This window comes from Neopelma chrysocephalum, unplaced genomic scaffold (assembly GCF_003984885.1).
Source record: "Neopelma chrysocephalum unplaced genomic scaffold, ASM398488v2 Primary Assembly neopelma1_149, whole genome shotgun sequence".
Classification (NCBI taxonomy): Eukaryota; Metazoa; Chordata; class Aves; order Passeriformes; family Pipridae; genus Neopelma; species Neopelma chrysocephalum.
The window spans coordinates 1,018,675-1,307,032 of record NW_020897811.1 but is presented as its reverse complement, the minus strand read 5'-3'; the positions used below and the strand labels follow the sequence as shown (position 1 = coordinate 1,307,032).

Here is a 288,358-nt window from a genome sequence, read left to right as displayed (position 1 = left end):
GAGTTTGGGCAGTGTCAGAAGGTACAACTGAGAGCTTGCCTGTGAGGCTGAGCTGGAGGAACTCCGCTGCATCTCGTTGACCTTGGGAGACATGGGATGTTTATGTGTTTATTTATGCCCCGCTGATCAAAGCATGTTGCAGGTAATGGGGAAAAAGAATGAGCCGAGTCTTGGGTTTCATTTACCTGGTGCCTGTAGCTTCCCAGGGGAAGTCTCTCATGGATGCTAAGGTATGCAGCAGTCCAATTAGAATATAGGATGCACGCTTGCGTGGGCTGCTGGACGCGAGGGCACCGAGGACTTTGCATTCCTCAGCTGGAGCTGTTTGTGACCGTGCCATAAAAGAGGTAAAGGAAATTGTATCGGGTCGGTTTTCCTCTTATTAGTCATAGTGACTGTTAGGAGTTAAGTTGCCTCATGTTCTAATTTCTCACTGAAGTCATGAGGTGAATTTGAAGCCCAGAAACCTTATTTTACTCCTCTGCATCGCCATCTGATAGGGTTGGACCTGGGAGGGGAAAGAGAGAGATGGTTTTACATGCCACAGGGTTGAGGAAAAGGAAGCCGTAGGCCAGTCAAGGAGAGTCAGAGTCGATGTCTTCAAAGACTCCCAAAGGGCAATCTCAGGATTGTAATTGCTCACCTAGTATCTGAAGAGCCATGGAGCCATCAAGGAGTACTATTTTAGGAAATCTTGAAGGGTGGTGGTGGGAAGCAGACTTTGCCCACTGATTCATATGCAGAAAAATGAAAATGGAGGGAGGAAGGAATAAAATATCTGTAATTGTTCCTTGTGCGTTGAAACTCGTTTAATTATTAGAATGGGAAAAATTTTGTAATTAGTGCATCATAGAAATGCTAGTGATGTTTCTAAGCTGGTATAAAATCAATGCTTTAAATTAATCCAGACTTGGAGATGTACTGCACGTGAAAGTATGAGGGCAAAATTTTTGCCCATTGACAAATAAGGGGAAATATTGCTGAAATAGAGAATATCAGTATTGTTGATCTGTGTGTGCAATTTCTAAATTCTTTTTAAGATTGTACCTGTAGGGCTCTACTTTTTTTTTTTTTTAAATTTATAATATGTTCTGTTAATTACAGTATTAGAAACTAAAGCTAAATCTTAACTACAACATCTGTGAGTTGTAATTACTTCTATAAACTTTGAAATAAGGTAGTGGTAATTGGTGAAGCTAGTTATAAAAAGCATTTCATAAGATTGATGCATATCAGTTACACCATTTAAACCCCTGATTTATACATCTTTTCACAGCTCATTCTGAAAGACAAGGTCACAAGAATGTCTTCCCCTCCCCTTCCATTTGGAGTGTTTCCATGTTAGACTTTGCAGAGGGTTTCAGGAGGTTTCCAGGGCTTTCCCTAGGATCTCCTTCATGTTGCTACTTGTTTTCAGAGTTGTTCACAGGGGCTGTCTCCTAATTCATCTGTCTGCCATGGAACATCCTCTGAGACCCAGTCCTTTGCTGAAGAGAGAAGGCTGTCTTTGGGTTCATGGGAAGGGTAGAGTCAGTGGCAATAACGAGACAAGGAAACGTTAAACCATAAAAATAATGGCTTTGGAAATGTTTGTAAATCCGATTTGAATATTCTGCTTCCCCTAGTGCCCTCTCCTCAGCTTGGAAGGGGAGCAGACCTGTTTCCAGCAGAGGGACAGGAGTGTAGAATTTCCCTGCTGTGCCGCTCCTGTTCTGTGTGGGCTGCTGAGGGAGCATCTGCTCCTGTGATTGAGGTGCTTGGCAGTCACATGTGGAGAGGCACCCACGCTGGAGTGTCAGGGACTTACTTGCAGATCCTGGGTGTGGTTTCACCATAACTTAGGTCCAAGTCCAGGTTTCTGCTTCCCTGCTCGCCAGCCCGTCGCCCAGCCCCCAGTTCTTGTCCACTCCTTGCAGTTGTTGCCACAGGTTGTACGTCTGCTCCGAGGTCCCCAGCACAGGAAGGACATGGAGCTGTTGGAACAAGTCCAGAGGAGGCACCAAGATGATCAGAGGGATGGAGCAGCTCTGCTGTGAGGAAAGGCTGGGAGAGTTGGGATTGTTCAGCCAGAAAACAAAAGGCTTCAGGGTGACCTAATTGTGCCCTTCCAGTACCTGAAGGGGCTACAAGAAAGATGGAAAGAGACTATTTCCAAGGGCCTGGAGTGACAGGACAAGAGGCAATGGCTTCAAAGTGACAGAGAGTAGGTTTAGATTGGATATTGGGAAGAAATTCTTCCCTGTGAGGGTGGGGAGGCCCTGGCACAGGTTGCCCAGAGAAGCTGTTGATGTCCCATCCCTGGAAGTGTTTAGGCCAGGTTGGATGGGGCTCTGAGCAACCTGGGCTAGTGGAAGGTGTCCCATGGCAGGGGGGTTGGAACGAGGTGATCTTTAAGGTCCCTTCCAGTCCAGGCTGTTCTATGATTCTATATGCAGCTACTGCAGGGAGCTGTCATATTTACCTTTATTTATTTATTTTTTTTCTCCTGTGTCACACCTTTATGGCTGCTCACGTCACTCTGCTCCTGGGTTGGTTGTTTTTTTGCCTAGACAACTCCCTGGGATGGCTCACATGTGCACTGGCAGGAGGGAGATGATGGCAGCAACCTGGATGCATAGTAAGTTAGTCTGTTCTGGATTTCAGGGTGCCACATCAAGATTTAATCAAAATTTATTAAGACCTGATTCCAGGTGGTGTTGGATAATTTCTACAGTCAGCAGCAGAAGGAGGTGAAGGAGCTCTATTTTTTTTTTTTTTTTTTTTTTACAGAGTGGGGCATAAACAAATGAACTTTGCAGAATATCTGCAAATACCTAAGTTGGGCCTGCCAAATTCATATATTCATCTTTGTTAACCCAGTTACATCACAGTATATTTTGCTGCTAGTTTTTTAGTTTCTGGTAGCTCATGCAGCTCACTGCATCAAGCCTAAATACTCTGCACTGTCATCAGTTCAAACTGCTGAGAACCAGGGATGAGGCAGAGAGGGAAGGGGGGAGTTGCCCTTCCTCTCCTTAATCACAAATTCAGGCTTAACATTAAAAAATTAAGATAAACCTAGACAGCGAGGTCTATTTTTTGAATCATATTGTTTTTCAAGCCTGTTTCTCACCCCTTAAAGGCCATACATCCATTTTTCTGAATTGTAAGCCAAAATTCTCACATAACCACATGATTCCAGGGAGAGGGACTATATGAAAAACGGAAAATATTGGGATGTGCACAATAAATCTATGCCAGTTGGCCATGCAAGTGTTGGACCGTGAGTAACAACAAGTTTTCCGTGTGTTTGCATTAGTACCTTCCTATTCAGCACCCACACAATTCCTGTGGCTTTGGGTGTGTGAAGCTATTTTTCCACGGGGGAGAGGGAAGGGGTCCCCTCTGGTGCTTTCCCACATTTACATTGCTTAAAACATTTTATTTATATCTAATACTTTTCGCTTCCAATAGCAAATTTGTCCCATTGTGCTTGTAGCTTCTTCGATCTGAGGGCACCAATTACATTTCCAAGAAAGAATGGTTTGTTCCCTGAAAAGCTGGGTTAGGGGAGGGTTGCACCAAAATCTGTTTTCCCCACACTCATCCCTGCATCCTTTTTGAATGGATTTCTTTTTCTCTACTTTAGCTGCAGTTTTCAGTACAAAGCTCCATCACTGTTACAGTATTGCCAAGTATTTTTGATTATGATACAAATAGCATAACTTTTTAAAAATCTCGTTACTGGAGCCATAATTAAAAACACTATGGGGTGTTCAGCTAAGGCTGAAAACATGCATTCTGAAGGCAGATACGAGGACAAACGTGTGTGTGATTTTGTTGTTGTTGTTGCTATCTCTTGGTATGCTGACATCATTCTTTTTTTTACTGTTCTCTCCAATTGATAGTACAATATTGAAGCCATGGCACAGGTTCTGCTGTTGTTATGGCTGATGACAGTGTGCTGTCACCAGCATGCTATGATATACCAGTGCAGTTTTGTGGGTATTTTAGGAATTTTTTTGGTTGCATCACCTGCAGCTTTATCATCTGTCCTGTGGGGCTCTGACAGCTGCCAGAAATCTTACCGTTTCCAAGGTTGGCTGTGAAAGAGGTTATATTACGTGTTTGCCAAGAAAATCAGGTGGGTAACTTCAGAGGCCCTCTGTGCAGGGGAGGACAGTTTGTCCCAGTTCAGTTTGCTGAATATTGTCCCTCGTTATCTGTAGGTTCACTGTGCTTGCGATGGGTACAGGTAACGTGACAACAGCTGTGCTCAGCAATGGTTCCACTGTGCAGTCTGGGCAAGGCCAGGCTTTCAAGTGCGTTTCCAAGTCCTTTGATGTTTTAATGGCATTTGCATCTGTCAAAATGGTTTGGTGCAAACATTAGCATTCTTTAATCTGAGACTCAAAAAACAGTAGCGTGGGATTCTGGCTCCCGCTTCTGTAGCGTAGTGAGAGACTGTGAAATTTCTGCTCCTGACTGGAGAGTCTCTCCCATGCAGGTCCTGAATCATTCTGCTCAGAGAGGAACTGGGAACTCCTCGACTTCGTAGCAAACATGCCACCTAGGAATGTGTACAGCGTGTTGCCGGCACCCACAACTGCATAAAAAAGTAGGAAAGTTATTTGGGAAGTCCTTTTGTGCCCCAGATGTTTCTGTCGGTTGTCTCTCCATCCCCAGGGTTTGTAGGGAGGCCTGCATGGAGCAACTTGCAGTGACTCAGTACACTGCTTTCCCTGTGGGAATTGTGCTGTCCACCTGGTGGTGTCAATAGTCTTTCTACCAAGCTCAAGCAGTGAGAACCATAAACTGTTCTTGTTTACTCTCATACTAGAAAGTATGCAGAATATCTAGAAGACTACTGCAGAATATCAAGACTTACCTCTTACTTCTATGAATATAAACTTGAGCTCTGCTTAGAGTGAACTGGGTTTTTTGCTATACAGGTCACCCCATTTTATCTTAAGAATGAGTCACTTTTATTGCATCTCTGGGAAGTGCAATGTGCAATCCAAGCCACGCTCTTCACTCGCTGTTTGCCAAATGTTCAGTAGCAATTTCCAAGGTGAAATTTTGTTCTACCCAAAATGAGTTTCTTTGACTTTTTTTTTGTTGGCATTAAATATTATAATTTATTTAAATGTAGAAAAGTTATCCTTAATTTTTTTCCCCCAATTAGTGAGTCATTAGATAATTAATAGGCTCAGTGTATCTTGAGTGAAAGCTGGTGAGATGCTACTGGGTGTGTTAAAACTCGGGCAAACTGCACTGATGTGACCGGGAGGTCTCATTTGCTTTCCTCAAGCTTCAGTAGCAGCTCAGATGCATTTTCCAGGAGACTGGGTGCTATTGGCAGGTTTGTTTTGTTCTTCCCTGCCTAAGACACTGGTTCCCTGGTTCTACAGTAGTAGACTCTACATGATTTGGGCACACACCTTTTAGATTGCCTTTCTTACTCTATACATCCTTTCCTTTAGCAAGCTCCTTCTGCTCTCCAGAGTCCTTCTGCAGTCCAAAGTTGACTCCATGTAACATTATTTCCCTCCTTCATTCTTATCTCCAGTGCCCCGTGTAATCTCTTCCTGAGCTCAAGAGTTTTGACCCCACTCCTTCACCTCCCTCGATGGGTTGTACAGTGATAGAGCAGCCCAGGGTGGTGCGTGAAGACTGGGGACTGTTTCTTTGCCGAGGGCATCTCTCACATGGAGGAAACATCCAGCTGAGAAACCTGGCCTAAACATGGCCAGAGTAGCTGTATCAAAATAAAAATTCAGGCTTGTGGCAAGTCTTCTCTCAGTGCAGTTGCACCGACCCCTTTTCTGGGTTTCTCACCAAACTGAAATAATGCATGGCCTCCTGGGAAAGAGGGTGCTCTCCTGCACACTGAGCTCTGGATTTTGTAGGAGACAGGCTGGCTCTGAGCTGCTCCCCAGTGATCCAACTCATAGAATCATAGAATGTTAAGTGGTTGGAAGGGACCTTAAAGTATCACCTAGTTCCAATCCCCCTGCCATGGGCAGGGACACCTCCCACTAGACCAGGTTGCTCAGAGCCTCATTCAACCTGGCCTTGAGCACTTGCAGGAATGGGTCATCCACAGCCTCCCTAGGCAGCCTGTTCTGATGTCTCACCATCCTCACAGTAAAAAATTTGTTCCTCGTATCAAATCCAAATCTCCCCTCTTTCAACTCCTTTTAAAGTGTACATGAACTGTGTGAAGGAGATGGTTAAGCTAAGCTGAAACAGCAGGAAGAGGCTCAGGGCGGCCTTTTTGCGCTTTGGGTGGGTGTCAGAGCCAACATGGAGCTCTTTCCCACCTCAGCTGCAGCACTTAAAGCTGGCACTGGCATTTCCACACCAAGCCGTGGCTGTGCCAGCAAGGATATGCCCAAACGATGGACTACTTGGGAAAGCCTTTGTTTTAATATCAGTGTCCTTGCCCACACCGCCCAAAGGTTGTTGTGAATGGCCTTCTCCTGGACAGAAGCAGCTCACTGCTGCCTTGAGGCAATAAAGGACACCCATGGAGAAGAGCTCGGGATGCACCGAGCAGCTGCCCAGCAGATGCGGAGCGTCCCTGGCTGCCGGAGCAGTTTCACCCCGGCGTCACAGGGCAGGATTTTCTGTGCTGGGACTGTGTTTGCAGCAGCCTGGGCGTGTGGGCTGCCCTGGTGCCTGCGGCAGGGGAGCAGGATGGGGATGGGGATGAGGAGTGGGGGCTGAGGGCGGCCGGGCGGCTCCCGGCACCACGCGGGGAGGCCGAGGGTGGCAGAGGGAAAGCTACGGCTCTCCCCGGTTTTGGAGGAGGAGGAGGATCTCAGGGCTCCACTTGTGTGTAGCCTTGTTTCCTGGCTGGTTGCAGGGCTTGTCTGTGCATGATAGCACTTGTTATTGCTCCTTTCTTGTTTGTTGGAGAAGGGGGGAGGGAAGGTGAGGTACTTTCTATTTAAAACCAGAAGTGTTTGTCATCTCCGTCCAGGTGAATTAACCCACACTGGAAGGAAGTACAACATTCATGGTGCCTTTTGTAATCTGGGAAAGCTGTGGATTGATGTGTGCATCATCGCAGGAATTGCTTTGTGCACTCCTGCTTTCACTCCTGTTCTGCTTACCTGGCCACTCTCTGCATCCTTCCCCTCTCAAATTTTGTGCTTCTGACTGCAGTAGGGCCAAGCGTTGCCCCTTTGTTTTCATGCTGGGATGTGGCCAGCTGCTCCCTCCCATCATTCCAGCTTGCAGTGGGTTTGTGCACCCAGAGTTACAGGCTAGGTGCCTGTGAGCTGAAGTCTGGGGTTTCCAGGCCATCTTGGGTGGCTTTATCTCAACGGGGCACATCAGATCGCCTCACTTCACAAACAGAGCACATGAGGGAATGATGGCAAGCTCAACATCTCATCCAGAGGGAGATGTGAAAGATCAGAAAGCCCCAGAAGTGGAAACAGTGAAGTATCTGTGAGAGCTCGTGTAGCCTGGTAGAAGCTGGCAGTTGCTAGATAGGTCCATGTATGCTTGTCTGTCATGTTATTGGCCCTACTGAAAATGCTGATTGAAGGTTTACTGTGGCTCGCTGAGCTCCCTGGGGTCTCCTGGGCCCTCCTCTGATGGAGCTGACTGCAGTAGGAGCATAACATGGCAGAGCTCCATAGGCATTCTCTTCTGGTAATTACTGGGCTCTTGTATATAGACTGCAGGTGCTGTCAGTCTTGTTTTATTATTTCCTCTTCCATCTCCATGAAATCCTTACTCCAGACATCTGCGTCTTTCGCTACGGTGCACCCAGCCTTCAAGCAGGAGCTTAACTGTTTCCCTGACTAGATGCTTAATTCCTCCCCCACTGTCTCTGCAGAAGGTTTGCCTGCTCCTTCTCTTGCTTTGCTTCCCAAAGCTTCTCTCTTGCTCTCCCTGAGGTGTGCAAAACACCTGGCAGTAATATGATGAGACAAATCTCACTTGGCAGCTTCCAGTGTTGATGTGCTGTGCACCTCCCTCTACCCTGTCTCCCAGTATTACCATGGAACTGCTCCAAATGCAGCTTTAAACTTGTCCTTTCACCTGTCCAGATCCCTTGCAACAGAGCCATGGAAGTGGAAACTGGGCTTATAAGCTTAATAAGAGGATATTCAGTGCTGTGCACATCAGCAGAGTGAGCAAGACTTCTTCTGCCCCTCACAGAGTGTGGGCTTGAGTTTGAGGGTCTTAACTATTCAGGCCTTTATGAGCCATCCTGTCTTTAGTAGTAGTAGACCTTCCTTAGCCATCAGCTTGTGTCCAAGACTACCTGAACCCCTAAACAGTCTCCCTGCTCCTGGGGAGCCCGTTTTTGGAAACTGTCTCTGTTAGGTGTGACAAGTAGTACTTTTCCGGTTGTGTAGCAGGGGAGACTCAGGTGAGGCAGCCAGGAATGCTGAGAGCATTGGAGCACAAGAGTGATCTGATGCCACCATGAAACCTTTGTTAAAGGAGGGGGTACATTTAGATGTACCTGTTGGGGATGTTAAAGTTGACCCTGCCTTGGACAAGGTGGTGGTTCACAAGTTTATGACCCTGCTCCTGTCTGTGCTCTGCCAAACCCTCTTGTGTCCATGCTGGAGATTCTTCCTAACTACCCTACAGCTTCCCACAGTTTGAAAAGACTGTTTAGCAGCACCCAAGTAGTTCAGTACCAGCTGACAGCTGTAAGATGTGGTGGAAGCCCTGTGGGAACTTCCTGAATGGACATATGTCTTTGAAATATACTGTTTGTTGAAATTATAACTATTTACAACTACTTACCACTTGGAAGGGGAAAATCCAAATTGCGGAAACATCCCAGTTTTGGCCTGGTTTTGCAAGAAAGACTGCATTTTCAATATAAACAAAAATTAAAGATTACATGAGAAAAAACACACAGGAACAAAGTTAACTGATGAGTTAACTCAATTTTTTCCTAATTTTTTTTTTTTTTAAAGAGTTGGGGTTGTTCAGTCTGGAGAAGAGAAGGCTCTGGGTGAGACCTTAGAGGGGCCTTGCAAAAACGAAGGAGAGTGACTTTTTACAGGGTTGGTTGTGATAGGACAAGGGGGAATGGTTTTAAATCAAAAGGGGAGAGATTTAGATTAGATATTATGAAGAAATTCTTCCCTGGGAGGGTGGGGAGGCCCTGGCACAGGTTGCCCAGAGAAGCTGTGGCTGCCCCATCCATGGAAGTGTCCAAGGCCAGGTTGGATGGGGCTCTAAACAACCTGGGATAGTGGAAGGTGTCCCTGCCCACGGCAGGGGGGTTGGAAAGTGTTTGTCCTTAAGGTCCCTTCCAATCCAAGCCATTCTATGATTCTGTGATGACAGTCCCTGTGATTAAGGTGTATCTAATGCTTCAGTTCTGTCTCCAGAGCACGTGCTCATTGCTTTCAGAGCAGATGTTTTGTTTCACTTGACGTAAGGGAAAATAGAAGCTAAACCAGCTTTCAGGCCAGGCGTGCCCTGGCCATGGAGCTAACTGGGACAATTGGTTCAGATGTAATTATGCCCTTACTGCTTTTACTTTCTGTGTGGGATCAGAGGTTGTTACTTGTGACTTTAGAGCCACTCTAGCACAAGGAAATCACCGTTGATCTCAAAGATTTCTCTTTCAATGCAGAGAATTTCCTTTATGTCTGAGTCTCCCAAGTTAAAATTGTTACACATTCCCCCTCCCTCCACAAAAGCAGGTGAAACTCTGGACAAAAATGTTAGTCTTAAAACTTATGGAAATTAGGAATGCCAGAGAGTGAGAAAGTGTATAGATTTGGTTGTCTGTTTTGAGGAAGAATGAGAACCTCTTTTTTGCCTGAGCTTTGTGAATGGTTCAGAGCAAGACGTTGGGGCTTTTTTTTGGTCACTAAACAGCTGTCAGGCTTTTACCTGAAGAAATGTGGAATGGTTTCTCTGACCAGAAGATGCAGAACTATGGATTTGTGTCTGGAAACTTCAACACCTCTAAGACAGGGTGAAGGAGGAGAACACTGAAGCTTTATTCAGGGGGAAGTCTGGCTGTGGCTGCACATTGCAGCAGATCCTTCAGGGCTAAATTGCAAGCTCTGGTACGTGTGCAAGGGGACCCCGTGTATGGGAGGCAGCCCAAAGCAGCACTCCTTAGGCCATTTCTGATAAGCAGGGGATAGGGAATAGAGAAGACAGGCTGGAACACTAGAGAATATGTCCCAAAGGTAGAAGAAAAGGGAAACCCCCATGAGGGTTTGTCTCTTTCTCATGTTTTTTCAGGTAGGGATTGTGGGTCATGGCATAGGTGGAAGGCAGAAAGATAAAAGTGGTGAATCAGATTCTTCCGTTCTTTTCACAGACATATCCCAAATGTACATTCCCTAGTGCTTTGTCATGTCTGAACTTCAAATGCAATACTGGATGGGAAATTCCACTGTATCCTTTGGGAAACTGTCCAGCAGTCCTGAGATGGCATTTTTCCCCAGCTCCATAAATGATGATGTAGTTTCTCTTTGTGGTCTGCAGATATGTCCACACATACCAGAGCTACTCCTCTCAAACCATGTGGTTTACAGCCTTCAAATATCTTGTGTCATGTCCTAGTTATTTGTTAATCAAATTGTTACATTCCCACGTCTCGTTAATCAATTTCTGTGATGATTTGCAATAAGGTCCTGTGTTGCACAGACATACACAGAGATCTGTAAAGAGGCATCAGCTCCAAAGAACAGGCCTTTCCCTGTTGAAATCAGAGAGATTTTTAAGGCTCAACTAGAAGAGGCCCCACAAAACTTAGTGGAGATTTTTGATAATTTTCTTGTTCTCTGAATGCCTTCTGCTATCCCCTTTTGGGTCTGAGATAACTTTCATACGTTGCACTGCAGCCATGGCAGAGATCAGCATCTCTCCTCTCTGACCAAAGTCACTTCCTGGAGTTGCATGTAAAACTAAAAAGACACCAGAGGTATTTTTATGGTTTTATAACCAAAATATGGTTTTATTTTGGTGTTACTCATACTGCAAGCTTACATCAGGTGCTTGCCTACTCTCAGTCTTCTTATTTGTTTCCCAACTCTTATCACCCACTAGGTATGCGGGTTGGGTTTGGTTTTTTCCTCAGCTGCACTAGAAACAGTGAATTATATTGATTGTATCATTCTGTTGTAGTAACAGAAAAATGCATTTCTGTTTAACAGGATGTATCACTGATGGAGTTTAAAGAAAGCAGCGAGGGAGGCACCACTCCCCCAGGAGCCAGCAGCACCCCTGGGGAAGCTTGGGATTCTGCAGCAGTTGGAGGAGAGCACCATGCCACTCACGCACCAGCCGAAATGAGCACCAGCCCGTCGAGCTCTGCACAGGGAGCAGAGCTCAGCACTCCTGAGGACTGCCTTTCTGCTCCAGGGAAAGCAGCAGAGATGCTGGGCAGACCCTCTAACCCTATGCAAAAAGTGCCAGCAGGACTGGAGCAAGAGCAGGGGGATGCAGAGCCTGAAAAGGGACTCTCAGAATGGGAAGGAGAAATGCCTTTAGAGGAGGGTGGACTAGATTATTCTCTGAAACATAAGCAATTAGAGGTAGCTGACCTGGAAAGCATCCAGGACTTCTCCTCTCACAGCACGGTTCAGGATGAGCTGGCCCCTGGCAGCCCCATCCTGCAGGCTGTGAACCTCAGCACTGAGTTTTCTCAATGCCAGGCAGAACTGGCTTTTCCTGGCTCAGACCCTCAGGCCCAGCAACCAAAATCTTCTTTGGCTGATGCCATTTCCTCTCAGAGAGAGACACCTAAGTGCTTTTTGGTGTGTAAAACTGTTTCAGAGGGACATTATAAGGCCAAACCGTTTCTGGATAACATCTCCAAGGATTCTCTGCAGGAGGTTGATGGTGCTGCAGAGCAGAAGCAAAGCAGCAAAAAGGTGGCACCAGCACCTGACAAACAGCCTACATCAGAGGAAGCAGTAGGAGACACAGCTAAACCTTACACTTCTGAAGATGTTAAGGAAAGCCTAAGAGCACCCCAGGGTTTGGAAGAGAATACAGAGTCTTTCTCTTCCCATCAGTTGTCTTCCACCTTAACGTGTGACAGCCAAGTAAGTTCACTACAAGCAGAAGGAAACATAGCTCGTGAAACAAGGAATACCAGCGTGGTCAAAGACCAGGGAACAGTAATGGTTCCTAAAGAAAACTCACCTACTTCCAAATGCCTTCATCTGGAAGATGATCATGGAAAAACAGAGGGGAGACCTGCCCCTTCAGCAGAGAGAGCCTTCCAAGTAAAGAGTACTGCTAAAAGGAGTGAGGAAGTGAGTGCTTCACAGCATAAGGAGCCAGCAGAGGAGGAGGCAGCGACTGAACTTCAGCAGGAAGAGGAGAAGAAAGAGTGCAAAGAGCAGAATCTGCCAGAAGAAGGAAAATCTTTGGAGCCCAAAGATCAGAAAAACAAGCAACAAAATGGGCAGGAACAACTGCAGAGGGAAGAGCTCAGACTGGAGGAAGAGCTCAAACCAGAGGCTCTGTCATCAGCTTTTGGGTCAGAGATATCTTCTGTTCCCAGGTATAAGGTGGATATGTGTGGTTTGGAGAATGTTTCCTTGGCTGAGCAAAGGGGATCAGCATTTCCTCCTGGGGAACTTGTCTCTGTGGATCCTGGTGAGGATGTGCTGCTGAAAGCTCGTGTCACAGAAGCAGGTTCTGGATGTCAGGCGTCTGCTGTCAGCTCTCTGTCTTCAAATAACCTGAACCCAGGGGGTGAAGCTTCACACACATGCCCTGTCTCTGACCAGTCAGAGGACCTAGAAGACTCTGGCCGCTTTTCCATCGGTGGTCAGGATCTTGGAGAAGCTCAGTGGGATGACAAGACAAGACTGGGCAGGGAGAACGAGCACAGTGATGGGCATGGAAAAGCTGTTCAGAGGTTTGACAAAAGAGAGGCACCACTCCATGGAGGAGTGGCAGCACCTTCTGGTGCAGAGAAATCAGAGGCTTCTGTTCCAGCACACCCTTCCTCTGGTACTAATAACTTGGAGCCACCTGATCCCAGAGATTCTCATCCCACTACAGGAAAAGCTGAGCTTCCGGACTTCATTCCAGCTTTGCCCTCAGAGCTCACCTCAGTGGCTTCAGCGTCTGGCCCACAGGAGGAGGGTGCCAGAGCAGCCTCTGTGACCCCCCAGGACTGTCCTGTCACCAGCCTCAACAAGCTGCCAGACTCTGCAGGGAAGCCACCCAACCAAGCTGCTCCCACTCAAGTGGGGGACCCAACACCAGGGCAAACTGCTGTTCTAAGTACAGATCCAGGGGAGGCCAAGGCTTTCCATGAAATCCTTACTTCCAAGGAAGGCTTTCATGAAGACCTTAGTGGCCCACCTTCTTTCTCTGCAATATACAGGAGCTCTCTTCCTTTGGAAGGGAGCCTTCCTGGGGATAGGAGGTCTGTGGTTAGCATTGCAGGGCCTCTGGAACCATCCCAAACACCAGGAAGGACTTCCACTCCCCTGAACCACCCAGAGACAATTCAGCAGAACTCCCCTGAAAAAAGTGCCATTGTGCAGGGAAAAGAAACAGGAGCAAATGTGGATCATAAAGCACAACAAATGCCTTTGTTTGATCAGCCTGACTGCAGTTTAGACCAAAAAGAGATTGGATCCAGGATTTCCAGTGTCCTGAGCACCCTAACTTGGCCCTCTGAAGAAGATACAGTCCTTGCTGTGAACCAGGAAGAACAACCTCTGTCCCCTGTGTCCCACTCAAGCCTACCTCTGGTATCTGAGCCTGATGCCAAACAGCTTCCTCAGCCTCCTTCCCATGTCCAAAGGCCCACTCAAGCTCAGGCCCCTGCACTTAATGCAAATCACCTTGTCCCACCTTCAGCCCCCGAACATTCCCAGCCACTGGCTCCTGGACCATATTCCAGGCCACACCTCAACTGTGCTATGTACCATAACAGGTTAGGAGCCAATCACCCTGCCATAAGCCATCCTCTCCAGACTGCTGCCTCTGGGTCCCATTCCAACTCTGTGGCCTCTGCTTCTGATGGAGAAAGTCTAGCAGAGAAGGATGGCCTTGTTCCAGTAGCTGGGGAGTGGGATCTCGGTGACTCAGGTACCCACGATACAGAGACTTCCGATGACTCAGGGGTCAGTTTGTTGGCCAAAAGCTTTTCTGCTGCTGGAAGTGAAATGCTGGTTGGCTGCTCTGACAGCAGCCCTGAAACAGCAGACCAGCACGTGGATATAGAAAGTGGAAAATCCTCACCTGACCACCCTAACTGGCCCTCGTTGGAAGGCTTGTTAGCATCCACAGACTCCAAGAGCAGAGACTCTGCACAGCTCCTTCCAATGCTTGCATTCACCAACCCAATCCACTTCCTCCAGCTTAGCCCTCCATCACCACCAACCACCAGAACGACCTGCCAGGAGGAGGAGCTGCCATGGGAGCAACCCTCAGGCGTCTTCAGTGTGGACACAAAGCACGTCCGGGCTCCGCTGGCAGTCACAGAGAAAACAGAACGTGAGAGGAGGGTCAAGCAAAGGCTGGAAGGAGGGGAACATCAGCCAAAGGAAGAAGTGGCCAAACATGCACCCTTGGAAAAATCATCAAGTTGGCCAGACAAGAAGAAGACGGGGGTGGTTGCCCAGGAGCCAGCAGCCAACCAAGAGAACCCGATTAGACGCCGAGTGAAAAGCAAGGACTGGCACCGCCAGGGCCTGAAGAGGATGTCAGTACCACCAGACATCCTGCAGGGTGAGTCCTCTCTTCCCTTTCCCTTCCCTGCCACTGCCCCAACTCATTGCAGTTCCCAAAAACATAGGATTAAATTAAAAAGGCAGTCTGACAGAGGGGGACGAGCACTGAGAGCTTAGTGATGCTCTTGTGCCTTTCTGGTCATATTCCTCATTCCATGCAGCCTGTTCTGTCCTGCCCCGAGCTCCCCCTTCCCAGCTCTCCCCTCCCTGTAGCAGCCCCTTTCCACTCAGTAGGGAAGAGTCATGCACACACCCTCAGTAGCCCATATCTGTTATCACTTGTTTATTTGCTGCCTCCCTTTATTTTGCAACTGACACTTTTAGGTTCCAATCTGACCTTCTAAAAAACATGATTTTACTGTGAACGCAGGATTTGAGGTTACAGATAAGAAAGCAAATTTGTCAAACCCAAGGTCCCAGCTTGCATAGAATTCAATCACTGATGTCACAAGTGGAAAATATGCATCTTCTGTTGTGCAGCTCATTTAAACAGTACCTTCTATCAGGATGCATGTCTGTTCTTTATTATTATATCTGACGTGAGCTTTAAACATAGTTGCTTCTTTTCAACTCTTGCTTAGTTTATTTTTCAAGCTCCTTAACATGCTGGATTTTTGGCACAGAGGAAAAGGAGGGGAGTGTGGAGGGGTATAAAAGGTTTGGCAGAACTTGAATCAAACTTGTTCATGTGTTTGACTTGTAAATTCTTGGTTCTGAATTTTAAAACATTCAAGGCAACAGTACTATCTTTCCTTCAGCCCATACCTGCAGCCCAGTCTTTGGGCTTTCTTCCCCCTTCTGCTTCCAACGAATTTATATTTAGAATTTCTCCACACCTTATTTGATTAAATCCCTCACAAACCAAAAGAAAAAGCCATACTTTCTGCATTTGACATAAACAGATGACTCAAGCAGCAGTTTGTGAATGCCCACATATAAATGTGAGAGCTGGATTACAAAATTCGTTGTCAGGCCATATCCCTTTTAAGACTCTTCACAGGAGTGACTTTGTTAGACATTCAGCATTTCTGCCCCAGAGTCACTGAGAGTTTTTGGGGCTCAACATCTACAAAAGAAAGTCTTGAGACCTTCAGACCTGCTTAGTGACTTTGGGTCCATTGATCTCCTGCAAGCAGCTGAAAAGGTAAAGACTGCACCAGATAGGGCCTACAGGGAGTGTCTTTGCTCAGACAACTGGAGACAGAAGCTCTCAGAGTTACTGTCACAGCCTAAAGTGTCAGCCTTCGACTTTGTATGAAAAATAGATGTGGCTCACAGATGTAAAGTGTAAGCAGTGGCAAGGATTATTAAAACTAGAATGCTTCTGACCCAGAAATAAATGTCACGAGGGCACCTGTACTCCAGGTCCAGACTGACACTTAGGTGGGGGACAGGTAAGTGGTGTCTGTGTATCATTTGGATTGCAGCTTCACTCTAAAAATGGACTTATGTGTTTACTTTCTAATTGTCTTATATACAGAAGTTTCTTCTGTTCCTTCAGAGGAAGAAGCTCACAAGGCACACAGGGAGCCACCAGTCAGCTCAGAAACAGTTATATTGCGGTAAGTCTCTCAAAGGCCCCTTAGAATTTACCCCCATCTCTGTGCAGCACAGGCACCTGACACACTCCATTGTTTCTGAGTTACCAAAGCTGATGATAAGGAGAAGAAAACCATAATTAAATGCCTTAGGCCTGTGCTTCAGTCTCCCCTCTTGAAGAGGACCCCACTGCAGCAGAAGTATTTCTGTGCCTTTAGGCCAGTGGTTCCATCAAGCCAAACTTTGCCCTTTGTTAAGTAAAGCATGTGGAACTTGAGCTTGTTGGAAAGAGAGAGGTCCTTGTTGTGACAGACCAGTTTCTAAGGTTTGGATAAGCCATCTCTGGTACTGTGCTCTTCATTCACTCTTTGTTTTGAAATCCTTATTCCCTAACAGAGAGAAGAAACCTGCAGACACAACGGAGAACTTCAAACGCCGGCACTCCAAGCTCATCAACTCCTGTAAGTACCTTCTGCCACCCCTCTCCTCCATCATCTCTCACCCTTGCAGTGAGCACAAAGGAGAGGGACTCCTGCCATATTCCATATGGATGGAATATTAGAGAGCAGGGAAAACTGCTGGAGTCAGTGAACACAGAGTCCTGCAGTACACTGGGGCAGCTGGTGAGCTTTGCTTACAGCAAAATGTGTTCCCTTGAATTTGGCTGCCCCAATCTGAGACAGAACAGAGTTTCCTCCAGGTTGAAGCAGAGGGCGAGTAGCTGCCACAGAAAGCATAAATGTATGTGTCTGTCTTCACAGCAAGATTGCTGTATCAGGAGTACAGTGATGTGGTTCTGAACAAGGCCATTCAAAGCCAGAAGAGAGCGGATTTTCCAGAGGATATAGAGTCGAGTTACCCAAGCTCCCCGAGGCTACGGAGGAAAGTGCTGTCTCCCCCGGACTCGTACTTGCAACGTCTGTCAGTCTCATCCAATGCATCCCTCTGGCAGGACATCCCCATGATCCGGGGCAGCAGAATACTGCTCAATATGTCCCGTGAGGAGCAGAGGCTGCAAGAGGTAAGGGACAGATGTGACAAGATAAACGGATGGTCTGTAGTCCAGAAAGAGTCTCCTGAAGGGGGGATAAAGCAGAGAGCAAAAACCGTGATGTGGGAATGCAGGTGGTTGAATGCAGAGGTCACCTCTACAAGCACTGTGGGGCTGTGCTACCAGTATGTGTGCTGAAGTGCCAAATTGTAGAGAAAGCAGCACTGAAGGACAGGCTCTGGACCATATCAGTAACTTCAGGGAAACAGACATGGGGAAATGGGAACAAGATTAAGAGTTTTGAGCATGTTCAATGCAAAAGAGCATATAAAAGTAGACTTGCAGCATTCTCCCACACATAAACTCTTGAGAGATGTTAATAAACCTACAGTAAATTGTATTTGGTAGAGTGTGAGCTTACAAAATTGACCTGTGTGAGCTGCAGGGCTGAGAGGGAATAGGAAGATGTGTGGGTTCAGCAAAATGGTGTAGAGAAACTGGGTAAGGAAAATGAGAGGAACTGAGCAGTGGATGGGAGGACACAGAGAAAGAGGTGAAAACAACAGTATGGCAGATATGATGGAGAAAAACATGGATGGTACAGATGCTGGACTTCATGGGAGCATGTAAAATAGGGAACCTTGTGGAAGTGGTGTTAAGGGGGGATAAAATGAGAGCAAGTTTTTTTTTAAGTCATGCCACAAGTCTGTTTTGTAAAGAAGGACTATATGTAATGGCACACTTGCCTTTGATTTCTAAAGCCTCTCTTCTGTAATCACATGCTGGGAGGTTTTCTTGCTTTTCCCCAGTCTCCTCCCCGTAAGATTCCTCACAGACTTGTGCAGTCTACTGATGCTTTGCTCCCTTATTTTATCTCCCAAGGCCAAGTTTGAGTTGATAATATCTGAGGCTTCCTACCTGCGCAGTTTGAATGTGGCAGTGGATCACTTCCAGCGATCAGCAGAGCTCCAGGCCATGCTCACCAACCAGGAGCGCCAGTGGCTTTTCTCCCGCCTCTCCGACGTGCGCGATGTCAGCGCCAGGTGAGATGTGGCCCTTTGCTTCCAGGACCAGTAGGCACGGGATGCTTCCCAGCATTTCCATCAGTAACATTTCTCACTCCTCCCCTGTGTGTTCACTGACCTTCAGGGCAGATACACACACAGCACTTTGTGATGACATAACAGCACTGCCTTGAAAGGAACATTTGCCTTTTCTGGTGATGTAAATCCTGGTGTTGAGTCCCAGATATTGTGGCTCAGCGGTGCACAGAGATCAAAATGTTCAAAATGGTACCCACGTGCCATTGGCTTCAGCTGTAATTAAACTTGACTAAGCAGACCCTGACAAATACAAGACAAAAGAGGCAGCTGCATGAGCCCTGACCAAAAAAAAAATAAAGGGGGGGGGAAACCTAAGTTACAGCCATCACTTGACAGAAACTAATGTGAATCAATTGAGCATAAGTCATGAAAATGTGGACATGACCCCACATGCAAGGAATCCTGTATGTTGTAGGATTCTGTTCTGCTTTTCCTCCTGCAAGGCTCAGCTTGGCATATCACTAAGCTAGTAAGGGTTGCTGCTACCTTTTTCCATTCTACCAGTGGGATTATTCTGGTGAGGTCTTAATTTTCAGTTGGTTGCTGGCCATGTGTTAGAAGAATGAGCTCTCAAGAATAGAGGGCTTTGGCCTCTGCTTTTTCCTTGCTGACTCCAAGCCCTAAATAGTCATTGTCTACAGACATTGTGCTCTCCAGAAGTACAAAGCTATCTCGTTCTTACATATGGGCTGCCAGGGTTTTGGAGGCCATTCCTGCTTTACTTCAGTGACACTGATATTTCCCTCTCCTTTCATGCCACCACATCCATGTGCTGCAGTTTCCTCTTTGACTTGGAGGAGAAGTTTGAGGAGGACATGTTTACCTTCCACGTGTGCGACGTGGCCCTGAAACATGCCCCGGACTTCCGCAGGGTGTATCTTCCATATGTAACAAACCAGACATACCAGGAGCAAACCTTCCAGCGGTTACTGTAAGTTTTCTCTTTTGTTGCACCCTTCTCCCCTCTCACTTCCTTAAATATTCACTCTTTCCAAAGATGGGGAACACTGCAGGTACTGGCTATTGACTACAGGCTGCTCTCACCACACCCCCAGAAGGACAGGGAGGGACCTTCTTCCCTTCAGTGGCATTTGGGATAGCAGGACAGAGCTGCTGCAGGCTCTTCTCTTGTAGCATTGGAGAGGAAAAGAATAATATGTGATCCAGCTGCAGGCTGTTCTCTGTCTGCCCTCTGCTGAAGAGAGCAAAAATGACTGTTCTGGATAATGGTTTTCAGTCTGTGGTTTCCAGACTATTAAGAACCAGAAAGTGATAATTTTATGTGAAACTTCCAACCTCAACCACTCTGTGATTCTTTAACAGAAAGACTATGGTTGCTGTCAGTAAGTTTAAGCCAGCTATCCAGGGGTCTTTAAAATGGATTGAAAATCCTGGGGCCAGAGAACACCATCAGGCTCTCTTGCTTTGGGTGATGGAGTGGAACATCTCCCACCCTCCTCTTGTGTACCCAGTGAGTGGCACAGCCAGTCATTAATCAAGCATGGGCCTGGTCCTGGGTAAGGTTTCCTTGCCACTTCTGCACTGCTTCCCTTCATAACCACCCAATTCCACTGAAGCTACAGTGATTCCAGGAGAAGGCAGTGTTCCCAACAGCCTCTTCAGGCATGGTCTCTGGGTGCTGCTGCCTGGGAGAGATCCAGTCTCACAACTGATTCCCTTCAGGGAAGGCTCAGTTCCACACATAAAGGACCTCCAAGATATTGTCCAGGACAATGACTACTGGACCTACAACCTTTTTCCCCAGCTCTTCAAGGATATGGGCTTGGCTGTTCAGGAGGCTGGTACCACTCTAATACCTTTAGTGATTTAACTGCTGTTGCCCAACATGGACAACTGGAAGGCAGTGGCTGTGTCTAGGAATGTAAGAGAGATGTTAAGGGAGGAAGGCAGCTCCCCTCAAGAGTAGCAAGGAATGGGAAGCAGCTGTTTCCAGACCCTGAACACAGCCCCTGAAGCTGAATCACTCAGTGTAAGGAAAGAATACAAACCACCACTGTCTCCATGAAAGGTGTAGTACTGATAGAAGGAATTGAAATGTAGATGTCACTCCTGCCTTTTATTCCAGAGGGCTGTGACAGAAAGAGGAAAGATATAGTAACAGCTGTACTGCCATCCTGTAGCTTTTACAAACCCACACTTGCTCTTCATCAGAGTGGTGCAGTCTCTTGACATCTCTTGCCCCAGGAACAAACCCTGACTGTTGGGAGCTCTCCAACATTCACTGAAATCTGATACTAAGGAGGTTATTTATTTACTCTGATGCCTGGATGTCTTTTTTCTTTACCACTCCCACAGAAATGGAAATGCAGGGTTCCAGCAAGTCCTGGAGAGACTGGAAAGTGATCCAGTATGCCAGCGCCTCTCACTTAAATCCTTCCTTATCCTCCCTTTCCAGCGCATCACTCGACTCAAGCTCCTCCTACAGGTAACTGTGGGCATTCTCTGCTTTCCCTCAGGTTTTCCTCGGGTTTCCACCAAGTTTCCCTCAAGCTATGTCTAGGAGCAGCTGAGGGAGCTGGGGAGGCTCAAGTCTGGAGAAAAGGAGGCTCGGGGGGACCTTCTCACTCTCTACAACTATCTGGAAGGAGGTTGTAGCCAGCTGGGGGTCAGGCTCTGCTCCCGGGTAACAAGTGACAGGATGAAACAGCCTCAAGCTGTGCCAGGGGAGGTTCAGGTTGGACATCAAGAGGAATTTCATCATGGAAAGAGTGATCAAGCATTGGAATGGGCTGCCCAGGGAGGTGGTGGAGTCCCCGTCCCTGGAGGTGTTCAAGAAACGACTCAGTGCTCTGGTCTAGTTGAGAAGGTCTAAGGTTGGACTCAATCCTGGAGGTCTTTTCCACCCTTGATGATTCTGTGCTTCTAAGCTGATCCTTTGTCAAGTCTGAAAGTCACATAAACACGAGGTGGCTCCAAGCACCGGGTGGAAACACTGCACACTGCCCTTCATGTTGCATCTGTGCCAAGTTTGGCAAGAGGCTCTAAAGCCACTCTGTTGTGTGCTTTGTGAATATGCCTTTGCAAAAGCAAACCCATGTGTCATGGTACAAGTGCCTGCTGTGCACTAGGCCAGCACCACGAGCTGGATATGTGCACATATTGGATATGCCTGCACGAAGCAGTGCAGTTTGTATATTGTTTAGGACTGGGTTGCAGCACTACTTAATTTGTACTCCAATAAATAATGTATGGAGTCTTCTCAGGACATGTTGATTTACATCTTATTGAGCTTTTTTGGCTTTCTGCTAAAAAAACAAAGAGAGGGCTCCTTGGCTGCCCTCTGGAAGGCAGCCTGTCTCTCCTCTTTGCCTGCCATGCTGACTAATAGGAGCCTTCCAGACAGGGAACCAGCAAGTCCCTAATCAATTAATTTTGAGCTCTTTCTATGAAATTCTTTTTTTCTATTTGAGCCTCTTTTTAACAAGAGAAAAGGACAATTCTGTATTAACAGGAGAAAAGGACAATTCTGTGCATAAAAACCATTTGTGCTCGAGTTGGTGGTTGCTTCCTATGCCATGTAACTTCTATGTGATAGTTAATACAGTTTAGTTTTTCAGGAATATCCTGTTAAATGTGACTTACCAGTGACATTCTGCATCTCGAATTTTTGGCCTTGTTACCTCCACATGTCATAACCTACTTCTGCTTTAGTTTCCCTTGAGGCTGCTATCTTGGTGTTCCCTTATTTCTCCTACACTTCACTGATACTTAGGTCCAGCTTTCCCTGTGTGAATTATGAAAAGCATCTTTTCTCACACAGAATATCCTGAAAAGAACTCGGCCTGGGTCTGAGGAGGAAGTGCAAGCAACACAGGCCTACGATGCACTTGAAAAGGTAAGGCTGCCAACCCTTCCTGCAGCCCTGCAGAAAGGGCTCTGGTGGCTTTGGTTGATGGTACCAATAATACAAGTCAAAAATTTTGGGCTCAGCAGTAAAAATGTTAGAATTTGTCCAAGGGAGGGCGGCAAAGGTGGTGAAAGAACTAAGAGGGCAAGACTTAGGAGGAGCGACAGGACACTAGGCTTGTTCAGCTCAGAGGAGGCTGAGGGTGACCTCAATGCTGTCTACAACCTCCTCACGACAGGGAGAGGAGAGGGATGTGCTGGTCTCTTCTCTCTGGATGCAAGGGAACGGCTTAACGCTGTGTCACGGGAAATTCAGATTGGATATTTAGATAAAGTTCTTTACAGAGAGGGTGGTAAGCACTGGAACAAGCTCACCAGGTCATGGTCCCAAGCCTGATTGTGTGCAAAAGGTGTTTGGGCAACATTCTTAGATACATGGTTTAACTTGCAGTTTGCCTTGTGTAGAGTCAGGAATCGGACTCGATGATCCTCACGGGTTCCTTGAGGATATTCTGTGACTCTTTGCAGCATCACACAGATATGGCCCAGTCCTTTTAATTAATCCTCCCCCTTGCTGAGGGCCCGTGTCATTGATCCTCACACATAACAAATTAGTGTGTTCATGTGCAGTGGTAGCTGTGAGCAGAAAACACTGAAGCAGGAGTCAGCTGGGATGCAGCTGGACTGGCGCCAGCGATACCAAACTACTTTTTTCAGGACTCACTTTTTCCAGTCTCCTAACCAGCCCTTTGTGTTCCTTACCTTTGTCTCTAATTAATGATCAACTCCCATCCTAGCCCTTGCAAGAAAATCCTTCTTTAAATAAAAACAGGGCATTGCTCTGTCACGTCCCTTCTTCCGTCCTGTTTATTACAGAGGCAAGATTTAAAGTCTTCTGGGACAACTTGTTAGCTAAAATTTGTACAGCATCATGCAATGCATGCCTCTAGTGTTCCCCCCCCAGTATCCCAAAGTTAAAGCAAAGCTTGCCACAGAGATTTCATCTAAAGAATATCTTCCTTAAGAAAGAAGGGTGATCACTGTAGGTATAGAGAGGCTTAGAATGCTCACCTGGAAAAATACTCACTCTGCTCTGCACTGCTGCAGCCTCACCTCGAGTCCTGTGGGCAGTTTAAGGTGACACAGTACAAGAAGAATCTAAAGCTATCAGAGTGTCCAAAGAAGGGCCACGAAGATGGTGAAGGGCCTGGAGGGGAAGCCATCTGAGGAGTGGCTGAGGTCACTTGGCTTGTTCAGCTGGAGAAGAGGAGGCTGAGGGGAGACCTCACAGCATCTGCAGCTTCCTCACGAGGGGCAGTGAAGGGGCAGGCACTGATCTCTGCTCTGTGAGGATGCGAGGGAACGGCTGGAGCTGTGTCAGGGGAGGGTTAGGTTGGATATTGGGAAGAGTTTCTTCACCCAGAGGATGGTTGGGTACTGGAACCCAGAGCAGTGGTCATGGCCCCAAGCCTGCCAGAGTTCAGGAAGTGTTTGGACAACGCTGTCAGACACATGATGGGATTCTTGGGGTGCTGTGTGCAGGGCCAGGAGTTGGAGTCCATCCTTGTGGGTCCCTTCAAACTCAGCATATTCTGTGATTCTATTCTATACTTCTTTTGCAGGAGGATGCCTAAGGGATTGTCATTTATGCTGACTCCTGAGGGCTGGGAGTAGTACTGATCCCACCAGGCAATTCTGCTCCCACCTCACTGATGGTCTCTTTTCCTCTGCAGCTCATCAAGGACTGCAATGAAAATGTCCAGCGCATGAAGAGCACTGAAGAGCTGATCTACCTCAGCCAGAAGATTGAATTTGAGTGCAAGGTGAGCTCATACATTCCTTGGGCCTTGCTGCAGCCTAATGTATTTTCTGCCTTTCCTCACAAAGCCACTTGCACTTTCTCTTTGTTCTCCTCTCCGATATACACAGAACTGTTGAACCAGCTCTTCATCAGTGCTTCCCTGATCCAATCACTCATGCCAACCTTCAAATAAAGGTGCCTACCATGACTTGCACCTCTCCAGCTGGCGTGTTGAAACATTTCCTCGAGAGAAAGGCAAAAATGGAAATCCAAAGCTCACGGACACTCATTTGCTTGTACGTGTTTGATGTAAACGTTCATTTCTGTCCTGCAGATATTCCCACTCATCTCACAGTCGAGGAGACTTGTGAAGTGTGGTGAGTTGACAGCACTGGACTTCAACAACCTAAGTACAAAATGGAAAGTCACCACCCGGCCCATCTACCTACACCTTTTCAATGACTGCCTGCTCCTGTCTCGGCCGAAGGAGTGAGTGCTTCAACACAATTCTTGCTGCCCCTTCTCATACCTGTCTCTTTTGGGGTCTGTGCTTTGGTGACAGAGTCCTTTCCCTCTGCCTGCCAGCAAGTGGCAGCCTTTGTCAAGTCACTCTCCTATCCCAACCTGATGTGAGTATCATGCAAGTATGTGGAAATTGATAGTCCCAACTCTTAATGACAACATATGATAATATAAAAAGATAGCTTGTGGTCCCTAGTGCAACACTTCTATTCTGCCTTTCCATCTCTGTAATGTGAAACACTTTAATAATAACCATTTATTCTAGTTTTACTTGGTAAATGATTTCTTCCTACAGGACAGTATGAAGACTAGTGAATGTGCAAATCACTGGTTTGTCATGAGAGTTGTTTCACTCTGCTGGGGGTTTAGGGGTGGTGGTTTTGCTTCTAAGCTGTAAGATACCAAATTAAATTCGGACAGGACAGAGCTTATTATTTTTATCCTTTTCATTAAATCCCCTCTTCTCTGGCCTTCTGAGACTTACAGCAAGAATAACACTTGACGTGTCTGAGGCAAATGAAGACTCGTTAAAAGCTTTTTACTCTCCCGACCTCACAAAATAACATGGACTCGCTTTGTAACCCTCATCACCTTAAAACTCACAGCTTGTTCTGCTCCTCCTCTTTCCCTGCAGGGGTGGACGTTTCGTCGTGTTCGACCACGCCGCTTTCTCAGATGTGCGTGGGGAGAAGTGTGAGATGAAACTCCACGGAGCAAACAAAAACGTTTTCCGTCTCTTCCTGCTTCAGAATTACCAGGGAAAGAGAGTGGAGTTTTTGTTTCGGACAGAGACACAGTAAGAGCTCAAGGTTACCCTCAGTATATCCCGTTACCAGACACCTCCTAGGAGCCTGATGATTGTCCCTCAGCTACACAAATGCTGACATACCAAATGCAGCTGCTGAGCAGAGGTCTTGAAAAACATCCTCTTGCTATAACTATTTCCTTATGAAGCACCTTCCTTCTCTCTCATCACAACTGCTCATGCAATACTTCCACATTATGCCATACCAAAAATGGGAATTTTTGCCTTTTCCCACCCCCTTTCTCCACTTCCCCAGGGCACCCCCTGAAGCCCCTCCTGTAAGCAAACACCCCCTCCCATGTCAGTCACCAGACTGCTGTCCCTCACATTGAATCCTGTGATGTTTTCCAGCAGTGAGAAGCTGAGGTGGATCTCTGCTTTGGCTCCTCCGCGGGGAGAACCGGACCTCCTGGAATGCCCTGGTGAGTCTGCTCTGCTGCTCCAGCAATGGGGATGGGCTGGCTCAGAGGAGTCACAGCCACGGTGAGGTGGAACATCCCAGAATGATTCCAAGGCACAATACTTGAGGTTTTTTTGTAAATAAAGAAGATACTCGTGGGTTTTCCCTCAGTGCCAGGTTGTGCCAGTTATTTTACCTATTTTGACTCCTCATATTACGTGAAGGCCTGTATTGTCCCTTCCAGTTCTCTGCCCTTCAGTGTTTGGGCAGTATCCTGTTCCCCACCTCCTCTGTATCTGATGCACACAGGTTTATTGTTGCTTTCTCCTACACCAGTATGATCTTTCCTCCCCTTTAGATGCACCACAGGTTCAATGCATAAAGACTTACAAGGCTCGGGAAAATGATGAGCTGGCTTTGGAGAAGGCAGATATCATCATGGTCATGCAGTACAGCAACGATGGTGAGCAGAATGAGCAATGGCTGTCTTAAAGTGTTGGATTGAGAGGACAAGGAGACTCGTCATTAGGATGCTTTGTTTGGAAGCTGAAAGGGGATCTCCTCTTTTGCTCTTAGGGCCTTGTCAGAGGGGGCTTTTGGGGAAGAATGGAAATAAAATTGTGATTCTTTCGCCTCATGTTCTGTTTCTCCCCACACCACAGGATGGATGGAAGGGGTAAAACTTTCAGACCGGGAGAGAGGCTGGTTCCCCACAGAACACGTGGAGAACATCTCCAGCAAACATGTGCGGCAGAAGAACCTGAAGGAGGAGCAACGTGTGAAGAATGCCAAGCAGCAGGTCTTCTGCAAGAAATAAAGACTCTGTTTGGACCTGTACAGTCTCCCTGCCATGGGGAAGCCATGTTTTTTCTATTGTGCCTCAGAAGAAATGCCTCTGCAAAGAGCATAATACAGCACTTTGACAGAACCAGGTGCTTTTTGCCAAAGAAAGCGGGAACTCAATCAGGAAAAATCACTCACTTCCTCTGTGTCAGCAGGACTATGGCAGCAGGAAGAGGAGTAAAGGTTGCATGTATTGCTTGCTTTGTGGTAGTAGGGAGGGACTTAAATCGGACAGAGGTCCGGGATCTGGACTTCTGAAAATATATTCCTGTTTTTGCCACTGACAAGTTGTGGGACCTTATGCAAGTCACTTCAGAGTTCTGCCTCAGTTTTCCCATCTGCGAAATGGGGGGAAGCTCACCTACCTCACTGCATGGTGTGAGGCTAAATTCACTAGTATTAGCAGACTAAGAGCTTTGAGCTCCTGAGAAGGAAGGTGCTAAGTGCGAAGCACAAGAGTTCAGAAGAGTTTTCTATTTGAATAGCCTCTTGATATTCTTCATGGTGTTGATCTCCATAGTGTAATTTCCACTTAGAACAATTTATGTGTTTGATCATGCAGGTCTACTGGGGTTTAGATAGGCAAATATTTCATGGCACCCAAATTTAACTTGGTCTCAGAGTGCTGTTAAGAGCCCTTGACAGCATGAGAAAATCCACTGGAGTGGAGCAAAGTTTTCAGAAACCATTGTGATGATTTCCCTCACCTTAAGAGGTATCATGCTGAAGAATCTGCTTCACAAAGGTCACCTCTCTTACAAACAAGTGTCCCACTAAGCTGTCTGAAACGACCTTTTTTTTTTTCACTCCGCCTCCCACTCAAAGTAGATCAGTGACTTTTGAGAAAGATTTTTGTTATGTGTTGGTACACGCCCTGTACAGAATTACCATGACTAAGGCACATGCAATGAAGTGGCACTTTCCTGCTGCTCTTACTCTGATCGCTCATGTGGTATTGCATGCACCATTTTGCACACTTAGGGAGAACACTGAGATATTTAGCCACTGTAGATAAAGTCAAAATATGCACCAGGGTCTCTGTTCTTTTTTAGAACTCTCTGGTTTTAAGTCCAGTTTACATGCATTTGTGCAGAACCTGTCTATTTGAGGATATGCCTTCAAGTGTAAAATACTGTTTCTGTGTTAAAAGTGTTTGCGTTCAGCTCAGTCAATGCAAGATCAAGTATAAGAATCAATACAACCAAGGAAAGCAACGTGTAGCCTTCTTGCATTTAATATATTTGAAGAATTAGTTATCTTCATATTTCCAGCTTTCTGTCTCTGTAACATTCTGCCATTTACATTGTATCTAGTATAGCTTATTACAGCCTATTTATATCAATAATTTTAGCTGGATTAAAAAAAAAAAAGAGTTGCTTTTAGTCTTAATAAACTCATGCACTTCTCCAGTTAAAATAAAAAAATCTTTCTGCTTTCCTCATTACTTAGGTTTTCCTCTCAAATGTAAGTAATTCCATATTTACTGAATATACATTCAGTATTTTCATTATTTTTTCCCTTTAGCTGTCCTTTCTAAGTCAGTATGAAGTACAAGCAGCTCTCCTTAGCTGAGGCAGTGAGGAAAACTTGCTTTATTAGCACACCCTACGGTTCTTTGGTGTTATCCCCAGCCCTGAAGCTGCTGCAAGTTCCACAGTGGTGCTGGTCATCCATCTCTCAAGGTAAACTGAAGGGATGAACTACAGAAACTGGGAGTCCAGCCCATGATAGCAGTAACCCAGGAATTATTCAACTGTCTTTTAATCTGTGATCCAGACAACAATCTACCTGCACACTTTCTTTCTCCTAGAAGAACTGAAGCTGGTCCTGAGCTAAGAAACAAAGGAAGCCCTACTTCAAACTAAGTGACACAAGGAGGGTTATCATCCTCAACAAGATCCATGAATGTTCTGATATCCAGAATGCCTGCTTGTCCCAGGCTGGCATTCAGGATCATCAGTGTCTCCACTGGGATACAAAAAACACTGGGTTGGGATCAGTTCAGCACATGTCTGCGTAAGGTTATCCCGTGCAGTCTGAGGTATCCTCATCAGCTTCATCTTGGCTGCCTGTACCAAGGAGAAGGCAGCCACAGATACATCAGAAGTCATCTTGTTAAACATTTCAAAAGTCAAGAATTCTTTTCTCTTTCAACTTTTGCTCTCAAAAAACAAGCAGGCAGATTGCACATTAGAACCTCCCAAGGTGGTATCTATGTTAAATTCTCTATGTTCCTGTTAAAATTTGTGTTGAGATAGGAAACCTGAAGGCTGCTGTTGTGATTGACAGCACTTCTATGCTGTTTAACTAGTTGAATCAAAGGTTAACTTCTTCATGTCACAGGTACAGCCTTCATTTCCTGATGTCAGGCCTTTGTACATTTAGGAACATTGAAAGGTCAGCTTATGCTTCTAATTGCTCATGCCCTGGTTTACTTTGATTTCTTGCATTTCAGATAGGCCTCAACTTCTCACTATTTATTTCAATTTTTAACTCCAGCACCATCCTGCCACCAAAATCCATGTCTGCACTGAAATACTTTTTGAAACTGATTAACATCTCTTTGATTTGTACAAAATCCAACTAGTACAATACCCCTTCCAACTGCGCATTCAGGATCCTGGAATCGAGTTAACAGAGTATCTGCTGTGTCCTATCACAGTCTTCTTTATGAGTCAGGATTTCTCCCTACATTATCTAATGAGGATAACCTGATTTCCCAGAAAATTAGTGTAAAACAGAAGCATAGGGTTTGTCAGACAAGTCCCAATACTTTTCTAGGAAGATCCACAAAGAAGGCAGGGCATAGGAACACTGTGTGAGAGGTGCCAGTGTATCTTCCCCAGGAACCTCTGGAGACTGATACATAGTGTATCCGGACAAAAGAAATTCAGTATTTTTATACTGAAAAAAAAAACCTCAGAGGGCAGTTACACTAATTTATTTTTATGACAAGAACAGCAATGAAGTACAAGTATAAACTACATCTAAACAGTTTTGTTGACAGTCTGAGAAACTCATTGTTTACATCTGAAAATTAAATGTTTTGACTCCTGTCATTTTTCGTATAAAGAAGTATAAAATATATATACATATATATATATATGTGGCTATAAAGAAAAAAAAAGCTCACAGCCCTGGGAATCTGTGTTGGTTCCTCCTCAAGGAAAATAAAAGAAAGCATTCTCCACAGTTCTTACTCCCTTCACAAGTAAAAGCTGACATTAGGACTGGAGTTCAGTAAATAAACACAACCTTGCTTAGAAACAGGAACCTCTAAAGCAGTTAGTAATTTTTATAATTTGCACTTTTATCTAATATTGGAGAGGTCCCGTCCCTTCTGAGTTGTGTTTTGTCAGCTGAATGCTGTTAGCAAACTAATTGCCATTTTAGCCACAATGACATTGCAGCTGGGGGCTGAACCAGGTGCACAGTTAGACTGATGACACTGTCTGCAAAACGCTGGCACATGTTTCAGCTTACACTCCTTTAACGTGGTGAAACTGCTCTCAGGTGAAAGCATCTATAGAAGCAGGACCTTCCAAGCTCTACTGAACCTTGGAACAAAGACAGAAAGTATTAGGGAAACACACAGTAGGAGAATGGTGCCGTGAGAGCAACAAGGTGGTAAGCCAGTAACCATGAGGAGGATGAAGGATGTTCTGTTTTGGTGCATCAGAATGCAGTTAAGCAAAGCTCATTCTTCATGCCAGCACTGTCTTTGCAGACAGTGCCACCCCCATTGATGGAGAACCAGAAGCACTGCTAAATAACTACAGCCAGAGCACATTAAAAAAGGAATATTTCCTGCCAGCCTACTGGAAAAGATTACAGAATCACAGAGTCATTAGGGTTGGAAGGGACCTCTGGAGAGCATCCAGTCCAACCCCCTGCCAATGGAGGGTCACCTGGAACAGGTGACACGGTAGCATGTCAGGGGGGTTTGGAATGTCTCCAGAGAGGGAGATCCATGACCTCCCTGGGCAGCCTGTTCCAGTTCTTCACGCTGAGGTGGAGCTTTCTGTGCTTTAGTTTATGGCCATTGCTGCCCATCCTGTTGCTGGGCACAACTGAAAGGAATCTGGCACCATCCTCTTGGAGATATTTATATGCATTAAGGAGATCCTGTCTCAGCATTCTCTTCTCCAGACTAAACAGGCCGAGCTCTCGCAGTCTCTCCTCAGAGAGATGCTCCACATCCCTCATCACCTTTGTGGCCTCTGCTGGACCCTCTCCAGCAGCTCCTTGTCTTTCTTGCACTGAGGAGCCCAGTACTGGACACACCACTCCAGATAACGAGGTTCACCTCGTTCACACGAGTTTTGCAACATCTGGGCTTCCGCGGCGTGCTGTTGGAGGTATCTCCACCAGCTCTTCGCGAGAATCAGCCTCCCAGGTATCCTCAGCCGAGCTGGAAGCATTCCCGTACCCTCCGTGGGGGAACAGCATCCCCGCCGAGGCCCAGCGGGGATGCGGGGATACGGTGACGCTGCCCCGTTCCCTGCGGGTGCGGGGGTCGGGCAGCCTCTCCCGCTGTCCCAGGTGTCCTTGATGAGCCGGCGGGGCCGGGGCAGGACTGACCCCGGGCGGGGCATTAACCGGACCGGGCTGGGCGAGCCCGGGAGCGCCGCCGAGCCGGGATGGACGGGGCGGGCGCGGAGGGAGAGGACAAGGAGCAGGCGGCCGGAGGGCTGGGTAAGGGTGATGGTAAGGGTTATGATGAGGGTTAATTTAAGGGTCATTATAAGGGTTCTTATAAGGCTATGGGGAAGGGTAGTGCCGGCTCGCCTTAATGACCCGGCGATGAGCCTAATGAGCGGCGCCAGGGGAAGGGTAATGGCTCCTCCGGGATGTCATCTGGGCGCTCCGGCCAACATTCCCCCCGCCTCCCTCATCCCCGCGGTGTCCTGACCCCGCACAGACACATCCCGGTGTCTGGGGCTCCGTGGCGGAGTTTGGGGACGAAGGGCTGCAGGGCCCTCGTGTGCCTTGGCTTGAAAAGCACCTGGGCGAGGGTTGGGGGCAGGTGCCTTTCCCCTCCTGTCGCGCTGAGGGGCTCCCGCTGCCTCCGGGTTTCTCTGTTGTACCTCCCCCCCCGCTGTCCGGTTTTCCTCCTCCTTGTGTGGATGGACCTCTGGCATCTCTCCGTGTGTGTGTGTGCGTTCAGGTGGCTTTGTAACAAACGCCCCAAAAAACCCTCAGAAGTCTTGCTGTCACAGTGGAAGTGGTTGGCTTGCTCCGAGAAATGCCTGAGGAGGTGGTTGTGGGAAGGAAAACAGGGCTCGGCTTACTGCTCGTGTGCCTTCAGCACACCAGGTGTTCCAGACTGAACACATCTGATGTTCCCAGTTAGTTAAAATCTCTTCTGCTTAAGGTTATGTTTATCTAAAAGTGGGACAAAGTGATGTTCAGACTGGTCTCTTGACATATGGGAGAAAGGAGTGGTTTGATAAGTCCCTCTTTGTTACCATGAAGGCCTATCTTTCTCTCCAAACTATTTTTATTGCAGCTCTTCCTTGTCAATCCCAAGTTGTCGCAAGGCCTTTGCTATTTATTTTAGAAATAAGAGCAATTTGCTTTCTCTTGAAAGAGTATTTCTGTAGGTAATATAAAACAGGTAGAAGGTACCTGCACAAGACTTGGAAATTTATTTTGTGGTGTAAACACATACTGGTGTTTGCACAGAAACAAATAAAACCCCTGCTCAAATCAAAGCACTAAGCTGAAAATGCCATTGCTGATTTGAGGTGTTGGGTGAGTGACAGAATGGATGACACATGAAAATACTGTTTTTTTCATATGATGAGTGAGATGAGCTAAGAGGCAACAAGGAGGGTGGTGGAAAAAGGAATTATACAGAACAGAGCCAGACTGTGCCTCACTGTTTCTTGACCCTCCCCATCAGAATATTTCATGTCAATAGCAGTGGAAATTGTTGTTGCTTAACAAGATCAAATTATTATAGTTGCATAGCTTCCTGCTTCTGTTTCTTTCCCCTGCAGCTAATTTGGTTCTCTTAATCCTGTAAAAAGCAAATTAGAAGGTCTTGGAACAGCCTGTCATCCACTCATACTTCCATGAAGATTCTCCCATCTGACTGATGTTGTGGGGCTCCTTCTTGACTAACAGTTGTTTCAGAAAGAAACATTGAGGCAGAAAGCAAATCCCTTATTTTGGCATTGCACTAATATGTATCAAAAGTAAACCAGAGTGAAATGTTAGAAAGAGAATTATTCTAGATCCTTTTCCTCCCCCAAATTAAACTACCAAGTTCCTCTGCAAGCACATACAACTGAAATGCTTCCAACAGTCTGCTCAAACTTTCCCCTCTCCAGACAGAGGCAGATACACGGGTTTGGGTTTGTTATTCTACTTTCTATTCTTAAGCACTTATTTATTTATTTATTTATTTATAGTTAGCAGGAATCACACAGACTCAGACATTCTAAGACAACCAGCACGTTTTTGGAACATTGTTTTTTGGAAAAGTATATGCCAACTGGGAAAGTGTAATGCTTCTTTATTATTATGTTGCCCCTTTTAGTTATTTCTCTTGCTGTGTTCTCTCTGACCTGTCTTCTACTATTTAGTCTTCCTTACTGTGATGCAGTTTGTGCTTTTTGTTAGACTTGGTCACACTTCTGCACCTGTTTTTGTCCTCATCCAGCTATTTAATTTGCTGTCTTGTAAGTCTGTTATTCATAAGTGTGGCTGAAGCTGCAGAAAAATAATTCAAGGCACTTATCAGAAGCTTTTACAATTAATGGTTTTTGCTTGGTCAGCTTTGGTATGACAGAAATACATAAAAAATTATCTGACGTTTGTCAGATAATCCCTGTTGACACAATAGACCAGAATTTCGCTTGTGTCTTTCTTTTGCTCGTAAATCATTAATTTTTGTTCTGTCCATTATTCCATAGACCTTTGCTATCTCCAGTGCTGTTTTCCCCCTACTGTATTTGTAATATGCAACCTTCCCTTTATTCTCTGTGCCTGGAATTACCTCTCCCTGTAGTTTACAGCTGGTGATGTTTTTGCAGACATGTTCACTCTCAATATGAGCCTTTTCCCATCCCAGAGCTTTGACTATCTCCCTCTTGACCATATCAGTTTCTTTGCTCCTGCTTCCCTGGCAGGCTCTGTCCTGGTGACAGTTTTTATTTTGAACTCTCCGATTCTTGTCACTTTTGGGTTTCCTTGTGTGGTGTTTTCCTTCTTCCATAACTGAAACTCCTGAACCAGGCGTACCTTTTCCTTGTGCTGTCCAGGCACGGTGCATGTGGGGTGGGGTATGGATTGGTTTTTGGGTGATTTTTTTTTCCCATTTTTTCCTTACAGAGTGCCAGGATGAGGAAGAGGACCCGTTGCAGTGTAAGGAGCACTTTGTGGTGGATGCTGATGCTGTCGGTGGCCACGGCACAGGGAGCAGTGTGTTCTCTGCATTCCAAAGCACAGCTACACAAGAAGAACCTGAGGATACCTCGAGAACAGAAGATAGGATTAGCCCTGTAAAGAAAGTGGAAGAAGATGGAAGAGACAGCACCCTGCAGGCAGCTGGGTCAGCTTCCCAAGACTCCGTGGTCCTTGACAGCCAGCTGGATTCTGCCTTGGTGTGTGGGCAGCCTTCCAATTCCAGCAGTGACATGAAGGCTGTGTCCCTGCTTGCTGTGGTTGGATTGAAACAGGAGCCCACAGGTCAGTCAGGGTCCCCTGAACACTGTGAGAGTCATCACCTTGATGGGACTGAAAAGGAGGCCAAGAAGAAAAAAAGTACCAACAGAAGCGGAATGTGCGCTGAGAAAGCGCCGAGTGGGATCCCTGGAGCTCCCTGCAGGCAGGATGAGGGTGGCCCAGCTACTTGCCGGTCATCCAGATGTGCTGCAGCCCAGCAATCCTACAAGGTGTCTTCAGTCTTGGAATCCAGAAGTAGCCACGATGCAACCAAGGAGGAGAAAAAAGGGGAAAAGGGGAAAAAAGCCTTACTTGAGAATCCATACATCCTACCGCCGGTCAAGAAGAAGTCCCGCACCTTCTATAATGCAGGTAGACACTGGGGCACCCGCTGGGAGACGGGGCACTTGTGGTGCCAGTGACACTGCTGTTCCTTTCCCCATGCTGAAGGCCCGTGGAGGTGCTGAGCTGCCCTAACTGGTGCTGCACTCACTGTATTCCACACCATCAGATGTGTGAGGATCTTCAAATAGAGAAGATCTCCAAATAAAGTGTCTTACGTTTGAAGCATCGCTAGCAACACTCTTTGTTTTTACTGCAAAAGAAGAGTTTTGTTTATTTTTGTGGTTTACTTAAAAAAAAATCCTTTATGTTTTTCATGTGTTTCTAAATATAGTAAAAATGTTCTGTTTTTTTTTTGCTTCCCTCTTCTGTTTTTTGTTTTTCTTGTTTGTCACATACTCCCCATCTCTCTCTCTTTTTGAACAATGCACGGTTTCTAGAGCAGCTAGAAGAGCTGGAGAAGGTGTTCCATGAAGACCACTATCCCGACAACGAGAAGAGGAGGGAGATTGCAGCTGTGATTGGTGTGACGCCACAGCGAATCCTGGTAATGCCTGCTTGGGGACAGTGGGTTCTGTGCAGAAAAGGGATGGACAGGGACTGGGGCAGGGAGGAGGTGATGTCTACACCTGCCACTGGTGACAAGGAAGAGAGCTCACAGGGGTGGACACTGCTCAACCCCACCCAAAATGGCCATGGAGTCAGGGGTTGCATATCTTCCCATTTCCTAAGATGAATCATATAATGGGTAGATAAACGAGGCTAAGGAGATCAGAGTTAATCTCTTTTGTCTTGAAAATTGTGGGCAACAAAGGAAATTGGTGTTTGGGGGTGTCTTTCTGCTGTTATTTTTCTGTTTGCAATGAATTGTGCAGGTTCTTCGGAAGAAAGGTTTCTTGAGGTTCCTTTTTGTCGAAGAAAGGTTTTTGGGCTCACCTGGTGATGTGTGGAAGCACTCACTGCTGATTCGTTGCCAGTGTCCCCATGTGTAGATGTTTTCCTTCCTGAATGCATCCTTTCTTTCCATTCATCAGGTCTGGTTTCAGAATCGCAGGGCAAAGTGGCGGAAAGCGGAGAAGCTGAATGCGAAGGGCAACAGAAAACATCCAACATCGTCACCTCTGTCAGATGATTATGGGTGGGGGACCTACTCTGTTTTCTCATCTTTCCACAACAGAATTAAATGAACTAAAAGAATTAAATGTTTTCCTTTGCCATTGCCCCTTTACATTTAAACTATGGAGAGCTGAGAGTTGAGATGGACCTTGGTAGCTTGTCAGATTTCTTGTAGTGGACCCTCTTAAAAGAGGGTTTGAAATAAATCTGCTGAGATTGCTGGGGCTGAAGTCATGTGGAGAACAAGGGATGAGACAGAAAGGTCTATGGATCACCCCTTCATTTTATGTTTTTGTGAATGGTCAGGAGCCCATTGCATTTCCCACCGTCGCTTTCCATTTCCATGGATTTTCACTTGGTGATGGAAGTGCTGCTTGCTTGGATCAGTCTTACAAAGTCATGGGCTTCTTTGAATAAATAGAAGATAGCACCTTCCATAGGTGAGCAGGGGACATTTACTGGGGGGGGAAAGAGTATGTGAGAGGATAGATGGCCTTTCAAGGGGTGGTGAGTGAATGTGTGAGGGAAGAAATTAGTTTCCACAGGGATTTGTGGCAATCTGGAGTGAGAAAACAGAATGCAAAGAGGAAAAATTAAGTTAAAGATTGGAGACCACCTGACTTATTTGGTTGCACTGTCCCTGCTGCCTGTCCTACACTGGTGACTTGGGGCTGCTTCCCCAAATACTGTCAAGACAGCATTCCCTGCACACCTAAATCAGCCACTGCTTTCTTTTTCCACCTGATAGTGATGTAAGATCTGCCCACTGTAGGGTAGAAGAGTGTGTATTTGGTCATAATGCCCTGCCTTGTGTACTGGTTCATCCTCACACCCTTTTTGCTGCCTCCAGGGCACCTCCTCTGCCTGTGCCTCCGTTGCCTGACGTTGCTCGTGACCAATCTGCCGCGCTGGGAGGAAATGCTGCAGCTGGGAACTGCTCCAGCCTGCTCCGAGCACAGCCTGCACCACTCTCCTCTGCCTCAGGTGAGACCCCGACCAGCACGAGTGTTTTCCATAACTCCACCATAATGGCTGGTGGAGCTGGGATGTTCCCAAACACTTTAGGGAAGGTCACGTGAGTGCCCCACGCCATCAGTGCAAAATGTGACACCAGGTCACTGAACAGGCTGAGAAAGTTGGGATTGATCAGCCTGGAGAAGAGAACGTTGTGTGGAGACCTGACAGCACCTTCCAGTATCTGAAGGGGCTACAGGGAAGCTGGAGAGGGACTTTTCATCAGCGACAGGACAAGGGAGAATGGCTTCAAACTGAAAGAGGGAAAATTTAGGTTAGATATACAGAAGAAATTCTTCCCTGTGAGGGTGGGGAGGCCCTGGCACAGGTTGCCCAGAGAAACTGTGGCTGCCTCATCCCTGGAAGTGTTTAAGGACAGGCTGGATGGGGGTTGGAGTAACCTGGGCTAGTGGAAGGTGTCCCTCTCCATGGCAGGGGGTTGGAACTGGATGGTCTTTAAGGTCCTTTCCAACCCAACCTTTTCTATGATTGTAGGTATAGCAGCTCTCTGCTAATTGAGTCTGTACCAGCACAGTGGTGCTTCTGTGCTGATGCTGGAGCCAAATTTGCAGTCCTTGTTCATGTCCTAGCCCAAGCCAGCAAGGAATTCTGAATATGACTTCATAAGGATAAGTGATAGGGGCATTCTTCCATAACAGCTGTTTGACACTGGTCCTGCCGCTCTAAATGATGATGAAAGTATTACTCTGGTTATGATGTTCTTCGTGGCAGATACACACATCCCATACTCTGGTTTAGATGGAAACATGCTGGCTACAACCCGAGTCAAGTGAGCTGTGTGAGGAGGGTGCACTGTACAAACTGTTGGTGTTGTAGAGGCTCCCTCAGGTACTCCATACCTTTACATGTCCAAGAGGGTTCCTTGGCTTCCCCAGGCAGTGCAATTTTCCAGTTTGTGCAAGACCTCGACGGAGGGAGACTCAGAGTTCCAGAGCTGACGCTGAATTTCCTCTCAGCTGCAGTGGAGCTGGAGGTCAGTGGGGTGTGCTGTTCGACCAGGGTTCTACCTGAGCTGTGCTTAAAGGTTGATGGCAAGGAAAGACAGTTTGTTCAATGGTTTATTCGTGTGTGGAGTACCAGAGCATTCCCTGGAGTCAGGAGTGCTCCCTAAAGCATTTCCTATGTATGTTTACATTTCCAGGTTGGCACAATTTGAAAAGATTTCCAAAGTGATGAGGACTTCATCACTTCCTTGGGAAGGGATATCCCAAGGAATATATGTGCTGACATATGGTACTACTGTGTACATTTTCCTGCTTCTCACTAATTCATTCATTGGAATTTCTGCTCCCTCATTTTATTCTAAATGTACCAGTATTTAGTTATCAGTATTAAGGCCAGTTCTTGCAACTCATTTTCTAATAATTATTCAATATTTTTAATAGTGCTGATACCTTAAAAGTAGTTTGGCACTATAGAAAGCACCTGTAAGATTGTATCAGTAAGCTTAGAATGCTAATAAATACTTATGTGTGCTAAAAGTACGTAATTGAGATGCTTTCTTGATAACCTAATTTAGTATTTCTGTCATTTAAATTTGCCTGTCGTCCTCTCAAGGCAAGGGTTACTTTAGTCAATCCTATGACCTGTTTAAACAATAGGACTGTAATTCAGTTAGTTCTGGTTTTTCCACTCCTTACAGCAGGGTAAATATGGTCAAAGTGTTTAAATAATTCACTGCTTCCCAGAGTGCTGAAACAGTGTCGTCTCTTGAGCCCTATATTTAATTAGATAAAGACTAAGGTTTTGCAAAATAATTCATTTAAAGGAAATTCCTCAAATTTCTATGCTGTAGGAACCTCTGCTGGTTCCTAAAATACATCTTCAGATGTGCTATTTAGTCAAGAGAGAATATAATAGAATCATAGAATGGTTTGGGTTGGAAGGGACCTTAAGGATCATCCAGTTCCAACCCCCTGCCATGGGCAGGGACACCTTCCACTATCCCACGTTGCTCAGAGCCCCATCCAACCTGGCCTTGGACACTTCCAGGGATGGGGCAGCCACAGTTTCTCTGGGCAACCTGTGCCAGGGTCTCCCCACCCTCACAGGGAAGAATTTCTGCTCTAAACTTTTAGTTTGAATCCATTTCCTCTGTTAGAGAAATAGAAGTTTCATTCAGGGATGTGATCTTGTCCTCTGTTTTCAATGAGCCATTTCCTTCTGGGGAATCTGCATGCTGGGATCCAATTCTCCATGTGGAAAAGCCAAGCAATCCTTCTGGTAGGAGAGAAGGATCCCATCTGAATTCTTGGTGCAGTGTGTAAGGAAGAAAAAGGACAAGTGAATGTCCCTGAGGGTGAAATGGGTATGTGGAAAATGAGTGATAAAGAGAGCTGGGTTTTTACTGCTGGAATCCTTTCAGCTTGCTGCTGACTGCCTCCTACTGCATTTGCTGTGTGTGCATCCAGCTTTTAGGAAACACAAGTTTCCTCTGCTTGTCTGAAACTCCTGTCTCTTCAGTGATAGGGATGTGTAAAAATGAGAGTTTACTTTGTTCCACTAAATCTGTGTGAGGGAACAAGCTTCCCCTTGTTCTCTTTAAATCAGGCTGGGCAAGAACTAATGAAATCTATTTGTGTCAGCTGAGGCTGGTAAATACTTTCCAGATACATATCTGTTTGAGGGGATTAAAAAAAGTACCTTTTCTAAGTCACTGTTCGGAAAAGGGGCTTGCTTTGCTGGTACACAGGAACTGTGAGGTTTGGTGAGTGGTTTTGGACCTGATTGCCTGAGGGAAGGGAGGGATAAGGTCTGTGTAATGAGCCACATGCTGCTCTCTTTATTTATGAAACCCACCCTGCCCTCCAAATTTGTTCAACTCCAATCAGATGGAAGGTAGAAGTCCTAAAAACTACATTCCTACAAGTCATGGGAGAACTGGTGCCTGGGCAGAGTAGAGACCTAAGTTGGTGCACTCTTTGAGGGAGAAGACTGATATTTGGTGTAGAGAGTCCTCATAGAAGAGAGATCTGCAGGGCACAGTGGCATGGAAAGCTGCAGTTGCAGTTTTGCCTTAACTAGATGCAGGGTAACACAGCTACGGGGAATAAAACAATAAAATTTGCTTTTTGTTTGTTTGCTTGTTACCTAGCATTGCATAGGCAGACTTTTCTCTTTGAGAAAGCAAAAACTGAAACAGGGAAAACGAAAGACAATGTGACCTGAATTCATTCATAAAAAAAAACTTTCCAAGAAATAGAGCCATCCAGGGGTCCACCTGTTAGCTTTATTAGAGTATCTCAGAACATGAAGGAGGCAAAACTTGAATAGGATAAAATCCAAACTAGCTGAAGCAAAATAAAAGAGGAAACAAATTAGAAAAAAAAAAGTTATCAGTTTACAAGGCAAAACCAATTGCTTAGTAATGTTAGATTTCAGCAAAATGATTGTGGTGCAGTTGTGCCCATAGATTGTGGCCTGCTGGAGTGGCTGTTCAGGTGCTTTCCTTGGTACCAATGTATTTAACCACTTTCAGCAGGACAAGAAAATGACTTTTCTGCATGTGGACAGTACAGTCTGTTACCCAAGACCTTTGGAGAGTGTTCAGTGCTGCCTTTTCCACTCCTTTTCCTTGCTTTGGCCAGTACTTCTGACTGTTGGTTTGTGGATTCTTTTTTTTTTTTAATGTCCCACTGTTTTTTCTAGTTTGCCAAAAAGCTGATTAAAAATGTCAGCAAGTTGTATTTGAGATGTATCTTACCTTGATGGCAGTTATGGCTTCTGATTTGGGTATTGGGCACACTGCTTGCTATGAGAGCCTTTTGTGCCTCAAAACTTCCATTTTGAGCTTGCTTTGGCCTTAGAATCATTTTTTACTACCTTTGCTGGACAGCATGCTTGAGATTAATAGATTTTTTTGACACTGGCAGTTCTTCAAAGTTTTTCTTGTTTTCCTGAGATTCCTTGCTGATATAAATATATCTGTGATTCATTGACTTAGAGCATTGGCTTATGATTTTTTTTGAGTTAACCCTTTAGAAAGAAAAGTTCCTCTGGTTTGTGGGAGGAGATTTTTCCGCCCCGCTGGTGATTTTGCAGGAAGTCCTTTGTTTCCTGTGGCTGTATTGTGAGGACACCTGTCAGGAGCCCAGTCTGTGCAGATAACTCTCAGAGGTGGAATGGTTGTGGAAGTCTTGAGAGCAATTGGATGAAGCTGGATATGATCTGTCAGAGAAGAGTAAATGAATGACAAGCTCTAATGATTTCACTCACAGGATTCTGGCTTTTGAACAAATTACTTTAAAGCTGATGATGTGTAGCTGACATGGCAAGCAGGAATCATATCTTTTGATGGGTTCTGGCCTACTGAAAATCCAGAAGAGGATCAGACTGACAGGCTTCTCAAAGCAATGCAGTTAGAAACTGAATTGGTTCATTGACCATCACTCCAATTAAATGAAGAGGCCATTGCTCCTAAGTTTAATTAATATTTTTTTTTCTACTTTCAAGATGTCATTTGCATGACAAATGTGTTTTCTCCTAATTTCAAGAACAGGAGGCATCTGTGAAAAGCTTTGTGATGGCCCTTAACGTCCCAGTAAAGGCTGTAATTACTCAGCATTAAAAGAAACTGTTTGTGACATCAGTGTGTGACACAGGCTTGTGAAACCAGGCCCTGCTGTAAGTTCATGGATACATCTCTGGGACAGGCCTCAGTCTCCTTCAGGACTCGTGAAAGACAAACATCCCAGTCATCCTGACAGAAAAACACACATCCATTTCTGTTATTTTAAGACTCTGTCCCACTCATTGGAAGCTGTTTGCACTAAAGAATGGATCTCTGAACTCTGCCAGGATGTTGAGGAGGCAGCTATAGTAGGGGTAAGGCAGCTGTGTATCTGGAGACTTAGAACAGACATTCTTGAGTTAAGGCACGTGTCTTAACCAGGGCTGGTTCAGAGATCCGAAGCTGCAAATTATTAAATTGCTCTCCAAAAATTCCCAAGGTTGTCTCATGGACTGAAAATCCAGAAATAATGGAAGTGATAAACAAAAATCCTGCTGTTACATTCCCATGTTCATTGGAAAGCTTTCTGAGGTTATTTATCTCTATATCAGTGTCAGGAAAAGCAACAGAATAGTAAAATGTAGGTATTATCTCAAGCCAGTAATCAGAATTCTCCATCAAACAATGCTGGAATCTTCTGTAAATATGTCAGATTTAGCAGATATCGCTTCTCTGGGAATTGTTTATTCCCACTGCATTTGTGACTTTATTCAGAAGGCACAATTTCAGCATCAGTCTTTGAAAGGACTGAGAAGCAGAAGAGTCTTGAGAAAAGGCTAAACCAGCTCTTTGGAGGCCACAGGTGTCCCTTCACAATCTCTTTGCCTGGGGGTCCTATTGCCATGACCCACAAAGATTATCTACACTAAGTGTTGCAAATATTTCAAAAAACGATTTTTAGTAGGTGTGAAAGTGGGATTAGAAGTGACTTCCTGGGCTGCTTGTATTCATCCTGAGGAAGACTAGTGCCATCTGCAGAACAGCTCACCCTAATGCCATTGTTGAACTGAAGCTTTACCTGGATGTAGACTGGTTTTCAGGTAGGTATGTTTCATAATGTTTGTGTGAACGTTCTGGGACACGATGGTTAGGAGAACCTGTGCAAATGAAGGTTTAAAAAAAAAAAAATCAGGAGAGATCTTCAGTTTCATTTCTGGCTAAGCCATTTTGATTTTGAGGATGCTAAATACTGGCTTCCTTGTGCTTTGTTGTGTGGGAGTAGATCTGTGCTGTGTCAAACACCGGGAGTGGGACAGGGATATCATGGATGCTGCCTGACATGGATAAACAGTATATTCAAACAGAAAAAACAAACCACTGAGAATTGCATGGGCATGTGAATGCTTGAGAGATGCCATCCTAGCTCTTGCTCTGGTTTTCTAAATGGGCCCAAAATCGAGGTTATTGAAACTCTAAAAGTTTTCATTGAAACATCATGATTCCCTCTCTCCATGGTTGCAGAGAGTTGGAAAAAACTGCATGTGGGAGGATTCAATAAGAGAGACAGAAATGCACAGCGTGATGGGGAATCTGAGAGACAGTGCTATGAGGTGTTGAAGTGGAATCTCATCATCAGCTCTCTGGGCTTGCATTCCAAAATTCTCCTAAGGTTGCTAATGCTTGCTGTGGCATCTTTATGTTTAGGTTTTATGCTTGAGGCCTTTGATTCGTACCTGGTGGAGTGCATTTGATGTTACCCTGTGTGCCTGCAAGGGTGAAGTACGACTGTAAACTCTCCCTAAAGCTTTCCTGTGAGTAGGAGTAGACCAGCTTTACCTGAACAGTCGGCTGGTTCAGCCCAGCTAGACTCGAAAAATCATTTAAACTTGTCCTGCACACTTGATGGTTACACTTGTGAAGAGAGAATTCATTTGCTAATTGCCATAATGAAAGAAAATCTTGTTCTCTTGCCCCATGTGCAAGCTCCTTGAACTTCTGTGTATAGTTGCTACTCTGGATCACCAGCATATGTGACTCTGACCTTTAATGTCCTCTATTGTCCTATTTCCACAGAGGCTCTTCTGTAAGAAACTCTTCCTCTCTCATTTTCCAAAGGAACCAAAAGGTGTTGGTTTCTTTTTCTGTGTCCCAGCTTCTTTTTCCAAAAGATCTTCAGCTGACGTCTCTGCTCTTTTAATTTTTGTTTCTGGCATGACTCATCTGAGTGAAAATATGGTCAAAACAATGACTGTGGATGTGGATGTGCACGTTTTTGTTTCTTTCAAACCACAGTTAAATTTTTCAAAAGGGTAATCTTTTGAATTGAGTGCAGCACACTCCTCCCAGAGGACAGTAGTGATGGAAGATGACTGGGGGATAATTCCTGGCTTTTTTCCAGGAAGTACTTTGCTTCACTTGGCTGCCTTCTTGAGAGCTGAATAAATATAATATGCAGAGGCTGAAATCATGAAGGTAATTTTATTTGGCCAATAAACACCATCCTGTGCTCCAGAGAGCTTGCTGGTACTTCCTTGTGCTTCTCTACAGCAATGCCGGTACTTGCTCACTTTTATTCCCACCAGTTAGTGTCTGGCATCCTGCATTTCTGTTCTGCTCCTCCTTCCCTCTGCTTGCTCCTGTTCATTCCTGGTGTGACAGTCTCTCTTTTCATTCACAGCCTCCTCGGTGGCAGGAATGGTGGCATCTTGTGAAGCAGTTCAGGCGAAGGTGTCGCTACAGCTCAGCCTCAACTCCAGCAGCGTGGAGTCCTTCCCGAGCCTTCCCAGCCCTCCTCCCATCCGCAGGGCCACCAACCTGGCCTTCAGCCCCCACAGCCCTGTTGTTTCCGTGGGGCTGGACACTCCCAGCAGTGAATGCTGCTTGTCCAGTCAGGAAAATGGCTCCAGGGAGGCCTTTGCTTACAGCATCCAGAATCAAGGGTAGGAACAGATGAGAAGGGAAATGAAAAAAGCAAAGCCTGGGAGAAGCCTTGCGAGGGTGAATGTGGGACATGGGACAAGGAATTAGGTGGGAGCATAAGTGAGAAGTGAGGTGCAGGAGTGAGAGTATCTTTTAAATGGAGCATGAAAAGCTGCATGATGTCCATAGTGGGACAGGTGATACCTCTGGTGAGAATGCTTCCAGAATTGCATACCTGCCAAGTGAAAGAGAGGATGTTTCAAACTTTGGGGTGTGTTTTGGAGAGTGGGAAGATAATCCCCACTAATGCCCATTGGTCAAGAATCCTGCTGTGAAACCACCTGGCTCAAGTGGTTTCTGTTGCCCTTGTCCTGGCATCTGGGAGGAGGGCTTGGAGTCAGATCAGGGTTGGCAATAACACAGTTGTTTACTGTATGGGTTGCTGTAGCTGTTGACCCTACTTTAATCTCTGGATTGCCTCTCCTTGCTCTCTGCAGCTTGAGTCCACCACCCTCCTGCCATTACCCTGAGCAGCTGGAGACTGCAGGGAACCTGGAGACCATGTACTGCCAGTACAGCAGCCAGGGGGGAGTTTACCAGCTGTCCCAATATTCCCAGCAGCACCAGCTCTCCCAGTTCTGCCAGCTGCCAGATCACCTGGCCACCAATTTGCTCTCCAGTGACCACCTACCTCCTCCAACACCCCCTGAGGCCCATCCAGCTTTCCTGGCCTTACCTGGTAACACTGGAGCAGTAACCTATGGAGCCACACAAGGCTATGGACAAAACCACATGGGGGGACAGCTCGTGCCACAGCAGTCAAGTGGAAACTCAGGTACATTTCTGAAATATTTTGTCATCCTGCACCTCTGGAGTAACTAAGCCATACCCTGAAACACTCAGGATGATCAGTGGTTTTACTGGTGGCTGTGACAGAAAGTAGAAACATGCACATGCATGCACAAATATATATATATATATATTATATATATATATATATGGGCCCATCTTTTTTTCTAATTTCCTTGTATGCTTGTTTTTTTTTTTTAAAGTGCTGAATGACCCATTCATTTGAATCAAAAGTTACTACACAGGTTGCACATGTCAGAAAGAGCATTAAATGTGAACGTGTCAGGTAGTGCAGTGGTTTTTCTCTGGGCTGGAGAACTAACTTTTGCAGGAGTGTGCTGTTGTGCAAGTTAACGTGCCATTGGTATATGTGGGTGGGAATCAAGGGTGCAACATGGAAAAAGTGCCACAGCAAGTGGAATAGTTGGAGGTAGAAAGAAAAACAGGCTTCTCACTCTGTTGGGCTTCTGCAGAAACCAGTTTGAAGTTTCATATCTTGGGGTAGTGCAAAAGAAGAGAGAGACAGAAGCCAGCAGAGTATGCATATAGAGTCTTTCTTTTTCTTCCTCTGGTTTGAATTTGCAACAGATTAAGGCACTTCTGCATAATTTTCTAAAAAGTAACTAGGTTAAACTGGCACTGTTGGTCTCCTTGTTTTGTGTCCAGGCTTTGTATTTTGAAGTTATTCAAGCCCAAGTGTAATCAAATGATAAACCATTGTTAGTTTATTTGGACTGTCAGGTTTCTTGAATTAAGCTCATAGTCCAAAAACTACATGTTTTGTCTTATCACATAAGAGAATAGTTTCAGACCACAGATGCTGCTGCTGTTTTTGTACCAGTCTTGTGGACCTTGTCAGGGAGGGAAGTCTGACTCACAGTCTGACTCACAGCAGGCTGCAAGCTGGCTCTTGTTCCCATTATTTGTGCTGACACTGTCCAGGCCAGGTTGGCAGCACCTGTGCTATCTACCACACTTGGCCTGTCTCCCCTCTCTGGTTTCAAGGCATAATTATTCTTTTCAGTGGTTTTTCAGTCTGAAGTGCCAGAAGTAATGAGAGGGCTGTGCCCCAGTGCACCAAATTAACATTTTTACAGCGTGATGCCAAAGTGTGTGTTGCATTCTTTGGGGCACACTGTGTGAGCATAAGGGGTGTGTAAAGGTGCAGGCTGATAAAGTTGAAAGATTGTTGAAGGAACAGAGGCAGAGTTGATATTCTTTTACTCTGTCCAGAGCACAGTCAGCAGTGCATGGCTGTTCTGTTCAAGGAAGGGATCCTACAACTGTTATGACCAAGTTCACAGAATCATGGAATGGTTTGGGTGGGAAGGGACCTTAAGGGTCATCCAGTTCCAACCCCCTGCCATGGGCAGGGACACCTTCCACTATCCCAGATTGCTCAGAGCCCCATCCAACCTGGCCTTGGACACTTCCAGGGATGGGGCAGCCACAGCTTCTCTGGGCAACCTGCCTCACTACCCTCACAGGGGAGAATTTCTTCCTAAAAAGGTTCCAGGTTCCCAAGGTGCAGTGGGCAGGGAACCAGTCTGTCAGTGCAGACACACCTGTGAGTCTTACTTCAGCAAGTAAGCAAGTGAACAGCTTAGTTGGATTATAGATATTACTTAACAATACATTCCTGCTTCCAGCTTCCATAAATGAAAGTGAAGATTAAACATTCAGGTTATGCTTGACAGAGTTGGAACTTCTTGGAAAATAGGAGTGGAGAAAAAAATTGGGGAGTGGGTGTCTCTAATATCATTACATACTCTCAGGATCAGTGCTAAGTGACATCGTGATTTCTTTTTACATTATAACAATGCTAGGAACTTCCAAGATTTTTCCTCCTAAGAACTGCCTTTTGGATAAAAACACTGCAGTGTAAACAGCAAAGTGATCCTTTATCTGTATGTGGTGTCTGCTCTACTGCAGTGACCACCAGAGCATGGCTGCAATGCTGTTTGCACTGAGCACAGACATGCTGCTGTTATTTTCATTATTCTGTCTTTCCTTTGTTGCTTTTCCCTCAGCAGACATCACTGCCTATCAGGCTGTCCCCTGGAGTGATTTCTACATGCAGGGAGCTCAATTCTCAAATCAGCTGCACTCCCAAATGCCCTTTTTTAGCACGGCAGAAGGACAGAACTTCACAGAGCCATATCTTCTTCAAGTGCCCAATGGAGCAGCACTGGGATCCACGTCAGAGGCTGGAAAGCAAAAGGGAGCGACACCAGACCAGAGTTCAAACCAGAGCCACCAAACAGAGCCAGAGTTGGCATCGCTCACTGAAAGAGAGAGGATGTAGAGTGTTGGAGCAAGAAAGGAGACACCACTGTTGGTAACTGAAAGGCCAGCTGATTATTTTTTGGGGGGGGGGAAGGAAAGCATTCCAAGACAGCAGTAGCTCCTGTGAATGGAGGATCAAAACTGGGGCATGAATGGGAATGGAACGTCCTTTTTTCTGGTCTGCCATCCGAGGCTGGTCCCGTTATCCTCTACCTGGTTCTTAGATTCATCTGTTCATAGAAACGGGGACTTAGTAAAATAGATGCCAAAGTTCTGTCCTCTCTCAGGCGACATCTCTTGTGAGCTGAATGGCTGCACAGGACTGACAATTTCTAAGATTTCCAGAGGTATAAACACCTCTCTTCAAGGCAGAACTTCTTCAGCACGAGAGGGGAAAAGGGAAGAGAAGAGAGAGTTTTCTGTCTTGATTTCCATTTCTAGGGTTTGTTGTTTTTTTTTTTGGAAAGCAGATTACCCTACTTTCGAATGGTTGAAAGGTGTCATATGCCTTAAATATTCTTTGGATGTGTATGGGGGTATATGTGTGTCTAATTTTGAAATATGAGACATTTGAAAAATCCAAAGTATTTTGTGTCATGTGAAATCGCATTTCTTATGAATCTGTTTGGGATTTTTTCAGAAATCAAAGAAGAAACTAATGACTGATGCTGGTCTCTAAGGGGAAAAAAAAAACAAAGGAAAAGGAAACATTGCCATTTTAAACTCTGAAAAATAAGAAGAGTCAAAAAGAGAGTCAAGAATAATAATATTTGCAACAGAAGCACTTTTTTATTTCTTTTTTTTTTTTGGTTGTGTTTTTTTTTCCTTGTAGCCATAATTATTTTCCTGCTGAGGAAAGAAGTGGGGAAATTTCAGTCAATAAAAGCTTCTGGTCTGTGGTGGGTTTTTTTGTTTGTTTTTTTTTTTGTAAGTCTCCTGCTTTTTATCCTGAATTCTAATCTTGAGGAGCCCACAGACAGGAAAGAGCTGATACAGGCACCAGAGTCCCGTGGGTGGAAATTCCAGATCATGCAAGAGTCAGAAGGTGTGGCTGCTGTCCTGGAATACATGGGAAGAGAGCACAGGAAGATGTATGCAAAACAGGGGGAGGAACTCCACCAACTACCTCATTTTAGGGAATCCAGACAGAGAAATGTCTTTGGAAGTCCACTAACGCAGCCTGGCTGGGGACAGGGGGAAGTTCACTCAGGGTCCAACACAGCTTGTAGGGTGGAAAGGAGTGAACCACTTTATTAAAATGGCTCCCCCTTTTATAGGGGAGCTGGGAGAACTTTCCGGAGTATGGTGAATAAGGGGAGGAGTTTTGGGAAGGGGGAACAACGATTGGGTACAGAGTAAAAAGGGGAGGGATGACAATAGAATATGCATGAGAAGGGAGTGGAACTCTTGTGGGAACGAACCATTACAACATAGGGATAGGGGCAAACCATTATTAAAAAATATTGAAACAGCCATAAACTTGTAATTTCTCTCCATTCAACAATCTCAGTTAAACAAGTCTATTATTTCAAATCCATTCCTCTTCTTCTGTGCCTTCTTTCAATGCTGCAGACCAGCGCTGGTGGGCTTTTCTCTCTGGTTCTTCGGAGTCCTCATCCACAGTTCACCATTAGTTTGGTGTTTTCTAGCCTTGAATTACTTTAAAAAAGTATTTCCACTGTAAAACTAACAATAAACAACTGCAGAACTGTGATTGTAAATGCTGGCAGTGTGAGCAGATCCCTCTCAGTTATTAATTGGTTTTTAGCATCCCATTTGAATTGATCCATTTGATCTTGGCTTGATTGTCTCGGCTCCTGGTTTACCTGGGACTGTCAGCCTGGGAATCAAAATATGTCTCTGAAATCAGCTGTCAGGGGCAAGAGCAGAGGACTCCAGTGGTTGGTGAGATTGTTTACTCTGGTACATAAACAGAGCTGCAATCCCAGGGAACCATGGTTCCCAAAGGAGCTGTAACTGCCTGGATCTGTGGGATGTATGAGTGGCTAAAACGTGGCTCTCCTCATGTCCTTGTATGAGAAATAAAAATACAGTTTTTATATAAATAGGCGTGTTGTGAAGTTGTAAGATATCCAAGTTCCAAGACCTGAACTTGGGCATCAGGGTCTCTTTGGGCGGGATAAAGGAAATGAGAAAATTCTTAAAAATTAAATCTTTTAGGGCCATTTTGTACACGAGGTTCCTTTTCTCTTTGGGCTAAGAACAAAGGAAGATCCATCACCTTTGACAGGAGATGGCTTGCAGCCAATTGGGAAAAAGGGAAAGCCCCTTTTCAGAGAAAAGAAACCTTTCTGGGTAAAGATGAATACATTAAAACTTTGTGTTTAAGCTTTTGGGTAAAATGCAGGCTTCTCTGGGAATGGCTTGAGTGGAATGGTCTGATTCATTTCCACGCAACCTTAAATTTGTCAGGTTCAACTGGGCTTGAAGTTTTGAACTGAGCTTGCTTTCTTACCACAAGGAGGAGGAAAGGGTGGGTACCTGAGAGTACTGCAACTTACTGGTGGTGGATTTAGTGTTGCACAGGTGGGTTCAGGCCCCTGTGTTGTTTTATTATTCCCTTTTCATGTTAAGTCTCAAGAAGGCTCACTTTGTTAGGGTGGGCACAATCAAAACTCCAAATGCTGTGGCTTCCTGACTGTGGCACCCCCTCTTTGGAAGGAGACAATTGTTTTGCCTCTGTATCATTTGGTGATGGAAGTGCCAAGCCAACAATGCAGAAATCTGAAGCAAGGCTTGGTGTAAATAGATAAAGTTGTGTGTGTTATCAAGTGTTACTGGGGTTTTTTCGAGTTGTTTTTCGAGGTGAAAAGCCAAATTGTGGAGGTATTTGTATTGGACTTGTGCAGTGCTGTGGCTGTAAGACTGGAAATGGGAGTGAGGTTATTGTCACAAACTTGTTTCCGCAGAAGGAACGTGACTGTAAGGTTTTGTCCAGTTCCCTAAAGTGTGGGTGTTCAGCTGAAAAGTGCACACATCTGCTTGTCTATCCTCTATACTGCATATTTTAGTATAATTAAATTTTGAACGTACACACATCTGCGTGTCTGTCCTCTATATTGCATATTTTAGCATAATTAAATTTTTAACTTTGCTACTTCTAAACAGGTAAATCTGGTACACTGACCATTTCCTATGTGCCTTGGCCAGCAAGCAGACATTATTTTCTACAAGCAAGTCCCTTTTATGTGGTGAGAGCACATAAACTCTCATCAACTGACTTTTTTATTTTAGTCAATGAGACAAATCTTCTCTTACAGGTGTTTTAGTTTCTGTAAAGTGGGATACATTAGGAAGTATCAATGTTAATTCAGTTTAACAGCAGGAATTCCCAAGGTATTTTTTGCATCTATTATAAAGGTTGCTGCAAATCATATGAGACAATAATCTATTGTTGAATGGTAAGTGTTGATTTTTCTTCACGTAGCCGTGCTAAGCACAGTACATTAAAAAAATACACAAACCAAACCAAAACCAAATCAGTCACCTGACAGTGCCATCCACCCTCATAGATAAATGCTGATGAGCATGAAAACACCTGTGAGTCCTCATTTAGCTTAATGATAATTGTATTTAGCATAATGGTAATAATACCTCTACCTGGTGAGCCTGCACAGTGTCAGTCATCAAAACCAACACAGAGGGACTCCAGGACAACATTCCTGAGTCTTCTTTTGTGTCCCACGTGCCCACGTCTGCCTGATCCATCAGATACATTTTGAACATTAAGCCAACAGCTTCACAGAGACCAGTGCTGTGGTAGCAGTCCCCTAAGGGTTGTAGCTGGAGGAATGAACTGCTGAAAAGTATTTGATTTTACAGCAGGGCAGCTGTAAGTAGCCAGGAGCTTAAAGGTTCCAGTTATATACAGGATATAAGCCATCCTCTTTGGGATACTTCTTGTGCCCTCTGTGCTCACTGTGTGTTTTTACAGCACTTAAGACAAGGGGGAGAAGTTCCTCCCTTGATTTCTTTTCAGGAATTTTGAGTAAAGTACCTCGTGAGTCCACCTCACCTTCTGGTCCTGGGGCAGAGAGGGATCCCAGCTGGGCCAGCACTCCCTGATGTGATGGAGGGGCTGAGGCACTGTGGCAGGAGAGTCCACCCTGAACAGACCTAAAATGCAATAATGCATACCATGCAAGCTGTCATGCAAGTTCAGCTGCTGGTGCCAGGTTGCTGTCTTGGTGTTAAATTACGCTGAGACCATCCTGGTTCACCAGACTTTGAATATATATCCTTTTTTTTGAAACCAGATGTGACAGATAAGTGAGTCTGTGAGCTTGTAAATCTGTGACTATAACATAGTCACTTCATAACTATAAAAGCCCAGTCCAAGCTTTCATATGGCAGATTCTTCCATGTATTTCCTTGAAGTGTGGAGCTTCTCCCATGAAGCAGGGATGCCTCTCCATGGTTACTGCCCAGAGGTTGAGAGATCTGCCCTCCATCTCCTATAGTGAGTTATATCAATCTCTACTTAATGATTGTTTCTTTTGCTAGCTTTGATACAATTGCCTTAATATAATTTTGTTGTTACACTGCATTGTATTACTTTGTTATATAATACTCTACTAGTAGATTTTTTAGCTTTTACACAGTGTAGTAAGTAATTCTGATTAGAATCTTTCGTCTGTTCACCTGTTTGTTAATTTGCCATAATAAATAATTCATTTATATAAATGTATCTGTTTTGCCATCATTAAAACCTGCGGGACAAAGTGGTTTTATCACACCTCTGTAATTCCTTTAAATTTAAACCGCTAACACAGTCCGAGGCTAAGATGGGATTCAGCTGCACCTAAACCCTTCCCTGAGGAGGAGTTTTGGAAGCAGGGGAGTCCTTTCTGCACCTCGAGACTCACCAGCAAGGCTTTGCTTTTTAAAACTTTGTCTAAGCCTTCCACTCTCCCATGACAAGCACAAGGCTGTCCGTAGTTTTTGGGGAGGGGAACAGGTCTGACACCCCGTGTTTGTGCCAAGCCTCTTCTTTGCATCACACAGGGCTCCAGAAGGTGCTGTAAAATCCAAACATCTTGATTGGAGGTGAGCAGAGCCTGTTGTTTTGAGCTCCTGTAATCCCTGAGGAGCAAAGAAGCGTCGGTGAGAGAAGGTCAGAGAAAATAAGAGAGCAGAAAAGGGAGAGAATAATAATAATAGGAGGAGGAGAAACAAAGGGGAAAAGGCACCTTGTGTGACTGTGTCTAGGTGATGATGGGAACCCAGGCCCCTAAATAACTCTGGTTTGTTGTAAATGTGTTTGTGCAACATCCCTTCTGTCTGTGCTGCTGCTGCCTGGCAGCTCCTCCAGCCGTGCCCCTGCAGCTTTCATTCCCTGAGTGACTTGTGGGCTTCAGGGTACTTGGTGGTCCTGTGCTTCTAGAAGGGCAAATGGGGGCCAGAAAGTGGTCAGCCACCTTTTTTAGTGTCTCCTTTGGATTTTCACACTGGGATCAGAATGCTGAGCTATCACACCCCACCCCCTCGAGGTCATCTTTGCATGTTGCTTGAGGAGCACTTCGGTCTGCCTGAAACCTTGCTTATGTCTCAGGAGCCCTTAGAATCATGGAAGGGTTTGTGCTGGAAGGTACCCTAAAGATCATCTCATTCCAAACACCCTGCCATGGGCAGGGACACCTTCCACTAGACCAGGTTGCTCAGAGCCCCATCCAACCTGGCCTTGGACACTCCCAGGGATGGGGCAGCCACAGCTTCTCTGGGCAACCTGTGCCAGGGCCTCCCCACCCTCCCAGGGAAGAATTTCTTCCTAATATCCAATCTAAACCTCCTCTCTGTCAGTTTGAAGCCATTGCCCCTTGTCCTGTCACTACAGTTCCTGATGACAAGTCCCTCTCCACCTTCTCTGTAGGCCCTTTCAGATACTGGAAGGTGCTGTGAGGTCTCCACACAACCTTCTCTTCTCCAGGCTGATCAATCCCAACTGTCTCAGCCTGTCTCCATAGGGGAGGTGCTCCAGCAGCTTCTGGACATCTGCTTCATCTGAGCCTCTGTTGGGGATGAAGGAACAGACATAAAGGTTACTCAGAGACCCTCACTGAGAGGGGTCCCCACCCCGAGTCCGGGTGCTGTTCTCCAGTGTGGGAGCCGTGGGCTGGAGCACATCCCTGGGGAGCACAGGAGGCTGTCAGGAGGAGCTGCCAGGGCTGATGCCCTCTCCTCACCACAGCCCAGGTGCTGGGAATGCTGTGGCAGCTCTGGGGCTGCACGGCTGAGAGCCATCCCACACACAGCATCAGCCTGCTCTGCCAGCTGGGCTGTTTACACTCCCTCCGTTTGCAACAACAAAGGCTGAAATTATTTCCCATAATTTCTGTTTGCTGTTCTCAGCAGAAGAGTCATGATTTATTTTTACAGCAAACCTCCCGTTCTGAAGAAGCATCTTCCTGTTTGTGTCGTGTCCTTGCAGTGGCAGAGGGATATGTGCCAGTCCAGCCCGGGGAGAACAGGGAGACGGGACTCCGGAGAAACACTCCACTGGAAATCTCTGGTGATTCATTTAGCTAATGGCTCAGGAAGAAAAGCCCTTTGTGTACTGATGACTGAGTAGCAGCCAATGTATCATAATGCAAAAGTCATCGCCTTTTTTTTTTTTTCCAAATTAGGCTCCCAGCTCTGCCAGAGCTGCTTTACTGAGTCATTCCACTGATTCTAAACACTGTTTTAAACTCTGCCTGCACAAAAGGAGGAAATGGAAAGGGAATTCCTATCTCACTGCCTCCCTATAGGCGAGGCTTGCCCCGTGGTGCTGGGCTGCTCCCACGGGAGAGCCTCTGCATAGGGGAGAAGTGAGTAAAACTTGCAGGAATACGCATCTCTCTCTCTATCCTGGCTAAGAAGCAGCTGAATAAAGGTGGAAGAGTAAGCCTGAGGTGTGAAGAGACATGGAGGAACAGGGCAGCAGGAGGGGAGCCAGCGCTGCCTGGTCCAACACAAACCAGGATGCAGTGTGGGCAGGGGGCTAACCTGCAGCTCAGCTGTGCTAGGACAGCCCAGCTGCATCCCTGGCTGCTCACAGTGGGTACCAATTAGGAGTGCAGTGAGAAATGGGCTTAATTCCTCTCTGACTTAATTCCTTGTGAAATGAAACAGTTTCTGCCCCAAGGCTGAGCTACTCTGAGCCACCCTGGGTGGGTGGACAGGGCATGTGCAGCCTGGGGTGCATTGGGAAGAGCATTGCCAGCAGGTCAAGGGAGGTGATCCTGCTCCTCTGCTCAGCCCTGGAGTTCTGTGTCCAGTCTGGGCTCCTCAGGACAGGAGGGACATGGAGCTCCTGGAGTGGGTCCAGTGGAGGCTGCAGAGATGATTCAGGGCCTGGAGCATCTCCCTGAGGAGGAAAGGCTGAGGGAGCTGGGGCTGTTCAGCCTCCAGAGGAGACACTGAGAGGGGACCTCATCCATGTGTGTCAGTGTGTGCAGGGAGGGGGCAGAGGATGGACCAGGCTCTGCTTGGGGGTGCCCAGCAATGGCACAAGAGGCCACGGGCAGGAACTGATGCCCAGGAAGTTCCACCTGGACATGAGGAAGAACTTCTTTGCTGTGCAGTGACCGAGCACTGAACAGATTGCCCAGAGAGGGCGTGGAGTCTCCCTCACTGGGGATATTCCAGAGCTGTCTGGACACAATCCTGTGCCATGTGCTCTGGGATGACCCTGCTGGAGCAGGGAGGTGGGACCGGATGACCCACTGTGGTCCCTTCCAACTTGACCCGAGCTGTGACTGTGGAGGTGTGGGTGTATCTCCAGGGGAGACACAGCAACATCATTCCTCTGCTGGAGGCTGCTTGGCTGTTTTGAAGCCGAGGGTCTCCAGCAGCACCACTGGCTTGTCGAGAAGGTAATTGCATCTGTGAGAACCCAGAGGAGAGAGGTGCTACCCTCCGGCCCAGAGGAAGGTCACCAAGTCCTACAGGGATTTAAAGAATCCTTCTGCTGATTTAGGCAATGGTGTCTCCAGCAGGCTGAGCTTTAGTGAAAGCTGTTTTTAGGAAAGTTTGCTCTGGAGCCTGAGCAGGTTCCAGTCTGGTGGGCAGGACTCCTCCCACGGGCAAAGCTCTTGGTGACTAATATGCTGGGCACCCAACAACCTCCCTTCATCCTGCCCTGGCTCAGGTCCTGGAAACACAGCAAAAAAAAATTAAAAGGAGGAGGAGAGGGAATTCCCTGTTGTGCTCTGAAAAGTGACTGTATAAATGTGGTGCTGCTGAATAAAATACTAGAATAAGAATTGTTTCTGTTTAACTTATTGAATCAGCAAAACCCAACCTAGACAGGGGAAAATGGGTGAGGAACCCTAAGCCCACACAACATCAACTAAATCAAGCTCCTGGTCCAGGAACACCTTTTGCCCTCAAAGGTATTTGCACAAAATTAGCTACAACATAGTTTCACTAACATAAAAAGGAGCTGTTATCTGGAGAGATGCGGAGGCATGCGTGGAATTCTCTAGGACTTTTTTTACTGGCAACTGCGTGCAAAATGGAAAATATCCTGCTTGGAACAGAGCTGGCAGGCAGCAAACAAAGCCCAACTGAGAGACTTTCCACAGAGCATAGCTGATGTGCAAGCAGTGACAGTCACTTTTTAGAGGGTAAAACAGCACTTTAAAGACTGTAAATGTTTCACTTCAAAAAGTGCAGAAAATTATTTCAGCTAATAATTCAAAAATTAGGAAGTGCTGCTATGAAGGTACAACTTTAATTCAGCTCTTTTGTGCCTATGCATATGTGAAGTGGTATGTAAAGACTGTTTTTAGCTCAGAACCTCTGTCTCACACAGTGAGTAGGTAGCAGTTGGGAGCTTTTTAGTCTTTTCAGCCAGTGTGTGGCTGAGACCGTATTTACTTCATATAATCTTAATTCCTTACTGAGTAGTTAATAATTTCCACGTGGCATTTTGATGATGCTCAACAGTATTGTTTGTCAGTGCCCCACAAACATGAAAATATTCACATGGCACTCTGCAGGAGTAGGAGGCAGCATCACAATTGCCTTCTACATCCTCACTTTACAGCTTGGGAGCTCAGGCACACAAATGTGTAAGTTCAGAAACAGGTACTGGCAATGGGCTGAGGTAACAGCAGCATCTTTCTTCAGGAGGTGAAGGCTTTTGTAGTGCAAGGCTCTTACACACTTCAGCTGTTGCTGTGTGTGCCCAGTACTTTGCCAAGTAAACTCAGAAAATGAGGAATATGGAAAGACCCTCACTGCGTGACTTGCCTCACATCACTTTGGGCCTGAAGCAGGACAAAATCAATGTATCTTCATCACAAGACTGTTCTGTCTTTTTCTTGAGCTCCTAGGTTTGTTCAGTAGAGCCTCCAAGTTCCTGTCAAAAGGGAAGCACAAATCTTGGAGATTTATGTCATAAGGCACGTGCTCATTCCTCTCCATACTGGTGTCACCTGAGATTGCAGTCCTAATTTTATTTATGCTCTGCTTCTGGTTGGGGTTTTTTGGTGGTGTTTTTTTTGGTGTTTTTGGTTGGTTGGTTTTTGGTTTGGTTTCTTTTTTTTTTTTTAAAATAAATGGAAAAAGCTACAGTTCATGCTGTGGGGTCATATTGCCACATATTGACCATGAGAAGGCTGGAGGCTCTGATTTCATCATCTAAACTAAAGAGACAGCTGCTAGACCCTATTGTAGTGCCAGCATTTCAAGCTGGAGAAGCCCTTTATTTATTTTATATCTTGTCTGACCTCCTGTATGCCCAGACCATTAAATTTTCTCCCAGATATTACCTGTTCCTGTCATTCCCCATTCTTGCTCACCTTTATCCTTATGCTCTGCCTTTGCCTTCCCTGCTCTATTTCTAGCACTGACCCTTTTCTCCATCCCTCATTTTTCTCCCTTCCTTTACTTTCTCAGCCCCTCTCTTCAGCTTCATTTCCCCTGATGCAAGTCTCACCTTGTTCCCAGCACTGCTGCCATCCTGCTTCCCAGGGGAAGCTTTCCATGCTGCTCCTGGCAAACACAGGGAATGATGTACTGCTTTATTTTAAACTGATGCCAGAGACGGAAGCAAGGGTGGAAGGGGAATGTGGTGCCCTCAGCCCCTGCCCATCCCCTTCAGGTTACAGGGGTTGGGATCTCCCCCAGGATTTTCAGGAAGTGCCTCCAGCTCTGTTGCTGCCTGGTAGCTCTGAGGACTGGCACAAAGAAAGAGGTCACTGGTTACTGTGGGATTTTGCATTTTTCTCTTGAAAAACAACAAGGAAAATCAAAAGGTCCCAAAGGGAGGAGCATAACCCTCTCAGTGCCATCCTGGGGTACGCAGAGGCCTGGATGTGCTAAGGATTTCCTTATAAAAGAGGTCATTGTGTAAAATACACGAGCGCTCTTGGAACTGCTCCCTTCTCCCAGCTCCAAGAAGTACCACAACCACCCAGCTGCAAAGTTAAGTGTCTCACCAGGCACCAGGATGTCCTGGAGGTTGCAACACCAGGGCAGCAGCGAAGGTGTGGGGGTGGGAAAACTTTCTCTCCTGGCCGTGGCACAGGAGGTGGTTCTGCAGCATCCGGCACCTTTCGCTGTCGTGTCCCACGCAGCTCCTGCAGCAGCTTGGAAACACAGCCAGGACTGAGTTTTACCACACGGCCCTGTGAAGCTGCCACGGAGTATTGGGTGTCAGGCTGAGAGAACTGACATGAACCTGTTAACCAGGAGGGATGACTAGAGAGAAAACTTCAAGGCTGCCTTACCAGGGCACCCCAAACGAGATCAGTGAGCTTGGTGCAGCAGATACACCTCCTGAGAGAGCAGCTGGGCACTTGGGATACCAATAAGGATCCAAAAAGCCTGTCTCCCTTGATGGCCTTAACTCCAGAAGACCTCAGAATGAGGCACCCCGGGATGGGACAATGCCTGGGCACTGGGTGACTCCCAGCCAGGAGGAAGTTCCTCCCTGCCATTCCCTGGGCAGAGAAGGGGTTCCTGGTGGAATCTGCTGTATAAAAAGGCCCTCCCTCCTGCCTTGACCTTGAGAAAATTTGCCTCTGGAGTATTTACACCACATCCCATCCTTCAGGCACATCCCTAGATGTCCATAAGCATCTGGGAAAGAGCTTCCCACACAGGGAGACCTTCCCAGGGAGTCAGGTGAGGTCACCTCCTCCTAGGGGCAAGCCAAAGGCAAGAGCCACCCTACTCAGCTCTGGCCAGGCTGGGAAAATTTGCTTTGCATTGCGTGGCACAGCTCTTGTTCCCGGGCAAAGCCTGATGAGTATCTGCAGATTTCAGGTGCATGTGGGGCTGAGTGTAGGCGAAGCTCTTGAGCTTTGCCTTGTTAGTCCCAGGGACATGCTTGAATGCCCAAGTATTTTGGTGACTTCCCCACCTGGTCTATCAGAACTGTACAGATCCAGGTGTCTCCCAGAATCTCTCACTTCTGTGGCTTTTCCTTTCTAAAAAGCTATGGGTACCTTGCTAATAAAAGACAGAAACCATCCACAACTGTCAGGCATTGCCTCCAAAACAGAGGTTGTGCTTCAATTAAATGGCTGATTTTTTTTTTTAAACCCAGGCAAACCAACATTTTTTCCACTAGAATCATTGTTGGCAATAACCAAAGATACTTCAGTAAGTACAGAAAAACCCATTCAACTTGAGGTAGAAAGTTTGAGCCCAGACACTTTAACTCTGGCAACGATGAGGTGCTGATAACAGAAATCACAAAAAGCACGGAGGAACTGCTGGGACCAGCTGCAGGGCTAATTTTACAGATAAATGTGACATATATTGCAAAACAAAATGCTTATAGATGGAAAGCCTAAGCTTTTTAATAGAAATCTCCCCCAGCAGTGAGATGGGAGCTTTGCCAGCCTGAGGGAGGAGGGGTCCTCTCATGGTGTGACAAGATGCCATCACAGTAAGCAAGAGGCTCCCATTCCGGGAAGGGATGTGGTCACTCGTGTCCCCACTGCTGGGAAAAATAGAGGAGGCAGCTCATGAGACACACTGACAGGCTCAGGAAGGGGAACTGATGGCAGCAAAAATCAGCTTTTCCTAATTGCAGTGCCAAGGCAAGGGTGGAGTCAAGCTGGCACTCACACAGAGGAGAAACTTACCCTGACTGCTGGACCTTGGCACGTGGGATTAGCAATCCTTGACAGGAACGACCTGCCAAGTGGTGTTTGCTGGTAGCTCATCTTTCTGCCCCATTTCTACCTTCACTTTTGTTTCTTTTTCCACTATGAAGTCCTTGAGCATGGGCATACTAACCTTCACCAACCCACAAAGTTCCAAAGGAACTGTGTATTGTTTTTCACCGGCACAGTTGTTCTGACCTTGGCCAGTAATAGCCCACCGTGCAGTTAGGAAGGCCAAAAGCATCCTGAGCTGCATCAGCAGGAGCAGAATCAGAGGACTGAGGGAAGTTATTACCTCCAGCTTCTCAGCAGTCATTAAACTGCATCCAAAACATTGTGTCCCCAAAACATTTTGTGCTCCCCAGTAATCAGCAAAGCACTGGCAAACTGTCGGTGGGAGACAGCCAGGATGGAGCATCAGTACTGGGGCTACAGGGCTTCTCCAACCTGGAGAAGATTTTGCTGGGAGGGGGCTAATGGCAACCTTCCAGTGTCTGTGAGGAGATGACCAAAAAGGCAGAGCCAGGCTCCTCGCCGTGTGAGAAAACAGGCACAGGTTGAAACAAGAGAAGTTCAAACTCATAAGGAAAAACTTTCTCATCAGGACACCAGCCCAGCAGGGGATCAGGAGATTGTGAAATTTCCATCCTTGGAGGTTTTCAGGATCGGATTAGGTGAAGCCCTGAGTAACTCTGTCTGACCTCATGGCTGACCCTGCTTTGAACAGGAGTTTGGACCTCCTGAGGTCCCTCCAAAATTGAACTATTCTGTGATCCTATGATTCTAATTATCCTCAAACTTTACTGTCCACAGACCCTGGGGATTTTTACAGCCTCTGATGTAAAAATTAATGGATGCAGTGTGATATTCTTTCTGCCTCTACAGAGAAAGGCCTCACTCGTTCACCTCACACACTTGCCATTAAAACATGATTTGCATGGTCAGGAGAGGGCGACTTGACTCAGTCTTCCCTCTTCCACCTCTTTACACCATATTTGTCATCCTGGTTTCTTTTCAAGAGCACTTTTGATGTGCACACCATACACAAACTTTCAGCTTGGCACAGAGGACAAAGGCTGCAGCCACGGGCTGTGCATGAGTGGAAAAAGTCCCTTTCTGTGCCACACTTAGCAGCTGTATGCTTATAAGTCTTCCAGGAAAATTTTAAATAGAAGGAAAATAGAAGTAAAACCAGAGTGCAAATCATTTTCTGTACTCGGTGGTCTGGTGATATTAATGGTTGAGGGTCTACAAATCACAGTGTTCCCATACTACAAAGCAGCCACCCTGTGAGGGCAGAGGTTCCTGGGGGACAGTCTCTTGATACTAAAAATCAGGATAAGCAGCTGCCCCTAGAATTCACACTGTGAATAAAGCCATTTCTCACCTGTGGAGCAGCCAACCTGCCCCATGGCGCAGCACAGCTGGGTGGCTTCTATCTGAAAACAAGGACAGACCACACTGGCACCCCCTGAACAATACAGATTTTTCTGTTTTCACACCCATAAAGTCACAGGGAGCTGCGAAGGAGTGGCTGGTCCCACACAGGGAGAGGCAAAACAGTAACTTCATTGAACACCCACTGCCACTCTTCACGTTTATTTGCATCTACACTGTTTGAATCCTGCAAATGGATTCAAGCCATGAATCATGAGCTTGCTGAACACTGGCCCCACCTCTCCTCTGCCTCTGTTGTGCTGCTGATGGTGGGACATCACCTGAGCTCTGGAGATGTCCAACTCCCTCCTGCTGGGAACTCACTCTGTGCTGCCAGGATAACCAGGCGCTGGGGTATGGCGGGGAAACCCCAGCAGCAGAGCAGCCTCAAGGATGTTTAAAGCTATTTCTTTTAATTACAAACCTCCAGCTGAGGCGAGACTGTGGGTCTGGAAAGGGCTGTTCAGGACTCCCCCACCCTTCCAGGAGCAGGGGCGATGCTGGAGGCACAGCCAGAGCGAAGCCGAAAAACCTGTCCTGCGGTGCAGCTCCCCCAGCTCTCCTCCACCCTGCTCCTTCCTCACACACAGCCAAGGAGCAACAGCTGGAGATGGCAGCTCCTTTCATCCAGCAGGACCTGCCCTGTTCATGCTGCAAAGGGAGCAGGGGTGCTGGTGGGACAGAGCAGAAGCGGAGCAGTCCAATTGCGTGGCCAGTCGAGGACTAAAGGCCAGCGTTAGAACAAGGCATAAAAGGTCAGTTCTCAGCCACAGCCTGAATATCTATTGATCCTGAAATCAGCAGGGAGAGAAGAGAAGCATTCAACATGCCATGAATGGCTGCCTTGTGGATTCATTTTGTGGGAGCCACGCATGTGGAAGCCTGTGTCCAGCAGTGGAAAAATCTCACTAACCTATTTTTATCGCTGCCAGCAGAGTCTGGCAAATGTCTACATGTTCTAGGTTCATTTAGAAGTGACTTTTGATAGGGTTCAAGGTCCTCACTGCTGGTAGTTCAAATTAGGTCGTCTCCTGAGAGCTGCCAAGAGACAGAAACTGAAGGGGTGGCTATTTTATAATCATAATTATACAGTAGCCATAGGCATAAACCACCCCCTAAATTTAGAAACCCAACAAACCCCAGCTTGGGCTCTGTAGTTGGAGCAGCAACTCTTACCCAGGGACACCAGTCCCTGGTCCCCCCTGGGAAGTCCCTCATGGGTGGCAGCTGCAGACAGACCCTCACCTGCCCCCACCTTATCGGCCTGCTGCCAGCAGTGAAAAACAAAGAAAATAGGATGAAAAAAAGATGCTGGAGTAGTTGGAGGCAGCCTTGGCACTGTTTGTATCATCGCCTGCAGCTGGAGGCTGGCTGGGCAGCTCTGCCCAGGCTTGTAAACGCCTGCAAGGAAACAGGGCAGGGCTGAGCCTGAACTTCTCAGCACATCCCCCGTGGAAACAGCATCTGACTCACATTTATCGCTGGGATTTTAGGCCCCACCACCTTTTATCCCCTCCCCTCCTCCTTCAGGAAAATTGCTCTGAGCCCATCTTCTGCAAGGCTTGCTTGGACTTGGAGATTCATCCAAAGAGCAAAAATAGTGGAGATGTACAGGCAGTTCCTAAAAAACTGTCTGCAGAGACTTCATATTCTTTTCTCCTGATGGGTGGAGAGCAAGAAGTATAGTCCCGACTGGGAGAGCCTGTCAAAATAAATCCAGGCTTTTCTGTCTACTGGAGCAATTCCTTTGGGAGCTCTTTTGGAAGTCACCCTGCAGGTAACGACATCGACATCCTCCCCTTCTGCAAACACATCTTCTCTACACCCTCTGTGAGTAATGCTGAAACATAGGGTGGATTTAAGTTTCTGAAGTGTGTGAGAGGATAGGATTTACTCCAACCCTCCCAATGTGTGGGGCTCACCCCTTTCTTTCCACTGTAACCAGTTTCTTCCCACACCCTTTTCCCATTTCATGAACCCACTGTGATTTTTTTCCCTGGACTCGATGGTGGTGCTCATGTCCTAGGACTGCTAAAAATGGCAACATGTCCTACCACAGACAACTTTCCCAGCTCCACTATAAAGAATGAAGCTATTTTCCAGCAATAAACCCCATCCCCCTGGAAAACCAGGCTCTCCCTGCCTTGGTGCACCTTCTTCCAACAGAGCTGACCATGCAGTTGGCTCTCTATTCCCGAGGCAGGCTAGTTCCAATTTTACAAAGTAAGTCTAGAAATCTTTCTCCTGGCACAATTACTTTGCAGATCACCAAATCCAGCTTTCCTTAGGACTTCACTGCTAAATCCTTCCCCCTTAGTCAAACATTTTTTTTCCCCTCAATCTTGCAATAGGCTGTTTCCTGCTGCAAATTCCCATACTCTCCGTGTGCTCCGCTGCAGCACATAAATAGCCACATCTTTCAGCAGTTTGGCTTTATCTGCCCTTGTTTTCCTCACAGCAGCAAAGGGACACAGCTGAGAACAGCCTCAGAGCACTTCCCATCCCTGGAAGTGTCCAAGGCCAGGTTGGATGGGGGCTCTGAGCAACCTGGTCTAGTGGAAGGTGTCCCTGCCCTTGGCAGGGGGTTGGAATGAGATGACCTTTAAGGTCCCTCCCCTGTGACTCCATGATTTAACATCAAACACTGCTGCTAACACTGTTTGGTGCTTAAAGGGGCTTACATTACCAGCTGTCTTTTCTGTTATCCAAACCCAAGAAAGTACTTACATCCCACAACTCTTTGCTATCCACAAACAATTCCCATAGATATACAGAATGCACATTGTCGCATTTGGCCATAAAACATAGCTATTTTAAGCAAATTTACAACAACAAGTTAGCAGCACCTGTGTTTAAAGAAGAAATTTGCTTGTGTTTAGAAATAGAGCTGCTTAAGCCCTTTTCCTTTCTGGAGTGATTTCTTACATTCCAGGGAGGCTTTAACATAGCTGCACCTTTTGTTCACTGATGGAGAACTAGGATGGCATAGAAGAGACAAAGATGTATTTTGGTTTTGTATATTTTCCTTCATCCTATCTCTTCTTCCCAATAGACATCACATCCAAGCTCTAGGATAATGTTTTCCTGCTCCTGACTTTTTCCCAGCACCAGTACATGCTTCTCTGCTATCCCAAAAAACCTGGGCAGATGCCTTCTTAAGAGGGATCCCTCACTCTCTCTCCCTCCACAAGCATTTCTCCCATTCCTGCTTTCCAGAAAAAAAAAATCTATTACTGCTTTTGCACACCTGAGCCTCCCTCCATTACCTCACAAGTCACATTCTGTTCCTGCCCTACCTTGATGATGGGAACTTGCTCCCTGCTCAGACAGTCAGTGCTACAGACTTTTAGGGTTTAGAACCCAATTCTTCAGGAAATTTGATCACAATTGCTACCTGTAAAGTGAAACTTAACATATAACTCAATAATATTCATTGCTGAAGCACTTATTCCAGGCTAGTTTGCTCATCTTAGGATGAGGGCAACAAGGTTTTTCATCTGTAGCCCATATTTTTGCTAAAAGGAAAGTAATACTCCAGTAATAAAGATCAGCTCTGTCTTCTCTGGTAAAACAAGACTTGCCCTTCTGCTGATTCCTCAGAAAACACCAACTTACATTCACAGGATGTTCAAAAAGAAGGGCATAAGATGGGCTACAGGGCTTAATAAAATACAGGGGGGTGGGGGCAGGCATCAGAGCAGAGAGCATTGCATGAACGCTGAGCTTAAGGCAGCAGCTTTGCAAGCTAAAGATTAACTCCCAGGGAAACTCCCTCCAGCTTTTGTGGAACGCAGGAACAGTGGCAGTTTATTCACTTAAGTCTTCTGGATCTTCAGCTGAGCTGGGTGTCAGTTTGAGAGTTTCCTCTGCAGCCCCTGCCCAAAGCCACGTCCCGCTCTGAGGTGCTGAGCCTACAGCTCCATTCTCCTCTCCCAGCTTACAACCCACTGCCTTTCCTTGGACTCTGCCAGTGGAACAGGGCAGCCCAGGGAGGGGGTGGAGTCACCATCCCTGGAGGTGTTCAAGAAATTACTGGATGTGGCACTCAGTGCTCGGGTCCAGTTGACAAGGTGGCGATTGGTCAGTGGAAGGGTTTGATAATCCTAAGGGTCTTTTCCAACCTAAATGATTCTGGGAAGAGGGAACAAAAAAAACCCCAAGGGCAGCTGAAGTCAGCAGTGAATTTCATGATGGCTGACAGATTGACTGCAGCTCTTTCAGGTGCCACATTCAGTCTTCACACACAGAATTACACAGCTGACAAAAACACCACTTCAGTTCTGCAAGAGCTCAGGGACAGGGTGGGTCTCAAATTCCCGTGGGACATTTTTTTCCCCCTCCAGGTTCTCACATAGACCCACAGAAGAAAATTAGATCAGCTCCTTTCAGGAGTCATTACACTCTCTGCAAGACACACAGAAGCATGATTACCATTTGAATTTTTTTAAATTCTTTTTTCAGAAAGCCCACGAACACAGAACAGTGCAACATATTACAGAGGAGAGCTGCATGGTTGCCTTAGACAATTGACAGTGGGTAACACAACGGTGGCAATACATTCATGCATCGTTCAGAGCTTCAAAAAGAGCCCAACCCTCACAAAATCCAGTATTTCTCATAGTAAATACCAACCTCCTTGCAAGAGAAAAGTGGGAACAAGCAAAGAATACCAAGAGATATTTTTGGCACCCAGAGGACAAAGACCAGAAGCTTCTGAGAACACAGATGAGATACTACAGCGAGGGAACACGAGGTATAGCACATCAACTTGCTGGTGAGGACCCCATGGGCAGCCCCCACCAGAAGGTATTTGAGACAAAACCCACTTAAAAAGCCATTTAAAGTATGGGACAAATCGGTAATTCTTCAAGCTAAGGGTTCCACACTGATGTCTCCACTCTCTCCCACATCCATTTTTTAACTGAAACAGGATAAGCCACAACTCTGCAACTGCAGAGCTGGACAGTAACTTCTCATGCAACTTGTGTTTATTCCACTTGGAAACCTGAGATTTGGCACACGTGTTGTAAGCCCTTGAGATTGTACCCCTGTGGCTTTGGAGGAACAAAGCACAAAGCCAGCCAGTGCAAAAATCCTGAGCAAACACTAGGGAATCTGCCTTGCCCAGGGACCTAGGCCATGCTAGGTGCCAGGGGACAGTTCTGCCAGCAGACAGGCTGATGTAAGGAGGCCCAGCTGGCTCCAGAGCAGAGCCCAGCCTGGCTGCATCAAGGCACCAGTGCCTGCACATCACCCTGGTGACACTCAGCCTTTGCCACCCTCCAGGAAGGCGACAGTAAAGTGTTACTGCAGTGACATTTTAGGAATGTTGTTAAGACCTGCTTTTGTTCACACACGCCAAGGAAAGGAGGAATGGCCATGCCTTCCCTAACATGCTCTGACAGCATCTCCCACTCCTTGGAATTCCCTTCAAACATGGCATTGACATAGGAGTTATTTCCTGCTTTGTACTAAAGCCCTAGTGATTTAACACTTATCACGTTATGCAAGTTCCACTCCATGCTATGCATCAAACAGTAGGATTAATCAATACAGCAACATCTCTCCTCCCCCACAAACAATACAATACATCTTACTCTTTATTAAGTATCAAATTGTCTCCAACATAAATTATATCCAAATTATGTAAGTTTCAAGAAAGTCAGACATTTTATGTACAATATTTGTGTTGAGTCAGATAAACCTTTATCATTTTAACCTATAACATAAAAAGCAAAACCTACATCAGTACCAAATAAAGCATTAAAAAGGTAACAAATATATAACTTTTTAGAAATGCTCTCAGAACACTAAAGTTAATGACAAAGATTTTATAGTGCAGGAGTCTTGGGTTTGTAGCTCTTAGACCATCTCTCTTTCCCTGCGGATGGCACAGCAGAGAATCATACTGAATATCATGCCAATAACCTGTAAAGAAAGCAAACAGACTGGAAATCAGGAAACCAAAGCATGTTCTTTTATCAGCATGAGGACAAGCACAGCTGCTCTTCCCAGCCCAGAGGGCAAATTCATTCTGTATTTATATACTCTATTCTGCAGTACCTGCCCCTCCACCCCCAAAGTTCATTCTGTTCTCATGAATCCCCTTCACCTCAATATCTGAAAATAGATCAGCTGTAAACCACTGCCATATCTCCTAAGAAATCTTTGACCATCCCAGCATATTTGCATCCATCTTCTCCAGAGAAGTCAAACACAAAAGCGCCTTAGTGCTTTTAGTGGCACTGTTTTCTTAGTGGCACTGTTATTTCAGTTCTCTAACAGAGCCTTTAGCTGTTATAAAGGGCAGAAAAGCAAGAATCCCCAAGAGATATGCAGATAAAGAACCCAAGAGATACTGAGATGAAGAAGTGGGCCAGCAACATGACCAACACATCTTCACTCTATACATACACCCCCCTCCCCTCCGATATGATTTCACCACTGCTAAAGGTACAAGGAGACAGATCCCAATCCAAAATAGAAGCAGGGATCTCTGAGACATCCCAGCCTCTGCACTGCCTCAGGGCCCTGCAGCACACCCCCTGATCCTGCTGGGGCTTGTCCTTAGTGGAACAGCCGTGTGGGCTGCTATGCCAGGCACTGTTCTACAGACTCCTGCTCTAAGTATCCTCTGAGCACACAGTATCCCTCTAAATAATCTGGGAACTCACCATCATCACAGCAATGCAAAGGCCAACTGCTCCAATGACATTGAATTTTGATTTGAAGACGTCATCGATGGCAGCAGGGCAGGACTGGAAAGCACAGACAGTTCATTAGTGTTTCACACACACAACAGGTTTGTTTCTGCTTGTTTGAGCTCAAGTCTGCTTGCACTAGAGAAAGCTTTCTTTGGAAAGCTGCTTTCATCTGGCCTTACTTTCACATCCTTAAACAAAGCCAGGGATGTTCCAACACAAGAGCTGGTGCAGAAGTTTAAATCTACTCTTCAAGTCTCTAAATCTCTTAACAGCACCTTGGCTACAGCAGGATTCCCTTCTCAACACCTGCAGTTTATCAGGTAGATCAGGACCAACAGCAGTTGTACTTGTTACTAATGGCTGTCAACACTTAAGCTGCTGCTGCACTGCTCATCCCTTCTCAAAATAGATTTGAAGCCACTCTTGATATTTCCAGTTGTTACTGGAATTTTGCAGACACCTTATGGCCCCACACTGCATGGGAATGGCACGATATCCTGGGCTGCATGCATCCCTGGAATGGGCAGACTCCCAGAGGGGCCAGTTTGATGATGCCAGGACAATGAATTACCATTGCAACTGAAAAAAATAAAAGTGTAAGTACAGTCCCTTCCCCAGAAAAGGCACGTGGCAGCCAAGAAAAAGGTGGCATTTTTACAGAGGTATAAATCTTTAAAAGCCTGGTAGCTGGTCAAAGTCTCATCCCAGCTCCTCTCCTACTTGTTCCAGCAGCAAACTACAGTGAGCTGCTGAAAGCTACTTTTTTTCCGTTGTTGTTCCGTATCCAGTCCAAAAAAAAAAGACTGAATCAAGGATTAAAGGGATATACTGGCAAGGATGAATCAGTTCAATCAGAACACCAATACACCACTGCTTCTTAGAGGCAACACAAATCAGCCACTCCATTACATCCCTTTGATCCCAGTCTATCCACTGCTTTTTTACAGTCGGGACTGGGCCATAAACACATCACAAGATGGAGTCAACTGATGAATAAAACACACAGCAGAATAAAAGCAAACAGTAGGAGCTGCATGCTGTCTCAGCTGCTCCCATACACTCTAACTCATAACAGACTGCATGGGCAGGACTAAACATTCAGGTGTGACAACAGATTGAAGGTCTCATGTGGTCACATATTTCAAGTTGTCACAAGTAAAGTAAAAAAAAAAAATTAAGTCGTTAATGGAATTAATGGAATTCCATTAAGAGCCTTGTTTTCTATTGGAAGACTCATACAGACTGTCTTGGAGTATGAAGCAAGGCAGTGATAAGAAAAAGAGGAAGAGGGTTAGTTAAGAGCTATACAAGTTGCCTCTCCTGTTATCTGTGGCACACAGGCACCTCTGCAGCAATATTCCAACAGGAAAACCTGACACAGAGAACTGCCTTGACAGTGACAAACTCAACAGGCTACCAATGCATCAACCCCCTCTCCTTTTCCTTGCTAAAACTTCAGACTTGCTCCTGCCTCCAAGCTCTGTCTCCCTAACCAAGAGGGGAGGTGACACTCCCAGGGAAGCACCAGGAAGGTGCTGTGGCAACAGGAGCAGTGAGGAGAACAGAGCTCTCTTGCATTATGGGTTCATTTTAGACAAAGTTCTGATCTTTCCCTGTCCACCCCATCAGTCTGTGACACACAGACAGCACATTTCCTGTGCAAAGCCAGATTTCCTGCTGACCTCGGGTGTTCTTTCCACAGTAACAGCAATAAACAGACTGATTACAGACACAGATTGGTAAGCAAGTGTGACATGGGAACTTTCCCCAGACTGGAAGGGTTTACTCAGAAGTGTGTTTCTCATTCTCCTCATTGGGCAGAGCTGATGGTGAATTAAATCATGCTTTACCTTTACAGTGATTGCCTCAGCCAACGTCTTTTTCGGACAGGTTTCCATGTATATCTGCTCAATACTTCCAGTAAGGCCACAGCAGTTAAGCTACAAGACAAAACAGGAAAAGAGAGCCAGGTTAAATAATCCTTATTTTTGCTCAGTGTCTGGTAAAAAAACAGAGAAATAAATTTGATTAGTTTTTATTACAGACCTTAGCAAATTTGAAGTTCAGTCAACGTGACTGCTATAAAACCAAATTTTAAGAAGTCTTTATTATGTTAAAGGACAAGGTTCTGAAAGGAAGAGAGCAAGATCTCACTAAGTACACACACATTTATTTTGGTGACAGCTTGTGCTCCTTACAGACACAGAGATGGACTCCTCACAGATACACAGGTATGCATTCTAGGGTGTCTCTAGCTCAATATCACAGATCCAGGGTTTCCTAGCCTGCTTCTGAGCTTTACAAAAACAAGAACTAGTTCTAGGCACTTCAGAGGGACATCCTGAATTCACTGATACTTCACAAAGCAATTTGTTACTAATAATGTTTTGGTTTCTTCTAGTTAGTAAGGTACTTGACTTGTACAGGGGAGTGGATGACATGGAGAACAGAGTGAAGAAGCTGCATTACTGTCTAGTTTAAGTATAACCATGTACTTACAGCGAGCTGAAATGCTGTCAGGGTCTCTTTGGCACCTGGTTGAGTTCTCTTCTTATAGGTGTCCGTGTAGAACTCCTTCAACTCGTCAATAATCTACAGGACAAAGAGTTGTGGTGTATGACTGTCTTACCTTAACATTATTGTGAAAAACTTACATTGAGCAAGTCAGTCAACAAAAATTCTGCAGCCTGCAATACCCATTCTTTTGACACGTACAAATAGATGGTGAAAAGAGAGGGTGGACAGTATTTCTCACCTGAAACAAGTGAGCCTAACTCTTAAAAGCCACACCTGAGCAGCTAAGACTGATTTCCTTTCCAAAGCTCTGAGCTTCACAAAAGGAATGAGAGAACCAAGTCTTTGCCCACCGGTTGGCCAAAAATATTCACTATTGCACTCCAGAAGGTTTTATAATCCCCCTGTTGTATCACACAAGCAGAAAAGCAACCCTGGTCACCAAGCATCTTATTTTGAAACAAGACAATCTTGATTGTTTGTGAGGGACAGGCCACCAGGTGCAGAAACACTGAGCCCTTAGCTGACCTGGCTCCTATCTGGTAAAGCTTCCCTGACAGCTTATTTCATTTCCCAGCTCTGCCAGGTACTGCCTAGAGGGCAACTCTAGCAGGCAACAGCCTCTTGGATTCTGGCTTTCCTGCTACAGTCTCATTTAGATATTAAATTTCTTGCATTGTTTTGCTTGAATCAGTCTTTGCATCCCCCAAACTCCCTGGGTAATGAGGATTTGACTCATACTGGTATAGATCTCAGTAGACTGCTAACTGTGGGCACATTACAGAATCATGGAATATTTTGGGTCAGAAGGGAGCTTTAAAGATCACCTAGTCCAGCCCCCCTGCCATGGGCAGGGACACCCCTCACTAGACCAGGTTGCTCAGAGCCCTCCTCCAACCTGGCTTTGAACACTTCAGGGATGGGGCAACCACAGCTGCTCTGGGAAACCCATTCCAGCATCCCAACACTCCAGCTTTAAAGAGCAACCTACCTTTTCCTTATTTGAAAATCCCCAGATTCCAGCAGCAATTTCAAGGGCAAAAATCACAAAAAGGAAGAAGAAGAACTAGAAAAGAAAGACCACATTATTAATGAAGACCACAGCACCACACACATTTACTGCAAGTTTGTCCAGACTTGGGGGAACTGTCACTCAGTGTTCCCAGCTGGAGGTCTGGAACATTGGTAAAACAAGGAAAGGGGACACATTGCACTGGGTCAGCACTTCTTCCTGGGAGTGTCAGAAAGCCTGGCAGTGCTCTCCAAGCAGAAATCCTGCTTTTTGATCAGTGTTAATTAAAGCCCATCATCTGTTAACTCAGACTTTGAAGTTGCCCAAGTCACTCAGACACATCACAACAGCTGACACCACTTCTTTTCCCTGGTTTGTCACTCCTATTGCTTTAGGAGTCATTACTTAATCCCTAGCTTGCCACCAACTCCCACAGAGCTTATGGTCACTTTGTTGTGTATCCCATAAAATAGAAATAAATGTGTTCTCTGTCTTTAATTGACTACCAAGTCCAAAACACCACTATCATTTAAAAGCACTTTAAAGAGAGATACTCAGAATTACAAAGGGCTAGAGGCATCATTTTGCAAGAAATACTTGAATTTAAGTTCTTCCATGACACAGAAGGGGAATTGTTCTTTCACTGGCTATAGTAGAAGTCTTTTATTAACCAAGTCTTCTGGTTATTTGGATGAGTAGTTCTGCAAGTGTACAGATGTGCATGAGCCCAGTAAGCTCAACTGGCCCCTCCAGTCTGAAGACAATGAGGTTGCTCTCCCACAATTGGCTTGCAGAGCAGTTGTCAACCAGAAGAGCTCATCCTGTGATTAGGAACAGTAGAGGCTTGTTGTTTCAAGGATCAAATACCACAGTTCTGGTCTCAAAGACTAAAGATTGCACAACTTTCAGGGTCCAGGATAAACTGTCTAGTAAATAGCATTACTCTTATCAACACTTTTGTTCTGTGTTTACAATACTCCCAGTTCTTGACACTTCAGTGTCTGAGTATGTCACACATTCAGCCTCTTGATTCAAATACAGCATGAACATTTGGGTTTAGGGCCAGAAATTAAAAAGTGTATTTACATTTTACCATTATGCAGGTGACCATGAGTTTAAACACTGCAGAGGCAAAACAATCACAATCTGCTGCCTTTTAACTGCACCATAATATTTTCCTTCCTCTCCCACCATGCTGCTAAAAATTTAGGCACTACTCTGAACACTTACCAGGCCAAGCATGCACTGAGATTCCTGTGATGCACCACAGCATCCCAAGAAACCAACCAGCATCATAAGTGCCCCAGCTCCAATAAGGATGTAAACACCTAGGGAGGAGAACAGAAATATATATATGGACTAGCTGAGACCTCCAGCAGCAAGGTATGAAATCAGTTACTCCACACACAGCATTTGTAGCTTTCACCAAGGTTTAAGTCACTTTACTGAGGTGTTCCAAGAAAAGAAAAAAAAAAAAAAAAAGCCTGTGCTTAATTTTCAAAGCAAACATCTCATAACTTGCAGGGAAATATACTGATAAATAAAACCTTCAACTTGTAACAATTAATGTGTACCACTGCTGCAGTTTCACAAGTTTCAGAAAATGGGCAAAATAAAGCCATGTAAAACAAGCTACAAGACACTTTTTAAAGCTGGCTCAGAGCCAGAGTTATCAACTTATCTTCAGGTGAAGGGTGTGTTGCAGTTAGAGCTGGAATAGCGATTTATCAACAACTGAGAGTTCTTGAAGCAGATACCTCCTCAAACTGTAACAAGTGTTGGAGCTTGTAAAATATTCTGCCCAGAATTTAGGTAGTCAGTGTGGTGGAGCAGAGAAAGCAAACATTTCTGGGCTAAAAAAGACTCCATTTATGCCCAATCCTCTGGCTCCTGAGCTTGGGAACTGCCAGCCTAAGCATCATAGCTGAGAGCCAGTGAGAGCAGCAAGATGTAGTGAGCAAAACAACTCCCAAAGGATGGCAAGAAAGTACGACTGTGGTGGTGAAACGTCAAAGAATCAGCACAACATGGAGAATGAGTATGACATTTCTATCAATATGGACAAAAATACAGTTCAGAGGCCCAGTCAATGCTAATTAAAGAAAGCCAGATGTAAGCATTTGCAAGTGATATATTCTGGATGCAAACCAATAAGATCAGCTGCCAAAATAAATATCTGTTTGGTTAAGCACATGTAAGGGATTAAGCCTGACACTTCTTATCAGCAGGAAATTCCTGCACTGATTTTTTTTTATCCCAGCTTAAACTTTCTAATTGAAAAATTAAAATAGGAGCCCATCACTTTATTTTCAGTTCTACAGAAAGCCTTTGAAGTAACTTGCTTTGGTACTGGGTGCAAAATGACAGATTCTGTTCATTTCCTATTGGAAACTGCAGTCAGTAACTACTCCCAGAAAAGTAAGTTAAAAGAGCAATTCCTATTAAGCTTCTTTTTAAAACTCAGTTTAACCTACAGAGATTTCAAGCAGGTTTCACTGGCTGCATTCAACCAGTAGCTTTAAGTATCACATCATAAAACTTTTATGTTTCAGGAGGTGAAAGAGTTGTTTTAGACTACCCAAAATAAGACTTGTTAAATATTTAGCTCAAGAGCCAAGTTTAGATTTCTGTTCCCTTTCCAAGGTCCACCTAAAAGCATGTGGAAATCTTCCTGGCAGCTGCAAGAACCACCCAGTTTGCTGTGATGCCATCGTATCAAGGGCAAAAATACAAGTTTTCTCACAGATAAGCTTAAGAGGCTGCACAAGCCTAACTCCAACAAGCCTAACTCACCATTCCTACCAGTGCTCCCTGTAGGCACAGGCTACCCTTGTACTATGAGGCTGCAACACAAATAGCACCTACATGCAGGTCTTCACTGACCCTTCAGGCACCAGTTTGGGTGTTGTGACAGTTTGAGTAGCCCAGCACAGGGGCCAAGTTTTTTGGTAAGAGAAAGACCAAGCCATCCACCCTGTGAAAGGCCAGTGAGTGACACCATAGAGGACCTGGCAAATCCAAGGACTACAGGGATGTGAAATATCTATGCATAAGGATTGTCCAAATTGAAGATGACAGACATTAAGAAAGGTACATATTTGAATTTGCTTTCTTCCCATCTGTTAGAGGTCTTCAAACACAGCTGCTTTGTTTCACAGATTCATGGGATGGCCTGGGTTGGAAGGGACCTTAAAGATCAGCCCATTCCAAACCCCTGCCATGAGCAGAGACACTTTCCACCACAGTGTGTTGTTCTAAGCCCCGTCCAACATGGCCTGGAACACTGCCAGGGATGGGGCAGCCACAGCTTCTCTGGGCAACCTGTTCCAGGGCCTCACCACCCTCACAGGGAAGAATTTCTTCCCAATACTTGATCTAAATCTACCCTTTCAGTCTGAAGCCATTCCCCCATCCTGTCACTCCAGAGCCTTTTGTTTTCCAGCTGAACAATCCAAATTCCCTCAGCTTTCTCTCATAGGAGAGGTGCTCCAAGGGTTTAAGCACCTCCAGGGGACAACTACCAAAGTCTATGTGTTTCCCACCCAAGCCTAGAAGTGACCATAGATGTCAGAATCAGAGTTCATATAAAATCCAATTCAATTAGGAACACCTATGACACCAGCATAACAAACTGAAAATGTGTGTGTCCCTTAACTGGTCATACTGCAGACAGAATATGTCATGGAATAACTTCCACCTGGGCTAGTTGAAGCTACACTGATCCAGGTTGGCTGGAATAGTTGTTCATACAGACCAAGATGTTTATCCATCCTTCCCATTCTGTTCAGTATAAATTAGCAGACGTGGGCATGTAAGAATCAGACCACAGTACACATGCTCCTTCTGAGAGATGAGGCAGAGCTGTGGGTTTGGGTACCTTAGGTTGGTCACTTCAGAAAAAAAAAAATTAGTTATTGATGCCATCTGTGGTTACTCATCTAGTTTGGTGTGAAACTCTGCTGACTCATGTTGTGAGGAGCATCATAAAGAGACATACTCTGTGTCTACCAGGAGCCCCTGGGATTACAAAATGCTTAGCAACAGCAACCAAAGAGGAACTGCAGGATTTAAGACGGGAACAAGGACGAAGTGCCAAGAAACCACTCGCGTGACAGCGCTGCTGTTTGCACCAGAGCTCCCGAGAGCAGCTGGCCCCCAGCACCAGCCAGGGGAAGATGCTCTCTGCCCCACCGAGGCTGTGTAGGGCTGTTTTGCCTTCACCCTTGAGGAAGACAAAGGTTTCTCACAGTCTGGCCATCATGAGTGTGATCTGTCCCAGCTCACCTGTGTAAAACGTCGTCTGGTTGGATTCCAGCTCAAAGACGCTTTTGGTCTGTGAATCAAAGTGAAGCCATAGTCCAACTGCAAGAACTGCTGTCCCTGCCAGCTGCAAGAACAAGGAAGCCTTGTTAAATAATACCAATTAATACATTCACCCTTACATTAGCAGCAACATCAGAAGCAAACACAGGACACAGCTTTTATTTAAAGAGCTGATGACAAAGGACCAGCATAAAAGGAGGGGGACACCAAAACATGAACAAACTTCGCTCCAGACACGAGGCACCTTGTTGACAGATGCTTTACATAATATGAAGTCCAATGCCACAGGAGAACAAAGCCATTTTTGTTCCTTAGTAAAAATATCCAAGGTTTAGCCAAGTGTCAGTATTTCCACTGACCCCTCCACCCATTGTTTCATTCTGTGTGACTGCAATGACACTGCACGGCTTAGTGATCTTAAGATCTTCACACTGAAGGACAAGTGTATCACAAGCAAAAGTGTCTTGTGAGGCCAGCCAGAAGTTTTAGTGTATTAAGACTGTTAAAGAATTCAGTGTAGCATAGAGGGGAGTTCAGAAAGAGTGCTATTCCTTGTGAAACAGGATAAAACCAACCCATTAGGTCACCACACTGAGAGGAAAAAGATAGTGGCTACTGAAGCAGCAACATTGCTGATGTAGAGCAAAACAACCTAATTTTAGGTAATATTTAGTTTTATTTCATTATTATCTTTGCTGCATGCCTCCAGGTTCCTCTTAACATTGGTGCCTGTGTCTGCAGCAAGTCATTTTGTGAATAAATTAGCTTTTGGATAAAACATCTTGCAGAAGGCATCAGAAGGGTGTTGCAAGAAAGAGAGAATTGCCCTCTGGTAAGGCAAACACTAACAGCTTACTGTGAACAGACTGAATCCTCCCTTGAAAAGAAAAACATGGGGTTGTCTTGCATGTTTAAAAAAAAAAGAAGAAACCAGGACAAACTAGAAAGCTGGAAAGCATGCTTCTCAGCTCTTCCTTTGAGGGCCACTTAACTATCAAAAAAAAACTCTACAAAAGTGAGATGAGGACAGAAATTCCAAACATTGCAGCAGACATTAAAAATTTAAACTTAAAAGTGAGCAAAAAGTTCATAAATTCTGGTGCTTTGGTCAGGCAAAGAATACATGAAAAGCAAAAAAAAAAACCCAACAAAGCCTTATCTCTGATAAGAAGTTCCTTCTGGAAGGAAACAACATTCTTGATTTGCCTCCAGAAACTGGAAAACATTTATTAATGTCAACTTTCAGTGGGAATATGGACGGCATTCCCACAGAAAGCACCAGTGGATACATCCCTTCCACACCAAGCCCCTTGGTGTCTCCCCTAACTCTGAGGTGTGCCCTTCAAAAATAGGGACAGCTCTGAAGATTCACACAGGGCAGAGAATGGAGCTAAGAGAGGGTTTAAGGGAAAGGATATCCCTTGGAGCTTCCCAGCAGGAAACATCACAGCTGAAGTGCAAAGGATTCAGGTATCAGCAAAGGAAAGCAGGAGGCCAGCAGTGCCAAGAAAACCAGCATTTCTTGTATGGCAGGCCCCAGAGTCCCAAGCCTGCCTCAAAGAGGAGCTGCAGGGAAAACAGATCAAGTGATACACAACAAAGGAAGAGCCAAACCCAAGTGGAGATTTCCAGACCTACGCAAAAGGCACTTTGTTGGTGTCCCAGGTGCTTGCTCACAAAGCACACCTGCACATACCTCCTGCCTGCCTTGTGAGGGCTACACTGACAACATTAAGTTATGCTGAAGAACCTTGTTACGACACACCATGTCACAGCAGGGTTATTATTTCCATTTATTGTGCCACAGCAGCACCCTGAGGGGAGGGAGAGGTGCAACACGGGGACTGGCAGGGAGAAGGGTTGCTGCTCTACCTGCGCTCCTTGCTACAGCATCATTTCAAAAAGCCTTTGCAATCTCATCTCACCTCAGTGCCTCAGCTCAAAAACCAGAAGAGCTTAGTGATGAAAAAAATTCATGAACAGCTTCTAGCCTACAGTTAAGGCACCCAGTATTTAACCAACACTGAGACTCACTGCTGGGTCACTGAACAGTCTTCAGCTTTTATAGGGATCCAGACCCACATCATTAGAAGAAACCTACAGCTTCTGCTGGTTTTGCCAGGAACTCATGAACTGCAAAAGACATTAAGCCTGAGCACACCCAGCTGTTCTCACCTACCTACAAGCATTTGTGGCTTGACAAGACCCAGTGTTTGAGTAGAGAGCACTGAAAACAGAGCAGGGCACAGAAAAGGACTAAAACCCAGGGCTGATCCCCCAGCAGACCTTTAAGGCCAGAGTATTCAAATTGTGAAGAAACTTTAAGCCATACCACAACCATACAGATAATCTTAAAACTGCAGGCAAAGGAGAAGGCTTAGTTTATGACCTCCTCAGAAACAAACTGGTTGGTTCACATTAGGGAGAGATGGTGTACCCAACACAGCTCCTCTCAAAAAACAAAACTTCACCCTCCCTCACTACCACCCAGAGTTAAGTGGGGGCATGTTTTCTCCTTGGAAGAGCAGCCACTCTGTGGAAAAGGTGAAGAAGATGCCAAAAAAGCAAGAGACTTAAGGGATCATAGAACAGTGATAACATCAGGCCAGTGAACTACTCCACAGCACTGAAAAACTGGTAGAACTAAATAAAGTGGTAATTCTCTCCATGTTGGACTAGAAATAAAATGCAGCTCCTTCTTTCAATAATAAGCAACTTTTTGTCCCAGTTTCTTAAGGAAAGCAGACTTGTGTTCTCAAGTTTGTGCTCTTCCTACCCACACTGACCACTGAACTAAAAAAGGCAGTTTTAAAGCAGAAGGCAAGTAACTCGAAGCTTCAAATTTCCATCAAAACAAGGAGAAACAAGGACACACCAACACCAGCCTCTGAGGAAGAGGCAGGCACAGCCCTGTGGGCACTTGGCAGAACCTCTGACCACTCAGGCACAGCAGAGGCTGATGCACAGGCACTTCTGTGCTCACCAGTGCGGTGCCAGCAGGTTTGGCAGCTGTGTTTTTCCTCCCTGGGAAAGGGGTGCAAGCCCCCTCCCATCAGCTGCACGGAAGCAGATCCCCTGGAGACCCAGCTGTTGGGGCTTTTTTGGAAATCCAAGTGTTTTGCCACCTAACAGACCTGTTTTGTCATAGGAGTTGAGCAACAGGGAGTGTTTCTAAGTAGATCTATCCTGTGCTGGAAAAGAAATTTAACAGAAAAAGAATCGCACTGTGTATTCCTGAAGTTGGTCTCTTAGTTTTGCACACAAAGTTAGGAGCAGGTTTGTGTGCTTATCAGACATGTAAGGTAGTATGTTTCTGTAGTGACAATTACAGAAAAAGAAGCTTAGAAGAGAGGTTGTTGTTTTTTTTTTCTATAATCAGATCAAAATGTGAAATTAAAGGGGTACTACTCAATCCTGGTATTGGAAAGTTTATGGCAGTGATTTTCCAGTAACATCATGCTACTGACTTCCCTGCTCAAGCTGATGAGCCTTCCTTGCTTTCCCCCAGCAACCAACCACAGCTCCCAGCTCATTTCTGCTCCACTTGCCCACTCTATGGCTGCAATGGACATGTGCTAAAAAAGGACAGAACTACCTGGTCATTCCTATTCAGTCCTATGCAGGCTTCTTGGGTTTTTTGCATCACATGCAAACATACTCCCCTTGTCTCAAAAGCTCACTCCTGCACAATTCTTTCTGCCTGTTGCAACAGGAAAAACAGCTTTTTTTGGTCTGTCTTCCTATCTTACACAGCCCTGCTGTGAAAGAATTCCCTCCTCCCATCCCACACCAACAAGTGCTCTCTCCAAAGTCAGCCCTTTCCATTGCTCTGCTCTCCTCCTTGACAAGGACATGATTTTGCCTCTGGTGTATCTAAGGGTGTGTCCCAGTTATTTATCTCTGATAATATTTTCTTTTAGCCTTCCATGTGCCAAGAGACAACTGAAAAAAGACCATAGTCAGGATACACTTAGGATAAGAAACAACCTGTCCATCCTAGAGGCAGGAGCCATACAGAACATTCTGCCTTCCTCCCCTCACCATCCTCGGCTAACTTGAACATGAACTTGACTATTCCTCAGCACAGAATACTATCAAGCAATTCCCACTGCATTCCACCCCTCCCTTCCCAACACCTGAGGTTTCACAGATATGGTTTCCCAGCAGAAGGCTTGCACAGGGAATAATTAGATTTAATGGTGCTGGTGTAAACACAGGTTAAAAACTTGAGCTTTCCAAAACAGAAAGTCCAATTTTGTTAACATATCCCATAGTAGCACAATTCGTGACACTGTTTTGGGAAGCTGGAAAGTTTCTTTTGGATTTCACCACTATTTTGCAAGGACCATTTTGTTTAGTCCCTTCTCACCTTGTCGCCTTGACCCATCCTGAGAAAGAACAATCCCAAGACGAGTACCCCACTTGCTACAGACACCTTACAGCATCTTATCTTTCCACAGGGGGAACCACCTCTCAAGCTCAAGGTCCAAGCACTTATCAAGTCCTTAGAGCTGGCAGATAAAGCTTTGGGAGGGGGACACCCTCCCTCAGCATCCAGCAGTTTACTACCACAGCCCTTCCTCCACCTCCACAGGGTGGGGGGCAGGGATAGGGAAGAAATGAGACACTGCAAGAACTCCAGATATGCGGCTCAAAGCCTGTAGAAAAAGCCTTTTTACATGAAACTGTGGGTTCTGCTATTTTAGCACATTCAGGCCCAGCTCACCTACAACCTGTACCAAGCTCATGGCATTACCTCCAGCAGAAGGGAAGTGACTGTGGAAATACAGAAATCAGTCAAAGATGAATACTACATTCAGTGCTGTCAGCTAAGCATTGCATCCAACAGATGTAATCACTAATTGATTTTTTTTTTTTCTGGAAGCAGGAAGGTATGTCAGGCTCTACACAACTGCTCCCTACGTAGGTTTTCCCCAGGGTATGCCAAGAGTACACTGAAAAAGCCACATCTTCACTTCATAGACACTTTAAACTTTTAGTTAAAGATCTGACTCTGCATAAGACAGACAAGCAACTTCTTTCTCACTGTGTAAAGACTGAACTAACAAAGCCAGGACCAGACCTGTGACAGTGCAAAGCAACAGGCAAAGAAATTGAGAACACTGAGTAGTAATGAACTGTCTTTTTCTGTCCTCTATAAATAAAACCCCATAAACAGTAAGTACAGATGAGGCTCATCATCACTCTCATCCCTCAATTACAGGATTAGCATTATCCACAACAGCACAGGTTTTCAAACTTCTTTAGGGGAAAAAAAAAAAAAAAGGCTTCCCTAACAGACGTGCAATGAGTGCTTGCAGTTACACAAGAAACTGCAGCTATTTGCAAACTTCTTTGGGAAAAAAAGAGGATAGGAAAGAAAGTATTTTCTTTCTGCTTAGCTAGTTTCAAGAATGTTGTGGCCTGTGTTAATGTCACAGCATTTATTGCAATAAAATGGTGCTCCAGTACAGTAGGAGCAGCATTACAGAATTCCTGAACCACTGCCAAGACTAGTACCCATTTCATACAAGTTCCTATTCAGAAGCCAGTCTACTATATTTGCAATTTGAATTGCAAATAGGAGCTAGGTCTGCTAGAACTCTAAGGACAAGTAGATTCACATCAGGTTTCTCAAGGCAACACAGTCCAACTCAGTCCTGACTTCACAGCACTTGAGTCAGAATACACTGAACTGAACCGAAGCAGCATTTTGATTTATAGTAAATCAGTTGATTACAGCAAGCTAAAGCAACTAACTTGTCCCTCCTGTATGTGCCTGCACATATGCATACAAACATGCATATTTACCTGTCCATCCTGCAAGTCCTCTGCTCCACTGGAGCAGGGAAGACCCTTTGAATTGCGACCAGCTGAGGTTATGGTTCAGAATGAAGTCACAGCTATCTTCAAGTCACAGAAAGAAAAGAGCTCTCCAGGCCTAATTTTGCTCATCTTTCTTTAGCAGGCGCTACCACAGACAAATGCATTTGCTCATAAAACACAGAACACTCTGGAGAGCAGGGAGCCAGGACAAGGCAGTTGCCTAATAGTGTAAAAGCAAGGAAATGACTTGCTCAAAACCTCAACCTGAACTCTGACTGCATGCTACAGCACTTTGGTGCCTAAAACACATTTCATTATAAATATTAGCAGCTGATGTCTTTGTGTGCCACAAAACTCACAAGGGGAAACTCCAGCACTTAAGTTTAAAGACGCAAGCCCTCGCTTTTTGCTCAGCAGCAGTGGGAGAACACGCAGGCGCTTGCCCGGCATGCGCAGAGTTGCTCAGGAACCCAGAGTTTTCCTAGGAAAAGGCTTTGTCACCCGGGTCAACAAGCCTGAGCAAACCTCGGGAGTTAAGGGTGTTCTGCTAGAAGCAGTCACTATTGCACAACTCCAGCTAATCAAGCACTGTTCACACTAAAGGCTGTTCAAAGCCAGCTTTGCTAAGACCACTCCACTGCTTGGGTTTAAGGCACATAATGTGTTGTTTCCACTGACTTCTTGCCAAGCTCAAACCAGCCTGGTGGGAAAAAAAAAAAAAAAAGTCTTTAAAGTTAAGTATCAGCTTCATCACCTCCCTCCCCCACCCCAAATCAATGCCAAACTTCTAAAGACCTGAACTGGTACAAGTTTCATTACAGAGCAGAATGCCAGGGATACCAGGGCCAGCACCAGCCGTGCCAAGGCAGCAGAGCTGTTTGCAAACCCGGGTGGGACAACACCAGCAAGGAGCCTGGTGCCTGCAGCAACACTTGTTCCAAAGGGAAATCACAGCCAGCCCTCATTCCCACCCCTCGAGAGGGGTCTGAATCACCCAACTTATGGAGCTATTCAAACACAGAAGTAAAACCCATTCTCTACAAGTGTAGTGCTTAACCCAACTTCAGAAGTACTTGTAGCAAACATCCACTGGTCTTTCCCAACCTTCCACTCAGGTCACAAGTAAGACTTCAACCCAAGCTCTGAAGTCCCAAAAGTTTCACTGAACACCGTGATAGTGTCCAGCCTTCCCAGCTGGAGAAAGGCCATCAGACCAGTTATCACCAGACCCAAGCACAACATCCTACAGGGTGCTCCTCAGAAAAGGTTATTAGAACAGGGTAGACAGTAGCATTTCCCAGGACTAACCTCCTGGTTTACATGTTCAGCACTTCAAGATTGTGCAAAGACACAAGATGGCACCTTGAAAGAAGAAAAATTAATCAAAGGCTGAACCCCATGTGAGCCAGGTACCCCTTCACCTATCTACTTCCACAGCACCTGCTGTGGAGAAAACACCACTGCTGTTCCCACAGTCAAAACACTTTTCTTCCAAAAGTGTCCCCTTTATAGGCTTAATACCTCACAGTTCTTGCTCACTGGCTCTTCCAATACAGTCAGGCCCCACCTATTACGTGGACAATCAGGATCCTACAGACCTCTAGCACATTTCCCTCATCTGTTTCCAGGCTGAAAAATCCCAGTTTCTGATGGCAGAAACCCTTCTCTTCCTTTCCTAAACATCACCAAGCTCCACTGTGATCCTCCAAGGTAGGTAGAAGACCAGAGCAGCTCACAGGACACCAGCATGCCATGGATTCATGCAGCTTTAGGCCAATCTTCCCTCTTCTCTGGGACCATCACTTCTGAAGCTGGTTTTGCTGTGTTGGGGCTGAGCACCAACCTGGTGCTTTTGTGAAGCCATCACAGATCTTTTTCTCCCAAGACTTCACTGCTCTGTGGCAGCATCTGCCCCTGAACCATCTAGTTGGTAACTCTAGGCTGCTTCTTTTGGAAGAATCTTCTCTGCCTATTCCAGATGCACCATGTGTGCCACTCTTCATGTATCCCAGAACAGCATAAAGCAAAAATCCAGCCTCAAATTCATTGCATTCCAGCCCTCCAGCACTGAGATGGATGGTGAGCAGGGAGGGTTACCCAATTGCAATGCATTTATAGCTCTGAAGTAACTATTGTGTGACCTGGGAGAGTTGATAACCAGCGTTTGCTGCTGTTTCTTCTCCTCTGCATCAAGGAGTCAGTTCAAGCCTGTGCAGGACTCAGAGACACATTATGGCACAGAACTTCAATAAGATCTCCCCCAGAAAAATGAAGTCCTGCAAAATGACACTCCCAAGACTCTAACACTCAGACCTATTACTGCCTGTCCTTAAGGACTCCCTGGGAAGCTCCCTGGTCCTAATGTGTCTGAAGAGGGGTTATTAGTTGGGTTTACTTTTGTAATTATTCCTAAACCTTTCCTCTGGCTAACTTTCTTGTACTTTTGTATCTGACCCACCAGCATTTACGAACCTTTATTTCCTTCTTTTCAATACAGCTTCAACTTTGGCATTTCCCCAATTTTTGTTTTAATAACCTCCTATACCAAGTTGTTTCAGCCTTTATACTTCCTCTCACCCTCCCTCAAGCCTCTGATGGATGCAAACACATGCCACCCAATATGCGATCCACAGATACCTGCAGGTTTGCTGCAGGCCTTTTAAATCCCTCACCGGTCCTTTTGAGGGCAAGAACTTATTTTTTAAAAGTGAGTAGAGAATTGCACTGTGGTACCACACTTCTGCTCAATGTACCTCCTTTACTCCACAGACTTTTCACATCTCCAAGGCTGTAGGAAACGTTAAAAGCCACCTTTCTTATTAGGGTGGTTTCCCTCTAGTGCTGCCAGCCCCAGGACACTTCTCCCTGTATGCTGTTCACTGAGGACTAACAGGCCTGATACTGCTACTTCATTCTTCCATAGAGGACACCATGCTCTAAACTCCCCCTCAACACTTTCGGCAGGGCACAATGACACATGGTGACTCCCAAAAGCCAAGGACTACTCCAGCTGGTCAAACACACACCTACCTCTGGGCTAACCCAAGCTGTTTGCATTTTACTGCCTCTTGGAGCTTCCAGACACTTGCTGGGATATTCAAGATGCATTAATCTCCCTTTATTTCTTTTTCCCCACATCCTACCTGGGCTCTGCCAGCTACTCTTCCTTCCCTCCACCCTGTTAACAGGTCAATCCTGCATCCACGCTTACTGAGCACTCAAAGGCGCAAGTAAAGCTTCAGAGCTTCATTACCACGACACTCCCAAGCAACAGGTACCTCCCGAGCCAAACAAAACCATGCTCTTTATTCTCAGCCCTGGGCCCCAGAGAACAAGGTGGCGATGCGCACGTCAAGAGCTTCTTTGCAGCAACAACAAGCATTTTTGTCCTATAAAATAGTTTGTAGAAACTCTGTAGCTTTTAAAACAAACAAACAAACAAAAAGACCAACCACAAAGCAAACCAGTCTGTTTCAACGTGACGTTTAGAAACTCACCGACCCAGAGGTCTCAGCCAGTGCTTTTTTTTTTTGGCTTTTTCTTCTCTTCATCTACAACCCTCTAGAGGGGACACCCTTGCTCACTCTCCTGATGAGTCTCGGGTGGCAATACTGCGCTTTCCTGTGTCAACTGCTTTTGCACAACTTCCCTCTCCGTTTTCTCAGCTTTGCTGAAAGCCACGCTTTAACTTGAGACATCACGAGCATTTTATCCATTTACCATTGCATCTTCCACTCATCCCACGTGCAATGCTGTAAAACTGGCTCCAGAAGAGGCTTCTTTCCGCAGCTCCAACTTAATTCCTCCACATCGGAGGGTCACAAACTCACTTCTCCACTGTGGCAAAAAACCCTAGGAAAATCTTTATGTTGAACCTCACACTCCCCACCAATCCATCGGGCACACAGGCAGCTGTGCTGCGCTGCCTTCGTACTTTTCCATGGAGCAGACAACGCTAAACTGAGATGCGCACTCAGAGCTTGGGAACAGCCACGACCTCTCAGCTCAGCCGTGCTTTGAGAGCCTGCCCGGCCAACCAGAGACGGGCAGGGCAAGAGAGAGGCAGAAACTACAGAACACAGTCTCATCCTGTGCTGGCGGCTGTGCTCCGACAGATCCGGACGAGTTCAGGGCTCCCTTCGCGAAGAAGCCGCGGTTTCGACCGAGGCTCCCACCGGGAGTTCACACACACAGGACAACCACAAACAGCTCCCCCCGGGCACAGCCCCGGCACCGGGAAAGCCACCGAGGAGCAGGACTCGCAGGGATTTTGTGGGAGAAGGCCGTATCTCCCCCCCGACACCGCTGGGGGGGAGCTGCCCGCAGCCCCAGCACCCCCTGCCCGCCCGGCAGGACACACAGACCGCCCTGTGATAACCGCGCTCCGACGGGAAAAAACCCCCATAAATAAAGGAGGGAGCACCTGGCACCCCCTCTCTCCTGCCGGGCGGCTGAAAGTAGGGAAGACGGCAAAGACAAGCAAGAAAAAACACGCAAAATACCGGCCCCCCCTCGGCCCCGCGGGCTCCCAGCGAGGCGGGCGCGGCCCCCGGTGCCTCACCCAGAAGATGAAGTTGAAGCCGAAGAGCAGGTACTTGATGCACTTGGTGCCTCCTTTGACGGGCATGGTGGCGGCTCCTGCAGGCACGGTCGGGGCGAGGCTCCCTCGCTCCGGCGCCGCTCCTTAAATCCGGCTGTGCCCAGGATCCTCCGGGGACTCCCCTCCGCCCGCCCCCGGGGCCGCCCCGGCCACCGCCCCGCACCTGCCGCCCGCCCGCCCCGCTCCGCCCCGCCGGGCCCGCCGGGCGGGATCGGGGACGCGGCGCTGGGAACGTGGAGCTGAGCGCGGGCCGGCGCTCTCAGGGAGTCACGGAATGCCCTGGGCTGGCACAGGGACCCGCAGGGATCATCCAAGCCCGGCTCCTGGCCCTGCGCAGCGCAGCACCAGCAATCCCACCGTGTGCCTGAGGGCGCTCCTTGAGCTCGGTCAGGCTTGGGGCCGTCCCAGTGCCCGACCACCCTCCGGAGGAAGAACTTTGTCCTAATATCCAACCAAACGCCCCTTCCCCACCCACCTGCCCCGTGCTCTTGCGTAGAACACAGAATCACAGACTGGTTAGGGTTGGGAGGGACCTCTGGAAATCACCCAGTCCCAACTCCCTGCCAGGGCAGGGTCACCTGGAGCAGGTGACGCGGGAACGCGTCCAGGGGGGTTTGGAATCTCTCCAGACAGGGAGACTCCACGTTCGCCCTGGGCAGGTGTTCCAGTGCTCAGCCACCCTCAGTGTAAATAAGTTCTTCCTTGTGGGGAGGTGAAACTTCCTATGTTTCAGTTTATGGCCGTTGCTCCTCATCCTGTCGCTGGGCACACTGAAAAGAGCCTGGCACCATCCTCCTGGCACCTGTCTTTGAGATATATGCATTAATGAGATCCTCCCTCGGTCTTCTTAGCCCCAGCTTCCACAGTCTCTCCTCCTAAGAGAGATGCTCCAGACCCCTCATCATCTTTGTGGCTCTCTTCTGGACGTTTAGTTTAAATGCATCAGTCTGGCTGAAATAGGTGTTTTCTCATACCAGATAAACTTACAGCATAGTTTAACTCCTTTAATCTTTCAACTATGTCTGTATAAAGTTATAAACATGCACTTTAGGAAAATAAGGTGGGATAAGTTTCAGCCTGCCAAGAGATCCATGCTAACTGGTTGTGCACGTGCCCTTAGGTCACCCCAGTTGTGAGAATAAACATGTTGAATTTCAGCTAAGAGTTTTCCTTTAATTTTAACTGGGAGTTCAGCACCCAACTTCTGAGCCTGTTAGCTCAGGAATGAAGGCTGAGGGCTTGTACCTTAATTTATCTTTAATACAGTGGGACTAGAAATTCAACAGGTACTGAGAGCCAACACCCCCCCCCCAAGCAAAACAGTAAGAACAGAGAAGCCTTACTGAAACGCAAATAAAAACATGTTGGAGTTATTGTTGCCAAAATAAATGATAAGACAGAGTACATTCCAGAGGTGATACAGTGGGGCAGAGACATTGACTTGGGCAGCTGTTTCCCAGAGCAGGTTACAAAACATTAATACCTTTCCATTAGAAAGCAAGGCAAAAAAATAAAGAGCTTGGAAAAATGCAAGGATGGTTGTGAGTAGCCAAACCGAGAGGCTTCTGTTGCTGCTGCAGGACAGGCATAAATGGCCAAGGGGAGTTTGGGAAGGGTGGCTGGCTGCTGCGTTGCTGTTTGCAAGTCATGTCTGCCTCTGCCAAGCATCCAAGTAGCCTGACTCTCTGAGAGTCCCAAAGCAGAAGAACAGGAGCTGTGGCATATTAAAGGATGCCATCAGAAGTTTGCTGCTGCTCTTGGTTTGGGGTCCCTACACAGGCTGGTAGTAGATGAGCTTGACTTGAGAGAGGAGGGCGAATGGTGCTTAACTCGAAGCTGACTCTACATCAAGCATTTTGGTTTGTTCTATAAAATAAGGGGAAGCAGAGGGATAGAGGCTGGCCACAACAAAATAGATCCAGCAAGGCTGAAATTAGTAAGAGCAAGTGACTAAACTCTTGTGTAAACTGAGCAAGGACAAGTCCTGCATCTCACTCTTGAGCTCAGACTCATTTTTGTTATGGCTTTTAGGTTGGTTTTCTTTTGTCACTTTGCCACTAAGAATTTATGCTGTTAGTTAATATCAGTAATATGGCTTCCCCTAACTTTCTAAAATTAAGGAACAAGGAAAAATATTGTATACCTCCTCTCCTGCCCTTGTATTATTAAACTTTTCATGCTTATGCTGTGTTAAAGGAACTCCCATTAAAATTCATGGGCAGTAGCCTTTTGATCAGAAGCCAGAAATGGACCTGTTGGATCAAAACCTCCTCTGAGTTTGTAAAAAATTAAGCTCTCCCCATTCATCTGGTGAATTAATTTATAAGGAAGTGAAATACATTTGTGCATCTTTAATATTCTCAAGAATATGGAATGAAAATAATTAGAATCTGTGCTCGTGTGGCTTTTTTTTGTCATTCCGTGTGAAGGATCCGGAGAGAACATTTGTGTTTCACTCTTCAGAGGTCTGATCATTTGGTAGATGCATCTTTCTGATCTGAAAGTTCAGTACCTGAACTTCTCTAATTACTGAAATGAGATAGTGATCAACTGATTTTCCGCATAATAGAAATCACTAATGGAAACTCAAGACCCTTGTAGAAGTACTTCAAAATGATTTATTGTTTTAAAACTTTGTATTTACGTGGGATAACAGGCATTTTGCATGAAATATTTATTATCTGCACTTAAAAATGGTACTGGATGGTTAAAGTGTTACTTCAGAGAAAGCAAATTCTGGATATTGATGATAAGAAACAATCTGAGTTTACCAGAAGCCTTTTAAAATTACCCTTCTGATAATCTAGACACAACAGTGACTTAGTTTTCATATACAGATAAGCTGAATTACTTTATTCTGCTTTAATGTGAAGCTGACTGTCCTGCTTGGGCCAACTGTGAAGTTTGTTTCTCACCAGAAAGGGTTTTCCCCTCTGGCTGCACGATCCAAAGGACCCTCATGCTTTGATTTATATAGCAAGGCAAGGGACAGTGAGGCTTTCTCTCCTGACTGTATTAAAGAATAGTGGGATCCACTGTTAAGAAGAGCAGAATTCCTGTGGTTCACAGCCTCCTTGACCATTTTCCCCTTATCTCTACCTTGTGAATATGTGGAAAGACGAGTGTCAACGACCTTGAGGCCTTTAGCCTTCTTTGCATAAACAATTTCAGGTCTTCTAAAATCTTTCTTTCAGCTCCCTTAAACAGCCAGGCATAAACTATTGGAACTGCAAAGAGATAAAGTACAAAGCTTTTCCCAGTGAAGGTTCGGGATTAACAGAGTTTCTTGAGAAGTGTGGATTAAAGGAGAAAAATAATAACAATTTTGTTCCTTGTAGAGAAATACATCTCTGACTGTACCAGCCAGACACAAAAGAAAAAAACCCAAAAGGTTGTTTTGCTTGTTTTTTAGCTTCAGTGATAATTTTTTGCTGTGCAAGGGGTGATTGTGGTACACTGTGTGCTAGGCTGGATCCGTCCATCCGGTGAGGAAACACACCACTTCTCTACTGCCAGGGAGTTGAGAGTTTAGGATGACCCAGATGACACTGATGTAGAGTCTCTGGCTTCCTATTTCCTCTTTTCCCTCAAAATCCATCCCCAAGCTCATCTGTGACACTTCAGGTTAAGCGCCTTACTTTTTCTGTTCTCACCTTATCAAACGATATTTTACAGGCACTTACTTTGTTCGTTTCAATAATTTGGAGTGGAGATGGATGGGAGAGAGCCAGGATGGCTGAGTGGTTCCTGCTGGCTTTCACATCTGGGGCTGCGAGGGAGAGGCTGGTCCTGGGGCAAGAGAGTCAAGATTGTAATTCCATTGCAAAATGGAATGAGTCATTGCAAAAATGCCTCATAGATTCAGTCACGCCGATAACTCCGTGTCAAAGGCCTTTTTCCACCGCTGGTAGAAAAGTATTTGGTGTTTGGTATCCACAACAGATAAATTCTGGAAGAACTCGTGCTGTGAGTAAAGCTGTGCATCCTGGAAGTGTGTCTGCTTTCTGCCATGAGAGAAAGGCTTTGAAGAAACCACAAAGCCCTGTGAGATCTCACTAGAAATTAGGTCTTCCTCTGTAACTGGAGGTGTAGCTGGTAGTGAAAACCCAAAGCCAGGCTTCTTTAATTTTCCATGTTTTAAATATACTTTTTTTTTTTTTAAACTGAGATTTGAAGAAGTTTAGAAGAGATTTAGGCACATCCTTGCAAATATTTGTCATAAGACATTTGTGTATGTCACACGTAAGTAGTGACAATGTCAGGAAAGCAACTGCAGAATCTCAGTGTGAACTTAGGAACCCATATAAAATTGTTTCATAATGAGTTATCATTTTACTGGAAAATCTCAATATGAACTTAGGAACCCTTATTTCATAGTTGCTTCAAATTGTTTCGTAATCAGTTATCATTTTCAAAGTCTCAGATAAAATGCGTGGGATAAAAAGCAAAAATATTTTGGTTTTAGTTGTTTAAACTTAAACTTTTAGTCAAAGTACAAGCATCCATTCCAAATAATTCACACTCTTTCTAACTAATACCGGTGATGAAAGTGGATCGTTTCAGGAAGGAAATGTGTCAGGAACAGGCTCTGCTCCGTGGGACCCAGCAACAGGACGAGAGGCAACGGGCAGAAACTGATGCCCAGGAAATTCCCCTGAACATGAGGAAGAACTTCTTTCCTGTTCAGTGACTGGAAGAGATGTGCCCAGAGAGGGTGTGGAGTTTTCCTCACTGGTGATACTCCAGAACTGTCTGGACACAGTCCTGTGCCATGTGTTCTGGCATGACCCTGCTGGTGCAGGGAGGTGGCACCAGATGACCCACTGTGGTCCCTTCCCACCTGAACCATTCTGGGATGTGGAAAATGTTATAGTTTTACTTAGGGAAAAGAAAACACACCTGCCTTTTTAATTGTCACAGAACACAAAAAATGGTCAGCCTGTCCCTTAATTTTTCATGGTAGCAGTTTGATGCCGCCGAACGTGTAGAATATGGTTTAACTCCTTTTCAAGTTAAACTACCATTTAAGACCTTCCTGTTTCAGACAGCAGTTCCTGTCCCTGTTTCAGCATGTGAGCAGTCTCGTGTCTGTACGACAGGAGCCCAAAGCTTTAATAAACAATAGGCTGTTGGTAGTGACAAGTTCTGTTACTCTGAAAGGTTGCAAAATGCCTGTTTGGAAATTGTGACTGTAACGTGGATGCAGCCCCAAGTGTGATTCATCTAACTATCTTGCTCTCTGCATGTGTCAGACCTCTTGGTAAAGATGAGGTTATTTTAGGAGCAGAGGACAGAAGCAGGGCCACAGGCTGTGGCTGCTGTCGAGGTTCATGATCTTGTATCAGGTTCTTGAGCACAGGGACCCACGATGTGCCACACCTCCCTTGCTATAATTTAGCACTGTAGCGTGTGTGGTGACCTAGGGCAGACCTTTCTAGATGTCAGATTAAAAATCAAGCCACTGGGGCTCGGGTAGGACTTTTGTGGAAGGCACTGGAAAAGTAATCCTGGCTTTTCTAGTACATGGGAGAGAAATGCAGGCAGCATTAGAAAACAGTGCTGGCTTGAGATCTGTGTCTGATAGCTGAGAAAACACAGGCCACAAGGTGCTCTCTCATTATAGTGAAGGGCAGGTGCCAGTGCCTACCAAGGGTCACTGATTCTAACTTGTACCCCTTGACTGGGGCTCTGACACGGTGCTATTTAGAATAAACCAAATTGTTGCTCTAAACAGAAGAGCTTCCCCTGGTGTGAATTGTTGGCATAAACTGGTGATACCCAGATACTCTCTTGCATTTTTATTCTCTACCGTGCACTAAGGTGTCCCTGGTTTTCACCTGCATCTCCAGTGGAAGGAATAACTCATATAAATCAAGGTTTTTAAACGTCCATGATTCCTTCCGAGTGCTGCTCCCCCAGGGCTGCTCTTGAGCACTTTTGCACTGCTGGAGGGGTGAGGAACTACCTGCACAGGTTGAATAGTGTTTCAGTTAAAATGCAAACACTTCTCTGTGTATCAGGTTCCAGTGTGTAGCTCAAACAGACCATTAGCAGAAGGCATCAGGAATTTGGTTTACTCAGAGCTGTGCAGTGGATTCTCAGGCTATTCTTCCCAGCTCTGCCAGGTTGGGAAATGGTCGAGATATTATATTTAATCCAAGATTCATGGTTCCATTAGGTATTTTACAATTTAAATTTATGATGTAAAGCAGCACTGAACACTCCAGCAGAATCTCAGTCTTATAAATCCTTTTGAATGTATAAGTATAAATATTTTTCACAGCTAACTAGGAACATTGGAGTTATGCAACTGAGCTTTTAGAATGCTGAGAGTTTAACTTTCATTCAGTGTGAGAAAGCAGGAAAAGTAATGTTTACCAATAAATAAAGTGGGGATATTTTTCCCCCAGTTTTTCAGTTATGCTGAAGTGTTCCAGGAGATTCTTCCCACTGTTCTCTCATAAAGAAAATTACCTTTCTTTATGGAAAGGCCAAGAACAAAGAAAGAATTATCCAAAACAACAAACAAAACCATACATGAACATAAAAAAAAAAAATTGGAAGATGCCTTTCGTTTTTAGCAGTAGTGGTTTATTAGGGTGTGTTATGGTACACAAAAAAGCTCCATAAGCTCTATGTTCACTGAAACTTAGCATGACTCAATTAATTAGAGGGCATTCTAGATAAGCTCTTGCAGAGTAACGTCCTCCCTGTTTGAAATGGAGAGGGTTTTATTTCTGGGTAACCACACAGCACTTGCAGGTGAAGTTAAATAATTTTAATTCCGAAAAACACACATCTGAGGAAGCTGACCAGGACAGATATTCCAGCACAGGTTTGATTCATGATGGACTAAATCAGGCTGACTTTGTTTTCCAGTTTTGCTCTCAAATTCTTTATTTTACAAACACATGACTTTTAAGCTTGCAAACCACTCTTTGGTTATTAAAGCAGCTATGTACAACTTTGGGTACGTGGATAAAAAGGTAGCTGTCTGTAGGGTTGAGCTTTATATTTTGTTCCATTGATTTATCTTTCTTACTCCTTACCTCCCATGCCCACTCCAATTAGATCTTGAATTCTTTTCACATTTTCTTGGTTATTTTCCTTTTCTCCCTTCAGTTTCTTTTAATTGTGTTGAGAACTGAGGAGGAAATATTGCTGAATAGGAGAAGTTACAATATTGAAAATTGCTCCTTTGAACCTGTCAGTTCTGCAGATGTCATTTGAGGTCTCTGAGAAAAAAAAGTATTATGGAACTATATCTCAAAATAAACTGTTTATTTTTGTCATTCTAGTGAAGTCATTGACTTTAATGGCCTCTATGGGATGATAAGTGAGCAAGAATAGGGTTTCTCAACTAATTCTGGTTACAGACTCTTTGTGTCATCATGAGGTCTCTGGTCATTTCCTACTGATCACACCACAGATTGCTTCATAGCTTGAGAAGCCTGTGAAAAACTCACTTCCCCTTTCCTTCAGCATCTCTTTTTTTATTTCACAAAATCTTTCCTGCAGACCTGGAACAATTTTCAACGCCCACAGGTGACAACTGCTGCTTTTGCTCTCAGCATGTGGGTCATCCCAGCCGTTGTCACAGGATTATTATTCATAGGAAAACTCCTAACAGGACTTTAATTGCCAGTGGTGTTGGGCTGCACCTTATCTTTGTGTGTAAGGAGGGCTTCTAACCATGTCACATCCTTTACATTAGGAAAATCAGCTGACAAGGACCCAAAATGTTCTCCTTGTGTACCCTTCTTTTAAAGTGCAGGTGTGCATTTGTCTCTGAAATTACCAGGAGGCACTTGAGTATCTTCTCAGGCTTTGGAAAGTAATGCCAGTGCCATGCAGTGTTGACATTTTTATTTTTAGTTGTTCTAATATCGTAAGAGTGGAGGGCACAGTGTTGTGGGCAGGCATCCAGCTAGTATTTGCAACACATTATGTAATTTATTTTGCTACAGCTGCTACTGAAAAGCATGATAGGATGGGTATCCTCCCTGTTCTCAGCACTTCAGAGCATTTGGCCAATCACATTTGCTGTTGTCAAATGTAAATCAGCTGGGAAGCTGTTGCAAGAGGCTTTATAGAGGTGATGGATGTGTTCTGGGGAGTTAAAATCTATCTGCTCTGATTCTTTTGCTCTCTGTGCTTACCTGGACATTTAATCACTTCAGTGATGGAATGAGAGAAGCATAGATCATCAAGACCTGCTCGAGGCAAACCCATCTGTATCTACAAGGGTGAGAGCAAGCAAAAAGGTTTCTACCTTCAATCTGTGGCTTTCAGGCGTTGTAAAATGGAAACAACTCCCTTCTTTCTTGAAAAAATATTAGAGTTTAGGAAATAGCACAGGAAAGAAATACATCATATATGGGGCTGCTCTTTAGAATAGGTAAAAGAAATGTAAAAGCTAAGATGAGGGAGGCCACAGCAAATTTGAGCTGATTGCCAAGTCTTCTTTAGTGAGTGCCCAGACAAGGCTGTATTTACATTAAATCCAGAAGCAAAGCAAGATTTTCAGTATGAACAACTTGCTGGATGTGCTTTCCCTTTTCCATATGCTACTATTAGGGGCAAGGTAACATTCTTTCATCAAAGATGTGGTGAGTAAAGTAAAGGAGCACTATGTTTTATATCTTACAACTATTCTCATGTGTTTCTTCCACTTGAAATGATGGACACACGCTTCTTCAACTCCTCAAATCACCATTAATTAAATGATTAATTAAACCCTCCTGGAGAAATCTGGGTCAGTACATGCCCTGTGGTATCAGTCAGGAAGGCTTGTTTCCATGGGAGAGTTTTCAGAGAGTAAGGTATGTTTTTAAAGCCAAGGCTTTGTATTTCTTCCCATCTCAACCTCAGCTTGTGTTATGTTAAAATCTTTCTTTAAAAGCATAGCTATTACTCTGCTTATGTCAATATAACTTGTAAAGCTTTCTTGTTGTGGAGCAAAACCATAGGTCTTAGGATTGCCTGGTGAGCCCCAGGTGAACTTCAATTTGCTGGCCACTGGCAACTGCAGCTTCTCTGACCTGGTGCCACAACCTCCTTTGGTGCAACCTCAGATGAAACTTGTGGATTGAAACAAGAATCAAGACAGGGCATCATTGAAAATCATCTCTTCCACACCTATCAAGTCATGAAGTAAGGATTGAAAGCCTCCTTAGAAATGGTGGTTGGTATGTGTATTACTGGGTATTCTTCATGCTTGCGAAGAGGCAGCGTTAGAATCTCTAAATTGTAAGTCTTGTTTATGTAATATTTTCTGAAACGAGTCTCTACCTGAGAAGCTAAAGAGGTTGTAAATAAGCATCACCATATTATTTTGGGTTGTTTGTTTGTTGTTTTTTTTTCAGACACAATTAACATCCCTTGGTTTTGATTTAAGATGTAATCTTATTTATCTCACTATTACACTTGAAATTATATTTGTGCTGTGCATAGCCATAACTTCGAATATTAGTGCTCTGAAGTTGTGTTGGATCTATAGCTTTGGTTGGTCAATTTTTCTCCAGCTCATGACCTCAGGTCAGGGTGACAGGTGACTTCAGTTGATCGAGCAGGCTTGTGGCTTTCAGGCTTGAAAGCACTGTTGAGTTCTTTAGAAAGCATCTTGTGGCAGGGAGGTGTGAAGGAACAATTGAGTTTATGCCTAAATTGCTGCAAGGGAGCCTTAGAGCAAGCAGGGAGGATTTCCTAAAAAGTTGTAACCTCTTTTAGGAGTTTTGAAGTTGAGCGCTCCAAAGCCAACTTATATAAATATATATATTTATATATGAATATATATTTATAGTTATATATTTATATACTATAAATATATATTTATATATTTCTATATATTTATATATAACTTATATAAATATATATATTTATATAAGGAGGACTTGTCTCAGGAGAAGCCTTGTTAGAAGGCAATTGATTCTAACTCCAAACTGAAGGGGAAATATGTTAATAGTGAGCATAATTGAAGGAGGAGGGAATTATGTCCTCTTCAGAAATCTTTTGAGATACCTGAAGGCATGTTTTCTCAGGGCTAGACTGGGTGTTCTTATTTCCTTAAAGGATTATAGCTGCTCAATAAACCTGTGAAGACTCCTCCTGGAGGAAGGAGGGGCAGTCTCTCCAGATGATGTGGAGGATAAGGGATTGAAGTAGACCCAAACCTGGATAATCTAGACCTAGAAAAAAATAATAGAAGCAGTAGACTTTTTGGAGTGTCTTGGGGAAAAGAGTAGAGTTTTTAACTTTAACAACCAGTCTTCAAATGCCAGTAGGCAGAAGCAGACTCAGAGGTGTGTCTCAAAACTGGCATGTGAGTCTAGTCCACTAATGGCTCTAAAACCTCAAGAAATGCCAAGTAATAAATCGTCTTCCTTATAGAATATTGTGATCTTACTTATCTGTGGGCATTGTATGGTTCCTTGCTAGCTACAATGACATTGAGTTTGATTTATAGCATGCCAACTTATTCCTAAAAATTTCAAATAACCTGTTGTGTATCTGAATCTGAACACAAGTGTACACGAAACGAGCCTCAGTTCTGCCTGTCCAGGTATGGTCTCTAATGTGCTATAAAATCTGACATGTTATTAAGTGTAGATACCGATCTTGTAGATGAGCAATTTTTGAATTATTTCATTTGTACCTTCCATTACTTGCATACAAACTTGTTGCCATGAAGCTGTCCAGTGTTTGGTATGACTCATCATGGAAAATTGAGGAAATGTTTGGCTGCAATTGCTAACCTGTCAGTTATATACAGAGCAAGAAAGGGTTTATTTTGTTCAGTCTCAGAGTTTGGTGTTAACTTCAGCTGTAGTTCTCAGATGTCCTCATTGTCTTCCACTCAGAGGGCTTTGCCATCATTAAGAAATAAGGGTCTTTTAAAAATACTCAGCAGTGAGTTAGGTGTGTGGATATCTCTGTTTTTAAGTCTCTATACGAAGTGCTTAACTTAAATTGCTAAGCTTGAAGATTTTGCCAAGTCTCTTTATTATTCCAAAGCAAGTCATGAAAAATTATCAGAAAGAGGTGTTTGAAAGGTATCTTTTGAAATGAAAAAAATATCCCCTGTGGATGTGGCTTGAAGTTGCAGTTTAGGGCATAACAAGTGTCACTCTGCCTCTAAGAGGCAGCACTCAGGCCAAGGTCCATCTGATTGTTGACCCATTTGATTATTTTATTTTTTTAAATCTATTCTTCTTAAACTTTGTTGCATACTTGCTTACCTTGAATTCTTTTGCTTCCTCAGGACTCATGCTTCTCTCGAATCATCTCTGACGTGAGCACTGTCATTTCCTGAACATTTTGCTCTCAATCCTTTACATGGAAAGGATGAGAGGCACAGATTTTTCCATGTGGCCTGGGCTCTAACTTCTCATCAGGGCTGCTGATTTGTCCCTCTTTTTCCCTGTAAACTTCTGTTCTCCCTGCTTTGCCCTCCTCTTAGCTAAAAACACAGCTATTTCCACAGCAGGGCTTGAATCGCTTCTTTAACTTTCTGGGTGGAGGAGGGAAGTCTTCTGAAAAGAAAACACGGGAACACTTTGTGCAAAGGGCTGGGTTCATAATTCAGCATTATCCTGGAGCACACTAGGATAGTCATCAAGTATGTGATATTGAAGATTTGCCAGATACCAGAGCTCTGGAGGACTGGAATATATTCTTCAGAAGGCTCTGGGAGCTGAGTACACAGCTATTCTTCTCTGACCACAGAACTAACAACCGTGTGAAAGCTGGGTTTTCCACTGCTCAGCTGCCACTTGGTAGCAAAACTTTTAGGAAAGTCCCACATCCTCTTTGAGTACCTGGATTAGAAATGCATATTTCAAAAAGTCTCCACTTGTAATTCAAGGCCATTAGTTTTAGCATCTAAATATGTTGTCCAAGTGCTTGATCCTACTGAAGCTTCATGGAATGTGGGCTCAAGCCTGGGGTTAGATAATACAAAAATAAAGCTAAAAGCCCCACAGCAATAATATGATATTTGTGTTGGATATTATTACTAGGATTTTTGCCATTTAATATGTTCTGGTCCTTTTGAAGTCTGTGGCCATGCACCTGAGAGGGGGAAGCTTGAGATACCAGGTCAGGAAACTGAGAATACTTCAGTCCTCAACATTTATCTATATCTACCTATACATACATAAAACATAGATGTAAATAATTTCACAAAATACCTTCTGTGTGTAACATTCCCCACTCCAGTTTCTCCAAGGAAACTGTGGAAATTTACAGCTGAACTGAGATTCCTGATTTTGTAGGTAATTGTATCATGTATTTAATAGATATGATAGATATGTGTAGTCTCCATATACAGCTGCTCTGTTTGTTGTGTTTTGGGTTTGGTTTTTTCTTTTCTCAATTTTTTTTTAAGTTGGATTGTCAGGAGGTGGGAAAGTTTCTGATTACCCGTGTCGATGAATCTGATGTCTGGTTTGGGATGAAGGGGAGGAGAGGAATGTCATTCTCTGCTCTCTGATGATTTACTTTTTGTATCTGGGACTAAAGCCAATATTTCTTTTCTCCTATTATATTTCATTTCTAGGACTGAATCCAGAAGTGACAGCCTTCCCATTAGTGTGATTTGTGGTTGGTTTGTTTTCATTTCAAGGGCTCCTCAGCACAGCCAGCAGCAGCCCAGTAGGTATTTTTTCTGCTGGATGCAAATCCAGGTGTGTTCTTATAATTTTAGAACTCCATACTTTAAAGTGCATAGAAAATATTCCAGAGAAACAGTTTGAATTGTATTTGCACAGTTAGAATAATGTAACCTGCTTTCTCTTATCAGAGTGATACTAGTACCAGTGCTGAAGAAGTACCAAAAAAAAAATCCAGGGAAATAAATTTAAAGTTCAAAGGCATTTTTATCTTAATACACCAGCATGTGATCTGGGATTATAGTAAATATAGTCATGCTTTAGAGCAACCTCACCCTGACACATCCTGAGCTGGAAAAGTTAGTATTGTATATTGAGTAAAGCCTTTGCCCAAAGTCAGCATTAATAAACCTCAGATTTAATCTGGCCCTTGCTGTACTTGGTCTCATGATGTTGCAGGGGCTTGTGCCTGCCAGAAAGGATGTTTTCCTCGTATCTGAAGATCTGCCAAGATACAAACCACAGCAAGGCTGGCTCTATGGCAACAGAAGTTGCAGAAGAGCAGGGTAGCTGGGGCGGCAGGGAGGGAAGTCGTGGCATCTGATGGGTGAAAGCTTTCAGAACATAACTCCTCCCAAAACACTGCATGTTTGCATTTTGGAAGATACACACATCCCTCCCCGGCCTTGTTCTTCCTCCCTGTGCCAGTGAACACAGCTGGACTCACCACAGCACTGACCATGCTGCCTCCTGCTCTGTCTTCTGCCCTTACTGTGGTAGAAATGTTCTAATCTGGAGGCCAGGAGTAATTGCTGGGCAGCCTGTGTAGCAACAGTGAGAGAAGTTTAGATTTATTCCTGCTTTGCATGGAGCAGGATGGATTTAAAGCATCCACCGCCTCACAAAACAGCCTTTAACTCCACATTTCTCACTTCTCAGCAGTTTGCATTTATAGTGCCTTTACCTTGTTAGTCTCTGGGTTCTGGAGATTTCTTTAGCACTGACAACAAGTTATTGCTGCACATCCTTACCTTCAGTGAACAAGGATTTTTAACAATGACTATTTTGTAAAGATGTGTGCAATTTTTTAAAAGTAATTTTTCGGGATGCTCCTTTAGCCCTGGCTGAGTATTTTGGAGTCTGGCTTCCTGGCAGTGACTGGGAATTGGAGTGCCTTTGCTGTGTGCTTGTCCCTTACCATCTCTTAATCTGCTACACTCCCTCTTCTTGACTAGTGCAACACCCTTTCTGTTACTTTCTGCAAAAGGCATCCTAAGATGTGTAAAATGCTTGAAACGGACAGAGGGAGCAAGAATCAGGGGGACTGACTGACCTGATGCACGAGGTTGTGAGGGACTTCTGCAAAACAGCGTTGAGGACCATCATGTTCTCACTGTGGGGCAGTAGCTAAACAACTGTGGCATCAGTTGGGACACAAATATGCAAAATAACTTTTGCAAATAACTGGTGTGGGCTTTGTAGGCCCGTGTCTGAGGTGCTCTGAACTTACGTGGTGTGTTGAAAAGGCAGTGGAAGCCAGTATGAATCTCTGGTGCTTAAAATCTTCTCCAGCCTGAGCTAAAGGGTCTCAACCTTCACTACAGAAGGGTGTGAAGCTGTATTTGATGCCATTGCACTGTATTTTTACCCCTTTCAGTGTATAAAGCTTTGTCTAGACTAGGATTTATGTCAGTTGTGAGATTAGCTCCTTGATGGCTGTAAACTCTAGCCTAGGTATGAATGTGTCTTTCATCACTTTCAGGGGTTTTACCTTCCCTCCATTCCATGGGATTACACTCAACAAGTTCAGTGCATGTGGTAGACCTCAGTTTTGACCTTTTTTTGTTTGTTTGTTTGTTTGTTTTGTTTTCCCCCCGGTGATGTGGTGCCGATGCTATTTTTAACAGAGTTGTGCAGCTGGTCCTCACTATACATGCTGCACAAACTGAGAATAGCAGGAAGGTGCCAGCTCCAAATAGTTTGCAGTGTATGTAAAAGACGAGACAAAACTTGTTTGTAGACAGGAGAGGCACAATAATTAAAGATTAATAATTAGTGAACCAATATTGGCCATGTCCTTGGCAGTTCTGTAGTCAAAGCCACCATCAAGGTCCTGTTTTGCTCTTTATGGGCACCCTCGTAGGGTGGTGGTCTGAGCAGATCTGCCATCACACCTTTTACTTTTACTTTAAAGTATTTGCATTCTTTTATGTCACTGAACTGCTCAGCTCCTGTTCTGTTCAGCAGCAACTGGATAAAACCAGACTGAGAACTGCTCTGAGCATTATTCTATCCAGAACATCCGTGTAGGATTTATCTTCCTGCCTGGTTGAGTGGCATTTCTGGGTAAATTCACAAGCTGTCCTTTGCCCCCACCAAAAGTCCTTCAAACAGCCTCCTTATTCTCTTGGTGCATTACTTGTTAAGCAAATTAATTGATGAGAAGGGGCACTGTGGTGCTGTTTGACAGGAGCTGTGGCTCCTGAGTTTTTAATACAGCTGGTCAGAGGCTTTCTAACATTATTGATGGAAAATTCTAGATCATCAGAAGAGGTGATGTGCCTGCAGTACTTTTGGTTCAGATATCAATCTGCCCCCTTGCCCAATTTCCTTTTTTTCAGCCCACAGCTTCATTAGACTCCTAGGTAGTGGGGGATGTAGGATATGTAGGAAACCTCCCAAACTGGGTCGAAAACTTTTTGGAAATGAAAAATTTTCTAAATAGCAAAAATTGTTTTTTTTCCCAGTTAGCTCAGTTACCACCATATTGTGGAGTTTTACAGTTCCAATGGGAATTTCCATACTTTGAGCTTCTACCTTTTCACCAGGAGGCAGGACAGGAACTTTGCAGATCCCATGCCAGATTTTCCAGATGGCGCATTAAGAAAATATGTCTATACATGTATGAATAATGTTGGGAATGATAGCAGAGTTAAATACCCCTCCTTTGTTTACAAACTACCATCAGGGAAAAAACATTGACTGGTTTGTAGCTGAGGCAATGCTGGTAATTGCTGAGTGGGTGCTTCAGTTTTTCTTTTGCTGAGGACAGTATTTCCCATTCCACCAAGGTTGCTTATCTTCATGAAACACATAAAAACATGATTTGATCAAAAGGGGACAAAGAATTAAATATGTATTAAAATATGTATATAAGTAAGGTTTAAACTAGGATGAAAAATAAGGTTAAAATACATCTCCTTAGGAAATTTTGAGTTTTACTTTCCAGTGCTGTTAGTCCCCAGCCATCAATCAGGAAGCCAGAAATTTAGAAGAGCCTGGTCCCGTGGGCAGGAGCTCAGCATAAACTTGATTTAAGTGCCCCAGAACCACCAGTTCAGGACAGAGCCCTTCCACAGTTTCATGGAACACAGATTTGGACATAATAACATGTCATACAAGTTGGTTTCTGGTGCTTAAATATGGCAGCTGGATGTTTTTAAGTCTCTGGTGGGATTAAATCTGTGGTTTAGCCCATGTTTGTAACATTGTAGTTCTAGTTACTGGAAATTCAGGCTTCAGTACTTCACAGCTTTTCTTTGGGGAATGCTTTCTTTGGTTTGTCTTCTCTAAACAGGCCTTTTTGCTCTAACTCGAGTTACAAGTTTTAGACTGAAGCTACAAATAGCTGAAAGTAGTGTTAAAATATTTAAAACTTAATTTACTTCTAAAGCTAGTAAATTCCCAAGCCATGCTAAGGTCAACTCAGTGATATGTAAAATTTTTTCAGCATAAGTTCATCACTCAAATGTTCTTTCTGTGGTCTTCCTGCTGATGCTTTGGTTTGGCCAGAGTATTTTGTTCTGTGTTTGGACAGCACTTACCATAGTGGGACACTGGTCTGTGACTTGTAGGTACTCCTAGGGGTCTAAAATGGAAGTATTTCTCTTTCCTCTTTATAAATAAAACACGTATTATGGGATGCATTTTCAGTTTTAGGTATATGTAATTGGCTTGATGCTTTTGAGTCTGGAAGAAAAGCAGTATGTGTTTATGAGAATTATGTTTCGTGTTGTCTTTTTAATGAACAAGATATGACTCTGTTCCTGATTTAGAATGCAGTATTTTAAATAATTGAAAGGTATTTTTCTTTCTTTTTGTTTTCCCAAAGGAATGCCTATGCTATAATACATTTTATAATAGATATAAAATATTTTCAATGTGTGGGGTTTTTTTACTTATAGAGAAGTTATTTTGGTTTTGCCACATAGAGTAATTGATGGTTCTACACATTAAAGAATCACAGAATAGTTCAGATTGGAAGGGACCTCTGGAGATCATCCTGTCCAAACCCCCTGCCAAGGCAGGGTCACCTGGAGTGTGGGGAACTCCTGAGCATCTCTACCTCCTATCCCCCGAGAGTCTGAAAGTGATGATGTGACCTGGAATGTGTTTCCTGAATCAGGGGAACAAGGAGAGAAAAACAGATTAATACATGGAAAGATAAATGTGTGTAAAAAAAAAAAAAAAAGTGTACATCACAGCATGTTAATTAAAAAGTCTGTATTAAAGCAAAATGTGAGCTAGCTTTTGGAAACCTTTGCCATTCATTTTCCAGTTGAAAGGTGATTGAAGATGATTTCATGCCCTGTGTTGGAAGGTGAAATGGGAAAGAGCAATGAAGACATTGCAACTACCATGGTAAAGCACCTGAACACCAGGTCTGAAAGGTGGGTGTAGTCTCCTGTGGAGAACCGAGACGCTGACAGCTGTGAAATGTGGAAGTTTGAACAAGAGAAATGTAAGTAAATGAAATCTGTGGAACTCCTGAAGACACCACTTTTACCACCTTCAAATGAATATTAGAGCTGTGTGGACGTTATGTTAAGGCACATGCTTTAAGGCATTGTGTTTTATACCTTTTAATGTACGCCTTTTATTCATTTATGTAAAAATCCCCCCTTGTTCTGTACCCTTGCTTTTTCCCTTGTTTCAGATTGGCTCCCAGTTGCTGCAATGTGGCATTCCCTTATTTGATCATGCCTTATATGGTTGTCTCCCCATTTATGGTTAAGACCTTCCCCTTTTTCCCTTACATGTCCCTGTTTAGCACGCTCCTCCCTGGTTCCACCTTCCCTTCTGGCAAGTTCCCTCAGTACCCTATAAAAGCCCTTGTGCTCCTGTAATAAAGGATCACTTTGCTTCACTCTATCTGGTGGTTGGACCCTTTATTTCCCCTGGGCTGTGACAGTCTCCTCTCAGCCCACTGGCTTCAAGTTAAACCCGGCTTTTGCCAGCCTCATATATGCTATAAAATCTGCCTTAACCTTCCTGAGAAGGTACATCCATGCATGAATCTTGTCTCCCATAAAGCATGTCAGACTGCTGGGATCAATAGCTCAGTTACCTGTGCACTGGGGCCCGAGGACTTCCAGAATTGTTTCTGTGTATGAAAGAGGAGAAGGATGTGAACAAAAGTAAAAAGCAAATAAAGAAAAAATGCAGGTATATTCACGCTTGCAAATATCCTCAGGCACTTTCCTTCTAAATACCATTCATTTTTCTACTAAGCAAGAGAAGGAAAAAAGAATAGGTTCTGATTACTTTTGTTTGATGCAGAAAGTAAGCTTAATTTTTAACTGTTTTGTGCTCTGAACAATTTATGACCAGGACTTTGTTAAGCGAGCACAGAAGATACTTTTTTTTTGTCGTTCTAAAGATAAAGCCTTTGGAAATGGGCCCATAAAATATCGAGCCCAAGGTAGCTGTCAGCTTTGAGGCTCTTGAAAAACTAAACTTTTATTAGGATGTGATTTTGTGTGGTTCTTGCCCAACTACAAATAGAAAAAGATTGGACTACTTGATCCATGTTTTATTTGGATCAAGTCAAACTTAGAGGGTATTTTTAATTTTTAATGCAATTTCTATAAAATTCCATGGGTTTAGGAACAGTGCAGTGGGAGAGACACACACACACTCTCTCTCTCTGTCCATCACCTCCAGTATGATGGGATGGGTGAACAACTGGCTCGTAGGTCAAGCACAAAGAGTTACAGTGATTGATGTTCCATCAGGCTGGTGACTGGTCACTACTGGGTTCCACAGGGCTTCACCTTAGGACCAGTTCTCTTCAACATCTTCATAAATGACTTAGGCAGAGGACTTGAAGGAATAACTAAGTTTGCTGATGACACTAAATTAGGAGGAGCTGTTGATTCCCTGGAAGGCAGGGAGGCCCTGCAGAGAGACCTCAACAAATCAGAGTGCTGGGCAATCACCAATTGTGTGAAGTTCAACAAGGGGAAGTGCCGGATTCTGCACCTGGGATGGGGCAACCCTGAATGTATGGACAGACTGGGGAATGAGAAAACAGTCCTGGGAAAGGGCCCTGGGGCTCCTGGTCAGTGGCCAGTTGGACACGAGCCAGCAGTGCCCTGGCAGCTAGGAGGGCCAACCCTGACCTGGGGGGAATCAGGGACAGCATTGCCAGCCGGGCCAGGGAGGGGATTGTTCTGCTCTGCTCTGACCTGGGGCAGCCTCACCTGGAATATTGGGGCAGTTTTGGGCACTGCAATATCAGAAAGATATGAAGCCATTAGAGAGTGTCCGAAAGAGGCTGCGAAGATGGTGAAGGGCCTTGATTTGAAGCTGTGTGAGGAGTAGCTGAGGGCACTTGGTGTGTTCAGCTGGAAAAGAAGAGATCGAGGGGAGACCTCACTGCATCTGCAGCTTCCCCATGAGGGGCAGAGGAGGGGCAGGCACTGAGCTCTCTGGTCACCAATAACAGGACCTGAGGGAATGGCTGGAGCTGTGTCAAGGAGGGTTATGTTGGATATTGGGAAAAGGTTCTTCCCCCAGAGGGTGGTTGGGCACTGAACAGGCTCCCCAGGGCAGTGGTCACAGCCCCAAGGCTGCCAGAGCTCAAGGAGCATTTGGACAACACCCTCAGGCACATGGTGGATTCTTGGGGTTGTCCTGTGCAGGGCCAGGAGTTGGACTTGATCATCCTTGTGTGTCCTGCCCAACTCAGGATATTCTATGGTTCTGTGATTCTAATCCCTTTATCTGCATTGTCAGCTTGCTTAATGATATTTTTGAAACTTAGAGTATTTGGACAGTTTTACCTTTTACTTGAATGCTAAATGTGGGGATTGGGAGTTCTTGTGAATATCTCAGCTTTGTTTTTGATCTTGAAGTATGTTTTAGAAACATACCCTTCTTGTGTCTGAAGAAAATCTTATAAATGCTAATCTTGGATGTTAGAAAAAATCAAAAGGCATGTGAGAGAGAAACAATTAGTATTCTCGAATTTCACAGTTCTTGTATTGTTATTGATGTCTTGTGATTTTAGGATATGTACTCTATCCCAATATGTGAGGAAGGAAACCAGGAACTAGAGGAAAATCTGAGGTTTTTGCCCTTTTTCTTTTTCATCCTTTGTGCTTATCTTAGATGACTGCAGGAAAAAAAGGGGTGCTGGTGGGGAATGTGCATAGGACAGAGATTTGTTGGTCACATAATGGTGCCAATTGTTCACAAGGAGCAGTGAATGTTTCTGCGACTTAATTGTCCTCCACAATGAGTAACATGCTCTGTCTTGTACTGGGGTAAATCAGCATTTCAGAAAGAGGAACACGGGATTTTTGTCTTAACGATCTGCCTATTATTAGAGTTGTTTCTTGCTCACCATTATAGAAGTGAGTTAAAGTCACACCCTTTCTTTTTCAAAAGTGATTAAGAAAATGGAATAAGCATTTAAGGTAAAATCTTGGCTCCACTTGATGCATTGTAATATCATCCCTAGGACAAAATTTCAATCCTGGGGACCAAGGTCACTCTTCCTAGTGAAGATTTTCAGAAACCCCTTATTCTTCAATGGGAACTGGCATCTTTCTGCAATTCAGTTTAATTCATAGCACTAAACCCAGTCTTTTACAACTGTTTTGTGTGCAGAAGTTTCCTGACACTAGAAAGGGTATAGTAACATTTAGTCAGAGGTATTTCCTTTTTTTAGCCCATATTCAAAAGATATTTAAATCAATGAGCCTGAAAGCATGTATAAATATTTAATTAAGTGAAGGCCAATGTGAAGATAGTGATTGAAACTCAGGTAGATATATGACAGTTGAAGTCCCAGCAAAGTTGAAATTAATGGAAGAAATATTTTAATAGATAAGATCCCCCTTACTCACTGGTATTTCTGGTCAGCTGTACTTTGACAGAACTAATGTAACCTGTTTTTATGTAAAAATAACTTGTTCTGAATACGAGGAGGTTTTCATCAGGAAGTGATGTGATGATTTTTTTCATTACTTATGAGGGCAGCAAACATGTAGAATCTTGCCAAACATCATTGTAAATTCATGTTGGATATTTGAAACCGACAAGGCCAAATAATTTATACTTAATGTGAAAGGATCTGGGTAGACATTATGCTACTTGAACTTTCTATGAATTTTGGTGGCTTTAGAAAAAACAGATCATGTATAACATACCTTACGAATATTTAGTGAGATCACAACTTTGGAAAATTGTATTAATACAACATATTTAGGCACCTCATTTGGGTGACTAGAAAACTCAACAACAACTGAATGCTCATCACATTAATTATATATTGCTGAATGATAATTATCCTTCTGAAGTGGTTTGTTTCTGGTAGAGTATGATGACATTTATCTCTGCCTCATGCTATTTAAAGTGAGCTTCTACCAGTGGTGAGCTGGTAGAAGGTGCTGGTGGGGGGAGGGAGGGATATGGGCAATGTTGCATTCTAGGAACAGCAGCACTGTTAGATATTTAAACCTGGCTCTAGTTCTAGTTTCTGGACAGAGTTAGAGATGAGTCATGAAAACCATTAAAAATGGGGAAAAATGCACTTCAGGGAGTCAACCTGGGAGCTCAGTTGATTTAACTTAATAAGTGTATGGTGGAGAATTGCCTTGAACTCACTGTCAGGGCAGGTATGTGGAGAAAGTGTGGTAAAGGTGTTTCTGAAGTTTTCACTACTGTACTGAGCCAGCAGAAACCCGAGTTACAGCATTTTTAAGATGGTTTGGCATTGTCATAACAGTTTGCTAACATTTGTGTTGAAATGTTGAATGAACCCTGGTGCTGTTCTGGTTTGAAAAATAATTAATTTGGGACAAACCTACAGGGGTCAGCCTTGAACACAGAAGCTCCAGCTGGCTCTGGATGCTGCCTGAGTTGGGTGGTGGAGAGATGTTTGTTGTGACCCTGGATGGAAACCTGTGCTCATGCAGGAGCATCTCAGGAAGTCTGTCATTAGTAAACTTCATAATTAGTAACTCTCCTGGGACCTTAGACCAGCCCTGTGTGTGGAGCAAGAAGACGTTAATGAATTTATCCTTGCTGACACACTTGTGATGCAAATACACAAAGTATTGTTTCTGTCTTATTACAGAAGGGGAGAGGGATGAAATTGCTTCTCAAAGCAGCAGCACCGAGTCTGTGTTTGCTCCCTTCTGTAATGGCAAGGCCTCACTCTGCAAAAATAGCCACTCATGCTGTTTAATTCTCATCTGGAAAACTGTAGCTCTTGTTTCAGTTGCCATAACTGCTGAAATAAGTGGATTTATACTGAAGGGCAATTGAGTTTTAGGAGCAAAATCACAGATACTTACAAGATAGGTGGTACAAAATCAAGACATTTAGCTGTAAGAACCTACAAATCCAGACATTATTTGTAAGAACACACACATATATGAAAAGAAGGCTTTTCTCCTTTATTTTTTTTCATCTATCTACCCACATTAAGAGGACATTTCCTGTCTTTTGGCTGTTCCTGTTTACTTTTCTTTCTTTCACAGTATATTAATATTTTCCTGTCAGCACCAATGTAATTGGTGGATTTATGTGTGTGTGTGTATAAATTGGTGTATATTTGCACATGCAACCGTTCCTGGTGCTTGATCAAACCTCGGATATTCCGGTTAAAAGACCAGCTGAGGACATCTTTCATACAAACAAGATTTGGAGATATTGGTGTGTATCTGAGAGTGATTGCCTAATGGAGTAATTAATTATTGTAGTGTTTATATAGTGTCACAAGGTGAATTGTTACTGCACCTGTTTTACAGATCTGCAGCCTAGAAGTGTTAGTTGGTAATTATTTTCATGGTTTCAGCTAAAGACCTTTTAGCAGCCATACATTTGGACAAATTTAATCCCGGAGGGAGGGATTAACTGCTTTTAAAGCATGAGGGTTGAAAATTGGCATGACATCATGCTGCACAATTCAGGCTCTCATTTTCTCCCATTATATTGTTGGGAAAATTCCCTCACAATGTATGTATTTTTTTTATTCAGCAGCCTGATGGTGATATTGTGGTGGTTGACTGATTAGTGTCTGATGTCAGTGCTGATGTTAAGTTATGACAAGGATGCTGAAATGTTTGCTCTGTCTGGAACAGGCTACATGGATAGAAAACATCCCACAGAGTTAATTGTGGACTTGGTAAGGTGAACATCACGTGTGTATTGTGTACCCTGCTTGGAAAACCTCATGCCTGTAAATACACCGTGTAAACCTGCAAGACTAGAGTTTTGACTAGTTGGGAGGTCGAGGCAGAAAAACAGAAAAACCACACTTGAGGAGGAAATCGTTGAATTTGCCTTGTTTGACTCTCTTTATGCAGAAAATTTTCAACCCAGGGGTGGAGATTTAAGACATTAAGAAGCGAATGAGAGAGCAGTGAGCAACTGCCTCCAAACCCTTAGAGGAGGCAATCCCCTCCCAGGCTGTGCTGTTCTGCCCCGGGAGCACACCCTTCCTGGGAATGCTGGGACTGGTTGGTGTCCAGAAGGTACAGTTAGGCGTATCAGGGTGATGCCTAACTTACATAAGAGATAAATTATCCATAACCAGGAGAAAAAATAATCTCTCCCCTGCCCTTCCCTTCAGTTTCTGGTAACTCTTTGTAGTGTAATGCAAATTTATGGCTCTTTAGCAAGCACAGAGTAAAGCAGTGCCTCTGACTTCAGCAGAGCAGCACCAGCTGGCACCAGCTGAAGATCTCTCAGCACGATAATTCTTCCTCCCTGGAGATGTTGTAGGATCACTGTACTGCTACCTGCTGGGTTTGTAGCCTGGTGGTTTGGTAGCTACGCTGAAGAGAAGCACCAAAGGGCCTGAGGTCCTTTTGGCTCGGATGACTCAAAATACAACCCTGGGAAAGGCTGTGAAGTTGGAAATCCCAAGCAGTTTGCCACCAGGGAAGGAGTTAAACCTGTAGTAAGAAGGATTATTTTGAATAATGCCCTTCCCTGCTGGGCTGCCCAGTCAGGACGGAGAGTGATCAAGTGTTTGTTTTGCCTTGTGAACTTCCCTGTGTGTGGAAGGATGTCCGGAGCCTGAGGGTTTTCAAATGCAAAACGTGGGTGATTGGTGCCTCCCATCCTCTCTGACGGGTATCAGTCTTCAAACTATCCATCATTTATTGTGCCAGGAAAAGGAACTGAGCACGGATGACCCCCAAAATGCACTAACGCCCCGGAATTCATACGGGACTAGAGCCAATGGCACTGTCTAGTTTTCCAAATAGAATTTCTGGGCGTTTCTGAGTCGTAGAACGGCCTGGGTTGGGAGGGATCTTAAAGCTGTTGTAGTTCCACCCCCCCTGCCGTTCAAAGACATTTATTTTGCTGCTTGTTGCTGAAATTTATTTTACACTGTCGTGTGCCAGAGGGACGGATGGTGGCTCCGACTTTCTTGTTGCGACACAGCTTGGCTATTATCCGTCTTTCCATCGCTCCAGCACTGCTCAGGGACATGGGCAGGGCAGCCCCCATGATCATCCCCTACTCCTGGTACCATCTGCACTGCTGGGACATGTTCAGTTCGCTGTTTCAGCCACTAGGGCTGCCTGCGTGTCCTTCTTACTCTTGAATAGCTGATTTATTTCCCCTACCCTTACTTATGCCCTTAAAATGTGCCAATGAAAAATGATGGAGTGTAAATCTCATCCAAGGATTTTTCTGCATGGGGAAGATCAATACTCCATTTTGGTACTAGTGTGCTTTGTGCATCTACCTTGGCTTTTTCCCCAGTGAGTACAGTAGCCTAAATATTCCAAAGAAAAAAGTTCAAATACATGGTTATGTGGACTTTGTCAGCTGATATCCTCCTGTGTGGATATTTTTGATTTATTCTCCCCCCCCTTTTTTTTCCTCCTTCTCTCCCCATCTCTCCCCTCTCTTTCCCCCCTTCTCTTTTCTTCCTCCTTGGGCATGGGAAAGGTAAGAGGGTATGCAGAAGAAACTTTTCTAAACTTTCAGGAACTATTATGAGATGCTTTTATTTTCAGACCTGTTTGCAATTATTCTAGCTTTGGACTTATTTGTTGCTGCTTATGCTGAGTTTCACTGGTGGATCACTAATGGGAAAGTCAATGTGAATCTCAGTTGTGAAAAACCACTGAAAGAGACCTTCTTGCAGCCTGGGATAGGATAAAGAAAACTGTCTTGGTTGTGGGGTTTTTGTTTGTTTGTTGGTTTTTGTTTGATTTTTTATGTTGTGGGTTTTGTTTTTTGTTATTTGTTTGGTTTTTTGTTTTTGTTTGTTTTGTTTTTGTTTGTTTGTTTATTTTTACCAAAAGGTGGGATTTTGGTGGCTAGCAGCATTGCTTAGGAAAAGGATTATAAGAAAGAATGTTTCTGTATCTAATACTCAGTAAGGTAAAGACTTTCAAAGCCACAAGCTCTCTCTGATTCATCATTTGATCCCTGAGGTTTGGTCCATCCCTGTGATGGAGTAGCCCTTCATTAATTTGACTCTTTTTTTGACACAGTAACCTGTGCTGAGACCTTCCAGTTCTGTGCTTTAAAGGCAACTCCCTGAAAGTTTTGTTGCTTGCTCACAACCTTTACACTGGGAGAAATGATGAGCACTTATTTCCTACTTAACTTCTCTATGCTGTTTGTGATGTCGTAGGTGCTCCTCGTGTGTTCTTTCAATGATTTTTCTAAGATTAGGAATTTCTTCCCCTTTCAGGGAAGTTGCTTCCTACCTTTAGTCATGATTTTATCTTTTGTTTTTCTGTCCTTTCCTACATTTCCATCCTACATTAGATTTTTGTGTGCATCGGGGATTTTGCTTTGGTCGAGATGCCAAGAACACTTTTTCAGACCTCATAAAAATCAGTCAATGCCATTGCCTGCAGAAATTAAGTACAATACCTCAACTCAACATACTTACGGGGCTGGGATCAGGCTGAAATCTTCCTGGTATATTTTGGTGGTTTTGGTGTTGTTCAGCCCTGTGTGTTGTTGGCCCTGTGTGTTTCATCACTGTCCCTACACTCAGCATTGCAGGTTTCATCATCCAGGCACTTGTGTATTTGTTTGTGTAACAAACTCTGTGAAAAGTGTATGTTCTCTCATGGACTTGTTGCATGGAAACTAATATTTGAACAAAGCAATGAAAAGCAGTATTAGGGATAATTTTTCTCAGAAGTACTTCCTATGCTATCCCAAGAATGGACTAGAGATGTTCTTTTGACAGCAGTGCATATTTGTTTATATATTTTCTCCTCTGTCTCAGGTGTACAATATGGAAAATAACATTTCAGATCTACCCAAGCACCACTAAACTTTCTGTTGGATATCGACCAATAAATGCATTCTTTAATTACCATTGCTTTTTGTTTTTTTTTTTTTAAGAGGACAAAGAGCCAGGAGGGGAAAAGGAAGCTTGTTCTTTGTGTGTCTGTCTAATTAATTTTCTGTTATGTTTCCCAAGCTCCCTAAGATACTTCAAATGTGTCTTGATGTCTAGTTTATCTGAACCACCTATTAGACACTGGCAGTGCAAGACACAAAATGTAGAGGAGGGCTTGAGATCTTCAGAGGCTCAGTCCAGGTTCAGTAACCTGTCCTTCTGCAGCCTGTTTCTCTCCAAAGCACCTTTTGATGGGCTCAGACTTTTGCTTTCTCCCTTGCTGGGCCTTCAGCTTGTCAGGGTGTGAAGGCAGTGGCACAACATCTAATAAAGGAAGACCTGGGCCATCCATCCCACTACAGACTAAACAGCCCAGTGTTGTTCTGTAATTGGCTGCTGTTTGTAATAACAATAAAGAGATCTCTACAGACCAGAACCAGCAATGCTTCTGTTTTTAAGGAATTTTACAAGGGACTTTGGCACGTACAAGATAGAGTGAAACAAAGAAATGGGAATCAAAGGCCTGTTGGATTTGGATTTGCAAGGGGAAGTTACCAAATAAGTGACTTATTTGGGGCTCAGGCACCGAAAGGATTAAAACTGAGAAGATAAGAGACCATGGGGATAGATCTTATTCCCCATATCATGGCTAGTACTGGCATTCCTATCATGGAAGGGAGAACATCTCTCTGGGATCACTCATGCTCAGGCTCTCAAAGGTATGAAGGACCTGCTGAGAGGTGGCAGCTGGACCCAAGAGGAGAGAACACCTCCCAGTCAATGGCATGTGTTGCCTCCTAACCCCTTTGTTCATTGAAAATATGAATTACTATTGAAAATATGAATTGCTATTGAAAATAAGAAGTGTGGGACATGGAAAGTAAAGTAAGATGTCATCTGCTCTGCATTTTTCTTCTCAGTGCTGCACATGTGCCCATAAAACTTGTGCCCACTCTGCAAACATGTAAGTGTAGGATTAACTCGTGTTGTTCCAGAGGGTACCTCCATCAACATTTCAAGGACCAAATGAATTGATATGATAGAATGTGGCAGAATTCAAATGTGTTTGTAGCTAGAGAATGAGCCCAGGTCATTACTAGCTCTGAATTTTTCTTTCTTCTTTCTCCTTTATGGCAGTTGTTTGTAGGAAAGAAATGCTACCTGGTTCTGTGGTCTTTGAGGTATGGAGCATCCTACTATTCCTCTTTAACAATAGTCTGTCACATAAATACGCTGCCTATTGGCTCAGCCAGTGAGATTTGTCACACATACACATGCAAAATGGATTTCAAAGACTTATCTGTCATGTAAGTTTTAAAAACTGCTTCCCCTCATTGTACCATTCTGGCAATTAAGGCTGCTGATTTCCATGATAGCAATTTAATCTATTGTCTTGAGGGTCAGGCGGATGTGACGTTGTGTTTTTATCTTTCCCTTAAAATGGACAAGAGTTCCTGGCTAGTACAAAAACAAGACATTTCAGACCAAAGCCATTCCAGTCCTGATTTCTGAAGCAACAGGGGAACAATGGTGGTGTAAGCTATAGGTGGAAACTGGAGGAGTTTCCTCTTCATGTGCAAGAGGAACCTCACACAGAAGGTACTTTCATTTCTAATTAAGCCAGCGATAAAATTATGGAGGGGGATATGCTGGATCTTACTGGGTTGTGTTCTGATTTGTTAGTGGCACCTGCTCCTCGAGACCTGGGGGGAACTTCATCTGCAGTTTAGAATAGAGTGAGAGGTGGAAGGGGACTGAAGGGAAGGGGTTTATACCCTGTCTTTTTTTCTTTGCCTGATTTGTAAAGCTGAAGGGTTAATAAAGAAAAGCAATATTTGATTCAGTCACAATTACACCATGCATGCACTAAAAATACCCTAACAAGTGTGTAATCTGAGATAATGCCTGTTGTTTTCCTTATCATTAATTTCTTGTTGCATTCCCATGCAGTTGCCACTTCTTGGCTATCTTGCAGCCTCTTGTCAGTTAGGGATTAGCAGCATTATGTTAGACTGAGTTCCATAATAGATCTTTCTATTCCTGTCTTTTGTAAGCAAGGCAAACTCAGCATTTATTTATATGTCTGTGAATGGGGCCTCCATAACCAACAGCAGTAAGAAGTGTGTGTCTGTAACCTGAAATCAGAATTTGTCTTTGCAAAATGCATTTCAATCTTTAATTGGAGGGCTCTTAGGAAAAGGTGTGTCTGGTCTCCTGGCATTAATATATTAAGTATGGTATATTTATGCCTCTCTAGTCACTTATATTATCACTGAAATTAACACCCTTAGATGGAGCTCCCTACAGCTTTCATCCTGAACTGTTAATGTCTTGCCACAGAACATGTGTAGTTCACCATCTGCATGACACTCCTATGCTGCTATTATTATTATTATTATTAATATTATTTTTAAAGGCCTGGTTGTACAGAAGGTAGCTTATAGACATACAGAGAACAAAGGCTGATGTTTTGGTTGTAGAAAGCAGGAGGCAATGCTAAAACTGATTTTGGTGAATGGAAGTTTTCAATCTGGGTCTCTAATCTCTGCACTATTTCCTCCCTTTACTTCTTGCCTCTTATCTCTAGCACATTATCACCCTGAAATCAGTGGATTAAATGCATGTGGTTATAGTGGTTTGCCAACCAGACCTGCTGGCTGGTGCAAAACCTACATATTCTTTCCCTTTGTGGAATGTTTGGGCAGGATGGAAATATTGTGCAGCAGAGGTGACTTCTACTGGAGCCAAGCTGGCTGACCCAGTGGGGGGTGCTTCTTCAAGTCAGGCTGTCTGATAAAAAATTCTGTGTTTTGAAGGGCTTTGTGTGTGCAATGTGTTAACTGAGGTAAACTGGAGTACGTGTGTATTTTGGGTTGCAGTTCCTGTGGAGGAGCCTGTTTTCCTGCAATGAGAGGTGAAAATGGGAGCAAAGAATAATTATGCTCCTAGATTACCTAGTTAAAGCAGGATGGCTGGGTATCTGAACTACTGACTACATGGATTATTGCTTTCTGAAATGCTGTAGAACCTTGAAAATACCTGTATAAAGAGAGGATAGAAGGTGGTGAGGAGTCGCGAAACAGACTGTGCGTCCTAAACTAAGAATGTTCTAAACTCTCTCCTTTGGATTTTTGACAGATGCTCCTCTTGGCAGTGCTGCAAACAAACCTACTGCTAGCCACTGTAGTCACAGGTAGGAAAACAGGTTTATTTTCTGCTGTCTAGGGACTACAATTTATTTTCAATTGCTTCTTTGAGATATTGCCCCTGTTCCTCCTTTTTGCCCATCCAATCCTGCAATACAGGCTAAGGGATTATTCTCATGATGCTGGAGACATTGATAAAATTATTCCTTTTGTCTCTTCACCTTGAAACCAGCACTATGTTGAGTCCCAAAAATTCCCTGAAGTCAGTGATGTTTGGCTGAACAAACTATGGGGCTTTGCTAGTGCCCTATGGAATTTAATGGGATTGCAGGCAGGCACAAACAAATGGCATTCCTCAAACAGTCAGGATTGAAATTATCCATGCAAGGTTTGGGTCAGTAGAAGTAAAGCAAAAAAACCATTTCACAAATGTATGTAATAAAAAAATCTGTGCTTGATCCCATGGACTTCCATACCAGGCTTACAGTCTGCCTAGAAGCTACTGGGACATGAGATGATCAAATTCCAGCAGATAAATTCCTGAACTACAAAATGATTATTTGAGATTGCACGTTATGTTGTGTTTCAATATCCAGGATTATCAGGCTCTTTGCCTCAGGAGTCATCAGTTTCCCGTTGCAGCCTTTTTGGGAATGATCATATCAAAACTTTTGATGGTTCTTTCTACGATTTTGCTGGGGACTGCAGCTACCTCCTTGCTGGAGACTGTCACAAGCATTCCTTCATGCTCTTAGGTGAGTCTGAGCTGGGTTCCATCACTGAAAAAAACTCAAGTAGTTGCCCTTTGTCAGATAGGATGGACCACTGCATAAAAAGGATCTTGGCTGAGGGGTTTTGTTGTTTTTTTTTTTTCTTTTGTTTTGTTTTTGGTTTTTTTGGGGTTTTTTTTGTCTGTTTGTTTGGTTTGGTTTTTTTTTTTTTGGTGGATTGTGTTGGTTTTTTGGGGCTTGTTTTAGAAAGTAGGATTACTTTTGAGGCTTCTGTTATCCCTTGGTAATGTAGCTCCCATGTAAATAAGCTGCTAAGAAACAGAGATTTTCTTACTGGCTCTTCTAAAGAGGGAAAGCAAGACCTTTATTAATTTTGAATTTTCCAGGGGAATGTGGATCTTAAAGCTGAGTGTGGGAATAGGAACTATCCGACCCTGTAGAACTGATTTTATCTATATGCTAAATCACCCCAGTAAGAAAAATCCCATCCTGTAGGACAGAAGACTTTGGAATTAGCATGAGCCTTTGCAGAGTTGTTCTTGGGATTAGAAACTGATGATATGTGTACCAAAACTCGATATTACTTTCATACCAATCTGCTTTGGTAGATGTTTTTATATTCACTTATGACTGTTCTGTATTGGTCATAGTTAAACATGTTTTTAGTGTTTAACATGAGTTTTTAGTGACTGCAAGTAAATTGAAGTAAATTAATCCTGTCACTCTGAAAAGGAACTGTATACCAACTTAAATAATTTTCTTCCTCAATTTGAACAGCCTGGCACAAATTCTTTGTATGTTAGAAGATACACTCCCAACCCTGCAATATGTGCTTAAAAATTGTCCTCCTGACTCCCAGAACTAACAGTATTTGGTTATATCTCATCTCTTCAGGTGATTACCAGAATGGGGAGAAAATTGGAATCTCTGTGTACCTCGGGGAATATTTCAATCTCCGCTTCTCTTTAGATGGAGCCGTGATGCAGGAAGACAAAAGGTACCTGTGGGAAATGGTATTCCAACAGAAAACAACCTGATTTTTTTTTGTGTGTGTGTCATATTCTGAGAATCTCCTGTTTTTCTTCACAGGGTTTCCATACCTTTTGCCTCCAATGGTATATTTATAGAGAAGGAGGCAGGTTATCATAAAATATCCAGTGATGAGCATGGCTTTGTGGTGAAGATTGATATCAGTGGAAACATTCAGATACTCCTTCAAGAAAAGCACTATAATAAGACCTGTGGGTTGTGTGGCAATTTTAATAAATTCCTTGAAGATGACTTCAGAACTCAGGAAGGTAAGACTAGGACTCACTGATTGCATTTTAATGTATGCTCTGCACACTTTCCCCGATGGGTGATTCAACAAAGATTTTGCTGATCCAGCAAAATGTTTCTGCAGAACCTGTCAGGTACCTCATCCTGGTGCGCTGAAAAGCTGTCTAAGTCCTTTCATCTCCCTTTCTCCTGAAAGGAAATTGCTGTCACATCTCATTCCTGCGTAAAGCCCAGGCATCTGAACTTAGCCCGTTTAGAAACCTTGAAACTTTAAAATACAAAGGTAAAGCTCCATGTACAATGTAGGACGTGGGGAGACTGACTAAAAGAAGACCCAGCAAAATAGATGTAAGACATACACATTGTTCAACCTCTAATTTTTCATGAGTTAGACAAGTGGGAGTAAGAGTAAATAGCGATGCAACAGTAGGAGGTTAAATCCCTGCTGCTGGCAGGTTTGTGCTTGGATTTGGCATGGGCTGCTGTTCTATTGGGTGGTTACCTTTTGATGACATTTCCCTGTCTGTAAGGGCTGTTGGAGTGGAGGTGCACCTGGTATCACACCAGTTCCTGGTGAGAAGTGACTTTTGCTTTTGCTGCTCAGTACACCTTTATGTGAAGCCTGCCAGTGTGGGTGAAGACTAAGAGATTTTGAAAAGCCCTGAATATGACTTTGAAGTTCTATGACTGATCTTGACTTGTGGTATTTCAGTGTCTTTTAATTCTGAGCACTTACCTGAAAAAGAGAGGTTGAAAGTTAATTAATACATTGGTAAGTTAGAACGATAATGTAATACTTTACATGTAATAAAAATAAAGGATTCAGAAAATAGAAAGGGAGACAAAGCAACTTGAAAAGGAGCCTGCCAGTGCTCCAAAGATGTCTTACTGACACTTGAGATACGTAAGCATAACTTCAGTGTACAGAAAACCATTGTATCTCATAGTGTGTTAAAATGATTAATCTGTCCTTCAACAGTGTAAATAATAAGAAACAAACTCGGGTCACAGAATTGCTTGGCAGGGCTTGGATACCTTAATGTCTGAGTGAGTTGAGGATATGAAGTTTATATGCTTCTCTCAAGACAGTAAATAGTAGTAAGGCTTTTATGAAAAGCAGGAACAGAAAAGAAGACTGTATTGCCTGTTCAAATGTAGAAGAGGCCCCTCTGCTGCTCATGTTTAAATGTGTTTCATGCTGTATTTGTTTTACATGCTGGAGGCTGTATCCTCCCTCTTAAAAAAACAAAAGCAGTCCTTTCACAGCCACAGATTTCTGAGTGTAATGAAGTCCATGACAAGGTCACTGCTTAGAGGAGCTGAAAAAAAAAATAGAGAAGGTGACATAGAACATGTGTTTTCTGTGCTCTTACAGAAGTCAGGGCTTTCCTTATACAGTATCCTGTGTGGATACACATTTCTCTGATTTTTAGCCTGAAAAACACAACTGTGTGTCAGCTATTCTGCCAGCATTTCACTCTGATACAATAGAGCTTTCATTTAAACTAATTTAGAAGGCATTAGAATGAGTTATGTTTTGAATTTGTTGTATCAGTGAGGGATGTCACTCCACCCACGCTCTGTTTGTCTCTCTGGCAGCTCTGCTGGTTCATTGGAGTGATTCTTAACTTGCTCCAAGTAAAATCAGTTTTTTAATAATTCAGATCACTTCTTTAAAAAAAAAAACAACAAACTATTGAAGCTAACTTCCAGGTAAGGGACAACACAAGCAGCTGGGAGAGGTAATATTCTTTAAATGAAAAGAGCTGGCAGCCTACTGGTAGCCTATGAAGAAGTTTACCCTTCTCTTTTCACTGCAACTTCTATTTGCTCTCATTTCAGCCTGATTAGATCTCATAAAGGTCAACCCATCCCAGGATGTGAGCTTGGTGTAATGACTTAGTGATCCGAGGGCACCGAAGGGTTACCTTAAGGTTACCAGCAGACTGAACTCTCCTGTTGGTGTGCCCACTGCTTCCTGTTAAAATCAGGAATTTATCAGATTGGGGCCTCAGTTCTAATCCATTTGATAGCTTTCTGGGATGGATTTGATAATAAATGCATTAAGATCTTTGAGCTTCAGAATAATATGCGATGGAAGCACAGTGTGCAAAGGGAAAAGACGACAATCTGATGTTGCCAAGATTATGGTCTCTCATCTGGAAAGCCCTGAGGGACACTGTGCAGATCTGAATGTCAGAGGCAAAGGAAGGAGGTGATCACAGAGGTTGTGCCTCAGGTATTGTGCTACAGCCAGTGAGCTTGTCACAGGTAGCTGAGATGTGTGAAACCTTCCTCCAGGTGTTTTAAAGGCTGGTCAGGCACCTCAGGATGTCCTGGCCTTCAAGCTGTGTTGATTTACACTGAAATGGTACCTCTCTGGTTGCTGCCAGTCCTTGCCTGTAAGAACCACTGTGATGGAAAGGTCTGCAGCCAAAATGTTAATCTTCTGAAGTCTCTCACAGGCTGTAGCTCACATGGTTCTTCTGTATCATTTTTGTGTCTGTCTGCATAGGAGACTCCCATGATGTGATGGACTATTTCTAGGGCTTCTTTATAGCACCAGAGGCCCAGATTCTGATTTTGTGCAGAAGTCAGAGTTGTTCTGGGTAGAATCTAGCCCACAAATGTTGTCTTTCATCCCATGTTTTGTCACGGTTTCGAAAAAAGGCAATGTTTATATTGAAAACAAATGAAAATATGTTTTCTCCATATTTTAGGGAAAGAAATTATTGTGATTTAATAACACAGAGTTAGTTTGCTTTGCCCCTAAGAAAGTGATACAGAACTTCATTAATTGTTTGTATTTGGATTGTTTTTAGGTTAGTGGTGAAATAATAGGCAAAGCACCTGCTGTATAACTGGACAGTACAACTTCCAGCAAATAAATAGAGGAGGCACAAAGAGGAGGGTGTTTAAAACTTTGTGAACAGTGTGCAGTTGCCTTTTTTTTTTCTCTTGATATATTTATACTCATATTCTATTTATACTCATGCTTTATGATCCACCCAATCATATGTTGTCATGGCACTCTTATGAATCCTCATTGTGTTTTGGTGTGGAAACTGAGAACTGATGAGAGGATAACACACATTGCTTCTGTGTATACTTTTGATGTTCAGCTGTTGGAGTTCCTGGAGGGTCTGAGGGATGTGATACCTTGGCAGATTTACATTGGTAGGACCCAGCTTTGAAGGTGGCAGCCTTAGGCATTAGCTCTTGACACCCTCCCACCCCCAGAAAAAAATTAAAAATAAAGCCTTCCCTGTAGGTTTCAGATATCATAGAATCTCCCGAGTTGGAAAGGACCCACAAGGATCATCGGGTCCAACTCCTGGCCCTGCACAGACACCCCAACAATCCCACCATGTGCTTGAGAGCGCTGTCCAAACACCCCTTGAGCTCTGCCAGGTTTGGGGCTGTGACCACTTCCTTTGGGAGCCTGTTCAGTGCCCAACCACCCTGTGGGGGAAGAACCTTTTCCTAAAGTTGCAGACACACATTGCCCTTCAGACAGAGGATGGGGTGCTGCGTCACTCTCATCGACACGGTTACTACAATGGTTCATCCTGTGGAGAAGTGCTCATGTCCTGTCTAGACTTACAAACAAGATGGATTATATTGTACGGGGTTGTTTGTTTATTGGATGTGGCAGCAAAAACAAGCCCCTTGAGATTTTGTTCTCACACTTTAAGCATAACTAAAATATAAAAAAATATAAAAATATAAAAAGAAAGGTCTTCGAAGCTTTGTAGGGTTTTTTGTTTGGTCGTTTGTTGCAACACAAGCAGCTGGGAGAGGTAATATTCTTTATACAAAGAAATCAGGCAACCTATAGGTTTGTGATATTGCTGTGGTGTGTGCTTGGATGTCCAGGTCACCAGTCTATTTGTGCTGAAGGGATCATTCAAGTCCAACACAGGGATATTAATCCGTCATTTTCTTTTTTGTCCATGTTACACACTCTTAGCATAATGGAATTAAAAAATATCCCAACCTAAATTAATACAGCATCCCATGATGCTTTTCTTGGCACTGGCAGGAGGCATGTTTCTGGGAATCTGTCTCCAAATTACTAAGATATTAATGATAAAACAATACCCCTGGAGAATTTCGGATAAAGTCTTGATATTCTGAGCCTGCTACAGCTGTCAGCAACATATTCCAGCCTTTAAGCTGCTGAAATACAGAATATATGATGAATATGTGTTCACAGGAGAGTGAATATAGGTTAAACAAGTAGAAGCAGGCAGTATCTGCAAGGAAAAATCTGATATTTCAGGTAATGATTTCATTCCAGAAGTAGTATAGATACATGTGACTGAATATGCAACTTCTCTGTGTGTGGTACCTGGTATTAGAAGCTTTTAAAGCATGTTCCAAACTCACAGTGATAGTAGTGCAGCTAATAATTATTTAATCTTTTTTTTTTTCCTAGGAAAGTAAATGAAAGTTTTGGTCATTCTGAAATGCAAATTTCTTGGCATTTTTAAACAATATCAGTAATTTGATTTTAGGCTAGTTTGAAGATTTTGTTTGGTCTGAGTAAGTGATCTCATTTTCTTTCCTGCATTTTCATTTGGAAGCAAGGGGAATTAAGCTGTCACTTACAAATGGTAAAGGTGAAGATGACTTATGTTGCACCTGTCTTTGTAATAGGACTTCAGCTGAGATGCCAAAAACCCACATTCATAACCCACTCTGATTTATTCCAGTTCTGGAATTGAGGTTAGACATTTCTGTTGTGAGGAGTGTGCCTTCATCACTAGGCTCTAGATTTTGGGGGATGACTCATTCCCTCTTGTGTTCAATATTATTAATTTTATGTTCATTGATCTGGAGAGGGCAGGAAAGACTTTATAGCCCATGACTTCATTATTTCATGTCATTAATTTGGTGCAAACTGTGGGTCAGTTTTGGTCAACCTTGCCAATAGTTTTGCTCATCTGGAACTATCTACTAAACCATGTAAAAATGTGTAAAAAAAAATCAACAAAACCCACCCAAAAACCACCAAACAAAAAAACCCCACCCTAACAAACAAAACCCCCCTCTTTGCTTGGTAAATAACCAACATGTGAAAGTTGGTTCTTTACCAACTAAGACTCTATTTACCAATTAAAACTCACAGGACTGTACTGTCTTGAGCAAATTCTTGCATATATTTTACAGATGGGTTAACAGACCCTGAGAGAGTTATCTGATGGGCCTATGGCCGTATGGAAAATCTAGAGGAGGTCAGGGTTCCTGCTTCCCACTGGGTGCCTCGAGCACAGGGTTGTTGTTGTTCATGCTTTGCCTTGCCTGACCACGGGTCTCAAAGTAAACAAGCAGCATACCAGCTTCAGATTTCAAAAGGAACTGGTGACTGTGAGACTCCGATATCAGTGTGGACACAGATTTTTCTGTCAGGAGTGAACACCACCTATCTATAAACATCTCCAAAGTGAGAGACACGTGAGGGCAGCAATCAGAGCACTAAAGAATGACCCCCAGAGACCCTGCCTGTTGCTCAGGTGGTTGGTGAGTGGCCTTCTCCTTGAAGACCTTTGCAGGGTCATCAGTGTAGTGATGTTTCTGGGTTGCTAGGAGAAGGTGAGATTTGTGTTGTCCTTTAACATCTACCTCCTGAACCCATCTTGAGTCCTAAAAGGAGACTGCACACCAACTGGCTGCCTGGGGGTCTTGGCTTTTGAGCAGCCAGTTTGCATGCTGGTATCTGTCTGCGTACCATGGTCCATATCAGGCACCAGTTCTTCCAGCACTGGTGTTCAAATGCTTTGCTTACGTTACATTTTGTGACAGCTTCTATTTTCAACACATTTCCTGCAAAACTTAGACTAAACAAGTGCTTTAGCAAAAGTCCCACCCAGGCCATACAGAGGGTTTCTGGGTGTAGGGCTCTGATGAGCCCTGGCTATGAGTTGTTTCACCAGAATCTTGACTGCCTTAGGAAGGAAAAAAAAACTGAAGGAACTGAAGGGACAGATGGAAAACAAAACTCTGCTGTGCAGGAGAGGAGGGCATAGTGGGAAAGCAGTGCCAGATCAGGCAGCTCAGCTGCCTGGATGCTCTGTTGATAACATCACCTGCACACTTAATATTATTTTTTAGGCTGTTTTTGTTGTCTCTTCCAGTGCCTTTCCTTTCCTACCCACTCGAGCCTTTCAGCAGAAGGAAATGTAGGTGCTGGGGGGAAAGGCAGGGGTGTTGGCAGCTGCTCTTCCCTCTGCCCAGAGCAGTCAGATGTGCTGGAGACGTTTCTCCTTCCCTGCTTTTTTTCCCTGAAACCTCATCAAGTAGATGAAGTATTTGAGAATCCCCACACTGATCGACAGGGTGCATAGTGTGAGAGTCCTCTCCAAAGGGACCCTCTGCAGAAGTAACTTATTCCATGATGCCAATTTGTTCAGTAGCTCAGCAGCCCAAGTCACTTCATAATTTCATATTAGAGGTCTTCTGATGATCAGAGAAACCTCCATGTCCAGCTGCTTTTCACATTTCCACTGTCTGCTAGTATACAGTCAGGTGCTGGCAACAAGAGGGTTTGAAAAGCAGGTTCTAAAGAAACCCAAACAACCTCAAGCAAGGTTTGAGATTATTTATTTTGTAAAGAATTTGCAGAATCGCAGAATCATTTAGGTTGGAAAAGACCCTCGAGATCATCAAGTCCAACTTGTCAACTAGACCAGAGCATTGAGTGCTCTGCTCTTGAACACCTCCAGGGACAGTGACCCCATCACCTCCCTGGGCAGCCTGTTCCAATGCCTTCAGTGAAGAAATTCCTCCTGGTGTCCAACCTAAATCTCCCCTGGCACAGCTTGAGGCCATTTCCTCTCATCCTGTCACTTGTTACCTGTGAGAAGAGCCTGGCTCCAACCTCTTTTCAGGGACTTGTAGAGAGTGATAAGGTCTCTCCTGAGCCTCCTTTTCTCTGGGCTGAACACTCCCAGCTCCCTCAGCTGCTCCTCACAGGAGTTACTCTCTAGACCCTTCACTTACTTGAAAGTATTAATCATAGAATGCAGCAGAAGAACTAAAATAGTATCATGGAAATATTTTGTAAAAGAGTTGTATAAGAGGTATAAATTTACAGGCACCACAGGAGAAAAAAAATCTATTGCAGGGGGAGAATTGGAAAAACAGGTGACCAGCATTTCTGGGCCAACAGTTGGCCCAGCCTTCAAAACTTAACTTCTGTATGAATGAGCATCCATGGTTCCCTGCCAGCAGGAAGCCTGGCATGGATGTGCATTCAGGGCCAGAGGAGTATTGCTTTGGAGCCCAACTCCTGTTACATACCTGGAAGACTGAATTACTGCAAACAGAAGGGGATACATTTAATTTGGCACCTTGCTTCTCCTCAGGCTGGATTCCACTGTTGCTCTAATGTATACAGTCTGTGCTAAGCTAAAGGCTTGTGTTCTTCTTATTGCTGCATGTCTTCTCCCGTGCCAAGCCCTGGATGAAAATTTCACACCTTTTACCACCTTTTCCTGCCATCCTTTCCTCTGAGTCTTCCTGCTCTGACATCTGCTGTGGCCCTAGCACATGCTACCTTTGTAAGCCCCTAATTTCTAGTTTGCACAAAAGTCTACTGAAGGCTACAGGCTTTAATGCATCTGCCATAGCATTCTCAGTGCAGTTTTCATGACTGCCCCATAGTTTAGGAACAGTTTTAGTGGTCAGTATATTCTGTGTGTTTGTACTTAACATGCAGCAGGTAGCTCAATGGAATCTTTATTATGTGTACATATATTATAAAATATAGATACATTTGGGATGTATTTCTTTTGGTTGTTTTTTTTTTCAGATAAAGTCAGGGTTGTATTTCAACACATTCTCTGCATAAAGGTCTTGGGAGTGCATTAACAGTGGCAATTGATATTCTCACATGCAACACAGCAGGGTTTTAAAAAGCAGCTTTAGGGAACTGAGACTCGTGAAATGAACTGTTTTGTAGCAGAAACCCACAGAAGGAAGCAGAGGTAGTCCTGAAATGAGACAGGTCATGGGAGGGAAAAGGGGGTGGAGGGAGCATTCTCTTTCTGGGAGGATCCCCCTTCTCAGGAGGATGGAGCAAGAAAAGCAGAGAGGTGGCTTGGCGTCTCCCAGGAAGTGGCAGCCATACAAACTCCTTCAGTTTTGCTTTTTTGCAAAGTGGATGCAAATCTTACACAAGAAGATGTATCATCATTGTCATCACACATGATGGGCTCAAACCATTATGGTGTATGTTAAGTTTCTTAGCACACATGATTTAGTTTTGGATAGGAGAAAAATCAAGGCTAGCCGGGATCAGGAATGCTAATGCTTGGATGGGGAGAACAGCTGCATTTTGTTTGCCTCTCTAATATATCTTGTGTTTTATTGACACCTTCTAAATAGTAGGAAGATGTGTAAGTTGTGCTTTGGCTTCTGCAGATTACAGCTTACCAGCGATAACTCTACCACATTCATGCAGGTGTAAGAAGTGCTGGGAGCTGCCTTCTGCAAGCTTTAGTGTGTCCTTGAGCTCAGAGAGCTCCTCTGCAGGAGTCAGTCCAGATCACTCATAGTGGCTTTTCTACACCCAATCTTTTTAGAATAGAAATCCATTTGATATGACAGCTTTTATTTTTAAAGACAGCTTTCAGCAGACTGTCACCTTGAGAACAGCCGATACTGCCCACTTGTTGCTGAAACCCCTCAACAGCCATGTGCTTCTGCTCTTTTTCATTCCCAGGGACCCTGGTGGGGAACAGTTACGATTTTGCAAACTCCTGGGCTTTGCACAGTGAAAACAAGCGCTGCAAGAGAGTGCAGACTCCAAGCAACACTTGCAACATTTCATCTGATATTGCAGAGAAGGTTGGTGCTGTGAGATGCCATCTGGTTTCAGTCCTCCCCTATCTGAAAGGCAACTCAGCTGCCCTCTGGCAGGAGAACACAAATCACAGGATATCCTGAGTTGGAAGGGACCCACAAAGAGCATCGAAGTCCAACTCTTGGCCCTGCACGGGACAACCCCAAGGATCCCACCATGTGTCTGAGAGTGTTGTCCAAATGCTCCTTGAGCTCTGTTAGGTTTGGGGGCATGACCACTGACCTGGGCAGCTTTTTCCAGTGTCCAACCACCCTCTGGGTGAAGAACCTGAAGCTTCAGGTCCAACCTGAAGCTCTCCTGACACAGCTTCATGCTGTTCCCTTGGGTCCTGTCACTGAGAGCAGAGATCAGTGCCTGCCCCTCCACTTCCCCTCCTGAGGAAGTTGTAGACTGCAACGAGGGTAATGCTTCTTTGAATCCACATCTGTACCTAACGTGGTCCTCCCCCAGCAAGTGGTTGGGATGAGAGATGCAGGAGATACCCATGCTGGGTTCCTGGGGTGCTGTGGTGTGAGGTAGCTGTGCCGGGCACTGATTTTGCTGCTGCATTGGAGCAAGGTGTGCAGCTCCTCATCCAGCCTGTCAGGTGTGAACCACAGGGCTAATGGTGGCTGTCTGTGGGCCCTGCTGTGGTGCACCAGGGTCAGGTGGAGGCAGAAGGTGGAAGTTTCATGTCCTCAGCATTGACTCCTGCTGCCTCTGGGGCAGGGTGCAGGATGCAGCCGTGTGCTTGCGGTTCCTGAGCTGATGTACCCTCCCTGCTGGTGCTGGCAGGAGGGTTTCTGCACTGGCCTTCCCAGTTGTTGCACCCTGGGATTGTTCTTTTGATGCCAACCTTTCTGCTTTTCAGTTTGGTAATTGGACTGTATGGTAAAGGTGTGGAGAAGGGACCCTGGAGGCTGCATGTTCTGACCAGTTTTACATAAGTTGTTGAGGAAGGAACTGTTCACTCACTAGTGAATGCAATTTTTCTCTTCTATTGAACCCTACCTGTTCTTCCTAAAGCTGCAGCACATATATATATAACCCCCTTTCCTTCTCCCCAAATAAACCCCCAAAACCTAACACACAAGCATCAATCAAGCAGAGAATGCAACAGCTTATTTGAGCCTGAAGTGTGAGTTGCTGCCAAAGAAACTTTGGTATTACGTAGGAAAGTTGTGTTTCAGTGATGCCTGTAGAATGGGGTAGTTAATTCCCTTTCTGACTCTACCATCAGGAAAGTGTCAGTTCTGAAGCCTCTGTGGGCACCACCACCCAAACTGTATTTGTGAATGTGTTGCAGTTTATGTACCTGGGAGTCAGCAGAGCAAGAAGATGCTCCAGCCAGGCTGTTTCTGACAGAGGAGATGTTTTCTGTAGGTGTTGCAAAAACTCTTTGCCACTAGGCTATTTCCCTTGCTAGGAGGAGGTGCTTCCTTCAGCTATGCATACAGATAGCAGTGCTGATTTATTGAAGAAACACAGAACCGTTTGTCTTGGCCAACTCTGTGACCCCCTTTGCTGCATCAACCTATTTTCTTCTTGTCTTTTATAAATATAAATAAGTTCCTTGTTTCCATTAGACACAGTGTGGATGCAGGCAGACGGTCACCAGCTCAGGAAGGAAAGTAGCTTTGAATATATGCTGAAACATGTGGTGTTACAGATGATGACTGTCATGGTGAATTCACCCACTGAGGGGTTACATCTGATTCCATGTACTCTGTTGTAAATCAGAATTACTTGGTGGGTGCCAGGTTTAGATTTATACCAGAGTAACTGAGGACAAAATTGAGCTGTAAGTTTCTTGCTATTCAAGTCCTGTAGACTGATACTCGCTAAACTAGGTTCAAATAATTTCTCAAAAGTAGTAACACTTCCTGGAGCATATCTGCTAACCAGCTTCTTTGAGTGCTGGTTTCACAGTTACCTGGAAAAGGCTAACTAAGAGTTGGACAAGTTGCAAAGTTCTGACCCTAAATTTATACTTCCACTAAGCTTTTGGATGGGGGTACTTCAGACATATTCTGAAATTCGCTTCAGCCTGCAAAACTGGCTGAGGAAATGACAGCCCTGATTTCAGGCTGGGAATCTCCAGCCTGTGTTTCTTGCTTGAGCAGACCTGGTGTGTGTGGGCTGTTTCTATCACAGTCAGAACTGATTGGACACCTGGCTTGAGAAATGGTGTGTGGTGCCAAGGGTGGGACCAAAGCACGAGGAATTCCTGTCTGGCTGAGATCTTCTGAGGGACAGGACTGCACAGCAGGACAGGCTGAGAGAATTGGGATTGATCAGCCTGGAGAAGAGAAACTTTGGGGTGACCTAATCGTGGTCTTCCAGTGCCTGAAGGGAGCCCACAAGAAAGATGGAGAGAGACTATTTCCAAGGGCCTGGAGTGACAGGACAAGGGGGAATGACTTCAAACTGACAGAGAGGAGGTTTAGATTGGATATTAGGTAGAAATTCTTCCCTGTGAGGGTGGTGAGGCCCTGGCACAGGTTGCCCAGAGAGGCTGTGGCTGCCCCATCCCTGGAAGTGTCCAAGGCCAGGTTGGATGGGGCTCTGAGCAACCTGGGATAGTGGAAGGTGTCCCTGATCATGGCAGGGGGTTGAAACAAGATGATCTTTAGGGTCCCTTCCAACCCAGGCTGTTCTGTGGTTGTTTAAACATGGTTTCAGGGCTAGTTCTTGTGACTGGTTGTGGATGTGGGAATTCGGTCTATTGAAGCAAGTTTAACGTTTAGAAAATGTCAAAATTGCAGCTGAGGCTGGGGAGTGGCATGCAGGGTGAACTCCAGTCTGATGGGTCGACTGCAACTTGTGAGTTTTCTACGGATCATATTAAATATTGATGCTTTGTGGGTAAAGTTTGCTTTCCTGCAAAGTGAATGAAATTATATTCTCTCTCGTGTGACCTCATGAGCTCACAGCATTTAACATTGCTTTAATTTATTCCCTGTGCAAGAATAAACACAGAGCTATTAATAGAAGTCCGGCCAAACAAGTGCCTGCTGAAGAATGTAGGGCTTTTTAATAGTGTGCTTTGTTTGCTTGCTTCAGCTCCAGGAATGTAAATCTCCTCTGTCTCCCAGCCTCCTTCCCTCCCTGGCACCCGATCAGCTGTTAGGTGAGGAAAACAACAGCTCTGGTTCAGAGCACTCCTCCCACCCCTGTGCCTTCGTGCTGGGAGGTCTGTGGCTCTCTTTGCCCTCTCTGTCAGCCTCCCTGTCCCCCTTCCCAGTCCAACAGCACCCTTGGAGAGATGACTTCTGACTTCTTTCATTGGGAGTTGTAGTGACAGGCCAAGGGGGAATGGCTTTAAGCTGACAGAGTAGGTTTATACTGGATATTGGGAAGAAGTTTTTCTCTGTGACAGTGGTGAGGCCCTGGTTGCCCAGAGAAACTGTAAATGCCCCATCCCTGGGAGTGTCCAAGGCCAGGTTGGATGGGGCTCTGAGCAACCTGGGATAGTGGAAGGTGTCTCTGCCCATGGCAGGGGGGTTGGAACAAGATGATCTTTAAGGTCACTCTGATTTTATGCAGTGAAACCAGAAAGCTCTGTAGCAAGTTCATCTTCAAATCCTAGAAAACGCTGGAAATTTTGTGGTTTTGTCTTGACTAATGTCTCTGTGTATCAGCTGAAAATCTTGAACCAACTCACACTCTTACTCCACTGTTGCTCAGGGACTGTCCCTGCCCACCACTTCTAACACAAACACACACACACACACACACACACTTACACGTGTGACTACCTGTTGTCTACCTTGCCTTGTGATCCAGAGAGCATTCCAAACTGGGTAGTTTTAGAAGGAGGAAGTAAGCTGCTGCTTTCCTACCAAGCCCTGCCCTCAGCAGCTGCTCTGTAGTTGCTGGAAAGGAGCTTCACTGCTTTGCCTGATCCATTTTTTCACCACTTGCTTGTGCTGATTTAGGCTGCCTTTTCAATGAAGGGCTGCAATCTCATAAGCTCTCAGGTGACCAGTGGCATGGGTAACATGGATGTTGAAGTGGAAAACCGTAGTAATGAGGCAGCCTTGAAAACAAAAATATTTATCTTTTAAAGCATTGCAATTGATTTATGCATTCTCATGTGTTACCTTTATATTCTAGATTTCACATCTGATAGAAATGGTGTGTGGAGGCCAGACTTCACTATATTCATTGTATTATTTCCCTTTTTTCTTTCTTATTAGGAAATTATACTTATAACATGTGATGTGAAAATGAGTGAAAGTGAAATTCGAGTAGTTTCTACTTTTCCCAAAATTCAGATTTTGCTGTGATTGGTAAGAAATAGTCCTGCTCATTATCCCACAGAGTACTTCCATATGCAATAAAGTAATAGCAGTCATCCTCAGATCGGAAAACAAGTATAAGTTTTCAGCTTTGAAACATAATTTGTCATGGTAGAGGTCAGAAGCAGGTCCAGCAAAGGTCCAGAGGTCCAGCCCCACCTCTGGAAATGTTTAAGGCCAGTTTGGATGGGGCTTAGAGCAACCTGGTCTTGTGAAAGGTGTCCCTGCCCATGGCAGGGGATTGGCCTAGAGGAGCTGTAGTGTCCCTTCCAACCCAAGTAATTCAGTGGTTCCATAAATATACCCTTCCTGAATGATCTGGAGAAACTCTGTGCATCTATATACCTTAGGGCTTAAATTAAAGGGAATGAGAGGGGGTCTCTGATTTCTGCTGTTATTTTTTAGGTTATATCTCTTTAATGGCATTTGTTAAGCAACAGACAAATGCAGTTCATGCAGCAGCAGAAGGCAATGCCACAGAAATGGGAAGAATGTACAAAATTCCACCTCCAGCTGTGTGGTGGGACTGGGGAAGAAGGAAGGTCAGCAAGTTTGTGGTCACTAAGGGTTGTCAGTGCCAGGCTGCTGCTGATCCATTTAAAGAAACATTTAAAATAGAACTTCTACAGAAGCAGAGGGAGAAGTTTTATGACTTTCACCTGTATTTTGGATGCTGCAGTCAGTTCTTCTGGTTTTAATCTTACAGACAGCTTTACTCTAAGCACTGTTTCAGCCTGAGGCTTCACTCCCTGGTCTGTTGGGTTTAAATATTTCTTTGTGTGGAGCAGCTTCTGGAGCTGTTGTTCCATGAGCAGGAGTGTTACAGCAGTGGATGAGGCTGCCAAGATCTGATGGTCACCATATCACACTGTTTCCTAAACTAAAGAATAAGGTCCTCTCTCAGTTCAGCCTAACCACTGAGTTTTAAAAAAAGGGAGAGAAAATAAAAAGAATTTGCAGAATGGTTTAAGTTTGAAGGGACCATTAGAGGTCATTGAGTCCAATTCCCTGCTTCTAACAAGGCATCCTAGGTCAGGCTGCTCAGGTCCTTGTCCACTCACATTTCTGGTATCTCCAAGGGTGGTGCTTCCACAGCCTCTCTGAACACTTGTTCCAGTCTTTGACCACCCTCATGGTGAATTTGTTTTGTTTAGTATCTTTTTGGATTTACTCGTATTGGAACAGGCTCCCCAGGGCAGTGGGCACAGCCCCAAGGCTGCCAGAGCTCAGGGAGCATTTGGACAATGCTCTCAGGCACAGGGTGGGATTGTCGGGGTGTCCTGTTCAGGGCCAAGAGTTGGACTTTGATGCTCCTTGTGGGGCCCCTCCAACTCAATATATTGTATGATTCTATGATATTTCATTTTATGTTCATTAATTCATCACAATAGTTGAGGTATATCTAACGGATAGGAAAATTTCAGCTCTAATTTCTTCTATAAAGTCACTGGAAAATCTGAAGAAATTTGAATGGCAAGAAAACTTCTACATGAGAAAAAAAAAGTACTTTTTGTTACTTTTTAACACATATCACTTGGCTTCTTGACAATCAAGTGGAGCTCAACCTTTAGCTATGCTATTGCTGAACAAGTTGAAGACCAAAGAACACTATAGGAAATGAAAAATGGTTTAATTTTTTGTGTGTATGTAATCTACTTTATTTTTTTAAGTTGCTTTCACATCTAAAATTTACTGATATGTGATAACCATGGTCATAAAAATTGTTTCTACTAGTTTTCCTTTTAATGGAACATACAGTCTGAGTTTTACTGTAACATAACAGTTGAGTTGTATTAACTTTTTAACAAGCTCCTTGTTAAGAAATTTTGTTAGCACAGCCCTTAAATGGGCTTGTTGCAGATACTGGTTTTCTGGTGCACTTGATACTGTCTGGATTAAGGCTTTGATCCAGGAGCTGCTGTGCTGCTCATCCTCTGAATGGCTCTGAGCTCACTTTTGCTTTTATCAGTTTCATCTTGAAGCACTGCTTTAATAGCTTTTTTGGCTGCTTCTGTTGTTGTTACTTCCACCCTTAGGGCACTTTTTCAGCTTTCTTGTACTTCTATGTAGTCTTGCAGCAGCACCAACCACCATTTATGTAGTTCCTGCTCCCTCCCTTCTATTTTTTTCCCTCCTCTGATTCAGCATGGTGGCTGCTATCTAGGCATCAGAATTATTCCAGGGATTTTCTGAAGGACCACTGTGTTCAGCTCTCAGTTAACATTGTTTAAAGTTCCCTGAGACCACTCTCAGAAAGCTCAAAACCTCTGTGTTGTTCACTGAGCCCTTTGCTAAACTCAAAATGGACGAGACATTTCTGGTTGGTTTGTTTTCATAAGTAAGAAATTCTATCTTGGTTCAGACATGTGCTAGCTTGAGTTGATCACCTGAACAAAGCACCCTTTAGCAAAATAAGTATTTTCTACTCAGCTAATTTCAGGTATAACAGCTGCCATTCAGAGAGGATCTCTAAATTTCTGCTGACTGCTTAACTCTGTGAGATTTTTCATCTCCCAAAAATAAGAAAGCAAGACTTTTTTTTTTCCTTTTTTTTTTTTTACACAGCAACTTGTATGTGCTGTAACCTCAGGCACATGTTAATGTATTCAGGAGTAATGTTACTGTGAAATACTCTGAAGAACATCCTCACCACCTCCAACCACTGAATATAACACATGAAACATAACTCGATTACATAAAAAACTGACAAATAAGTAGAATAAAGTTATGCTTCAACTCTCTGTGCCAGGGTTGTATCAGGAAATAATTTTCCAACTTATCAAAACTCAGTGCCATCCTTTCAGAAAATTGCATTGAGGACCTCAGAGTTATTGCATGTGACATAATGTGTGCATAAGAATCTATTTAGGGACCTCCCATGGAAAACTTAGTCATACACTTAGGTTTCTTTTCACATACAGCTAAGTTGCTGCTGTCTGAAAAGAGAGGTGTTGATATCCTCCCCCCCCTCACTGTGCTGTCTTCCCCTCGCTCTTGCTGTCAACATGCTGATTAAACTCACCAGAAGAGCAGAAAAAAATTGCTTTTCTTCCCTGGGTTATTTTTCTGCTATTTATCTGAGCTGTTGTGCATTGGACAAGTCAGCAGGAGCAACAGGCAGGTGTGGCAAGAAGTGGGAAACAAATTTCATTCCTGGGATTTCAGGTCAGGCTCAGTCTTTCACTCTAAAACTTACCCTGTTTCACCGTTATTCAAAAGATGACCTGGTAATTTTTCTTCCTCCATGCCTCAGTCCTAGGCTCCTCTTTTCCTGGTAAACCAGACACCATCTGATTCTTTGCTGGGTGGAAAGCAGGCCCTGAGATTAGCTCAGCTGGTTAAAGCGTGTTGCCAATAAAGCCAAGGTTGTGGGTTTGGCCCCTGTGTGGGCCATTCACTTAAGAGCTGGACTTGGTGATCCTTGTGAGTCCCTTCCAACTCAGAATATCCTGTGAGCTCTGTGATTGAAGAAGGTAGAATGTGATTGAAGAAGGTAGAATGCTTCCATCCATTTGCTGGCTGACTGACATGTTTCTGTGTGAAACACCCCTTGTGTGACACTCTATTCTGTAATAATCAGTGTATTAATGTACCTCTGTGTATATGTGAATGTGGTGAAGGAATGGACATTAATCACTATTACCTCTTGACTGTGATGTAATTAACTGCATGGTGGTGTTAAATAATAACTGTGATGTTGTTTAACAACAGTGCTGACAGCATGCTTGGAAAAGCTGGGTTTTCTCCCTTCTTCCTGATATTGTAGTAAGTAATTTTGTCTCTTTTTCCCTCTCTTTTCTACCTTTGCTCCTCAATTCTTGTGCAGGGCATCATGGAAGCCTGCCAGCTGCTGAGAACATCTTCCACCTTCTCCCGGTGCCACCATCGAGTAGATCCAGAGCCCTACATCAGTCTCTGTGAGAGAGACATCTGTGCCTGCACCCACATGGACTGTCACTGCCCAGCATTCCTGGATTACGCAAGGAGCTGTGCCCACGAAGGAGTGATTCTGGATGGGTGGCCTGAAGAGAGCTCATGCAGTAAGCTGGCAGAATTATTCCTAGGCTGCTTATCCCAAATAAGCATCGTGCCTGTCTTGCAGATTTATGTCCTGCAACTAAAAGCAACCAGTGCTTTTTAAGGATGTTGGTTCAGGCACGGCAGGTTACAATCTGAAGTGCTCCTTCAGCTCTCCATCACTCGCCTTTGTTCTAGAAGTTTTTGTCTCTAAGACAGGATTGTTTGAATCCTCTGTAAAGAAGATCCTGAGCTGTTACATGTGGCACCTTGGTATACAAAGTCTGTGAAGACTTATTTGATACACAAAGGTGTAGACTGGGATGTTTAGGAGCTGTTTCACATGTGGTTCAAATGTGTGACATTATTCAACAGATACTTGTAAGTCAGCATCCTAGTGAAAGGCTCTCTAACCTTTTCTCCATAAAAACAATTGTTTCACCTTTTATTTGCTTCAACCAATTACGTTGAAATTGAGATGTTGCCTTTTTCAAGCCAGTTTTTGTCTAGGTTGGGGATCCTGATTGCATCTTGAACTGCTGCCTTTATTAGCCCAGTTTTGCTGACGTCAGAGGTCCTGATTGCATCTCTGCTGAGATTTTGCAACAGGGAAGTGCACAGACTGACTGGGATGTTTTTCTCATAGCTTTTCATTACACAAAAAAACCAGTTTTCTCGGGATGTTTATGTAAATTGATTCCGTGGAATAACTGACTTGTTTGTACTGACAACAATTTCTTCTCTGGTAAAGGCATTATGCCACTGGCCACCACTGGAGAAAACTGTGCCTTCAGATGATGGTTAGGGCAGGAAGGTACTGCCAACCACTTGTTGGAGGGGTTGTACACCCGGGATAGAGATTGCACACGAGGGAGAGTCTGAGTTCTAGCAGTATTTGGTTACCTTTCCATTGGGACATAAAAGGGATCTGATGAAGGCTCATCTCCTGGCTCAGGGTGTGATCCAGAGAACCCATTTTCGCTGGGGCTGTTTGTAAATCTGATTAAAGCCACAAGTGAAATGAACCTTTCTGTGATCCCAAAAGCTCTAAGGCTCATTTCTAACCTTTGAATTCACAAGCCATGTTTTTTTTTTAATGAGTCAGGAAAAAGAGAAGTGGCCTGCTGCCACATCAGGAACTTAATTTTCCATCACCCTTCATCTCTGCTGTTATGCTGTCTCAGGAGATGATGATGGTGTTACATTGGAGGTATGGGAATGGCTCTAGTTCTGGGCACACTGTACAAATGTGAGGTGGTACCCAAGCCCAGGGCACCAAGGGCAAGACAACTCCTCCATAACCCTCCCACCTCCTTCAATGGAGGATTTCATGGGAAAGGGCAGGCTGTAATCTCTTCTTCCCACTCCGTGCCCACGCAGTCTTGAAGGGTATGGTGAAGGAATGGCTGTAGTGTGTGCTTGTATAATGGCCTGACAGCAGTGAAGGTGCCATGGCATTAGTGTTATCCTGTGCTGGCAGTTCTCTGGAAGAAAGAGTCTTACCAAAGAGTATAATTCCACAAACTGCATAGCTTAAAGGTACAGAACACACTGTCTGTCCAAATGACTTATTGCAAAACTTCTCCCCATTGTTTGATTGTTCTTAGTGCACTTGGGTTTAGCTATTAAGACTCAATTTATTAGAAAACAAATTAAGTCTTCAGTATCTACTACACTACCTGACATATGATGGTGTTGCAGCAAAATGAAAATCAAATGTTTCTTAAAGGTCCTGCTTCTGAAAAAGGAATCAGTGATTGGAGAGGATATGACCTTTTTGATGTCTCTGTGGTTCAGCCTTTGATAATTAAGGGACTTATTTATTTAAGATTTATTAAGGAATTTGCATTTCTAATTTCTTTTATTTGTTTCAGGGCCAAGATGTCCAGTTGGCATGGAGTATAAAGAATGTGTATCCCCATGTACCAAAACCTGTCAGAGCCTGAATATCAATGAAGTGTGTCATGGACAATGTGTTGATGGCTGCAGCTGCCCTGGTAATTTTTTTACTGGGTTATTTACAGAGAAACATTTGGCAGTCATGCTACCTATTTTATTAGAAGAAGGAGAGATGTGTCTTCCTTTAAATTTTCTTAAATCAGAAACACTTCTTTTTTCTGTGCCCAAGCCCCAGAATAAACCAGTTTCTGTAATGCCTGTATGCTCACTCTGTGAAAGGGCCATTTTTCAGACCCAACTAAAAAGTAAATGTTTCTGTGAAAATCAGTACCAACTACTATTCTAGGATTGCCTTTATTTCTTGGTGAGGGACTGCTTACCCTTGATGTATTCCTTCTGAATTGCTTTGGTTAGAGGCACATAGTTAGAGGAGGAAACAACAGAGCATATACTGAAAGAATTTCTTGCAAAAAAACAGTCCATGTAGAGCTCACAATATAATTTCAAATATCTTTGTGATTTCAGATGAATAATTTCACTTATTATTGAACCTTTCGTACAGGAGATGAGATGGGATTAAAGGGGGAAGCTCAATCACCACAATCTTCCTCTTCTGTCTGTTGTACTTAAAACAACTTCAGGGGGAGAGTTTGATTCCTGGCTGCAAAGCTCCAGAGGCTTCCAGACCAAGCTGATTTGTGGCTGTTTTTTGGTTTGATTGGTTTTGTTTGTTTTCAATAGGACTGTCTCTGCCTTTCACCCTGTCAAATCTGGACTTGGTGTGAATGCACAGAGGTATTTCCTGTCCTTCTGTACAAGATACCAAGTGCAATGGAGGTTTAGGGAGATCATAATCTGCTTTCCAAAACAAGGCAGTAATGACAATGTCAGCCTCATTTGAGGAGTCATTGCATTCAGAGTTTAGTATTTTCCTATTTATCTGCCAGTCTCTGACTTACTGGAGGTTCAAAGCTGTCACTCTGTGGCAGGACCTGGGAAGGTGCCCATGGAGGGTGACAGATTGTATAACCAGACACAGGAGCTTATTTTGTTGGGAAGGATCTGGCTGCTACATTTGTGCAGTTCCTGGGGGTGTTGGCAAGAGCTGGAGGAGATGAATCCAGTGGCTGCACAAGGGCTCTCACTGTGTTCTTCCCTTGGTAGGCTTACACTGGTCAGTTCAGCACAGGAAAGGTCTAAGGGGACAGACACTGAAGAGCACAAGAAGCAGGAGCTCCACAGGAAGGGCATAGGGCACGAGGGACAAGTAGATGGGTAGAAGGAACTGCATGGAAAGAAATAACAATCAGGGGTTCAAAACTTTTATTTGGTGCGCAGTCAAAAGGGAAGAACCTTGATTTGAGTTTAATAGAAAACCAGGAGGATCTGGCAGATGGCTAGAGGGATTTAGGATGAGGATTATACCTTTGCTTATCTTTCTTCTAGTTCTCCAAGTGTAAAAAGGATCTGAAGGATCTGTTCAACAAATGTCTTTTTCTTTTTTTTTTGTCTTTTCCTCCCTTAAATGCTCCACAGTTCCTTTAATTGCTGTAAATGGAATTACTATTGCCAGGAAAAAAGGCAGGCATTCTGTTTTCTTGTGCTCTCTGGAGAGCCACGCATGTCTTAAATGCTCAGATCTTCTTTTGAATATCCCTCACTGGAAGGATTTTCTCAACAGCCAAGATCTTTCCAGGCAGCTCCATGGAAAGAATGGGAGAAAGGGTACTTACCTGTGTCTTGCTGTCTGTGGTGACTGCTGCTGCCAGGGAAAAGAGCCAAAGTCTCTGCAGGCTACTGGAAGGAGTCCTTCGAGGAGAAGGGAGAGAGGTTTTCAAGAAAAAAAATGTTTTTCTACAGCAGCTCTTTTAAAAATGGAGGAATATCAACTCTCTCTCAATACAGGGATTGCAGAGAAAGAAACTTGTCCTTTCTTCTGTTTCTAGCTTATAGTGCTACCTCAGACAAGTCCTGTAACTCTTTTGTGCCTCCATTTATCTTTGTAAGATAAAGTGCTCTCTGTATAGAGCAGGTAATTACAGTTGTGTAATATGGAAACCTCAAGGGAAGTTGGCCCTTTTGCTTTTTGCTTCTGCTGAAGTTGAGAAGAGATTCCACAGCTCCTCAGGATAATGTTTCTTTCTCTCAGACCTCTCTGCTAGACTTAGGTGGTATCCAAATTTGTTTCTTCCCTGCATTGCCTCCCCTTTGGTCCTCTTAGGTCTAATACAAAACGTGTCTGGACACCCTTTGCTGCAGTCAGTGCACAGTTTTCCCAACAATCAGGTGTTTTGGACCTGGGGACTTGCTGAGCAAAGAGCTTTACTGGGAGCACCAGAAATGGTTTGCTCAGCAAGTCTGAGGGAGAGGCAGCACCAGAGGGAAAGCAGACAGCAGCCCCTGTGAGGCTTTTTGGCAAGCCTCATTCCTTTTTATTGCTGTATGTGATTAAGTATGGATAATAATGCATAGGAAGGCTTGCCAAAATATATGAAGAACTAGAAAATCTAACTGTATTTGCATTTCTGTCCCTCTGTGTGTGTGGTACATGTATCTGATGCTACCCGACCTATCCAGAGGGGCTGCTGCTTGATGGTGAACACTGCATTGAAAGCTCCGAGTGCTCCTGCATCCACTCTGGAAAACATTATCCTCCTGGCTTCACCATCTCCCAGGACTGCAACTCATGGTAAACTCTGTGTTGTTCTGGTGTGGCTGCCATAGATAAGTCACTGCACACGGGTCACTGGTTACTGTTTTGGATGATCTTTCTGGAAATCTCTCTACTTTTTAAAAATTTCCTTTTATTGGCAAAGGACTTGCCTCTCTTATTGGAATTGTCAGCCCCTTCCAAGAAGTGAGCTGTTCACAAAGGCAAAATCAGCTCTGCTTTTAAAGGGATATTTGATCTGATAGAACAATGTGGAGGTCACACTCCTTCAAACAGACAGAACTACCTGTTTCCTGTGGATAAGACAGACCGGCAGGTTCCCATGTCTGGTTAGTGTCAGCAGTGGTGTCTTTGTTTTGACTTCCTACATTTATTTAACCTCTAAGCCCCATTTCTTTCCAAGAGGGTTTAGCCTAAGGCACGTCCTTGGAACTTATCACAAAGCTAATGAGTCTTCCTAGCATGGCCCACGATTTTTTCCTTGACTCAGGAATGCCAACCTGAAGGGAAAGGCTAGCAGTCTAAAGAAAGGAAGGGGAATGACTAATATATTCCTGATCTGGTTTTGTTTAAAGTGTAGACACATTTGTGGAAGGAGTTCAGACAACTCTGTACTCAGAAGTTTCCAATTAGAGTACAGAAGGAGGACTCAGTGAAAACCATGATATGCAGAAGAAAGATGGTCTGTGCATTGTCCTTCTTAATCAAAACGTTTTCATTACCTGCACCACGTGTCACAGAACATGAACCATGACATTAGCATTTTGTCTTTTTCCCTGGAGCTCTCTGGAGCTTGGCCACATTGTTCAAACTTAGTGCTCTTGGGAGATGAGTGCTGCCTGACAGACTATTTTTTTTGTTGTTCGTATTTTTTTATTGCTTCCTGTTATTCAAACTTGATACTGCTGTGGAGAACATCGTTCCATTGACTCTGCGTTTATCCTTAATACACTGATTCCCCACAAATGGTTTCCAAGTCTTTAGCAGAAGTCTGACTGACTTGGAGGAGAGGGATTATTGCTCTCCAGTGATGGACTCGTGAGGACATGACAGGAGTAGCATTGCCAGGGCCCAGCACTGCAAGAGAGAGGACTGTGGATCGGAGGGAGTCTTGTGGAGGACACTGGAGGTGATCACAGCAGGGCAGTCTGTGAGGAGAAGCAAAGGGGAATAGATTTGTTTAAAGACTAGTGAGGGGACTGTCACTGCCTAAAGACAGGCTGTGAAGAAGTCTGGGCCAAACTCTTCTCAGAGACAAATAGCAGAGGAGTATGAAGCCATGGACACAAGCTGCAGTAGAGGGAATTCTGTTTTGATACAAGGAAAAATTCTTCCCCTGAGATGGTGCTGCACTGGGATAGCTGCCCAGAGAGTCTGTGGGACCTCATCTTGGATATTTCTAAACTCAAATGGACAAGGTCCTCAGCCACCTGGTATACCTTTGACATTGCCTTCTTTCAGTTGGGTTTGTAGTATATGATTTTTCTAAAGGTCCCTTCAAACTTTTTTTTCTCCCCCTGTGATTCTGTTGTATTGATGGACATACCTTGAGAACTGCATTGAAAACTCATTCCACATCAGTGGAATATGGCTGAATATATATATTAAACACAGAGCTTTGGCAGGGAACATCAGAAGTTCTTGAGTTTTGCAACCGTTTCCATTCATATCACCGGCAGTTGCTGTCAAATGATGGTACGAAGGGATGAATACATTAAGAAATGAGGTTATGGGAGATGGAGAGGATGTTGGGGACTGGTCTAACTTCCCTGGAACAGAAGCCTATGTTTCAGTAGTTTGGGAAAAATTTGCAACAGAAGATTTGAATTCACATACTCTTGTCTAACTTGCCCTTTTGTTTTCTAGCATTTGTCGACGTGGCACCTGGCTCTGCAGCAATGGGGAATGCCCAGGTATGTTGGCTTTACTCTTTTCAGGTTTTGACAAGTAAGCCTTCCCTACATCCCTCCCACTTACATCCCACTTATATTTTTTTTCCCCCCACACAAAAAATGAATCTGTCTTTGTTCTTGCTTGCTTGCTCCAGTGCATCCAGATGGGATCATACTTGTAGGTTCCTCTCGTGAGACAAGTCAGACATTGTGCTGTAGGGTTTATGTGTAGCAATGAAAAATCCTGTTTGGTGAGAAGAATGGTTCCTTTTTTATTTACTTGATTAACCAAGATATAAGGGTCTGTGTATTCAGAGGACTGGCTTTCAGGTAGAGGAATATTCCTGGGTTTCTTTGACCAGGTACGATTCCTAAATTGATTGTTTGAATCAGCATACTTGTGCTGATGGGACAATTGGAAGTACTGAGAATAGATTGGATTACTCAATACTCCCAGGATTTGGGCCCCAAAGGTCATGTTATGGGTGAAGGAGCTACAGCCCCAGGGAGAAGGTGACTGCCCTACCTTCCATGGATGGTGACAGGCTGGAGAGGCAGCTCTGCAGGTGCTCTTGCTCCTTTTCCTCCCCCTCCACCTCCCAAATTCATGGGTACTGATGGCTGCTGTCCCAGATTTTTGTCTGCCTGGAGAATGTGGCTTTTCATGTTGTGCATTGGCCAGCAAATTATTTCCTCCTGCTAGTCCTGTGGCTCACTCCCTGCCTTGGTTCCTGCACCATGTTCGGCCACAGAACGACCTGGTTGACCTGAAACAGCATCTGACCCTTCTTGCATTGTTTGCAGAAATCTGCAGGGAGACAGCACGGCTCCTTTAACTCATTATTCCCCTTGATTTGGGGAACTCAGGGTGGAAGGGATGAGAAGAGACTGGGGTTATGGCTGGACAGGAAACCTGTGCAATACTCACAAATTAGGAACATCGCAACAGTCTTAAAATGCTCAATAAAAAAAAAATCTGTCTTTCTATAAGCATTAAGCTTGCCTGACCCATCAATGCTCCATTTCCTCCTGCTTTAGACCGAAAGAGCACTTGTCCCCACGTGTCAGCAGTTAAAAAAGGGGTGGTGGTGGTCTATGCAAATGTTCAAACCAGAGATGATGTTTTTAGTGAGCTATGCCCTGTGCTTGAGGTGTTCATTGTTGTACATGTGCCTACAAACAACAGTAAACTGTGCTGAGACAGTACAGGAGGGCAGCAAAACTTCCCAAAGTAGCCAGTTTTATATTGTTCCCTGTGCTGTTTGTCTCTATTTGCAGCAATATTGCAGCGTGTTTTTATTGTTGGTTACGACAGATGTTTCTAAAATCACGTGTCCAGAAAGTTTATGTACTTATGTAAACTCTAAGTAGTTCCATTATTTTTTTTTTTACCAACTTGTTTGTTAGGAAAGATGGCTTTGATATTGTGGGAATGAATTGCCAAGTTTGGCACCAATAAGTTTGGTGATAAAGCTGGGTCCCCAAATGGAGGGAGGGCAGCCAACTAGCAGAAGCTGGCTGGCACTAGCAAGAAGCTCTCAAGCTGATATCACATAATTGAAATAATTATGAAGGCAGTAGGTTTCAGGAAATTTCCTGGGATGCATTACACCAAATGGAGCAGACAGAGGGACCCATAAGGAGAGACTTTGCCTCAGGAAAGAAATTTCCCTTCCAGGAGCAATGCCAAAGGGCTGGGACTTGTCTTGGATAGCAGTTCCCTAGCTCTGCGTGCTGCAAACCTGTCCTGTTGGTTCCTAGTTGCAGAGAATGCCCTGAAAATCAAACTGTAATATGGTGGGTTAGGCCTAGTTTTCTTTATATCTGTTTTCCCCATCTGATAGCCAGTTAACTGACTCTGAAGTTGGGTACAATAACACTTGGTTTACCTTTGTCCAAGTTTAATTGAACAGAAAGTAGCATTTCCAGGGTGAGCTAGTAAGTGCCAAGCTGCTTTATTCTCCAGGGGTTGACAGTCAACTGTCTGGATGGTGCAGATGTCTCTTAGGGCAAATCAGAGCTGTGCAAGGCTAAGAATCCTCAGGATCTGTGAAGCTGTGCTTTAGCACTGTCTGGTTTAGGACAGTTAACACTGAATAACATGTCGAAGAGGGAAATTTCCATGTGATGGTCATTGGATAGATCTTATGTGGGACTCGAAGGCAGTGAAGAGAGAATAACTCATGGGGTTCACCTGCCAGCTTGTAACATTTAATCTTTCTCCATCCTCTGTCAGGAGATTGCCAGTGTAGGCCCAGCACCTGAATTTTGTTCTAGACAAGGATGTCACTGCCCCCCTTGTTTGCTATGGGATCATCTCTAACTGTGATGGTCTTCTCACATGAAAGATTTTCTTTGCAAAGTCTTTGGAGTTGGAGCTTCCCCCTGTGTTTGCATAACAGGGTACTAAATCCCAGCTGTGGCATCTGGATTACTGACTTCCTGGAAATGAAAAGCCACAACTTACCAAAACATCTTAAAATGTTGATATATTTAAGTAGCCCCGTTTTGTATTGGAAGAGTGAGCTTGCCAGACTTCCACATTTTTCTGTGAGGAGTTTAGATGTAGCTATTGTCATTATAGAATTATTTTTTAACTTTTATGCTAGTTAATTAAGGTAATGGTTCAGAGTAAAGCAACCATGAGGGTCCAACAAGTCTTGTTAAGAATTTTAATTTTCAACTCTGTAAAGACACCTGCGCTCTGCTGCCAGCTCCATGAATGCAGATGTGCCCCACTGGGTTAAGTAAAACTGGATTTAAAGTATGTATTGTCAAGATGTTGCAGGCTTCTGCACAGGGATAAAAGAGGCAACATGTCCAATTGTATGCAGTGTATGACTAACACTGGATAATCCTGAGTGTGTTTCCCAGCTTTGCCAGCCTTAGGCATTAGTACTTCCACGCTCTGTGCCTCAGTTTCCCCATTGTAAGGAGAAGGTAACACAGTTCCTACATGACAGAGCGTGGGTTGCTGTTCAAAATGGTTCAGTGCCACCAGCACCTATCTCAGGTACCAGGTATGACCTGGTCTGCCACGAGCTTGTGACCATGAGGTGACAGTGATAAATTTCCAGGGCATTTTTCACTGATGTCCTCATGATCATCCATTTGAAATGTTATGCAGGCTTTTCCATAGGCACAAATTTCAACTCCTGGGTGCGATTTATGCTGTATTCCCCAGCTGTTGTTGGTGCCTCTGTTACTACTGGTAATGCCTTACAGGAATAAACAGTGAGATAAGCATCTTGCTGGTGCTTTCTGGTCTGCAGGGAGCTTGGGCCTTGTACAACCCGTTCCACCAGGCTACTCTTCCCCCTCAGTGGCTTGTGGGGGCCAGGCAGGATTTTGCTCACCACTGGCACAGGGGTGATTAATGGCTCTTTGCCTTTTCCAGGAGAATGCTCTGTCACCGGCCAGTCCCACTTCAAAAGCTTTGACAACAAGTACTTCACCTTCAGCGGGATTTGTCAGTATTTATTTGCCAAGGATTGCGTGGAAAATTCCTTCTCTGTGATCATTGAGACGGTGCAGGTAACAGCAGCCTTGGCTGGAGCCTCTGCACATCCTCTTGGGAGAGCGTGATAGGAATTGCAGATGCACAGGCCAACAGGAGCAATTTCCCTGTGAAATAATTAGTTTAAATAACAGTCTTTCTCCTTAGTTAATAAGTGTTTTGCTTCTCCTTGCTGCCATTCCCAGTAGCCTACTTGGAGATGGAGGTTTGGAGAATGGGCCCTCGCCACCTCTTTGCCAGCTGAGCAAACAAACTCAGGCGAGGGTTCACCCCTTGCAAAGCACCCTGGCCACCGGGGAATGCTCGTGGGGAAAGGACATTTCCTTGGATACCAAAGGGAGTGCATTTGCAGAGCAGTGCCTTGAGTTGCTTTCCATTTAGTCATATTGTCTGGTGCTTTTTTTGTAGCCAGTCAGCAGCTCCTGACTTTCTTTGCCATCCCGCCCCGATGGATGTGTGAGAGACAGCTGAAGACAAGGAGTGGAGGCAGCTGCAGAGAGGCAGGAAAGGGAGTCAGGCCAGTGCAGGGAGGGATGGAGAGCCTGGGTCGGTGTCACAGGAAGGGTAATGTGGTGGTGAAATTAATTGACCATGGGGAATAGGTGAAAGCCAGAAACTGAAAAGGGCACTGAAAGAAGCAGAGAGAAAGAAAGGTGATGGGGATGCAGGAACTGAAGGCAGGGAGAGGTGTGATGGAGTCAGGAGACTGACAGGAGAGAAGGAGAGTATCAGCCTGTCTTGCAGCAACAGAGAAGTCCCAGGCTTTGGAGAACTGGGCTGTGACAGTTCTACCCACCATCGACGTCTGTGTCGTGCATTAGTAAGCTCTGATAGTGCAGCTCTGAGGTCATCTGTGCTTGGGAACCTGCAGAACAGGTTTCCACTGAAACTCCCCTTTCGAAACCAGGGAGGAGACCTGGGGCCCTGCAATCCTTGTTCCTCAGCTGTGTAACCCACAGCCAGGAAAATAAATACCACACAAGTCTCGGGTGGTGTGAACTGCGTAGCTGTTTCCCAGGCTGACGGGCTGTGTGGGTCAGTGCAGTGACATTCCCCCCCAGGATATCTCCACCCCTTCCTGCCCCTGCCACAGCTGGGGGCTTGTCATTGGCATGGGCTGCTCCCTGGGGTCTGGTGTAGCACCCACAGATTGCTTTCCAGGCTCTGAGACGGGGAGCTCCCTGGTGTGTGATTAGTGGGATAATGGAGGGGAGGCTGCCAGACTGGTGTTTGCGGGATGCAGAAACTAGATCCATAAAAGCATTGTGACACCCAACACCTCCAAATTTAGATGCTGAAATGCCTTCTGGGGGCCTGGGGCTGAGTCACCAATAAAGTGAAACCTTGAGGCAGATTTTCCCTTCTCTGTAGTGTGCAGATGATCCTGATGCCGTGTGCACTCGCTCAGCTTCTGTCCGGATCCGGGATATGGACAACAGCATCATTAAAATGAAACATGGTGGAGGAGTTTCACTGAATGGACAAGACATACAGATCCCTTTGCTACAAGGTGTGTTCTCATGGGGTGACTCTGGCCAGCCACTGAAAGAGCTCTACTTACTAGTGTTTCCTTTTGTTCCTTAGCCCAGGTCAAACAAAAAGTGTTTTCAATATCAAATTCTCACGTACAGTCTCTTCTACAGGCTCTGTCATTTTAGCTTCTCTCTGTGCAGCCAACACATCTTGACTCAGATCCTCTAAAATCAGGAGAATTAAGCTGCATTTATCAGACTTGTGAAAGCCACTGTCAGTCTATTGTTTTTGAAACTATTACTTTTTATCCAGAAGCTTGAAATCGTGGAATCAGAGATGGTTTGGGTTGGAAGGGACCTTAAAGCCCACCCAGTTCCAACCCTTCTGCCATGGGCAGGGATACCTTCCACTAGACCAAGTTGCTCCAAGCCCTGTCCAACCTGGCCTTGAACACTCCCAGGGATGGAGCAGCCACAGCTTCTCTGGGCAACCTGTGCCAGTGCCTCATCACCCTCAGAGGGAAGAATTTTTTCTCAATACCCAATCTAAACCTGCTCTCTGTCAGTTTGAAGCCATTCCCCCTTGTCCTGTCTTGCAAAATGTCACGGTTAATGCCTGAGGTTTGGCAAAATGCACACATATCCTCTCCTAGGGCCCCTTAGTGCCCTGAAGCAGAGCCTGTGGGCAAGTTCATGCAGATGCCAACCGCTGAGCAGGCACAAAGCTTGGGAAATGTGATGTGGGCATTGCAGGCACCCCTGGCTTTGGTGGGCCTGTGTGCCCCCTGCTCTGTTGGCCCTTTCAGCACGACACAGCTGTCCCAGGCAACGAGGCATCACATCCTGCCTTGACTGACTGACACACTCTGGGGTTGTCTTCAGGTGCCCTCCGTATCCAGCGCGTGGTGAGGACTTCAGTTCGCCTTTCCTATGGGGAGCACCTGCAGATTGACTGGGATGGCCGTGGTGAGCTCCTGGTGAAGGTACTCTTTCTGTCTGTTTTATTTCTGACTGTTCACCCCTCCTCTCTTCCCACCCAAATGTGTACAAAGGTTTTCTTGTCCGAAGTGAGAACTTGCTTTGTGTTGCATGTTAGAAATTCCTTTCTATTTTGCTACCCCCGGAGTGATACACAGGTCCTTTTGTATTCCAGAAACAAACATTTGATCCTACAGCAACTTGGTAGCTTTTTTTCTCCTTTTTTTTCTTTTTTAATTTCTTTTTTTTTTTTGGTGCTCTGACAGCCATTATTAACCATGGATAGTTTTGTGTTTTGTTCAGCAGATACCCTCCAAGATGGATTTTTGCTTTTACTTGCTTTGACTGTCCTGTCTAAAACAATGGATGTGAATGACTTAAAATAAGGGAATAAAATGGCTCCACGGACACAGTTACTCATAATTTCCAGGAAGAAGGAATTAGCTTGTAGATGTGTTGCGTGCTCCTTCTACCGTGAGGAATGTTTGAAGTCAGGCTTGATTAACAATTAGGGTTTGTCGGTGCTGCAGACCAGAGCAGAGTAGAAATACCCAAGCCAGGTTTAAAGGAAATGAGCTGTAAGGGAAGCTGTAACCACAGCCCCTGCTGCCTTTGAACCCCCCTCGTAAAAGGGGATCTGCAGCTGGACCCTGTGTGGGGTGGTTCTGCTCACTGAGAGGAGTTTTGCCAGAAAATTCAGTTTTCCTGGGACTTTCCACTGAGCAGTGAACGCTGCCCTCTCTGAACCATGGCCTTGCTTTTGCATTCTCCTTGCCTGCCCTGAAATCTGGCTGAAGTGTCACATCTGGCACAGTGTAAAGGTTCCTGAAAGCTGGTTCACAATTGAGTTCAAGAATTGAAAAGACAACGGATAAGGGAAGTCGAGAATAACTTTGGAAAGCACCTGTGGTTTTGTGGTTGGTTTATTTTGATTTAACCTGTATTTCTGTTCTCCAAGGGTTCTAGGAGTTCTTTTTGGGCTTAGAATGATTCACTTCAGTCCCTTGGCACGTTTCAGAAGTCTGACTTTCCTCAGTATTCAAAGTATTTTTCTGCCTGGTCAGAGGCCTGTATTGCCTGGCAAATTTTTTCTCTCCCTTAAAGCAAATCTAATTTTGTGCTCCACATCCTCTGCCCATAAAAGTGGTGGAAGTTTCTCCAGTCATCTGCTCCTTCCCTTGCTGGGTATCTAAAGCATCTTTTCAACTGCTTTTGGAGAGTTAATTTATGCTGGATTTGTAGACTGACCCGTTGCCAAGTATTTCTGACAATTGGGGGAAGTGATACACTTCCATTACCTTGGCCAGGCTTCTGGCAAAAATTCTTTCTGTGTTCCTTAGAAGGCTCCCCTTTCTGTGACTGCTTGATATTTGTGATTTGAGCTTCCCCTCTAAAATACACCAGAACTGGGATTTCTATGAGTCATTATTCCATCTGCAGAGTACATGAAAGAGTAGCTTCCTTGGCTGTTGGAGTAGTAAGGACTCATTATGCTCTAATAATTCATGGTTGTTTCTTTTGATGCTCCATATTTACTCTCTGACCACCTCGTTTGAATGGTGGGTAGTGTTAGGGTATCTTTTGGAGGATGTTTTTTATCTTTAATTATGCATTAAAACCCTGAGTCAGCTCCCAGGTAGTTGGTAGTACCTGTGATGTCCCAGAGCTTTACTTCTAATACAAACTGACAGTTCCTACTAAAATAAAACCTGTTGGTGCCTTTGTGTTGCGGATGTTGCTTAGGAGATTTCTCCCTGTTTACCTCTAGGTTTAGGGTCACATTTCAGCTGCCCCTGGATTTGCAGCAGGAATAAGGCAGGGTAAAAAGTGCATCTGCTCTGTGGGTTGTTAGCAATGCTGCTTTTACTGTGTCAGAAGTTCCTCTAGGCAGGAGGAAGTTCTAATGTGAGGTAGCTTTAGGGGTAGTAGTTTCTTCCTGATTTTCCCCTCAATAAGGTTGAGGAAAACATCTCCTCTGATATTGCCTCTGTTTTGTGACAATACAGCCTGTTTAAATTTCCCTCATCTTCAAATTTTCCTTTAAAATGGGAAACAGTTTCAGGTGCAGTATCTTTTCCCAAATTGCCCTTGGAAGTTTAATCATCTCACTATGTTAAAAATATGCAACTCCCAGTGTTGCCCTGCTTGTTTATATGCATGAAGTGGGAAAACAGGGAAAGACTGAACTGGACTGATGACCAAGGCACAAAAATAAGCTATTTTTCTCCTAATAACCTTCACTTACCATCTGAAATTATCACTGTACTGTGCAAAAATTGTCCTGCTGCTACTAATAGTAGCATTTCTCTAGGAGTTTAAAAATGTAGTAGAATTACGTCATCTGTAGTATTTTAATGAGTATTAATGATAATTTTCTTGATTATTGAATTGTGTATGGTGAATTCTTTAAAAAATCTTGCTATACCATGGTAACCTGTTCTGCAGGATGACCAGGCTAATGTTGTGTTCCTCAGCTGTCTCCAGTCTATTCCGAAAGGATGTGTGGCCTATGTGGGAATTACAATGGAAACCAAGGGGATGATTTTCTTACACCTTCTGGCATGGTGGAATCTCTTCTGGAAGATTTTGGAAACTCCTGGAAGCTCAATGCAGACTGCCAAGACTTGTTAAAACAAGACAGTGACCCGTGCAACCTCAATCCTCGTTTAGGTACTGAAATCTATCCAAAATGAAAATGTATTGCAAACTGTGATCTTTCATTTTACATGAAAAAAACCCCTCTAAAAATTAAAATAAAATAAAGATCAAGAGAAGAAGCTGCAATAACAACTGAAAATAAATAGAAGAAAATAAAGAGAAAGAGAAGAAGCTAATGGTGCTTACATTACCAGCAGGGCAGCTGTAATATATGTTTAAAAAAACCTTGCAAACAACAACAAAAACAACCCCCAGAGGCTCAGATCAATGCAGGAAAATGTAATATTTTGTGAAAATTGAAAACAAAATCAGTAATGTGGAATCATGCTGCTGATCAGTTTGGACCACAGCTGGAGTTAGACCATCACAGTCACAGCACACCTCTTGCAAGTGTGAGCAATACCATGTTTATCCTCTGGATGGAGAAAACACCTTTTCTTGGTCCCTCTGTGCTTAGAGCTTGAACACTTTTCTCAATTCCTTGTCTCCCTCATTTACTACATCCCAACAGACAACCTTCCTTCTTCCCTCCACACTGCTTGGCTCTCCTGGCTGGACAATGGGGACAAATTCTCAGAGCAATTTTCTTGTCCCAGATGTTCCAGCAACCTCTGATTCCTGGGAGAAGCAAGCACAGAAAAAAATTTCTGGCTGTAGGTCAGAGCAGGCACTGGTGATTCGTGAGTGTAGTGCAGCCTAGAGGGTTTAATTTTGCAAATATAAAAAGCAGCAGAAAGCAAAGGCCCTGTAAAAGGAAGTACAGCACCAGAAACAGCAGTAACAGAATATAAAAGCATTGCTTTTCCTTGATTTGTTTTACCAGTGAAGCATTATTCTTTCAGTAGAGCTCATGACATATGAGCTATGATGTTATCTGTGCCTGCTTGATCCTGTTTTATTCTTCTGTGCTTTTCTTGCAGGCCACTGATTGATTCAGTGCAAACATGTAATTTTTCTCTTTGTAGCCAAATATGCCGAGGACTCCTGCTCAATTCTGATGTCTCCTGCGTTTGAACCCTGTCACCATGAAGTCAATCCCACTCCCTACGTGAAGAACTGTCGCTTTGATGTTTGCTCCTGCTCCAGTGGCAAGGATTGCCTGTGCTCTGCTGTTGCTAATTATGCAGCAGCCTGTGCCAGGAAGGGCATCCTGGTCCAGTGGAGAGAACCTGACTTCTGCCGTAAGTGAAATGCTGCCACACCCCACTTATATTCCTTCTCTTGAAGGAATTTTTCTGACAATGTTGGATGAGAAATCTAGAATGAGATGATTCCTGCAAGGTGCCAAATATTTCTTGTGGCATGATGAGAGAGTCTGTCTTTCCTCTACACTAGCAAGGATGCAAAAACTCTTCCCAGACACTGCTCTGCACTGGGGGAGAGAAGCACTCAGCTGCTATACCTCTGTACAACTTTTAACTGGATTTCCATTTTCATTGTATTTGAGCTTTAGGTATTCACCTGGAAACTTTCTGACTATCCCAGGGTAGGAATCTCCAAGTGATTTGCAGTAATGCATGAATTGCCTTCTTTTGAGGCCCATGCTTCCCATGTCCTGATCTCACCAGTGACTCCTGATGTAGCTGAACGTGAAGGGTTGGAGAAAGCACAAAGGCAGGTACTTGGTCAAGACAAACTTATATCAGAAGGGAATTTTGGCAGTCTTGTGGTACCCCCCTTCTCATAGCAGGGCTAACTTACTGTAGGTTGCCTGAGATCATATCCAGATAAGTTTTGAGTATCTCCAAGGATGGGGATGGAGATCCCACAGGCTCTCTGACATCTCTTATCCAGTGCAAGATTAGCAGCTAAGTGGCTAAGAGGCTGGAGCAGAAGAATCCAACACCTTTTATTTCTTTTCTTTCTCTGTTGGGTCAATGTGGTAGGAAAAAATCCATTGCAATGCAATTTTGATCGAGCATGGGCACTCTCTTCCCCATAAATATTTGTGAAGTGGATGTTTTTCCATTTTCCTGAGCAACTTTGTTGTTAAGGAAAGAAGACAATTGAAAATTTTGGGGAAAAGTATGTGTGCTTGGCAGCTCTCCAGATCTGTTCTGCTGCTTCTTTCCAAACAGAGGGTGGGAAGAACGTTTATAAACTGAGTGTGTAGAAATTGGAAAAGAATGAAAAAGAGGGGTCATTGGCCTTCCACCTGGTAGGGTCTGTACAAGTAAAGTCAGTAACCACAGCTCCTGGAGGCTGGAGAGTATTTACTGCGAATGAGAACAAACCAGTTTGTGTTTAAGTGCTGCATGGTTTCATAATATTTTACCTAATTTATGTAAATGTTCAGATAGTGGAAGAGTAATGTAATAAAAATCCTTTTAAAACTCTGCAGGTCTGGAGGCTGAAACAAATGGTGCAGTGATAATGCACCATTGTTCTTTCTGTAATTGAGCAAGTCAATTTTCACAATTAAACTTTAATAGTGCAGAGCTGCTCCTTCCTATCTGTGCATTACATTCTGAGCTTTGTGCTCTCACACTGTGATGATTTCCCTGACTGCAGATCCATCAGCCCCCATTAAATGCTTCTGATGCCCAAGACATCTCCTGTCACATGAAGGAGAGCTATCCCTCTTTTAATGGTCTCAAGATGTGAATGTGCAGCTTGTGTAATTTGTGCTGATGGCCCATTGCACTGAATGTGTGCTCCACTCCTGCCTTGGTCCACAGAGGTTTGGTTTCTTGGGAAATGACTTGACAGAACCAGTTTGCTTGATTTGAAGTGGAAGATTGTCAGGGAGAAAAGTCATTAATGCAGCACAGCAGTTCTGCTGTGTGTCAGGCTAACAACTCCCATGTCTTTATTATTTTAGTTGCTGTTTGATTATTTAAGACCTGACTCACACCCCTGCAGCCCACCATGATTAAGCACCAGAGCCAATCCCTTCATGCTGGATAGGAGGAGCAGACAGGTCATACTGTGACAGGGTCATGAACCTCCATGTAAAAAACTGGTTAAAAACCAGGCTGGATGGTTGAGCCCAGAGAGTGGTGGTGACTGGAGTTAAATCCAGCTGGTGGCTGGATTTAACACCGCTTCACAAGGGCTCAATACTGGAGCCAGTTTTATTTGGTATTTTTATCAATTGTCTGGGTGGAGGGATTGAGTGTTCCCTGAGTTAGTTTGCAGATGACACCAAGTTGTGTGGGAGTGTTGATCTGCTGGAGGGCAGGAAGGCTCTGCAGAGGGGTCTGGACAGGCTGGATCGATGGCCAGTGGGATGAGGTTCAACAAGACCCAGTGCCGGGTCCTGCCCTTGGGTCACAACAACCCCCTGCAGCTCCAGGCTGGGGCAGAGGGGCTGGAAAGTGCCTGTTGGGAAAGGCCCTGGGGGTGCTGGTGACAGCGGCTGGACATGAGCCCAGGTGTGCCCAGGGGGGCAAGAGGCCAATGGCACCTGGCTTGAATCAGCAATAGTGTGACAGCAGGACCAGGACAGGGATTGTCCCCCTGTGCTGGGCACTGGTGAGGCCACACCTCAAATTCTGTGTCCAGTTCTGGGCCCCTCACTGCTGGAAGGACATTGAGGTGTCCAGAGAAGGGCAACAGAGCTGGGGAAGGGTCTGGAGAGTAAGCCCCATGAGTAGGGGCTCAGGAAGCTGGGGGGCCTCAGCCTGGAGAACAGGAGGGTCTGGTGGGACCTTTTTGCTCTCCACAACTCCCTGAAAGGAGGTTGTAACCAGGTGGGAGTTGGTCTCTTCTCCCATGTAACAAGTGACAGAACAAGAGAAAATAGCCTCAGCGGAGGTTTAGATTTGATATTAGGAAGAATTTCTTCACATAAAGGGTTGTCAGGCATTGGAATGGGCTGCCCAGGATGGTGATTTTTGGAGGTATTTAAAAGTTGTGCGAATGTGGCGCTTAGGGACATGGTTTAGTATTGGAGTTGATAATGTTACTTTAATGGTTGGATTTAATGATCTTTAGGGTCTTTTCCAATATAAATGATTCTATGATTCTCTGTAGCATATGTGTCTATATGTATGCATGTATTGTTCTTTGGCAAAGGGGATTCAGTCAACAGGTCCCTTGATCTTCAGTTTTTAGGACCCATTGATAAGCCCACTATTTTCCTTGAGGTGGTAGTGCTGGGACAGTCCTTGTCTTTGCATGGCTTCTGTAAGAGGATCTGTATAGGATAAATCCAAGAGTGATGGAGTGGGGAATTAAGGGCAGGCTCTGAGCAGCATTTGGGGGTGGCTACATCACATGATGAGCCTCAGCATGGAGGGAGGAGCTGTGTTAAATCTAGTCCTGACAGGGTACACCTTCACCCAGAGCCTCTGACACTTTCACCTTGTGTTACCCAAGAAACTGGTTGGGGTTTATGCCCCTTTCACTCCACCCACAAAAGCTGCATGAGCTGTCTGATGCATGCACATTTTTCCAATGTGTTCCCACTGTTTCTCATGTTATTCCTGGGGTAGGCTGTGCTTCAGAGCACAGTGTTGAGCTGTTTAGTTTTCATAACAGGCATCCACAAAGACTGAATGTACCTTGCCTTTTCCTCTCATTTTCCTGGCAATAATGGGATGGAGGTTTTTTTTAGTGGCAGTGTATTACACAGTGTACAGACAAGTCCCCTCCCAGGTCAGTTGTCTCGCCTTTTTACTGTTAAAAACAGATGTTGCTGGGAGGTGATGGAGCAGTGGAGTGGGAGATGGACTGTGAGCATGGCATTGGGTTGCATAGCTGGAAAAAGAGGGAATGTTTCAAAAATCCTAATAGGTGCACGAGCAAGTAAATCATAAAATCATAGAATGGTTTGGGTTGGAAGGGGCCTTAAGGATCACCTAGTTCCAACCCCTAGGCAAGGACACCTTCCACTATCCCAGGTTGCTCAGAGCCTCATCCAACCTGGCCTTGAACACTGCCAGGGATGGGGCAACCACAGCTTCTCTGGGCAACCTGTGCCAGGGCCTCCCCACCCTCACAGGGAAGAATTTCTTCCTAATATCTAATATAAACCTGCCCTCTTTCAATTTGAAGTCATTCACCCAAATGAGTTACAAATTTGAGCTAAGAAAGGGATCCTCTGTAAAGTAGTCACTGTGGATAGGGAGTGTCACCACTGACTAGAAAATAGGGCAGAATTTTGGGCTCAGTTATCCTGTCTAGTAAACTGCTGTACCTGCCTGAAATCTGTCAAAGCAGTTCCTTGTTTCTAGAAGTTCATGTGTAGCAAATAATAGTTTTGGCTGAGGCCTCATGGTTGTTCCTGCTTGGACATGCCTTTAGTGATGAAAGTTATTTTTAAAATGGTCCTCAGCCCTGGGCTGTGCCCGTTCAGTATTCGATTTACTGCAAAGATTGTGTTTATGTAAATTAGAAGCACGTTTCTGTGAGCTTCTGCCAAAGACTCCTGTTACTATGATTGAACCTTTCATCTACTTAGTTTTGAGTTAGGAAGCATTTACTCTGCCTACTGTGTGGATGAGCACACGTAAATTTCTTGGGCTGTGTTTTGAAAGATGTATTAAATAGTTTGGGCACAAGTCACAAACTTGGGAGATCTTTGCTCTGGAGGAGGATTCAAGCCACCTTAGATTCCTCTGGGCTGGATCCTTAAGTTAGGGAATTGTGTTCCTGTCTATGGGAATGCAGGAGCCTCAACAGAAGTTGGGGAGATGTTGGTGCCACCATGTCTGTCTTCAGTAGGCAGAAGTAATTCTTCATTTCAGAAGAATTTTGTGAGACGTTTGTTGGCATGAAGTCCTTGCTTTGTTAGCCCAGCTGACACCTGGGGGAGGCTGCAGGCCTGTAGCCTTGTTATTGTTTTCCTGCCACTGCTGTTACAGTTCCCAGGGCTGTGTGTTCACGGAAGAGAGGGTTGGGATTATCACATCATTCTGCAGGTATAAGAAGAGGAAGAGCTTTCTATGTAACCCTTTGATCTTGGTTTTAGCGAGGTACAAATGCGCCAACTTTTGTTTGCAGCTGCTTCCCTCGCTCCGCTGAACATCCTTCTTCATCATCTTATAAATCTGACTGTTTGCTGTGGAAGGTTGCTATAAACGAGATTTTGTAAATCCTGGTTGTCAGGAGGCCTGTTAAATTAAAGCCCTTAATAATACTAATCTGTTTTCTTCTCCTCTGCAATGTCATAGCTGCCACCTAGTGTTGATGCTGATGTGTGCAGAGGTGAACGCCCCAAAATCAGCGCTCTGGAAGTGAAAGTTATGCGAACAAAGAAGCCAAAGTGGCTCCAAAGTCCATAATTGGTCTCCATAAAGATGAATTCATAATCAAAAATCGGTAGTACCCAAGGTTTGGCTCCATGATTGCTAAATTATTTCATTATTTGCACCTGTTTCCATGGAAATCACTAAGTGCTTCTGGGATGTGAGGCTGTAAAGTATTGCAGCACCTGCTTATCAAGGCAGAAAAGTACTTTTCTGCTTATTTTGACCAAATTGTCCCTAACCATGTTGGAAAGGAAGAGGGGTGTGAATGTGTACATGTCACCTGTAATGCTCCTAACATGTAGAATTGTAGAATGGCCTGGGTGGGAAGGGACCTCATCTTCTTCCAATCTGCTGCCAGGGGCAGGGACACCTTCCACTATCCCAGGTTGCTCAGAGCCCCATCCAACCTGACCTTGGACACTTCCAGGGATCCAGGGGCAGCCACAGCTACTCTGGGCAACCTGTGCCAGGGCCTCATCACCTTCATAGTAAAGATTTTTTTCCTAATATCTGATCTAAACCACTCTCTGTCAGTTTGAAGCCATTCCTGCTTGCCCTGTCACTCCATGCCCTTGGAAACAGTCCATCTTCAGGTACAGAAGGCTGCTATCCAAATAATAACAGGGGTTGGACAGAGCTCGTGTTGCTTGTTCTGGATGAAATTTTGTACATGGGTTTCCATTGCAGGAGTTGAAGTCCAGTCCTGACACTGATTGTAGTAAGGTTTTGTTTGTGCCTGTACAAGCAGCGCCCTCGGCTGCACCGGTGCTGCAGAGTTAAGGAGACACAGCACAATACAGGCCTCTATTGATGATAATAAATAAAGACCTTTTAATCCCACTTCCCAGTGTGGTGTAGGCAGCTTTTCCTTTGGTTGGCTTCGGGTCAAATGCCAGTCTCCCTCATGTGGCACGTCTTCCCACAGCAATGACCTGTCCTGAAGGGCAGGTGTACCAGCAGTGCGGGACGCCGTGCAACCAGACCTGCCGCTCCCTGTCCTACCCGGAGGAGGACTGTGAGGAGCTCTGTGTGGAAGGCTGCTACTGCCCCCCTGGGCACTACCTGGACGAGCACGAGCAGTGTGTGCCAAAGTCCCACTGCTCTTGTTACTATGATGGGGAGATCTTCCAGCCAGAGGATGTTTTTTCGGATCATTACACCATGTGGTAAGTGCGCCGTTTGTAACTCATCCCTCAATGCTGTGACTCAGCCACTCCAGCTATCCAAAAATTTAACAGGGTCAGTTCCTGTGCCTCCAAAAAAACAAGTGGTGAGTTTTGCTGTTGCATCTCTATCCACGTAATGTCAAATGCCACCTTTAGTCAGAAAACACTCCTTAGCCCTGTTCTATGAACAGTTCCTGCCAGTTTGAAATGGAGTTTAATTACTGATAATACCTACTCTGTAGGCTTTTAAAATGTCACTTTAATGTACTGTGATACATTTCTTAAACATTAAAACCTAATTACCTCTGTCAGAAATACAAATATTAAAGAGCATTTCTAATTGTTAAATTGAGCAGCTGTGCACTGAGAGCAGGAATGTAATTGCTGGGCAGCTCCTGGCAAGCCCAGTTTTGGGAGCAGTATCTTCTCCTTTTCTCCTTTACCACAAAAATCCTGAGTTTCATGCACTAGATGGTCCCTTACCTCTCTCCACAGCAAAACTGCCTGTTACCTTGCCCAGCTTTATCCCTTTGCAGATGCACTGGATTCAGCAGGGCAGGGCTAGCAGACAGCAGGGTTACTATGTTCGTATATCACATCAACTCTAAAGAAAGCCTCTAAGGTTGACAGACATAGTGGATGGAGAGAACAAATCAGCCCCAATGAGAGGTGTAATTTTAGTACTGACAAGTTCCCTGTTGTCTGAAAACCACAATGTGAGTGAAAGCTATATGTCATTGGATTAACTATAAGCTCTATTTGTTTTTTTTTTTTTAAGCTATTGTGAAAATGGCTTCATGCACTGCAGTACAAACAGAGCTCCTGGTGCCTTCCTGCCTGATGTTTTTGCTGATGAGAAGCCGTCTGCCAGAAGTTAGTATGTCTTAAAAAAAAAATTATTTCCTGTTTTTTTTTTCTTATTCAATTTCTTGATAATGTAGAATAGGGAAGAAGTACCAGAGGTTGCAATGGCTGGTGAGCTTGTGAGTATTTTTCTAATTTTTTTTTCTTGGTTATAGGATAGAAACAAAATGTTTGCCTGAGAGGATGCAGAACTCATTGAGTCTCACCTTTCAAAATCATAATTAGCTACTGCAGTCTCTCTCGAGCTGAAGAGGTTAAAGGGTCTCTTGGCAGTGATCTGAGGCCCCCAGACTTGAGGATCTCATGCCATCAGTAACTAACCAGCTTGTACCTCCTGCTTCTGACTGGCAGGTTGCAAACTCTTCTTTCTGGTACAAATGAACCTTTCTGTGGCAGGTCAGACTGCTGCCAGGCTCCCACTGTGCCTTCCAGCCATAAAACCTCCTGGAGACTGACAGCTGCCTCACAGAGCTAGGCACTGCAGTGGAGACAGAACAGCAGTGCCGTGGGACTTTTTGGGGTTTCCCACTGATATATGGATAGAATTTATGGGGTTGTGATCAGAGAGGGGCTTTGAGACTGGATGCATCTCAGGGGGGACAGGGCTAGTGGGGATTTGGAGAGGCTTGGGAATATCTGGGAGCTGAACTTTGATGATCCTTGTGGGTCCCTTCCGACTCAGGATATTCAGGGGTTGTATGATCCCTTTGTGAACACCAGGGGTAGTGTCAAACATGGTGCCTTCCATGGCACACTGCCAAATGCACGGTGCTTGAAAAAGTTTTTGGTTGGTATTTTCTGGTGCCTTAGAGACAAAGGGTAATTGCTGGTCTTTGCATTGTCTGATAAACTACCAGGCATCCTTGTTGCCAAAGCTCCTAGTGGAAAACACTGTAAATCCAACTGTACGTACAGGGTAGTGACCTGCTTAGTGTTTCTTGGTAGACCACTAGGTTGGCTCACCTGTTCTTCAGGTGAAGCCTTCTAGGTGTATCTCTAACCAATGTTGTTAGGGCAGACTTTTCCTGATATCAGGGTGTTAAGACTTATCAAAACCCGAGAGAGGTGTATTGCTAGTATTACTTGAAATAATGACTTGGAGTATCTTGGGACATTCTGACCTTCTGACGGAATCTGGAGGTCTCAAAGGGCTTGTATTTAAGTTAAGGGTGTTGCTATTTACAGTCACTAAAGTTGTTATACCCCGTGTGGAAGGTGGTTCTAAATACAATCATATGTGATGCTGTTGCTTCTCAGGATATCAATTTTCTGCTGACCTGGGTAATGTTTGGAATTGCACTGTTATGTTTAGTGCAGCTTTTTTTGCTTCAGTATTAGAATACCTGCTTTTATGGCAGCCTAACTGAGCTCACTTCATGGAAAGTAGGGACTGTTTTCTTTACAATTTCATGGCATAGTGGTGTAGTGTCTATATTCTAAAAATTAGTTTTCTATTAGAAACGTTGATCCATCTTTTAGAAAAAATACTGTGCTAACAATACTTGAGTTCTAATTGCAATTTTTGTAAAATTATTCTTTAAAGTAAAAAGGAGCCTGTTGTGCAGACCCCCCATGGAAACAATTTTGTGTCCTGCAAACAACCCAAGAGCAGAAGGATTGGAGTGTGCCAAGACTTGCCAGAACTATGACTTGGAGTGCATCAGCCATGGCTGCATATCTGGATGTGCCTGTCCAAAAGGGATGGTAAGCAGGCTTAACTGCACAGAGAAGCAGATTCTCTTTGCTTTCTTGCCTTCCTTCTTTTCTACCAGTAGTCTTCTTGCAGCTTGGAAATCGGTGGTTGTGAGGTATTGACTGTCCAATTGTGGCTGGTTTAAAGAATGTGTATTAGTATATCTGCATAGAAGATGAACTTTAGTTTGTAATAATAATTAATAATCAAAATGCCAAAACTCACTTCTAAGACCAGTTTACGTCTTTCTTCAACTCTGCTACTAAACACCTCCTCATTCTTTCTGAACTTCCCTAGTCAGAGATAGAAATACACAGACACCCACATCCCAAATACCGATCCCACATCCAGGTTAATTAGAGGGATGGAGCACCTCTCCTATGAGAAAAGGCTCAGAGAACTGGGATTGTTCAGCCTGGAAAAGAGAAGGCTTTGGGGTGACTTAGTTGTGGCCTTCCAGTACCTGAAGGGAGCCCACAAGAAAGGTGGAGAGAGACTATTTCCAAGGGCCTGGAGTGACAGGACAAGGGGGAATGGCTTCAAACTGACAGAGAGTAGGGTTAGTTTGGATATTAGGAAGACATTCTTCCCTGGGAGGGTGGTGAGGCCCCGGCACAGGTTGCCCAGAGAAGCTGTGGCTGCCCCATCCCTGGAAGTGTCCAAGGTCAGGTTGGATGGGGCTCTGAGCAACCTGGGATAGTGGAAGGTGTCCCTGCCCTTGTCAAGTCTCCATCTCTACTGCTTCCTTCCTGTGTGTTGTACCAAACTGAGACTTCCCCACATGAAGGTATGTGGGACACAGAACTTGCTAAGACGACACCACAAGGTGTCCTGGAGTTGCAGGTGGGGTGCTGAGCACGCTTTTTTCACTGCTAAGATGCTTTCTGGAGTTCAGGTTTATGTCCCACTGCAACCCTCAAATTTAATCAATAATTTTTTAAATAGAATAAATAGGTTTTTGCTCAGTCAGTGACTGTGAACTCAGTGTCAATTTAGAGCCCTGATAAAAAGTAGGCAGAATAGCAGTTCTCTGTCTCTTCTGAGAGCAGTTCTCTTGATGCTGTTCTCTGAGCAGTAGAAACAAGCATCAGTTCAGTGCTGTGCAACACATCTGGGCGGGTGAAAAGTCACGCACAGGATCTCAGAGGGGACTGGGCTTTAGCCCAGGACAGAGGTGGAGCACATGGCACACTCTTTATGAAGTTCAGTAAACGGCAATTTTGAGTTCCATGTCCAGGGAAAGTGATGGAATCTAAGAAGCTTTTGATGTTCAATGCATGAAATGCAGATGAACACACCTAGCATATGTCGGAAAAAGAATTGAGGTTGTGTGTTTTATTTTGTTTGGGATGGTTTTTGATCGCTGTGGTGCTTGGAGACATTGCTGGTACAGTTTTCAGACTGAGAGAAGCACATAAGAAAGCCTGATGTTCTCAAATGTTGCATCCCAGGAAGTCTAGACATAAAAAATATTATTTTAAGGGTTTTTTTATCCTTTATACCTGCTCAAGGTTCAGGCTCATGAATATGAATTGGACATTGAATGTTAGCAAATGAAATGTGGCTTATTACTTCTAGGGTTGAGATGTATGTATATGCTTAGGCTTCAGCTTTAATGAATTTACTTCACTACTTTAAATTCCATTTTAGAAAGCAATTAACTTCACTTGGAACCATGTCTTTTTGTAAAGGTATGTTGTTTTTTCCTCTTCTGTATCAATACAGGTGTTTTCTGCCCCCAGATTCCTTCCATTATCTTTCTAGAAAAACAGCCCTCCCCTGAATTCTCATAATACAAGAATTTCTAGCATTAATATTAATGTATTTCTTGAACATTGCTACCATATTTTGCTGCTATATACACATTTATATCAATAGATGCTACTCCAGAATAAAATGCCTGCTGTAGGCAAAAGCTCAGGCTTGTGAAATGTCTTGGAGGTACAAAGTGAAAAATACAGAACAGAATTTGAAAACATCCATAAATTTTCACCACAATTTAAAAAAAAAAGTGTTGCTTCTTTTCACATTTCAGTTTTCAAATGTATGTCCTTTTAGAGAAGAATATTCCTGAATAGTAGTGGGAGAACTAAGCTTAGAAAAGCTTGTGGACTTGTAAAGTTCCTAGATTGCCAGGGTGAACAGGTTTTTCTCTGTATGTGACAGTCAGACCTCTTTGATTTCGTGAAGGGGCTTGAGATTTTGTTTCAGTTCCAGGATATGGTAATATCTTTGGACATAATTGTGGAAAACAGATTATGATAACGACTCAACAGGAAAAAGAAAACTCCCCCGAATCAGCTTCCTGGTAATTAACCTTCATGTTTAGCACAGAATTGTGCATTCCTTTTCAGTAAGTTGGAACAAACAATTCCTTCATAGAATTCCTACCACGGGAACAGTCTTTGGCCTTGTGGAATTGGAAACTCCAGCTGACTTTGCAGTGGTGTGGAACAAACCCCTGAATTCAAGATGGTTTGTCAGGTTCTGGATAGAAGAATGGGGCTCAGTATTTTTTTATTTTTAAAGAACTAGTAAAATTTAAGTTCTTTGTCCACTAGATGACAGTATGGTTCAATCTTCCACTAAACTCGGCCTAGAATTGCTTGTTCTCCTTGGCTTCCCATCTGGCGGGGAATAGAATTTAGGAGATACACCGAAGTCATGCTGGGAAAAGCTGGTGTAGAGACAATCTTCTTGTAACCACGGCCGTGCAAAGATGGGATCAACCCCAGTGCCTTTGCCGTGTGGGTCCCCTTTTCCATGTGTTACTCCTGGCTCCACAGGACCTGCCAGCTGGTTGTCAAAGAGCAGTTTCCTCCTCACCGATAGGATGAGGTTTGGGGGAGAATTTTTTCTTATTTCTGTGTTCTTCAGTGAGCCTTTGTGCTCCCAGAATTACCTGCCAACGAGAGAAGGATCTGGGGTGGTGACCAGCTGCTGCTTTCCATCCTGACATCCTCTTTCTAATTTAGGCTGGGCACACTGAGACAAAGCTCTGCAAAGTCACAAAGTCTGTGTTTTCCAGACTTGTGCCAACAGAAGTGAGCAATAAGGGGAGTGGAAAAAGAAAGGAATATTTCTTTTACAGGTTGGTCTCCCTTGTTGGTGTTCTGTAATCCTGATTAATTTACTAGCACTCACAGAGGTGAGCTACTGTTTGCAGGAAGGTCTGTGGGAATTATTGATTACTGAATATTTATTCCCATAAATATTTGCACGTTCTGGAAGAAACTATGCCTTTTTACTGAACACTTTTTTTTTTGGTACTGTAGCATATGAAAATTATCAATGATCGTGGATAACTTGTTAGCAAAAAAATTAATCTTCTTGCTTGCCTAAAATGGTTCATAAGTAGTGGATTCACCCTTCCCTGGAAGTGTCCAAGGCCAGGTTGGATGGGGCTCTGAGCAACCTGGGCTAGTGGAAGGTGTCCCTGCCCATGGCAGGGGGTTGGAACAAGATGATCTTTAAGGTCTCTTCCAACCCAAACCATTCCATGATTTTATGATACCATCAGGAAACACAGTCAGACATGTAGTTTACATAAACAGCTCTCCAGTACAATTTGCAAGTGTATGTGGCTGTTAATATGTAATTAAGTTATCCCTACACGTGTAAAGGGATATACACAGGTCAGTTAGTTGAGTTATCAGTTTTAAACAGAGGAATCTGTAGTCTAAAATCTGTGTGGACAAATACCCTGCCAATTTTCAATTACATATCTGAAAAATAATGAAAAAAAAAATAAATCAATGATTGCTCATGAACATGATGCTCCAGCTGATTTGATTTGAATTAGAAAATTTGCTGGGGTGAGAAACTGCCAACCAATTGATTATTTCCCCAGAAAATGCAGATAAAATCTAATTTCTTTCAACTGAAAAATAAGTTTTCCAGTTCATCTTGACTTAGTATTTTACATTGTTTTGATTTCTAGCAAATAAAAATGTTCAGTATGTCACAAAAAGTAGTTTTTCTTTTTCTGTCTTTGATCATCTGGAGGGTAGGAAATTCTCCATACTTGTCACCCTTTTGCAGAGCAGAAAAGATAAATCATAACATATGTGCAGAAGTGTGGGGAAAAATATGCTTTCTCAGATTAGTTTACTGCACTCCAGGTTTTTCCCATTGGAAAATATTAATAAATATACAAATGGAGTGTTAACCACCTTTCTGGGGAAAAAGAGGAGCAGAACAATCAGAAAGCACAAAATCCAGACACTCCAAAACTAGAAAATTAGTTTCTTTCAATTTCCAACAACTGAAGAAAAACTAAGGTTTAAAAGTTAAATAAAACATTTTGTTACATTCTGACTGCTGAAATAAAACTATTTCTAGAACTTTATATCAGTAGAAAAATGAAAAAAATATAAACCCTAAACATATTAATCAGGAAAGTTTGGAAGGTTGGTTTTTTTTTTCCTTCCAAACTATTTTCAACTAAAATTTACCTGAGTGTTATTTTGATTTTTCCAGCTAGCTAGCTATGTTGTTTTTTTTTTTTTCAGTGGAGGCTTATCCTGTATTATGTCTTCATGAGGAGGTGGGTACATAAACATAAGAAGTGTACAGCTAATGTAAGAAAGAAAAGTCAAGTGTTAACCAGCACATTTTGATGCTCTCTCCTGACATGTTTTTGACTTGTCTTCGTCTGCACAGAAATAGTCACAAGCTGTTTTAGTTAAAATAGTATATTTATGGAAGAAATTCGTTACTGTGGGTGGTGAGGCCCTGGCACAGGTTGCCCAGAGAAGCTGTGGCTGCCCCATCCCTGGAAGTGTCCAAGGTCAGGCTGGATGGGGCTCTGAGCAACCTGGGCTAGTGGAAGGTGTCCCTACCCATGGCAGGGGATTGGAACTAGGTGTACTTTAAGGTCCCTTCCAACCCAGGCCAGTCTATTATTCTGAAGCCTATTAACTATTGGCTTCTAATATGACCCACTTCCTTTACTTAATCCCACACTCCTTTATACCTTTGGCTGACTTTCTGCTGAAGCCCCGCAGGTGTGTCAGGAGGAACAAAGTGAATATCCGAGCTTCCCTTGACACAGAGATACTCACTGAATTGTGTTGACCAAGAGAGATCAAAGTTTAGGCTTATTGAGATGGAGTTTAGAATCAGAGAATCTCCTGAGTGTGAAGGGATCTACAAGGATCATCGAGTCTGGCTCCTGGCCCTGCACAGGACAACCCCAAGAATCCACCCTGTGCCTGAGAGCTTTGTCCAAACACTCCTTGAGCTCTGTCAGCCTTGGTGCTGTGCCCACTGCCCCGGGGAGCCTGGTCAGTGCCCAACCACCCTCTGGGGGAAAAACCTTTTCCCGATATCCAGCCTAAAACTGCCTTGACACAGCTCCAGCCATTCCCTCGAGTCCTGTCCCTGGGCTCAAAGAGATGAGTTTCTGCCCCTCTGCTTCCCCTTCTGAGGAAGCTGCAGGTGCTGTGAGGTGTCTCCTCAGTCTCCTCTTCTCCAGCTGAACAGACCGAGTGCCCTCAGCCGCTTCTGGTGTGGCTTCCCCTGCAAATCCTTCACCATCTTTGTGTCCCTCCTTTGGACACTCGGACAGCTTTAGATCCTTCTCATATCGTGGTGCCCAAACTGCCCCCATACTTGAGGTGAGGCCACACCAGTGCAGAGCAGTGTGGGATAATCACCCCCTGTAAGTTTAGGTGAGAAGAATCTTAAAGCTTCTGAAATCTGTAATATTGTCCTTTCCTTTGCAAGACTTTGTCGTTTAGCAATTAATAAGGCAGAGCAAGGAAATGACGGACATTTCTTTCTCCCTCAGTAGTGGGGGAATCATTAGCTAGTCAACCATTTGTAATCCCATGGATGTAGAGCATCTTCATGAGGGTGTTTAGTGGTGCAAACAGCAGCTGTTCTCATTACAGACCTGTCTTTTCTGGGGGTTGCCTCCCCATAGCTCATCTCAAGCACTCAGGATTGTTAAATCTCCGTATTAACTGCTATCTACTGTTGTATTGAGGAACCTATGCCAGGCAGAGAGGGACCTGGGAGTTTGGATTGACAGGAAGCTGAACAGGAGCCAGCAGTGTGCCCGGGTGGCCAAGAAGGCCAAAGGCATCCTGGCCTGGATCAGGAACAGTGTGGCAGCAGGAGCAGGGAAGTGATTCTTCCCCTGTACTCAGCGCTAGTGAGGCCACACCTCGAGTGCTGTGTCCAGTTCTGGGCCCCTCAGTTGAGGAAGGATATTGAAGTCCTGGAGCAGGTCCAGAGAAGAGCAACGAGGCTGGTGAAGGGACTGGAGCACAAGTGCTGTGAGGAGAGGCTGAGGGAGCTGGGGGGGCTCAGCCTGGAGAAGAGGAGGCTCAGGGGAGACCTCATCACTCTCTACAACTCCCTGACAGGAGGGGGGACCCAGGTGGGGGTTGGTCTCTTCTCCCAGGCAGTTATCAGCAAGACAAGAGGACATGGTCTTAAGCTGTGCCAGGGCAGGTTTAGGTTGCATATTAGGAAGAAATTCTGCCCAGGGAAGTGGTGGATTCTCCATCCCTGGAGGTTTTTAAGATGGATTGAATGTGGCATCAGTGCCATGGTCTGGTAACCACAGCGGTAGGGGATCGAGGGTTGGACTTGATGATCTCAGAGGTCCCTTCCAACCCAGCTGAATCTATGATTCTATGACTTCCCCAGAAAACCCAGCTGTTTGTGGATAGTGCTACTGGTCTTGTAGTACCAGATAATGCTTGTAATGCTGCATGGCATTGGGCTGCCAGATGTACACCAGCTTTTGGATGTGGTGTCAGTATGACCAGTAGATTGTGTGTGTTACTGTTAACAAAATCATAATTCATTGAGTTTTGCAGCAAAAAATGTTTAGTCATCTGGTCAAAGTCCACCTCGGGTTTTTATGTCCTGCTTTCTAAATCCAACCCACCCACTCTGCAGTGTCCAGACAAGGTGCTCTCCCCTCTTTGTCACTGGATCAACAGTTGCTTAACTGGTTGTGATAGAAATACTAATACCAGTCTGTGAAGATGTTGAGGAGCAAGTAGAATAGGTCCTAATCCTTCTTTTACTAACCAGATGTCTAATCCCAAGTTTTGTATCCCAAGGCAAGCCCCCGAGTTTATTGTGAACTGTGTTGCTGAACACTCTGCAAAAACTCAAACGTAGCCAGGAGTGTGAAGTCATATAGTGCTTTTTTTTTTTTTCTAAATGCCACCAGGAAGGAAGGAAAGAAGGAATTAAACTCCCTTGGGAACATGTGGTCTTCTCTGGACTGTTTTCTCACCATCCTTTGTAACTATTAAGTCTGAGGCAGAGCTGCAACTCTATCATCTAAAAAAGCATTTCTTTGTTTCCATCTTGCTTCTACTGGAGGGTTTTTATTTGGCATAGTACAGCTTTCCACAAGCTACAGAGCACGTGAAACTGCATGAGAATGAAGGGACTCTGGGCTGTGAAATCTTTTTTATTAGTTGTTCTGTGTGGCAGTTCTAGGTCCCCATAGGAAAAGGCAGATTTGTTCTTCTTTATTAACCTGGCGTTCAGACTGCATTGATCTCACTGGCCCGTATTTAATGGTAAAAAAGAAACTATTTTAATGATTTGAACGAGTTTAAAGTGGGAAGGTGATATTTTGTGACTTTTGAATGAGAGAAAGGGGAAGAGCTCTCCATTTAGGTATTCCATGAAGCAAGAGCCAAATCTATCCCTGACTTTGCAGAACCATGACCGAGTGAAAATTCAGCATAGCCAGTTTTGGTTGTGTTTTGATTCTCTAAAACTAAGTGTCTTCAAAATGGAAAGTAGTCACAGAAAAAGAAAAGAGAAAAGGAATGGAAAAAAACCAAATAGTCTAAAGGCATTGCTTGTTTTTGTTTGGTTACTTTCTTTTTTTTTAAATTTAAGCAGGGAAAAATTATTTGTTTTTATACAAAGAGAAACTAAGATCAGTAGGGTAAAACTGAAAAAGAAAAAACTGTAGATAGTAGATAATGACCTATTTCCCAGCAACTGAGTTTGTGAGAGTGGAATAAAATCTCAAGTGAGTTGATATTTATCTTGCTTTCTAGGAAGTAAAAAGGATTTGAAAGAAACTAAATGGTTACTGCAATTTTTAGAGGGGAGCTGACAGAGGAGAGTGGGCTTTGTTAAGAGTCTGTTGTCTGTGACAACAGGATCTGCATTTGCACACGGATTCTTCTGGCACTGTGGCTCCTGGTCTCCTCCTCAGTGATCCTAATTCTGTTTTTAGTCCAGCTGAGTCCTGTGTCTGGCTGCTTTTCTGATAGGCCTTCCTTCAGTTTGCTGTGTGTGAGAAGTATGTGCTATTCACCTGCTCTCCATATTTGGGTTCACCTGTTTTATCCCCACTGCACCCTGCTTTGGGTCAAATTGGACTTTCTCATTGTGACATTCTTGTATAATCTGATCCATTCCCCCAGCAGCTCAAACTGGTGGGAGCAAGATGTAATATATCTACCCATAGTTCTATTTATGTTTATGGGGGCAAAATATTATTAGTGCTGTACCTTGTCTTACCTTAGATAGTCTTGAACCATTTTGTCTCTCTGTTGCTTTACTCTTCATCCACATGTTCTTTGTTTGCTCCTCACTCCTTGCTGCCCTTTGTTGGGACAGGTACCAACAGACCCACGTTGTGACAAACTCTGTGTTTTGGTAGGTGCGACATGAAAACAGGTGTGTTGCTCCTGAGAGATGCCCATGTTTCCACAATGGAAGAGAATATGCCAAGGGAGAGACAGTGACTAAGGACTGCAACACCTGGTGAGCCACTGGAACATCACTTTCCTGTTTTTGCCTTGGGCACCTGACATGTTTCTGATAACACCAAATATTGTTGGCTTAACAGGTCTGTTTTATAGCAGCTCAGGTTTTGCAGCCCATATTGCACAGACCATCACATCCCCTTTGCATGTTGCATGAAGACCCAACAAAACTCCTTGTAATATCTGGCAACCTGTACCTGGTACCTTAAAAATAGGTTGTGTGTCTGTGCAAATCCTCTGTAGGCACTGGCTAGTGGATTTGCTCCTTGATTTTGCAGCACAAGATAACGATATAGGAGCTCCTCTGGGGTGGGAGGAATGGAATCTGTGCTTTGTCACTAAGCTTTGCTGTCATGCTTCCCTTTTTTTTTGTTTTTGCTACTTGAGATGCTTCAAATCAGTCCTTTTCAGCCAGAAGCTGCATCAGCAGAATGGGTGTGATGTGCCAGCTATAATATGATAGATGCCCTTCAGGAAAATATTAAAGAATTAGGCAGAGACAGAGTTGACCTCTTATATCTCTAAAGAGTGCTCAGTCCATTGATATATTTTGGGGAAAAAAGAGTGAAAACTCTGATAGCTTGGAAGAAAAAAGTGCTCCGTGTCTTTCACCCTTATCCTGTGTGGTCCATGAAAAAGAATTTATAGGTTCAAAAGAAAGTGCTGGGCTGTTCAGTTTGCATGAAGGGAAGTCCTCAGCACAGCCTTTGGTGAGGTAGAATGTGTTTGCCACTCTTGGCTCCTGCCTGCACAGCACACTGGCTGCACTGGAGGTGCTTTGCTTTCCGTGTGTGTGTGTGGAGGGAATGTTGGCTCTTCCCTGCAGAGGTCCAAGAGTCCAAAGTGTAGGACACTGAGCCACCAGCAGTGTGAAAACTCTGTTTTCCTTGAATTGACACTTCAGAATCTGTCATGAATTCTATCCAAAATGTCCCTGACCAGCTTTGTGGCACCCCAGGAACAATGTTTGTTATTCTCTGTGTGACTGGGTGGAGTTGGATCAGAGAATCACTGTTGAAGAGTCTTTTGGCTTAGTTTTTGTTTGGTACATTGACCTCTGAGTAACAGTGATTTCAAGTCTTGTATTCTTAAACTAGTGGGACCACTCCTAACTAGTGTAAATTAGACTTGGTTTAAGGTTTTATGTGGAAATTTTGACCTTTCAGTGTTTTGTTTCATTTCTTTCCTTTGTAGCTACATGTAACATTGTGAATCATCCACTGTAATTAAACCTGGGGAAAAGTAGATTTGAAAGGCAGAAAGATGGAGGAGAAGCTGATATTTTGTATAGATACAAGTGCTATAATCTACTTACATTTCATATAGGTGAAAGTGACTCAGATGAAAAACAGACACAATGGAAATTTTATTGAAACAAGTAGAGTAAAACTCCTAGGTGTTGTTGTGAAATTTGCAAGATTCTTCATAATAACCATGCACAGTCCTCCTATTTTCAGTCATTCTTATAATCTTTGATCTTAAAATAGTCATAACCACGTTGCTTCATTCTTGTGACTGCCTGTTGTAAGTGACATTTCCTCAAATACGTAGAATTTCCTTCAATGTCGGCGTTAAGAAAATGTTAGAAATCAGGCTTTGTCTCATTGATAAAAAGTTCTTCCTCGCATTTTAGGTATTTTTCTTGTATGTGAAAGTAAAATTGGAAATAGGGTCCCTCAAAAATGTCACCAGGGCTTTTTTGAACTATGTGTCTTTGAAAAGTTTCATGATAGTTCTCAGCAAATATCAAGTCAAATGTCATTTAGAAAGTGATATAGGAAATTACTATTGCTTTGAGAATTAATAAGAATTGAGAGTCTGCATTTTGGAGGTCAGATCTTCCTTTCCTTTTGTTTTTGCCTTTTGTACTGCTGTTGCAGGAGTTCTCATTCTCACTTGTTCTTAGCCAGATGTGAACACCTGCAAAGGCAATATATGAGCCAGAGGTGTCAGATTTGGCGTTTACATCCAGCCTGACATATGGGAGACCCTAATTCATGAACAACGGAATGTCTCTAAGCCTAAGCCAGTGGCAAAACTTTTGTTATGCAACGTGTTGGGAATTCATTGTAGGGCTCAATGAAAGTTTTGGAGTAACACTTAAGAAGCAGCACACAGCAGGAATCTGCTAATCTGAATTTTGCTCCGCCACGTACCTTATAATCTGCCCGTGCACATATATACAAAACCTTGGTCTTGCTCTAACTATTAGCAGAGGATTAATGTCAGAGGGTGTAATAGGTTTCATATTACTGAAGTTTCATTCGTTGAAGAAAATGTATTGCAGAATATTTATTATAAAGTGAAATGTTACCAAGATTAAACAACACTTATGTTTGGGTTAAGGCATTACTGGAGAACTCAGATCAGTGCCTGGTTTTTCGTTGGGTAGCAGTTTGATCTTGGGAAAGTATTTCAGGTTCTTTATCCCTGAGTTTTTATGTCTGTAAAGCACAGATAGAATTCCCCTTTCCCTGCCCTTACAGAACTTGATTAGAAAATTCCTGGGGCACTGATGGTGTCCATCTGCATTCATAGAGTGTTTAGTAGATGAATGTTTTGCCACCCTCAAGCAAGATATTGCTTATTATGTTATTAAAGTCTTATTATTTGATATGGTGTCAGCTGCTGTTCTAACTCCCCATTGACCTTGGTTTTTATTTTATTTGCTCAGCCTCTTGCTAGTTAGCAAATCAATTTATGTCACTGATCAAAAGGCTTTGGGTGTCGAGGGAAAGATCCCCTTTCATACCTTCAGCTTCTGTAGCAGGACTTGTGGTCCTCCAGGATATCTCTGGGAAAGGGCAAATAGACAGAGTTGGTGCCCTGTTTTTCTAAAATGGTACTTGGAGCACAGCAGCATATCCAAAATAAAATGTAATGACATTACAAAATATTCCTTCAAAGGAGGCCTGTCCAGGCCTCTTTTTGGAACAGGGAGATTCAAAAAGCTCGTATTCCTACATGCAGTTTTTAAGAAACAGAGAAACATATCCCTTATTCACTTAACATTAATGCACTATTTGGATTTATACACCCAATGCTGATATATGCTAATTTATATTGATGAGAGAGCCTCTCATCTGGTGTGTGGTAGTGAGCTCCTGGTGGCAGAAATTGTGGCACTTTCACTTTGCCTAAAGCACCTTGCCTTTTGTTGTTTATTATACACATTGCAATAATGATGATTGTTCTCTCTGTCACAGTGTGTGCCAGGGTCGGAAGTGGGAGTGCACCAAAAATCTCTGTGATGGCACCTGCACTGTTATTGGCACAGCTCATTACTTGACATTTGATGGACTGAAATACAAGTTTCCAGGAAACTGTCTATATGTATTAGTTCAGGTAAGAACATGTCAAATGCTAAAGCTGCCTGATGATATACGAGGTATTTTACATCAGGTGAGAAGGCCAATGTTGGGATAAATCACAGTAAAATATTTTTAATTGGTGAGCCAGATGGATGGTAGAGGAGAGTAGAGCTTTAAGACTTCAAAGATGTCTTGAGAATTTCGAAGATTGCATTTTGTTGTATAGAAATTTAGGTTGTCACGTGTCTAGCTGGCAGTCACAAACCTTATGATAGAAGAGCTGTCTGAACCTCATCTCTAACATGGAATTGTGGATGTCCATAAAAAATCAATTTTTCCTCATTCTCCACTAGACCCTTTATCCTGTTGTGGTGGATTACTGTCTGGTTGGGACAAGGAATGCTCAGTAAACCTTCCCTAAATTCCCCCAGAACAGAGACTCTGCTCTTTCCCTCCGGCACAGTCACTCTCCTCTTCCATGCACCAGCCCTTTTGGAGTACATTGAAAATATCCATTTCCCTCACAGCAAAGAGGAGAGATGGACCTCACAAAGAAAAGAAAATCAGTACATTACACTGCATCATTGCTCCCCAAGAAATAGGTTGGCATTACTGTAATTATTTTTCATGTACAGGTAGGAAAGCGTGGGTATCAAACTTTTGGCTCAAGACTGTGCAAATTTCTTCCTAATTCTTCTTTCTAAACCTAACCTTCTAGATTTGTATTTTAATTTTAGCACCGAAGCTGTAGAGTCTTGTAAATCGAATAATATCTGTGTATTCAGGAATGGACCTCATGAATATCAAGGCTAAGCACAAAATAAATGAATGTGGGAATATTTCACATGCCAACATATATCCTATTGGCCAAGATTACACAGGGTGTTATCTGAGGCTTCTGTTTGCTCTAGGTGTTTTTCTCTATACGTGTTTTTAAATGTTCCATGTCACTGACTCATTGATTTATTTTTTATCTGATAGGATTTCTGCAGGGATGACTCTGGAACATTCAGGATACTAATTGCAAATGAAGGTTGTGGCTTCACTGGAGAAAAGTGCAGCAAAAGAGTTACCATTCTGTACGGAGGAGGGGAAATAGAGTTGTTTAATGGAAATGTACGTATGCTTCTTTTCTCTTGTTTTCCTTTTTTCTTTTTTTTTGGGGAAAAGAATTTCAGATTGTTTAGTAAGATATGAGGCATAAATGACATCATGCTCAGGGGTTCTTGATCATCAAATGAAAAGATTAGCAGGATTATATTGGCCCATTTTGCTCCAAGAGGTAAAATGCTATTTTGGTGTTTCTCCTTGATGCCAACAAATTTATCTCACACGGAATGGTTTGGGTTGGAAGGGACCTTTAAGACCACCTAGTACTAACACCCCTGGTATAGGCAGGGACACCTTCCCCTAGACCCCTTCCAGGCATGGGGCAGCCACAACCTCTCTGGACAACCCAGTGACTGACCCATAACTTGTAAAACATCAGACCTAATTTAGCAATCTGAAGGACTGAGCACACAGGGAAAAAAAAGAAGTCATGGCTCAAACAAGTTGATGATGCAGAATGTTAAATTGCCAGATGGAATATCCAGATTACTGGATTCTTCTTTTTCCTCCCTTTTCCTACCCACAAACACTGAAGAACTGACCAAGAATCACTTCTATTTCCCATGTCCCTCCACAGCAGGAAACAAGCTTTCCAGAGGGCAGAGTTCACTCAGCTCTTTGCCTTGAGCACTGCAACAATTGAGGCCGTGTGTGTTCAAACACTGCAGAGCTGCAGCGGATTATAGTGTTTCAATTGCTCCATTTTCAGAAGTGCTGTGCTCTGAACTGGCATCTGGACCAGAGAATTTGCAAGAATGTTCCCAGTGAAATGTGAAACCACTCTGCATTTGCCTTATTTTGAGTTAACAGGCAAAGCTGTACCAGGTTTTGAATTGCCTGCAGAGTGCCACTGATCCTTGGCAGGAAGACAGAAAACATGCCCATTACTGATACTCTCTGTGCAAGGAATCTTGGCAGCATATGATCCATGTAGGCTTTGGGATGCTGGAGGAATGAACATAGGACATATTGATTGCCCAGTTCTTTATTTTTACTGCTAAAGAATTCCCTGCCTGGTTGAGGGTGAGTAGCAGTACAGGGACCATTCCATCAAGTCAGGCTTTGTCTGAAAGCTTCTTTAGGTGACAGATTTTCAGAAAAGCTGTGCTTGCATTTGGACACCTGAGAAAGGGCTACAGAAAAGGCAGGAGGTGATTCAGCATCCAGTGACTCCAGCAACAGAGGGTGTTTGGTCCCTGAGAGAGCCTGTCCTTGCAGGAGCTGGATCTGTATTACTACACTGTCCACACAACCCTACTGAATTTTTAGTTGTCTTTTTAGAGAGTTTAATTCTCAGTCTAACAGTATCTAGAACAAGTTTGCCTAGAAATAACAGCAAACAAAATAGAGATCAAGGCAAAATAACTCTTAGGTAATTTCTAACCCAGTGATGACTTCCTGCACTCTTTTTCCACAAGAATCCTTAAAAGCAAGCCCAGGTATCAACTATTTTTTTTCCATTAAAATGTTTCCAAATAGCATTGTTTTAAGATGATCTGTTTTGAGAGCAGTTTCTAATTTTAGGTAAATGGGGACTCAGTTGGAGTATATATATGTTACAGTTCTGGCTCACATTTTAAAAAAAATTGTGAAGTAATTTTTGCTTTTCTGAAACAAATAAATCTGCCAGTTTGCAAGGTCAAACGTTGGACTTCATGGTTGGGCAAAAAGCCTCCATAAACATAGAAATTTTGTAATTTAGGTCAACCTCCCAGCTCAACTTTGTCCTCTGTTTTTTGCCTGAGTTTGGAAAGACAAAAACTGCTCTAGAAGCAACCAAGTGACCAGGCTGTGTAGTCATACCTGGGACATAGGAGAAGGTAAAAGAGCTTCTAGTATCTAAATATTTTTAACATGTTCTCCCCTAAAAACATTGAAGGCTCTCCTTAGGAGATCCATGGAAGATGTGAACTGTCTTCTTTGGGGATAAAAGTTTCTGATGATGACTCAGAGGTGAAGAGAACTGAATTTCATTGCTGAGCTTTTGCCGAACTGAGCAAGAAAGAATAGTGGAATAAGGAAATATTTCTCCCTCAAACTAGGGAGTGGATGAATAGTTTGTGGGCTCCTCTTTCTCCCTTGATTGTATTGATTGAAACTTTTCATCTGCCTCTTTCACAATTAAGCAGTTAATGCATTAGTGGTGCTTAAAGTAACAGCTGTGCCATACTTTTCTTTCCAAATGTGGTTAATAATTCTATTAGAGTTCCCATTGAAAGGGGATTATGGTGTGAAAGAAAGTGTTTTAAATTAATCTCTTAAATTCTTAGTAGCTGGAGGCAATGCAGCCAGATGGAAGAGAAATAGTCACAGGGGAAGGGAAAGCGATGGAAAAATGAAGATACGCTGAAAGGAATCTCTGTGGATTTTCCCTGTTGGGGTAGAGTTGGGAAGAGAGTTCTTCCTGACTTCAAGATCAGACTCTGGTCCTTCAGAAGCCACTGATGCATGTGGTTTTTCTAGTTCCTATTAAACTTAAACCTAGCCAGTCCCTTGGTTGTTACTGGCCCTCAGGAGCACAGAATTTGTTTCCTAAAAAGATGAAATAAAAAAAAACCCCAAAACCCAAAACCCAACACATAATTATTCAGTGAACTATTGACCAATACTAAACTGATCATTAATTAGAAATACCCTGTCTTCTTTATCAGCCCTCACTGCTCTGTGTGTCAGTATTTGTGGTGAGTGTATGTTATATCCTGGGAGCACGAGGAACCACATCCAAAAATTATAGAAATGGGATGAGATTGAAATACTGCACTTGTATCCCAATTTTCTGTTTTGCTCTGGAGCATCTGGACAGTGTATGGGAACTCTCTAGAGAGCAGCATGTTTGGAAGTACCTGTTAACCCATGAGCACGTGTTCCACTGGGACTTGAAATAGTAAATAGAGACACTGTTGATAGCACAATGTGCTTCTCTTGTTCAGGTGAACATCAAGATACCTCCTAGTGATGAAAATAATTTAGAAGTCATGAAGTCTGGACGTTATTACATCATTTTACTGGGCGAAAGCATCAGTGTGACCTGGGATCTGGCCATGGGAGTCTCTGTTATCTTAAAAGGCAATTTCAAAGTAAGTGTTTTTTGCTTTACTTCTTATTCTCACTAAAGAATGCCCTTACCCTCTCTCTGGGGAACAGCATTTTTTTTTAATGCAGACTTGCTGATAGATTTCCATGGAGTATTAGGCACTTGCTTGAAAATAAAGGCTTTTCTTTGGCAATAACATTAGTCTGCCTTGCTTTCCTGGTAGTTCAATTGTGAGGTGTAAATCCTGGCTCGTTGGAGATGAGCTATGACAGAAAGGATGAATACTGAGGTGCCTCAGAATAACTGTGCCTTCAGTGGTTTCTTCTGTATTCAGGAAAAGCAGTGTAAGGAACCAGATTCCTGAGGACTGTCATCTCCAGAAATTAAAATGGGATTGTAGGGCCATACTCCAAGTACAGCCAGCAGGCTCTGCTGATTAGAGTTGCCTTGCTTTCTGGAGACAGTGTGGTCCTACTTTCAGCTGAGCAGAATGGGAACAAGAGCTAAACTTCTCTGTGAAAGACCATGTCTATTTTGGTGGACTTGGCAAGACCCTGGATAATTCAGCTTTTAAGCCTCATGGCATTAGAGCTCGAGGCTAAAAAGACTTCTCAACAAAACCCTAAGCCAGTGTAGAGATGTAAGATTTATGTGTTTTGTGTTTCTTTCCCTGCAAGGATCAAGTGTGTGGTCTGTGTGGAAATTTTGATGGAATCCAAAACAATGATTTGACCAGCAGCAGTGAACATCTTGAAGTAGATCCAGTTGACTTCGGGAATTCTTGGAAAGTTAATCCATCCTGTGCTGATGTTGAAAAGGTGAGCGTGAATGAACTGTGAAAACTAATTAATGTGGGTTACAGTATCACTCAGGAGTGGGCAAAGAGGTTTGAAGGGATAAGAATAAGTAGAAATTAACTCCTTTCCCCATGTTTTTGCCAAATAATGTTATTTCTTGAAATCTGATAAGAGATCAATTAACTTACACAATGCTGCTGTGTTGCCTGGCTTCAGATGAATGTCAAAACAGCCAATCTGTATGGTGTAGGGGCTGTTCATAGAGTTATCCAACCCAGATGCTTGAAATCCAGGTATAACTGGAAATCTCATTTTACAGTTTAACCTGAAGACAACCAGCTGTAATTTTCAGTCACGGGGAATTCAGATAAAAATTTCATAGTTCCCCATCCAAATTTCTATATCCCAAATCTTAGTTTGTCCATTACAAACAACAGAATACTTAGGTTAAATTCTTTCTGTTTGCTTCTCATTCTTTTTCTAAAGAGCATTCAGTTATTGTTTTAAAATTGGAATGGCTTGATCAGAAAGAGCAGGATATGGAGGGGGGACATGAGACTTTATTGCCATCTATGGTTGCATCTGAATTTTGAGGAGGGTACCTGCTATCTGGAAGTGTTATCTGTGTGCCAGTGCTGGAGATTTCATGAGGTGCTAATTAAATTACACATGAGGGTCTGTGTTCTCTTTTCCAAGTATAGAGTTTTGAAAGAATGGAACTGAGTAATAAATTTATATTGAGCTGGCAAATAATAATAATAACCCATAGTATTTCCAAATCAAAAAATGTGAGGAAACAGCTTGAAGAGAACTTGTTTTGACATTTGTAAAATGAAGCGTCTCATTCAGCTGAGCTTTTTAAGGCTAAAAACTTTTTCTTGAAAATTTGTCTAAATAGTCAGAGGAGGGTGGGGGAAGAAAAAAAGTCTTTTTTTAGATCTTTTAAGAAAATATTTAAATGATCAGAAAATTGAAATGAAGCATTTATTCTTGATCACATGAAATCTTTTGGGTTACTTTACTAATTATGTGCAAGTGTGACATAACCACAGTGTTGTTGAATGGTGAATGTCACTTTGTTCACATGAGTTGGTTGGAGCACAGAGGAATTTGCAATACTGGGGAGTAAAGGCTGAGAAGGAGCAGCTTCTCATTTCAGTGTAACAGGCACAGGACAGAACCTGTAGAGTGTCACAGTGATAAATGCCACGTCAATGCTAGTGCTCTGTGCTCTTAGATAAATAAAATGGGAGAGAGAGAGGGAGAGAGAGAGACTACTGAACCATTCAGCAGTGGCCTTGGATATTGTCTGCTGAAGTCTGGTCATATTTTTGAGCCTTGTTGACCTTCTGCAGGGATGTGGATGATCATTTTTCAGGATGAGTGTTTGGCACAGAGTGTCTTACTGTCATCAAAATGTCCAAGTTAAAACTGCAGTGTACAAGTAAGAGCTGGAGAAAATCTGGGAGGTGATCTGCTCTGCTCTGCATTCTGCCGTGTCAGGATCTGTGTGGGTTGTACAATGCGTTGAAACTTTACTCAAAGAAACAATTTCCTTTGTCATGAAAAATTGCTAGTGAGCCTCTTGCTTCAGCTTGAGGAGTACTGAGGTCTTAAAGGCAAGACTAATGCAATCTCTACTGTCTCTTATAATATAAAGCCCAACCTGGAACAGACCTTGATGTCTCCACTGTGTGGTGGAAACATAGTGAAGCAGATGATGGTAGAAACATCATGCAGCATTTTGTCTGGAGATCTCTTCAAAGAATGCAAAAAATTTGTGAGTATTGAGTCATGTGTTTCACATTCTTCAGTTCTGTGTGGTCTGTGCTGACAGTGGTTAAAGCTAAGGGGAAAGATGTGGTTGTGCTGACAGCACGTGGGACTTGGAGGAGGCTGACTCATGTTCTCATCTCTCACCCTGCCCTGTAGCTGATGCTTCCTGGGAAAATGCAGAATACCACCTGGGAGTAAGCTATAAAGTAACTGAGGGAGATTTTACTGTGCAGCCCAGAGTCTGGCACATGAAGTGAAGCAAAAGGGTTGAGACTTGAGGGAAGGGGAAGCTGAGCTAATATAATACCCAAGGTGCTGCACAGGAGGGATGGGAACGCGGCCTAAAAACATATCAAATTTTTTCATATGGGGAATAGTAAGAGACAACAAACTGCAGTTTATATAGCAGCTTTGAGGGTGTGGTCTTGCTGACATCAGGAGGAATATCAGCACTGATTTATGTGGCACCTCAGCTCTTGACAAGTGGAGCACCCAAACCATCTGAAGGTTAAATATGTCTACAGGAAGGAGATGAAGGGAATCACTGAGTGTACTGTGCTCTTTTGTAGGTGAATCCTGAGCCCTACATAGACATTTGCATGTATGACACTTGTGCTTGTGAATCTATTGGGGACTGTGCCTGTTTCTGTGACACCATCGCAGCCTACGCTCATGTCTGTGCACAGAAAGGGGTTGCTGTTCACTGGAGGTCACAGACCCTGTGCCGTAAGTACTGGGTACATGAGGAAGAACTGGGTGAAAAGGTTCAGGATTTTGGCTCAGATAAGCTGGTCAGACTTAGCTCTGCTCCCACTGATGTCCAGAAAACTTCACCTTAATGGGACCGGGCTGGCAGCTCACGCTGGCGTTTCCACTCCCTTTTCTATTTCTGTTCAGAGTTGTACCTCAAAACCCCATTCCATCAGTTAGAGGATGCCATGATCTGTGGTGCAAACAAATCTAGAGACAGAAATGTTCTCTGTAATACATATATATATGTGTGCATTAATTAAAGCTTAAAGTTTGTTTTGCATTTGCATTTGCAGTTATCAAACTCAAATATCTGTGGTCTAGAGCAAGTGCTTCATTATGTAAAAAAAAAGATGCAAGTGTGAGGAAGTGGCCTGCCCTGCATGTAGTAAAAAAATAAATAAATTAAAATTGGTTATAGGTGGAAATATTTGTTTTTCTAGGAATATGTGGTTCACTTAATATGACACTTGGTGTCATAGTTCTGAGAGGCATGGTGAATAAATACTCTGATTTGATATTTTTTGCTTCTGATTCTTTCCCTGCATAGCACAAAGCTGTGAGGACCTGAATAAAAATGAATTAGACTATCAGTGTGAATGGAGATATAACAGCTGTGGGCCTGCTTGTCCTATAACCTGCCAACACCCACAGCCTTTGGAGTGTCCTCTGCAGTGTGTGGAAGGATGCCACGTACACTGTCCTGCAGGTAAGTCCATCTTTTACTTTACTTAAACAGTTACTTATCTTTTTTTTTCTGCTTGACAGGCTTACTGATGTGTTTTCACCACAATTTCTTACTGCCTAAGTAGGGAGATGGTTGACCATCTTGGTTTGAGTTTGTGAAATGAGCACAATGTGGGGGAGGGCATGAAGTGGTGCCTAAAAGAGGAGGATGAAACACTGCCAGCAAGAACAAGAGAAGATGGGAACAGGTTGATAGGAAAGGAGGACAGGAGGATTAGGGGCTGTGTGGCAGCAGAGATTGTTGGCTATGTGGTTAAAGTAGGGTATGAACTTGTCCTGGACATTGATAAAATACTCTCCTTCAGAGCAGCTATGACAGTGAGGGAAACCCATTGCCTTGGTGGGCTTAATACCTCCAAGATGCTCCTGAGAGTGCCCAGCAGGCATCCTCCTGTGAACCTGAGCTTCCAGCTTAATTATCTCATAGAAAAGGGAAAGGAAAAAAATACAGTAAATATGGGGCAGGGAGAGGAAAGATGGAGTGAAAGAGAAAGAGTGCAAAACAAGAGCCAAAAGGAGAGTGAAAACTCAGATAAACTGTTCCTAAAGACAGAGCGAGAAGACACGAAGGCAAAGAAAAAAGGTATTTTAAGAACCAAAATAACTATTCTGGGCCCTCGTGTCTCTGACTAGAATGAGGGGATAGGGGGAGGAACAAACAATACACATGTACAAAGGGAAATGCCATTTTGTCCTGGCATCTCCCATGTTTTGTTCTAAAGATATGTTCACCTTCCATGTGGTGCTGGCTGTTGCAGGTTATACACCGGGTTATGTACTTCCAATATCTAAAGCAAAACCATTATGAAGGAAGGAGATACTTCTCTGTCTTGAGCTGGCAGTGACCATAAAACCAAACACAGTGTTCAGAAGGTTTTGGGCCCACCTGAGAAGAGTCATTATGTTTTTAGTGCAATGATTAGTTTTAAAATTCATGAAAATTGGCATCTTTTTACTGATGTGCTGTTTTGAAACAGGGAAAATACTTGATGAACTGTCCCTGGATTGTGTCAGTCCAGAAGACTGTCCCGTGTGTGCAGTTGGAGATGACAAGATCCCACATGGAAGGAGAATAGTTTTGAACAGAGATGATCTACAGCGCTGTCAATCTTGGTATGATGGGTTTATGCAGTGAATGTTGAGTGGGATGAAGGGACAGGGGTGAAGTATATCCACATTAATAAGTTTATGGGTGTAACTTTAAATATATCACTGACAGAGAAGCTTGGAAGCCATTTTTTACGTAAATTCCCCTTCACATAGAACCCAAAGCTGAAGTTTTTCAGTGACAGTAGGGATTATAGGATGTCAGCTGAACTAAAATTCATAAATTCCTTTCAAAAAAGGCCTTTTCCCATGTGTAGGTGGCCCTACTGGCTTCAGATGTTCCACTTCTTTTTGTGCAATGTGTGATTCAACATCAATAAAGTTGTCAGACTCTTTCCCTCTGCCAGTGCTAAAAAATATCCTGCGTATGGTGCAGGGTCTGAATGTGCACTCAGTGTAGAACTTGCTGAGATTATTAGCAGTTGGAATTGTGTACTGTTACTGGAAAACCAATTTCCACGAGATTTTAAGGCAGTCTGATCCTGCATGCCTGCATTTCCAAATGTGATGGAGTGCATGGCAGGGTGCATGGTGCTGTGCAGTGCAGCAGAGACTCTTTGCATTCTGTATAATGCCCCGTGGCATGTTATGTAGTATCTGAAAATTTGGCATTCTCCAGGTGTCTGGACCCTTGATGGATACTTTCACCAGTCACTTAAAATGCTGTGAATTCAAGAGATTTTTCCATCCTGTAAATTGATCAGATTTAATAGAAAGTGAGCTGTAAAACCGCAGCAGTTATTAGGCCAAACTAACACCTTAACTCCAAGTGCTCTAAACCTCACAGAAGCTCTAAATGGGTACAAACTTCCAATTCCTGGTCTCTTGCCAGAGCTCACATATGTCTGTGCTATAAACCCAGGGCTTGAGCTCTAAGGCTAATCTATTAAATATATATTTTTTTAACAATATACACAAAGAGCCTTGAATTCCATCAAAAGGTCAAAAAAGAGTCTCCATAAATGAGTCTCTGTTTCCTAATTTTTGTAATCCTTAATAATAATTTATCTTAATTGTTGATACACTGGCCACTGCTCACAAAAGATTTCAGAACATTAGGAAAACTTACCTCACTAGGGAAACATCCTTTTGCATAACTGTCACCTAATTTAGATGCCTACACCATCTGTACAAACAATAGAAAATATTGCACAAAAATGAATTTCATAGCAAATATCCAAAGGAAATTGGAAACTAGAAGAGCCTTGTTCATATTGGGATTAAAATAATAAATCTGCTGCTGCTGTATGTTAATGCCAGAAGTAGCTGTGCATTTTGCAATTAGGAAGATACTACAATAAGCTTGAAGAGAACAGAACACTTAAACTAAGAGAACTTAAATGAAGGTGCCATGTGTAAAGTGAGGCATTTTCCTGGGAAATGGCACCTTCTTCCATTATTGACTCATTTAGTTTGTACATCCCGGGTTTTCTCTGGCAGTGAAAACAAGCATTTTTTGGTCCTTGCTCTTTCACAACCTTTTCCTGTTCTGTTTCTTGGACTGTCCAGTAAGACAAGGAGAACATACAGACTGACTCTGTTCCACCCTCTATGTGAGTACAGTCATGTTCTTTGCTCTGATAAGTGAAGTTGATCAGAGGGCTGGAACACCTCTCCTGTGAGGAAAGGCAGAGAGAGTTGGGATTGTTCAGCCTGGAGAGGAGAATTATCCAGGGAGACCTTAATGTGACCTTTCAGTACTTAAAGGAGGCCTATGAGAAAGATGGGGACAAACTTTTTAGCAGAGCCTGCTCTGACAGGGCAACGGGTAATGGTTTTAAACTGAGGGAGGGCCAGTTTAGACTGGATATAAGGAAGAACTTTTTTACAATGAGAGTTGTAAAACACTGGCATAGGTTGCCCAGAGAGGTGGTAGATACCCCATCCTGGGAAAGATTTCAGGTCAGGCTGGATGGGGTTCTGAGGAGCATGATCTGTTGAAGATGTCCCTGCTCATTGCAGGAGGGTTGGACTATATTGCTTCTAAAGGTCCCTTCCAGCCCAAATGACTCTATGATTCTAGGAGATAAAGAGAATCATGCAAGCAGGAATCAGAAGGGCAGAAGTTTTAAAGACTTGCTAAAGGTGGATGAATTATAAACAAGTTCCTTAAAGGTGGAGGGTGACAGGTGAAAAAGCTCACAGTGGTACAGAGGGGTGAATAGTGGAAAAGGCAGAGATGGGGGAAAACGAAAATAGGAGCTGATATAGAAAGGGAAAAATGGAGGTGAGTAGAAATATTGGAAATAAACCATTTAATATGAGAAAAGGGACTGAAAGAAATCATGGTAAATAACGGGAAGATAAGAGACATAAAAAACAATGGGGGTCAAACATGTGCTAAACATTGTATTCAGAACAAAATGAAGCCAGGAAAAAAACCCAGGAATTCGGAGCACTTCAGAGGAAGAAAAAAGACTTAATTTCACCAAGGTTAAAAGCTGGGTAAACCAGGCCCCTGTACAAAATCTGCAGAGTCGTATCAGAGCTAAAACATCTTTCCTACTCTAGGATTTTACTTTGTGTTGGCTGCCTCCAGTTTGCCTCGTGGTTTGCTTCCTTGTGAAGCAAACCAGATTAACCAGTTCAGTCCACCAATAGCTTGTAGGCATCTGTACTGATGCTTGGTGGGTTCCTAGACAGTTTTCAGACATGGATTTTAGACATTCTGCCAAAGGCTGGTGTAAGGACAAACGTGCATAAACATGTAGGATTTAGCTGTACAACACCTTGAGGGGAGTTGTGGGGAAATGGGCTGGAGGGGGAAAAATATCATTCACGTCATACTTTATTTTTGTTGTGCTTTTGAGATATGTAATTGGTTTTGTATGAACGTTCTTTTATTACATGTGGATGATGTGTTATTATAAGCATTATTATTTACAGTTGCTTCCAATTTTTGTAGTCTGTGTGAAGGGAAGAACTTAACCTGTGTAGCCTGTGAGCCCGTGGAGAGCACCCTAACACTGACCACACCTATTCCAGAGGAGGATATTGAGCGACCAGCCAGTGAATACTCGTGCAGCAAGATGATGGACTTGGCCTTCCTAATTGATGGCTCCAATAAACTGTCAGAGGAGGACTTTGAACAGCTGAAGTCTTTCGTAATTGGTGTGATGAAGAAACTCCACATCTCCCAAAAGAAAATCCGAGTGTCAGTTCTAGTGTATAGGGGTGGTCCCACAATCTATCTTGGCCTTAAAGACATCAAAACAAATTCCCAGATGAGAAAAATTGTCCAAGGCATAAAATACACTGGTGATAAAGAAGCGTCTGCCTCTGAAGTCCTTAAATACACTGTGTTTCACGTGTTTGGAAAAGCAGAAAGGACCAATGCTGCCAGAATTGCAGTGCTATTTATAGCAAGCAAGTCTTCAGGAAAAGTCCGCGGCATCCTCCAACTGATGAAGAACAGAGATATCGCAGTAATACCTGTGGGGATCGGGCCCCACATCAACGTGGAGCAAGTCAAGTTCATTGAAAGGCAGTCACCACTTAACAGATCCTACCGAGTGAGCAATGTTTTAGAACTAATGGACAGGGGAGATGATCTCATTGATGGTCTGTGTGAACTTGGGCCTGAAGAAAGTTCTCTGTTACTGGCTACGTCCTCTCCGACGATGTCTGGTGTCCTACTTCCCCCTTGGGGATCCACAGCCCCACCACCCTCTTCAGCAAAGCCCCCTCCCCAAAAGCTGGATATTGCTTTTCTTGTGGAAGGCTCTGACAATGTGGGGGAGGAAAATTTCAATAAAGTGAAGGAGTTCATTGAGAAGGTGGTCACAGGAATGAATGTGGGATGGGACGATATTCATGTTACAATCATGCAGTATGCAGAGACTGTCACTCTGGAGTATTCCTTTAGGGAAATGCAGTCAAAGGAAAATATTATTGAGAAGGTGAGGGGCATACCCTTCCAAGGAGGGAAGGCTACCAACACTGGGAATGCCCTCAATTATATTTCCAAACACACATTTACAACAGTGAATGGGGGCAGGCAAGATGTTCCTCGCTTGGTATATATGGTGTCATCCAGTCCTTCCACGGATGTTATCACACGACCCCCCGGGAGCATAAATGTTATTCCCATAGGCATAACCCCTGGTGCAAATATCCAAGAGCTCAGAAGAATCAGCCAGCCTAATAACCCAATTATCCTGAATAGTTATAACAGACTCATTGAAGAAGCACCTGAATTAGTGCTGCAGTCATGCTGCTCTCACAGACGTTGGACCGAAATTATAGGTAAAATTGGATGTATTTTCTGTGTAATTTCCTCTTTCCTCTGTCCTATCTCTTCCCTTTACCCCTCAAATCGATGAAATTTGAAGGGCCCCTGTGTCTGGTTTGGTATCTTGTTGTCCAAATGCCAGGGAAGGACTATCTATTTTCATTGGAGGCTGAGGATGCTGCCCCAGTTCAGCAGAACTCTGCACAGACCTGCAGTGAGCCTGCTGTAGGCTCAGAAATTCTTGTGTTCTTTAGTCAGTAAAGTACAGCAGTTTTCAAATAGGCTGGAGGAGAAAACCACTTATTCTTCTCTAGTATAATACCAAAATTTACTTCCTGTTTCCTGAAGTCTTCATTGGGTTTTTCTTTTTTTATTGCTTTTTGTTTTGTTTGTTTGGGGGTGATGAAGTTATTTTTTGGGTTTTGTTAATTTGTTTTTGTTTTGTTTGTTGTTGATTTGTATTGGGTTTTTTTTTGTTGTTGTTGTTTGCTGTTGCTTTTTGTTTTAGTCCCCTGAGAGTAAAATAAAATTAGTACAAAAGCAGGAATTGAAATGCCCATGTATCCCACTGAATATGAATCTCAGGGCTTTCATTAAAGGGGCATCACTTACTGTTTTAATTGGTCATTACCCTGCTTTGTTTTCCCAAAATACAAATATATCTGCCCTTTCTACTCCTACCCATAGATTAGCAGATGCTACTTCTACTTATTACGTATAAAATAACCTTTTTCCCTCTTCCTCCACCCCACCCTCAGAGCTGTGCAGCAAACCTATGGATGTCATGTTTCTTCTGGATGGAAGTTCCAATATTGGAGCAGCAGAGTTCGAGGAAATGAAAAGCTTTCTGCGGGCATTTATTGAAAGTGTTGTGATCAGTACGTACTTGTCTTTTAACTAAAACACACAAAGATGTTTGGTGTTCTTTTGCTTGTACATGACAAAGCAGCTCCTCAGCATAGGCTTTTCAATTTTTATTTTTAAATAACTCATTCCAATTGAGGTTTATATAGGGGAAATCAGGCTAGACAAAATTTTTGTTCAGATGCAGTTCAGTTTCCTCCCAAATCAAGCTGTTGTGGTTCAGGTGGATACAGGTTTGACATCCAGTTCTGTGAGTTGTGTGATGAGGAGTAGCTTGGACGTGTGATGTTCAGCACTTCCATGTAAATACTGTGTGTGCCAAACAGGACAAGGGATCTCTGTCACAGGATGGAGATTTACCTGAATGTTATTGTGACAGAAAAGCGAAAATACATGTTTTTGGTTCAGTTCTGAATTGAGTTCAACATACTTGAAAATAATAGCTCAAGTTCAGTTCTGGTCCAAGTAAGAATGGATAATTCAGAGGGGTTTTGCTTCAGGTTTGGTCTGACTGCAAGGTTTTGCTCTTTGTGTGCCATTGTACCAAGTCCATCCACATGGCAAGGGCTACACAGGATCCTGTGTTTTCCCAGTAGCATTTAACAAACTTGGGTTATTTTTTTTAATTAGAATTGCACTTTTTCAATTCAACATTAAACCATTTCCAGGCGGCAACTGCTGTTACTGGTGGTGTTTCTCACTGGGTTTTGACATGTTTGTGTTATACCTGTGCTTCCAATTAGAGAGCTCACAAAGGAAAACTATAGCATTTCTGTATGTGTAGAATAACTTGGATTGTTTAGAGATCCTACACAGAAGACACTCTGATTCTGAAAATTGCATGGATGCATGATATAAAGAAGAAAGATAAGTGAAATAAACACAAACTATACAATAAAGAGACATTTTCTTTTAGTCCAGGTGTCTTCCTTATCTTTGAAACCTGTAATAGCAAATGTTATATCATTAACAAAAGGACAACAATAAACTAGCTATGAAATACTCCTCCCTGGAAAAAACTATAAAGTATAGATAGTAACCAATATTCAGATCAATATAGGGCTGCAGCATTTGGATAGATGAAATAACAATAATTAACTTCATTCATAAACATTTTGCAAAGAATTGGTAGAGACTAATTGTGGTCTATACATAAATATCTTCAGCCAATCATTATAAGCAATGTGTTGCCTGGTTCAGTTCTGCAAATCTGATATTTTATAACTATCTATATCAACTCTCGGTTAACAGTTTTATTCCTACTTCTTACATAATGTATAATCAGAACCAGGACGTCGGAGGAAAGCAGAACTTGGAATTTCTCTCCATTTACTTGCACTGCTCAAGCTCCCTGGATGCACTGTGTCCCATGCACATCACTCCAGTGATGTCTGACAGAAGGAATTTTGCATGGAATGGTGTCATCCAGGGAGCTTGGCCCAGCTGACAAATGGGGCATCAAACTACTGCTTGTGCAAAACAATGTGCACATAAACAAAGTGGTGTTTAGACAATTTTAAAATGGAAAAGGAATAATATTGGAGGTCAATAAAGTGAAATTCTCCAATCGTGGTCAAATTGATTTGGGGTAAAACACAGCATGCTGACTCCTGACAGAAAATCAACTGTTTCCAGCAGTTGCATATTTTTTTAATGGGGGTATTGTTCAGTTTTGATCTTTTGATTGAAAATGCAGCTTTCACACTCCGATGGAAAAATCACTGTCTAGTTGTGCTTAACGTAAATCACAAGCACAAGGTATCCTTTAGATTTATTTTAAGGCATTCATATGCACTGCTTAAAGTGTTTATTTTCTTCTTTCTGCTTCAGATGATACTTCAGTTCATGTGTCAGTTCTGCAATATGCCAGGGAAAATAATCTAGAAATCTCGTGGAACGTGCCTCAAGAGACTGAAAGGCTTGTAGACATGGTGCAGTCAATTCAACAAAGGGAACAAGGTCCTACCAGACTAGGTGAGTGATTTTTTGCATGTTGATGTTTAAGCAAGAGGAGGAAACCCCCCACCCCCCAGAAATGCTAAATATAGCCTGACCCCAAGCTCCAATTTATGTCAGTGCCATTGTGGTAGTGTTCTGGAGTAGGACTCTTAAGTTGTTTGGTTTTATTTTTGTTCATTCATACCTTTATTATGTGTATGTTGCTTGTTGAGGTTCAATTTTCTCTATTAAAATGTATTAGTAGGTTACACAAATTATAGTTTATTGTAATGCATTTTGGAAAGAAGCCTTGAAGTAATTCTCAGGATTTGCATCCATTACCTTCCAAACCAGCAAGACATAATTAAGAAGTAAAGACTTTGATCATTAACCTTTCAGTGCTGATTAGCTGATTAGACATTTAGCAGCAGAACTGCTTACACTGACTTCAGTAGCTGCCCTTGCAGATGTTTGTGCTGAGCCAGTGTAACCCACCTGGTTGAAAACCAGGAAAACAGCAGTTATATTCTTTGTGGTTCAGCTCCCTCATCCAAGTTGCTGTGCTGGTTCCACAAGGACTTGGGCTGGCACAAGGACTGGGGATGGTGCCAGGGAGCAAGGATTGCCTAAGGTGGCACCTTAGCTGAAGAGTTCCTTGTGAAATGTCATCTTCTGTTCCAGACAACTGAAAAACATGTCCACTTCAATTTTCACGTGCTAAAACATCACACAGATTTCCCACTGGGTCTGTGGAAACTCAGTGCACACACATGTATCAGTTGCAGGGTTCAGCAAGAAATGATTCTCCTGCAGCATATCTATCTTTCACCAGATATACTGAGAATTTTGTTCTTCTGGATTGGAACCACATTTGTTCTGGCAGACACCTAGCATTAGGGTCCTATAAGAGTCAAGGAATACAGAGATTTTTAGGGTCTTTGGCCTACTTTGGACTGTAAAGAGTTATTGGTCCAGAAAAGTGAGAAATAAAACTTGACTTCCATAGTTCGCAGGAGGATTAGCTATGATTGCTTTCTCAGCCTGGAGAAATAAAAATACCAGATGGCTGATGAGACTTCTATAGGCTCGTTGTGGGATAAGTTGTTGCATACACATAGATAAGTTTTGTGAAGCCTTCCATGTAATGTGCATAGAAAGGCACTCGGAACTGCAGGATAAACAGAGCAAACATGGCCTTTGGGAAATGAAAGGGGAGAGGCAGCCACATGACATCCTCGTTAGTGATTTGTTTATGTCTCATTGGAAAATGCTCAGAGACCGTGATGAGGGATGTGCTGTAATGAACCAAAATGGGATAGAGTAGAAGTAGTTCCTCCCAAATGAAGTAATGAAAATAAGTCACCGCGGTCCCGTCCCGCACCTTGTAATGTGTGTGAATCCTCCTGGCCGTGTAGGAGGCAGGAAAAGTACGGCCATTCGTGTCTTTGTGTCTGTGCTCCAGCCTCTGGAAATGCAGAGGCTGCTTGAGAAGTGTAGATGGCTCAGTCAGGATGTTGCAGTTCTTTAGGCAGCTTTGGAAATCTTTTCTAGCCTATGCTCGCTCGGGATCTACCCATCAAAAATGTCATTGCTATTAGACTGGTGACGTTTCTTCTCATTTGCACTGGCCTCCCTGTGGTCGAAGCACAATCCAGTGTAAATCTTTATTCTGTCTTTGCTGATCCAAATCAGGCTAATTTGGTCAAAAAAGCTGTATGTGCAGAGAGCAACTGTTGACTCTGTTGCCATCGCTGCAGAAAGTGTTCCCTTTTCTTCATCACTTAACCACAGGGAAACTCCAGAAGAGAGAGAGACCTTTTAGTACAGAGTATTTAAGGGCATAGAAAGAACAGAAAAAAGCAGCCTATACCCCAAAGCTTCCCCATGCTTATGCAATGGGGACATTCAATAACATCAGGCAAATTTTGGCTCAAGTAACTTATCAAGAAGAAGCTCTGGGGATATTAAAACATCATGAAATTGTTTTCAACTTCTCATAAGAAACAACTAAAAAAAGAAAGGAAGAATAACTGCAAGAAGAGCTGACTGAATAAGCCTTCATTCAGCTCAAAAAGTGATCTGTGCAAGAGAACTGAGAATCACAGAAACGTGCCTCTGTTCAGCATTCGTGGGTGTTTAGGAGAGTCATAGGGAGCACATTGAGCAATCCCTACAGTAAATACTGCTTAACACTTTATAAAAACATGGCTTTGCTTGCTTATAATGCCAGTAAAAGTCTCTCATTTAGGCTGATGTTTCCCATGCCCACTCTCTGCTTCAGACTCAAAATTTAGAGGAAGTGTGGCTCAACTGTATTAAAAGCATCATCAGGGAAAGAAATGTGTGTTCCCCACCACTAAGAAAAAAAAGTCTTCTATAGTTTTACTGCAATTTTCAATTATTATTAAAATATTTGATTAGCAGCATTCAGCTTTGCTGTCACGATTAAGAAGGTATAAATTGTTTTTTTCTTCTAAACTTCCCTGTAGTTTAGGAAGCACAGGCCCCACCATAGCACCTTTCCTTTTGCAGATCTGTGCCCCAGGTGATGTGGTCTATACAGAATTTGCAGAATCGTGCTCCCCATCACCCACCCAAGGCCGTGGGTTTGCCAGCAGCTGCTCTGATCAGAGGGCTCCCATTCACTGACAGAGATCTTCTTCACTTGTTTTCCTGCTAGTATGTCTGAGCTGGTGGTGCCAACTGCTTTTTGAAGCTGGCTTGGGGTGCCTACTAATCTCTTGCCTGAGCTAATTTAATTCACTGTCCTCCAGGTTCTTTTGCCTGCTTGTTTTTTGCGGTTCATTTCTTACAAGGTTTGTGAGTTGAATGTGCTCCTGGTGAGGCCCGGGATCATCAAAAGCCCTTGGTGGTAAGCAAAATGCAGGATTTGTGATTTTCTGCAGAGACAGGAAAGCAGAAGAGAGGTTTTGGGGCCTTGTAGCCTGCTCCTTTCAGTGGTGGTGGGGTGTTGGACTGAGATTTGCGATGCTCATGAAAAGTTCAGCCGTTCTGTTAATCAACACATGTTAATGCCAGAATATCAGCGTGTTAAAAACTGACTATCTAAAGCACTGATCTGTGGGATCAGTTTGCAATAGCTAAGTTGTTTCAAGATTAAAATATTCTTCTGTTTTCAGTAAAAAATCCCAACTCAATTTCAAGACCCTAAATTAAGATATCAAGATCAGCTTCAGGATCACAGAGCTCTGAGAGACCTGGTCAAGTGAAAGGTGCCCCTGGTTGGAACTAGATGATGTCTAAGGTCCCTTCCAACACAAACCATTCTATGTTTCCATGATTATCATTATGGAAGGTTGCTCCTTATTAGACAAGTCCTTGGTTAAATAGATCCAACCTGGAATATCCACCATTCAGATAGTGTTGGCTTCTTCTGTATCACTTCAAGTTCTGAGGAACCATTTCTTTTTTGTTTCTTTCCCAGGCAGCTTTCAGGACTTGTGGATGATTGAGGTCTCTTGCAGTACTTTTTCTTTTTTTTGGTCAAGATGTTGCAGAAATGTTAGAGAAACCACTGAGGCCACTTAAGGCACTAATTTGCAAGTTCCCAGCAGGAACCTCTGTCTGACTGGAATCCCCTGTCTGTCACAACTCCCAGACCCTCATGGGGGCTTTACATTTCATTCCTCCTTTCAGACAAAATTAAAGAGAATAATTGCAAACGTTGCTCTTAGGAAGTTTCTGCTTTCCCTGAGGTGTCCACCAAACAGACACGTGTCTGTGTGTTCCAGATTGGCTTATTCTAGGATGAAGCTTCATTTTTACTTCTTGGATATATTTCAAACATTTCTTGGGCACCTTGTGCTCTTTCAAATCTTTCCATGATGTTCATAACTGCTCCCAATCTAATATCTGTGATTCAGATTAGCATGCCTTTTTACACATTTTTCCTCCTCCATCCAAATCATTAATGAAACTGTTCAATAAGGCAGAATCTGGTGTAATTCCCTCTAGACTCCCAGTAAACACCTCCAACTCTACTCAATAGCAGATTGTCTTTTATCATTAAGCTTCTTTATGTCCATTTAACCAGCTTTCAGTCTTTGGTTCACGTAGAGGTTTCTGCATTCTGAATTATTCAGAATACAATTCTGGCTTAAAAGTCCATCAGGTAATTGCAAAAAAAAAATTAGGAAAAAAATTATTCAGCTAATTAGCCCTTATTAAATAGTCTTGTTGAATTCAACCAAAAAAAGGTTCTTACAAAGCCCTTTCTGACTGTCAGAAGTTGAGCATCAGATTTTCAGAGTCTTAGCTGAGAGGATCATGGAGTAAAGCCATCCCTTCTCCTTTCCCCTCCCCAGCTTTGTAGGATATCTTCTGTTGGTTTTGCTTTAATGATTATTCCAAACATGATTTAATTTTTATGCTGGATAGTATCAATAAGACAGGAGTGTATCAGCACTGGAAGCAGGGGACAAGGTGCTATTCTGTGCTGGCAGCCTTTGGAACGACTGAAACGCCTCTTGATTTAGAAACACGTTTTTTAAAGTAACCCATATAGATCAACTGCTATTTTGTTTTCTCTTTTTATTTATGTGCATTTTTTCCCTGGACATGCCTGATGATTTGGGTCAAGCCCTACTGACTGAGCTGGAAGGGCTCAGTGCTCCTGCAGGCCAGGCCTTTTTGTTCAGTTATTCAGACAATGGTCTAGATGCTGAAATTTGGGAAGGGAGGGTGTGAGCATGTGAGAAATTAATTGTGGTCATCATGCCTGTCAGGGCCACCACAAGTGTAAGAGGTTAGGAGGCAGAAGGAGAAGAAGGGACAAGAAGTCAGGGACAGACAAGCAGACACACATTCCCCACAGCGTCTGCTGCCTTTGGGAATTGATATTTTATCGTGTGTCACGCTGCTCTCAGTTCTGCTGTTCTCCTGCATGCAGTGAATGCTCTTGGCTTTGAGACTTCCATCTTGATTTCTCATGGGTTGTATGTCTGATGCCTAAAATACATGTGAGTGTAGAAGTAATTTTGCTCCCAAAGCCTGTTTGTTGCTTTTTTTTTTTTTCCTTTTGGTAGCACAGAAACAGAAACAGCACAGGTAAGAAACAGAAACCATTTGTAAAAAGAGTACACGACTAACATAATTTACTCTTGTATTCAGTATGTGGGAACATATTGACTGCTAGTCCAGGCTTAGGGTCACAGAGAAAATGCTTAAAAATGTGCAACCAAACCCATAGCAAACCTCCCATTCAATTCAGTGGGGCTTGTATGATACCCCCTGTCAATGCTGCCAAGGGATGTTTTGTCTGGCACAGGTTGCCCAGAGAAGCTGTGGCTGCCCCATCCCTGGAAGTGTCGAAGGCCAGGTTGGATGGGGCTCTGAGCAACCTGGGATAGTGGAAGGTGTCCCTGCCCATGACAGGGGGCTGGAATGAGATGGTCTTTAATTCTATGATTCTCTCTCTGTTTCTATGCTTTGAACACCCTTTCCAGTCTTAATACAGCCTTTTGTTGGTGTTTATCTCAGTGTAAACATGTTAAATTTCCTTTATTGGTATGGAAATGTCAGTTTACTGTTGTGTCATAGTGAGGAAATGTTCAAGTTGGTTGGTTTACTAGTGGTGAAGAGTTTTTATTGTGGCCTCTGAGGGATTTGGTATTTCCCTCTGTGGTGAGATATAGAGACAAACAGCTGAGAAGTGACAGCTTCCAGTTTGGGATGGGGACTTTGAATCCCTCTAGCAGGACAAAAGTGTTCATTTGATCATGTCTTCTGGCTCTTTTCTCTGGAGCTGGCTTCAAAATAAGGGGAGAAATCCGAAGAGTTCTTAGGACACTAAAACAAATTTTCCGTGCATTAAATTGAGTAACTGTTTTTGGGGGACTTTAAAATAGTCACTGGTTCTGTTGCAATGGTACTTGATTTCTTTATGAGAAATTGTAAAAATAATGGATTTTCCAGTTTACAAATATGTATGGAAGTTTCAGAAAATTTTCAGAATTAATGTGAGAAAGAGAAAGGGAGCTGGAGCTGCTGGTGACCACACCAACACACAAAAGTCAAAGAGTCATTAAAAAAAAACAAACAGCAAACAGAGAAATTTCAAGTGCTTTTCACAAATTGAATGAAAAATCATTTGTGATTCTTACTGTGCAGAAGTTTAACCTAAAATATTTGAAAGTTAAAACCTGAAATACTTTTTTTTTTGGTAATTATTTATAGGACAAAAGGGAAATGAGTCAATCTTCTGGCACATTGACCATTCTGGAGCAATCTCAGGGATTTGGAATACAGTCATAATAATTTTCTGTATTTTGTTTTATCCTCAGTTATTTATAGCTAACCTGCCACTTTGCATCTAACATTCCACCTCTACAGACACAAAACCATTTGGAGCAAAGGTTGTGAGACAGCTGTAGAGGACATGAGTTAATACCTGGAGTTAGTTAATTTTTGTGATCAGGAATAGTAGTTTGTGAAATGGAATCGCCATCACCTGAACAATTATGATGCTTTAAAATGTGGTTTTTTGCAAGTAGAAAAACATTCAAAGTTTTGAGGTTTTCATGAACAGAAACTCAGAAGCGTTTTTATTTCATATGTAAAATATAATTCAGAATTACAGTGGGAATGAAAATCAAATTATAGGAATGAAATTAATCTACACAGTTGGAAGAACTAAATAAAAGATAATAATTGCATAGCGAGAAACAGAAGAGACACGTCCTGTTGTGTTCTTAAATACTGTTGAAAGCTTTCTGTTGAATTTATTTAAACAAACATGAATCATTCTATTTAAGAAGTTGGGCTTGGGAAAATAGGTGACCTTTTCTAGAGAGGAGATTTATAGTGGAGGTAATGCCACGTGAGAGATGGAAGCTTATAAAAGGGGAAATGGATGTGGATCCTATTTTTGCTTTAGGTCCAACAGGGCCTGGCAGCAGTTCCTGGTTGGTCCCAGATCTTTAGTTTTGGGCATCTGTGTGGAGAGATGACACTTGAACATGAGGCTGTGGAGGAATTAGTGATAATGGGCTAATGGAGAAGTGGCTGGATAAGTTGGAAAGGGGATATGAGGCTGTCAGGGACTGTAGGGGTGTATGGGACAACAGGGAAGGGTGGGGGAAGCAACAGTATTTGAGAAGGAAGCTTGGCCTGCAAACCAGTGCTGTGGCAAAGGAAACATTTGGGGGTTTTTTTAGGTATCTATTCTAGGCTAGATTCTTCCAAGGGGTAAATTTTTCCTAAAACTCTTATTGAAACCTTGTAGAATATCCAATTGCTGCTGCCATGATATCATAGAATCTCAGAATGGTTTGGGTTGGAAGGAACCTTAAGGATCATCTCTTTCCAACACTCCTGCTATGGGCAGGGATGTCACCCACTAGACCATGCTGCTCAGAGCCCCATCCAGCCTGGCCCTGAACACTTCCAGGGATGGGGCAGCCACAGCTTCTCTGGGCAACCTGTGCCAGGGCCTCACCACCCTCTGAGTAAAAAATTTCTTCCTCACATCAAACCTAAATCTATCTTCCTTTAGTTTAAAACCACTCCCCTTCATCCTATCACTGTCTGCTCATGCAAAAAGTCACTCTCTCTCTTTCCTTTGAAGCTCCCTTTAAGTACTGAAAGGCTACAGTGAGGTCTCCCTGGAATCCTCTCTTCTCCAGGCTGAATAATCCCAACTCTCTCAGCCTTATCAATAGTCAGTGTGCTGACTGAGATTCCTGGAGGTTGTCCATGCTTGCAGCAGCTTGGGAAAAGGATTTTTGCTTCTGTCACTGAATAAGGTTGGGTGACATGATGCAGAAAGACAAAGTACCAAGTGTCGAGGTGTGTTAAGGTACACTGAGGGTGTGCTGGTGAATTATCTATGGTCTGACTTCCAGTGTTTTTCAAATATGTTTGTTATTATAAATTGTACAGTGAATTCCTCAGGCAAACCTATTTCTACTTCACAGTTATTACAGATTACTAAGAGGAACTAGTCTTTTAAAGTGTTTATTGTTCACCGGTCACTGTTTGCCCTGAATGTCACATCAGTCACCCGGTACCATTTCTACTTCCTGACCTGATAACTTCCAAGCCCAAAGGAGCTTTTAAGAAAGCTGCATATCATGATTCCCAGTATAAATATTTGTGCAAATACATGTCTAAATGCAAGTACTAACAAAGTGCTCTCTTGCTGAGGTCATGATTTTCAACAGAAATTTGCCTGAGTGTTCACAGATGTTAAATGAAAGGGCAGCGGCTTCCAATTTAAGCCAGTTTGTGATTTGCTAGCTAAGGTAGAATTTCTTTGCAAGTTTTGTGGGGTAGGGTGTGTTTTGGGGTGTTTTTGGTTGTTTTTTAATATGGACCACCCAGTTAGATTATGGGTTACTTTGAGATTAGACTTCAGAGAGGTTGCTGGTAGTGGGGAGGCAAGGTGTGCTTTTCACACCCATACTAAAAGTTGATGAAATTAAGGAAGCAATAGATCTTCACCAGGAGCGACAGAAACTTGTGTGTACAGCTCAGCATGATGTGAAGTTGTGCATCAGATCGCCACTGGATGTCACTGTTGCTTGGCAGTTGGGAAATAAGAACATCATCTCTGCAATATGTTCTTTCCTTTAGTGGTTACCTTTTCCCGAAGTCTTACTGTGGCGTTGCACTGAAGTGAGGAGCATAGCTTTATTCTTGTGGCTAAGGAAAGGTAGTAAAGTTCCCATTACTGCAGAAACTGAGTAGCTGAGGACAGTCCTCCTGTGTTGGGATGTGTAAATGGTACTGGAAGGTTCTTAATAGCTGAGATCTTTCACGTAGCAACAATAAAGCAGACATTAAAAGTCCTTTAAGAATCACTATTTTTCAATACCTACTAATATAACATACTAATAGTAAAGTAAGATTTAGTTTTATAGTCTCTTCTGAGTTTTCTATCATATCTCTTATTTGTCTCTTCATTTCTTCTCAGGAAATGCCATTGATTTTGTAGTCCAGAATGCGATGTCAGAATCCTACGGGGGCAGACCCAGTGCATCAAAGGTCGCCATAGTCATCGTGTCGGGGAGGTCAGAAGACTCTGTGGAGGCTGCTGCTCTTTCTGCAAGACTCAACAGTAAATCTCCTTTCACTGTCACTATTTTTAAATAGGGTTGTTGCTTTTTAAGTAATGTGCTATAACAAAATTGGAAAATTAAGACACTGGTATGTTCATGTAAGTTCTGGCCTTACTGTGCACAATGGTTTGGTAAGAAACAGACCTGAACAAAATGTGCCTTATGAAGATGCCTTTGAATTACTGGTAAATTCAATACCAATCTGCAGTTTAAGCTGAACAGCTTCCACAGGCTTCACACATTAGTGGCATTTCATTTTCCAAAGTACTATGGATAGATGGGGATGACAGGAATGTATCTGATATAATATATTCAGTACTGTTGCAGGACAGTGATCCTTGAAAGGTTCACTGTAATAATAATAATAATAATAATAATAATAATAATAACAACAACAACAACAACAACAACCATAATTATAATAATTGGAGGTTTTGCTCAGATTCTGCACTGACCTGTACAGGAATATACTTCTGCTGTCAGTGTGTGCTGCATGATGATTTTTCAAATTTTCTGTCTGTTGTTTCTGACCTCACCTTCCTCAGGTGTTCAGCTGAGGAACTTTGACTTACTTTGAAGGTTGCTTTGGGAGCCATTGAATAAGGCATGGACTACATAGCAACTATCAACTGTTATTTTTAATTAAATGGTTTGAAAATAATCCAATTGCCATGTAACCGAAGAAAGAAAACAATATATTGAGACTCTTTACGTTATAAAAAAAGTGAAGATGTTTTCATTAAGTCTGCAACTGCATTTTGTTGACTATGCATGATCCTACTATGCTTGAGATAATTAGAGCTCATCCTAGTTAATGCTGTGATTAGAGCATTACCATTTCAGCCCTTAGTTGCCTTTAGCCAACGTGGAGAGAATGATGCGAGGAATACGTGAAAATTAACTGCTGGAGAAAAACTTTCCTCTGTTCTTCTTTTTTTTTCTTTTTAAGAAGCAAATGAAAAAAAGCCCCATAGAATCATACAATCATTAATGTTTGAAATGACCTTCAAGATCATCAAGTCCAACTGTTACCCCAGCACTGCCAAGGCCACCCCTACTCCGTGTCCCCAAGTGCCACATCCACATGCCTTTTAAATACTTCCAGCGATGATGACTCCACCACTTCCATGAGCAAAGATCTCCTTCTCCTATGCACTGCCTAATTGAAACCTTTTTCTTCTCTTTTCCTAGGGGTATCCCTTTTTCCAATTGGTGTTGGGAACAGTTATGATGAAGAGCAACTAAGGACTTTGGCTGGGCCATCTGCTGCTACTAGAATCATGAAGCTGCAGAATTTTGAAGATTTATCCACTATGATCACACTGAATAGCGAATTTATCAAAAAAGTGTGCATGGGTAAGTCCAATAGTTGTGGCTGCATGACTGGAGCAAAACACAAAGATTGAAATGCCAAAACCAGAATGACTTTTCTCATTGTAGAAGTCAACCCAGCGTTCCTTGGCTAGTGTTTTACCAGCAATTATCACAAGTGTTAACCTAGACCACTGTCATCACTTCCATGTGAAACAAAACCTGAGCCTTTGAAGCGTGTAGTCAGTTGGTATTCCAATCAGCCAACTTCCAGCAAGTTTTTTAGAACTGCTTAGGCCTGAACTTTTGAGTTGTCACCTTCTTAATAATCAGGGCTGGTCATCAACTGAAGGACAGCTCAAGCTGTCATGACTGAATGGGACATGCTTCAGAAATGTTAGTTGTGAGTACAGATTTCAAGCTACATATTTTTCAGACATGATGTGTATGTCTACAAAAAATTCAGCCCAAGTAGAAGAAAAAAGAAGAAGAATAAATGATTAACTTTCCCAGGAAAACCAATAGTGGGAAAAAAGTGTAAAATATTTTAAACAAATATTAATTTATTTATACATAACAATACTCCTCCTCTAAGGAACCTTGATTCAACACTGACCAGTATTTTACTACTTTTGCCTCCTTGATCTGTGTGTATATAGATATTTATAACACATATTGTTATTTCTATTCCAATAGTATCTTTGTGTTCTCACCACAAACTACTGTCTCGTAGTGTTAGTCATTGCACAGGTTTTTACCAGCATTACAAGGGCTTAGTTACATCTCCTTTACAATAAGTGGACTTTTTTGCAGAGCCAAGTACCACTGAGAATGAGGAAGTTGCAGAGTGTTCACAGTCCAGCTTGGAGATATCCGATCATTCTCCACTGGGATCACTTCTGGCATTTTAAAATCTCTCCAGAGCATCAAACAGCTGCCATTTTCTAGATTTAAACAGCTGCCATTTTCTTTCTTTTCTTTTAAAATAAGCTTTTAAAGATGCGTTTCCTCTCCTCACACTGTAAAATACACGATTTTTCTTGCTGTAAATTACATTGATCCAAGATATAGGATGGGGAGCAGGAATTTGGAACCAGTAACTATTTTCTTATTGCAATCTGTGCTATAACCTATTAGTACTGGAGGTGAGAGCTTTGTATTTTTATGAAAGCTTTTCTAACAGCTCAAAAAAACTTGAATCATAGATATCTAATCTTCAACACCTCAATTTGAAAAATTTAGCTCTTAAAGCCTTTGCTGTGGGGTGGAAAACTATAGTCTTATTTTTTTGTGGGGATTTATTTTCTTGTTTGGATTTTTTTGTTTGCTTTAAGTTTCTTACAATCTGCTAAGTATAATTTTCCCCTCCAGACTCACACAGTTGGATTTCTTGTACGGAGGGAGTCTTGCCTTATGTATGGAAGTGTACCAAAAATAATACTATTAAAAAGGTTTAAAAGATTTCCTAAATGCTTTCAAAATACATTACTTGTCCTGGAAAAGACAGAGCATGTAGTGAATATAAGATAGCATAGTATAATATTCTGGAAAGAGTTTGCTAGTCAGTGTTTTAATTTCCTAGACTTGTGGTTATCACGTTGTCATGCCATAGTACCTATATGAGATTGCTTCCCATATATCTCTAGGTGTGTAGTGAGAGCACATAAACATAGAAACTGCATTTCAGTGGGTGCCCTGTGACCATTTAACTGCTTCTATAAAAAAAACTGCTCATCACAGTAATGCTTGAATGTAAGGAAACTGAATTTGAATGCTCTTATTGCAGCTATTTGCACACTTATGCTGTATTTGTCTGATGGCATTTAATAAATGTGTGTGTGTGGGTGTGTAAATTCTCATTACCTGCTAGTTCCTAGAAATGTTCTCAATTCCTCAAATGATTCAGAAGTAAGGCTGGACCCTCACTCAGAGCTAAAGTCAGGATTTTTTAAAGTACCATCTGGGCAGAGCTGTCAGTACTAGAAGTGCTGTAGAATTACAGCCCAGCTGTTGCTCACAGGTTGTTTTGGGATTAGTGTCATTGCAAAAAGTAAGGTAATGGGAGCAGTAACAAAGTTTATACCTTCTGTGACTTACTCTTGTACACTTTGGACAAAAGCCTGCAGTCTTGAGGTAGGGATTCACACATTCTAACACACACAAATAAACTTCTTACAGCCTAAATCATGTTTTTAAATAAGCACTCTGTGTTTTGGTGACCACCACTTAAAAGTCTGGGTGAGGGGGTGAGATGACTAAAATATGTCTTCTTCTCTTTCAGACCCTGTCAGAGAATGTAGGGATGAAGATGGAAACAAAAAGAAAGTAAGTGTGTTGCCTGGGTTGTCCATCTGGCTTTCAAGTTGCAAAATCTGTGCAGGAGTATGAATAGCTTCAGAGATAACACGAAAAAAAAAGTCTGGGAAAATATTAAGAATTATTTTGGAGGAGGAAAATGTTGCCTTTTGAAGTGGTGGGGTAACTTTGCACACAAAGGAGACACCTCATCTTGCAGTGTTGAATGCTACTGAAGGCAGTGCAGAACCAAAACTTGTGACAATGTGTGTCTTCCCTGACAATGAAAATGCATTTCCTTCTCCTGGTGAAAGAACTTCTGGGACAGATAAACATGCCCCAAAAAAGGTGCATGTGTAGGGGGAGGCAACATCATTGTGCAGACCCTGTCCTTCTGCTAAAATTACAAATACTTTGTCCCTGTGGAAATCTTATAGGAAGATAATTATTGTGTGATAATTATCTCTTCAGGAGAAATCATCTCTTAAGTAATAGAAGCAAAGTTCTCTGTGTTTGTTCGTGAAAAGCTCTTGTTGATCCCGAGAAAATGCTCAGAAATGCTCATAAACCTGTCTGATCTCTCAAAAGCGATCCAGCTCTAAGAAAGCAATGATCTAGATGTTATAAAAGGTTAAGTTTCTTCATCTCAGGTGAAACACCAAGGTTTTTGAGAGTATATGATCCTTCACGCTTTTAAAAATATTAGCATAAGCTTGTGCCGTGTTTTCTAGTAGGGATCAGTTATGAGCTCTACTCTAGGATTTATCTTGAATTTCTGGTACATTAAAAATATTCCTTTGATTTTTCCCTTGTGAAGACATGACTGTAAGGAAGGATGTGGCTAATAAAGAAATGCTTATGAATTGTCTAGACACAGGAAATATGTCAAAACTGCCTTACAGGGTTGGCCTTTGGTCAGCTGGTCAGAACACAGAAAGGCTTTAGCTAAATCAGGCACCAATAATCTGGTGGCTTCGAGGCTGACAGCCTAAATAAGAAAAAAAAAACAGCCAACAAACAAAAAAATTATTTTGAAAAACTTCTTTAATTAACACCAAAAAATAATCAGATTATTTGCGATTCGAACTGCACGTGTCCAGGCCTCGGGGCTCCTAGAGCAGACACAGGTACGTGGAGATAGATTCTAGGAAGGCTAAACTTGAATTTCAGACATGTCAGGTTTGATTTTTTTCGGTGATAAACTCAAAGCACAATTTCCGTTCTGGCTAAAATACTCTTCGAAGAGAACAGGCCGGGCTCCAGTCCTTGGGAAAACAAACCACACTTTCAAAGGGCAGCCTTTAGGGGGATTTTGTGTTACCTCTTCTGTCAGCCAGAAAAAAAGTAGGTGTTACAAGGCACTGTGGTGGCCACTGCCTTTTGGAACAGGCTGCTGAGCATCCCTGGGAGCCTCCAGGGCACCGTGGGAGTGTCCCGGTGCAGCACCCACGCTCTGCACATCTCTGCTGCCTCACTGGCAGGAAGGTGCCACTGTTCTGTTCCCCTCTTCCAGAAAATTCCACAAATCCACGGGGATGAAGAATTGAGGCTCTTCCCTAATTCAGAAAACACAGGCTTTTACTTTGGATTCACAATATTTCAGGGGTTACTCAGAGTTATTGCAGGAGGCTCAGTTCCCCAGGCGGGATGTCTGTCATGCACCTGGAGATTGTGGGAACTGATCTCGTGCAGTTTGCAAGGAAATCAGAGCACTCAGGATCAAAAATATCAGCCTAAATCCTATCAGTATCGTGAACAACGTGATTTGTTACTTTTTTTTTGGTTTTGTTATTACCTCTACCCTGGAAAGGATTGTTGAAGGAAGATTCATGACTAAGGTCATTGTTAGTAGCAGAAGGATGGCAGATCAAATGTGCTGGGACAGGCCAAAACCCCATCCAACCCCTTGTATTGTGTGACCAAAAATAGGAGCCAGGGGAGGAATGTAATTAAATATGTATGAAAATTCCTTGAACTGTCCCAGCCTTGAACAGTTTGTGTCTCAGAGACACCCCGAGGTGATAGTGACACCTTTTTATGTTAGATAGGGCTAGATAGTTTTCTCCTCCATGAATTTATTCAACCATTCTTTGAATCCACGTAAGTTTTTAGTACTCATCAGATCCAGTGGCAGGGAGTTGCAGGAGTGCTAAATACAGGGTGTGCAAAGAGCCACTGGTTTCATATTTGAACTTGCCAGCTGACAGAATATCAGAACAATTGTGGTAGATTAAGATTTTTTTTTAATGTGGTTAATTTTCATCATTAGTCTTGTTATGATGGTTTTCAGCAGGCATAAAGATGATAATAAAAGTGTGAGTACTTGTCTTATAATAGTAGCATTTCATCATGAAGTGATCTTTGATCTTCTGCATTTCTAGTCTATGTATGGCAATAAAAACCACGTTCCTAACCTAGCAGTGTCTGTACCATGGCTTTTCTCGTATTGCTCAGCTCCTGGCTTACAGAACAGACGAAGAAACAAATAAACCCCTGACTAAATTAAAAGGTACCAGCTGAGGAAGCTGCTCGAGGTACATGTCTCTCCCTCCTGCAGATGCACAGCAAGGGAAGAGTGTGCAAGTCCAGGTCTGTAGGTTCAGAGCTCCCTCAGAGAGGAAGTCTGAGGCTTCCTGCGGTGTCCTGGCAGGCTCACTGCTTTCAGCAGACATCCTTCACTATTTAGAAACCCCTGATTTTCCTTCCCTTTCTGTCCTGTTTAACTCCTACGATTTCATATCAATTGGGATTTAGGCTTTCTTTGTCTTCAGAGTCCCTGCATGTTCCTCTGCACCAGGATTCTTGGCTTTTTTGTGATACTTCAACTGGTATTTTTGTTTTAATGTGCTGTGCTTCGCTATTCTTGTCCAGCTCTTAGATGTTTTCCAATAGATGTCCTGTTAAGGAGTGAAATAAAAACAATTAAATATGTATGGAAGCCAGACTTGCACAGCTGTATTTGTACCCTTCCAGGTGCTCCTCTTTTAGTGAGTTGTAGGCGAGACAACTATAATTAAAAAACATTCTATTTCTTCCTATCTAAATACTTTTTCCATACTTAAAGCTCCTCTTGTCACTTTTTCACAGCTTCCTCTAGGCTCACAAGTTCTGAAAAGTATTAAGAAACTTTCAGTTGCCTTCTCAAAGTCCTGAAACAGGTCCAATAAATTAACTTGTATTTAATATGTAATTTTTTATGGCTGCAAATCTGACTGTTCTTGTTTAGTCTTGATGGAATCACATAGCTCAGAGATACAGAGCAATACTTTCACAGCGTTATTCTGAGCTTGAACATTCAGTGACAAGACTCATCTGTGAATTATGTTGTTATCTAGTTGTTTTGATCCTTTGCTCTTCTTTTTTATGGGAATGATGGTTAAAATGAGAAGGAGATGATGGGAGATCACCTTCCCCCATAGCAATTTTTTCTTTCCCACGTGTTTCTGCTTGTGGATATCAGGAAATGTTAACCCAGTTCATAGAACCACTGGCTCACTTGTGCTGGTGTTTCTGGACTCACCTCTGTAGAGATGGGTCTGGGAAGTGCTGTTTCCCAGATTTGGGGATATTCTTGGGAATGCAGACCTCAGGGATGAACACTGTTTTGAAATTCATTGAGCCTATTTATGGACTATAGATTTCTGTGGATTTGGGCCAGAGAGCTCAGCTTTTTGCAGATAGGAATCTTTAGATACTCCAGATTGTGACCACATCTATTTCTCTGTCATTCATTAGTATGTAATCCTGGTACCTTAAAATTTAGACTGGCCTTTAGAAACTGAGAGTATATTTTACACTAATTTTTAGTTTTACAAATCCACTATCTAATAGCGTTGATGTGGTAAAGGAACAAATTCCCTTTAGGAAGGGAGGAACTGTTTTAAAATTTCAGAGTTGGGGATAAAATAATTACAATATTCCATGCCTTTCTAGCTTGGAACGGATATTGTTAATTCTTGCTGTGCCATGACCATCTTTGGCTTATGAAAACTAAAGGCTTTGAAATTTAAAGCAAAGCTGAGGGCAATTCTTTGTTGACTCTGCTATCCATGCATGCCGTAGGATGGCAAGTGGAGGAGTGTCAGATACTTCATTCTGTTGTAGCAAAGCATTTCCTGTTCAAGACTTGTTACCTTTGCCTTGGAATTTCAGAGTCTGTTTCTTAGTGTTGCTAATTTAAACTTTCTAATTGTCATGGAGTCCTTAATACACTGCATTCCTTTATTTAGTTTTCCAAGGATAATTTGAGTCAGAGTCACTGTGCTTGTTAACTGTGGGGTTGTGGCACCAGCCAAGCTTTGTGTTTTCCTGCCCCTGCCCATCTTTTCACCGTTGAATCTCCGTGTCTCCCTACCCAGCCTGGTGATAAATGGACATTACCAGACCAGTGCCACACTGTGACATGCTTTCCAGGGGATTACACGGTTCTGGAGAGCCACCACATCAACTGTGAGAGGATGGCAAAGCCGGTGTGTCACAGCAACCTCCCCGCTGTGAAGGTTGAAGAAACGTGCGGCTGCCGCTGGATGTGTCCGTGTGAGTATCTGTCTTTGCACGTGTTGCCTCTCCTTCCCCATCACTTGAAATGTTTTCTCAGAAATGTAACGCTGAGTGCAGCTGCTCAGCCGTTGTACACATCAAAGGTGGCTGGGATGAGAGGAATTGCTGTTTAATTGCTGTGCAGTGATTAACCAAAATAACTAGGAGCAATGACAGTTGCACTGTTGCTGGGATGTCCAATGCTCTTTGCAAGTTCAGGGCCACTATGAGCTTATTTTTTGCATGAGTGGAGCTACAATGTTTTATCAGAGAATCTCACACTTGATTTCCAAAGCTGTGTGTACTGGGAAGGAGGATGTATGGAAGCAAACAAGAATAATTTACCTTGGCAGTGATTTATTCTTGGTCGACCTCTAGGCTTGAGGGTTTGACCTGACCTCAATCACACACGTGTATTACAGAAACATCAACTGGGTCCATATAATCTCACACTCTGTGTGATTGGTGCCTTGGCTGGGATGACAGGAACAGAAATTAATTGTACCCACTCACACTTACAGGGTACAGAGATGCAGCCCTGAGGCTGGTGATCAGTTCATTAAAAAGAAAATAGACTCATATCTTAAGTAATAAGATTGCTTTTTGAAAGTAAGTCACAACCCTATATATAACTTGTCTTTATGAAGTATAATCTCAGTTTAAAATGCCCTCTCCTGAACTGGCTGATTTAAGAACAATTCATTCCAGATACTCCTTGAAATAACTAAGCTGGTAGCTGGATTTTGATCCCTGAACTGTTGGACGTACAAAATTTTTACACCCCAAGTTTTAGCATTTCCTAAAAGTGTGTTTGATTATCCAAACCCTTTAAATCTAACCTTTCTGTTTTGATATAAGTATTTCAGAAAGGTAAAAAGACTTGAGTTAGGTAGTCTTAAGTATTTTATAATGTTTGAAAGATTGTTCTTATTGTTACTTACCCATCTTTAATAATTTTCTTGATCCTTACTACATACATAGGATCAACATGAAGGCATTACTTTAGGCATTCAAAACATACCTTTATAAAAAATTTCTGAAAGGATGAAATGAAAATTATCATTTGCACAGTTAGCTGATTATCAGGAAAAGACCTATGGTTCACTTGAGATTGTTGGTATTGAACAAGAGCTGACAACCCTTTATGAATTTAATGAGCCACAATACCCAAATATTTTTTTTCCTAAGGTGGTGCAGCATGTGAGGGGAAAAATCGGAAATTTTCATATGTTATAGAAGAAGAGAATTAAAAAAAACCAACCCCACCCAGGTGATTATGGAAACCCTGGATCAAGGCCCCTTGTTTTAATGACAACTTAGTGCAATCAGGGTGATGCAGGGTCAACTAAAGCAACATTCATAGCAGGTGGAAAGGCTGATTTTGGTGCTGTGTGTGCTGAAGTCAGAGCCAAAACCCACAGCAGAATCATGGCAATGCAACTTAAATTGACTTGTGATTCACTTATTTAGAGAGCTAAAACACGCTTTCAAGTGATGGCTTGACAGTGTGGGTGATGTGACAAATGGTTTTGTAAAGAGGAAGTACTTGAAAAAGAGTTCTTATGTCATTTAAAAGTTCAGAGAATAGTTCAGGAGTTACACTATAAAGGTGTAACTAGACTATCAAGGTGTAACTAAAGGTATAACTTCCTGAACTAGTTGCAAGCTTTATAATTTTATAGTAATGATTTGCAGTGTGTGACTCATGACTATTGTGTGCTCTTGGGCTACTTTAAAATAAATTGCATTAATGCATTTTGTGCTACAGAATTTCAAAAGGATTCCCATTATCCTTAGAATTTTTTTTAGATGTCCACGAATAAATAAAGGTTGAAAACCATGGTTTTATAGCTTTTTTATAAATGTTGTTTATATATGAACTTAATAAGCAGATACAGTAAAATGCCTGAGGATGCTCCAGTGCTCTCAAAGGGATGTATCTCTTGACAGGTCAGTGCCCAACAGCACAAAAGATAGACTGGGTTCCTTCCCTCTTCTGAGTTGTTTGCTGTTTTTCCTGGGAAATTAAGTTTGAAGGTCATTGATTAGGAAACAGATCATTCTCAGATCTCAATTAGAAGCCAAGTACTGAATTATTAACAATGATAATTTTCTTCCTTACATGTTTTGCTGGCATTGCTTTTATTGTCCTTATTATCTTTAGGCAAGAGATTTGAAAACATAGGAGCCAGAAGCATCAGGTTTTGTTTTGGTATTCTTGAGATTATAATTCTCCTTGTTTTCCAGTTTGTGAAAACAAGGAAGTGTTTACAACCTAATGACTAGAACACTGAGCTGTCAGTTGACCATTGGTTTATCCTGTGCATATTATTTCTCTTGCTTTTTTCCTGTTTCCAATCTGGAAAAAAAAAATGTCCCCAGGTGTTAACTTGTGACATATGTTTGATAAGAGTGAAAAAGTGTTATTTGGTTTCTAATGTAATACTACACAGAATAAAATGGAATGCCATAGTTAAGATACAATGCAGAAATTAAAAAGTGTGTCTTGGTCTTTCTACAAGTATGGAAAGGATTTTCCCTGTTTTATTTTTCATATAATATCTATTACTAAATCATATTCAGTGTGAGCAAATTTCAGGCAAAAGGATTTTCTATGAGTTTATCCAAATCTCTTGTAATAGTAATTGTTCCAGACAAAGATATTTCAAAAAACCAGCACGTGTGATGAAGTGTTTACCAAAATTTCTTGTCAATGATGTGCTGCAGCATTTGCAATTCATTACTTTCCTCGCCTTCCCAATTAATTGGTTCCACATGCCTGTAATGATTGTGGAGAAATAGTCTTAATTTAAACTATGGCTTTCTTTGGTGGTTGTTTATTTGCAGGTGTCTGTATGGGAAGTTCGTCTCGACACATTGTCACCTTTGATGGGCTGAATTTTAAGCTGGCTGGCAATTGCTCCTACACCCTGTTTCAAGACGTGCAACACGATGTTGAAGTTCTCCTCCATGAAGGACCCTGCAGAGCAGCACCAAAGATGAACTGCATGGACTCCATGGAAGTGAAACATCGTGGTGCATCTGTTCAGCTCTTCAGTAACATGGCAGTAAGCTAAACACAATGACTGACCTGTGCATTGGCTGCTCATGCTATAGAATCCAGGTTATGAGGACAAGTTTTTTTACCTTTATCCAATTTCTGAACCCTTTCAGCCTATTTTTAGGCTTCTGAGCAAATGCCTCTTTTCCATTTCATGATACGATCGATGTTCACAAAACGATCCAGACACGTTTTTCCTCTTGTTCTCCACGTTGTGCTGGTGTGACAACGTCAAGAACATGGGATTTGGCAGCATCTCCCTGACATTTCATCCAGAAAGGCAGGGATTATAGACAGGACATCGTGCACTCTGATTCTCCTCTTTTGGCAGAGGTTCTTTACACAATGTTTTTGTTTGGTACGTGGGAGATCACTCTGCTCCTCACAAAGCTGTGAATTACTGGCTCTCTGAAGAGAGTTGGTTTTTACCTTCTGTGGTTGGGCCTCAGCGTCAGAAGAAAGAACATCTTAGTATGCATTACATCTGTTTTATGGGCAGAGAAGTATTCAAACCCAATATGACCCATTTTTCAATCTCTGGGTCCTCAGACATAACTTGTAAAGATGATCACTTCTGACTCGTGGAAAAAAATAGGGTGGACCAAAACACCAGCACCCAGTTCTGGGTGATGATGGACAGCCTTGACTTTTCACTGAGGTATTGATAATCAGGGCCTGTAGGCAGTATTTGAACTTCATGGCATGAGATTGCTAGTCTGTCAATACTTTATGCTCAAGGAGTGCATTTATAGGGGAAAATGTTGAAAGAGTTGTTCATGTAATTCACAAAATGAAGGTCAAGTACTTCTGTAGTTTTTCAGACTCAATAGAAAATTTCAGCAAAATTTATACTTATGTCCAGATTCAGTTGGACCTTTAAGTACTTGTGAAGTCAAAATGTACCTCAACTGTAAATTTGGGTTGATTTTTAACTGCTTGCTGAAACTGATGTGATGACCTTGCCTTTTTTGAAAACAGGTGACTGTTAATGGTGAAAGGGTTCGTATCCCCTACTCTAACTCTTTGTTTGGAGTCACTGTCTATGGAGCAGTAATACATGAAATCCAGTTCTTCCATCTTGGACACAATCTCACATTTACTCCAATAAACAATGAATTTCTTCTTAAACTTAATTCAAAGAGCTTTTCTTCAGGAACAAAAGGCCTTTGTGGTAAGTTTGAAAGATAGTAGTTTTAACAGCTCCCCACCTGGGCTTGAGCTTCTATTTATTTTATTGTAACTTGTGTGGCTTTGAACCTGTAAACTTTCTGGCTGAACTGATCCCCCACTGTTGAGGGAACATTGCAAATCTGTGTAGTTTTTTTCTACTATGGCCAGCAGTGTAACAACTCACTGACCACTGACTCCCAGTAATGCCTCAGAAAGGACAGGTAAGACTGCTCTTGTGTTTTTCTTACTCATATTTTCAAGGAGATTGGTGGCTTTTTTTGCGGGAGGGTTTAACTTTAGATTGTTGCATATATGTTTATGAGAGACATGACCTATGCTTGCAGGGAAGGTGAAATGTGTGAGAGGGGGACTGCTACCTGAGAGAATTAATTCTATGGTATCCTCAATGATATAATCTGTGGTACACCTTAAACCTCTGTGGCATAAACTGTACCTCCTTTAAAAAGGAAATGGGAATGGAGACCCAGGGTTTTTGTGCCTCTATTTATAATAGGAATGATAAGGAATATAACTGTCCAGTTCTAGACCCTTCAATTTAGGAAGGATATTGAGGGGCTGGAGCATGTCCAAAGAGGGATAACAAGGCTGGTGAAGGGACTGGAGCATGAGTCCTATAAGGAGCAGCTGAGGGAGCTGGGGGGGCTCAACCTGGAGAAGAGGAGGCTCAGGGGAGACCTCATCACTCTCTACAACTCCCTGACAGGAGGTTGTAGCCAGGTGGGGGTTGGTGTCTTCTTCCAGGTAACCAGCAGTAGGACAAGAGGATGGAGTCTTCAGTTGCACCAAGGGAGGTTTAGGTTGGACATTAGGAAGAAATTTTTTACAGGGAGAGTGACTGGGCATTGGAATGGGCTGCCCAGGGAGGTGGTGGAATCACCATCCCTGCAGGTGTTCCAGAAGAGACTGGATGTGGCACTTGGTGCCATGGTCTGAGTGACAAGGTGGTGTTGGGTCAAAGGTTGGATGCAATGCTCTCAGAGGTCTTTTCCAACCTAGTTGATTCTGTGATTCTATGATCATTCATTCCTCTCCCCCTTGGTAGTCACTGAACCGCCCCAACCAGTGTCATCTGTCCTGTCCCTGTTTTCTCCAGGTTTATTTTATTGCTGACTGTATTCAGACTTTTCCTTTTCCTTTTACTCACCCTCCTACAGGGGTGTGTGACCAGAACCACGTCAACGACTTCACGTTACGCAATGGCTCCGTCACTCCTGACAGCAGTGTGTTTATCCAAGACTGGACAGTGGAAGAGCCAGGGAAGGTCTGTGAGATCCGGAGGGAAGACAAGTGCTCAGAGCACGCCACGAGCCACTGCCACCTCCTGCTCTCCGATCGGTTCGTGGAGTGCCACAGGATAATCTCCCCCAACATGTTCTACGAGGCCTGCATGGAGAACAGCTGCTATGAGGACGAAGCCTGTGAGATGATCACTTCCTACGCTCACCTCTGCAGGGAGCACGACGTCTGCGTGCACTGGAGAACACCCGAGATTTGTCGTAAGGGTTTTACTCTGCATTAAAACTGGTGTAGAAATTGTCTTACTGTGTGATGGTGGTGACAGGGACCGTCTTGTCAGTGTAATATTGATTTTTCAAGGCTGTGCAACAGGGCAGAAGTTCCAGATCACGTTTATCGTACAGGTCATATTGCAGATCAGATAACTGGTTTGTCATCCACTGAGCTGCCTGTTGTGGAGAAAGTTGGTAAGCTGCTAACTAGTAAAATACAAGGCTAGAGAGACAAAAATGTTGTGAAAGCTGTGCACAGGTACACACAACTGTGTGGACAGTACCTGACTCTGCAGCCACTGAACCATCGTGGGGCCAGGTTTGGGCTGAGAGCCTGCTCTCATTCTGCCTGTTTTAGCAGCAGATGTCCTTGCTTTGATACAGACATTGGAGGGTCTGAGGTGGCCATGGAAACTCATACTTTGGACTAGTGGAACTGCTTCCCATACCTGTGCATAATGGCATGAAATAAGACTTTTCTTTGTAGTTGGTTCATAAAATTCCTCCCATTTCAATCAAAGCCTAAACTTTTTAAAATGTGATGGAAGAGCCAGTGAGATTTTAAGTTTCTGCTAGAGGGAGAAATTGGGAAAGGCTGCTCTCTATGGTGTCATTTCTTACCAGGACATGCCATGCTACTCTGATTGAACCAGCTGTAATTTGCCCTGCAGATCTGTGTGTTGCTTGTGTTTTGGAAGGGAAAAGTTTGTGCTGTGAGAAGGCACCATAGCAGGATGTGAGTCCTGCAAATTACTCAGAACCCAATCAAGACTAGCAAGACAAGCATGCCAGTGCCAAATTCAAACAGTTGTTGCTTTGTATGCCTACTGTCCTAAGTTCTTATAGACAAGTACTTCTGCTTTATCTTCCTGTTTCTTCTCCTCTCACCGTCTGCAGTGATGGCAGTGGACATTCAGATATTCACTCAATACTTCTGGTTTATTTGAGTATCTCAGATGTATATGTATGTAGGTATTTTCTTTCCTAGCCACCTCCTCATTACACTGTCTTGATTGTCCCAGTTGGTTTTCACATCTCCTGCCTCTCTACTTTAGTTGCTTCTTGTTGCTTTGCTTTCTTTCCCCCTTGCTGCCCAGGTACTTTCCATTTCAGAACTGGAGAACCAGGATCCTAATGGCATGATATAACAAAAAATCACTCCATGTTTTACTTTTGTTCATGTTTTAAACTCAGACTGAGGGAATTATAGGATAGGAAGTCAAGAATGTGAATTTGGTCTGAGCCTCCAGTAAATTTTTTAAATGTCTTTCAGGAATAATAGGATATTGAACACAGTCTGTTTGGAGTGTAGTCCTAGAAAGCAGAGAGAGAATGTTGCCAGCCTATATCCAAATTTAGAGCTTCAGTCAGACTTTGCAAATTGTTACATCCAAAGCTGGATGTCGATGGATTACCTTAATAACTCTCTGCATTTTTCAAATTCCCCTCTGGTGCCACAGCGTGTACAAGGATAGACAAAGAGTTGCTCATTTTAACACTTGTTGCATAAAAGTCTTTAGTGTCTTAACAACAGCATCATCATCTTCCTTCAAGCACGTGCCTGTGTGCAATTGCCAAAATAAAACTGCCAACGTTTGGTTTATACAGATTACATTAATGACTAAATAGTACAGCCTAATAGCTCTACCAAAATGTGTTTAATAGCAATGACTTGGTTCTGGGTTAGCTTGCTTCCTTCTCCCCAGTCCAGTGAGTCCCTGTCATTCTTGTAGCATTTGATCTGGGATTTTGTCATGCCATATTGGGACATTCCAAGCAGTACAAGACCTTTCTGACTGCTCTGCCTGGATAGGTGAATATACTCTCTGGAATTCAGATATATTAAGCCTGGAAAAGAAAAGGCTTCAGGGTGACCTAATTCTGGCCTCCCAGTACCTGAAGGGAGCCCACAAGAAAGATGAAGAGACTATTTCCAAGGGCCTGGAGTGACAAGGGGGAATGGCTTCAAACTGACAGAGGGCAGGTTTAGATTGGATATTGGGAAGAAATTCTTCCCTGTGAGAGTGGTGAGGCCCTGGCACAGGTTGCCCAGAGAAGCTGTGGTTGCCCCATCCCTGGGAGTGTCCAAGGCCAGGTTGGATGGGGCTCTGAGCAACCTGGGCTAGTGGAAGGTGTCCCTGCCCATGGCAGGGGGGTTTGGAACTGGATGATCTTTAAGGTCCCTCTCAACTCCCAGCATTCTATGATTCTATGAAATAATTGGATTAGACATGGCTTGAAGGAGGAAAGGGTTAATGTTAAATACATTACTTTTCTGTTTCCTTTGGCTGCTAAGTAGGGTGTGTGTAGATAGTTCAGCTGATGAACATTTATTTGGCATCTCAGGTCTTCATTCAGTAATTTTCTTTCAGTGTTTTTTGTCAGGGGATTGAAAAAAAGTTTTATAAACCTCACAGCAATCACAGACTGGGAAATAAGAAACACTTTTCCTAATTGAAGCTGTAGAGAAACATAAAGTAGGCTTGAGGGAGTACACAGTATGGAAGCTGCATCCATAGGTTTCTTGAATAGCTGGAGCCTTAATTTTGTGTTTGCTTTTAGAGACAATAGTCTCAGTGTTGTGAATGCACCAGTAAAAATTTTAGAAGGATTTAGAGGTGAATGCACATTTCCTTAATTCAGTTAATTCTGTTAATGTGGCAATTCAGTTAAAAAGAAACAGAAATCTAGCAGGTGCAGTTTTGAAGTACCAAAATGATTTTCAGCTTTCTTTAGTTTCCTGGGAACACTGTGGCCTATCAAGTTGTTTAAAAAAAATAATCAAAAATTTATTCAATGTTTTAGTCTCTCCTGGATGTTTTCTAATCATGCAGTTATCAGTGCTTCTCTAATACATGTAAAAGTGGTTCTAAATTCTTATGTCTTTGGCCCAGTGTTGAAAACAAAGTTAGGCAGGTGAGCAACTCATCCAAGCCAGTGTATCATTGTTAGAGTAAGTCATGTGTTGTCCATTCACGTGGTTTGCTGATTTCTGCATGGACTGTAAGTGAGGCAAACACCTTCCATCACTTTCCACTGTGGATTTTGTTAGTTTTAAAAAATGTATTTTCCAAGATGTTAGTGTCTGCAAAGGCTGATGGCCTTCTAAAATCCGAAGAATTCTAAAGAAAACTTGGATGGAAAGATTGATCTGCATTTCAGATCTCTTTAGATAAAGGTGGTTGTTTTTTTTCTGTCTTCCTCAGCAATGAAATGTGCCACATACTTGACATATGATCACTGCCACAGAGACTGCGTGAAGAGCTGTGAGAACAGCACCACAGTCAGTGTCTGCAAGGATTATCCCACAGAAGGCTGCTTCTGTCCAGAGGGACAGGTGATTTTTGGTGACAGCTGTGTTAGTGAAGAAGTCTGCACGCAGTGTGTCACTGAAGATGGCACACGCCACCAGGTAACTACATACGTGGCAACTTACCTTTGTGAGTGCTTGGGGTTTGTACTTTCACAAGTAAATCTGTCCTATAAGTCTAATCCCCCTTGGATACTTTATCTTCTAGCTCAGTTCCTCATAACCGGCCGGCTGTCAGCCCCTTGTAGCTCCCCTACTGTGAAATTGGCTGGGATGGATATAAAATTCGCAGCTGGGATTGTACAGACCTGGAAAGGCATGACAAATCCATGTGGAGGGAGGTCTAGAGGAAAGAGTGGAGGGATGGCATAACCCCCATTCAGCAGGCTTTTGCCTGTAATGACAATTTAATCGTAAATCTGGAACCCTTACTTATAACGTACTGGTGTTGTCTTGGCAAAGTTTACTGAACTCCTCAGGAGGGGCAGCAGAGGGACAGGCACTGATCTCTGCTCTGTGAGCAGGGACAGGACCCGAGGGAACGGCTGGAGCTGTGTCAGGGGAGGGTTAAACTGGATATTAGGAAAAGGTTCTTCCCCCAGAGGGTGGTTGGGCACTGAACAGGCTCCCCAGGGCAGTGGGCACAGCACCAAGGCTGCCAGAGCTCAAGGAGTGTTTGGACAACGCTCTCAGGTACAGGGTGGGATTGTTGGTGTTGGACTCGATGATCCCTGTGGGTCCCTTCAGACTCAGGATTTTCTATGATTCTACAAAATATTTTCAGTATTGATGGGAAGCAGTGAGAACAGGACAACCTTATGTCAAGTCACAATTGTCTATATCCTTTTCTTTTGATGAGAATTATTCCTTTGATGAAATGAATCATTTTAGTTCTACTGAAAATCCACTTTGCTCAGCTGTCAGCCCTCTCCGTGTCAGTGTGGGATTGGGAAGACCTATGGGTGCTGTTGATTCCAGCATCAAACAGAGGGTGTGCCAGCTCCTCCCTGTGTCCCCTGTCCCAGGTAACAGGGGTGGTTCCTCTTCACCCCCAGCTACTCAGCTCAGGGATTTTGCACGTAAATCAGCCAATTGTCTGAAACCTACATTTTTGTTACAGGATTTGAAGAAGGGACTCTATTTTCAGTGTTTTATGGGTTTTAGATTCTTAATGAGATTTTTGGATTTTTGTCTAGCCCACCAAACCTTTGTATTTGTTGTCAAAGGCATAATAGTTTTTCTAACATAGATCTTTTGTAAATAACAGAAACCTCTGTGTGTGGATAATTATTCTTTAAGTAAAAAGATAGACTACAAAAAGCGAAATGAATGTATGTATTCTGAATAACTTCATTTTACACATGCAAATTTAGACACACATTTTTTCAGAAAGAATGAAGTATTATGAACATTTATGGTTAAGCTGAAAGGAAGCAGTGGCTGAAACATCTCTTTTAAATACTGTTTGCATTGATTAACATAATGAAAAAAGCATCAAACTTGACAGAGTGAACACCTTTCTTTAGGTGGTAGGGTACCATCAGGGGATGCAGTTGACTTAGTGAGGCAAGTGTTCCAGGCCAGAGCTGTGCTGATGCAGCCCCATGTCACAGAATCACAGAATGGGTCAGGTTGGAAAGGACCATGGTGGATCATCTGGTCCCACCTCCCTGCTCCAGCAGGGTCATCCCAGAGCACATGGCACAGGATTGTGTCCAGACAGCTCTGGAATATCTCCAGTAAGGGAGACTCCACACCCTCTCTGGGCAATCTGTTCAGTGCTCGGTCACTGCACAGCAAAGAAGTTCTTCCTCATGTTCAGCTGGAACTTCCTGGGCATCAGTTCCTGCCCGTGGCCTCTTGTGCCATTGCTGGGCACCCCCGAGCAGAGCCTGGTCCATCCTCTGCCCCCTCCCTGCAGACACTGACACACATGGATGAGGTCCCCTCTCAGTGTCTCCTCTGGAGGCTGAACAGCCCCAGCTCCCTCAGCCTTTCCTCCTCAGGGAGATGCTCCAGTCCCTGAATCATCTCCACAGCCTCTGCTGTACCCACTCCAGGAGCTCCATGTCTTTCTTGTCCCGAGGAGCTCTGGACTGGTCATGGCACTCCAGATGTGCCTCACCAGGGCTGAGTGGAGGGGCAGGATCACTCCCCTTGACTTGCAAATATAACTAATTCTCTTGAAGGAAAATACAGCTTGCAATGTGTGTAATTGCTGCCCTAAACACAGATCAGTTGTGCACAACTCCTGGGTGACCCTGACAACTCTATTATTGTACTATGATTCTATATGAAACAGTTATCGCAAATGTAGATTAAAGTCTAGAATCTGTGTGCCTGAAATCCCTGAGTCCTCAGGAAATGCAGTGCATTTTCCTTTTAAATAATAGTTTCAAGCACTTGGGGAGAAAAGCTCAGTGCACACCTTGGAAATAATGTCTGCAGTGATACCTACTTGTTGTTGCAGAAGTTCTGAAATTCAGGAGTTGTCCCAGGTCCCTTATTGGGTTTTAACTTCAACAACCTCTCATCTATACCCCAATGGCCAGGCTCAGGAGCAGCTGCCTGGTGGAGGGCAGGGGGGATCAGCTCACGCAGTTGTTTTGTGTCTCCATCATTGAAGGATTAGTTGTGTGAGCAATACAACAGGCAGTGCAACTGGGGATGGGTCATGATTTCCTTAACCCCCTTCTTTCCTTCTGGGGCTCATTCCTCTGTTCTTTTTTAGCCCAAGTTGTGCCTGGGCTTATGGGATTCTCAGTACCAACACTCATAAAGAGCTTTACTTACACTGTGCTCTCTTGTAATTTCTTCTGGTAATTAGGAAGGGACTCCTCCTTACGCTGAAGAAAACCTGCATGAAGATCAAACCTGCTGAAAATGTTAGAGGAAATGTTGTGATTCTCTCTCTGTGTCTTGAAATAGCCACAATCTTTACACACACCCACCTGCAAATGTAGGAATTCTCTGTCTGCTGCCTTCTCAGGACTTGTTAAACCCTGAGGCCACGGAGTGTCCTGGCAGAGGGCAGAGTTGTTTTCCCAAGATAGTTTACTGTCAATACATCAGTGCAAGCTTTCTTTGACTAGGATGTATTTTCTATGGATTAACCAGCCCTATGTGATTTGGTTCCTAAGCTTTGTTAAACCTCTGGTTGGCTTGTTCTAACATGCTTGGCATTTTATCCTTGCCATGTGGTTAACCTTGGAAAAGAAACTGTTTTTTGGACTCCTAGGAGGGCTTAAAATATGTATATATCATGTTGGCAGTATGCTATTTCCTTCCTTTTCCCTTATCACTCAAGGGCTCAGCAGAGTGTTAGTTTTGCTCCAGAGTTTTCTGGATGAGCCATTTTCCTTTGTGCCATCCTAACCTGGTTCAGTTGTGCAAATGAACATTATTGTCCCATAGTGCATCTTTTTCCTCTTACCTCCCTATTCACATTGGTGTTAAATGTCGATAGTTCTGTAGAGGCAACTACATCTTCAACATCAATAATTTCCTCTCTCTCCTGGGAAGGAGCAGTGGCTGAAAAATCACTTTACTGGCGGTTTCTGAACATGCTTATCACCTCCAGGTAGTCACCACAATGATAGTTTCAGTTTTGGGGTTGCTATAGTGCTTTTCTAGGCTTCAGTCCACTGGGGAATCAAGTAATGACACTCCAAATATTCTTAATTAAATAAAAATGCACTGTTTATTTCTCTGTGTTTAAGTATTACTAATTTGGGAAAGCAGACACTTCTATGTATTTCCCAAAATAATGGTGTTTCCCTTATTACCCCTGAACATACAATCATGGTATGTAATTGCTCTACTGTTACTCACAATAGCCTGCAATTGCATTTACAACATCTGAACATTTTTCATGCTTAAAACAATAGTAATTCCTCATCCCATTCATGCATTCTTTACATCCTTTGCTAAGTTGGTACACTACAGTCATTTCAGATCTATGTGTCTGCTTAGTTTCTTAGTATTAACAGAGCAACCAGCCAACCCTCCACAGAGACTTCTGATTTTCCAAGTTACTGTTACTCACTCTCACACACTTCCATCACTAACATATCAGTGACCAGAATATTTAATTTCTTTCTAACGATCTGTTGGGTTTTTTTCCTGCAGCACATGGAAACGTGGATTCCTGCTGATGAGCCCTGCATGATCTGCACGTGTCTTGATAACCAGAAAATAAACTGCACAGTCCGACCTTGCCCGACTCTCAAACGTAAATTCATTTTGCTCTAAGTATGACTGGGCTTGAACTGACATTTTTGGTACCCTGGTTTTCTAGTTCTAATCCAAACTTGTTTTATGGATTTTTTTTCTCACTCCAGCTGCTCAGTGTGGTCCATGTGAAATCCCTCATCTGCGCTGGGGCCCCGGCCGGTGCTGCCCCGAGTACGAGTGTGGTAGGTTCTCGTAAACTTTTGGATTCTTCTGTCTGTACTTTTACCAGATATCCCCAAGGTTTACAATCCTTTTTTTTTTTTAATTTATTTAAATGCTGCATTTTTGAAGCCACTGAATGACTGTGCAGTCATCCACGTGGAAGAAGAAAGAGCTCCTAAGGATGTGATTCTCCCTTCACTTCCAACTTTGTCCCTCTTTCTGTAACAGTTGAGGAAGGGAATGGAGCAATTTGTTTTTGTCTAAGTGGCATTAGAATGGTCTTTTTTTCAAGTATCTATTTTTGCATGGTCTATATTTGCACATTAAATATAACATTAGAACCTTAATCCCCATAACCCAAGCTTGAACTCTTCTCTAAGCTATTTTGAAAACAAACTCTGACCTATTGAACTCTAATGTACTTCATATTTTAGGACAGCAATTGAGTGTAGGAAAAAAAAGTTTAATGGGGATATGCATGTTTGTGTGTGTGTCTTGAGAACTGACTAGTCAGGCATGGTCTTAAACACTCTCAATTTCTGTTCTTAGTCTGTGATCTGGTTTCCTGTCATTTGCCTCCTGCCCCTGTCTGTGAGTTTGGCCAGCAGATTGCACTGACCAACCCCGGAGAATGCAGACCAAATTACACATGTGGTAAGATATTTTTTCTTAGCAGGGAGAGAGACTGGAGTGTTGCATTTGAGCAACACTGACAACTTCCTTTAGACATTATTTTTTTTGCCTTCTGAAAGGTTTAATTTTGAAGCCAACCGACATGTAGTGATTTCACATACTTGAAAGAAGGGTGTTGTTGGCACTTTCCGAGTACACTTTTGAATTAAGGACTAGAGAAACACTTTGCTCTTGGATGTGTGCTCTCTGACCTTTATGCTTATTTTATTCATCTTGTTTGTGTATGAGACAAGAATATTTTGGCAGGGCAGGAACTTCTCCTGAACCTGCAGCACAATCTTTGACCTGAGCCTTTTATGTCTGCCTTACTACTTAGTCTTTAAGTAGATTTACAACAGCTTGCAGTAGCAAAAAGTGCCTTGCTGCCAGAGAACTGTCTTGTTCTCTAGCAGTGCTCTGGAATTCCTTGAGTTTGACGTGGTACCCACCTTTTCCTGGTAGCCTGCAACAGGGAAGCATGCAGCTCAATTCCAAGACCTTCCTGCCCACCGCATCGGGAGCTGACTGTTACGAAGACCGAGTGCTGTGATAAATATGAGTGTACCTGCAACTGTAGGAACTCGACAGTGAGCTGCCCTCTGGGATATCTCTCCAAGTCTCTCACCAATGACTGTGGCTGTGTATCCACCACCTGTGTTCCAGACAGGGTAAGGGAAAAGAAACGTCTTCTCCACAGGTGACAGTGTCATTTATACATGGAGTGGCAGCACCAAAGTAAGCAGGTGTTAACAAATTAATGAGACTGCTGGAAAATGGTGCCAGGGCACTTTTAATTTACATGTGGCTGAAAGACATACTGTTGCTTCTTCTATTACAGTAGTTTATTCTGACAGAACCAATCCGTATTTTGTGACTTTGATATAACCAGATTTTAAAAAAAAAGTATAAACATATATATAAAATACTTATATGTATATTACATATATATTTTATATATATATATATATATATATATGTACCAAACCATTTGAAACTTAAAGGTCATTCAAACAGGAATTTCAATGGTAATTTTTACATTTTCAATTTGGTTTGGGATAACAGAGCTACATGCCTTTGCATCACTATAGTTAATATATATTCTTCCAATCCCATACTGAATTTATGGAAATATTTGGTATACCTTAGACCTAAACTCCCTGTGCCTGTTGATTACCTTTGTTACTGCTGGAGGTGTTGTATCTTATAAGAACTATATTGTCACTTTTAAGATTTTGCCAAATTAATACTTGACTCTGTTAAAGCTTCGCTAGGGTATATTTTTCTTATTTTGGATACCTTTTATTAAGTTTTTATATCATGTCTGCCTTTAAGGTAAGCTTGCTTAGAGGAGAAGTTGAAGGGCAAGTGACCCTTCTCATTAAACTTTAACATAGGGTTACATTGTCTTGCATCTCAGGAGTTCTAGCCCTTTTTTTTTTCCTGTTTCTAAGTAGTTCATGACCTTGCCTAATTCATTTTATGTCTCTGGGACTTACTTGCTATTTCTGTAAAAATAAATGGTGCTCTTCTCTTTGACACCGTGCTGTAGAATGTACTAATAGAAAGTTCAACAGAAGAGATGGCACTGCTTTTTTGGGGTAGCTGTGATGGCCTAAGGATACAAGACAATGAATGCTTTTAGCCCCAAGTGGGATCTTTCCAGGTCAGGTGATTTAGCTGGAGGAAGTTTTGCATGCAAGGCTCCTTCTACAGGACTCACTGTTTGTTATCTCTAAATATTGTGTCACATTATACTTACAGGGAAACTGAGTCAGACCCTGGGCAATTCCACTGACTGCAGATAAAATTCTCCGGTTTATTCTTTAGAAAGCTTTAGATTTTATTTTTCCTTTCCTCGACAGAATGGCCACAATTTTAAGACCTGTAGCATTTCTAGGGGTTCAAAATATTCCATAAAATTTTTAATAGGTTTCACACCTTAAAATGCAGCCTTTTGGAGGCAGCAGTGTGCCCTTACAGCAGCAGGGTGCTCTTTCATGTATTAATTGTTGCATTTCATAGGTGTGTGTGCACAACAACATAATCTACTCCGCTGGGACGACCTGGGAAGATGGTTGCAGGGAATGCTCTTGCACTGGTATGAGGGATGATGTTACGGGACTTCAGATGACGGAATGTCGTGACAAAGTGTGTAACACGTTCTGCTCTCGGGTGAGTAAACATCTAAACCAGTGCTTTAGCCAGCAGAGCCCTGATGGGGATCTGAAATGATTGCTTTTAAACCTGCTTGTTTACAGAGAAACCAGAGAAAAATAGAAAATAAGTGTTGTAGCAACAAAATTATCTTGGGAACCGAGTCTAAGAGGACCTGAGCATTTCTGACTTGATTTTAGTGTTATTGTTTTAGGATCGTATCCTGCTGCCAAGAAAATCAGTGACAAGTTTATTTCGTGTTTTGATAAAAAAAAAACTGCATCCTGAAGTGTCTGTCATTTACACCACTTGCACAATAAGTGTTCATGATGTCTGAAGTTCAATTACAAATATCTGTTCTAGCTCAAGTTCACTTTCTGAAGTTCACATTTCAGATCTGTCTGTTGCTCAGCTCAGCCCATTGTAGCAGTAATAACACCACATGCTGTGGCCTTTATTATGCTCAGACATCTGCTACATGCCATAAAATTCTATGTTTTGGAAGCCTGCAAAGGAAGTATGAGCTGCTCTGTTATATTGACATAGCTGGTCAAGCAGGAACAGACAGATAATTGGGACAAAAAGTTGGTGGAGGAATATGACTTAAGTTGGATATTAAGAAAAGGTTTGCACCCAGAGGGTGGTTGGGCACTGGAAAAGACTCCCCAGGGAAGTGGTCACATCACCAAACCTGTGTAAGAAGTTCAAGGACAACACTCTCAGGCACATGGTGGGATTGTTGGAGCTGTCCTATGCAGGGCCAGGAGCTGGACTTGGTGATCCTCGTGGGTCCCTTCCAAGTCAGGGTATTCCATGACTGTATGACTTGAAGCAGCTCCTCCATAGTCTGTGGTCTCATGTGCTCACAATCTGCAGGTTGAGGAGGCTGTGCAGGGTCCATGTGGAGCAACTGTTTGGGGTTCAGAGTATTCTCTGAGGTCTTTTTTGACCCAGGATTTTCCCCATGAGTTTGTCCTTCCTTGAACCATGTTCTGAAATACAGAAGCAGCTAATTTGTTTTATTGCCCAGTGCAGAAGCAAAGATGAGCTGGTTAATGCTCTTCAAATCTGAGTTTTAAAATATTTGTATAAGGCTACATATTGCATCACCCCCCACAAAATTCAAACAGTTGACCAAGCAGCGTTTCCAAATGTGTGTTGTAACATCTTTAATAATGTGTCTGGGAGCCAAAGATTGACCTTGGGCATAGAGCATTTATGTGCAGCACCTCAAGACTGAATTAATGTTGTGGCAGAAACCCCGAATTGCCTAAGTAGTTTTAAATTATCTTTTAAATTTACACTAATATGTATTTTAAACCAGTAAATCATGCACTGAAATTCGACTATGAGTTTTTCAGTTAAGCAAACCAATATCTGTACACCAATTCTCATTTCTGAACTCTATTAAGACAATTGTGCCCTGGTTTTCAAAGAATTTCAAGTGCCTTAATGCAACTATATCTCAATATAATTTAACTTACAGTCTCTGTATCAGAACAAGGCTGGACAGCACATATGTGTGTGTACTGGAGAAGCTGTGAACAAGATATAAACTTTTTCTGAGTAATATTTTCCTCTGCTGTGTCTTAAACACTGCATCATTCTCTAGGACCAGAGCAAAAACTCAATCCATTGGAGAAAAACCAACAAACCACACTAATGCTTCTGCAAGTGCAGAGTTGGGTGAGAAAGCCTGAGGTTGCCAAATGCAGTGAAAGCATGAGGGTAGATGTGAGAGTTTTCAGCTGTTGCAAGAGAATCCCTTCAGTTTGTTGTTTCTAGTATGGCAATTGCTATGAAATACTAGATCTGAAATATCTGGCTGTGTTTCAGCTCATAGCCATAACTTTATCAATGATTTGTTATTTGATAAAATATTGCAAAGCTGCAGTTCCTTGATGTTGCAGTATGAAAAAAAAACCAACCTGTTTAAAAACAAATAAAAAGACTAGGTGGAAATGCTGCGAGTTCTTTTTGGGAATCTGTCATTTCTTCTGCTCCTTTAATGGTTGTCAAAGTTGTACAACCAAAACTGTAGCTGTTGGAGTATGTGAATAGCTCAGATTTTTTTTTCCTTTGTTTATTCCTGATTAATGGATATATGTATCAAGGATAGCAGTAGTGCTGTAATGCAGTTTGAACAGACTTTAAAGCTTATTTTTCAGTGCAGATTAAATGACATTGAAAGTTGTATTGGCATTAAATACATACTTTAATCATGGATCATTACTAAGATGACATTTAGATTCTCTGCTGCTCATGGTCATTAATTTCACTGTCAGGTGTTAAAGTTGTGCAGTATCCTGTATGACCGTGTCTTCTGACTTTTGTGAGAACAGTTTGGAGTTTTTTTATCTAGCTACACAAAAAGAGGAAAAAAAAAATCCCATAATATGTACTAGCTCCTTCATGTTTATGAATGAAAGATGCTACTGTTGTCCTTAGCATGGCAAAACTCAAATCAAATCGTATCTGTAATCTTGGAGTAAGGTAAATGAATGCTATGGAAAAAAGGTGGATGTTTCATTTAAATGAACCAATTTCTTGGATAATTTAAAGTATTAGATGATTATGAGAACAATGGAGTGTAGGTTTCTGGGGTAAGTGTTTAAGACAAAACCATCTGGCCAAGTGTTTGTAAATTAATTAGGTTAGATTCCAAGCATCTTAATTAATTAACTTAAAATAAAGAATATTTGTGCCTTACATGCAAAAGCATAGTGAATGATGGTTATAATATATGTTGACTGCAAAAGCTAGGACTTTAATCTCCAGTATTTTAGAGGAATATTCTCCTTTGAAGTAGCATATAAAGCATGGTAGTAAATGGCTTAATAGTGTATATTAAGGGGAGCCAAAGAAAATAATGTAAAAGGAAGACTGTTGTTTGAATATTAGATGTGCAGAATCTCATTTAAAATCTGTGAAAGTCTTGGGATGTGATTTCAAACATCCTGCTTGCATTTTAAAGCATATTTTATTATGGGAATTAGGAAATGGTACTTTAATGTTCTAGAGACTTAACTCTGTTTGTAAGTCCTCACCTGTGGTAAATGAGTGCAGCTCCAGGGAAGTCTCCAGAATTGTCCTGGTTCATCACCACTGAAGATTTTGCTTTCAGCATTTCAAGTTGATTTCTATCCATCCCACTCTCAGTTGACTGGTGTCATTTTCATTGTCTTTTGTTCCTCCCAACACTCTGTAGGTACCATCATCTCAATATGTAAAAGGCAAACAGTGGAGCCTTCTTCAAAACGCTGTGTTGGGGAATAATTTCTGTTCTTTCCTGCTTTGTTGGCCAAAAGGCAGGACAGAGTTTTCTGTCCAAAGCCTTAGCACCCTGGAAGAGATGAGCTACGTGTCCTGAGCAACACTAGAATGAAGGAGGGAGTTCAAACACAAGGGCTGCCTTGTGGTGCCTCACCCCTTCCCTTCTGGGGTGGGAGAATTGGTTTAGTCCTGTAAAATAAAGCTTTTGTTGTTCCTGTGGGCCCAAATTTCCACCATGTGAGGTGCAAAAGGTGGGATTTTCTGATGATGAAATATTTCTCAAACTGTGGAGGATCTGTGACTGTGAGGAGTCACTGTCCATCTTATTCTTCAAGTACAGAGAGATGCTCTGCTTTTTAAGGAGCTCATAGGCTGTTGCAGGTGGTTCAGGGGCTGTGTTAGAAGTTCAGCAGGTGCTGAGATTGGGAGCTGTGATCTCCTGTGTTTCTTCCCCTTAGGAATCAGAGTCCTCAGGTTTTGAACACACCAAGCACCAAAAGGGCCACTCAGGCAGGTTGAACTGTCCAAACCCTACATTAGTACATGAAGGACATGGACCTGCTGGAGCAAGTCCAGAGGAGGCACCAAGATGATCAGAGCGATGGAGCAGCTCTGCTGTGAGGAAAGGCTGGGAATATTGGGGTTGTTCATCCTGGAAAAAAGAAGGCTTCAGGATGACCTAATTGTGGCCTTCCAGTACCTGAAGGGAGCCCATAAGGAAGATGGAGGGAGACTATTTCCAAGGGCCTGGAGTGACAGGACTGGGGGGGGGAAAGGCTTTGAAGTGACAGAGAGTAGGTTTAGACTGGATATCAGGGAGAAATTCTTCCCTGTGAGGGTGGGGAGGCCCTGGCACAGGTTGCCCAGAGAAGCTGTGGCTGCCCCATCCCTGGAAGTGTTGAAGGCCAGGTTGGATGGGGCTCTGAGCAACCTGGGATAGTGGAAGGTGTCCCTTGCTGTGACAGGGGGCTGGAAAAAGATGATCTTTAACGTCCCTTCCAACACAGACCATTCTATGATTCTATGATCTTGTCAGTGCCTTAGGGGTGCAAATCACCCCTGGAGTCTGCTGGGTAGCACCTCTTTGCACTTAAGATGTCTCTGTTCAAACCAAATTAGTGAAATTTGGGTCCGGCAGCTGGATTTTGCTTTATTCCGGACACAAACATGTCATGGATTTTTACCTCTCTGAGTTTGCCACACAAATAAAAAGTTGCATCTGATACTTCTGATGCTTCAGACCTGTATTTAGCAGCTAAAAGTAACATAAAACGCAAAGCACAACTTTCCCCCCAAAGCTGGGTCAAACTCTGGCATCACATTTTATAATATTATATGAAATACACTTCCATATCAAAGTCCACTGATTATCAAGGTTTGCTCGTGTGCTTCATGTTGCAAATCGGGGATATTTCATGAAGGGAGGGAGCAGTTGGGAATACTTCAGTAATTCAGTTCAAAGGGTTTGACCAAAATAAAATTATGCTTATTTTCACTGGCATTTTTCACATGGACAGTATTTTCTATGGCAGTGCATCTTTCTTTCAACTCTGTATTGAAATCAGTGTTATGTTTTACCCCTTGGAGACTGCCTGGCTATTAAATGTAGAATATATTATTTCTAATTAGATTAAAGCTCATTGCTTTCTTTCACTTAGATACTCCAATGTTTAAGTATTTGGTTACTTGTTTCAGGAGATGAATATGTATTAAAAGTGAGAATTGGGATTCCTGTTGTTTCTGTGGTATTTTTTCTTCTTTTTTTTTTTAGTTGACCTATTTATAATTTCCCTGAATTCACAAGATTTTTTAGTTCTCTGCTCTATGAATGTATCAGAAGTTCTGCTGTTCAATTATAATTTTCATCTTGCTTATTTGATTTTCCATAATTGTTAGACTTTGATAAGTTACATTATATCTAGTGTTGCATAGTAGTTTCATTTTATGTTATCTTAATTTCTAGAATTTTTTTAAAATACCTTTGGCAGTTAATGTATGGGCTTATATTGTTTTGGACTTGGCAGTGCTGGGTTAATGGTTCAATTTGATGATCTTAAAGGTCTTTTTCAACTTAAATGATTCTGTGATTGTATGAAAAGATGAAAGGATCAATCAAAACTGGTCCCTGGGCTACATCTGACCAACCTTTTCTCTCTGCTTAAGCACAGGGCAGTCAGATATTTGAATGTGCTCAGACTGAATTCTACCCTTGAATTCTCAGGAGTGAGAAGGGGAGTTTTGAGTGCTGATTAATCACCAAGATACCACAAGAACAATTTTTACATTTAATTTTCTTTTATAAAATATGTATTTCTATACATATATTTATATACATATATAATGTAAAATATTTTTAAATAAAAAATAAACCTCATAACTATATATGCCTTGTATGTAGAAACAAGGCATATATGTGACTTAACGTAGTGGGCTTGTTTAAACTGGATATGTATTCACATGTAGTTTCCTCTCAAAATTTACCTACTAGCAGGGCAATTCTGGCAACCTTAGAGGTGGACTTATTTTTTCTTTTGCACTTCTCTGTGGGGCTGTATTATTGGAAAGACTTGCTCTTTACAACTTGCTAAAAGAAACTACACAAGGCCCACCAGTCGATTGGCATGACCTGAGCAAGGGTAGCATCTCGAGTTAGTCCTTGTAGCTGCAGTGAATGTGTCTTCAAAACACAGATTAGGCAGGAACTAATGAGATAAGAATTTCTGCTTCTAACATTGTGTGCATTTTAATTTATCTCTTCTGACAGGTAATGTTAAAATTTTAACAGGATGCTGAGCTGGGTCAACTACTTGTAATAGCAACGTGTGGCCTTACAGTTGTTTTTCAAGCTCCCCTTTTCAAAAACTGTTGCTGACATTAAGCATTGAACCCTTTTAGGATCAGTCTTCTCATTTGTCTTCTGTTCCTGGATCAGTCAGTCCTTTTCTTTTCTCCTGCAGGGATACAAGTATGTTGTCCCAGAAGGGGAGTGCTGTGGGAGGTGCCAGAAGGTTGCCTGTGAGGAGCCGCGGTTTCGGCCTCGGGGGGATGCAGATCCTCCTTTGTATCAGGTGAGGTGCCAGTGGTGTGGACACTTCCTCTTCCAGCAGAAACACCCTGGAATTATTTCGTGTTCCACAGAAGGAGGTGAAGAAGATACCAGCTATTTCTTCTACTCATCAAACAGCACTGGGGAACAATGGTTTTCGTGGCATGTGACTTACCCACTTGATTCTAACAAGTAAACCTTCCCCACCCTTTTCTGGGCAATATGTTTTGTGTAAAATTACTGATTTCAGAAATGATAGCTCAAAGAAATGTTAGTGGGACATAATGCTGTCAGCTAGTTGCTTAAATTATCCCAATTAATTTGTACTGCTCTGTAGAGCAGTAGGTGGATGGGGTAGGTAGGTAGGTAGGGGAATGCTTGATTTTCACAGTCCTATTCAAATAGGATATCCTATTTGGTACACACTGAAATACCAGGAAATCAATGAGGATAGAAAGGTGAATTATTCTCTGGTTGCTGTATGTCAGATCAGACCACAGTGGTTCAGGCCACACTTGTTTTCTGCTCAAAATAACAGTTTATTTTCAGCAATGTGCCTCTTCCCTGAGGATTCAAAGACCCACCAGGAAGTGAGTGCATGCAACACCCATTTAAAATGCACTGCAGATACTCTACCACTCTGCAAAACTACTAGGATGTTTGTTTTTTTCTTCCCTACAATTTTAATTCCTTCAGTCTATTCAACATTTTATCCCTAACCCAACTGCCCTTGGCAAGCTTTTGGCAGCCTCAGTAGCCTTAAATTGCTTAATCCTATGTAGAGCTTTGGATTCAACAAAGGCAAGAAAAGTAAATTAAATATATTTAAAATAATAGGCCATCCCATATTTTTTTTCTCCAAGTGCTGTTCTTTATAATGTGTCTGTGTCTTTACCTATATCTGACTTTCACATATTTAATATTAACTTCTTAATTCCTTCTTTGACGAAAGAATCTGCTGCTGTCTTAAAAAATCCCAGACATGTTAATGTATCATTTTGCAGCCTGCCTCTTCCTTAATTTTAACAAGGGCATTTCTTAATGTGGATCAATAATTTTCGTAAAACAAGTCTTCAGAAGCCCTATTTAATGTCCCCCTGTGTTATACTCTGCAGTCTCTTTCTTGCTATGTCCTCTTTGAATTCTTTTGTTAACTGAGAACTAAGTATTTAACACACGAGAGGAAAGTGTAGCCTGAGAGCAAAGATGTTTGAATTTACTGCAGTTGAGGGTCTGATTTTCACTTTCCCTGTTCTTGAAGTGTGTTTGGGATGGTACCAGCAGAGGCATAAAGCTGCAAAGTAGTGACCAGCTCCTCCCAGCATTGAACTGTGGCAGCATCTTGTTTCTGACCTGTGGTGTCCCTTCCCATAAATAGCACTTGAAGTTCCCGCTTTGTCTGACCCCATGGGTGATTATAATCAGTAAAACTATCAACAGATCCTGGATCTGGTCTCTTCTACGTTTACTAGTGTTTTCAGGTCTAGAGCCTATTGCCAAAACCTTCTTTGGGTTTAGCAGAGCTCATTTGCATCAGGCTCCAGCAGAAAGAGGGCCAGCTCAGCCACAGTGCAATGCAGTGCATCCAGCTACCAGGCAACAAATGCAGATTTAAATCTACTTAGGAGTGCTTTTTCATATGTTATTTGACCTGTCCTTTTATCTTCCGCCTCCAGGAATTATTCCTGTAATTCCTATTCTCTACAAACAAAGCAGCTCTATAAACTGATTGTCTCGGTAAGGATTTGTGGGGAACAGGCTGTTCCTGATGCAGTAAATGTGCTTTTGGCAAACCAGCATGCTGGCTGTGGTGGTTTTCCCTCTCTCCAGTGGCACAAATACTGCTGCCTGTATTTAATCCTTTTATAATTTCCCATCAGGTCGGCTCAGAGTGGCGATCCCCCTTCAACCGCTGCGTTATCAACTCCTGTGTCCAGGTGAACAATGAGGTTTTCGTGCAGGAAAAGAATGTTTCTTGTGCTCAGATGGATGTGCCTGCCTGCCCAGAGGGAACTGAGCTGCAGTGCAACCAAATAATTGACTGCTGTCCTTCCTGCAGATGTGGTAAGGTTTTGTGTATGACAAATGGATTGTCCTGTGCAAGACCAGGAGTTGGACTCAATGACTCTTGTGGGTTCCTTCCAACTCATCATTCCTTCCAGCTTCTTCCCAGCTGATGTTCACTGTCTCCTGTTGAACCATGTGCTGTTGAAGCTCTTTTGCATTGCTTCAGAGACACATACTGGGCTTTGTTTCTGCATTGCTAAGCATTTAAGAGATCTTGAGATGCTTAAGGCCTATGAAGGTTCAAAGCTCTTTCCAGTGCCTGCCAGGAAAAGGGAGTTTGCAGGCAGCCATGGTGTCCTCTGCCTGTCTCTGAGATTGTGGCTGTGCATGAGCTGGCCATGTGTGCTGGCAGTCAGAACTCCCCCCATGCCCTGGGCTGCACCCAAAGCAGTGTGGGCAGCAGGGGAGGGGGGATTCTGCTTCTCTGCCCCCTCTGGGGAGACCCCCCTGCAGTGCTGCCTCCAGCTCTGGAGCCCACAAGGAAGATGGAGAGAGACTATTTACCAAGGGCATGTAGTGACAGGACAAGGGGGAATGGCTTCAAACAGTGAGAGTAGCTTTAGGTTAGGTATTAGGAAGAAATTCTTCCCTGTGAGGGTGGGGAGGCCCTGACACAGGTTGCCCAGAGAAGCTGTGGCTGCCCCTGTATCCCTGGAAGTGTTCCAGGCCAGGTTGGATGGTGCTCTGAGCAACCTGGTCTACTGATATCCCTGCCCATGGCAGAAAGGTTGAAACCCAATGATCTTTCATCCCTTCCAATGTGCCTATGATTCTATGATTCCTAGCATAGACTTGGCTCCAAAGTCCAAATCTAGAGATGTGGCTAATTGGCCTCAGTCTGGGAGGACTCACAGTCATGTTTAGTTGACAAGTATGTGTGCAACCACAGAGTGAGGAGGTAGCAGTGGGAAGAGGAGAGGATATACACACTCTAACTTGCAGAAAACCTGGGTGCATCTTCTGAGAATGTGAGGCTTGAACTGGAGGGGAAAGTTTACATTGTACCATGTACATGTACCATGTACAGCAAGGGATATTTTGATGTGGAATTAAGGATAACTGACAAATATTGCTGCCTTTCAAGGTATAATGTAAGAGGGCTCAGATATGACTCTTTACAGTGAAACTTGGTGTACATTTCTTCAAGTTGGAACTATAATAATTCATACCTGTGATTGATTAAATCTTGGTACTGTCATTATAATGATAATGCTAAATGGAATATTGTCTTCTTTTTCAGTCCCCCTGAATGGTTGTCCTTTGAATGGCACTGTAATTGGGGTAAGACACAATTCCTTTTACTTGTGATGGTAAGAGATTTAGATATATGAATGAGCTTGTGAAGGAAACACGCTGCCAGAATACACACAGGGAGAATAAAGGGCAGCTTTTTTCAGACAGAATCTCTGCAAGTGAGACCTTGGAGTAAAAGCAGTGGCAAGGGGCTCAGCATGTCTGTGTCCAGCTCATGACCCTGCCATGGTCTTCCTATATGACGGTGAGTATTTCTGCAAAATAGGGACAGTAATGTTTCCTTATCTTGAAAGGATGCTTGAGAAAAGTGCTTAGAAATGGTGGTAATCTGCATTATGTAATGGTTTGCAGACTACCAAACACACAGGAAACTATCTGCGAGGGTTAATCTCAGAAGTGATCCTTGCCCACTTCAGGGAAGCAAAAACTTCCCATATTCTGCTTAGAGGATAAGGCAGATTAAAAAAGGATGGAGACTTGCTCCACCTGTGTGGAAGGAGAGGTATCCCTCCTTGGCTATTAGCAGGAACAGGAAAGCTGAGCTTCCTCCCTGTTTGACCTCTTTTCCCTTTCAAGATCCCTGCTGATATGCCCTCTGAGGAAATTTTTCCTCAACTGTGTATTTAATGGATAGATTAAGACATGTTTAACCCAGCCCATGACAGTGGGAATGATGGGAGTTAAGCATCTGATCTCATTTATGCCGAATTTATCTTTGGCGAGCTCTGTCAATTGTCCATTGTTTCCCTAAATCCATATTCTGGCAGCACCTCTGGTGTCAAGGAGCTCTAAATATTCTCATCATCCCCCAGGGAAACAGGTTCTCTTTTAGTAATTTAACCTAACTTTTAGCCTCTGTATTCCTGCTTTGTCAACATATGTCTTCCCTTTTCATTTATTTAAAGGTGAATTTACTCAAATCTCTTTCTATTTTAGAGGAGCTATGACGGGGGAACATTTCTCCATCTATTTCCTTTGGCTTGGATTTTTTTTTTTCATCGTTTATCAGCATTTTAGAGCTAAAGTCATGTCATCAAGCATCCATCATTCTGTGTAGGGATTACTTCCCTGGAGAACTAAATCCAAGGAATAACTCTGCCTTTCTTGTCAGAACACTTGCTTAAAAGTGGTAAAAATCTGAATAATGTTCTTTTCTTTGATCCCTCTCCTTGTATCCTCTATAGTGTGTCTTAATACTAGTTGTGGCATTCTATAGAGACCATACTTGTAGAGAATGTCAAGCAGGATAGTAATTCCCAGCTCCTGCCACCTTCTGTTATATAGGATAAACATAAATATATATATAAATATATATATATATATAAATTCTGTGTTGCAAAGAGAAGTTGTCTCTCCATTTGCATGCTGTTCTTTCACAACCAACCAATTTTTTCCTCTTCCAACAAAACCTCTACATGATCTGTCAAGTAAAGTCTTTTTTCTTTCCTCTTCTCAAGTGTTTCGAAATATTTAAAAATACTTTAAAATGAAGCATAAGCAAACTTTGAAACGAAATGCCACTTTGAAGGCCAAATGAGAAATACCTGTATTTTTGAGACTTCAAAACATTTCCGCTTCTACAGTATTGAAAAAAATTCCTATTTAATCGAATTATCCAAATTTATAATAAATTTATGAAGTGTTTCAGCTGAATAAAACTACATTTTGATTAATTCTTATTATATTAGAACTTGTCTAAAATGAATGAACTTTTCAATTAAGCTTAATTTAATGAGATATTATAAGTTAATTCGCTGTATGTCTGAAAACTTTTGAGCAGCTGGTGTTACTACAGCTTTGCCTCGTACTATTCTCTGCTCCAATGACTGGTTCCAGAGTCCTGGTCAGGAAAGATGTGCTGTCCACAGAAGTTTTTACTTCCTGGATTTCAAAACCTTTATTCTGGGTCCTTTAAGAACAGGTTTCAAGTTTCATTTTATATCAAGGGAAAACTTTGCTGCATTAACTCATTCACTGAATAGTTCCAAATTTTGAATCTTTTACTGCCGTGCTGGTGACTGACTGTGTCCTTAATCCCTTTACATTTTTGTCTTGTGTTTGGTTACCAATATTATATTCCAGTAATTTGGTGCTTTGCATTCACTCTGCTGTTCTTAAAAATACTGTGGGTTTCAACTGCAGAATTCCAAGCAGGTGGCTGTATTTACCAAAAGAATTATCTGTATCACTCATCTGTGTTCCCAGGCTTTTTCTGAGTGGCATTTTTTGAGGCAGATCTGAATAGATTTGGGCTTTATGCAGGTTATTTTTGTTGCGTGGGGTTAGCAGATATTGACATTTCATTTCAAATTAGCCAAGAAAACACATGATAGGTGTGTTATATAAAGGAGAAAAGATATATCAAACCATTATTTCATTCAGTTCTGCCATGCTAAGCAAACTTTGGATCAAGGTAAGACCTGCCCCCTAAAGTTTGAGGCACTTGTGTGTGAGGATTTCATTTCAACATGTCTCTAGTAATCCCTGTGTTCCTGCCTGTCACAGAGATTTTTTATATAAACTCAACTTTATCTATCTATTTTGTATTCAGTTGGAATGTCAGAACTATCAGAAGATTCGACGAGGATATCAATCATAACATCAGTTGGGGCTTTATAAGCCTTTTCTTTGTGGTGTTAAAGTCTAGAGCTGCTGAGGCATTCTTTGATAAACAGCTACTTCTAGAAGGCCTGAATTAAGTATGGTTATGATACTAAACTGAACAAACCCAGCCACGGTTTGAAGCAGGTCAACATGATGAGGGCATCTCCCAGATTTGCAAGAAATCCAATTACTGACTCCACAATGTCTGTACATGCACACGTGTGTGTGGAGCTGCGAACATGTAGAGTAATGCTCGTGTCACGGGGTTGAATGCCACGTTTTCTGTCCTTGGACCACCACTCTGGTGCCTGAATGCTTTCCAATGTCGAGATGAAACAAAAAATTTGGAGTTTCATATGGTATTTGCTATCCATCTGTTGTGGTTTAACCCCAGCCACCAACCAAGCTCACTCGCTCCCCCACCAGCGGGGTCGGGAAGAGAGTAGGAAGGGTAAAAGTTGGAAAACTCATGGGTTAAGATAAAGATAGTTTAACAAGGAAAGAAATAGCCATGCAAGCAAAGCAAATCAAAACAAGGAATTAATTCATTGCTTCCCATGGGCAGGCAGGTGTTCAACCATCTCCAGGAAAGCAGGGCTCCATCACGTGTAACAGGGACTTGGGAAGACAAACGCCATCACTCCACATGTCCACACCTTCCTCCATCTTCCCTCCACTTTATATACATAATACCATGTGGTCTGGAATATCCCTTTTGTCATTTGGGATCACCTATCCTGGCTCTGTCTCCTCCCAACCTTTCAGGCACCCCTAGTCTCCTCACCAGCATGGCAGCAGGAAAAGCAGAAGAGACCTTGGCTCTGTGCAAGCAATGGCTCACCAACAGCAAAACCAGCTCTATATTATTACCATAAATATATGTGTGTGTGTGTATGTAAAATATATATTATCTATATTATCGCAATGAATTTGTTCATTACAAATCCAAAACACAGCCCCATAGTAGCCACTGGGAAGAAAATTAACTCTACCCCAGCCAAAACCAGCACACCATCCCCCTCCCATAGCGAAATGGGAGTGTATCCTCATGCCTGTATCCTCTGAGATTTTTTTAATGCTCCAGCTTAATGATATTCACTGCAAAAAGTCAAAATAGGAAAGCTGAGTGCCATGCTGAGGCCTCAAGGTGAGATCTCCCCCCACTGGTATTGCCTCTTCCATCGTGTTGTATGTGGAGGATCTCTTTTCTAGACCTCCACAAAACAAGAAAAAAGCCATTACTGTTGCTGGTGCTTTATAGAAAATGGCTGAGGCCTGAGGATCTCTCTTGTCCTGGGGCACAGAATAAGAAGGTAGCAAAAATCCTGTAATCAGAACATTTGTCCTTGAGAGTATATGTCAGAGCATTGGCTCTAAACTACCCACAAGTGCATTACCTTTACACAATTACTTTATCCAGCTTCTTATTTTTGCTCCATTTGTTCCATGAACATTTACTAGTGTGTAATAATTAAAAAAGGAATCTAAGGACAGTATGTAACATGGGAAGTTCCTGTTCCAAAGGAAGTCAACAGTGGCATTCCATTGATTTTTGAAGCACAACTCAAAGCTTTCATAATCCAGCAATATGAAGTGTCTGTTCACCTTATTTATTAGCTTTTAGAAGTTCTTTGTGAAAATCTTGAATAGACTCCTCCCACTTTGTCCCTTCAGCGTTAGTGGTTTGTTATTTTGGGGTTGAAATGAAAGGCTCTGCACTTGGGCAGAAGAAAGACTTTGTATTTAGAATTCCTTTCAGTGCTGGGAATCCAATTACTAACCCTGCATCCTTTTGTTTCCCATTTAGTGGTTTGGCATTTTTGCTCTACATTTGAAATGTCAGTTTACTTGCTTTGAGAAGGTGATGGGATCCAGCAAAAAAGGTGCTGTGGAGGAGCTCAGGGAATTTGAACTGTGGGCCAGTGCAGCCACTGATTTGCTTGTAACTATGGACAAGTAGTGTTCTTCAATCAGTAATTCTGTTTCTGATTTTGTTTTATTTTGTCCTTTCTCAATTTTAAGCTTTTAGGCCTTTAGAGATTCCAAGCAGTGTTATTACAAGAACAATAACAAGCAATTTCTGCCCATCATCTGTGGGTTGTGGTGGCTCAAGAATAAAAACTTGTTGGCAAACCAATTCATTACAGTCGAAAAATGAACTGTTGGCAACCACACAGGATAGCTCATGATAAGATCTTCCTTATGACTTGCAAGGATTCCTTTCTTGCTTGCTAGCTTTGGAAGCAACAAAGTAAGAAATGCCAGTGCCGTTTCTCAGATTAAGAACTTCTAAAGGGCTTTATTGAAAAATAACTTCGTGCTATGCTGCTTGTTCTGGGATTAGAGATGCAAAAGTTTGGGTCTCTGGAAACTGAGGGCATTGGTTTTCTCATTTGTCTAGCGAAGAGCTACAATGCAAGATTTAATGAAAGAGATTTATCCTAGATAAAATGGCTTGTTTATTTGAGTCTTGCTGGAGAGACAGTCACTCACTGGCAAACTGGTTCTGATGTTTCAGGCCGGGAGGCGCCTGATGGTGGATCAGTGCACAACATGTGACTGCTACTTCCAGCCAATGCCTCGGAAATACACTCTGAGATGTACAAAAGTGAGCTGCCCACCATGCCCAGGGGTAAGTGAGAGCAGTCTGGAGGTTCTTGTTAAGAATTGTCTGATGAGAAGGTCCTGTTTTCACTGTATGCACCAATTTATGTTCAATATAACTCTGGGACCTTTTGCCTTTCTTCAGGTTTCTCTGAGAAGTCATGGCTCTGTGTCCTTCTTCCCATGAATTAGATGACATAAGACCAAATCTGATCTAAATCCACAGCATAGGAAAGATAACTTTACATGGTACTCAGCTCCATGGGCACATTTTATTGTGTATTTTGGATTACTTACCTTTAAGGCAATATGAGGTTTGGCAAATCATTTGCAACAGGACCTGCTGTGTCCCCTTTCCTGCAGTCCCTCCAGGGATTGGCAGCTCAGCCAGATCTCCATCCTTCAGGGCTTTTCTATGACTATTCAAATTGTCCAATAACTGGGCTCACTAGTATTTCTGTCCACTTCCCAGCCATGCCTTAGGTGATTTGAGGTGACTGTCTCCATCAGTTCCACTTGAATTTTTGAAGTCTTTGCTGCTGCTTTGCAGCCATCACCTGCAAGGAATGAGTTTGGCTGGGAAAGCCAAAGGAAAATATCCCCCATTCTTACTTCACTGACCAACTGTGTGAGTGGAGGGCCTGACTAGCTCTGCTAAATCAAGTAGTTTTCTCTTTTGACACCAATACCTCGAGTAGAAGGAGACCTGAGCAAGTTGTAGAGGATGGTTGAATCTCCCCATGTCCAAAGAGCACAAACCAGCAGCTAAGTTTCACAGAAAAAGGCTTAAATGCCCCTTCCTCTTCTGCCTTTTCCTGGGTAATGGATGGAGCCCAATGGGCCCAACCAAACCCAGGGGCCTGTGCAAGCACCAAAAATCCACATCTCTAACATGATCATATGGGATTCCTGACTGATATCCAGGAGAGGCATACATGGATAAGGTCCCTGGAAAAGAAAGGGGCAGAGTTTTGGATGAGTTCAATTTTCAATCCTTTAGCAGAAACGGAAAAGACTGGAAATGTAGTTAAATCAAGTTTCTGTAGAGATTCATCTCTACTAATAAACAAAATAAAGCAAGACTGCAGGCTCAGATTATGTCCTGACACCCCTTAGCTTGAAGAATTGTCAGCAGTGTCCCAGATGGCTTGTTGAGACTAGAAAACTTCCAAATAGTGCCTGGGCACAGGACAGCCCAAGGCCAGCCTCTTTTGTGTGGACAATGCAGATTAGACATATATATGTGTTCTGCTTGTCTGCAGGGCCAGAAAACTGGCCTTGACCCCTTTTATTTGCTGATGTGGATGTTGGCTGTGGGAAAAGAGAATCTGGAATGCTTTTTGTGGTTCTGGACCCTAATATCACCCCTACTGTAAGGTATGATTATAGGCACAAGCTTCTGAAGGGTAAATAAATGGCCAAGCTCAGTGCTGAGCATCTTTCTCACTTCCACAAGATATAACCTGGCAGATCCATGAAAAAAAACAGATACACTAGAATGAATCTGTGGCCAGAAGCACGTATGCATATGTGTGTTCCCCCACACAAAATACACATTCATTCTTGCTGTTCAGTGCAAGAAGCCAGCTGTAGGAATTAAAGGTAGAGGAATCAATATAATACGTGGTAAAAAGAATGGGGAAACATTCCACTCCTGCTTCTTTCACCACCCACACAATTCCCAAACAGCTCCTTTCCCCCACCTGACCCAAAAGCACAGGCTAAACAAAAAACCCTGAAGGAAAGGCCATTTCCAGTTGGGCTTGTTAAGAACTATGAATTTGTGTTTGGGAGATGTGCAGCTACCCAAGGGAAGTTGCAGGTCTGGGTATAGATATCCCTCTCTAGCCATTGTATTGAATCTGTGGAGCTTGAGGGGGAAAAAATATCAAATAAGACACAGAATGTATCCCTGTAAGGCCAGTGGGATTCACACACAGACTTGGGATCCTTGCTGTCTCAAAGTCTTTGACTTCATGGTATACCCAGATTAAAAGCAATTCAGCAATTCCTTCATAATGGATAAAACCAGATATGTACCAGAGTACATATTCTCTCAGGAGCACCTGTTTTCTCCTGGATGTTGAAGTTGTAAATGCACTGGTAATTGAAGTGCAGCCAACTGCAGCATATTCTGCTCAGGAAGGTCATTTTTTTTTGGACATTTTACGACCTACTTTAGGTGCTTACATTTTTGCTAGTAGAGCAAGTTCACCTAAATAACAATGAACTATGTTTTTTCCCAACGATTTAATAGTAACCTCCCACCTTTCCCAAATTCTCTTTCTATAAAAAACATATGGATGACATGCATGCCTTCACTCAAGAAGAAAGTATCTTGAAAATGTTCAGCTCATCATAAGCAGCTGTTGGTTATCTGGAGCAGCTGGAGACATTACTGTGGGACACCTCACATGTTAACTTGGTTCTTTTCTGGTTTGGTTTTTTTATTTTCCTTTCCATTATCCACTCTTTATCTTTCTTCCTCTCCATATAGTGCTGCTCATTCTCCCATGCTCTTTTCCTTGCCACTGTTTTTTTCCTTCTGTGCTGTTTATGGGGCTCCATATTCCTTTCTTTCCTTGCTTTGTCTCCTTGCTCTCTTTCCTTCCTTCCTTCCTTTCTTCTTTACCCCTCTTCCCCATCTTTCTCTTTCTTCCTCCCTTTCTCCCTCTCCCTTCCTCCCTTCCCTGTTATATCATAGCCCCTCAGATGCCCTTTAATTTCTTGTTTTATCAGACCATTTCCTTTTTCTTTCCATAGTCCAAATTTTCCACCCTAGCCTTTTCCTCCCCTTTCCCTCCCCACTGGTTATCCTGCCCTTCTCTCCCTGGTTTAAGCACTTCCAACTACTTTTTCAAGCTACCCTCTCCTACTGTCATGTGTTGTTTAGTGATCCTGACCTTGCAACTGTTATAGTCAAAAAATGTTGGATTTTGTGGGCACAGGAGGCTTTGTACTTGTAAATAAACTTTTTTCTCCATTATATAATAAATCAGTACGAGGATTAATGCCAGCCTTTAAAAAAAGGAAAAAAGTATGTAACTAATTAGATTAAGCAAGTCTAGTCCTACTGTTTAAAAAAGCATTTTGCTGGCTATCACTTTGTCCACTGTATTTTAGTTTTTCTAAAAATCCTTCTTAAAATAAATGTAGGATGCGTAGTTAAAACAAAATAAATCCAGAAAAATGTCCTTTACCTTCTAGAATTACAGAAAGCAGGATATCCCTGGCTCTTGCTGTGGAAAATGTGTGCCAACTTCCTGTACCATCAGGCTGAAAGATGGAAGGATTCAATATCTTCAAGTAAGTTTTAAGTACTTTTATTTATGAATAAATGTAAATGTATCACAGGCTTTTGCTGAACCCAAGGAAAATGCTTTTTTCCCCCTCCTTTTTGATTAGTTAGCATGGGATTAGTAGTGCTTTTTCTTTTATATCTCAGGATGATTGACCAAGGAAGTTAATCTGTTAGTAAATGAGAAAATAGGTGGCTTCATACCAGAGTGCAAAATTCTAGAGGGACATTCCAGATATACCTGCAAACAAGGAACTTTAACTGGAATACAAGTACTTAGAGGAAATTAAAATCTAATTTAAAATGTGACATAGATAATTTAAGTTGAAAACAGGAATTTAAAAACAAAAAATCCAGCATAGAATCCTAGAATGGTTTGGGTTGGAAGGAACTTTAAAGATCATCTCGTTCCAACCCCCCTGCCATGGGCAGGGACACCTTCCACTAGACCAGGTTGCTCAGAGCCCCATCCAGCCTGGGCTTGATGCATGATAGGTCCTTAAACAGGAATGCATATTTTTCTGTTTAAAACCCATCATCTGTCACAAGACACAGCATGTAAAATATTCTTTCATTCCATTCCTGGGAGAAGTTTTAGATGGGGAAAGTATGGGAAAAGCCATGAAGCTGGTGAAGGGTCTGGAGCACAAGTCCTGTGAGGAGCAGCTGAGGGAGCTGGGGATGTTTAGCCTGGAGAAAAGGAGGCTCAGGGGGGACCTTCTCACTCTCTACAACCCCCTGACAGGAGGTTGTAGCCAGGTGGGGGTCAGGCTCTGCTCCCAGGGAGCAAGGGACAGGACAAGAGGAAACAGCCTCAAGTTGTGCCAGAGGAGGTTTAGATTGGATATGGGGAAAAACATCTTTACTGAAAGAGGGTTGTCAAGCACTAGAACAGGCTGCCCAAGGCAATGGTGGAGTCACCATCCCTGGAGGGATTTAAGGGATGTGTAGATGTGGCACTTGGGTACATGGTTTAGTTGTGGGCTTGGCAGTGTGAGGTTAATGCTTGGACTTGTTCTTAAGGGTTTATTCCAACCTAAATGATTCTGGGTGTTGGTGGGGGTGTGGTTTTATGTATGTTTTTAAAGAAGCTCCCAACTCAGAAGGTAAATAGTTTAACGTATATCTCTTTAAAAGACAATTCATAGGCTAAACTCCCAAGTTTCTCACTTAGAGAAGTTTCTCATTTAAGTTAATGGAAATGTCTTCCATTTTGAGAGCTGGAAAAGGTCAGGCTTTGGCAGTCTTGACAGAGCTGTAACCAATATGGCTGTGGAAGTAAATAGGAGATGAGCAAATAGTTGATAAACAATTCTGTTCACTAAAGATTTCTGTGTTTTATGTCACCACCACGGTAGATTAATTAAAATATCAATAAATGAATGAAAACTCCCTGTCCCCAGTTGTTTCTGTGTGAAGCTGACAGCCCTTAAATCTTTACAGCCAAATGAAACCCTTCAGGATGGCTGTGACAGTCACTCCTGCAGAGTCAATGAGAAAGGGGAATTTGTCTGGGAAAGGAGAATCACGAGTTGTCCTCCGTTTGATTCCAGAAGATGCTTGGCTGAAGGAGTAAGTAGTGAAATGGCTCCTGTTTCCAGGATTTCTAATGGACTCTGTCATGTTTATGGTGCTGTATATGGGTACCTTATGTGTGTTAGGGTGGGAAACCCCAGCCCTCTCCCAGCCCCTTGGCTAAACTGAATTTGAACTTCCTTTGAAATTCAGAAAGGTGTAAGTTTTCTCTATTTTAAAATATATGTTGTTTTTTTTGTGGGGCAGTACTGCGGGGGAGAAGTAACTCTGTTATAAAGCATCATAGACAAATATGAGGCTGACTACTTGAGGTATCAAACATATGAAAATGGTTCTTCTAACAATATATACATAAAATATATAAAATATAATTTTTAGTTTGATATCCAAAGCAAAACTCAGTAAATAATTACACAAACTGAGAAAACAATCAGATCAATCCCCACCCTTTTTTTTTCCCAAATAAATATGCATCTGAAATGCTATGACATTTTTTCTCTGAGGTTAGGGAAAGGAATTTTTACTATGCTGTAGGAAGCTCAGGGGTTTAGTGCAGCAATGGCATCATCCTGCAGAGTAAATATTGCTCCATTTTTCCTTTCACTATGGGTTTTCAACAATTTGCACCATACATATACTTCTGAGAATTATTTTCTGAATGGTAGAAGTGAAACAAGAAACAAAGTTTTTGGCTTGGCAGATGTGATATTTTATGCTGATTTGTTTGTACATTTTCAGCTGTTGTGGAATAGACATACTTTTATCTGTACTGCTGAAATAATAATAATAATGAATGACTGTTTAACTTGGTTTCTTAAACAGATATAAGACTTGAATGCTATTGGTTTTATCACTCTGGTTTCCAGGAATTTATTTATATCCAACGTTTTTACTTTAGAAAGCTCCTACTAGAAGGTGAAAGCAAGATTTTTCTGGTGTTGAACTTGCTAATATAGTAAATTATTTCCAATCAGCTATCAGCAAATATAGCCACCAGTTCAAAACATTAGAAAGGATAAAGAAAAGACTATTAAAGTAGATTTATATTTTTATACACTATAAATACAGGTGGGGTTTTTTGTCCTAATATCCTGTTATACACATTCTTTGGGTTCTTTCAGCAGAACAAACGTGTATTGCTTGTACCAAAATTTGAATTTTCTGTTTTTTGTTGTTTTAGGGCAGAATTGCAAAAATTGGTAACACCTGCTGTGACACATGTAAGTAAATGAGCCAGGAGTCTTGTATGGAAATTGCAGAGAGTGTAAGCTACTGTGTAAGGAGCTGCATTTTGCATAATGTGCAGTTAAATGAAACAGAGCTCAGCAGTGTGGTTATAATAAACCATCAAAGAATTCCACCCTCTGATTGGGATCCTGCTGTCATGTTTTGTCATCCAGAACACGTGTTTTGACAGTATTCACAAGTGCTTAGAAAGAAATAGATACTCTCCACATTTTATGCAGATGTTAATTATGAATGCTTTATTTTATTGTTCATCTGGTGATAACAGGAACAGCACTGCACAGACAGCCTGACAAGGCACATAACCTGATACTACTGAATATGTGAGGAAAACACTTCATGAATAATCAATCAGCTTAAAATTAATTTAGCAAAAAAAAAAACCAACCCCCAAAACCTAGTTGCAGTAATGGTTTTTGATAATATAATAACCAAGAAATGGTAGGGGAAATGCTTGACAAAGGTGCATTCCTATGGAAAAGCCTGACTGCATCTTAAATTTGGCAGTTTAGGAGTCAGTCCTGCAACTCTTAATTTCATGTATCCAAATGTGAGTCAGGCTGTGAGTGTAGGAAAGGGTTTTGCTTACATAAGGAAGGATTGCAGGGTTGGGTTCTCATTTCTAAAATGAATCTCTGATGCTTTTGTGAACAGATAACCTCTCAGTTTTCTCCCCTGTAAGTAAAAAATTAATAATACTCTAGATATTTAAAATTTTAAAAGAAGTAACAAAAGATTGGTATTCTCTTATAAGGTCAGAATATCAACATCTTGCCTGTGTCCTGTTATGTCTTTTACTTTTTTAATTTTCTATTTTTTTTCGCTATGCATGTGCTAATAAATAAAAGATGGCCAGCGTAGGAGCCCATCACCACACTGGCACAGGAACTGCTGCAATAATACCCCTGATGAAGGATGTCAACTCCTAGGGAGTTTGCAGCCACTGCCTGTCTATATAATCACTGAGCTCTGGCTTGAGAAATAGAAAGCTACTGAGATAGACTGTCATCAAATGGATCAAAGAGGTAATTTAGTTGAGAGAGCTTTGATCTACCAGGCTTCAAGTAAGGAATACTCAAAATTATTTATTAACAAAAACAGATTTAAGATTTCAGAGAAGGGTGGTGGGCAGGCTGCACTAATTGAGAATGCCAATCACTGATTGAGGAGAAACCCAGTCCCAAATGAGCACAGCTCAATACAAATATTCATTAAACAGTTATTTAAAAGTGATACCTCCTTGCAGCAGCAAAAGCAAACTGATCTAAGTGAAATGCCACATACCTAAAAACTCCCATATTGTATGGACCTTCAAATCCTTGTTCCTATTGCTGTTTGCCTTGATATAGGTCAAAACTGAAAAGCCCTGTATTACAGCACAGTCCTGTTCTTGGATGCTTCCCTATTCAGAGCCTTTCATAAGGAAAAATCCAACATGTTGCCTCCAGCCAGCTAACTATGGGTTATCAATTGAAGGATGGTGATTAACACATAGCTTTGAATCAAACAGATACTTTTAGACAGCAGACTCTCTTTTTCCCTCCTCTGTATTTATATCTTTCCACCAGGGCACTCAGTAGCAACACGCAGCCTGTTACACACTCTCCAGGGAACACCAGGGCTTGGCAAAGCTACTGTAAAACCACAGCAATTTAATTGTTCTTAAAAGTCAGACAAGAGCATAATTAGCTTCTCATGGACACAGATTACATTGCCTTGCAAGGTCTTGAGAGAGTCTGTCTTCCAAATGTCTCAGTACCATAAGAACTGGGCAAAGAACTCTCAAGCCCACGGTGATGCCTTTGGGTCAGTAGAGTTTTTAGGCAAAGGTTTTTTCAGAAGCCAGTTTCCCTTTCTATGTAATACCTTCATAACTGGAGCTTGATAGTGTGTCTGAGGGCTTTGGTCCAGGTTTTAAGCACGTAGGAGCACGACAGTGGTCAGTGGACAGGCTTATTTTCTCACTGGATTTTTGTGGAGCTGGCAGAGGACTTGGTAATTGCAAAGGATATTCCTTATTTTCCCACTTAACAGTTGCATCTCTGCTTCTTACACCTTTTCTCTGTTGATCCCAACTGCATATGTCTTGTTAAGTTACAAGCATTTGCCTTTGCAGAGGAGGCACAGCCTACAAGGAAAAAAAAGTAAATGAGAGTAATAAAGTAACTCAAAAGCAAGTTGATAAGTCAGGATCAGAAAGGGGATGAAGCTGTGTTTCATCTGATGGCAATTGTTTTGCTTGGGCTTTTCAGTTGGGTGGACACAACTGGTCTTCCAGGTGGCAATTTTTATCAATTGAAGTGATGAAATCATTAAAAGAGAAATGACAGTTCCAGCCCTGGAGCCGGAAACACTGACTTTCTTGTCTTTTTTTTTTTTTCCCCTTGCTTGTTCCTCACCAAACCACTTAATCCTTCTCTTCCCCCACTTTTGTTCCTCTCCTAAAAATCTCGTGCCAAGTCAGTCATGTAGAATCCCAAAATGTTCCTCCCTAGCATTGCATGAGGAGTCCCACACAGTCCAGAAGGCAGTGACCCTCCTCAGTCTCTAAGGTGACCTGCAGAGCTGCTGCTCCCACTGACTGTCCTTGAAGGGGCATCATCCCAAGGCAATGGGATGTCTCTCCTGGGACAGGCACAGGAGTAGCCAGGTCAGGGTGCTCTGTTTCTCTGATCAGGATGTTGGGGTTCCCATCTGTGTCACCTTTCCCTCTCCTCCTGCTTGCCCTGTGTGCCACTGAACTATCTTTAAAAGGAGAGCTGTGTAACAGAGAAACCAAAGGCAGCTGTTAGAGGGCCAAGGTGACTCTAAAACAAAGCAGTCAGTTGAAAAGAAACATGAGGGAAACCCTGCTCTCCAGTGGAATTTTAGGGCTGTAGTGTGATATAGTCACACAACTCTACATTAACTGCTCTAAGGAGACACCCCTCACTAAGGATCTCACCAGGAATAACATCTTGCTACCAGCAGTTTCAGGAATAAGGGGAACTGAGTTACAAAAAACAGTTTTCAGCAATGTCAAACACTTTTTTCTTTTACTTTATTTTAGGTGTGGAAGTGGAATGTCGGCCAGTAAGTACCAGACTGCAGTATGGGAATATCAACGGATGTGTGGCTGAAAGGGAAGTGCCCATTTCTCATTGTGAGGTAACTAACAAAAGCAACCACCCTCTGCCCCAAGACTTGTTCTTCCCCACTTTCTCTCCTGTGAAAGCAAACATTTTCCTCCACTATGGCTTCACTTCAGTGAGTGAAGCATCAGTTTCTGTCCTCACTGATTGACTCAGTGTAAAACTCATTGGCATTTATCTCCTAAAGTGGTTTGGTGATGCTGAATTTTCCCTCTTCAAGCCAGCATGAAGAAAAGGCATATATGTTAGACACAAAGGCTGTGTTCATCCCACTTTCCTTTGCTTCCACCGGACATTAATGGCTCTGAAGTGGCTCTGTGAGGAATTTCTACAAAAAAAGAAAAGAATTTTTATCTTTGCATTGGTAAAGCTGATTTTTGAATCTGAGTCTATAGTTAAACACCGAGACTCTGAGGTTCATTAGGAGAACGTAAATAGGTATTTAGATGAATGATACTTTAAAAGACCTTTAAACTTGAGTGCCATGTTTTGAGTTCTGTGCTCTATAAGCTCTATAACTCTCTGTTAGCCTTGGCACTAAGCTGTTTTGTTCTACATGTCTTGTGCATTTCTTCCATAATCAGATTAAAAGGTTAATTTCCAGCCCGTCACTGCTTATACCTTATAGGGCAACTTCCTTTCCAAACAGGAGCATGGCTTCCCTTCTGGGTGTTCCCATCTCTCTGAGACTGGGAACCAAAGATGACATTCTCTTCCCAGACTGGGTTGTAGCAGGAAAGCTGCTCAGTCCAAGACAACCAACCCTCATACAAGGATTTTAATAAACTCTTGTATACAGTCCAAGCTATGGCATAACTCATAATTCTTGACCTCTTGTCCTGTCCACAAAGTCAGTGGTCCTTAGCCATAAAGTGATATGTATTGAAGTTTCTCCAGCAAAAGTACAGATTTTATATGTATTGTTTTATTTAATTAGAGTCAGAAATAGGACCACAGAGCCACAGAAAGAAGTGGACTTTGACAGAGTGTGATATGGGGCCATTTCTTTTTAAAGCATGAAAGGTTATAGCTACAGGAATTGTCAGCTTGTTCTAAGTTATTAAAGTAGCCAGACAAGTAGAACAAGAAAAAATAGCAACCAGCAGGACAACAATGGATGTGTGGTTTGCACCATTTGGGCCAAAGCATTTTCTGAATGTATGATCTCATACAGCTGAACGATAACCATATGTGCTCAGAAGCCAACACAGCAGCCCTGGACATCACCTGTGATAACTGAAGTTATGGGCTTTTTTGTGTGTGTGACCAGTTTCTTCACCTCTCCTATGCTTATGATCATCAGACATCACTCTTTGAGCAGCATCCCACACTCTGGAATCAGGCCCCTGTTTCTGAGTTCATGTTTACAGCAAAGCACAGAAGTCAGGCAAAGCCGTCCATGGATGTTTTGAAGGGAAGAACTGGGATTCTAAGTGGAATGAGGTCTGGCACTGTTCAACCTTTCTATCTCTTTTTTTCCATTTAGGGCAAGTGCAGAAGCAACACCAGGTACTCTCTTGAGACAGAGAAATGGGAAGACCTGTGCAGCTGCTGTAAGGCCACTCAAACCACCATAGTCACGATCCCGTTCCGATGTGCCAACGGGACGGTGGTGCAGCACTACATCCCTTCTGCCTCCCAGTGTGAGTGCTACTCTCGGAAGTGTACAGAATGAGTCTTTCCCAGAAGCCTAGTTGTTTAATCTGAAGTTTTATCGTGAAGGAACTTCACAGTGCAAGCCTCATTTTCTCTGTAGACTGTCTTATCCTGTAGAATCCTGACTAACTAATTGTATCAACACAGCAAACAATAAAACTTACTAGCACAACAGAGTATTTTCTGATTCATCTTGGGGGGCTCTATACTAGAGATATTTCAGATTGTATTGTTCCCCTTCGTCTTCTCCATGGAAAGCAGTCCAAGGAAAAACTCAAACCAACAACCACAAACAAAAAAATCAAACCCTGAATCAGCTGCTTATACTTAAAGAACATATCCCAAACCATTCAGCATTGTCTTCAGAGGCATTACCCTTACATTCCCCACCTCAGTCCTGAGTGACACACTGTGGACTTTTAAGTTTTCTTTCCCCCCAACTGTATTTAGGAGCTACAGTTTTTATGGCATAGTACTTTATAGTAAGAACATGATGTTCCTGACACACAAGTAGTACTGGTTATGGCTTAGACAACCAAATACATTTCTGCAATGCATAAACATGTTTCTCCTGAAGCTGGATGCAAAGAAATTGTGTGCTGAGGACAGGCTGTGTAAATTCTGCAAGTCCTCAGTACTTGCGAATGGGGTTAGGGACAGTCTTATTTACTTCATCACTTCCACAGACCAACTTGAGGAGAAAGCTCAGTGATTCTCTCCCTTATTTCCAGATACCAGAACTTCATCTGTTGTATTAATTACAAAAGTTAAGAGTTCTTTCAAATGCAGAATTATCAGTGGCAGGTTTAATGTAGTTACTGCTAGCAGGGATACATTTACCAGGATTTAAATTCCAGTTGGTCTGGAACACAAAAAGTTTTCCAGAATGTTTTTGGTCCTGGAGGAATCTGGTATTAGTGAAGGAGTTTCACCGGGAAGCACTGATTTCTCAAAAATATGAGAGAGGGAAGATTCTTAATTCCATTTGCATTTTTGAAAGACAAGGATTATTTAAACGTCTCATTTAATTAACACTTTTTAATAATGAATGCCACTGTCACATGTTTAAATGGTCAAAACACCTCCCCATCTGCATGAAAGGCTCTCTTTGGGAGCAAGCAAGAACTCCTGTGCTTTCAGCTAAAAAGGTAAGATGTATTTTTTTTTTAGTGGAACCAGGCAGATCCCTGCTTCTTCTCTTTTGCCATTCAGCTGTGGATTCAACACACATTGAGCTGTAAGCCCTTTCTGTCTTTATTATTCACTCAAGATGTCCTCTGTTGCTGGACAGTGCTAGAAGTGCAGGCCTTCTATGCATCTCTCTTTCTTCTGCTTTAGGACCACAATAAGACCAGGGAGAGAAACTAAGTTTTAATTGGTACCAGCCCCACTTACTGCAGTAGATCTCTGTCACCAGGTTACCTCCATCCTCACACCAGCTCCTTCTTGTAGCTGGCTCTGGATGTTGAGCTCCCTGACAGGTGGGTTTGGGTCACCCATTGCACAGCAGTTCATCCGAAGCTGCAGGTCAGCAACTCCTGGAACAGCCACCTGCAATGATGAGGACCAGAAAATGGATTCAAACTGAGAGTGTGTTTAGATTAGATATTAGAAAAAAATTCTTTCCCGTGAGGGCAGTGAGGCACTGGCACAGTCTGAGATGTGCAGAGCAAATGAGAGAAAGAGTTGAAAGAAACTTGTCCGGAAAAGCTGTGGCTGCCCCATCCCTGGAAGTGTTCCAGGCTGGGTTGGATGGGGCTCTGAGCAACCTGGGATACTGGAAGGCGTCCCTGCCCATGGCAGAGTGGTTGGAACTGGGTGAACTTTAAGGTTCCTTCCAACCCCAACCATTCTCTGATTCCATGAAAAGGAGTGGATAGCGGATAAAGGCAGTGTCTTCCTCTTACTGTTACTTGAATGCTCCTTTTTTTTCTCACCCAGACTGACCCTTCTTATCTCATGAAAGCTGACAGGATTGCAGCCTCAGGCTTCAGGGCTGCAGACAGGTCTTCTAATCAGATAACTGCATGAGTCAGGCAGCGGCTTATGGGCGAGATACAGACCATGAGAACCTGCTGGCTTTGCTTACAGCACAGAGTCCTGGGGACTTTGGTTTATGTGTTATTATTCAGGCCTGGCTAGAACCTATGTGTTCCAAATCCCTGTTGTGCTCAAGGCCAGAAGAAGCTTCTTCCTTGAAAATCCTGTCATGGGAACAGACAGTCAGGAAAGAAAAAGAGGAAGGGAATATTAGCAGACTGAGGAGGCATACATACATTTTTGGCTTTGACTTGCTGGCATGAGAATCAAACTTTTTCAGGCAGCCTGCCCTAAAAGAGGTGTCTTTTGCCTGAGGCTCCAGTGGTGCTGGTAAGATGATGGGCTCCAACCCCCTCCATGGAGGTTTCATTGCCTTTCTCACGGAGCAGTTGCATTTAGTGCAGCTCCAATATTTTCAGAAGCATCCTTCCCCGACAGAAGTGAAGAGCATAGTCCAACCTACAACTGAGTACCTGCTTAGTACAGAGCTGCATAATCTGGGCATGAATCCAAGCTTTTTTTCCCCCAAGTATTGTTTATCAACTCGTACATACTGTTTGTGATTCTGGATGGTTTGGAGCTACCCTAGTCCTTGCCTTTCCACCAGTGATTCGGGACACATCCCAGCACTTCAGAACTCTGTCTGGATTGTTGAGTGTGCTACAGGATAGATTTACAGGAATGTCAAATTGATTTGGGGAGGAGTCTTACATAACTTCTTAATAATTAAAAGCACCTAATCTCTCTGCTAACTTTTACAGACTTGCAAGCACCACTCCTCTACAGCAGGTGAAACACAATCTAGTATATTGGTATTATTTGTCACAGCTCTGCCTTATCAACTAACATCATGCCCAGGTACCTCAGGAAACACGGTGATGCCAAGATATGATTTTCTCCATTGGAAAGTCTTTAAAATAGACTACAATCCCAGTTCCATTCTAACCACCTGGATGTTGCTTCCTATCATATTGCGTGCTGTGTATATTATTTATTACCTGAGCTAACTGTGTTACCTGTAATGCACCCATCCTTATGGCTTATAGTAATTTGAACTTGTGCAGGCAGAGATATAAATCCACAGGGATCCCAGCAGGAGCTGGCTCTACATTCCTATACTGTACCAAAATTAGCGGGTGTGCCTTTCTGCTTTTGTGCTTAGTAGACACAGTGTAGATTGTGGATATAAAATAGTGTAATTTTCAGAAAGTTTTCATTTCCCTCTCCCTGAGATAAGTGTATAGAAAGCAGAAGATTTGTTCTCTATCTAGAAAAGAGATTAATTGTTTTCAAAACTTCTGAATGAAGTTCTGAGAGTTACTAGCAGGGCTAAAAAGAACAAAGTATTTGATACCTGTTGATACATTACTTAGAAATTAGGAAATGCTATTCCAAAGGAGGGACAGTGGGGTGAATGAATGAGTTTAAAGCACCATATACATTTCTCAACCATCCTGGGAAAATTTTACATCACCCAGCCCAATTTTTGGGACACAACAGCTGCAGTGCTCCTTTTATATACTCAGCATGTTTGATAGCACAGCCAAAGAGCATCAGCACATCTGTATGTGACACAGACAACTTCTATTCCTTCCTTAAGTCGTGACAAAATGCGTGGTCCTAATTCACAAGGTAGTAGAACCACTGGACTTTATTCAGTCATTGAATAGATCATTTCTCCCTCTCACATTGGAGAAACCATAATAGCATCATAAATAAGATAAAAGAAGAAAAATATTTGAAGTCCAATTAATTACATCTCCCTTCAATTATCATTAGCAACTAAAAGTCCTTTCTCGGATGGCACTGGGCATCAATAACTTTTCTTCCCAATATATTGCTTAAATTGTAAGGTTGAAGGCTAAGCAGGACCCATCACCTGTTCTGATCAGACTGTTGATTACAAGATAATCCCCTGAATATTTCATGCAGGAATGACAGCGCTGCATCAAGGCAGTGAGGTAACTTGAGAACTTGAAATAGAGCTTTATAGAAAGGTTTCTGCACTTACCTCCTACCTGGAAGCACTGCAAAGCTTTGCAGATATAAAGACACTCTTCCCCACAGAAACCACCTCCAAGATGGTTTAAGCCTCGAATGATGGGTCTTTGGATAGACCTGGCTCTGCTGTAGAGCCCTGGTTCTGCATTAGCTGTTTTTTTGCTTTTTCTCTTCCACTCCCTCTCCACTGCCTTCTGGGGAGTTAGGACAAAACATGCCTGTTATGTTGCTTGTTGAGGCGTTGTGGAGCACGAAGACAAGACGCTGAAGTCCCAGCAGAGAATTGCTACGGCCCCTCATGTCACGGGAGCATTGTCTTTTTCCCCTTCTTTCCTCCACGAGGGTAATCACCAAAACAGAAGGTCTTGCTAATTAGCTTGTTTGTGGTTTGCTTAAAGCAGGATCAAGCCAGGATGGAAATAGCTGCTAGTGCTGCTCACTGCTTAAGCCAGTGCAGGAGCAGGTTGTGCTCAGGATCAGCGTAGCCACATCCTATTAGCGCTGACGCAACTTCCAGCCAAACCTCCAGGCAACATGGAAACACACATGCCCGGTAAGTTTATTCTCTGTTTCATTGTTAATTGCTGCCTGTGAGGTGGAATAGGTGAAAAGGGGATGGGGAACAGAGAAAAGAATACTTTGGAAGGACTCCTCTGGCTTGTTTCAGGACATTTGGAAAAAAAAAAAAAAGGGAAATCTATGGCCCAGGTTACATACAGGGAGTTCAGAGATAAAACATGCAGAGTTCATTTCTTCTGAAGCCTCAGGAAGTGCAGCTGTGGGTCAGTGCTGTGATCCATGTGGAAAAGACAATCACTAGGTAAATGCCTTGTGCTGGACTTCTGCTGTTTCCACCTGCATTTGCCTTATTGCAGTGCAACTGTGGGGAGTGAGCAATATCCTTTTCCAGAGGACAATGTGCAGGAGTGAGCTCTCAATTCCCATCCAGGAGGAGCAAATCTGCTCAGTGCATAGAACCTTTGTGTTTGAGTTCCCAGTGTTCAAGTTTAGAATAACATTCAGCTGATGTTGGGTCACTATTGCTTTGCTGGTACAGTCTAAACTCTGTGGTTTTTTCCACGTTATCTCACCGTTGCTGGGGCTGTATCTCTGCTGTGATTTCCAAACTATTACACAGCTCACAGAATCTTGCTATTTCTGTGCTCTCCCATCCAGTTCCTTTCCTAAAATTATTTATGTAGTAGACCACAGTGTGCTAGATTTAATGTCACAGCACTAGATTTAATGTCTACTGCTGATCTTTGAGTTATTCCAGTGCCCTTTTTCTATCTCAGCTCCTTCACTGTTGAAGTTAGTCCTGATATGGGCTTTAGGTCAGAAAAATGAGGTGCTTTCTGTAATCTCTGCATGTACAGTAGAATTGGAAAACAAACAAACAAACAAAGAAAAAACCACAAACAGCAGGAGAGGAGTCTGAAAAGTTATAGACAGAGTTGTATTATGTAGATGAAGAAGCCCAGCTTGTTCCAGAATTACTTCTTGTGCAAATCTCCATCAAACTCAACACAACTCCAGAAGAGTGAGATTTCTTCCACTGTGTCTTCAAAACCACCATTTCAGTGCCTTTTAAGAATCATAGGAATTAAAGACAGACAGGGCTGTTTTGATTGTCTCTAATACTGTCTAATGCAGCATGATACAGATTAAAGCAAATTTCAGCTTAGAAGGTATGAAAACTGCCATGAAGAGGAGGAACTTTTAGGAAGCTTCAGGGAAGTTGAAGCACAGGTGTGACTTGGAAGAAATAAGGGTTAAGACAAGATCAGAGATGGACAGTTCTGCTAAGGCTTGAGGTAGGCAGCAGTCTCACACAGTTCCCTGACTACTTTGATTTTCAGCACACTGTCCCAGCCATATGCCCTGGGTTAACAGACTTCCTGGAGAATGAAACTAGGGATGCAACCAAAGGGAGGAAGAATTGGAGCTAGAAGCATAAAACATCATTTTTCAGGTGTGCCACTTCTTCCCTGTTCCCACCAACCTGTATTCCCACCAAGAGACACACAAGGCAAATCTGAGTGCTTATGGAGTACCTCTCAGACTGCAGATAGAAACCACCTGTGACAAGTCCTGACTAATGCTTTGGACAGCCTGGGTGAATCTGCCTGTCTGAACCACTTCCCAACACCCAGTTTGATTTGCCACATGCTGAGCCCCAAGGACAATCAGCAAGGAGGATCTCTTGGGTAGGAATCAGTATCTCAGTTGTCTTCCTCTGCATTTGACCTTTCATATTGGTTCTTCCCCCTTTCTTTCCCAATCTCCAGAATATGATTAGAGAAAAAATACTCTTTATGAAGAGAACCATCCAATGCAGAGTTTAATTATGGGACTGATTTTAGTAGCAGTTAAGTAGTAAAGGACTAAAGATCTAAATAGTTCTTGAACCATCCTGAAAAAAAGAAATACCAGATATTTGAAATTTAACTGTCAAATTCTATCCTTCTGTTATTCAAATAAGGCATCTGATCTAAAATCAGTTATACAAGTGCAGCTGGCTATATTGAAATCAGCAACTCTAGATGTGCATGTCCAGAGGTGAGAAGTCATTTGTTTACTGGAGACCTAAAGAGCAACCATACTGCATCTTTTTATTTATATATATATCCTTTGGAAACGATATGTTTGAGTAAAGCTACATAGAAACAGTAAATTCAAGCAGTTCTTTTTCCTGCCCTCTTAGAGGGTGGAAGGAAAAAGTTTGCCAAACAGTGCTCCTGAATTGCAGATCTTTTGAACAGCCTTGCAGAGGAGTCTGTGCTATAATCTAACTGTGGTGTCTTTCAGAAATGGAGATAATTTCTAATACTTAACTGGAAAGAGAGAAAGATAAATGAAAGCAGGCTACTGTCTGTGCCCTGGATGGCACTCACAGCATATTCTGCAAGTAGCTGTGCTGTGATAATCTGATCATCTGGACCACTCAGATCAGTTAATTGGCTGTTACTCAGGATTTAATACAGAGCTGCTAATTAGGCAGACTCTATTACTGCTTATTTTACAAGCAGTGTAGTCCTTTAACACACCCTCTCAGTCCTTCCACTTTTGACAGCATGTGCAACATCTTCGTCCTGGCGCTTTGGACAAGGACTTGGAACCACAAGCAGGGAGGTCAACTGGTGCACATGTGGCCAACCTTTAAATTTACAAAAAGCTGAAGCAAAGGAAAGCAGAGAGGCTGAGTGAGCGAACAGGTGGTGACTGGCTGTGAATTGACACTGGAGTCAGACCTGGTCACTGATCTCTGTCCTTGAGGTATCTTGTCCTTGGAAGCCATTTACAACTTCATGAAGTTTGACTGGAGGGATGGCTCCCCAGCTATTTTTCTAGAATGAGTGTAGTTCTTGAACATTTGTTTTCCAGTCTGAATTCAAGATTCACTGTACTGCTGTTCTCTGGGGAGACATATAAATATACACCAAAGCTATGCATGTGTGCGTATATAAAATCTTTATATATATGCACATACACACACAGCTTGTTCCTATCGGTACTAATTCCTCCAGAATATTTACAGAATGAGAACATGTAAGGCCAGATGTAGTAAAGCCTTACAGGGTAGAATGAGGTCAGGCAGCATCTGAAGCAGAAGCCCCTGAGGCTCTGCAGCACCACAGGCGAGTTCTATCAAATGTGGAATTTGTTCAAAACAAAACATTTTGGTTCAGTCAGTTTGATTTGCTAAGATGAAAAGCTTTTGGGAGAACAGGAGTCTTCCAAATTCAGAAAAGGCAATTGCATATTCATCAAAAACCTTATTCTGACTGGGAGTCCCACACTGCCTCACCAGTTTACCAGTGCTAAGCTCAGATTTGTGACACAATTTCTGGAGGCTGGGAAGCATAATGGAAATGAAATCATTTTATTATAAACGAACTGCAGCTTTTTTCCTAGGCCTAGTTAAAAGGACTGGAAAGAAAAAAAGGTCTTTAATTGACTGTGTAAAGGTCTTGTGAGATATCCCAGACTTAGTCTGAAAATACTGGAGAAACATTGTGTGTGGCCTTTGGGAATGAAACCTTCACTTATTAATTATTTTCCTTGGAGTTTCCCTTGTGGCATCATTATGTGCTTCATTAAAGTAAACCAAGCACGAATCTCCTTGGGAGATCAGAAAGGGAAGCCTGGTGAGTCAATCTACTGTACTGTTCAAGTGCTGCTGGACCCTAATCTATTATTGATAGGAAACAGAATAATCATAACATTTAGGGGTCAGCTCCCTCCATCTCCAAGCTTTTCCTTCTTCAGCATTCCACTGTCTCCCCACTGTCTCATGGTTGTGGGTAAGTAGATCGAGCTTATTTACAGGGCATAGAAGGAGTTCAGTTAAATGAGGGGGAAATATGGATTCCAGACTTTGGAAATACACTATGGATGCAGTGTCCCTCTGGATATACTGGGGCTGTTACTTCTTTTTCCTGAGGAAGACAAACAACCTGACTGGAGAGGCATTGGTGCTTTGTCTCTCTAGTGGTAGTGGACAGATGGGTGCACTACACCTTTGTCTTCTCCTTGGGATAAAACACTAATGCTGGAAGGACCAAGCCATAGTTTTCCCCCCACAGTAAGAACTTCTCAAAGAAACTGTGGGTACAGATCAGTCAACCCTGTTTCAGTTTTGGCACCACTAGAGGGGGAAAGAGTATGAAACATTTGTATGTCAACACAGTTTCTCTACCCATTTCTATCAGCATTTTTTCACTGTGCTATTGCCTGTATGGAATTGTTGGAGCGACTCCAGAGCAGGGCCAGCAAGTTGATTAGAAGGATGGAGCACGTCTCTTATGAGGAAAGGCTGAGAGAATTGGGATTGTTGAGCCTGGAAAAGAAAAGGCTCTGGGGTAACCTAATTGTGGCCGTCCAGTACCTGAAGGGAGCCTACAAGAAATGTGGAGAGAGACTGGAGTGACAGCACAAGGGGGAATGGCTTCCAGCTTACAGAAAGTAGGTTTAGATTTGATATTAGGAAGAAATTCTTTATTGTGAGAGTGGTGAGGCACTGGAATGGGTTGCCCAAAGAAGTTGTGGATGCCCAATACCTGGAAGTGTTCAAGACCAGATTGGATGTGGCTTGGAGCAACCTGGTCTAATGGAAGGTGTCCCTGCCCATGGCAGGGGGTTGGAACTAAATGAACTTTAAGGTCCATTATGCTGCACTGTGGCCCTGTAATTTGTCAAATACAAGAGATGGTGAACAAGTTTAAAAATAAAGGGTTCCAGACATTAATCCCTCAAACCAAAACATGTAGGTATAAACTTAGATGTACTTAATGAGAATTTCACACCATTACACGTCCAAAAATAGAGAGTACTCTGGGGAAAATGACCATTATCCACAAGTTTGTATCCAGACCTGATGCCACTAGATCTGCTCAGCTCACACCACAGCTGAGACACCATCCATTTCAGGCCTAGCTGTAAGCCATAAGCAAATGTGGCACAACTGGTTGGTGTTCATTTGGCTTCCACCTGCCATGAGCACTGCACCCAGAGAACCAGGGTGCAGTCACTGGAGACACACAGATTGCTCACAGCCTGGGAAAGCATTTTGTCCATGTTCTCAGGCACATGGTGGAATTCTTGGGGCTGTGCAGAGCCAGGAATTGGACTCAGTGACCCTTGTGGGTCCCTTCCAACTCAGGGTAATCTATGGTTCTGTTCTTTGATGTCCTGGGAGATGCTCAGCCAGCTGCAAGCACACTTTCCAGCTCCCAACCTCGTGACCGAATTTCAGGAGTACAAATGCTGTTGACCAACCAGGGTAGTGCTGTATCCCATTGTTCATCATTCCCCAGCAGTTCACATGGTACCTGTTGTTCCTCTGCAGTTGTATTCACCCCTCTCCCTTTACTGAAGTGCAGCAGCTGAAGTTGAGCGGTGTCTTTTAACTGTATTTCCCAGTCCTTTAGGGAACTACCTGCACTAAACCTGCTTTATATAACAATACTAATCTCTCATCCTCAGACTTTCCTCTACCCTCCTCACACCCAACTCTGAATGGACAGAAGGCAGCAAAACCAGCAAGGGGCTCTTTTTCAGCCTACAACAGCAAATACCTCACTGTTCCTCACAACAGGACTTCCTCGCACAGCAGCAGGACCAATGGAGCTCTTGAAGCACAAATGGCATCCTACAGCAGCTCTGTAAGTAGGATTTAATGTTCACTGACTTACCTCAAATGCCTCTGAGATGAGGAAGAGGCTTGAAGCAGGGTGAGCAAAGCATGGTGCACTCCTCCTGTGTGTTAATCAAATCCATCCAGAGCTGGGAAAGCGACTATAAAAGTAAATTGATAGTGCAGCCCCAGGTGGTTCAGTTGTCTCTCTCAGTGTACAGGAAGAACTAATTGCTGCAGTAGTAATCTCACCAAGCTTTTCTTAATTGTTTGCTTTAGCCAAAATCCTTCAGAGCAAGAGAAGGGGGTTGCCATAACCTCTAGTGTAGGAAAACATTTGCAGGTTGATGACTAAATTGGGTGTGTCTGTTCAAACCCTGAGCCAGCACATGCCCGGGGGCTAGCGGGGCCTGGATTGAAAAGTAGAAATGTGGTGTGGCTGCAGTCTTCAGAGCTGTTGGGATGTATTTGTAGTGATACATTGGCTATCAGAGGACTAGAATAAAATCATCATGAAATGCCAATCCTACTGTTCCATTTTCTTATTGCTTTATTTGAAGGTTTCTTGTCTTGAAAATGTCACTAGAATCAGTGAAAGTGAGACCAAAGATAATAATTTAAATTGCTGTTTCTGACTTTTGCAATGGCTGTGAGAAAAGAGGAGCAAAAGATCCTGATAGTTCATTCAGTGGCATTTTGGAAAATTGCAACTTCTTTGCGTTCCTCCCTCATAAAGTCTTCTTGAGCAAGAGTGTCACATGGTAAGGAAAGCAGTGCCATTTTAGGGCCAGGAAATGTCTTCACTAAAATCTATGGGAATTTTGATTTGCATTCTGTGCAATAGACACCCATGGTTGTGGGGGATGGCACTTTGCTGGCAAGAGGGAGGAAAAGAGACAAGAGAGAGGGCGAGAGAGCTGTTGTTGAATCTCTTCATCCTCTTGCTCTGTGTAACTCCAGCAACACCAAACGTTGCTATGGTGCTCTCTCAGGTGGCTGGGATGTGGCAGCTGGCTACGCACAGCAATAAACAGGAAAACCTCTGAGTGACTTTTTATGTTCTCCAACCTCCTTGTTCCATCTCAAGCTTTTTTTTTTTTGTGCTTCTCGTTTCTGCCCACACTGTCCAATAAGGGAAGAGAGGATGCTTAGAGCTCATCTTCTCCAGAGCCAGCTAATGCATTGCCTTGTGCCAGTGGCCTGGTGGTGGTGATGTCATTACTCCTGCACTCTATAGCCTGAAACTCTCTGGGAGGGAGACTAGAAATCTGCCTCCACAAGGAGGGTATTTCTTCACTGTGGCAGAGATGGATCCAGGAGGTTTGCATGGACTGCCCGTGAGTACTACATGGAAATATGTCTAATTAGGAAATGGGGAGTGGCAATAAAATGCAGTTTTATATTCTGCCAGAAAGTGTAAGTTTAGATATGCCTAAAGGGGCTACATAAAATCTGTATGCACAGTGTGTATACATATGAAGTGTATATAGAGAAAGTGTGTGGTAAGTGTAATGTGCAGAACAGATCATTTGGTGGTAATTTAGTGAGAGAATGAAGGATGTAGTATGCATACAAAACCAAGATTCATTTAGTGATATGGTGACTGAAAGCTACTTTGTGGGAAACTAAGTGAAGCAAAACAAGAATCTGGGAGATATTTACACATATAATAATATGGACTTTTATATAATACCTTCAAAAATTTGTGTTGTGGTAATAAATGAGAGAATTTCCATGCAGCATGCATGGCTAACTTTGCATTCGGGACTACCAGTGTGGGTGATGGAAGGGGAAAGAAGAAACCTGTAACTGGTGCCTGTCAAGATTTTGCCTGTTTAGCCACCTATGGGATCCATAAATGTCTGGAATTAGATTGCTTTGGATCAGGTTGACCCTATTTGCTTGTACCTTGTTCCCCAGCCACCGGATGGCTGGTGTCACTCCAATGAGTGACACTGTGGAGAGCTCTGTGAAGGATCTTACACTACAGCATTATGCTGCGAATGTTGCTTGGTACCAGTTTTGGAAAACTTATGGACTCCCTTAGTGAACAAGAAGTGCAAGTGAGTGCCCAGGTGTCAGAGTTCCACAGGGGTGCTACAGAATGGGGCACGATGGCAGGGTCAGCTTTGGAGCAGCTTCACCCCAGAAAGGTTCAGAGAGTGGAGATGAGGAAGCAGGGATGGTCTGAGGGGGAAACTGAGTGCAATTTAGGTGATTTGAATGCTATTAATAATTGATTTCCTTTTGCAGTGTTACTGATCAGTCACATGGTCTTTTCATAATACGTTAAAATACAAGTCAGCTCTCACTGTTAGCCATTCATGGGACGTACCCTTTCTAATCCCTGGTGTTTTTCAAAGTGTTTCTGTCCATCCCCACCCTTCTCGACCTTGAACTGCATTGAAGATATTTCTCTTGTTCCAGCCAAGATCAGTTTCTTGGCGTCTGACACAGTTTTTTGCTTCCCTTCCCTGCCCTGCTTTGCTCCACAGCACATGCTGTCTCATCTCCCAGTGTTTGGTGTGATCCTCATTCTCACTTCTCCATCCCATTTCAAAGTGTGGGTGTCTTCTCCTGTATGGTCTGTGTATGTGCAGGACAGAGAGACAGTGAGGATTTGCTCCTCTGTGCCTGTCCCTTGGCGTAGGTATCCCACATGTTGGGATAAGACCACTGCCTCCAGCCATTTGTTTATGGTCAGAGGAGGAATCAAGTATGACTGAAGCTGGTGTGCACCTACCCCCAGCTGACCTCCAATCTGGATTCTTCACAGGTTCACGGTCTTAAGCTGTGCCAGGGCAGATTTAGGTTGGATATTAGGAAGAAATTTTCTACAGAGAGAGTGATCAGACATTGGAATGGGCTGCCCAGGGACGTGGCAGATTCTCCGTCACTGGAGGTTTTTAAGATGAGACTGGATGTGGCGTCAGTGCCATGGTCTGGCAGGCACGGTGGGGTTGGATCAAGGGTTGGACTTGATGATCTCAGAGGTCTTTTCCAACCTGGTTGATTCTATGATTCACATGCTTGTGTGGAGATAGACCCCACACCTACCTTCTCCTTGGGCTTTTTTGGTGTCTTGTCTGTGAGACTCCTGTGTTTCTCTCCCAGATTATCAACAACTACCTGGACGGGACACAAGGAGGGGCCACGGACAAAGCATCTCCAAGTGGGATGCACTTCAGGGACAGCAAGAGGAAGGTGGACTATGTTTTAGCCTACCACTACCGAAAACGCCTCGCTCGGCCCCTGCCCGGCGAGGGCTCACCGGAGCGCACCCGCCGATCCACCTCCTTGGCCCGGGTTTCCAACGGAGGCACCGGGAAGGGCCGTGTGGAGGACGATGGCCAGCGAGCCCTGCAGGAGTGGCCGGGGCTGCCGGGGGTGGAGGTGATGGCACTGAGCCCACTGGACGCCCTGGAGGAGGAGAAGCGGCTGCAGCGGGAGGAGTTCGAACGCAACCTGGTGGAAGCGGGGCTGGAGATAGAGAAGGACCCTGAGGTAAGAGGGGGAGACTCGAGCCTTGTGCCTGGCACTGGGTGTCCTGATGGGAATGGCCACTTTGGTGTCAGAGGTTGCCACATGCAGGACGTGGCCATGGCTGGGCCAGGAGCCCACTGTGGCTTCATTCCTGCCTCACAATGATGATGTCAACTGAGAGGCAAATCACACCCGTGCCATTTCTTAAAAATTGCCGCTTAAAAACATCTCTTTAATATATCTTAAAAATAAATATATTTTAAATATCTCTTAAAAATATGCTGTTTTCCTCATAATGCGTCCTCGCTGGTTCCCATGCCGTCATTTCTGCAGACACAGAAAATATGGGATGTCCTGAAGCTGTGTCTCATGCCCAGCTGGAGGAGCTGGTCCTGAAGACAGTTTGTTACTGCTGAACAGTGGTTCAGTACTGAACATCCCCAATGAGAGATCTCCAGAAATATGTTGCACACGCTATTAAATATATATTATATATTTTATGTGTATTATATATATTATTTATACATGCCTAAAATACAGTGTGAAGCCAAGAAGATGCCACAGGTGTTTCCGTGTTGCTTGGTTCTTACTACCTGAAAAAACTCTGGTTGTTATTGTTGTTCAATGTGCTATTGAGCAGCAATTTCACTCTTCAGCAGAAAACATATTTCTTTATCTATTGTTCTTATGACATGCAGCAAACACACTTTTCTTATATATATATAAAAACCAAATTTAAATATTGTTAAAATGAAGAAAATATCTCTTCAGTACTTTGCTGGAACACAAATCACTGTTGAGACATTTCATATTTCCTCAGAAAAACTCAGTGATTTTCAGTGTGACTCTCAGTTTTCTTATCAGCCACATGTAAGTTTTATGTCCCTTCTTTGTTCCATCCGTGAAATGAACAGCTCCTGTGCTGCAACAGGAGAACCTCCCAGGCTCTCATGCTTTTATTCTCCCACATGTGCATGGTGTTGCCTGGTTCTATGGTCATGTCAGCTGGGAGCTGTGGTTGGGTTACTTGGGCTCAGGTCTTCCAAAACCCCTGTTCTTGCACTGAGTGCTGTGCTCTCCCTCTGTACCTCTTCGAAAGCTATGGGTATTTACATCTGTTGGAAGTCCCTGCTGGGTTCTAGTTTGAGGTGCTCTATTGCTTTGTTACACCAAACTTGAGTAACTTAGGTGCTGAGAATTTACAGCTCGTGTTGCTTCCAGTGCATCCAGTCAACACTTCTAAACGTGGAGCAAATCACAGATTGTGTCTGAAAATTTGAGTCCGACTGACTTGGCATGGTGTGAGCAGGTTAAATCACTGGCAGGGATGGAAAGAAGTAGAAAAGGCTTTTGACTCAACATTTTCCTTGTTTAATTTGCTGAGTTGCAGGTGGCTCTGGGTTGTATTTCACTGCACAGCCTGGCTAAGCCATCCTTGCACTGAAGAGAAAATAGTGATCTCAGATCCTCATTCTTTTGTGCTGAACATTTGGGTTATGGTTCAATACATGGCTGTTTTGCCGCTATGATTTTTACAAACAGGTTTCATAAAACCCATGACAAGAGCTGTTTTTGGAGACTTCTTTCAGTTCTGAATTTCATCAGAACCCAAAAAGTCTAGCAGGAGATTTGGATTTGATTATTTGACTCATTACTTACCCGAAGTCCAGCTGGATACAAATTCTGGTTCAGCTCCTTTCCAAGTGATGACATATGCTCTTAAATAATATACAAAGTGATAAATGATGTTTTAGAGTGTTGATCAAGAAAAAAACCTTTTGTCACAGTTGTCCTTACAAAGAGGAAAATGCTTTTTGTAAATGAACTGGGAAGTTCTCAGGAAACTATTTGCTGTTCAGTTCTTTAATGAGAAAAAAATTGATTGACTTTGAAAATTACAAAAAATGTAATTCCATTGCTTTTCTAACTGTGTATGTACAGAGTCACTCCTGTGCCCTCCCCTTGCCTGTCTCAACACATAAGTTTTCTAATCAAAAGGGGAAAGAGGTTTTTTTCCTCCAGAATCTCCTGAGAATACTGGAAGGGACTGTGCATTATCCTTTTTCTTCCCTGCCCATGACATGTGGCTTTTACTTCCTTTTCTTTTTCTCACTTCGCTGTTGAGTTTTTTTTCTTCTGTTAGTTAATTCCTGTTGGAACATGCTGAAGGTTCTTGCTGTGTATTTCGTAGAAAATCCTGATTAGGAACATGTGAAGGGGACAGCTGGCCTTATATGTTGATTAAAATTGTATGTTGAGCTGATATGAGAATAATTTCTGATTTTATTTGTGGGAAAAATATGTGTCTATAAATTCATTAAACTCAGAACAGCCTTAAAACACCAGGTTTTCTGGTTTTATTTTTGTTTTGGAATAGTGGGAATTTCCATGATGCTTGTAAACATTTGGTGTTATTATGGTTGTTATATGCTAAATAACTACTGGCAAACATCTTTCTCATTTGTATTGTCAATTCATTGTGTCAAAGAATAGAGAAAAGAAAACAAGTGAAGATATATAATTTGTGTGTGGGGAGAAGTGGATTACTCTTTTTTGAATTTGTGGAAAATAAGATTATGGTCTGTCTCTATAACCACCTAGTTATTATTTGTGAATTAAGGACTTTTTGACTAATTTTTCAACTTCCTAATAACTTTCTATCATTTGTTATTGCTATCTAGAGAAACTGTTTTCTTTTAATACAACTTTTTATTTGTTTGTGGTGGGGTTTTTTTGTTTTGTTTTGGTTTTCTTTCCCTGTTTTTAAACTGAGATTATATTTTGTATGTCCAAGTCACATCTGATCCATAGCATGTGTTCATGCATTATAAAAAATACTGCCACTATCAACTTTCAGTCTTGATGTGCTGTGTGTCAGGGACCAGAAGTGGTAGATCAGGTTCAAGGAGCAAATCTGAATATTTGGATGGTCCAATATAGCCCCTGCTCATGAAAACAACTGAATTTGGGTAGTTTAGGGTTATGTGGAACTAATATTTGATGGAAAGAAGAGGCAACTCCCTACTCACTTCTGATGACAGCAGCATAAGAAACTACTGTTTTGCATAGTTTACCATGAGTTAAAATAAGGTTTGAATCTGTGGCTGGCCTGTTTGATCAGTCTACAAAGTTAGAAGTTTAGATAAAATAAACCTGGTAGGACTCTTGAATGTGCCCTCAAAAACTCCATCTCGATTTCCAGGAGAGACAATAAATACCCTGGATATTGCAGGCAGTTCTTGGAATTGATTTATTATTTTATTTTTGGTTATTTTTTCTGGGGAAACTGTTGTGTTTTACCTAATGTGGAGCACCAGTAGTTCCCTTAAATTTGAATTGCACTGCTGCTTTAATGACTGCAAATGCAACATATACTGTATTCAATTAGTATTACTTATGGCAAAGCATAATAGGCAGAGAATAAGAAGAGGCTGGAGATGCACCTTGGCATTTGGACAAAGTAGGATAATTTTTGAGCACATTGGAAATGATTCTATGATTCTAAATGTACTTTGCTAAAAAGCAACTAGGAAATGAAAAATTACTTCAAGGGGAAGATGATGACAATTCTGAAACAAGGTGTAAATTACCCTCCAAGAAACTCATTTAATCTGAATTTTAGTGCTAACATCGTTTTGAAAATGCCTCGTTAAACTTCCTTGATTGCATTACATTTCAAGGGAAGGAAGTCCTTAAGGTCCTCAATGTGTCAGCTTGTACAGCACTGTTAATAATACTACTGATGGTGATGGTTGTGGTTGGATTTTTCTTCTTCATATTCCAAGGTGTGGTTTTGAATTTTTGTGGGGAAAAAAATGCGCAAACTTAAAAACCAAACCTGCCAAATAAACCTCCCAACACCCCCCAACCTGAACCAAAGAAATGCTTATAGTGCTGCAGTTACATTTTATTTATGGGATTAAATATACAATATTTCATTGTACTAAGGTGGTCCCCCTTTGTCAGTGGGAAAAGGCTTTGTCTTCTGTCAGCTGTAAAGGAGAAAAGTAGCAAAAATAATATAACAGATATTCCTTAATTTAGTAGTAATTAAAACCCTGAAAAAAAGTGATGTCTTCTTCCTAAGTCAATGCGATTTTTGGTTAATCCCAGTAAAAACATCTCATGCCTTTACTACATGTGAGACATCTTGCAGGTACTCAGTGTGAAAGTTTTAGTTGTCTCAAAATATTAATTCCTGTAAAGTGCAGAGGAAATCTTAATATCAGCTAACATTAATTTTAAAAGGGTAGGGAAATTTAATATGAGTCCAAGAGCTTTATCCCTGTTAATGAATGCCTCCCAAAGCCTATGAGAATGCACACATAGTAATGTAGTATTGAAAGCAGACGGGGTCTTTTGTGCTCCAGGTCTTTGGACTTTGTGTTTCAGTCTCTCAGCACTCAGAACAAGGCAATGCTGCTTTGGGGAGCCAATTATATAAATATTTGATGCATATTTTTCAACCACTCTTGTTACAGAAACATTAATTAGCTAAAACATGTTCTGCTCCTGTATGTTGTATGGGGCTGAAATGTAATACGCAGCTCTTATAAAATTAAAGTTGAACAGGCAAGGTAAGGTTTTCAGTGATAGTGAATGCAATGAAAATATTGACAAGTTGATGCACTATTTAAGAGGAAATTATGTCTCCATTTTAGAGAGGATTTTGGAGTAGCCCCACGGGAGTTAGGTGTGATTCAATCAGCATTAAAATAATGCTCCACGATAAAAGGTGATGAGGTAAAATGGCTTTGCTGTCAAAGCTGGAAAGTCCATGTTATGAATCCTGTTTTTTAATGATCGTGTTGTGACTTGAATAGATGAATGGGCTGACAGACTCACTCTGTGTATTTTAATTACCATCCAGACACTTAATGCTCAGCTATCTTAGTCAAAGTGGCTTCTGAGGGATTTAGAGAAAATTGAAAAGATGTACAAAAATCATCTGTGTGCTATCAATAATATTTATAAAGCTCTTGGGCCAGCAGTGGTAAAGGTAATCAATTTTCTTTAGACTGGGAGATGGAGGCATCAATATCCTGAACCTCATATGGTGGTAGATTTGGGGTGTGCATTCTGGTGGTATTTACAGTGGGAGTTGGGCCAGAAGCATCCTAGTTTTACATGTATTTTTTAAATAATGCTGTTTCTATCAGACTTGCCTGGTAGAAGTGGCCAATAGCCTCCTTAATTCGTGTCTTCATTTCTCTGTGTCTTGTGCTGAGTTCTGTCACCTGCTGGAAGAACTACATCCATTTCTAGGGGGATGAGAAGCCCCCAGAAATGGCTTTGTACATCTGTCAGGGCATAGCAGGACGCTTGCAGGACAGGGAGTGAAAAGCAACAAGAGTAACAGAATCAGCTGCTTGGCTTGTTCACAGATGATTCCCTGAAAACATTTTTTAATTACCAGTGGTCTTGTTTGCAGCAGAAGTTTTAATCTGCAAATTAAATCCACGGGGATGGTTTGAAGCCCTGAGGGACGTCACAGTGCGCTGGTGACGCTGCCGTAGCCAGAGCGCCTGTGGAGGAGGCTGAAGTAGTGATAATTTCTGTAAGCTGGTTAGGCCAGTGCAGCTTGAATAGTAGTAGCTGCAGGGAAATAAAGTAGTAAAATATGAGATAGTTTAGGGATTTTGGTCCCTGGGATTTGTTGCTTTTCTGAAATGTTGAAGGACAGAAGTCACACTGCTGTTGATTGGGGTGAGGTGCTGTGTGAGGACTGCCCCAAACTGCTGCCCCAGGTACCTCAACCTGTTCTTTGTCAGAGTAAGACATCCTGAATTTCACAGTTTCTTTTGTAGGGAAAAAGTGACTTTGCTTTCCTGTCCCCAGGCCACTGCCTACTTTGCCTATAGCAGCAAACAGCCCTCCAGGTATCTCTGGTACCAAAGGAGAGCTCACTTCTGCATTTCTGCTGATTGGATAATTACTCTGTGGTTTTCCTATTTTTTTTAGAGGCACTGATGGTTAGCCATGATTTCATACTGCATGCTAAGGAAAGCAGGGAGACCTTCCTGCAACTCCTTTGCATAAATAAGAATGATGAGAATCTTCCTTGGGAGTGGATGCAACACTGTAGATAAGTGCTCCCTGTTTTTAATATGCTGCTTTTATACATTAATTTATGTACTGGTTTGTGTTGTTGTTATAAAAGATCTGAGCTCAGATTGTGCCTCTCTGTTCTTTTCTCATGTTTTTTTTTGGCCTGTAAGAAGACAGATTAAAAGGCACTCCACAAAGTGTCATTCACCAGCTTCTGCCATCTCAGACTCAGGAGTGGATTCCAGCAGAGAAAAGGCTGGGGGGAATCTGGCTATGGAAATTAGTCTTTGAAGGATAGGACTGTCTTATGGGAAAACACCAACTGTTCGTGTGTGTGAGGAGTGAGGGGGTGGAATTTGCTGTCTTTTGGCAGATCCAGGGAAAGGTAAAGTAAATAATGACTCAGGCTTGTGGGATTCTTGTATAGTTTGAAATCTTTTAAGGTCTTCTTGTCTTACTGATTACTCTAATGGCTATGTGTGTCATTCTGCCCAAATTTGAGTTATTATTAGAGGGTCTGTTTCTCATGACACTATGCCTAGACAGGCAAGCGTATTCATCCAGGAAGTGAGACTCTGTAAGGAAGGAATTTTCCCCTTCCAAGTGCACAAAAAGATATTTTACATTGTGTACATTTTCAAGTGTTATATTGTATATGAGAAGGAGGAATTTTGGAGCAAAAACTGGATTAGTATCCAAGATGTTAAGCATGGAGAGTGGAGGGGTCTTTTATGGAAAAAAAAAAGTAATTTCCCTTCAGAAAGCAGCACACCCTCTTCAACACAAACTGCTTTTTATATCCTTTGCAGACCTAAATTCTAGGTAGGGGCTGAGCTCCAACCACCCAGTAGTAGTTTCTGTGAATGAGCACAGATTTAGTGGGGGAAAGCTGCTACAGAGGGAAAGATCAATTAACTGTGCCACATGCCCAGATCCAAAAAAAAAGGAAGCTGTGATATCTAAGCCACATAGAAGTTGTAATCATGTTGTTTTCAATGTGTCTTTGCCAGTCATTACAAAGTCTATTAAATCATAGGACAGGGTAAATAATGCAAAACTGTATCACTGTTCCAGTTGTTCCAGGTCAGCAATTGTTTTGTCCCAAATAGAACAACAAGGAAAGAAAATAATTCAGCAGAGTGGCATCAGGCTGCACAGTTTTCCCATTAACGTTAATGGGAGTTTGGTGACTAAATCCCCATGCACAGCATGGAAAATTTACCCTTTGGGCTGGGTTCTCTCCTTGATACCTAGTGCTGATAAATGTGTGCACTCTAGTAAATCACTGTTATGTGTACAGATATGTGCTCATGGTGATAGGCCAAAGAAAAAATAATATTAGAGCTTGATTTATGCAATATTGTGCTGTATTCTCTAATATTATGTAGTTTCTATGCAGTCATTCCAGGTTACTTTTAATGTAACAATGATTTAATCACCTGAAACCAAAAGGTTTGACAAAATTATTTATTTTGAACCGGTGCATAGATTTTTATTTGTTGTTTTTGTGGGGCTTCTCATTTTTGTTTGTTTGTTTGGTTGGTTTTGGGAGTTTTTGTTTATTTGTTTATGGAAATGGTGGATATTTTTGCTTTAGGCTTAATACTCAAGCTCTGTCATCTAGGAATTAATTCATCAGTTCCCTGCAGTCTTCTCCCATCAATCCCTGGATCTCTGTGATCATGTTATAACATTATAGAATCACTAAAATGATTGAGACCTATATACTACATATTTTAAGGAAATTCTTAAGGTGTAGTTAGTTAGATGATCTTGGAGTTTCACGAGGTATCCAGTGGTAAAACAAATGAGCAAAACACGTTTGGAAGAGACTGACATACTTGTATTTAGGGGAGAAACAACTGAACAGTTTTGTAGACTGATATTCCTTCTTTTCTTTGGAAACAACAACCTTTCTAGGGGGAACATAAGGACACCACTTATGAGCATTCTCCTGACAATGGAGAGGTGGTCATTATTTTCCATAGGTTGGTGCCAGCTCTGAGTGCACTGGAAGAATACCAACATCTTTCTCTTCCAGAGGAGCACAGTGCACTTCCCTTAGACGTGGCATCATTTTACCAGTGGGGACATGGGGAATTTCTCTGCAGGCTTTGTCTACATGTCCACTAAGCTCAGTCATGGTTTAGCTGGAGTAATTTAATATAATAATACAGAGAAAAATTAGCATCTCAGAGATAGCGGATATATATTCAAGGTCTTGCAAATACTTAAGGATTCCAAGCTGACATCTCTGAAGTGCTACTTCAAACTACTGTTATTTTTCTTTAGACCCTTAAAAATGGGGAAGAATATCCCTCCCCATCCTATAACTTAGGAGACTTCCTCAAATCACTCAAAGTCTGCTCCCATTGAAGCTGGTCACAGGATGTGAAGGATTACTTGTCTTTCCTAATGCTTTGAAACCAAGTTTCATCTCCATGCATGTTCTGTAGGTCACCTTTAGTTTTTCAGGTTTTAGTTTTTCTGGATTTATGTGCAATTGCTTCTATCCCTTTCTCAGCTCACTCCCATTATCCTCAGTCATTCGTAAGTTGCAAAACCCTGATGCCTGACTTGGACACTGCTGGTGTTCCTGTTCTTTTTAGAGCTCTCATATTCCATACTTCCATTTACAGGCTTTGAATAAACACTATTTACTCGCCTCTCAAGATTTGCACATGTTCAACTGCCACTGAACCCTGTTAGGTCATCAGGACAAAGCAATGTCCTAAAAATAGTGTACCTATGGAAGGTCACTGGAAGGCTTCTGCATCCTTTCATTGTGCACACTTGGGTTAGTGGGACCTATGAAATTTTATGTGATATTTTTTGTTATGTAGGTGTACTTCCAGGCTTTGCAGCACAGCTCAAAGTGCCCTGTAGCTCTGGCAAGCCTGCCTGCTTGTCACAGGTCTCTGTGAGTTCACTGGATAATGTTTACTCTCTACCTCCAGTGACACTGCTCAGCTTACACAGGTCAACGCACGGTAACTGCTTCACCTCACCAGTGCTTGACCTGCTCACCTAACTCTGGCTTCTGCATATTCACTGCCCTACCTTCACACCAGTATCCTGCAGGACTGCCTGCCTGCCCACCACAGACCTCTACCCTTCCCAGGAGGCTCCATTTCTGTCCATGATGCTCTTTCTTCTCCATATCCTATACCCATAGCAGTCCTGCCACTCTTCGGAGTGACTGTGAGTTTTTTTTTGATCTGTCCTTCTTCTGTCCTTTTCTTTTGTCAGCCCTTCACTATTCCCTGATGTCCAGCAGTTGCAGACATGAACTCATAACATCCAAGACATCTGAGAAAAATCTGGGGACTGCTATGTGCTACTTTAAACTTCACAACTGCTTCCCTCTCAAAGACTTCTGTGAGAAGTTTTGGTCCTCCCTTATTCTCTCCTGTTTTAAAGTAAAACCGTCCTTGAGAAACTGCTCACCCAAAGCTGGCAAAGTTTGGCTTTAGCCAGGCACCAAAGTTTGCTCATTAGAGGACTTGCTTTACTCTTCAACTGTTCTGTTGCAGGAGGCATTTGAGAGCACCATGGTAACGACAGAAGTCACAGCTTGCACCACAGGGGACCCCAGTTTGTTTTTCACCTGCGAGCCACAGTTCACCAGTGACGCTCCTGGAAAGTATTTGTTGGTTTAGGGATGTTATGTCACATCTGGCCACCAACTGGCAAGTCTCTTCACAGAAAAGTCAGCACAAAAAATGCTTTTACAAGATCCAGCTGTAAATGGTTGGTAATTTCCAGATCTTCATAATGCTCTACGAGCATTATCAGATGCAGGACAAAACCCGCATATCAGGTGACTTGCTGGATTATGTTATTAAAGGCAGCTCCTCTTAGTATTAAAAAGTAGGTGTGGTTTTATAATATAGTGATTCATAATCCTCCTGATATCAGTGTAGCTATTCTGTAGTCATGTACTGTGCTTCTTGTAATTCTCAACTTCCATTATTTCATAAAAGATGCAAATGTAATTATAAGGTAAAAGCAATTTTGTTAATGTGGTAGAATCCTAAGTACTGTGAAAGACTGATAGGTAGCTCTAAATTCTACTCCTCCACTTGTATATCAGTGGTAATTGTCAAAGAAAATAATTGGCATATAATTACAGAGCACTTCAGTTGTAATTAAAATCACAATAGTAAGTGTAGCCAAGGAACTGTATATCAAAAGCTGTAAGCCAAATGCAGGAAGTGAGGCAATGGGCATCATCCTGCTACCTGGACCCTTGAAATTAGATGGGAAGATGGAAGAAATGTAAGAGCAGCATCACAGAATTGGTAGGTTGGAAGGGACCACAGTGGGTCATCTGGTCCCACCTCCCTGCTCCAGCAGGGTCATCCCAGAGCACATGGCACAGGATTGTGTCCAGATAGCTCTGGAATATCCCCAGGGAGGGAGACTCCACACCCTCTCTGGGCAATCTGTTCAGTGCTCGGTCACTGCACAGCAAAGAAGTTCTTCCTCATGTCCAGATGGAACTTCCTGGGCATCAGTTCCTGCCCGTGGCCTCTTGTGCCATTGCTGGGCACCCCCTGAGCAGAGCCTGGTCCATCCTCTGCCCCCTCCCTGCAGACACTGACACACATGGATGAGGTCCCCTCTCAGTGTCTCCTCTGGAGGCTGAACAGCCCCAGCTCCCTCAGCCTTTCCTCCTCAGGGAGATGCTCCAATCCCTGAATCATCTCTGCAGCCTCTGCTGGACCCACTCCAGGAGCTCCATGTCCCTCCTGTCCTGAGGAACCCAGGACTGGACACAGCACTCCAGATGAGCCTCACAGACATGAATGGAGGGGCAGGATCACCTCTCTTAACCTGCTGGCATTTCATTAGTACAAACCTAGGTGCTCTTTCTAGTGCAAAGAGGACAGAATAAACTCATATTGCCTAATACTCTCCATATCCAAGTGCCTGTGTTCAGATGTGTGCTCATATAATCAGTATAAAGGGCTAAGTGCCTTTGAAAAGCAAAGTTCATCCTGAACTCTCAGCTGCCTGTAACACTAACAGCTTTATTTATTATAGACTACTTCTTAGAAATTATAAAATTTTAGTTACTAATCATAAAATAAATACCAATACATTATGTAGAATTTTCTAGTTATTAAATATTGCTTGCCAATCTCTTTCGTTCAGTTGATGGGAAAAGGTGCACTGCTTCCATAAATTTGGTAATTTTTTTCCTCTAGCAAGCTGTGTTTGTTTGACAAATACATCACGATCACACATTGATCTATACCTGTTACCTACAGGCAGCCAAAGTGTACTGGAGTGGAAAGGGAAATGTGAAAAGCCCAAATGTGGTGAGAGCAGGAGGAGAAGGTTTGAATGCCAAAGCAGTTTCCTTGAAGGCTCAATGTTCAAGCAGGGGTTTCTAATTTGGATATATATAACTGTGTGTATGTATACTGTGCATATCTATCTATCTATACATATATATGTATCTATCTATACTAACATGTGGACTTAAGGGGAATTAAGGCACTTTTTAGATTTTCAGAGTTATGTAAACTTGTATATTTGTGTGTTTGTGCTTTTAGTTGAAAGGAAGCATTGCAATTAGTTGTATTTTCTTGGTAAACCCTCTCTATAAATATTTGAAAAGTGCTAACACATGTTGCAAATATTTAGTTAAGAGTCTTTGTTAAAACAAAATTTAAGAAAGCTCTAAAATCATAGTATCCTACCAGTTTTAAGAGGTCATTTTGTATATGTGTGAATGTTCCAGTTGAAACCTGCTTCAGCCAAAACATCTGTTCAGTTATCTGTGATTGATGTGTGAATATTTTGGCAAAAGCCCCACTCAATATTTTTAATAGTGAATGCTAAACTTAAAGTTATATTTATAATGTTTTCACATCATGTGCAAAAGTTATATAACCAGATCTGGATCTTTGTGGTTACTGCTATTTATACTACTGTTGTGGTGTACAGCAGATGAGAATCCAGTGTGTTCCAAATAAACACAGAAGAAAAAGATGGATTCGGTATTACCAAGGTCATAATTTGAGTGTAAGAATAGAGCAGAGTGGCCAAGATAAATTGTGGTGTGAGTACAAAGAAATAGCGATATGTGCCATCCTCTCAAACTTGTGCAAATGAGATCTTGATCTGACCAAATAATTTTATAGTTAAGATATTACAATGTATTCAAACTATCCTTGACCACAAATGAAATATCTGGGTAATAAAAATGCCAGTATGGATATTTGGTAATGGAAGGCAAAGACACAATTTTCTGTATTATTTCTTTAGCAAGCCAAAATATGCAGCTAATACATTGCCATGCCTTAGTCTCCCCATCCCTTATTGTTTGCCAATTACTGCTTAAATCCGCTAATTTTTCCCCTTGTATGTTTTTTTTGCACCCAGTTTTTCAGAATAACTCTAAATCTCTCATCTCAGAATTCTCTCCCTATTAAATGCCCAGAAGAAAAGGCATCTTGGATCGATATTAAACAGACAGACCCAATCATGCCCCCTGCAAATGGACCAGAGTTTTGCTTGAAACATCCATGTTTACTGAAGACTGCAAAAACAAGGGGAGGGGGGAAGGAAAGGCCAAAACAACCCCTCCCACTTTTTCTTTTTGATTTCAGTCCTGATATTTCCTTTCCTATAAACTGGGAGTTAATGATATCGCTTGGTGTGTGATCACCTCTGAACTGTTCATGTATGTAACATTTCTCCAGCCATGCCAGCTGTGAGCACAGTGAATATTTATCTATATATATAGCAGTTTATTGTGAGAATGTGTCCTGACATTCTTTCTCCAGTAAATAATCTCTTAAGTCCTTGGGAGCACACCCTACTGAGCCACTCAAAACTTAGCAGAAGAGTTTCTGCTACAGAAATGATTTCCTGTATGTTCAGACAGTGAGTGCTCCTAAAGTACTCTCCTAAGATATGAGCTTAAGTGTGTGACTCTGTCAGGGCTTTAAAAGTGATGGCTACTTATAAAAGTTATGGCTACTTAAAGCAGGCCTTAATAGCTCTGATATAAAGAGATATTTTTTTCCCTATTGATTTCTGAAAGCTTTGACTTAGCGCTTGTGAATTGCTATCGTGATGTACAGAAGGAAATACAGTGGAGACTAAATGTGTTATGGGACGTGTCTGAGGATCACAGTTTCTAATGTACAGGAATGATTTGTCTTGAGCATCCTCAGCCACTGAGCTCTATGCAGACTTTACAAAACTCTCCTGAGAGTGCCTGGCTTATGCTGTGCAAGATTCAGTTGAGGGAGATGATTCTGCCCCTCTCTGGGGAGACCCCCCTGCAGTGCTGCCTCCAGCTCTGGGGGCACAGCACAGCAAGGACATGGAGATGTTGGAGCAAGTCCAGAGGAGGGACACCAAGGTGATCAGAGGGATGGAGCAGCTCTGCTGTGAGGAAAGGCTGAGAGAGTTGGGATTGTTCAGCTGGAGAAGAGAAGCTTTGAGGTGACTTAATTGTAGCCTTTCAGTTCCCGAAGGGAGCCCACAAGGTAGAAGGAGAGAGACTATTTCCAAGGACCTGGAGTGACAGGACAAGGGAGAATGGCTTCACACTGACAGGGAGGAGGTTTAGGTTGGATATCAGGAAGAAATTCTTCCCTGTGAGGGTGGCGAGGCCCTGGCACAGGTTCCCCAGAGAAGCTGTGGCTGCCCCATCCCTGGAAGTGTCCAAGGCCAGGTTGGATGGGGCTCTGAGCAACCTGGGATGGAGGAAGGTGTCCCTGCCCATGGCAGGGGGTTGGAAACAGATGATCTTTTAGGTTCCTTCCAACCCATGCCATTCTATGATTCTGTGATTTAGGTGTTCTGTTGCTTAAGAGAGCTTCCCACTATTAAGTTACAGCCCAGCACAGTATGCACATGGATTTATTGCTTGGCCTCCATTTGTGAATTTCTAATATTTATCAGAAAATCAATATGGTAAAAGTGTAGGAAAAATATGGCACAAACATGCTGAAACAAAAGTACAAAAATGTTCACTTTGATGTAATATATATTTTTAAAAGGATATCTAGACAGAGCACCAGGTGATTTTCTTTGAGTGAGCTGATGTCAAAAAAGCAAAAAAGATTTATGGAAATGACAAAATGCAGAGTACTTCTAATGAGACATAAAGTGGATTTTAAGATGTGGAAGATGGAAAATACTTACATCTATCAGTGTATAGCACCATGTTTATTACAAAACTCTGGTAATGATTTCCTGTAAATTTCTATTTGTTTTATACCACCAGGTTTGGAATAACAAATCTTACGTTTTTGCTTTGCTAATTCATTTCCCCTCAAGGCATAAAACACTTTGGCATTGTATCAGGTTAATATTCATATTCTGCATTCTATCTGCTAAGTATCTTTTCCATCATTGAAAGTTAATGGTCCACTTGACCCTTACATCTCTAGAAGTGATTTCTACATAAAAGAAATCTTTATATCTTCAATAAATCTTCATATCTCTATGTCAACCCAAAAGTAAAATCTTACTAAAATATGGGGGGTTTGCATGCTGTTGTGAAATGTATTGGAGAACCTACAACTTTATAATGTGTCAAGCTTTAGCAAACGTTGGTATTGTGAGAACATTTGCTGACAGTTTATTCTTAGAACTGTAATAGAAAATGAAACCCACATTTTAGTTACAATTACTTTGTGATTGATTTTTTTTTTTAATAATCCTCCTTTAATTTTTGTGTTACAAAGGAGCAAATTGGCACTTGTATATTCTGACTGGCTGCCTTTTTTATTTGCAGAGTGACCTGAATTTATGGTGATGGAGATGAAAGCTAAATATGGCCAACATAAGTAGTGGCGTGTAGTGATAGGATGGATGAATGAACTATGTATTGTAATAGATATTCCACTGATATCTACTGAGTGATTGCCCTTTTGAACAAAATTTTTGGGGAACTGGGTATACTGGGGCCTGGTTTTCAAAACTATTGATAACTCAGCACATTCTGCAGAGATCACTAGAACGTGCTGGCTAATGAACATTTCTAAAAATCTAATATTGTCAGTTTACTGTCTGATTTCAGTGATCACCATGCTCCTGTGAGAAGATACTATTTCCTTGATACCATGTTAACTGAGGGTGCTGGCTCTCTTAGAGCCTCAGAAATATTATAATACCACACTTCCATCCATGAACGAGGTATTTCTTGGACACTAATTCCCCAGTTTGCCAAACTTCTCCTGTGAGTTTCAGCTGCAAAGTTTCAAGCAGCTATTTTTCTTTCCTTGATGATTTGCTCAAATTTCGGGGCTGCTGCCTCTGTTCTTGCTGCCTTCTAATCATCTGCTTATCAACTCCACATTGCATCTGGAGAAGGCTTGTGCTTCTCTGGCTGGGAACTGCTTCTCTAGGTATTGGCATAATTACCACAAAATGTGGTTTGAGAGAGTCCATCAGTGCAGTTCTGTGCATACAACAGCTGCAATGGTAAAATGTTTAGGAAACAACAGGAATGGCAGAAAAATTTATGACACTTTTCCTCTAATGTTCTCCCGATGACAAATACTTTCAATTCAGGTACTTTCCCTCACGTGATGTGGTTTGCCTACCTAAAAACCTCCTTGAGGATCTCTATTCCAAAGTCTGGTTTAGTTTCTTCTGGAACCTATTTTCAGTTTTTGCACCCACAAAGTCTTGTGACAAGGCAGAGGCATTTACCCACTGCGTTGATATCTATGTCCTTTTGTTTATTTTTAGTCTGGCTTTGAGGCCCTTTAGTGCTTGGTCTGAAAGAGGCACTAGGATGTCCCTCCACACCCCATCTGCTTATCATGCATGACTTTATAGACTTCTACAGTAACTCCCTTAAGTTTCCAGAACAAAAGGTCTCGATCTCCTCAGTGACTCCTCTATAGCTGCCATAGCAAGGCTTTTGTGGTGATTCTTGCTCTCCTCTGAACCCTTTTTTTTTGATGTAACTTACCTCTTCGGAGGTGAGGAGACAAAGAACAGACATTGAGTTGAAGATGTGGGTACAGCTGTGTTTGAATGTTGGGTTTTTTTAGAGTCTATTCTATCTTGCCTAATAGAATGTAATGTTTGCTTTACTTCTTGGCTTTTACAAAATACTGAGCTGATACTTTTATGTTGCAACTCCATGGTGTCATTGCTGACTGCTATAGGTCAAAACAGAGGCCAGCATCTTATGTGTGAATCTGGATTTAACCCACAGATATTGCTTTATTTATATATTTACATTGAGAGCCATTTGCCATTGTTCAGACTCTTACTCTTGCAAAGCTTTCCTACAATTTTTAACAGTCTGCTCTTATCCTCGCTACCCTGAAAATCTTCATCAGCGTTGTTTGCCTTCCTACTGCTTATCTTTTTCCAGGCCAATTAATATGATGTTTTATAGCACTGACACTGCAAAACCCCTTTGGTGACTCTTTTTTTCAGCAGTGCAGGTTCTTCTCCTGCACTGCTAAACCAGTTTCCTGTTGTTTAACTGATTATTTATCCACCCCAGGACGTGTTGCCTTATCCAAAATGAGTCACATGATGTTACTGTGAGATTGCCAGGGCTTCTTCCCCATCTCTCCCCGTAGCAGTCCAAGGAGGTTTTGAATTCCCTGCCAGCAAACAAACCAGCCCAAATACTTTGATTATCTTCATCTCAATCCCCTCCTAATCAAACCTCTGCAAATACAGCCAACCTTCCTTTTGCTGCTACTGATCTTTGGGAAGAGACCTTGAAGGGACACACCATTCTGCAAGGGCTTGTAGCATATGATTAGGAGAACATTCTTATTACATGAAACACATTTGTACCATCTGTTAACACTTTTAAATTAAAGTAAACCCCCTAAAATAATTTTGCTAAGAATGAATTGAAATTTAAAATCTTTCCACGCAAAATTAAATCATCCCTTTATAGGCTTGTCTGTTCATATCCCAGATCAAGTACTGAGTGATGAAGCAATATTTTAAGGTACCATTCTTCTGTTTTTCAGTTTGGTGTCCTAACTAACTCTTTTTATTTTTTTCTTTTTCTCTTTTTTTCCTAGGAATTGAGTCTACTAGAGTGGGGATTCAGTCTCTGTTTCATTAATCCCCCTACTGGTAACATGCCTGTTATCTGGTCTAAAGATTGACTTCCATGATCTTGCTGCTTCATCTGGAAAATTGTTCAGGGTATAAATCTCTGTGCAGATTAGTGTGTCTCATTCCCTCAAGGGGAATTACATTTTGCCCTTTTCTAATGTTAACTCTTTGGCCTCAAGAAGTTTGTTGATTTTATTATTGATAATCAAGTTTGGTATGATGTATTTTACAGAATATTGGCTTATTTTGTGGCTAATTTGGCACAGAGTGTAGCCAGGTCAGCTGATTACGTGATTTTCCACCGACACTGCCGAAATACAGGAGGTGGTAGAGGAGACACACTCCTCCCTTCCTCTTTGAGGAAGTTTGATTTATGTGTGGGGCCTTCAATTTTGCATTTTGTTATTATTTATGGTATTCTTCAGTCTCAGAAGATGTACTGAAATTGTGCTATGCTTTTGCAGCATGAAATTTGTGTCATTGACGTACGAGAAATTTTCTGATAAAAGTATTCTAAACAAATAGGGATGATTTTGCTTTACATTTGAAAGTCAAATTTTTCACGCTTTAGTAATTAGTGCCCACAGATAAACATTTGGAAAATAACAAGGAAAGTAAAGCAATTTTAAAATCCAAACTGTGTATTTAGAAGGAATTAAAATGACTGACAATCCTGGCATGTTTGTTGCTCACCTCCATGTATGTCCTGCATGGAGTACTGCAGGAATGCACAGGTCTGTGCCTCTTTATTTGGCAGACTCACCAATCTATTCTACATTTGTGCTTGAGTTTCTAACAGCTCGTTTTCATTCTGTTACGTGCCATTAAAAAATTTCCATCTTCTTCAGGGGAAGCACGCCTGTGTTTTCAGGCTTCCTGTATCACCTTCCGTTCAGAGACACTTCCTGTCTCTACATGAGTGGGAAGATTTTGGTTGGAAAGGTAGCAATGCCATGAAGAAACATTGCAGAGGATTAGCAAAGTCAACTGTTTCATTCCACAGTGCTTTATCTAAGAAATTCAGATTATATTGTTGGGTTTTTTTGGGTTTTTTTTAGTTTGTTTTGGCTGGATTTTTCATGCCAGGGTGTTCTGTTTTTTGTTTATACACACTAGTATATTCCTTAACTGGTCATGTTCACAGGTGGGAGTAAGAGAACAAAAGAAACAGGAGATTTACACTGTCACTGTTGGTAGAAGTTGAGGCAGAGAAAGGCAAATTGTCAAAATGGGTAAATTATAGCAGCGTTGCTCAAGGTGTGAAATCATGACATGAGCATGTCTATATACACGTGCAATATAGTAAATCTACAACCTGGAGAAATAATGAAAATAGAAAAGGGAAAGGTTGGCAAAGGACTACATTTTTTTGAAGGAAATGGTGAAAGTTATAAGACGCATAGGATGTAGCCACACTCTCTTATTTGTTTGTTGTATTACTTGAGCACTTCTCAATCTATAACATATTCATCCTCACATTCCATTATCTTCATTTAATCAGACACAGAATTAAATTAATTGCCTGCAATTGTGTAGATAACACGAGTGAGGAGTTGCTTTGGACTGACACATCCCTGTCAAGACATTCTGGGTCTTGATGTCTCACCTGGACTAGTGCCCTGCACTTCCTTTTGCTTGTGCAAGTGTCACACACTTTGGTATCCATGCTTGGTGATGAACTGATTTTGTATCTTGGACACAGAGCTTTTGGGATGGAAAAACACCATCCCTTGTGCAGATAGAGATTCAATACATCTGGCCCAGAGCACAGACACTTCTGCAGTCGCTGTCTGGATCTGGCAGTGCTGTGTCATGCAATCCAGTGCTGCCCGTGCTGGGGGCCAAGAGCTCAGCACTTGGCTCTGCTTTTGGGAAATGAACGTGACCAGAGTTCTGTGACAATAACAAGAAATTGTTTTTTATTTGCCTCAATGTCCAGGGCTGGCATCAGCAGAGTAGACATTAATCTTGTACAATTGCATTTGCAGACATGACGGATCCATTTGGTGATGGAATAAATGGGAAGATGATTATTTTTACTGAGCTACAAGGACCTGTCTTTTTTCCCCCCCTCTCTACAAACTGCCTCACTGTTGCTTTCCTAATGTGTCTGTATTACCAGTGTCAGCAAAAGATGTCTCATTATATTACCTGAAGCAATTAGAAGTTCCTGTCTGTATGTGTCTTGTACTTTCCTGTCTAATTAATAAAAACTGGAAATGTTTACATTCCAGTTAGTTTGTCTTTTAAGAAGGAAGTTTACATGCTTCAGGTTTTATTACTTATGCATTTTCGTTTCCTATGTATTTTTTTTTTAAATCATAAAGATCAGCAGTTCCTTTGGTATCCCTTATACAGTAGTTAATGACTTTTTTCAGCTTCTTTCAATCCCTCAGTGTTACTCTTTTTCCTGTTAAGATATGCAGCAGAGAGGTATTTCTTTGGACAAACATTTTAAAATAACTATTTATTTAGCATATAATTTATATATAGCTATATCCCTTAAATACAGAATGAGTGGTTAGTGATTTCATGATGAGGAAATAATGAGAAATACTCACTAAAATCCTGCATTCAGCAATGAATTTTGTATTTGCAAAATTCCTAGGAGCAATATGCTAACTACGAAAAGAGTCTGAATAAAATTATTGGTTTTGCCCTTTCTGTTGTCTTGGCTGCGACTGAAAAATATGATTATTATCTTTAGTACCCTACGACTTAGCTCATATCAAAGGTGCCTAAATAAACTTAGTCTCACTTAGTTATGCTTGTCTGGCCATGTTTCAGAACATTCAGCTTTCAGCAAAAACCATAATAATCAGTCTTTGAGTTATCACTAGTCAAATTATAACCAATAGAAGTACATCCTTTATATACATCTATATGAAAGCTTTTGTAGTTATGCGGGTTTTTTTCTGCTATAGCCTTGATGATGATAAGTTTGCAATAAATCTTAGACTTGCAGTTGATGCAGGTCCTAATGTATTTTACCGTTAAGGCAGGAAAGATCGAAAAAGTCTCCATGGAGAAATTTAAATCTTACTCAGCCTTTGCATTTCCACTCTAAGACAGAAAAAAATGCAATGTAGACTGTTGTTAAAGTCCTGCTTTAAACTACTAAGAATACATGATAGACTGGAAGAAAAACCCAATATATTTTTCTTCATGTGCTGATTGAAAAACAAAGCAGACCTTCCAGATTTCCTTCCATTTGACTTTAATGCTGAGTTTTCCTATTGAAATGGGAAAACCTAATTCAACTTTAGAAAACAGAAAAGAAGCCAAGATATAAATATGTCTTGAATAATTGTGAAATAACTTATTGAAAAACTTCCACTCTTGAAACTTATTGGAAGAACTCTGTAATATGGAATATAGATTTGACAAAAAAAAAAAAAAAGGGATCATGAGAGCAACAAATCTGTTTGTCATCTGCATAGGAATACTTAGTCACTTGAATAATATAATCAGGGAGTGCAGTGATACAGACACAGAAAAATGTAGGGCCAAGGATAAAGTCCTGGGGGACATCAGCTGTAAGTGGAAAAGGACTTGATTAAGGATGGCTGTATTAAATAACAAGTGAATAGTCTAACAAAAATAACCTTAGCCAGCACTACATGTTGGCTTTAGTGACACAGTCAGAGTACAATGAATCAGCAGTGGTGATTTTGAGCATTCAAAATAGCAGAGTGACAGCAGCTCATCAGAGCAAACTGACAAACACAGGCACCTTGACCATTTTGGGGGATTAAGCAGACGACACCCTTTAGTGGATGTCTCCAGCAAACAGTTACAAACCCACTCTGGCAATGAGAAAAGCAAGTTCTAACTCCTGGTGGTGTTTGCAACACAATAGGCACTCTGGGAATAAGTTAGTTGAGCAGATCTTTGCCAGATATTATAAGGATAATGACAAAAAGGGCATGCAAAGACACCTGGAACTGTTGCAGGTGAAGCCTTGAAAAGTGGGGAAAGGAGCCTTAACAGAAGAGTAGCCCTGTAGGTTTTTATTTTGGTGACCCATAGGAAACTAGCTAGATGGTTTATCCCTTGAGATATGATATGAGATTGATCATTTAAAATGTATTTTAAATTTCTTTGATTCATTTGAATGGTAGGAATATATAGGAAGAGGTGGGAGATATGGTTCTAACAACCCCAAGCTGGATATTCAGCAGTCCATTGTTCTGCATCTTTTGTTTGCCATGGAACAGGAATCAGCTGGTCCTATTTTCCCTACTTCATTTACTTTGCATTAGTCTTTATTAAAATTATCTCAATTTCCTACCTTGGGATGATTTTTAAGCCTTTTAAGGATTTTTAATGGTCTGATTCCTCAGCATCTGATATCACTTCATGAACAGCACAACCTTCCAACATATTTTTGTTCAAATATACAAAGGTCATATTCTTTTCTCTCAAATTATTTGACTGATTTTATTTGCAATCTGTGTAGTCATATGAGCCTGAGCTGGAAACAACCAATTAGATCAGACTGTCCCTCCTCTTGTCAATGTGGAATATAGTCCCCCAGACAGGGGACACATGCTTGATTTTAGCCAAAAAGCTGAGAAGAAGCCTCCTGATCTTCGCCCACTGAAATTTAAACTCTCATCTGCTATTAATCTATTTTCAGCAGATGATTACCAGAACATCTGCTCATGCCCAGTAAATTTTTACTTCCTTCTCTTAAAGTTGACTTCCCCAGTGGGCTGATGAAAGAGTCATTCTGCAGCTCATTCTTCTCTTTAAAATAGCACTGGTCCACTGAAGAAATGTTAGCTCATTTCCATCTAACTTTCTTTTTTAAAAAGGAGGCATTAGGAAACATTCAGCAAATGCATGTTTGGGGTTTACATGAAGCTGTAAGCATTTATATACTTTAAGAAGATTAAAAACTCATTGTAAATGTTGATGCCAATGTGATATGATAGAGCCTTGGAAGCTGGAATAAATTGTATGCAAACCAAACAAAAAAATTACTAAGAGGAGAGGCTTTCCTGAGGTAGAAGTGCTAAATAGTCTTTTAGGTGTAGACATGTATTTACACTCTTTTATTTCTGTTGAAAATGTCTCTTAATTCAAAGCTTTTGAGAAATATAACTTTTTTGGAGTCAATTTCCAACAGAAGATGCTACATTTCCATGGATATGGCCGATGTTCCCAGCTTTGTAGACTTATGCTGCCTGTTGATCATAGTCACACTGAGCTTTATCTGTTAACATCCTTTCTCTAGACACATGCAACTATTTGTATGTATGATGGGCACATGTGGGGCACCCCAGATTTGCTTTTAAGCCCAACATGTGACCCAGTTCTGTTTCTCATCAAGTTGGACACCCTGCTTCAGTTTTCTTGCCTCACTTCTTAATTTCAGATTATATGAGGGAGTGCAAATAGTGGTTTGTGCTTCCCTGAGGGCAGGGCACTGTCCTGATCCTTACACACATGTGGGGAGGAAAAAGCAAGGTGACAATATGCCCCAGGGTGCCCACAGATACAGAGATCATTAATCTTACCATTAATCAAACCTTTGAATCACAGAACCACTGAATCATTTATGTTGGAAAAGATCTCCAAGATCGAGTCCAACCTGTGACCTTCTGAACCAGCCCGGAGCACTGAGTGCCACGTTCAGTCATTCCTTGAACACCTCCAGGGATGGGGACTCCACCACCTCCCTGGGCACCCCCTGCCAATGCCTGACCACCCTTTCAGTGAAGAAATTCTTCCTGAAAGCCTACTCATGTCCACTTCCATGTCCTTCCTGAAAGGATATGGTCTGACAGTCTGCATTCAGAAGAGTGATGACAGAGGTGAGTTTTAAGGAGGGCTTTGGAAGCTGAGAAGGCAGTAGCTGTTGGGATTTTTATCAGGGAAATTCCCTCAAAGGTGAGGTGCAGTATGATAGCTGGTGGTTGCCTTGGGTCTTCTCTGATATTCTCTTTCTAATCTCCCACCCAACTTTTCTTCCCTACATTTCCACAGCAAGCATTCATCTCTGTGATTTGCTGATATCATTTATTTGAGTGCATTGAAGAAAAAATCTGTCTCAACCTGCCTACATTCAATTGTTGTGCTTTTGCCAGGGGTGCTGCTTTATGCTCTCAGAGGGCCTCTGTGTGGGTCAGATGTGCTATGAGGGCATCACTCCTTCAACAGCCCAGCTTCCAGCAAACTGGCCCTGCAGAAGCCCTCTTGTGCAATCTTATACTTCTGCACAGCATAACCAGTTATTTGCATGAGCATGAGACTCATATCTCCCTTCAGAAGCCTGATCCCCTGATCCCCTGTAAGGAACTACTGATCTGATGAAGGGTCTGGGAAATAGTTGGACAAAACTGAAAGTGGGAGCCTAAAGCAAAGCCCAGCCAGAGCAGGGGAAATGTTTTTCCTTGCTGGTTCAGATGGACATAAAAGCTCACTAATGAAGTCAGACAACTTACAAAATATCAACACACAAAAATGCTCTAGCTTGGGGTTTCTTGTTCACATGATTCCAAAATCTGGACCTGCAGCCTTCTGCCATTGTGGTGCACACACAGTTACACTGTATGCAGGAGATTTATGGATTTCAGAGCATTAGAAGATTCATCTTTTAAAGAAAATGTCACTTTGGAGCCCAGTTGTAACACAAGCTGACTACTCCCTGTGATTGCCTACTGATGAATGATTTAGTTGGAGCAGCTGTCACTTTGAAACAGTACTACTTCTGCTCAATAATATTTAAATACATTGTTTTGACTTTGTTTTACGTTTCAGAATAAGAGCCAAGGATTGAGTTTTGTCCGTATCCACGCACCTTGGCAAGTGCTTAGTCGAGAAGCAGAACTCCTCAAAATAAAAATGCCCACCAAAAAGGTAGGTATCTCCCATTTCCCATCAACAAATTGTATGACTGAGGGAGGAGGGTTCAGAATGGTCATTAAATGCATAGAAACCCATGGAGTTGCTTTATTTCCAAAATCAGAGCAGAGGAGCAGTCAGGCTTGTTGTTTGACATGATGATTTCGTGTTTTACATGAAATATTTTGGGATGATTTACTGCTCAGAGTTGTATTTGAGACGGGATTTCCGAAGGGGTTTTCAAAGGCAGCTGGTTGATGGTCTGCATCCAGGAGAGTGATGACAGAGGTAGCTTTTAAGGGGGGGCTTTGAAAATTGAGAAGGCAGTGGCTGCTTGGATTTTTGTCAAGGACTTTTCCTCAAAGGTGAGGTGAAGTATGGAAGGTGGTGTGATAGCTGGATATTGCCTTAAGACTCCTCTAAAGTCTGCAGATGCCCAGAGAGCGTGTTCTGGTGGTATTAATGACTTAGTGAATTCAGACCTGCCTATTGTCATTAAAGCTTCAGCTCATTATCTTCTTTACAGTCTGTTTTTAGAAGAGTTGCTGGCAAACATTGTAAATTCTGAGTAGCAGATCCCCAAATCTGTGGCCCTGCAATGATTTAGCACGTTGGCAAACAACTCCACTGAAGTCAGAGGAACTGTCTTGTGCTTTCAGTTAGTGGTACTCTTCAATTGCACTGATGAACACTTATTTCTTTGAATTGTCGTTAGAATTAAAAGACAGATTAATTTTATTTTATTCCACAGAGTTGTTTGGTTTTTTGTTTGTTTGAGGTTTTTTTTTCATATTGATTGTTTTCACCCAGCAAAACCTTCGGTGTTGTTCACATATCAGGCTGTTACAATCTGTCATTGTTGGAAGATCGGCCAAATCAAGCTTGCATACTCCTGCTGGATTGTGTTTGCATCCCAGGGGAAAAAATCTGGATATTTCTGATCAATCTTTGAAAATGAGTAGGTTTTGGATAACTACAGTATTTCTAGAAACTTTCTAGAAATTGGCCTACATATTTAACAGTCTCTTTGATCCCTTCCCAACTTCATTCCTTTTTTGCGTTTTTAGTGCCTGCTCATTTCTCCCTCCTTCTGCCCTTGTGGGAATTGTCTTCTATCTTTTTGCAGATGCATTAAAGCAAATTTTGCGCTGTTTTAACAGATGAATATTGCCATAATGTTGGTCTGAGTTAAGGTCTTTCCAGGAGCTGCTGGTCTCCAATGGCCTCCCAAGTCATTCACAAATGGTTCTGCATCCCCTTGTCTCCTGTGATTGGGAGAAAAAAAATCATTTGTTATCTCTAGTGAAAAAATGGCAGCACTACCAGAAACTAAGCTTGACAGGAAAATTCTGTTCCTGCCCTATGGCTTTTTTTTTTTTTTAATTAAGGACAGTTGGAAAAAGAATCAAAAATCAACTTTGAAAAAACTGAAATCTCGTATATTGGGGATTTGGCAACACAAAATGAAAAATTTAGTCAGTAACCACTAAAAAAAAATTCTATTTTTGTTCAGAGAGACAAAACGTTGTTCTCAAGGCACATTAGGTATTTTTGTGATGTTATTTTATTTATTCAAGGATACCATGAAACCATTAAAAAAGTATTTTCCATGGAAAATACTTCTCCAACTCTAAACACAACAAATTGGTTGCAACTATTTTTTTAATTGTTCAGTCTTAAATTATCCTTCAGAACAAATGACAGGCTGGGAAGAAGCACCTTTTGAGCACTTTTTACTATATATAAACTTCTGGGTAGGATAATACAGTTGTTTTTGGTGAGTGAGACTGGGCCACACTCAAATATGAGTGCGGGGAACAAACAGCAGGAGAAAAAACAGGGACAACTGGAAGCATTGCTCCATTCCCAGAGCTGTGATGTCTCTGGGATTAATGAGTCTTGGTGGAATGAGCCCCACGACTGGAGTGCTGGGATGGAGGACTGAAGGCTGTTCAGGAGGGATAGGCAGAGATGGAATGTACTGTATGGAAAGGAGAAGTTGCAGTTAGAGATTATAAAGTTGAGAGCTTCTGGGTGAGGATTAGGGGAATGGAAAACAAAGCAGGTGTTGTTGTGGGTGTACTGTTTGCCCTGCCAGGGTGATAGGGCTGATCAGTTATTCTAAAGGTAACTAGGAGAAATTACATTTCAAATTCCAAAACATTGACTGGGAATATTGTACTGCTGTCATGTACAAGTCTGATCAGTTCCTGAAGAGTGTTGAAGGATTCCATAAGCCAGCTAGGAAAGGTGCCCTCCTAGACTTGATATTGATAAATAGAGAAGGACTTGTGGGATGAGTGATGGTACGAGGCTGTCTTGCCTAAATTTCAAGAGAGCAAAATTAAAGCTACTTAGTGAGCTAGTTAGCAGTGTTCCCTGGGAATCTGCTTTTGAGGGCTTAGGGGTCCATGACTGCTGGTCAGCTTTAAGACCATATTTTAAAAGTGCAGGACCTTGTAATGCAAGCTTAAGTCAAGCAAGTGGGGCAGAAGACCAGCTTGATTGAACAGGGAATTTCTCATGGAGCTTAAGACGAAAAAGAAATTTTCCATCTCCGGAAACAAGGCCAGGCCTCGCAAGAAGATTACAGGGCTGTGACTCACATATTCAGGGAGAAAACACGAAAGGCCAAAGCTCATCCAGAGTTAAAACTGGCCAGGGTTGTGTCATACTACAAAAAGGCTTTTTAAAGTGTCTTAACAGACAGAGATGGTGTATGGAAAATATTGGACCAATACTTGTTGAAGATGGTCACTTGACAAATGGGGATGAAGGAAAAGTGGAGGCCTTTGGTGTTTTTTTTTCCCTCAGTCTTTTATATTAATGGTAGACCTTGGGCTGCCTGGTCCTCTAAGTCAGAGGACCACAGCTGTGGGAACAGAGACTTTCCATTTATGGACACTGAGTTCTTAAGGGACTGTCTGTATCAGCTGAATGTTCCTAAGTCCATGGGGCCTTGGGAATTCATCCCAGAGTGCTGAAGGAGTTAGCAGGACCCCTTTCAATCATCTTTCTTGGGAGTCTGGGGAGGTACTCACCAACTGGAAGCTAAACACTGTTATAAGAATTTACAAGAGGGAAGACTCGGGAAATTGCATACCTGTTATTCTAACCTCAGTTCTGGGAATAATTGTGGAGAAGGTCATTCCAGGTGGAATTGAAAGGCATATAAAGGACAATGAATTAATCAGGCACAGACAATATGGTTTCACAAAGGGAAAGTCCTGTCTAACTAATTTTATACCCTTCTGCTATAAGGTTTTCTGTCTAGTGGATGATGAGAAGGCAGTAGATGTGATTTTTTTTCTGGATTTTAGTAAAGCTTTTGATATTATCCCTCACAGATCCTTCTGGACAGGTTTGACTATGAGATGAGCAGCACATGGAATGCTGGATGAAGAGCTGGGTTGAAGGGGGCAGGGCTCTAAGTGTTGTAGTGGCTGCTGACCTCAGGGCTCAATTCTTGGGCTAGATCTGCTTAATATATTTATCAATGATTTGAATGCAAGAGTTGAATGCACCATTGACAAGATTACTGACAATAGAAAGTGCTGTTGACCCTCTTTATGGGACAAGAAGCCTTGCAGAGGGATCTAGATAGATTGGAGTATTGGGCAATAACCAATAGCATGAAATTCAACATGAAATGATGGGTTCTGACAGGCACAGGTAAAAATTGGGTGAGGTGTGGTTGGAGAGCAGCCCTGCAGAGAGCAATCTGGGGGTGCAGGGGCATTGTGAGGCAGCAATGTGTGCCCTGGC

At 42.9% G+C, this 288,358-nt stretch overlaps 4 protein-coding genes across 7 annotated transcripts in view; 3 read left to right on the top strand and 1 right to left on the bottom strand.

Annotated features, from left to right (window-relative positions):
- The window catches only part of ARHGEF5 (Rho guanine nucleotide exchange factor 5), a 35,700-nt gene extending 7,718 nt beyond the window's left edge, over positions 1-27,982 (top strand). Inside the window, exons 2-15 of one of the 2 annotated variants that reach the window (XM_027701147.1) lie at positions 11,142-14,688; positions 16,171-16,252; positions 16,626-16,690; positions 16,991-17,250; positions 18,103-18,263; positions 19,102-19,254; positions 20,640-20,769; positions 22,105-22,179; positions 23,924-24,013; positions 24,326-24,480; positions 25,148-25,309; positions 25,670-25,740; positions 26,077-26,181; positions 26,381-27,982. In XM_027701147.1, coding sequence (XP_027556948.1) covers positions 11,142-14,688; positions 16,171-16,252; positions 16,626-16,690; positions 16,991-17,250; positions 18,103-18,263; positions 19,102-19,254; positions 20,640-20,769; positions 22,105-22,179; positions 23,924-24,013; positions 24,326-24,480; positions 25,148-25,309; positions 25,670-25,740; positions 26,077-26,181; positions 26,381-26,535 — 5,211 coding nt within the window. In that variant the 3' untranslated portion in view covers positions 26,536-27,982. The remainder of the gene's footprint in view (positions 1-11,141; positions 14,689-16,170; positions 16,253-16,625; positions 16,691-16,990; positions 17,251-18,102; positions 18,264-19,101; positions 19,255-20,639; positions 20,770-22,104; positions 22,180-23,923; positions 24,014-24,325; positions 24,481-25,147; positions 25,310-25,669; positions 25,741-26,076; positions 26,182-26,380) is intronic. The other variant, XM_027701148.1, reaches the window with a different exon arrangement.
- A 3,129-nt stretch (positions 27,983-31,111) lies between these two features.
- On the top strand, positions 31,112-48,128 carry NOBOX (NOBOX oogenesis homeobox). Of its 3 annotated transcripts, none has more exons than XM_027701158.1 (8): positions 31,112-31,256; positions 33,900-34,604; positions 35,015-35,121; positions 35,609-35,712; positions 36,541-36,674; positions 43,853-44,114; positions 44,592-44,929; positions 46,974-47,442. In XM_027701158.1, exons 1-8 carry the CDS (start codon positions 31,202-31,204, stop codon positions 47,246-47,248), a joined length of 1,980 nt encoding a protein of 659 aa, XP_027556959.1. In that variant the 5' UTR covers positions 31,112-31,201; the 3' UTR covers positions 47,249-47,442. The 3 variants fall into 3 exon arrangements, with proteins under 3 accessions (XP_027556959.1, XP_027556957.1, XP_027556958.1); XM_027701156.1 differs by lacking the exon at positions 31,112-31,256 and adding an exon at positions 47,870-48,128 and having other exon boundaries at positions 33,758-34,604; positions 46,974-47,281; XM_027701157.1 differs by lacking the exon at positions 31,112-31,256 and having other exon boundaries at positions 33,758-34,604; positions 46,977-47,442.
- A 17,087-nt stretch (positions 48,129-65,215) lies between these two features.
- CD9 (CD9 molecule) lies at positions 65,216-85,929 on the bottom strand. Its single transcript, XM_027701152.1, has 8 exons — positions 85,729-85,929; positions 75,303-75,405; positions 72,249-72,346; positions 70,998-71,072; positions 69,992-70,084; positions 69,343-69,432; positions 67,463-67,546; positions 65,216-66,716 (listed from the first exon to the last, which is right to left on the bottom strand). Exons 1-8 carry the CDS (start codon positions 85,792-85,794, stop codon positions 66,651-66,653), a joined length of 675 nt encoding a protein of 224 aa, XP_027556953.1. The 5' UTR covers positions 85,795-85,929; the 3' UTR covers positions 65,216-66,650.
- Positions 85,930-113,477: 27,548 nt separating this feature from the next.
- Positions 113,478-247,142, top strand: VWF (von Willebrand factor). The gene is made up of 52 exons (XM_027701142.1): positions 113,478-113,592; positions 115,132-115,186; positions 115,736-115,894; positions 116,765-116,867; positions 116,960-117,168; positions 125,874-125,998; positions 134,121-134,334; positions 136,186-136,308; positions 138,788-138,899; positions 140,748-140,794; positions 144,171-144,307; positions 145,662-145,800; positions 146,645-146,745; positions 149,215-149,410; positions 150,364-150,579; positions 156,518-156,758; positions 157,537-157,631; positions 159,166-159,326; positions 167,969-168,072; positions 171,281-171,419; positions 172,367-172,501; positions 175,426-175,572; positions 176,207-176,347; positions 177,987-178,106; positions 178,672-178,828; positions 179,403-179,561; positions 180,577-180,712; positions 183,612-184,951; positions 185,696-185,815; positions 187,632-187,775; positions 196,672-196,815; positions 198,008-198,172; positions 200,409-200,452; positions 204,781-204,958; positions 207,809-208,029; positions 209,001-209,193; positions 210,368-210,709; positions 213,928-214,133; positions 218,160-218,262; positions 218,372-218,446; positions 218,976-219,080; positions 219,561-219,766; positions 221,121-221,270; positions 227,483-227,593; positions 229,452-229,635; positions 230,879-230,919; positions 236,015-236,128; positions 239,308-239,406; positions 240,842-240,970; positions 242,115-242,154; positions 245,229-245,326; positions 246,797-247,142. Exons 1-52 carry the CDS (start codon positions 113,566-113,568, stop codon positions 246,983-246,985), a joined length of 8,439 nt encoding a protein of 2,812 aa, XP_027556943.1. The 5' UTR covers positions 113,478-113,565; the 3' UTR covers positions 246,986-247,142.
- Positions 247,143-288,358: the final 41,216 nt, after the last annotated feature.

Excerpts from the sequence above, each read along its gene's own strand:
- CD9 (XM_027701152.1), bottom strand. The coding sequence starts at position 85,794 with ATGCCCGTCAAAGGAGGCACCAAGTGCATCAAGTACCTGCTCTTCGGC. Across the intron at positions 72,347-75,302 it reads CCAGACGACGTTTTACACAG|GTGTTTACATCCTTATTGGA; the intron begins GTGAGCTGGGAC and ends TCTCCTCCCTAG. Across the intron at positions 67,547-69,342 it reads CTGAGGCAATCACTGTAAAG|TCCTGCCCTGCTGCCATCGA; the intron begins GTAAAGCATGAT and ends TGTGCTTTCCAG.
- NOBOX (XM_027701156.1), top strand. The coding sequence starts at position 33,839 with ATGTGGGGTGGGGTATGGATTGGTTTTTGGGTGATTTTTTTTTCCCAT. Across the intron at positions 34,605-35,014 it reads CCGCACCTTCTATAATGCAG|AGCAGCTAGAAGAGCTGGAG; the intron begins GTAGACACTGGG and ends CACGGTTTCTAG. Across the intron at positions 35,122-35,608 it reads TGACGCCACAGCGAATCCTG|GTCTGGTTTCAGAATCGCAG; the intron begins GTAATGCCTGCT and ends TCCATTCATCAG.
- VWF (XM_027701142.1), top strand. The coding sequence starts at position 113,566 with ATGTGCAAGAGGAACCTCACACAGAAG. Across the intron at positions 134,335-136,185 it reads GCCTGAAGAGAGCTCATGCA|GGCCAAGATGTCCAGTTGGC; the intron begins GTAAGCTGGCAG and ends TATTTGTTTCAG. Across the intron at positions 214,134-218,159 it reads AAGATGGCACACGCCACCAG|CACATGGAAACGTGGATTCC; the intron begins GTAACTACATAC and ends TTTTTCCTGCAG.